This window comes from Uranotaenia lowii, chromosome 1, assembly GCF_029784155.1.
Source record: "Uranotaenia lowii strain MFRU-FL chromosome 1, ASM2978415v1, whole genome shotgun sequence".
NCBI lineage: Eukaryota > Metazoa > Arthropoda > Insecta > Diptera > Culicidae > Uranotaenia > Uranotaenia lowii.
Genome location: NC_073691.1, coordinates 130,754,707 through 131,043,064, shown reverse-complemented (window position 1 = coordinate 131,043,064; position 288,358 = coordinate 130,754,707). Strand labels below are relative to the sequence as shown.

General features: G+C 37.1%; 13 protein-coding genes and 3 long non-coding RNA genes across 19 annotated transcripts; 9 read left to right on the top strand and 7 right to left on the bottom strand.

Annotated features, from left to right (window-relative positions):
- The first annotated feature begins 260 nt into the window (after nucleotides 1-260).
- LOC129755009 (adipocyte plasma membrane-associated protein Hemomucin-like) lies at nucleotides 261-9,535 on the top strand. The gene is made up of 3 exons (XM_055751309.1): nucleotides 261-638; nucleotides 8,080-8,291; nucleotides 8,358-9,535. The coding sequence occupies exons 1-3, from the start codon at nucleotides 535-537 to the stop codon at nucleotides 9,368-9,370; spliced, it is 1,329 nt and encodes a 442-aa protein (XP_055607284.1). The 5' UTR covers nucleotides 261-534; the 3' UTR covers nucleotides 9,371-9,535.
- A 9,326-nt stretch (nucleotides 9,536-18,861) lies between these two features.
- Nucleotides 18,862-21,820, top strand: LOC129737930 (uncharacterized). Its single transcript, XM_055729100.1, has 2 exons — nucleotides 18,862-20,041; nucleotides 21,816-21,820. The coding sequence occupies exons 1-2, from the start codon at nucleotides 18,862-18,864 to the stop codon at nucleotides 21,818-21,820; spliced, it is 1,185 nt and encodes a 394-aa protein (XP_055585075.1).
- Nucleotides 21,821-31,546: 9,726 nt separating this feature from the next.
- LOC129738765 (adipocyte plasma membrane-associated protein Hemomucin-like) lies at nucleotides 31,547-44,907 on the top strand. The gene is made up of 3 exons (XM_055730043.1): nucleotides 31,547-31,947; nucleotides 43,474-43,685; nucleotides 43,754-44,907. The coding sequence occupies exons 1-3, from the start codon at nucleotides 31,847-31,849 to the stop codon at nucleotides 44,713-44,715; spliced, it is 1,275 nt and encodes a 424-aa protein (XP_055586018.1). The 5' UTR covers nucleotides 31,547-31,846; the 3' UTR covers nucleotides 44,716-44,907.
- Nucleotides 44,908-56,743: 11,836 nt separating this feature from the next.
- On the bottom strand, nucleotides 56,744-58,155 carry LOC129740185 (protein THEM6-like). 2 transcript variants are annotated; one of them, XM_055731800.1, is made up of 3 exons: nucleotides 57,487-58,155; nucleotides 57,274-57,411; nucleotides 56,744-57,211 (listed from the first exon to the last, which is right to left on the bottom strand). In XM_055731800.1, the coding sequence occupies exons 2-3, from the start codon at nucleotides 57,404-57,406 to the stop codon at nucleotides 56,745-56,747; spliced, it is 600 nt and encodes a 199-aa protein (XP_055587775.1). In that variant the 5' UTR covers nucleotides 57,407-57,411; nucleotides 57,487-58,155; the 3' UTR covers nucleotide 56,744. The 2 variants fall into 2 exon arrangements, with proteins under 2 accessions (XP_055587775.1, XP_055587776.1); XM_055731801.1 differs by having other exon boundaries at nucleotides 57,511-58,155.
- Nucleotides 58,156-62,842: 4,687 nt separating this feature from the next.
- Nucleotides 62,843-90,919, top strand: LOC129740030 (protein THEM6). Its single transcript, XM_055731613.1, has 2 exons — nucleotides 62,843-62,997; nucleotides 84,316-90,919. Exon 2 carries the CDS (start codon nucleotides 84,316-84,318, stop codon nucleotides 84,904-84,906), a length of 591 nt encoding a protein of 196 aa, XP_055587588.1. The 5' UTR covers nucleotides 62,843-62,997; the 3' UTR covers nucleotides 84,907-90,919.
- On the bottom strand, nucleotides 65,996-67,340 carry LOC129740029 (craniofacial development protein 2-like). Its single transcript, XM_055731612.1, has 2 exons — nucleotides 66,543-67,340; nucleotides 65,996-66,467 (listed from the first exon to the last, which is right to left on the bottom strand). The coding sequence occupies exons 1-2, from the start codon at nucleotides 67,143-67,145 to the stop codon at nucleotides 66,081-66,083; spliced, it is 990 nt and encodes a 329-aa protein (XP_055587587.1). The 5' UTR covers nucleotides 67,146-67,340; the 3' UTR covers nucleotides 65,996-66,080.
- LOC129740027 (nucleotide exchange factor Sil1) lies at nucleotides 81,050-82,904 on the top strand. The gene is made up of 2 exons (XM_055731610.1): nucleotides 81,050-81,569; nucleotides 81,627-82,904. The coding sequence occupies exons 1-2, from the start codon at nucleotides 81,434-81,436 to the stop codon at nucleotides 82,853-82,855; spliced, it is 1,365 nt and encodes a 454-aa protein (XP_055587585.1). The 5' UTR covers nucleotides 81,050-81,433; the 3' UTR covers nucleotides 82,856-82,904.
- On the bottom strand, nucleotides 84,987-145,691 carry LOC129740026 (intermembrane lipid transfer protein VPS13B). The gene is made up of 11 exons (XM_055731608.1): nucleotides 145,204-145,691; nucleotides 142,117-144,880; nucleotides 139,689-141,892; nucleotides 137,110-139,625; nucleotides 136,931-137,043; nucleotides 136,337-136,868; nucleotides 93,942-94,159; nucleotides 87,835-88,325; nucleotides 87,629-87,771; nucleotides 85,794-87,566; nucleotides 84,987-85,727 (listed from the first exon to the last, which is right to left on the bottom strand). Exons 1-11 carry the CDS (start codon nucleotides 145,466-145,468, stop codon nucleotides 85,227-85,229), a joined length of 11,520 nt encoding a protein of 3,839 aa, XP_055587583.1. The 5' UTR covers nucleotides 145,469-145,691; the 3' UTR covers nucleotides 84,987-85,226.
- On the top strand, nucleotides 102,589-121,662 carry LOC129740028 (alanine--glyoxylate aminotransferase). Its single transcript, XM_055731611.1, has 4 exons — nucleotides 102,589-103,438; nucleotides 120,794-120,889; nucleotides 120,952-121,197; nucleotides 121,267-121,662. The coding sequence occupies exons 1-4, from the start codon at nucleotides 102,768-102,770 to the stop codon at nucleotides 121,433-121,435; spliced, it is 1,182 nt and encodes a 393-aa protein (XP_055587586.1). The 5' UTR covers nucleotides 102,589-102,767; the 3' UTR covers nucleotides 121,436-121,662.
- On the top strand, nucleotides 144,783-146,477 carry LOC129740031 (uncharacterized). Its single transcript, XR_008736075.1, has 3 exons — nucleotides 144,783-146,006; nucleotides 146,076-146,160; nucleotides 146,225-146,477. It is a non-coding gene; the product is annotated as an uncharacterized LOC129740031 (long non-coding RNA).
- A 7,523-nt stretch (nucleotides 146,478-154,000) lies between these two features.
- On the top strand, nucleotides 154,001-154,433 carry LOC129740135 (uncharacterized). Its single transcript, XR_008736119.1, has 2 exons — nucleotides 154,001-154,238; nucleotides 154,297-154,433. It is a non-coding gene; the product is annotated as an uncharacterized LOC129740135 (long non-coding RNA).
- Nucleotides 154,434-154,921: 488 nt separating this feature from the next.
- On the top strand, nucleotides 154,922-255,514 carry LOC129740024 (facilitated trehalose transporter Tret1-2 homolog). Of its 3 annotated transcripts, none has more exons than XM_055731607.1 (6): nucleotides 154,922-154,988; nucleotides 236,433-236,545; nucleotides 236,604-236,747; nucleotides 250,754-250,939; nucleotides 251,001-251,245; nucleotides 253,071-255,514. In XM_055731607.1, the coding sequence occupies exons 2-6, from the start codon at nucleotides 236,443-236,445 to the stop codon at nucleotides 253,842-253,844; spliced, it is 1,452 nt and encodes a 483-aa protein (XP_055587582.1). In that variant the 5' UTR covers nucleotides 154,922-154,988; nucleotides 236,433-236,442; the 3' UTR covers nucleotides 253,845-255,514. The 3 variants fall into 3 exon arrangements, with proteins under 3 accessions (XP_055587582.1, XP_055587581.1, XP_055587580.1); XM_055731606.1 differs by lacking the exon at nucleotides 154,922-154,988 and adding an exon at nucleotides 169,739-169,925; XM_055731605.1 differs by lacking the exon at nucleotides 154,922-154,988 and adding an exon at nucleotides 197,939-198,594.
- LOC129737929 (uncharacterized) lies at nucleotides 190,513-195,918 on the bottom strand. Its single transcript, XM_055729099.1, has one exon. The coding sequence runs from the start codon at nucleotides 195,916-195,918 to the stop codon at nucleotides 190,513-190,515; it is 5,406 nt and encodes a 1,801-aa protein (XP_055585074.1).
- Nucleotides 255,515-265,822: 10,308 nt separating the features above from the next.
- LOC129740704 (histone H2B-like) lies at nucleotides 265,823-266,339 on the bottom strand. The gene has a single exon (XM_055732471.1). It carries the CDS (start codon nucleotides 266,302-266,304, stop codon nucleotides 265,918-265,920), a length of 387 nt encoding a protein of 128 aa, XP_055588446.1. The 5' UTR covers nucleotides 266,305-266,339; the 3' UTR covers nucleotides 265,823-265,917.
- Nucleotides 266,340-274,607: 8,268 nt separating this feature from the next.
- LOC129737928 (histone H1-like) lies at nucleotides 274,608-275,339 on the bottom strand. The gene has a single exon (XM_055729098.1). It carries the CDS (start codon nucleotides 275,337-275,339, stop codon nucleotides 274,608-274,610), a length of 732 nt encoding a protein of 243 aa, XP_055585073.1.
- A 7,094-nt stretch (nucleotides 275,340-282,433) lies between these two features.
- LOC129756231 (uncharacterized) lies at nucleotides 282,434-282,907 on the bottom strand. The gene is made up of 3 exons (XR_008739415.1): nucleotides 282,777-282,907; nucleotides 282,601-282,705; nucleotides 282,434-282,538 (listed from the first exon to the last, which is right to left on the bottom strand). It is a non-coding gene; the product is annotated as an uncharacterized LOC129756231 (long non-coding RNA).
- Nucleotides 282,908-288,358: the final 5,451 nt, after the last annotated feature.

The following is a 288,358-nucleotide window of genomic DNA, read 5'->3' as shown; positions in this document are numbered from 1 at the left end:
CAGGTACTAGATTTTTGAAATTTCAGATTGAAGAATAGGTTTAAAAATTCCAGATTGCACACTTCACATCACGTCTTAATCCTAAAGATATTTGTTCTGTCTTTTTTTGTTTCTTCGGAGGAATAAAAGGTAGGTATACGCAACTTTGCTCAATAATTCCTAGTCTATAGGTTCCCCTAACTTACCGGCCCACGTATATAAACGCATACTAACAGATATCGTTCCGTCATCATACGCGTCAAGACGCTTCGAAAAATCTTCCAGTCAAATTTAGCCCGTGACCGCACAAACGTGGGTACAAGTAAACGTCTCCAGACCGTGAACCGGTTAGCACGTACCTTATAAGTTAACGCAGCAGTACAACAATTACTTATTTCAAACAATCCAAGCATTGCGCTGGATACAAACAAATTGTGATCGTAAATAAGAATCAGCAAAACTTGAACGTATTTGAGGAGGAATAAATCTGTAGAATTGAAACAAGTGATTTTTTTTACGAAGAAAAACTCAAGTGAAAAAAAGGTAGAAACAAAAATGGGCTGGAAGGAAAAAGTGCTCAAGGTGGTGCTGTTCGTCATGATCGTCGCAATCGTTCCTGGTCTGCCGCCATATCCGACATTCCCGTTCAAATCGTTCCGGTATGTTTGATCACTTTTACACAATGCCGTTCGTTTGTGGGATTTGCGGCTTCTTGCAGCTTGTTGTAACGGCATCTCGGAAAGAAGAAAAGACGCATTTACCGATGTGTAGTTATTTATTGAATGATGAGTAACTAAAACAAACTGAGTGTCGAGGTACCAGAAATAGAAAATTTAAAAGCGATTGATCGAATTTTTAATGCAAAGAACAAAAAATTAGCAGGAAGTATCAAATCAATATAGTCATGTAATGGAAAGGTTGATCTACATGGTTGCTTTTATTGGAATCCATTCGTAAAAATAAAAATGAAAGTCGTTGAAAAAAACACCTTCATAAAATATCCTTACCTTGTAAAAATTTTACTATTTTTTCTGAGATTCAAACCGTTGTTGCGTTGCCGGTACAAATGGTTCTTGAAGAGCAACGTATATTTTCGGCACACTCATCGAAGATTACGTCAGATTGCCGAAATTACTTGAGCAAAACGTGAAGCAACCAAACGTACTGTAATGGCATTGCTAAAGGTGGTAGAGAATATAATTAGGAAGCAATTAAATATCAGTTATCTAAATTGTACTGTATTCGGTTCACATCGGTATCAAAATTTTGTTTATCTGCCCTTATCCTATTTTGACCGATTTATGATAAGCTCACCACTCGATGCAATGATTTTATTCAGTTGGAATGTGAGAAACTATTGACATACATAAATATGTATATGCTGCGATCGTGGAACAAATGTCGAGCAAATATTTTTTAGAGTGAATAATTAATACACGGTGTGTTTATGTAAAAAACAGTTAATCTATTTTTTTCTCTTTGGTTTGTCAAATTTTTGTAGTTCTCATTTTCTAATTCCACGTTTTCACGGTTTTCAGGTGATTTAAAAAAAATGGTTCAGAAGCATAATTTTACACAATAATTTAATTTATTTAGATGAATGACCTATATTAGGCGCTTCAATACAAATTCATAGAAAAGCTATCTCATCATACAATTTTTACGCTATGTTCATTATATTTGGTACACTTGCAAGTTTTGGCAAGACAAGATGATTCATTTTAATGTGCGACCTTTTCTTTTTTATAACGTTACTAACACGACATAACTCGATCAATAACAGTTATTGTTAATCGATTTCTATTAACACTAGAAAGACCGCACCAGTCAAAATGACTGGTTTGACACTTTGTGTGTTTATTATCTTTGAAATACAAACTTCGTTTTAAAAATTCGAAAAAATACGACTTTTCATGAATTTTGAATCTCTAAAAATCTGTGTATTTTTTATTTTTCTAGCTCTTTTAAAAAGCTAAATAAATTTCACCATGGACACTAGGACCGTGACGAGTCAAAATGACTGGTAAAATTCACAACCCTACATATAATTCAAAAAAGATATATTTTTTCCGCTTTCTTTTAGTTTTAATCGCAATCTTCATTCAGAACAATGATCCCAAGTTGATTTATGGTTGGCAAAAAGTGTCAATTTTATTGATCTGTTTTGTTGCTCAACTATAAGGCTGGAACAAATATCTGTATCTTCTTTTGTCAGCCCCACCCCCCCCCCCCCCCCCCCGCTTCGAAATTTCCAAAAACCCGAAGGGGGAAATAAATAAAGTTTGAAGTAATTTAAGTAATTTTTTATTAAAAAATTCCATTATCTGAAAGATAACAAGACAAAAAACCAAATAAAAGAAGATGGGAGTTTGTTTTCTTAATTTCATTGAATTATTTGATAAAATATCATTTGATTTATAAGTTTTGTGCAACAATATAGTATGCAATTGTGTTGCATACAAGTTTCCGAGCAATTTATTCCAATTTATTTGTTTTTCGCAATATTTTTTATTGCCCCCCCCCCCCCTCTCCCTCGCGATGTTCCAACTCCGAGTGACAAAAGAATGATTTGAAATTTGTTCCGGCCTAATTAAACTTTCGGTCAAAATTTTAGTGAAATAGTTATGAATTTTGTACTCATTTATTCATATTTGAAGACATAAGCTACGAAACTGAATAATTTAAATGATATTTCAACATGGGTGCACGGAATGGCTGCAAATTAGCCGTAGTAAATCATATAGAGTGAAATAGTTCTCAACTTGCTTTAGAATTCAAAATATTTTTGTGTTAGGCGTTGGGAAACGAGGTTATTTAAATAAGTTTGAATGCCATTTGATACACACGGAAAATAACAGTACCCAAAAAAACAACACTTAAAAACGTTTTTTTTTAAAAAGCCGCAGGAAAGTTTTGATTTTATACTTTGTATTGAATGATTGTGACCATGGCTTCTCGTTTAGTCCCAAAACTGTTTGCTTACAAATCAGATAAATATGATAGGTATTTGAAATGCAATATTGCCAAATTGAAACTTTTTGGGAAAAACCAATCAACGTGTAAATTTAACAATTTGTGTTCACAGTTTTCTGTCGCACGACATAACTTGATGCACATAATTTCTGAAATTCACTCGGTCAATGGCAACCGTTCTCCGATTTCTTGGATGTTGATTCAATTATCATCTTATCAGATAAATATATGATTGCAAATACCTGCTTTTTCTTAATAAATAAATAAATTTAATATTTCACGATATGATTGAAATATTTTTTTTCCATGAATGAAAAAAACGGAACTATAATTAAAAATTGTTTAGTGTACCCCAATTCTTTTTAAATATTCTTGGCGTTGTATAGAATGATTCGTCTTACATCAAATTGAACAAATAGAATAGCAAACATTCCAGATAACCGGGAATAGTGGAAGAATTCCCAACTGACCCGAACTTGGAATAACATTTTAAATTTTTTTAACGATTTCTTTTAAGTTTTAACAAAACAAACATTTTTTATTGATTTTAAAGTAGCTAATTTTAATTGGTAAAACATTTTGCTTTTCGATAGTTTAGTTTATTTATTTCGTCAAACTTCGTAGACTACAATACTTAAAACTAGTTAAAACTAATGTTATCAATTATTTTGTAGTTGTATGTATTTGTTTTTAAATGCAATTTTTTACTGTGTTTTATTCATTGTTACGTCTATAATTTCACTTTCTGAATTGTATTTGTACATCATTTCATCAATGGTTTGATATAAAGAGCCTGTAATAAAAACAAAAGAGACGCAATCTGATCCTTTTAAGAATAAATCATCTAGCAATCCCGCTTTTATTTGAGCGCAGCACTGCTTTGCTTCAAACTTCACATGACTTCAATTTTTGTTGCGTTTACTTTTTTTCGGAAGTGGTTTTTGGTCTAGTCTGCTGTTTTACCAAGCTGTTTTTTGGTATTGTCATCAATTAAAAAAAAGTGCAATCATGGAGTGTTTGGCAAAAAAAATTGTTCTAACAAAACCTGCCCCGGATTTAAAAATATATTTTTCTTCCGGTTCCCGACTGAGCCAAAAAAACGGGAGAAATTGCTCGCATTCTGCCATCTTTCGGGGTATTCTGTACTGGAATCCGCAACTTTCATTGGTAAACTTTCCATTTCGACTCCGCTGATCCGGGAACATCTTGTGCAGTCAATGAAAACTCAAAATTAAAAAAAAATATCCAACATATATATCATTAAATAAAATCATAACTTACCAATTAAGTACCCAGAAATAAGTCCTTGAGCTTGTAATTGAAATAGAGCATCCAAAAACTGTGTTTAGATTACCCTTTGTTTACAGATATGAATGATAATACTTTCGCTACCGCCGCTTTCGCAATTCCAAATTTTCCAGTTTGACAAGTCTTTTGCTCGATTGGAATGACACTGACAGGAAATCGAAAATTCCAATCGTGACATTTCGTCTCTTTTGTTTATAGAGGCTCGTTAGTTTGATATTTTGCATAGTCCTTGTCATAAAATTTAATGTAAAATAATGTTTGTTTCTTAATGGACGGGAGGGTGCATAAAAATGGAGTTTTGAAAGTAATTCAGGACTGTTTATTCTTTGTGCAACAATATCATTGAAAAACGAAATTTGAGAAAATTCTCTACTTTTACTGAGAGGTTCTATGTCAATTAGCTTACAACGTGATTCGTATGATGGAAAAGGAAATGTGATCCAGTTTGTTTTACGGAGTGCATACAATGAAAATTGTTTTTGAACAGATTCAAGACGTTGCTCGTGATAATTTGAATAAGGATTCCATATGACACTACAATATCGATCGTACATAAGATATATAAAGTGACTTTATGGTGCATGGATCTTGAAAGTGGTGGCTGAAACGCTTAACAAATCCTAACATGCAATTAGCTTTATTAATAATAGTGTTCTGATGTTCTAAAAACGTAAGTTTCGAATCCAAGATGACACCAAGATCTCTTACAATTTGGCATTTTTGTACCGGTTCACTGCCTAATTTAGTTTCAATGAGTGGGTAAATTTGTTTTCTACTAAACGATATGGAGTTGCATTTTTTTACGTTCAATTGAAGTAGACTTTTGTTGCACCATTCATAGAACACATTGATTTCGTCTTGAAACGCTTCAACATCCTCGGTTGTTTTGATTTTCAGAAAAAGTTTCATATCGTCAGCATATATGAGGAATTCAATCCGTTTTAGAATGAAGGAAATGTCATTTACGAATGAAAAGAAGAGGTCCTAAATGAGACCCCTGCCTGAGGCACACCGGAGATTACAGTTACGGGTTTGGATAATTCGTTTTTGAAGCGAACAATTTGTGTTCGATCGGTTAAGTATGATTGAAGCCAAGAAAGGAGATTTGGATGAAAGCCATTTTTTTTAATTTGAGAATCAAAAGGGGTATATCGATGCGGTCAAAAGCTTTGCTGAAATCAGTATAAAGAGCCTCAACGTGAAAGCCTTGGCACATGGAATTGATCACGTATGTAACGAATTCGAGAAGATTTGATGCAGTAAAGCGCCCTTTGAAGAATCCATGTTGTTTGCTGGATACAATATTTTTTACTTTTTGATAGATTTTGTCATTTATGATTGATTCAAAGAGTTTAGGAATGCAAGATATTTTTCCGGACTTGAAAATTGGGATCAAAAATGATTTTTTTCCAAAATTTGGGCACTTTTTTATTACTTAACGACATGTTCAAAAGAAGCAGAAGAGGGTCGGTTAACTCAACGGCTAAGTTTTTAACGAAACATGGGGAGAGTCCATCCGGCCCGACTCCTTTAGAAGCATCAAGTTTTTTTAGTCCTTTGTAAACATTATTGTAATCAATTCTATTGACTTGAATGTTACACGCTAACTCTGGGATGTATGAAAAGTATTCTCTATCACGGTTATTTTCAGAGAAAGATGTGTAAGCTTCAGGTGAACTAACTGTTTCTTGCTCGCTAGATCAATTGGAATTGTCCTTTCATATATCATATTCGAATATGTATTCATTTTTCTTTAAACATCAACATACGGGCACGCATTAACCAAAAACATTCCGGTCGTTCTTACACCCACTTTATGGCTATTTTAGCCGTACTTTTCAATTTTCTGATCGTCTTCTTTCATTTTATTTTAGAAAACTTCAGATTCTGCTGGTATTTTTGAAGCAAAAGCTATGTTCTAAGACTTAAGTACACATCCGCTAAGCAAATGTTTATTCATACCAAACTAAGCAAATGCTTTGGGCTTTTGATTTCGAGCTAAGTAAAAGCTACCGAAGCAATTACTAAACCTTATTCTTACCACTAATGGTTTAGTTTAGGTTTGTCAAAATGCTTTTTAAAAATTTGCAAAAAACTGAGTTTTTTTTTGATAAAAGTGCGGTGAATTCGTGCACCCATAGTGATTAACCATGTATATAACACAAATTTTATTTTGAATCTATAAAAGCCCTTCACCTTTAGCATGCAAAAAAAAGTTGATTTTTGATGAATGGCGGTGAATCCGTGCACCCATGGTAAATTGCTCTACTTATAGTAAAAATATGCTTTAAAACCTACAATATCAGGTGTGATTTATAAGCAACATGATGAAAAACTTCAGAGCGATGGGTGCTTGAAAATATCATTTAACATGATTTTTTAATAAAATTGATAATGTGTTTTTTATTGATTGTTATTGATAATTATTTGAAATATACATTTTATGACATACACGCATTCGTCAACTATGACAAAATGAGGTGGTTCCGTGCACCCATGGTGAAAAAATAATTATGGAACAAGTAACAAAATAATATCAGAAGAAAAAAGTTCAAAAGAATATGCTACAAATAATTTCCCCTTTACCAGTCATTTTGACTGGTCACGAACAGAATAGGTATATTCAATTTGCCGGTCCTTCTAGTGTTACATTTGTGTACACAACCATGGTTTGACACTAAAACATGATTTATTGTAATAAACAACCTCCCGCACTTTCATATCGGAGGGGGGACAAAAATTCTTATGTTTAAAAAATTGACCAAATTTGCTGAAAAAACTGTGAAATTATTGATTGATCCCGGATTTCGACAACTTTGCTCAATAGCTTCATATTTTTTTGTTTATCAGTTAGGGGAGATAAGAGTATAACAAGCACCCAGGGTATAATAAGCACTCCTCTTTTCTACAAAAGTACGTATTTTCTTGAACATATTTTCATCACAATTTGTTTCGTACTAAGTATACTATTATTTTTTCACCAAAAAAGAAACATCCTTATCATCTTTACAGAAATATCAAAAAATAACCAGCTAGGTTCTCAAGTGACGAAAATATTATAATTTTTGAGCACCACGAAGTAAGCTCTTATGACCTTTAAATCATTTTGATCTAAAATGCATTGCAATATGATACACACTTTGTTCCTCAATTTTCACCATCATTAAATATTTGATTTTTCACTTTAATCAGCGTTTCTACTTAAATTTGTTGACCTGGGGCGAACAGAGCATTATCAATCGGGGCACGAAGAGCGTTTTCTGCCGTATAATCTAGCAGCGAATTCAACTCGATGAAGTCAACTGAATAATAGAGCTACGATTTGGCCTATTGGTAAGGTGTCGGGGAGGTAATCAGTAAACTCGAGTTCAATTCCTGGTCGAGGTAGTTTTTTTGTCAAAAACTAGTCATGATTAATTTTTTTTATTGTTGCATTATGCGGCTAGTAGCATCATCCGCCAAACAAAGCACTGGAAACATAAAGTATGAGCGTGTATGATTTGTTTGAATTCTGCATACAGACTTAGATTATTTTCGTTATCTATCTCTTATTTATGTCGATTTCGAAAAAAAACTCTGAACGAAAACGGGACCGAGAATAAGATATTTTGGTTCGTCGTCAATAAGCTGGTGCGAATTCCATAAAATCAACCGCCATGTCTCGCTGGATAAATTTACTCGTGCTAAAAAATCCACTTTTTAAACTTGTTGCATAAAACACTATTTCCAAACGATTCTAGAACATATTATAGATAAACCATCGATCGAAATAGTTAAAGAGAGTCCTGAAGATACTGAATACTGAATATTAATTTTCAGGATTACGCCAGCACGTGAGTTGGAAGGCGTGCTAGCCCCGAATCAGCTTCTCAACAGTCCGGAACAGCTACTCAAGAACCGATTGGTGGCTCCGGAAACTATCCTGGTTCGTGGAAACACAACCTATGCGTCGGTCTTTGGAGGAGAAATCATTGAAATAACCGGCAACTATGACCAAATCCGTGTGGTGGCTAAATTTGGCCGCGAATGTCGTAAGTACTTTGATGTTTGCGATTTTGAATACCGTTATTTTTAACTTATTTTATTTCACTCCACAGGTGGCTCTCATGATGAACGAGAATGTGGTCGTCCACTGGGCATTGCTTTCGATACTCAGGGAAACAATTTGATCGTTGCGGAACCTTATTTCGGCATCTGGCAAGTGCAGATTAAAACCGGTGCCAAGAAGCAATTAGTTTCTCGAGACGAGGTCATCGAGGGTGGAAAAGTTGCGCGGAAGCCTCGGATTCCCAACAGTGTAGTGGTTGCAAAGAATGGAGATATCTACTGGTCTGATACGGCATCTGATTTTTGTTTTGAGCACGGTCTGCAAGCGTTGCTTCTTAATCCCTCGGGAAGGTTGATCCATTACTCCAGAGCCAGCAACAAGAATCGAGTGCTGATCGATGAAATTCATGGGGCTAATGGAGTCGCTCTGAATAAAGATGAAAGCGTTGTGCTAGTAGGGGAATTAGGTGGACAACTTATTCGGCGATATTATCTGAAAGGGCCGAAAGCTGGAACCGACGATATTTTTGTCGATGGCCTCCCAGGATCGGTAGACAATCTAAGTTCCGACGAGAACGGTATATGGGTGGCACTTGTCATTGCGACCGACAAGGATAATCCATCACCGATCGCCATGTTGGCTCAGTTCCCTAGTCTGCGAAAAGTAATTGTTCGGTTCATGACCATATTGGAGATCCCGTTCCGATTCATCTATGAGAAAACTGGAAATGACATTGCACTCAAAGTGTCCCATCTGATCGGCAATCTGGCCAGTATGCCGTCATTTTTCCCAAAACGTGGAACTGTTCTTCGTTTAAATTGGGAAGGAAACATCCTGGCGGCACTGCACAGCGATGATGGAAAGGGAAACTTCATAGCCCAGGCCGTACAAAGTGGCGATTATCTGCTGCTTGGATCTCCGGTCCATCCGTGGTTAGGACGGGTAAAATTAACTGAAGAAATTCTACATCTTGTTTCTTCAGGTCAGTCTAAGCAGCCTGTTAAGACAGAAAAAAAGGTCGCAGTTGACACAACTCGTCAAAAATCGAACGAGGAGTTGTGAAAGCAATTGTGTGCATTAGTGTATTAGTTTTTTAGATTAGATTACGAAAAACTCGTTTCAAGAAATAAAATCCGTTTTAATTGTCTTCTTCTTGTCCAAAAATATGATTTCCCAAGTTGAATGAAAATAAAAAGTGCCTCAAAATATGGAAAAAATAAAATTTTACTCAAATTTTTCACATCGCAGAAAAAAAAAGTTCCTTGATTACCTACACCTTCAGGTCAGATTCTACTCCAATCATGAAATTCTACAACATGCTATGCCATATTGCCATCTGTGATCACTGGCAATGTTCTCCCAGCGGCGCAACGGCATTGCTCGATTCACTGGAATGAATTGACCGAGCTTGAGAAATAATGAAGAAATGGAGTTAAATGGCCAGAATGATGACTGGATGGAGCGTGTTTTCAACCTAGACATACTAGGGTAACGGACCAATTTTGGACCGCTTTGGGAAGTGGCTATGTTATTTCTGAAATAAAAAAGTACATGTTACAATTTTTTACTGTTTTATCCGTTCATTACGAAGATCAAGGCTTTCTCTATCGAAACATATCGTCGTTTGTTGCAATGTATCAAGATTTAAGCCTAAAAACTCGTTTCTTTGATCATTACTCAGGTCGGTATTTTGGACCACCAGGTTTCTATTTTGGACCACCCTTTGGACCTATTTTGGATCACCCTTAATCTGAATTAGTTTTTTTTTCTAAATTTTGCTTTACTTACAACCGCGATTGATGCGCAATTATAACAATAATTCAGTTAATTTCTAACTTTCCTATTCTTGTAGTCAAGTTTTGATTGTTCACGTTAATTCATTCCAATTTTCCCTAGCCTCTATTTAGGTACACTTGTTTGTTGAATAGTTCCTACTACAACCATCTGTTATTTTTCAACAACTTCTACTGCTTTTAGACAGTAGTTTATGATAAGAATAGAGTAAAAACAGAAAAATTCCCCAGTTCTATAGTGTATTTCAAATGTATTGAAAATTCCAACAGCATACTACAATCTCGACTAAATTTGTTCTGCAGTGTTTAATACTGACCAGTTGACTTATTTTTAGGATCAATTTTAGAACGCAAATCTCCTTCACGCGACCCAATGATAAGTCTGACATCATCAACTGCGCAACATTAATTGATGCATTTTGAGTTCCAAAACTTCAGTGGATTTGGTTTGGCTTTAGTACTGTAGAATATGTTTAAAAAAAATATATATATACGAGATCGGACCTAGACTCAGGATCTCAATTCCTATGAGAAACTGGCTAACAGTATTCCAAGCAGAAGTTCAAGCAATTCTGGAATGCACTTAAGTCTGTTTGAAAAGAGTATACAGTAGGGTGGCCCAAAATTGCACTATGTCTGGAATTTTGGGGGCTCAAGCTTCAAATGATAGCTTAGGGTGTAAGAAACAATATTTTATATGGCGGCGACTCAGAAATATGATGTTTAGAGGTCGCACTGATTCGATTTTTGGAACAAAGGCATTTTTTAGACATTTTATCCTAATAAAATTTTCAGATTTTGAAAAAGTATCAAACATGTGTCTCAAATATTTTTTAAAGTTTCTTTATAATGAAAGTTTTAAACTAAAAATTTATTGGGACTGTTTTGGACTCTCAATTTGTATGTATGGTTTTTTTTAAATTACGCGATACTATGCTTTTTTGTAAATAACATAATTAAAATTAAGAAAAAAGTGTACTTTGGATTAAGATTTTTAATCGACATTGAATTCAAAAGATGCGCGACGTTATGATGTGCAACTTTGCAGAAGAAAGTGTATAGCTATAGTCACAATTTTTAAATTTTTGCTAAGAATTGCTTTATATTATGATGTGGATGAGTTTCGAGCAATCTAAGAACCAAACAAACTCCTGATATAAAATTTTTTCATCCTTTTATCGATCCTTAAATCACCAGAAAGAATCATTCCAATAATGATTGAAAGTCGTGTTAACCATATTTGGGTGACGGTTTGGTGATGGCTATAACCACTAAATAAATTTAAAATAAAAATCTAGAAATTAGTCATGGTTGTTACTGCTGATTCAAGGATCGATAAAAGGATGAAAAAGTTTGATATCAGAAGTTTAGATTGCTCGAAACTCATCCACATCATAATATATATCAATTCTTAGCAAAAGTTTGAAATTTGTGACTTTTTCACGCAGAAAAACATGAATAACATTTTAACGACAATTCATAACTATATACTTTCTTCTGCTAAGTTGCACGTCATAACGTTGCGCATTTTTTGAAATCAATGTTGATTGAAAATCTTAATAAAATTACACTTTTTGGAGAATTGTAAATATTTTTTTTACAGAAAAACTCAAAGTATTGCGTAATTAACCTTCCCATGCCGTTCGCAAAATATCCGTTTCGGGGAAATTTGAGTTGTAGTTTGATTTCGTTCTCCTGGCTGTAAATGTTAACCGATTTTGATGATATTATACTCATTGTGTAGGTAATTTGTTCTTATTACTCAAAATTTTAAAATAAAGTCGATATGTATTACCAAGTTATCAGAAACTGGTTCAGAAAGTAAAAAGTCCAAAAAATCAATTTTATTTTTAAAATGCTCATAACTTTTAACAGCTTTTCTGTATTTAAGTGTTTCATTGATGTTTGAAATCGTCAAGAATCCATCTATCCGACAGTGTATAGATATGTTGGGGTCCAATGAAAGTTTTGACCGCTATCTCAGATCTTCCGGTAGAAAAAAATCTTACTTCAAAAAAACGTTATCCAATTTTTGCTTTGCTTAGCTGTATTTCATTTCCCAATGAACCGATTTTTAAAACTCAAATTTCAATTTTTTGACGTCAATTTGATCATTATTTTCATAGAACATACTTGGTCTGTCAAAATTGCTCGTTCTTCAGTATATTGGAATGATGATAAAGAGATTTTAAATGTGCGCTTCGGGTCATATTGACCCGAACGGCATGGGAAGGTTAAAAAAATCGTACATACAAAGAGTCCAAAACAGTCCCAATAAATTTTAAGTATAAACTTACATTATAAAAAAAATTTAAAAAATATTTGAGACACATGTTTAATACTTTTTTAAGATCTGAAAATTTTATTAGGACAAATTGTCGAAAAAATTGCCTTTTTCCAAAAATCGAACCAGTGCGACCTCTAAACATCATTTTTCTGAGTCGCTGCCTTACAAAAGTTTGGTTTTCACACCCTAAGCTATCATTTGAAGCTTGAGCCCCCAAAATCCCAGACATAGTACAATTTTGGGCCACCCTAGTATACAGGTTCACAAGTATCTACATCTTCTCTGACAGCTAGGCCGCTCTTGGAGCACTAAGTACATTCACATGTTACTCCAAACTAGTATGGAAGTGTATTGTTGCACTAAGAAACCTGGCCATAAGGATCAGAGTATTTTTATTCTGGGTACCAGGCCTCTGCGATATCCTAAAAAAAAGTACGAACGAACTGCAAGTTTCCGCTTGTGGGACGAACCACGCTAGGCCTACTATTGTGTGCTGGTTGTTACAATCCTATCTGTATCAACCACTGCAAGGTAGTAGGCCCGTGAGGAACAAAACGATGAAATGTGATGAAAAGTTTTTCAAATTAAAATTACCCTTCCGCTCAATTTCAACATCTTTCATCTTATTCTAATGTTCTATCCGCCTATAATCTTTCAATTCTTAAATATTCTTTCTCAAAAAATATAAACTTTCACCGATAAAGCCGATAAAATAATTTCCCAAAATAAATTTACGGTGATTAACTCTTCATTTCAAAACATTTTTTTTGTTTACAAGTATTCATCAAAATTGATATAAAACAATTTTTGACATAGTTCGATGATTTGTTGTGTTGAAAATCCTCTCCAATTATTGTGAAGGGGTATCGCATCCCAAACAATTCATTTGCAGAATTCAACTCTTATATACATTTGAGCACTCGACATAGGATCATGACCGTAGGAACGGGGGGGGGGGGGGGGGGTTTTGGGGGTTAAACCCCCCCATGAGGGTCCAAAAAAGCAAGCGAGGTATTCTACTCTAGACTCAAAATTTTAAATCCAGCCAGCGTCAACAGTCGTCCCGGCCCTGTGTTCGAAGAAGGCAACGGGGCTCTCCAGCCTGTGCGATCAGGCAAGTACCCATTTTCGATTCCCAATGCGTTCAGTGATAGTAGGGCTTGTGATATAGCTCAGTTGGCAAGTCTGTTGTCTCCTGAGCCGATGTCCGTGAGTTCGAGCCCAAGAGTAAACATCGAACACAGTTGTACCGGATAGTTTTTCAATAACGATCCGCCAACTGCAACGTTGATAAAGTCGCGAATGCCATAAAGATGGTAAAACGACTATAATCGAAACAAAAAAAAGTTCAGTGATAGCTCCTCGCCTTCCAGAATACGCCCCTTGAATCATCGTACTATTGCGTGTTTTTTATTTTTATTTTTTTTTTTTTATTTTTATTTTTTTTTTTTTTTATTTAAAGCTAAAAATCGTGTTTTTACATTACATGGTCAACTAACTAGCCTAACTCATATCTAACTGCCATACTCAAAACTTGGGTCAACAAATATTCAAAAACACACCAAACTCCGCTTTGAATTGCTTTCTGTTATTCCACCTCACTTCCCTCAATTCTCTTTTAAAAACATACAAACTAGGATCGGCCACCCTCAAATTGTATGAAATCGCTTTCGTTACCAACCATAATGCTGCCTTAAGTTTTTTACAGTTATTTGGAATAATTTTTTGTAAGATATTTTCAATGTCATTGATTTTTAATTTTAAACGATTTTTTATTATACTTTCGCACCATTTCCAAACTGCATTAGCATTTTTACATGATTTTAAACGATGCATATTATCATCTATGGAGCCACATTTTTCACAAATCACTGATTTCAAATTACCAACATTGTACATTTCTAATTTTCTTTTATTTGGTATCAAGTCATTTACAAAAGAATAAACCAATGAGCGATCTTGGAAAGAAATGAGTTTATAATTCAAATTTGCCCACACATTTTTCCATTCAACTGACAATTTATTTTCTATATCGGGTTTTATTTGCATTTTATCTAAAAAATAATTATATAGAGCTTTAGTTGTCGGTAAGTCAAAATTTGTCGTTACATCTACACCTTCGTTTATCCACTCTCTTGCATTTCGCGATAGAAATGATTTAGATCTTGATTCAATGAGATAGTTTTCCAAAGCAAAACCACCGTCCACATCCTGATTGTAAAATATGTTTTTCAAAAATAATGCTTTAGCTTTAGCCTCTGGATCTGTTAGTTTCAATCCTCCTTTATCAAAATCTAAGTAAAGTTGATTTCTGTTTAGTTTAAAAATGTAACCGTTCCAAATAAACTTTCCTGAAGCGGATTTTAATTCCGCTAAATGACTGTTCAGAGGAGGAAAGATTTGCGAAACATACCATAGCTTTGACAAAATGTAAACGTTTAAAACAAAACATCTCTCGTAGAGATTTAGAGCCCGAACATTGTGCTTTATCAAAGTGCCTTTTATTGAACTTATGAGTTTATTATAATTACTTGTGATCGAAGAATTCCACGTTTTTTCGAATATTACACCCAGAATTTTCACTCTATCAACCTCTCGAATTTTTTGAGGACCAAAAAACGCTTTATTCAATCTAATAAATTCGGATTTGTCTTTGTTTAGCTGAATGTGCGCGTAAAGGCCATATGAATCTATAATTTCAAATAAAATATCAAAATCTTTATCATTCCTTACGAAAACTACCAGGTCATCAGCGTATGCAATTACATTAATAAACTTATCGTAAACAAGAACACCATTGATTTCATTCGCGAGATGCCTAATAAGAGGTTCAATATACAGAATGAACAGAATCATACTCATCGGACACCCTTGTCGAACTGAAGAGTTAATTTTGATTTCTCTTGTAAGAAAACCATTTACGAGTACTTTGGAACAAGCGTTAACGTATAAATTTTTCAGGCAGTTGATAAAAGAAGGCGGGAACCTAAACTTTTCCAAAATTTTCCATAGATAGTCATGATTTACACGGTCAAAAGCTTTATGCAGATCTAAACTGACTAATGCTCCTTTGAATTTAGCACTTTCTACTGATTTTGTGAGAATTCTTCTAACATCTTTTAAGTTTTCAACGCAAGAATTTGGATTAACAAAAGCTGCTTGTCCGGGTCCTATTATTTTGGAAAGTATATTCGTTAAACGTTCAGCTAAAATTTTCATAAACAACTTGTAGTCGCAGTTTAATAAACTTATTGGTCGAAAATCATTCAAGGAACTTGACTTATTACCTTTCTTAGGAATTAATGTGATAATACCATCTGTGAAGGATTTTGGCGGGCGAATAGATCCAGATAAATAACCGTTAAAAATAAATAGTAAATCATCTTTGAAGTGATCATAATGATTAATATATACCTCATAGGTCAAACCATCCGGACCGGGACTTTTTTTCTTGGAGCAACGTTTCAATACGGATTTAAGTTCATCATCTGTTATTTCTTTCATTAAAGATGATCTATCTTCGTCGTTCAAATTTTTACTTAAGTTGTTAATCGGATCGTTCTCTTCATTTTGTGCAGAATTAACTTTGCATGAAAATAAATCTGTGTAAAAATCAAAAACTTTGTTCAGTAACACATTACTTTCAGTGATTAAAATACCATCATCAATAAGTTTGAAATTTGCAGAAGTTTCAATACGTTTAACATGTGCCGCAACTTGAAATATATTTGTTAACTCATTTTGTAGAACGCTATTTTCATTTAAGTTATTCGAAAAGTGTTTAATCCTATTTGTTTCAATTTCGAGTAGCCTTGATTTTATTACACCTATGTCCAAAAGTGTTGGAATATTTAGGCTCTTTTTCTGCATCCACTCCATTAATTTCGCATAAAAATAACTTTTTTCACTAGCTATGGAATTATTCAACGTCCAACTTTCGAGTTTATAAAATTGTTTTAATTTATTTTTCGCAACCTCGTGCCACCACCTATTTCTATCATTAAAATATAATTGACGCAACTTCCATGTTTGATAGTTTTCAACAAAGCGTTCATTTGCCGAGCAATTTTTAAGAATCGAACTATTAACTTTCCAATATCCTCTGCCTTTAATGATAATAGAGTCTTGATTTACTTTAAGTTTCATTAAAATTGCGCAATGGTCAGAAAAAGGAACAGCAACAGTAGAAAAATCCAGCACATTATTCGACAAGTTTTTGGAAATATAGAATCTGTCCAGTCTTGAAGAGGTATCTCCACGGAAAAATGTGTGGGTGTTTTTTTTTAATTCTAATGCAATATCTTTCAGTTCAAGTAAATTAACAACATTCTTTAATGCTGACGATACGTTATTAGAGCTCCCGCTTGAATCTATGGGATTCAAAACACAGTTGAAATCGCCGCCAATAACAGTTTGGAAACAGTTTGGTTTAGCTATGTGCAAAGAAAGGTCGTTAATAAATAAATTTTCTCGTTCATTTTTTCTATTGGTTCCCGAGTGTGCGTAAACATTTACGTAATTAGTTTTATAAACAATAATTGAAGATATTCGGCCACTTTTTTCAAATAAAGGTTCAGAAAACTCCAGCGATGATCTCAACAAAATGGCGGTTCCCGATCCTGAATCATTTAAATTTATTAATGAAAGGTGTGATGGAATAAAAGAAAAATTAGAGTAACATACTTCCTGTAGAAACAGTATGTCAACATCATTATTGTACACAAAATCTCGTAGAAGGAATTTGTTGACCAAGCTATTAGAACTATTCAAATTAACAGATGCTATTCTCAAAATATAATTCATGACTGAACAAAAATTATGTAAAAAGAAAATTACAAAGAAAATAAAAATTCAATTACTGGTAAAAAGCAGAAAGGAAAAAAAACTAACCTACATTCGGACTAGCTTTGCTAACTTCGTCTACCTTACCTCCACTGTCACGCAAACGTTGCACCTTCTTTTTATTCCTGGTCATCATACCTTGAGATGCGCGGATCGATGTTTGATGAAGATCCATTTCCTCAGAAGCTAGACTTTCGGAGTCCGAGCTGGCTTCTGAGCCCGAACGCGGCACCGTCTCATTGGTCCCCTTCGGCCGTCCTCGCTTCCGGTTGTCATCTACGCAATCCATACCCATCTCGGTAACATCTTTCGGGTGGCTTTCGTCGGTTGACGTCGTTGGCATCGCATCATTCGCATCACCGATTGCGGGCGACGCCTCTTCGGTAGCTTCCATCGTCGAATCCAAATTTCGCTGGGTTGGAGAGGAAGAAGGTTGTGCGCTGCGTCTCGGTTTCGCTGCAGCCGGGAATAAAGCGTTCAAACTCGTGAGTCCGTTTTGGGCGACGTCGGATGAAGACGAACTCGGGAGCATCGCTGGCGATCGAACTTTCAACGGTTTCGACCACGTGTTGCTGGCAATTGTGCTGTATGATGGTTTCTGTGTTTGAATGTTTTCCACTCCCTGCTCTTCCGGCTTGCCTTCCGCTCGACGGTTTTGGTCCATCCGCTCATTTACCGAGATCTTGGGACAATTGATCTTCAAATGCTCGGTGCTGCCACATTTGAAGCATTTGTTGATCAATCCTTCGTAAAAGACACGAGCGCGTATATTTCGTATATGCACGCTGCTGGGGATTTCTACTCCTTCGTCCAACTCCATGTAGACTCCACGAACCGAAGTCCAGATAGGAAATCCAGTGTCGGCACCATATTTTTCCCGAACAGCTCGCTGAACTTTGCCAAATTTTGACATCGCTGTCCAAATCTCCCGGTCATCGATCTCCGGGGGAAGGTTGAATAGTCTCACATAACGGACGACAGCTGATGCTGGAGACAGTTGAACCGCACTTTTCCCACTTGTACCGTGATGGAAATCCATCGTTCCTGGGTGATTCTGCAACGTTGCCTGCAGATCACTATCAGTTTTAAATTTAACGATAACTGATAACTCTGGGCGATCTTTGTACATGGCCAACAGATTGTCGGGTTTGAGGCCAAGTTTCCCTTTCAGAAACTCAAATATTTGAGCTTCTGTTGGTTCCGTGCTTCCACGCTGGAATCGTATACGAAGCGAATTCGCTTTTAACTCCAGTTCCGCCATATTCCTTTCTTTACTTAGGAATTGAATTGAAGCTATTGTTACCGCTCAGCTTTAAAGCCGACGGTGCGTGGTTAGAAAAAAAAACTATTGGAGCTTGAAGAATTTGCGTCTAACTCGCACGATCACCAAACACGAACTGTGTTCAACACACGGTATGCGCCTGTATTATCAAAATGTTCGTGGGCTGAAATCAAAAATCTCCGAATGTTTCATCTCAACATCGGAGCTCAGTTACGATATCTACACCTTTACTGAAACCTGGCTTGACTCTTCGGTACCTTCAAGTCAACTTTTCTGTTCAGATTACGTTGTTTTTCGTTCCGACAGAAGTATTTCCAACAGCAGGCGCAGGCGGGGTGGAGGAGTTCTCATGGCTATTTCGAGAAAATTTAGCTCATCCATCGTTACAATTGGGAATGCCAGTAGCATCGAAAACTTGTGGGTGAAAGTGTCCTATGCACATCGTTCGGTTTTGATCGGATTATCGTATATTCCACCGGAAAAAAGCCAGGATATCTCCGTTCTAGATCTTCATGTGAGTGCTCTATCGGAAGCTAGATTGCAACATCCTTCATGCGGTATAATTTTTATTGGCGATTTTAACCAACCTCAATTATTGTGGATCCCTGGTCAAGGTAACAACTTGTTGATCGATCCCTCGTCGGTGATAAGTACGGCAAGTGCCTCTCTAGTGGATGGAACTATTTTGAATGGAATGCATCAACGTAACGGTTTACGGAACTTTCATAATCGAACGCTGGATTTAGTCTTCACCGATGAATCTATCTTGATCAGCACCATCATCGAGGCCAATGAAGTTGTTGTTCCCATAGACGTGCATCATCCTCCGTTTGAATTCGACATTTCGTTCCCGAATCCTGTAGCTTTTATTGAGGACTTCGACTCGTCCGCTCGTGACTTCCGTCGTGCTGACTTTGAGGTATTGAACCGAGCGCTATCTGAAATTGACTGGACGAATCTTCAAAGATGTGCTGATGTAGATATGGCTGTGAGTACATTCTGCTCCATTTTGAGTGAAGTTTTCGATAATTCTGTACCACTGGTAAGACCTCCTCTCCGACCTCCTTGGACAAATAGTCGCCTAAAACAGCTAAAACAGATTCGATCGAAATGGCTACGACTGTTTAGTAGCTCCCGCTGCCCGTTTTTAAAAACAAAATTGAATGATGCCACCAGAAGATATCGGATCTACAATCGCCTCTGCTATCGTCGCTATTTAGATCGCACACAATCTGACCTTCGCCGTAATCCAAAAACGTTCTGGAAGTTCGTTAACACCAAAAGGAAGGAGTCTGGTCTACCTGCGGTGCTTCATTTGAACGACAGAACCGCCGAATCTTCTGCCGAGAAATGTAACCTATTTGCCAATCACTTTTCCAGTGTTTTCCCAATCCAATCGTTAAGTGCAGATCAAATCAATGCAGCGGTAACATTATTACCCAGAGATGTGTTAGACCTTGACATCTTCGCTATTACCGAAGAAATGGTTCTTGATGCTATCAATAATTTGAAGTTTTCTACCTCAACCGGTAAAGATGGCATACCTTCGTGCGTTTTAAAAAGATGTAGCGCCGTACTGGTAAAGCCACTCACTCACATATTCAACCTGTCCTTCGAACAACAAAAATTTCCTGCCAGCTGGAAGAGATCATTCATGAGCCCTATCTTTAAAAAAGGTGACAAACAGGACGTGCGTAATTACCGAGGTGTCACGTCGCTAGCTGCCTGCTCTAAGGTTTTGGAGAGGATCGTCAACAATGCAATGTTTTCTTCGTGCCGGAGCTGGATTTCTGAAAATCAGCATGGATTTTTTCCCAAAAGATCAGTAACCTCAAATCTGGCAGTTTTCACATCATTCTGTTTATCCAATATCGATGGCGGCAAGCAAATTGATGCCATATATACTGACATTACTGCCGCGTTTGATTCAGTGAATCACGAAATTTTGCTTAAGAAGCTACAACATTTAGGATTTTCCGAAAGACTGTGTGTATGGATCAGGAGCTACCTAACAAACCGTCGTTTAGCTGTCAGAATTGGCTCTGCTGAATCAATCGACTTCATTCCAACTTCAGGGGTACCACAAGGCAGTAATTTGGGCCCATTACTGTTCACGCTGTTCTGCAATGATATTAACATGCTTCTTGTTGGATGTGGAGTACTCCTGTATGCGGATGATCTGAAAATATTTCTGACCATAAACAGCCTAACTGATTGCCACGAATTACAACAATACCTCGATACAGTAGTGAACTGGTGTGCAGTCAACCTTCTAGTTTTGAGTGTTGCTAAGTGTTGTATCATAACATTTGGACGCAGGAAACAACCTTTCGTGCACGATTATAATATTCTGGGCGAACAATTGCATCGTGTAGACCAAATTAAAGATCTTGGTGTTATTCTAGACAGTCATATGACTTTCAAGCACCACTACTCTGCAACTATCGAGAAAGCTAACCGGATGCTGGGATTTATCTTACGTTTGAGCAAAGAATTCACTGATCCTGTCTGCCTGCGAGCTCTATACTGCTGTTTGGTTCGTTCAACATTAGAATCTGCAAGCCTAGTGTGGTGGCCATTTGAAGCTGTGTGGATTGCGCGTTTCGAAGCAATTCAAAGAAGATTCGTACGATATGCTCTTCGGGAATTGCCTTGGGAGAACCCTCTTAACCTGCCACCGTATGCTCAGCGTTGTGCCCTACTGGGACTTCACACACTCTCGGATCGTCATGCCATCGGCCAGTCACTGTTCGTGGCGAAGGTTTTACGAAATGAAATCGATTGTTCATGGCTTCTTTCTCGATGTAATATCTATGCCCCTGAAAGAGCTCTGCGAAATCGTGACTGGCTTTCACTAGAATCAAGAAGCACTCGGTATGGTAGTAACGACCCTTTACGTTCCGCAAAAATAAGCTTTCTACGTTTTTATACGCTTTTTGACTTCAATGTATGTACAACAACCTTTAAACGACGGATTGAATCTTATTTAAGTGACGAATTGAGAAATAATAATTAGAAACATCATCGTTCGTGCAATGTAACTTTTATGTAACCTTAAATTAAGTATATCATTAAGACAACTATGTCAGATGGTTTATAAAACAATAAAACAATAAAACAATAAAACAATAAAACAATAAAACAATAAAACAATAAAACAATAAAACAATAATCAAATTATGATAATAGATCAAAGATATTCAAGAGTAACTATCTGGACTAAAAACTAATGCAAAAACCTCAAAAATCCATCCCAAGCTTTAAATCTGCTACAGTTTTCAAAATTTTCCCACTCCTTTATAGAATAACGTTGTCAGATTTTTTTCAGCACGTATCCGGGCTGGACAAATCCATGCTTTTTTATATTAAAACCTGGCAAAATCCGGGTATTTGATTTCAAAATTGTCGACCAAAATCCAGGCAATACCGGGCAATTTTGGTCCAAACCTAGGAATTGCTCATCAAAAATCTATAAAAAAAAACTTTAAAAAACCTTTCATGATTATTTTTTTGAAACTTGCTGCAAAAATTTTGGACGCTTAGTAACTACACAATTTGTTTTTTTAAGTTTGATTGAAGAATGAGAATGAAAACAAACCCGGGCAAAATCCGGGCTTTTTCAATGGAATCCGGGAAACGGGGCGGACCGGACTTTTCCCAAATTTTATATTAAATATCCGGGCCAATCCGGTTAAAACCAGGCAATCTGGAAATCTGATTATAAAAAATTCAGTTCTGAATATTAAATTTTAAATCAAACCCATTCTGAAGGTTCTGGTTCCATATGCCCATAACAAAAATTATATTTCGACATACTTTCGTATTTCTGATTCTGTATCAAGTTTAGGATTCTTGATTTTCAGTTCGAGTAATCATAAGAAATTAAGAATGGAAAGCTGCTTTGAAATCCTGGCTCAAATTCGGTTTTGCATTTCATATGAAATTTGAATAATGTTTCTCGAAAATCACATGCATTTTCAGTAGATTTAAAATTATAAATAAAGAAGAATTTTGTTTTATATTAATGTTCGAAATTCTTAAACTTTATTTTAGCACAAAATTTAAACATGCTTCTAGGTAGCGATCCTAAATTGAAAACTCAGATTCAGTTTCATCATTTGAAATTAACATTTTTAACCAGATTCACAAAACAGATCAAAAATCAATCATTGAAATGATGAATGAAGATTAAACCAGCTCTACAGAATTTAAATAATAGATTCATGAATGAGGGCTCAAAGGCTTTTATAATAAAGTTCTAATCTAGAAGTAAGATTCCTAAATCATATTTTTTGTACATTTCAAAAATTGTATAGAAATTTGGAAATAGATTCAAAGTTCAATTGAATGAGTTTTTCAATCAACATAAAATAGTTGAGAAATTCAAGAGAACATGAACTTAAAAATTTGCTTGTCAATTCAATTTCCAAATATCATATTTTTGATCAGAATTAGTTTGTATATACAATTCAACTGAAAATCACAAATCTAAAGTAGAATTTGAGTAAATTTTCGAAGTTATGATTCCTGCAAAATATCCCAAATTATATTAAAAAAAATCATCCACAAGATTTTTATCATGGAATTGATTTTTCATGAAAAATATTTCCAGTTAAAGAAACATGTACCTGATATTCACTTAAAAAATCTGCATTAAATACTTTATTTTTTCAGTGTATTGTTAAACATTATTAATATTGCAGTTTTAAAGCATAATTTCAAACTAAAATCCTTAATTTAGTTCAAGTTTGCATCAAACATATTTGATCCGAATTTTTTTTTATCTCTTACTGTTTTTTATTTTGTTAATTTTTTTTATTTTCATCAAAGGTTAGAATCTTAGAATTTGCAAAAGAGTTCAGAAGATTGGGCTTGTTTGATTTGAGTATAGAATAAGTTTTTTTAAAGAAATTGAAGTCTACCCTAAAAAGAACTTATTTTATGCTCAAATCAAATAACTTTGATCTACCAGACTTTTAAACAAATTCAAAAATTTCAACCATCGATGAAAGCAAATTTCATATTTTGGCTTCATTATAAAAATTTAGCGCACCATTTAGGCTAAGGACCACAGTTTTAAAGTTACTTTTTTAAAGTTTTTTCAAATGACACTTTATTATCATTCGTGTCTTCTCTAAAGTAACGATTTCATACAAAAACTATTAATGAGTACTTGAAAATGAATAATCATCTAGTTACAAACATAATTTGTTTTATTATTTTTTATTCGTGTTTTGTTGGGCAAAAAATCATAGGTAAAAATAAGTCACCAAAACCCCCCCCATGAGTCATTTCTTCCTACGGCCCTGCATAGGATAGTATTTGTGTACTAGGCTAGGAATATGTTTGGAAAGATGGGATGGTAGATATTTGAAAACGAGAAATGATTTTATAATTGTTTGTTCCCCTCCTCCCCATTCATCCATATGTGAAATGGAAAGGGGGAGGGGGATCTCATACGATTTTTTACACAACATGATGCTGATCAAGCAAATGGAACCAAATTTGGCATAACGGGGTATTTGAGTACGAAAAATATTTGTATGATGATTTGGATTACTTCTTTGAAAAAAATTTGGCATGGAAGCTATCATTCAATGAAAACAAAATGATGATGACATAGTTTTTCACATCGTGAGATAGTTTTTAAAGTTTTTGATTCTTATAGAAAATTAAAAAACCGTGCCATAGATGTACAAATTTTAACATTTTTAGATGCCGTTAAAAACTTAACCCAGTATGACGGATTGGCTTGATGATATCAGCTACAAACTTTTCATTGCTTTTATTATCCTGTAAACTGTTGGTATAAAAATATTTATCGGATAATCACCCATTTTTGCTTGAATTAATATTTTTATGATTCACCAGTCTGGCCTAAAATGTATGAAAATGCAAATCAAAGTTTCAACTTTTATATATGATTGTTTTGCATCACACGTTTGTTAATTTCAAAATTTCACCAATTCAAACATTATTTTTTATAATTTCAGTTAGAATAAATTTTTGTAGTATTTTTTACCCCTAAATGTATGCAGCACTCATATGCTTTTTAAAAACAAACACAAAAAATGGAAAAATTAATTCGAACAAAACCAAAATTTCTGCAATTGGTGCTTTATGCTTTAAGACATCACAAGTATATCAAAACATCGCAGTGATTGTTTTTTCCCGGTGCGTTATCAAAAGTTAATGCGATTTTTCGTTCAAAGTGGTGGCAAAAAGTAATACCTAGCTTAAAAATTGTAGTGGACCGCAACGTTATAAATATTTGATTTCGACGCGAGGACATCGATTTGTAGTGTGAATATGTGTAGTTTTTAGGAGAACCCGTTTTTTCTAGTTGCTTATCGAGCCTTGTGGGGGTGGTGTTTGTGCGTCTGAGAAAAGATGGTAAAAGAATCTCGATTGGCGGAAATGCATCTGGAAAATGCCTGGCAATTGACATTCATTCAACTGTTCATGACATATTCTAGATTCAAGCGAAACGGACTTTGTTTTGGATCATCTTGGTAGTCAAATAAAAATTGAATATGTGCTGTGGTATACAAATTTTACATCTAACCCCGTTGCATGTTGCCCGTCATGGAATTAAACAAACCAATGATAATCTAGTTTTTTTCAAACAAGAAAGCATTTTGCAAGCCTCCATCCATGAGACAGTTCTTTCTACGGCCTAGGCGCGGTCCTATGGGGGGGGTAATCGGGGTGATCACCCCCCCCCCCAAGCGGCAAAAATCCGTTACAAAATACCCGCAAAAGCTCGAATTTCTATAAAAAGTTGGAACTTTTCTAAGTAGATGTGCTTTCAATTTTAAAAATTTTCCACTCCGTGGGGGTGTTTATTCAACAAAAAAGTTAATTTATCACTTAAAAGGCTCAATATTGAAAAAAGTCGGTCCACCAAACTCAAGCAGTTGTAACTTAGGATTCTCTGGACTGAATTATACCAAATAACTTTTGTTGATAAGTTACTCAACAAAAGTGTATTGTTGAGTGTTGATTTGGAATTTGTTAGTAATAAAATTTAGGGACAACTTTTTTTTAAATTGTCACTAATTTCTCTCATATGCCTCAATTAACACGAGCAAATCGCAACAAATTTTAGTATTTGCTTCAAATTCAAAGCTTCTGAATTCTTGATTTGGTTTTTAATTTTAATGAAATGAAAAATTTGGAAATGTCATATAGGGGGGTGAAAATGGTTATAACACTGAAATATTTGAAATATTTGTTCTGCTTTCGTCATACATTTATTGCCTTCAATTGCAAAATAACAAATCAGGTTCTGAATCACAGTAAAGAATCTCTTTCGCGAGAATTTTTCACCTTCAATTAATCCACCATTCAAATATGAATTAAAAGCTTAAAATTCATAAACTATATTATGAAATTCAAAAACAAAAATTTAAATTGTAGATCTGATTTTATTTAATTCTGTTTTAAATGTACCACATCAAACATTTATATTATGGATGACTGTGAAAAAAAATACAAGTACTGCCAAACAGAAATCGAATATAAAATATTCATAGTAAGAGTTTAAATTTTAAAAAATCCTCTCAAGAGATTTCAGCAACAATAAATCGAAGAAAGAGATTACGTTTTATGACTTTTGCGTTTTATATGAGTTTTTAGTGCCAAAAAGGAACAAAAAAGTGTTTATATCAGCTGTTTCAGGAATTGGTGTTGGAGATAGAGATTCAAATTCATCTCTAGAACCCAAAATCTGCATTCAAAACTATAACACAAGAAAACAAAATTTACTTTTTCCGAAGTGCAAAGAATGTGAAAACTGATTTCAACTTATTTAGGAGCTCTAAATGCAAATTTGTATTATTTTATCAGCTCTTTTTCCGGTATAAATTTTGAAAATACAAGGCTCATTGGAGAAATTTGTGCACTTTTAAGCAAAAGTGTAAAATATCAAAAAAATTGAGAAAAAAGGTATTTACCTAATGATCAATTTTCATAAAGGCTGTGAGTAATTTACCATGAGAGAAAATTATAGAAGTAAGTATCTTTCCCCATTCAGGGCTGGTAGCGGTTTGACAATGAAATAGTAGGGACTTTAGTGACCAAAATTTGAAAAAAAGTGACCAAAAAGTGACTTTGAGGACCGAAAAAAGTGACCAAATAGTGACTTTGTAGAACGAAAAATTAACTTTGAAGTACAAAAAATGTGACCAGTCAGGCCCGTGCGATGGACCCTTCCGGGGGGGTTTTCAAAATTCAAATTTAGATAAAATTAATAACAATACTAAAAATAAACAATTGAAAAGGAAAGGGTTTTCTTACACCATTTGTCACTCATGTTCAACAGAAAAACTAAAAAAAATTACTGATAAACAAAATTTTGGAAACTTATTACAATGAATGTTTCAAATTTTCGATAAGTCAAGAAAGTAAGAAATAAATTAGTTTCAAAAGAATTTCTTAGCAAATTTAAAATTAAAAAATATCTGAGTTTAAAATAAATGTCAAATCTTGTACAAAACTTAGCATGAATAGATGTTAGGAAAATGATAATAATTGTTAATTTTTATTCATCTAAATTTGGAATTCTTTTCCTCATTTTTAACTGGAAGTTTAGTGAGAAATTCCGCTGTAATTTTTTAATTTGAACAAAAACTATTTAATCACGATTTAAAATGTAAATTACCGATTACTGAATAAGAAATGAATTTTGAACAGAATTTATTCAATGTTTGATGTTTTAATTTAATTTTATAAAAAGAAGAATATATTAATAATTATTTTAAAAGTGCCAGTTATAGAAGCCAGACATAAAACCTTTAATAAAGTAAAATCCTCCATGTTCAACTACACTGACAAAGTAATGTTAGAAAATGAGTAATTATGTGATTGATAAAAACTGATAAAAAATTAAAAATAATGAGTTCAAAACTTTTGTTATTAATATTCAAAGCACAAATCAAATACAAAGTTAGTTAACACTGCGTATTAAAAATTATTTTTAAAGTTGCTACTTAGAACAATTTTTCAAACTTTTTAAATAATTTTAAAAATCTTGATCGATCCAAAAAACATGATTTCATATAAAAAATATTAATAAAAAGTGTTTAAATTTTCAATCGCAGGTTTTTAAGCTTTTAAGTACAAGCTCTGAGTATTTTGTTTCTTTTGATTAAAATATTGGGTCCTGAAAGAACAGAAGGTTGAAATTATGTTTTATTATTAAAAATTTGAAGTTAAAGGCATATGGTTGAAGAACACGAAAATTCAGAATTTAAAAACAAGGAAACAATTGTTAAAAATATGTCTTAAAAAATTTAAAAAGTTTGATTGAAAAAAATCCGGCAAGTATTAGAAAATTGAAAAAAAACGTACAATAAAATTCGGTAAATTTATTTGAAAATTGAAAAAACAATATGAAAATAAAAAATATTAGTTTTTAAAAACATTTCAGGAAGAGTTTTTTCAATAAACATGTTTCACCATAACCATTTTGGTGCTTATTTTTTTAATTATTGATTTGGTAAATAGTGTCCTCAACTAGAAATTTCGTCAAATTCGGCCGAACACATTTAGTTTTGGTGATAAAGAGTTTATTACTAGTAAAATTGATAGATAACTGATTCTGGAAAAATGTCATTACAAGTATTTTTGACATCACAGCAGAAAGTGTAAAAAACTTGATTCTATTTAAAGCTCATTAATTCATATAAAACTTTTATTTCTAAATAATATGTTTTTGATTTGAGTTTTTGTAAAAAGAAAGTGCAGAAACTTCTCTAAAGATCCTCTAACCTCACTCGAAAAGCGGCGCGTCGAACTGCAGCAAGGTTTTATATTCGACACATTGACCAACCGTATTGACAGTGCTTACATTCTACAACGTGTTAACATTTATGTACCAACGAGAACACTTTGACAACGTAGGTTTCTTTCAATTCCTCACCACCGTACTGCCTATGGCCAAAACCACCCTATTGACAAGTGTTGTTAACTTTTTAATTAAGTGTTTGATTTGTTTAATTTTAATATGTGCAAACGTCGTTTTAAAATAGGCTTAAAAAGAATTTCCTAGTTTTTAAGTCATCAGTCTGTACGGTAATTAAACCAAAGACGAAATAAATAATAATAAATATAAAATCTGATAGAAATATTGCAAATTAGTTGAAATTACCGTTTAAATTCATTGCACCTAAAAAAATGTAATTTTTGTGGCCTTGTGTAAATTTTTTCAACACTTTTTTTAAGTATTTAGAAGAACAAAAAACACGAAATAAAATTGAGTCTGAAATTGTTTTTTAAAGAATATTTCATATCATCATAACATTTGTTATGACATAAGAGATTTTTTTTCATAAAAAAAATGGTTCGTTTCAATCTCAGTCTTAGTTACACTTCTTAATAAATACCCATTCTGAAGACGAGATAGAATTTTGGTATATCAAGTTATGAGTTTCAATACATTAGGTTGATTGAACTAAAAATTAAAATCTACAATCAAAGTTAGTTTCAATTCATGAACGTCAAATAATGTCGTAGATCGAAATGTCTCAAGCCAAGGGTGATTCATGCCGAAATTCCGCCGGAGGCGAAAAAAATTTCTGACTGACTGATCAAGTAATTTACCGTTACTACCGTCAATATTAACACGCGCAATTCAAATTACTCTTTCATTGGTTTATTATCGGTGAAAAAAGTGACTTTTGGTGATAAAAGTGACAATTTTTCGGAAAATAGTGACTTTAGTGACCAAATGATGAAAAAAGTGACTTTTTAGTGACTGACCCAAAAAAAGTGACCAAGTCACTAAAAAGTGACTCGCTACCAGCCCTGCCCATTTTGTAAAATACGAAGATTATCTAGACTAAATCTGTATTGTTTTTTTTCGGGAATTTGTTACTTTTAAGCACTATTCCCTCTGACCTGCATCGTTGAATGAATAAAGGATAATGAAAAGATTCAGCATATTTTTTGTTGTTCAGGTTAGTTACTTCATCAATTATCATTGATCGATTTCACTCTGAACTGCTAAGTTTTAAAATTACTCAATGCCAGAAAATAAGAAGGGAAAAAAACAGACAAAAAAATCGAGGTTGTGACGCAAAATGCTTCCAAAATCAGTTTGCCACGGTTTTAATTTTTCCCTTGGGAATTAAAACTATCCCCTTATCATTCTACTATTTTTTCGGCAACAAGGCATTCTATCATGCAAAACAGTCAGAAGATCTTATAGTGATTTTAACAAAGACTCCTGGATTTCTAGATCTACAGCAATGATGTCACCGATACTGCGTTCAGCTCATCTACACAATAATATTGAAATTTTAATTTAAAATTTAGCTTAAGGTTTGATATTCTTAATCTTAAAGCTTGGCTATTTCAATTGGAAATGATTGAGACTGTTCACTAAAGAAGAGTATTAACCCTTCATTTCATGATTTTTTTTATTTTTCCTTAAAAATTATTTTTTACAGTTGGAAATTATGAGGACGTCAAGAAAAGAAATTAAATTAAATTACGATTTTTCACTATTTCCATACATAAATTGTTGCAAATTTGTTACTTTATGAAACGAAAGGTTAACATTTAGAATATACCCTTCATTTCATAATTTTCTTTATAATTCAAAATTATTTAAAAAATTGGTAATTATCTGAAAGTGAACAAAGATTGATTGGAGCTTTTCTTTGTAATTTATTTGTTGTAATACAATTAAAATTGAAAATTTTGAATGAAAACTTTAAATTCAAGAGCAAATCAAATAAAATTCGGTTCCAGAATTAAGAAACTGATTTTGATAATCGGTTTTTTTCTACAAATTTATATTTAAAGTGTTAATTTTATATATTGAAATTTGAAAATTATAATAGTAAATTTCCAAATCACGATTCAGTAAAATACCCCAATGAAGAATTCAATGCCCGTTAGTTATGTTTGTTAATTTGTTTATCGGGCTTATCGGTGAAAAGTAAAATACTTCCGATAAATTATTAAAAACCAAAGCGCTAATATTTAGAAGCTCAGGAAAAAAATGAAGATAACTTGAGTTTTTTTGTTACGTGTCCATCTCTCAACAACGTGTGTATTATTTTCATTGAAAAAATTACATTTATAACGAGAAATTTTTGAAAGAGATCTTAAAGGGACAATTCTAAAATACCTGATGTACCTACAAATAAAAAAAATATCAACATTTTTTCGCAGTGGTTACTATAGATTCGCTGGTTGTTTTATAAAGGAACAATAACCCCCCCCCCCCCCCCCCACCCGCATCCCATATCATCTCCTTTCGCTCACTAAAATGATTTTTTTTTTTCACCAGATATTAACGTTCCTTTATATTGACTGTTTTTTGAAAACTGGAAAATCACCCCCCCCCCCCCCCCCCCAAGAGCCGACTCTAGGACCGCCCCTGCTACGGCCCTGTTGTCAACTGTGATTGAGATACCTTTGACGGATGATTTATTGAAAAGTACGGTTTAAAAAGCACGATTTAAAAAAAAAAATAATTCAAAACTGCCACATGAAATTCATAACTTTTAAGTTCTCCGTATTGGATCGAAATGAATCTGAATTCATCATTAATATTGTGAATTTCGTTGGTTGATTTTGATCTTGATATCCGGAGATTTATCATGTTTTCTATTTTTATTTTTTCTTGCAAGAACACCTTGTAGCTCAAAGTATAAAGCAGTATGAAGCAGCCTTAAACAGATACTGACTAAAACGAGATTTGAACAAGGCTCAATTTGCACATAAGTACATATATTCTTTAAGGATAGTTAGATACTGCATCTGATAACAGTGGCGTTTACAGTGATTACGATACAAATCAATCCTTGGTGTACTGTCTAGGATTTCGTTATGGCTCGAGGCGGCAAAATGGGAAGCTCCGTCGAAGTTCTTGTGTGTTGATGTTTTACATTTCCGCCAATAAACCAAGCCCAGAAGATCAGATAGTATGTACTTGTTTTCGTAGCAGAAGGGCACCATCGATATCAGAACGGTTTAAAGCTCCGAGACACGGATCGCCGCCCTTAGTTGGGGGTAGTATTCGGTTGGTGAACGTTCTTCTTTTTCTGCAGCAAACTAAACTGGTCAAATTCGCCGATTAAATTGCGGTGTGCGGGCGCTTCCAATCGATAAAGACAGACACGTGCGAAGGAAAGTTGCGTGGAAAGCTCGGCAGATGTGTTTCACAGGTGATGTCTTCACCTGAATAGCCGTGGTACTGCTCAATAGACTGTAAACCTCTCAAGTTCTAGCTTGGAGGTTAAACTCATGAACTGATTAAAAGAAGTGAAATGTTGATTTGTAGAATTTTCCAATAAAAAAGCCTAGCCAAGAGAAGTTCCAAAATGACATCGAAACTTGCAAAAGTGATTTTGGTATCATACGTGATCATCCACACTGTAGATGGTCATTTCTGTAACACTACATTCCCGTTTAAACCTTTCAAGTAAGTATGTCAAATAACTGTTTGTAGAAAATTCAAACTTGAGTTATTCATCATTTAGGAAAGGGAAATGGAAAGTCATTGGGCTATATTATTTGAAGTTTTAGAGTATTTAGGGATCGTATTTGGCAGTGCGGCTATAAAAAAATGTCTACCGCTTCAATCGAAGACTCGCGCCATTAGGTTGGGCAACATATAAATGTGGCCATGTAGCCGGTAAGCATGCATCAGCTGGAAATGCGATGCAGGTTTGATTAATTTTCTTTTCTATGTTTTGCCTTGGCGAGTTGATTTTCGTTTCAATTCTTAGTTTGAACCTTTCTATCGTTTTATGATTCAAATGTACCTCTAGAGCAGCGGTCGGGGAACCGGGGTAAATTACCCCAAATGGGGTAAAAATGAAAGTTCGGGGAATAAAAATGAAATTTTTGAGAGCTAAAAGCATGTTGGTTTTATAAACTGTTAGTATTTTTTAGAGATGTGCCGAATACCGCCCAAAAACCGTTAGGCCGAATATTTGGCTCACCGAATAGTTGAGCAAAGTATTTGGCCGTTTTTTTTAATTCATACAACAACATAATTGTCAATTTTTGTCGAATAATTTTGGATAATTTATAAAATATTCAAAATTTATGCTGACATAAGTAGCTTGTCATCAAAAACTTAAGAGTTCAGTGAAGGATGTGTATTAGAGTGCCTCTAATTTGTAAGGGAAATTTAAAACCTGTGGAATGTTACGCGCTACAGGCTAAAATTGATGCTAGGCCTAGTACAAGATTCCATGCCAAGTTTGGGCCAGATCGGCCAGATTGGGTCGCTCAACGAGCCTGAAGTTTGTATGGGACTTTGAGACAACCAGTTTTTTTTTATCAATAACTCAAGTCCCTTTCAGCCGATTTCTTTTAAAAATGGGGTTTCTTAAAGCCTAAATTATGACAAATATTTAATCACAAAAGTGCATTTCGATTAAAGTTAACATAAAAAAGTTATTAGGCTTCAAAAATGGGCTGACATTTTAAAGGATGATATTCAACACTGTTAATGAGGCGTCAAAATGTTCGACCACCCCGAACGGAACACTCAATTTGACATGAATGCCATTTCGTCAAATCAACGATTTAGATTTATTTCTTGCGTTAGATTGTAAAATCTCAGATTTTTTCAAATATTTGGTTGTGGTTGTGGATAATATTTACGTGATAGTACAGATGAAGTGATAGTTCGGGTAGAAGTCAAGGCGAAACTTTAGGGGAGAAATACATTACTTGATACCCATTTCTTGTTTTCATCATATTTTCAAGTGAAAATTACACCCCAGCACCCTGTTTTCGCCGTAAATACGGATAAGCTAAATGTGATGATTATAAATGACATTTGCTTAGCAAAAAACTACATCGTTGAGGATAAATTTTTGTTCGTTTTTCTTTAAATTGCATAATCACAGGGGCTAAGGAACATGATTTTCAGTACTTTTACGGTTAAAATGAATGCCACACTTCGACCATTTTTCCTTAATTTGGAAGCATTTTAGACTGACTCAAGGCTACTTTTCTTTATAGTTCTTGTTAAAATTGTTTCACAAATAGCTGAGATTTTTTTTTAATTTTCGAAGCATGCTCGGTAGCAGAATTACCGTCAACTGGGGCAACATGCAACAATTTTCAACTTCAATGGCTTCTAAAAAACTTATGTTCACAGTTAATAGTATCCTTTATGCATCAAAAGTTTTAAGGATGCTGGGGCATCAAATTGGCGTAGTTAAAAAAATTATTGGTTTCTTCAGTTATTTTTAATTTTTTTAAAAACATGCGATTTTCACACTCCTTAGAAAATGGGGTAACTTGCAACAAACTTTGTTTTTAATGAAAAATCTTATGAACACGTATGAAAATTCATAGTTTTTTATATATTTGCGATGCCTTAAGGACCATTACGCATGACAACACCAATTGCAGTAGTTTTTGGGTCTGTAAAAACAAATTTTAACATTTTTTCTGAAAATAAGGATGCTGCATACATTAAGGGGTTAAATAATACTACGAAAAAATCTACAAGCTGAAATCACAAAAATAAATGTTTGGATGAATGAAATTCTAATGTTTACAAACGCGTGATGCAAAACATTCATATTCCAGCACATGGAAATGAGATTTACAAGGTATTTCTTTGATTTGCATTTTGTTGCATTTAACCCCAGACACCTAACTGAATTTTAAAAATATTCATTTAAAAAAATTGGGTGATGGTTCGAAAAATATTTTTACACCAACAATGTTGGTATAACATGTGGAAACCTGTAAAAAGTTTGTAGGTAATTTTATCAAGCCGATCCGTCATACTGGGTAAAGTTTTTTTCGGCATCAAAAAATGTTAAAATTTGTACATTTTTTGCTCGATTTTTCAAATTTTACATAAAAATAAAAAACTTAAGACAACTAGCTTAAGATGCGGGAAATTATGTCATCATCATTTTGTTATCATGAAAAGATAACTTTATTACAATACATTAAATTAAAAATTGATTAAATGTAGTGTTATATAAATGTTGCATCGAACCCCGCTGTTGCATGATGCCCCGTTTGACGGTATCGAATTATTTAAACGTAATAAATTTATCAAATCAGCAATTCCAAACATCAATACAACTTCCTCTTACCCGAATAAGACACTTTTTTTGAACAACAGCCAATTAAAACGATTAAACCTTCATTCTTGATTTGAAAAAATTCTATCGCTAGGAAAATCCTAGAAACGAAAGAAAACTTTAAATGGAACTATTTTTCGAAAAAGTAACATTATGGCAGCATTAGAAATCCTTGGTCCATGTGTTTTTTCGATTTGGTGGTTCTGATTGATACAACCATTCTGGATTGATTAAAAAAAATCCTATGTTAGGTAGAATAGATGAAACATAAACCTCGCCTAAAGGCCTTGAGTCAGTCTAAAATGTTTCCAAATTAAGGAAAAAATGGTTGATGTGTGACATCCATTAAAACCGGCAAAAGTCATGTTCCTTAGCCCCTGGGGTTATGCAATTTAAGGAAAAACGGTCAAAAATTTATCCTCAACGATGAAGTTTTTTGCTTAGCAAAATTATTTATAATCAACACTCTTAGCTTATGAGAATTTTTCAGCAAAAACGGGGTTTTGGGGGGTAATTTTCACTCGAAAATATGATGGAAACAAGAAATAGGGGTTAAGTTATTTAACGCGTTTCGCCTGGACTTCTACCCGAACTATCACTTCATCTGTGCTATCACGTGAATATTATCCACAACCACAACCAAATATTTAAAAAATCTGAGATTTTACAATCCAACGCAAAAAATAAATTTAAATCGGTTATGATTTGACGAAATGGACGCATCATAAAGCTTAGTTCATATAGAAATGGGAAACTTTCTTTTGCTAATAGCTAATTTTCTAGTTATTGGACATACAAAATTTTAACATCATGTTTGCCTGTATAAAGAACTATTTGACAATTTTTTTTAAATATTTATATTAACGTGTTTTTTTTTTAATTTGTTAGCTGTGATTCATCAAAACTTTACCTCAAACAACAAATTTTTGCTAGTTACACAGCTTGTAGGTAGTTTTTGAAAAAATGTCTTCAAAACGTGTTGTTTCAAAACATGTTTTTTTTAAAATGTGATAATCTGCAACTTTTTCGAAGATATCATAGTGATTTAAATGATAAATACAAAAAATGGAAAAATTATCTCACTTATTGATCAGGAAAAAAAAATTTTAAATAAAATATGCGCATTTTAAAATGATGAAACATTTTAGAACATACCATAAAGCTTTTTTGACATTTAAGCCTTCAAAAACCCCTTTGATCACGTTTTTCGAATTTTAAACCACTGTGCACTGTGAGCGGGAGGTGATGAATTAATTTAAATTGTATGATTTGAAAATTGAAATGCTCAACTAAATGGAATGTTCATAAGAATTCATGGTTTTTTCAAGTGCTTCAATATATTTAATAGGTCAAACAAATTATTATATTCTGAGCACATTTTTGCGATCTCCTCAATACATTTTTTGCCTTTCCTACAGAAAGGTATAGCTATCGGTCGATTTGGGAGATCATAAATTATGGGTCTTAGATGTACCTTTATAGGTATTTTACCTATCGAACCAGCTCGACAAGTTCTGACGATGTTTGTGTTTTTGTGTGTGCCAAACTAGGCTGCACAATAAAAATGATTTTAATCTTTAAAAAATTGTTTTTTTTCTCTTCAAACTATGATAAAAAAATGAAATGATTTAAAATGATCGCTCCAAAAAACGTATTCATTTGGTGTGCTAGCAATATCCAGCAATCACTAATCAAGATGATAACGAAACATGGCGCGATAAGCGATGGACTCGACATAATATGACAAGCATGACAATAATGACAAAAGTATATGCCTGACAGACCAACAAAGTTGTCAAAATTGAAATTTCAATCGGAGACTATGATAATTATGTTTTTGTATACCAGTCCAGCTTTTAGCCGAACCGGAGGTAAAATAATTCTGGGGCTGAAGCCCCGAATTTCAGTTCACGAAAAGTGGTTGCTGATACATAGTGTTAAATCACAGTAATCTAGAACCCCCATAGTCGTCAGAATCAGGCCCGTGCGAAGGGGGGTTGGTACGAAATTCAAATTTAGCTTAAAATAATAACAATTACAAAACAATACAATAAACAAAAAAAATACCATCAAGTCACCATTCACCGCCCAGACACCATTTACCGCCCAAAATCACCCTTTTGTGTGTATTTCGAAAAAACTGGGATATTTTCTCCAAAAATAAGACCTGTGTTCTGTGTCGGCATCATTGTTCGACCATTTCACTGAAAAATCATCACTTAATTACGCTAACTATAGCCAGAAATAAAATATTTGGTTTTTCGTTTCCGGTCAAATTATTGAATTCGACGCCTGTTAGCGAACTAAGCATAACTGTGATCCTAGGGAAAAAAGGGGTTTTGTTTACTAAATAGTACCTATTTGCCCTACAATCGACTTGAAACGATAGTTTGATTTTTGTAGAATAGATTTGCATCGGAAAATTTTCGATTTTTTCAATAGTTGTTGTTTTTTGAAGCGTTTAGTGATGGGCGGTAATTGGTGTATAAATAAAAGTATGGGTTCCTAATTACCGGTCACGCACAATTTCTTTGTTTTTAACGCATGTATTGTGTCAAAAGTGTAAATTGTAAGAAGCATTTAGTTTGATTACGTTAGAAAATGATGTTTTATCGCTGAAAGTAACCGATTACTTGAGGCTGTTTGCCGGGAATCATCATTTTGTCAGTCAACGCACTTTGTTAAAATTTGTACAAAATTTGCGGGAAAGATTTCACAAAATGTATTCTCTCAAGATCCAAAATATGGTTTTGACAGCTCGTTACATGGACAATATTAAAAAGAACAGTTTCCGTGTTGTTAGATAGTTTTTCCTTAAGAAAACATTTTCGATACCCGAAAAAGTCGAGTGGGCGGTAATAGGGCCAGTTGAACACCCCAAAGTTTAGTTAATTATTTTGAAAAGCGTACATTTTTCGCATTCCACTATTTTTTTTATTTAAAGTAGAGCAGTTTTGGAATGTATTGGAAAAGAAAGCGAATAAAAATCTGCCGTCGTTTTTTTATTACACATGTTTGAAGTTGAAAAACCGCTTAACTGGGCGGTAGATGGTGACATGATGGTACATTTCTTACATCATATTTTTACTCATGATTATCAAACAAACTCAGAAAATAATAAATTTTATTGATAAAACAAATCAAAATTTCGAAAACAAACTACAATGAAAGTTTCAAATCAATGAGATTTTCGATAAGTCATCCATAAATTTTTCAAAATGGTGTTCCTTATGCTGAACAAGAAATTTGCTTCACAATAAGTTCTTAGCAGTCTAGTTTTCAAATCTAAAATAAATATTTCCAAAACACTTTAAAAAAAATTTAATCATAAAATGAATTTCAGATCAGGTAAAAAAATTGACCATGATTAATTGATAGGAAATCAAAAGTAATTGTTATTTATTATTCATATTAATTTTCTTTTGTTTTATTCATTTTCAACTGGAGGGCAGAGATGTTAAAATCGCGAGTCTACATACTCGCACTTTGCCCTTCTTTGCAGAACGATTTTATTTCGTTAAACTCAATCTGCAATGATGCTATCTAAAGTTAAACTCGGAAAGCATCAGGAAGTAAGCTTCGGGTAAACTCGGCAGGAGTAAACAGCAATCGGGGGAAACATCAGCGAAGCAAACGAACAGTTATGCTAATTAAAAAAAAATAGTTTTCGTTCGGCAGCCGAACACATCAATCGGACAACGCATGGGGGCGTGGCTAAAATTGATAGATAGGTACAAGGGAACGGGAAACGAGCGAGAGAACGGTGTGAGGAATGTTAACTCGGTCCGTCGGGCAACGATCGCTCGTGAGCATTCGTGTACGGTAAGCTTCGTTCTGTTGTTTCGTTGGTGTGATTTTATTCCTGCGAGGCATGGAAAACATCAATTCGGAACTGTTCTCTTCGGCTGATGTCATGCTGAAGCAACTAGCAACGCAACGCAACGCAACGTTCCAATAAGATTGCGTTGCAACGCATTGGTATGTCATGCTGGCGCGACCTGTGACTTTGAAATTCCCTACAAATCAGCACTTCTCTACATCTGATAATGCTTTGAATCGTCTCCTTTCTTTCGGGAGCCATCAAAAACTCATCAAATCACGACCCGGATTGCAAGAATGCCAAAATTTGAACCGACAAAATTCCTTGTTTTTTTTGCCGGAACTAAGAATTCATGAAAATTTTCTCGCCGATTAAGATATTTTTTAGTTTATTATCACAAGTTCGGACAGATCTTCGTACTATTGTGCTTAAAACCCGGAATCACTGCTTCAAATCGAGAAAAAACAATATTCCTATTGGATTTCCTACTAGTCGCGCTACAAAACACATTGGCATCAGATTGGTCGCGCTATACAAAGCGACCAGTATGACAGGTCTGCGCGATTTCCATGGAGATCAAATGAGAGCTGGTTAGTCGTGTGAACGTTGCGTTGTAGGTCGCGTTGCTAGTTGCTTCAGCATGACATCAGCCTTCGTTTTGTGTGCAATCACGTCATGATTGGAACGAAGATAAAATCAATCTGCACACAACAAGTTAAACTCGGAATTAATCAGCCGAATGATTCTTTCCGAAGCGAGTCTACACACCGCTGCTGGAGGGTTGATTAAAAAATTCCGCAAGAGAGTATTGAATTTTTATAAGAAAAACTAATCGCGATTTGAAATATGAATTTTTGATTAGGAAAAAATCAAAAAATTCAGAATTGATAAACATACACAAATTTATCAAAAATATTTATATAAGTTTAAATAGCATGACAATTAAAATTCGGTAAATTATTTAAAAATTGAAAAAAAATGTACTTTAAAATTCGGTTAATTCATTTGAAAATTTCAACAAAGGAAATTAAATAGATAAGTTTTTCATTATTTGGGAAGGATTTTTTCATTAAACACATCTGTCCATTACAGGGCCGTAGGAAGAACGGCCTCATGGGGGGGGTTTTTGTGACCTATGATTTTCTATGATCCATTTGCTCCAAAAATGCACGAATTAACCCTTTAATGCATAGTGTTGTTTTAAAACAACACTAATCAAAATTCAAATATCTCGAAAACGCGTGGATATTTTTGAATGATGTTTTCACAAAAAATATTCTATAGATTAAAAAAAATTAGCCCATGGTATTTTTATTACGTTTTTTAAATGTATGTGTGAGATATGTAACAAAATATGAGGAAAAATTGCAAAAATCAAATTTATTTATTTTTTTGAAAAAAGTAGTTTTTGGAAAATCGCTCTTATTTCTTCAGATTTGCAAATTCTAACAAATTTTTTAATCTCAATCTATCACAAACACCTTCCTGTACCCAATTAACAAGGTTTTGATGAAATTAGCAAAACCGTATTGAAATTAATTAAAAATTTCAAAAAATATTTTTCATCTTTGATGCACCATAGCTTTTATTATACTCAAAATAACGTCTTCAAACCTGTTGAGTTTTGATTTTCAAATTCAAATGTTATTATTTCACTGAATCAATAACTGCAATTCTCATTTTAAAAAAGTCATGCATTAAAGGGTTAAAACAAAATCAAAAGATATATTTCTTATCATCTTTAACTTAACTTTTTTAGGTTTTTTTTAGATTAAAAGTTTTTTGTGTAACATAGAAAATTTTGAGAAAAAAAATCAAAAAATCTGTGAAATTGTGTACTAGATTTGTATAACGAATCCTTGAGGTTACATATTAGAGAACTTACTTTCATCAATGGTCAAAATCTTTGAATTTTCTCAAAAATCTGTTCAATTTAGCTTATCTGATTTGAATAAAAAATAAGTTTTTACAAGAAAGCCTTCGATTAAAAAAAAAACTTATTCTGAATTCCAATCAAATAAGCTAAATCTACCAACTTCTCCAGCAAATTCAAAGATTTAAACCATAAATGAAAAGATTTTAACCATAAATGAAAATAAATTGAAAAATAAAATAAATTCAAATTTGGCTCTCGATAAAATTTTTATTATAATACTATTTTATTTTTTGCAAAATATGACATGTTTCCTTTACGGAAATATTTTTAATAAAAATAAATTCCTTCAACCTTCAATAAAATCATGAGGATGTTTTTTTTTCAGGTTCAGAATTTCGATTCAAAACTCAGATTCAGAGTTAATATTCAAAATATGAAATTTTAATTTTGGACCTTTTTTTTTAGGTTCAATACGATTTCTGACATGTAAAAAACGATTTCTGAATTTAAATTCTAGATCGATATTTCGATATGAGCCAAGAATAGAAATTTGTTCTAGAGCCCTCAATCATCAATCTGCATTTATTTTTTCTGATTTTTTTAATTTTTAATCGGAATTAAATCTGAATTTTAAAAGATGAATCTTATTTTGAGTTTTCAAAAGGTTGCCATTTTGAAGATTTGAATTCTGCGAAACAATTAAGTTTAAGAACTTCGAATCTGAATATGAAACAAAAACTTATGATCATTTAGAGTCCGGCCGGGAACTTCATTTTGGTGATAACTACATTCCTAGGATTTGGATATACAAAATTTGACAGCGTTTTGTTGGTTATGAAAAGGACTTCAATGCCCATTTTTTATGTCTAAGTTTACGTGATTTTTTTTATTTGCGATGGAAAAGTACATGGTAAAAATATTTTTGCACAATTACTTCGGAAATCTTTAATTGTCGACTAAAAGCTCTTAATCACTGTTGATTTTTCTGAAATTTTTTTTGGCCTAAATAGGTAAAAAGTATAAGGAGACTCACTAGAATGCTCACGTTTTTCGATCAAACGAATAGTTTTTAAAACACAAGCGTTTGTAACTGTCCGGATTCTAAATAATGATAGCCTTAACATTGTGTATTTTCATGTTCGGAAAATAATTTTTTAATGCATATAAGTTTCAAAAATCATGGATAAAATTTTGAATGAAATGAAAAACCAAAATTGTATTACAAGGATGTTGCGAGCTGAAAAACAAGAATCCTAAACTAGATACATAATGCGAAATATGAAAATAGTAATACAATTTGGATTTTGATAATAGAGAACCAAAACCCTTAAATGGTTCAATCTATTTTATTGTTCAAAAATGAATTCTTAAAATCAAATGAGAAAATTTTGGAAATCTATAGCAGAATTTTGAACCTGGGATTAGTTTTCGAGGTTTTGGTATAAGTTCAGAGTAAAGATTGTTCATCTTGAATAACCTACCCAATCATCAAAATTTTATTAAGAAATTAAAAATTTGAGTGTAGAGTATAACACCTGGTTTGCCTTTCCTGGACCCTCATGGGGGGGGGGTTTAACCCCCAAAACCCCCCCCGTTCCTACGGCCATGGTCCATTATAAAAACTCATATATAGAATTTAAGTGATAACTCAAGGGAACAGTTTTTTGATGCTTATGTTTTAATAATTGATTTGGTAGATTTGAACGTCCTGAACTCGAATCTTTTGTCAAATTTGGACCATCGCATTTAGTTTTGATTCAGCTATATTTTATATTTCATTCAATTAAAGAATAACATTTTGTGATGATGATGATGCATGATCTAAAAAGGTACAATTCAAAAGTTCTTAAAAATTTAGAAAGATTTTCAAGTATTTTTGACTTTACTGCAGAAAGTTTAAAAAAACTTAATTTCATTCACAAATTTGTTGGAACCTGCAAAACGATTAGATTTAATTACTATATAATAAGAATGTTCAATCTGTCAGCTGGCCAGATATATACATGGATGCCGGAATATCTGTAAGTAAACTAACCAACATGATTGAATCGTTCTTTCAAAATATACCTTACATATATACAGTTCATACGAAGTCATGAGGTCCGGGTATGATGTATGCGCTGCATTGGAAATTCGTCGAACCTAATAACCTAAAGAAAGCACGTGAACTCATACATACTTAGACAGAAACTGCGGTGAATCCGTGTACCCATGGTGGATAACCAACATAAATACAGGGTCCGGCAATTGATGTGCTACATTGAAATAAACATATAAATTGATTAAAACAACAACTTTTTATTACAAATTCATTCAATTTCTCTTGAAAACAAATTACTTTTTCAAAATTCATTGGTAAAGTTCTACTTGTTCGCCGGTCGAGGAACGCATCGTATGAGGCCCGCAGGTGTTCTTGTGGTATTTCATCCCAGGCTGCCACGAGATGTCGCTTCAGGACTTCCACACCTCCATGTTTCTTAGAGCAGACTTCGGCCTCCAACATACTCCAAACAGCGAAGTCCATAGGGTTCAGGTCAGGCGAACTCGCCGGCCACTCGGAGCTCGAACCTACTGTCACCACAGTAGGTCGGCGTCCCCCACCATACCGTTTCTGTCCCCAACTTCTGCACACACTTTTATCGGGCAGCTCACGAACTATGTCCTTCTGCCGTTTACCAGGTAGGAACAAGGCAATCACAGTGCTACGTTTCTGTTCGAGATCCATTTTCCCGGATAACACCTGTTTACAAAAGTAGCACTTACATCCAATGATAGCTAAGACTTAATGTAAACAAAGCGACGAGGGGTCGTTCAATACTGTTTCGTGTGCAACGAAATAATTACTATTGAAGTAATGTAGCAGTTCAATTTTCGGACCCTGTACATACATGAATGCATTTTAAGGCGTTTTCTAGTGTTCCAAATGTTTTAGAGGGGGTTTAGAGAGCTTTTCCTCTAGCACTAAGGTATTCAACACATAAGATATAATACTTTATCAATAGCTTAATTTCTTCATAAACATGACGTGACATGATGAAACATTGATCGATTGTTGCCTGCACACTTTGTAAGGGAAGGTCAATGTCACTCCGTAAGCGTTCGCTGGATTTACTTTAAGATATATTTATCATTTTATAAGTTTACCATTCTTTATCATTTTATTTTTTAACTAACCTTTTTCGAATGCAGAATTCCCCCGCAGCTGGATCTGGACTATTTCTACCCACCCAATCAACTGCTGAATAAACCGGAAAAACTTTTGCAGGACATAGCATCGCAACCTGAAGCCATTCTGGTGCGGGGTAACTCTGTCTTCGTGTCCGCGTTCGGAGGCCGGATACTGGAGATTTCCAAAAACTTCCAAAAGATTCGCGTTCTCGCCAAATTCGGAACAGAATGCCGTAAGAATACTTATGTCTATTTAGGCGAAGAAACTACTTAACTAAAACGTGTTTTTCTTTTCTCGCAGGAGGAACATTTGCGGAACGGGAATGTGGGAGACCTCTGGGAATGGCCTTCGATACCCTGGGTGACAATCTGATCGTAGTGGAACCGTACTTTGGAATATGGCTGATCAATATACCGAGTGGTCATCGGAAATTGTTGGTCTCGCTAGATTTGGTTATTGGAGGCAAGGTGGCACGGAGAGCTAGGTCTCCTAATGGGGTGACAGTGGCCCAAAATGGTGACATCTTTTGGACCGATACATCATCAGACTTCGTTATTGAGGATGGATTGAAAATTCTACTTTCGAATCCGAGCGGTCGGTTGATACATTATTCTCGATTTACCGAAAAGAATCTGGTGTTGATGGATGGACTTTTCGGGGCCAACGGAGTGACATTGAGTACGGATGAAGGTTTTGTGCTGGTAGCTGAACTAGGAGGACAAATGATACGTAGATTTTATCTTAAAGGCCCCAAAGCTGGTACAGCTGATGTTTTCATGAAGGGTCTTCCGGGAGGTGTTGATAACATTGTTGGTGATGTGGATGGAGTTTGGGTTCCGATTGTTTTCCCCACTGATCGTCAGTATCCATCCATCTGGGCGGCTTTGGCCCCGCAGGCAAACTACCGGAGCAATCTGGTTCGTGAGATGTGTGTAATGGAGGCACCGGTTGAGGCACTCTACAAAGCCACTGGAAGTGCTCTTGCTCTGAGGGCGACAAATTTCATCGGAAATATGGCGATTGTTCAGTCCTTGATATCGCCCCGAGGAGTTCTGCTGCGAGTGGATTGGGAGGGTAATATTTTGACCGTGCTCTATAGCGATGATCAGGTGGTCAATCGGATATCTCATGCCACATTGATGGGCAATCAGCTGCTTCTGGGATCCCCTGTTCATCCGTTCATCGGTCGGGTTAAGTTACCCGATGAGGTTATGAAGATTGTGGCACCAAGCAAATTTAAAGGTTATTGGGTATTGCCATGAAAAATTATGCACTTTTGTTAATGTCACAAAAAGTTTTCAGAATAAAAAGAGTAACACCATTAAGTTTGGATAATAAAGCCATTTTTCTAACAAGTAGTGGTTTTTCATCAATAAATACGTCATATCTCTTTAAAATCATAATTCAGAGAGAGTATTCCAAATGCTGAACGGGAATCAGAATACAGAATCAAAAATCTAGAATAAGAATGCAAAATCAACATTCGGAATCAGAATTTATATTGCAAATCCCCAATACGAAAAGCTAGCGAAAACTGGAATTATTATTTTTTGCTAATGATTTCTATTAGCATCTTATAGTCTTTTAACCCTAATCCGCTCTTGATTGTTATTATGACACTATTGGAAGTTTGGCAGCTTGTAACTTTATTCGTGCATACAAATAAAAAATTTTCCCCGAAACCCCCAATGAATTCATGAAATCTTTAAACCCAGGCCCTTTTAAAACCTTGAGCGAACAATTCAGCGTGTAATAAAAAAAGTATGTCAGATTTTTATTCACTTTCTCTATTCTATTTTACAAAAATAAAATTATTGTTTTAAGGTAATTTTAGGTCAAATATCTATTTACAATTTGGTAAACAAAAAACTCTTTGTGCACTAGGAGTACAATAATCCTTAGTTCGCTAACAGATGTCTAATTTAATTGTTCGATCTGAAACTAAGAACAAAATATTTTTTTTCTTGCTATTGCTTATGCTAACGGGATGCTTAACTGATATTTTTTAGTGAAATAGTAGAATAATGATGTCAACATAGAATAGACATCAAATTCATCTTCAAACATAAAAGGATGATTCAGGGTGAAAAACAAGTATGATAAAAATGAAAGCTTTTTCCAAGCATTTGCTTTGTGACATTCAAGAGCAAATCGCTTGTAATGGCGATTATTTTTATCAATTATTTCCTATTTTTGTTTCTTTAGAAGTTTTTTAACAACTTTGAGTCATTCGCACTGTATTTATTCAACGATGCAGTTGGCGGGAAAGCTTTGAAAACCTTCATTTTTTTTCGATATTTACTACTGGGTTTAGAATCATGAACGTTGAATCGAAAAGCATGTGCTCTACTAACTGAGCTATGCTTAGGTTGTCAATTTATATTTTTTTTTATCCAAGTATAAATGCACCGCACCTAAAGTATAAAAACATACATAAATATTATGACTTTTTCCCGCTTTTTTGGGCTGTGTCTCACTTTTTTTTCAAAATGTCTCGTGTGTTTTCGATTTTTTTTTCTTAGGGCAGAAACACAGTGCACGCGAGCGAGCGAGCGAGCGATTTTTGAATGAACCTGAAATGAATTTCGCGCGAACATTTTTCAGGATCGTTCACAGTGCACGCGACGAACGGGATGCGATTTACACTGAGAAAAATCTTTATGGATAGGAAAGAAAATAATATTTATGTAAATCAATTTATAGGGAATTGAAAGAATAATTTTTAAGAGGTTATTTTTGTTTAAATCATTATGAAATAATTTGTATGTGACATTCAATTAAAATTTTTAACAGCGTCATAAAATAATTCAATTATTTTTATTGCCGAATCCACAAACCGGAGTTTTCGTCGCTATCAGCGCCGGCGACTTTCACTGACGTCAAATCGTGTTGACCCGACAAATCCACGTCACGTGATTCGCAGAATAAGCACCCAAGATTTTATTTCAAAAGCACTTTAATGTAAGATAAATTTGTTCTAGTCATATTTATTATTTAATTCTTGCTCATATTACAGATTGAACAAGTTAAATTTACCTTTTTCTGGATATAAATGTTCTGTGATCAGCAGTTGAGTGTTTGCTTTGGTTACAGATGTTAGGATGCTATAAATTTTTCTAGGAGTTTTCATTGTGAGTCCAAGCAACTGATTTTGATCTGGCAGCTGCGTTTCTTTTCCAGTCGACATATTTTGAACTGCATAATCATGATTATAGTAATTTAAGATGAAAAGAAATGATAAATAACCATTTTTGCAGCTAGTACTTTAAATATTTTTCAGCTAATCTACTCTTGTTTTAAAACAATATCCATATATCAATTTCTCTAGGAGAAATTATTTTATTTGTTCTTAAAGAAAAGGAGTATTTGTTTTTCGAAGAAAATTATTTTTTATAAACCATCTTATTTATTTTGGCATCAAAACTTCACGTTCTTAAATTATTCAAGCAATTAGAAATGGAATGAAAAAAATTTTGATCGTGCGAGACCTGATGACCACGCAATTTGTCACCGGAATCTCTAAAGGTTTCAAATAATTAAAGAAAAAAAACGCGCGCCGGTATATGGAATATGCATCTTATGCAGCTTGGCGAAAAAAATTAATTCACAATGTTTAAATTTTCCCCCGAAGTAATGTGTTTTTTACAGCACAAAGAGCACAAATTCACCGTGCCGCAAAATAATACGAATTTCTCTTCAGAATTTGCTGGTCACCATTTCGTCCATATACTGGACAAACAACAGGTATATGCTGGGAAAACTTTGTCATAATTGAAATTGACCTCTGCTTCAAATTTATTTAAAAAGTTAGTCGAGGAAAATCGATTTTTTTATTATTTAAAAATAACGCGATATATTTTCAAATAAAACTGCCGAGAAATAATCTCAGTGCAGGTTCATATGAAGTTTGGGTGAACCAAAACAAAGTATTCACGCGACTGCTGCGACGGATAATTTTCCTAATGGTATTTCGCGCGATAGTACGAATCGCGTCGCGTGCACTGTGAACGGTCTCACAGTTTTCAACATGTTCAAATGAGGTGCGATTCTTCGCGCGAATCGCTCGCTCGCTCGCTCGCGTGCACTGTGTTTCTGTCCTTAGATTTTGAGTACCTTTAAAAAGAAATAGTTGTGGCTCTACATCGCCTGAGAAACATATTTGAGTTATCCAACGAGGTTTCCGAACTATAAATTTAGTATAGGTATAGAAACAAAAGAGATATTTCGGTTTTAGCCAAGAATGTCAAATTGACATTCCAAGAACTTAACACAAGAAGGACCGGCAAATTGAATATACCTATTCGGGCCGTGACCAGTCAAAATGACTGGTAAAGGAGAAATGTTTTATATCATAATATTTTAAACTTTTTCTTTTGAAATCATTTTGTCATTTATTCGATAATATTTTTGTTATAAAATGGAATTATTTTTTCACCATAGGTGCACGGAATCACCTCATTTTGGCATAGTTGACGAATGCGTGTATGTCATAAAATTAATATTTCAAATAATTATCGAAAAATTAAAACACATTATCAATCTAATTATAAAATCATATTAGATGGCTATGGGTATTGACCATGGGTGCACGGTTTCACTTCAATTTTGTTTTAGTAGATATTTTCTAGCATCCATCGCTCTGATATTTTTCAACACGTTGCCTATAAATTATACCTGATACTGTAGGTTTTGAAGCATAGATTTTCTATAAGTAGAGCAATTTACCATGGGTGCACGGATTCACCGCCATTCATCCAAAATCATTTTTTTGCATGCTGAAGGTAAAGAATAAAGACTTAAATAGATTCAAATTAAAATTTGTGTTATATACATGGTTTTTCACTATGGGTGCACGGATTCAAATTTTTTAAAAGCATTTTGACAAATCTTAACTAAACCAAAGTCGAAACCATGTCTTTCATGTTAATACATAATGATTTAAATATCGATTTTTATTTTAAGTTCCGTTTTTTTCATTCCTGGAAAAGAAATTATTCAATTATATCTTGAAAAAATAAGTTTATTTATTAATTTAAAAAAAAAACAGGTTTTTGCAATCGTATATTTATCTGATAAGATCTGAATCTGAATCCAAGAAATTGGAAAACGGTAACCATGGACCGAGTAAATTTTAGGATTTATATGCATCAAGTTAAGTCGTGCGACTGAAAACAGTGAAAATAAAAAGAATGAATCAACATTGTCAAATGTACACGTTGAATTGTTTTCCTTAAATGTTTTTCGATTGATCAATATTGCATTCCAAATACCTATCATGTTTAACTCAAAAATATTTTGTGTTCTGAGGCAAGTTGAAAACTATTTATTTCTGTATAATTTACAACGGCGAATTTACAGCCATTCCGTGCAGCCATGTTGAAATATCTTAGCGCCGATGTGGTCTGACAGATAGGCTGGCGCGAGTCTGGTCTAGAGATGCCAGGAGTACTGGGTTCGATTCCCGGTATCGGCAAGAAAACTCTTGGGTTCAATCCTCATATTTTGCCGACAGGTAAGATGTGTTTCCTCTTATAATAAGAATGTTCAATAAGTTGCCAGCTGGCCAGGTATATACACGGGTGCCCAGAGGTGTCAATTGCTCACACAATGAGCTCAATGTGCATTTTTTCCATAACACATTGAGAGAGCAAAACCGAGCACTGCCTGAGCTAGCTGTCCATCAATGTGCCACATCGAAGCAAACCACTGAGCTGCACAGCGGTAGCCCTCAGCACATTGAGCTGCACAATGTGTACCACTATACCACCACAACGCTGAATTCAACAAACGAAAGCGAATTCTTTCCCAAAAAACAAGCAACAGCAACAACACAGCTGGAATTTGGGCGAGCTCGGCCTGCCGGCTGCCGAACATCGTTGCCACAAAAAAATCTGTATCATAAATAAGTCTGATCTTCGTCCATACGTGTCCCAATTTAACAGAATTAAATACACTGATTGTACAGATTTTCGTGGCATCGCTGCTCGGCAGCCGGTAGGCCGAGCCCGACCGAATTTCGTTTGTGTTGTTGCTGTTGCTTGTTTATGAGTTATTTTCTTCCTTGCAAGCAGCCGGTGTGCCTTCGTGTCGGACTGGACGAACGATGATCGTTTTTATTTTCTTTTGATGAGAAGGAAAAATAAAACGAAGAAGAGTGCTTGACAAATTTCTAAAGCCAGAGTTCACATTGAGCAGCACATTGAGCAGAGTGGATCAGCTCATTGTGTTTTTCATCATTGGGAGAAACCTCTCAGAAAATTCGACTTTCGGCGCGCAGTAAGAGAGCTAGCAGTAGATGTTCTATCGCCGTGCGCGCAGTTTTAGAAAGCTTGAGCTCACATTGTGCTTTTGAACACATTGCGCTGTTTTGAGGAGTATAACACCCCTGCGGGTGCTGGAATACCTGTAAGTGAACTTGCATTGGAAATTTGTCGAACCTAATAATCTTAGAATGCATTTGAATACATACTTGGGCAGAAGCTGCGATGAATCCGTGCACCCATGGTGGATAACCAACATATAAAAAATATTCCGTGCACCCATGTTGAAATATCATTTAAGTCATTCAGTTCCATAGCTGATGTCTTCAAATTTGAATAAATGAGTACACGATTCATAATTATTTTACTCATACTAGTTTAGTAGGTATAAAACATATTTATCACCTAAATCTACTCTATTACTCGAATGGACATGGATATCCATACAACTACAAGTCGCCCAGAATCATACGCCATCTGTCGGGGCATCGTGAAACTACTGTGCATCACCAAGAAAAAAATTACACTTGATAATTAACAAGCCAAATGAAAACCGTCTTGATTGAATCACCTATTAGTATTTGAAATTCTATCTCAAATATTTTCACTATCGTTTTTGTCTTCAATGTTAATTGTTTACTTTAATTAACTGTATCATAATAAGAGATGAATGTTATACAAACAATGACTGTTGATCGATTGAAATGAAAAGAAAAAACAAACGTAACGTTATAGCGGTCCTTAGTTCAGAGCCAATTAATTTTGCAATTCAGTTTTGATTTCAAAATTAACTAATCCGGCTGAGTAACAGAATGAAAATTATAATGTCTGTTATAAATAATTCATTGAGTTCGGAATGGTTCGTCTTAATCTGAAAGGTTGACTGCGACCAAAATGACAAACTATTTATAACTCCTTGAAAAACTTGATTTCTGTTTCTTGGCTCGTACCTAGATAGGTTTTAGGAGTGAAATAAGTTATTGACATATATTAAATAACTAGCAGACCCGGTAAACTTCGTCTTACCATGTTAAACTTTGCGTCTATTTGCATTTTTTTCGCTGTTTGACTTAAAAAAAAGCATCAAATCTTGAGTTGTTAATCGTCTCGCTTTCTTGAACATGTTCTAGTTTTTTTTAACATATCCATCCATCTTTTCCGTTTGCTCGAATTGTCCCGCTTAATTATATCGGAATCAAATCTAAGAATTTCAACTCAATTCTACGGGTTTCATAAATTATTAAAAAATTCTCTCCAATTAATTTTAAATGCATCTTACATGAATCCTTTTCATTTACATTTCTTTGATTCGGATGCTTTGAATATTGCCAAATGGTATCAGGTATCAGCTTCCCGTTGCAAATTCGATTTTTTCAGCACTCAACGTTACCATCAAACTTGGCAAGCCTTCATAACTTGTTCCATAAATAACATATGTTGATTATATCTAAGTTTTATTTATTGTATACCATTTAGTTGATTTACTCCGCTTTGCTCGAGTTCACTTTAAGGATTAAATCGAAATCAAAATTTTCTCATTTATTGTAAATTCATTGCATATGAAACTTTATGGAAGAAGAACTTTGAATATCGGGAAAATTTTTGGAGTGTCTGCCCAATATTTTGCCTAGCCCAGCACTTTTAGCTCCCGAGTAGCTTTGGATTTACAAACCATGTTCAAGCAGTTTCACTTTCCTCACCTTTGGAAGCAGTGGTTAATTATATCCATATTTTCATTAAATCATGTCAAAAAAAAGTTCGCCCTTAATTTATTTGTTCGAGCAAAAATGCAAATTAAATCAAAAAGACTTGATTTATTGGGTTAATGTTCAAAGGAATTTAATTTGGTTTTGATAAAAAGAGAATATAGGTTTAAATTTTTTGTTATTCAACCGAATTAAAGCATTTTTATTTTTTTTTTATCCTTAAAGACATTCCTGCAAATTTAAACCATTGTTGTCTGATTTAAAATTTTCCTAAACAGTGTTGAAGATGATTTGCTATTCTATTTAAGATTATGTGATATTTTCAAGATTCAATAACATTTAATTGGAATGCAGGTTTAAACAAATTAAATACATAAAAAAGAACTTAGCTTTTAAGGCTACGATGATTTCATGAGTTCATTCTTTTTTCACTCGGGATACCCTATCTGACTATTTTAGAGAAAAAAATGGTATATGTTTAATGGCTTAAAGGCGCGTTGCCATTTGTTTTTTTAACCGTGGGAAATAACAGGAGTTAATATTATTTTTAACACTTTCAGGTCATAATAAAAACTTATCAAAAAAATTATTCTTCTGGAATATCAATCACAAAAACAAATTCAACAAAAAATCAGATCTAAAGTCTCTTCTATGTAGCCAAAATATGTTTAACAAAAACACACATTTATGTTAAGTACGTACTTGAATTCTGTTTAAACAAACAGGGAATCTGTAAACAGTTTTTTGGTGAACAATTTTAAAAAAAGTAAAGTTTATTTAGTCAGATTGTTTATTTGGGCCTAACCATTCATAAATTAAGAAATCATGGATACATTTTTTGTAAATGTTGAACGTTTGCACCTTTTGCATTCGCCCTTTAAATGAACATCAACCCTATATATCTAATCCATTTCAAAGGACAGGCTCTTGTTCAGTTCATGTGTCTGTTCATTTGCAACGGATTTTGTGGTTGCTCTATAAATTTAAAGGCGCTCGATACAACTTCTGTGAAACACATTTGCACATGATCGAAAGCGTATTGGATTATAATCCAAATCTTTCCACTTTTCTTTTTTCAAATGTCCGCAAAGAGTCATACCATTATTTCATATGCATCAGTACTAAATTCATATTATTCAGACAACAATTCCTTCTTTAAATAACACGAATTAAAGTTTAATTTTTTCAAATCGTTTAAATGGTTTTGATTTGATCGGTAAAATATCAATCTGGATCAAATGTAGGCGTCATTCATTACTATGTGCTGTACAAATCATCTAGGAATCAAGAAGAAAAAACACATCTAGGCTTCATATGGCCACCACATGCATTGAAATTATGCTTGGTTGAGAAATGCGCGCCCAAATATTTCCACTAAACAGTATGCTATGCCATAGTTACTAACCTCCTACGACGTTGCTCACGACGCCTCGACCATGGAGACGAAAAACAAACCGCCCGGCGCCCAAAAGAAAGAAAATCTCGAAAAAATTGAAGGCCATGACTTTAATTTGATTCAATTTGTTACAAATTTAATGATAACGGACAATCGATGCGACTTTTTGTTGTTTTTATTCGATATAAACCGATTCGCACGCCCACAGAATATTCTAAAAATAATATCATTTGAATCGGTTGGGTCATTCCGGAGGAGTAGTACTACAAACACCGTTACAAGAGAATTTTATATAATAGATTTTTAAATGTGATGAATGTATTGATGAGATCTTTAATCCTATTTGCCACTGAAAGTGTTCGTGACATAATGCTGGTAGTTTCACTAAAACTTATAAATTTTTTGTTAAATAACCTCAGAAACGACCGTGTTTGTCGATCGGGTATTTTTCCCTGCTCAAATGTGCGTGAGAAATGTCAAAAAACAACTGTAATGACCATCTCGCGTGAGCTTTCATTACGCCGTAGCAAAGAAAAATGCTTCAAAAGTTATCAAAATTCTAAATGGAAAGAAGTTGCTACTAGTTTAAGTTAATTTTTGTTTTTTAAACTGTTTGCTTACATTTTGTTTCATACGACGTAATGACAGCTCACGCGAGATTTTGGCATAATTCTAGACTGGATTGGCAAATTAACCTTAAAAGCGACCATGTTTTTAGACTTTTTTCCTCATCTTAATCCGTACACGAGAGCAACTGCGCGTGAGAATTGTCAACTTAAAAATCTTTTATTCGAAAAAAACTGCACTGAATTTGGAATATTTCAAAATGTATGTTTCAAATCCATTTCTCTTTGCTTCCGAAATTTGTTCACCTTTGACATTCAACCAAATTCTTTGATTCAAAGTTTTGTTAAAACCATATTTCGAAAGTAATTAGTTTACTAAATGAACCCATTCTTCAAAAAACTATAATTTTGAATAGGGGTCATTTTAATATTCCTTAACCGATGCCCAGTAATTAAGAAATAATTTCGCTGTAACTAAACTTATATATCGATTTTAATGCTTTTCCACACCACCAAAACGAATTTTGAATGGTAAAAGAACAGTACTATCTTGATGCAAACGAAAGTCATTTTTATTTTCTTGTCGTTTTATGGAATGTCAAAAATCGTATGTCTGTGTGAGTGAATTCATTTAATGTTTTGATTTTGATGTGACGAATTCACGTTTGTTTTATTTTACCCATGGATAAAATCATTTACACGTGCGATATTCAAAAAATGGTTCGAAATTTAACCAAAAAAATAATAATGAAAAAATAACTTAACAACAGAACAGGAAAAGCTAAGCTATTCTTACTAAACAGACTCGGATAATTTAGATTGTTTGTCAAGGATTATCATTATGTCAACCAACGCACTTTGTTAGAAATTGTACTAAATTTGCAGGAAAATGCATCATCTCGAAGCTAAAAATATTTTTTCCACAACTGCCTCTTCCAGTGGGCGGTAAAAGGGTTAGTTTGATATCCAAGTTTAGTTAGATATTTTGAAAAGAAGACATTTCTCGAATGTGACTAAATTTTTCATAGAAAGGGAAGTTTTAGGATTTATTGGAGAAAAAAGTAAATAAAAATCCGACACCGATTTTTTGTTGCAGATGGTGACTTAATGATATATTTCGTTGTTGTTTACAAATTTTGTAAATATCACCTCTACTTTTGTTTTATTCAGTTTTTGTAAACCTCTATAAATGCGACAGTAATATAATTTAAAGCCACATTCAATATACTGTAGTTTTGCAATAAATAATCAGTGGAATGTTTTACGATGTTATTTGTCGTTTTCTCAACAAGCCCTAGATCGTTTTATAACTATTTACAAATAATTGGGTTTGTCACAATATTTTTCTACTCGGGAAACTTGAACTTACCCTTGACGGAGGTTTCGGGGTTAACGAAATCTTGCAGTTGAAAGTGATTTTCACAAATGAAGCCAAAGATGTCATAAAATGGTTACTTTTCAACCACAACGCAATAAGGAAGTGGTGAAGAAAATCTCAAGATTTCATTCAAATTTCATTTCTGTCGAAGTCGATGTATTTTTTATAAGCTTTATGGTTGAATTCTATCCACATTTGGTTAATGCGCTCCAATTCAAAAACGGTTCTTTAGTGGTTTTCGAAATATATCGTGTTATTTTTTTCTATCAAAAGTAGGTAATCAAAAACGACCGTGTTCAAAGCTAGATGTAAAAAAACAAACAGCACAATGCAAATGTGTGTGTGATTTATCGAGATTTTTGCTTTTGTGTGCCGTTAGTTTCACGATAACCCGTAGATAGCGCTGCGGAACAAGCGCCAAAATCAGCCTTCAGTGGTCAGTCTGGGTATCTGGTGTCTGCGATTAAATCTAACATAACTTTTACAAATCTTGATGAAATTTCGCCAAATTTTGACAGAAAGTTCGATTATAGTTAAGGGGATTTTTTTTTATTATCTGACGGGTTTGCGCCGGGGGTCTTCAGATTTTCCCCAAAATTGAAAATATGGTTCTTTTTTGCGACTTAAAAACACATGTATTTTTTCAGATTTCTAACATTTTTATTTTTTGAGTTAGCTTCGGTTAGATTTTTTTGTAAATAAAAAATAACCATTTTTCAAAGCTACATAACTCTGTTGTTTCTCAACGGAAATTATAAAATAGCACATCAAAATGCATTGAAATTTTATCAGCTTTCCAAATAGAATAAATAATGACCTTCAACATGAAAAGTTGTAAATAAACTTTAAATGGCGTCTAAAAGTACCGTCTGCACCACCGAATATTTTGCAAAAAATACCATTGTGTAGCTCGATTCATGATGTAACTTTCATCTGAAGACACCAAAGTGGGCCATTATCACCTTGAAGAGTTATGAAAGAAATAATGACAATAAATCTCTTTTTTTGCATCGAAAACAAACAATGGTGGAACAACTGCACTCACATATGGAGATAGCAAGCACTTCTAACAACATGGAAACAAAAGAACTTATCAAAGCTGGTAAAAAACACTATTTTTCCGTCCTTTTCAGACTGCCCCTGTCATTGTCATTATTTATTTTTTTTCAACTATTCTATTTGGAAAGCTGATAAAATTTCAATGCATTTTGATGTGCTATTTTATAATTTCCGTTGAGAAACAACAGAGTTAGGTAGCTTTGAAAAATGGTTATTTTTTATTTAAAAAGAAATCTAACCGAAGCTAACTCAAAAAATAAAAATGTTAGAAATCTGAAAAAATACATGTGTTTTTAAGTCGCAAAAATGAACCAAATTTTCAATTTTGGGGAAAATCTGAAGACCCCCGGCGCAAATTGTCAGATAATAAAAAAAAATCCCCTTAAGCTACAAAACAGACCAAAAAAAATTGGAGTCAAGTGCTTGCAGCGCCACACAGCGGCCAAGAACTTTTTCTACAAATCTTCATGACTTCGCATCGAAAATCAATAATTTCATAACGAATGATACACTTCTGCGCACCATAAATCAACTAAGGCTCATTATCTTGAATGTAGATTGCAAATGAAACCAAAAGCAAGCGAAAAAAATGATCTTGTTTGAGTTATAGGGTTGTGAATTTTACCAGTCATTTTGACTGGTCACGGTCCGAGTGTCCATGGCGAAATTTTTCTCGCTTATTAAAAGAGCTTGTGAAATAAAAAATACACAGTTTTGTAGAGATTCAAAATTCATGAAAAGTCGTATTTTTTGCGAATTTTTAAAGCGAAGTATTTAAAAGATATTCAACAAACAAAGAGTCCAACCAGTCATTTTGACTGGTACGTCTTTCTAGTGTTAAACGGGTAACAAAAATTTGAAACGGATTAGGGTTAAGGTCAGAAAACTATTTGTTTAGAAATCTGAGATATTTATTCTTTCGCATGCTAGGAAAATAACATTCCCTGAGTTTCTATTCTTAATTTTAGACTTGATTCCTCAATGGCATCCAGCCAGTGCCGGATTTCAACCGGCGGGGGCTCTGGTTTATGTTTATTTTGCTCAAAGTCTGCCATAACATCTCCCAGATTAGCACCAACGATTGGCTGACGGCAAATGGCAACTGCCCGCACAAATCCATCCCCTAGGCTGACGAATCGTTGCTCCAGGAAAAGACTTCGCTCATCCCACCAAATCAGGCGGGTTTCCACCCGGAAGGGTCTCCAGATTGGCATCATCTTCCGGTACCTAATTGTGGCCGCTCCCTGCACCATTGTGGCTCCACCAACCTTGAGGGCGTCCCAAAACCGAGTACGTCCGTACCAATGATAGCGGGCAAAATCCAGCTCACGCAAGAACCGGGCATTGTTCATGTGGTTTAGAAATAGGTCAATATCCTGGGTGGTGCAGATACCTTAAGTAAACACATTCCCTTTCAGTTAGGTATTGTCTTTCAATTAATAGCTAACACCTCACCATAACTTACAGACGTATCGAGCAGTTTAAGATTTCGAGCTGAGAAGACATCCAAGACTAAAGTGAAAGTAACTCGAATGAAATAATTGATGTCGAAAGCAATGTACAGGAGCGCAATTAGAATCCACCACATGGTACCTTAAAATAAACCAAAAAAGTTAAGTTCATCTACCTTCCAGATGGAGCTATACCATGTTTAATTCATATTACTACCTGTGTTTGACCCTTTAAACTTACGCCACGAGCAAGCGGATGTTTGGCTATGAACTTTTTGAATTGGTTTCAGGCACGTTTCAAATAAAAATCTGCGAAAACTTCATCGCCCGAATTAGTTGCTCAAATTACAAAAAAAAAAAGATTAGAAGTTGATAAGGTTTTTTGCTTGATCTGGCCGAAATAATCACTAACCCGAAACGCAAACACGCCTGTATCGATTTGAAGCCAAGAGGTAACTGACCCAGTGATAAAATAACCAAATAAAAATTCGATCGACGGTTTTCTTTTGCGCATAGGTAGGAGTTTAGTTGTTTTTTCCCTAAATATCATGAATAAAAATGTTAAATACTTCTGCCCAAAATGCCCTTGTGGGGTAAAACGCCAACGATTATATTTCGGTCGATTTAGAAGATTTGCGAAGTTTTTAGTGAACACAAATAACATTCATTAAATTTACATCAAATAATAGCGTTTTGTGTCAAGTGATATATACCTATGTTGTTAGGATTCAGTGCTGTTAAGGATTAGATTTTTTTTTTTTCAAGTAAACCGAAGCTAAGTATCAGTATTTTATTGAATTATTTTTTTTGTTATCCGGGACAGATATTTTCCAATAAGTGCTTCTATTCTTTTTGACGAATAGTCACCGTTGAATTATTATTAAATGCTAGTTTAATGGCATTGCGGTGAACGTTAGGACGAAATTCTTGATAGAATAACTAAAGATAGAAATTAAATGACGGATAGATTAAGCAGATGCAGCAGAAAAAAATTTATAGATGTTGAAATTGAGCCAAGCGCATATTTTATGGAAGCTTCAAAGGTGCGTTCTAGACCCTTTGTCCCGCATCAATTGAATGGCAGGGCGAAATAATAGCGAGAGGCGCAATTACGTTCACCCATACATCCAACCCGATGGACCGGTAAAGCACGTGCTTCCCAATCCGACAAAAAGTCTAGACCGCATGGCTCTGGTGAAGCTTTCCTTGGTATCGGTTGGCCGTAACGGTACTCACGTGTTCCCAGGGTCGCTCCTAAGCGATCTCGGGGAGGATGGGAACGACCAAACGCTTGTCTTAATGAAGTGGAACATTCAAACATCCAAGACATGTATATGGCTCATTTTAAATAAATAAGGGAAACGATCCTATGGACTAACTAACTAACTAACTAACTAACTAACTAACTCCACAAGCAACTGCGGTCGAGAAGACTTAGCCCTCGCACGAAGTGTAACCTGTATATGACGCTCATTAGACCGGTTGTTCTCTACGGACACGAGACATGGATATTGCTCGAGGAGGACCTGCGCACACTCGGGGTATTCGAACGACGAGTGTTAAGAATCATCTTTGGCGGCATACAGGAGAACGGAGTGTGGAGGCGAAGGATGAACCACGAGCTCGCGCGACTCTACGGCGAACCCAGTATCCAGAAGGTGGTGAAGGCTGGCCGGATACGCTGGGCTGGACATGTTTCGAGAATGCCGGACGACTGTCCTGCAAAACAGGTGTTCGCTACGAATCCGGCAGGAACAAGACGAGCGGGGGCGCAACGAGCGAGGTGGTTTGACCAAGTGAAGCGTGATCTGGCGAACGTGGGGTATCCGAGAAATTGGAGAACGGTAGCCATGGACCGAGTGAATTTCGGGAAATATGTTCGTCAAGTTATGTCGTGAAATGGAATATTATGTAAATAAAATAAAATAAAAAATAAAATAAGGGAAACGATCACAAATCACGAGACATTTTACAATTATTGAACTTGCCAGATTTTCGGGGAAAAACCATGGGAAAACTTCCTTCTTCTGCTAGCTAGGTGGCCTCAGGGCTAGTTGGGCAAAGTATTCCTCCCGTGGGTGGGTGACTCACAACACCCGTTTTATTCCTGCCGAACCGATCTTTGTTAACAAAATTGAATCGGTTCAACTGGTGGGACCAGTCGTTAAATTATATTGAAACAGAATTATGAATTCTGATTCTGAATCTGAATTCTGAATCTGAATTCTGAATCTGAATTCTGAATCTGAATTCTGAATCTGAATTCTGAATCTGAATTCTGAATCTGAATTCTGAATCTGAATTCTGAATCTGAATCTGAATCTGAATTCTGAAATTGAATTCTGAATCTGAATTCTGAATTCTGAATCTGAATTCTGAATCTGAATTCTGAATCTGAATTCTGAATCTGAATTCTGAATCTGAATTCTGAATTCTGAATCTGAATTCTGAATCTGAATTCTGAATCTGAATTCTGATTCTGAATTCTGATTCTGAATTCTGAATTCTGAATTCTGAATTCTGAATTCTGAATTCTGAATCTGAATTCTGAATCTGAATTCTGAATCTGAATTCTGAATCTGAATTCTGAATCTGAATTCTGAATCTGAATCCTGAATCTGAATTCTGAATCTGAATTCTGAATCTGAATTCTGAATCTGAATTCTGAATCTGAATTCTGAATCTGAATTCTGAATCTGAATTCTGAATCTGAATTCTGAATCTGAATTCTGAATCTGAATTCTGAATCTGAATTCTGAATCTGAATTCTGAATCTGAATTCTGAATCTGAATTCTGAATCTGAATTCTGAATCTGAATTCTGAATTCTGAATCTGAATTCTGAATCTGAATTCTGAATCTGAATTCTGAATCTGAATTCTGAATCTGAATTCTGAATCTGAATTCTGAATCTGAATTCTGAATCTGAATTCTGAATCTGAATTCTGAATCTGAATTCTGAATCTGAATTCTGAATCTGAATTCTGAATCTGAATTCTGAATCTGAATTCTGAATCTGAATTCTGAATCTGAATTCTGAATCTGAATTCTGAATCTGAATTCTGAATCTGAATTCTGAATCTGAATTCTGAATCTGAATTCTGAATCTGAATTCTGAATCTGAATTCTGAATCTGAATTTTGAATCTGAATTTTGAATCTGAATTCTGAATCTGAATTCTGAATCTGAATTCTGAATCTGAATTCTGAATCTGAATTTTGAATCTGAATTCTGAATCTGAATCTGAATTCTGAATCTGAACTCTGAATCTGAATTCTGAATCTAAATTCTGAATCTGAATTCTGAATCTGAATTCTGAATCTGAATTCTGAATCTGAATTCTGAATCTGAATTCTGAATCTGAATTCTGAATCTGAATTCTGAATCTGAATTCTGAATCTGAATTCTGAATCTGAATTCTGAATCTGAATTCTGAATCTGAATTCTGAATCTGAATTCTGAATCTGAATTCTGAATCTGAATTCTGAATCTGAATTCTGAATCTGAATTCTGAATCTGAATTCTGAATCTGAATTCTGAATCTGAATTCTGAATCTGAATTCTGAATCTGAATTCTGAATCTGAATTCTGAATCTGAATTCTGAATCTGAATTCTGAATCTGAATTCTGAATCTGAATTCTGAATCTGAATTCTGAATCTGAATTCTGAATCTGAATTCTGAATCTGAATTCTGAATCTGAATTCTGAATCTGAATTCTGAATCTGAATTCTGAATCTGAATTCTGAATCTGAATTCTGAATCTGAATTCTGAATCTGAATTCTGAATCTGAATTCTGAATCTGAATTCTGAATCTGAATTCTGAATCTGAATTCTGAATCTGAAATCTGAATCTGAATTCTGAATTCTGAATCTGAATTCTGAATCTGAATTCTGAATCTGAATTCTGAATCTGAATTCTGAATGTGAATTCTGAATCTGAATTCTGAATGTGAATTCTGAATCTGAATTCTGAATCTTAATCATGAATCTGAATTCTGAAACTGAATTTGGAATCTGAATTTTGAATTCGAAATCGTAAACTGTATTATGAATCTAAATTCTGATTTTGAATCTGGATTCTTAATCGAAATGCTGATTTCAAAACTGAACTCTGAATAATGTCAACAAAGAATTTCAAGGGTCTCTTTAGACGGCATGAAACAAAACTTTTGATCCTATTACATATTATAAAAAATCTATTTTTCATTCGATAACCCGGAAAAGTTCTTTAATTTATTGTTACTAAGTTGGTTTTTATTTCTCATAACTTTACCTCATTTTAGTAATGCCTTTTCGCTAAGTGAATTTCAAATACCGGGTTCATCAGTTAAGATATTATTAAGTCATGTTTTGCTTCTTCCTCGTAGATGAGGTCTCGGAGAATCAGGGGTTTCTCTCGCAAAATAATACTTCACGCACAGTTTGGAGAATGACAAGCAAGTGGTAGCAAACTTTGTTCGATTCGTTACGTAGATAGGCATAGTTTCTTTCCTTCACTGAATCCGAGCCATGCTTAGCGATTAAATAACTTTAAACTTGTTTCGTGGCGAGGATTGGCGATGGTTGTAACAATGTTCATAGGATGTGTCTCTGAACTTTTGTTTTAAAATTAATGGCACAGTGAAAAAGCACATAGGTTTATATTATCGACACTGAATCACTGAATTTAGCATTGCAATCTTCTAGTGGGAAACCCCACCTTTAGTCATTAAACCGCATCGAATAGTTAGTTTTACATTTTTTTCGCTAAATGGTTAAAAATATGTTAATCTATCCATCCATGTTACTGTTTGACAAGCAGTTACATGAGAAAATTGTAAATGGACCAATTTTTCGAAAAATGATCAATTCAGGTAGCTTCAGAAATCCTTGGTTTGGCAGTTAGGCCAAAGAGTTACAACCATTCTGGATGGTTTAAAAAAATCCTAAGCAAGGAAAGAGAGAGATAAACCCAGTCTAAAGGCGGGGCCGGGAAAGTACAATTCGAAAAATATGCATTATATTTACACAATATTTAGTAGCAATCTCTCATTTATTTGTGAGCCAATTTCAACAAAAACTACATAAAAAATTAGCTATGGGTCCTTGTTAATATGTTCCAAAATTTAGGAAAAATTGGTAAAAATTTGTAAAAACTACAACCGAAAAAATATTGAAACTCAAGTTTTTTAGCCCCTATGGTTATACATTTTTTAAGAAAAAAAATCTTTTTTTCTTATTTATGAAGTTTTTCGTAGAACAAAAGTTGTTTGTAATCATAAAACTAAATTTCTGTGGGTTAGTGTTAGATTAGTGTGAAGTAATTGTTGAGAAAAAATCAATTTCTCATTGAGCATCAATTTAAACCAATTCCTTTAAACAAGGAATCTAAACAGCTTCCGTAAATATAATCACAATTATTTACAAAAGTATTTGCAGACAACATTTATGTTTGCTAAAATCTATTGAAAAGCAAGAAATACCTATATTTCTCAATCCAAACCTACTTATAAGTCTATAGGTGGCAGCACGGCAGTAAGCTTGAAGCAAATAGGCAAGCGCATTGAGGCGCATTCATTCATTCGGCCGCACTCTGATGATATACCTGGGTAGCTAGCGGCTCAGTTCGGTAATGTACTTGAACTTGAGTGCACCGTGTCTGTAGCGTCAAATCAGTTTGCGATCAATAGTTCAGAACCTTTGTAGACCCCTCAGCAGTTTTTTGAGATATCGATTAGGAGCGCGAGGTAAGAAAAGTATGGCAATTCGGGCCAATGAGCCTCGCGATCGAGAGTTCAAAGAACGGTTTGATAACTGGTCAGATATATAGCTGATTAAAAAAACAACAAAAAAGTGAAGTGAAAGTGTGACTTAACGAATCGAGCAGAATGTTCGGAGATAGTTTGCGGTGTTAAGGTTTCCCTATAGTCATAAAATTTGGAAGATTTCGCGATCTATCTGTTGATTGCTTCCGAGTAGAAAACTGCTCAAGTTTATGCTTCAATAAAATTTTCCCAGATATAATATATAAACTGTATCAATCAAAATAAAGTCAAAACTGTTTTAAAAGTTGTTGCTGAAATTCATTGTGCATTATACATTGCTCAGTACAGGTTGTTACCCTTTGACCGATACGATTTCCACCAAGTTAAGAACTAGAAGTTTCCAGAAAAAATACATGAATATGCATTACGTATTACAGTGCATTACAGTTTTTATAAATCCTGAAGTTGAGTCTTTTGTAAGATTTTGTCTATAACATCTTGTTTTGGTGATATGGCGATTGAAAAATTTTAAAATAAAGCAATTTCCTTAATGTTTCATTTAAAATTCAATTTTAATAATGAAGTTAATTGTTCAGCCTTATAGGTGAATGTTATGTTCTTTTAGTACGAATATTTCAAGATTTGTTAATTAAAGATACGAACCACGCATGACAAACTATTGTATTGTGGACCACAGCTTGGGAGATTCCACCCTACCCGATTCTGACACTTCAACATACATTGATCCGTGCTTGAACAAAACAGCAGGGTTAGATTAGGCTTGCCAGATACTTTCAGAAAAAAGCGTGACATTTCCCGTAAAAAGTGAAACGTTGGTAAAAAAAAAGCGAGACATTGTGTAACTAATAAACTACTGTTTGTATAGCCAATCTTAGAGCCAATCTTACATTAGAGTGCCCCAAATGACTCGACATTTGAGAAAGTTATGCGCTGCAGGCTTAATTGATCATGCTAAATTAGGGCCAGATTGGATCACGGGAAAGGGTCGCTCAATGAGCCTAAAGTTTGTATGGGATTTTGGGACATTTTGCTCGGGAGGAACACGAAAATCCAGTTTTCCATGAATAACTTTGGTCCCCTTCGGCCGATTTCTTTTAAAAACGGTTTTTCTTAAATCCTAAACTATGACAAATATTTCACCCCAAGACTGCATTTCGATTCGAGTTAAGACACAAAAGTTATTAAGCTTCAAAAAATAGTTATCTTTTTTAACCCTCATCCGCATTAGGGTGTTATTTTGACACCATTGCAAGTTTGAAGGCTTGTGACTTTTTTCAGAAGCTTCAAAATACAAAATTTCTTCGGGGACCCTAAATGAATTGAAGTTCTTCAATATTGCATCTTTACTTTTTTATGGACAAACCCTGGAAGCCTGGACAAAAAAACTCTTTTTTCCGACTTTGGGTGTCATTTTGACACCACAAAAGTAAAATCTATTTAAGTCGTTTGAATTATTATGAACTTCATATAAAACTTATATCAATACAAACCTTGTAATGTCAGTAAAATATGTTTAGAACATTATATACAGCTAAAGTTACAAGTTTTCTCGTTATTCAGCATGAAAGAAAAAAAAATCCGAAAAAATATGCCTCACGAAAACTGCTGTAGTTCATATGTTACACGTCCAAAAAAATATTTGCCTTATGCATATGTAAGCTGAAGTTAATGCCTACATCATGAAGACAAGAAATATTTTTTTAAATTTTTTTTTGATGAAATGGTCACAAAAAGTTAAAAAAAGTGGTCTAAAAAACTTACTTTTTATTCGATTGCTAGTAAATACTGTTGAGCGATGGTAGAGTTTTAGAAAAAAATATGACAACAAACTTAATTAAAATTCTAACATTTTGCTGTCTTTAGATTTTTGATGCAACGAAAATTGAAATTACTGAAATTTTTCAAAGTTCACTACTTTGCGCAATTTTTTTTACAAATTGAAATCTCATCTCTTTTTGTGGTCCACCGTCAGGTTGTACCCGGATTTTCAGTGCTTTCACTTTGTTTGGACCAATCAAAAGTATATTCATTGGAAAGCAAATTTAATCTACATTCTAGTGAGGTGCAACAAATCACGCTGTGAGATTTCACAAAAATATGAAAATTATAAATGTAAAATCATTCCTGAATTTCTAGAACTACAAGCAGCTTGTCCAGCAAAACGTGTTTGTTTGCTCTCCGAGTAGGTACGGTGGGTGGTGATATGGGAAGAGAGCCAAGCCGAGAGCCGAAATAATGATGCGTGTCGTGCGTTTCTTGGTTGGATTTCGGCATTATTTCGGCATTGTTGAACATCATGCAGGATAGACCATCACCTTGTCGAAGCCCCCTACGCGATTCGAATGAACTCGACAATTCACCCGAGATCCGCACACAGCACTGCGTTCCATCCATCGTCGCCTTGATCAGTCTGATCAGCTTCCCGGAAAAGCCGTTCTCGTCCATGATTTTCCATAGCTCGTTACGGTCGATCGTGTCGTATGCGGCTTTGAAGTCGATGAATAGATGGTGCGTAGGGACTTGGTGTTCCCGGCATTTTTGGAGGATTTGCCGTAATGTGAATATCTGGTCCGTCGTTGACCGTCCCTCCATGAAGCCGGCCTGATGACTTCCCACGAATCTGTTTGCTTGTGGCGTTAGGCGGCGGAGTAGGATTCGGGACAACACTTTGTAGGCGGCATTGAGGACAGTGATCGCTCGGTAGTTCTCACAGTCCAATTTGTCGCCCTTCTTGTATATGGGGCATATTACCCCCTCCTTCCACTCCTCCGGTAGCTGTTCTATGTCCCAGATCCGGACTATCAACCGGTGTAGGCAATCGGCCAACCGGTCCGGGCCCATTTTGATGAGTTCAGCTGCGATGCCATCCTTCCCAGCCGACTTGTTTCTATTCAGCTGGCGAATGGCTTCCTTAACTTTACTCATCGTTGGGAGTGGCTCCTCTTCGTCGTTGGCTACGCCGGCGATGTACCTTCCCTCACCGTCTTGATCTCCTGCATGTGCGCCGTTCAGGTGTTCATCGAAGTGCTGCTTCCACTTTTTGATCACCTCACGATTGTCCGGATACCCCCGTCCTTATCCAGGCACATTTCGGCTTGCGGCACGAAGCCTTTGCGGGATGCGTTGAGTTTCTGATAGAACTTTGGTGTTTCTTGGGAACGATGCAGCTGCTCCAGCTCCTCGAGCTCCTCCTCCTCCAGGCGGCGCTTTTTCTCCTGGAAAAGTCGGACTCGCTGCCTCTCCCGCTGTCGGTGATTCTCCACATTTCGACGGGTGCCTCTTCGCACTACTGCCGCCCGCGCGGCATTCTCTTCGTCCATCACCCTCCTACACTCCTCGTCGAACCAGTCGTTCCGTCGAGATCGCTCCACATAACCGATGACGTTCTCCGCAGCACTGTTGATGGCTGTTTTGATGGTATCCCAACAGTCCTCGAAAGGGGCTTCGTCAAGCTCGCCCTCTGCCGGCAGCGCTGCTTCAACCGATTGCGCGTAGTCTGCCGCGACCTCAGGTTGCTTCAGTCGCGCGATATTTAACCGAGGCGGGCGCCGGTTTCGCGTGTTGTTTACTACGGAGAGTTTTGGGCGCATCTTCACCATCACCAGATAATGGTCCGACTCGATGTTGGCGCCCCGACAGGATCTGACGTCGATGATGTCCGAGAAGTGCCGGCTGTCGATCAAAACGTGGTCGATCTGTGATTGAGTTTGGTACGGTGATCTCCAGGTGTACTTGTGTGGGAGGCGGTGCTGAAAAAAGGTACTACGTACGGCCATTCGTTTGGAGGCGGCGAAATCAATAAGTCTGAGGCCGTTTTCGTTGGTCAACTGGTGCGCACTGAACCTTCCAATTGTCGGTTTGAATTCCTCCTCCTGGCCGACCTGAGCATTGAAATCCCCGATGACGATCTTGATATCATGTTTTGGGCAACGGTCGTATTCACGCTCCAGCTGCGTGTAGAATTCGTCTTTGTCGTCACCGGTACTTCCGAGGTGAGGGCTGTGCACGTTGATGATGCTGATGTTGAAGAACCGGCCCTTGATTCTCAACCGGCACATTCGTGAGTTGATCGGCCACCACCCGATCACGCGCTTTTGCATCTTTCCCATCACTATAAAAGCTGTTCCAAGCTCGTGTGTGTTGCCGCAGCTCTGGTAGATGGCACGACCATCTGGGTACGTTCGTACCGTGGAGCCCTTCCAGCATACCTCCTGCAGCGCTACGATGTCGAATTTGCGGCTCTTCAATTCGTTGGAGAGCACGTGGGTACTGCCCACAAAATTTAGAGATCGGCAGTTCCATGTTCCAAGTTTCCAATCGCTAGTCCCTTTTCGTCGCGTGGGTCTTTGCCGATTTCCATCCGAAATTTGTTGTTCGTTGTCCGTTGCTTATGTTTTTTGTAGTCACAGGCTCGCAAGGCCCGCAGCTAACCCCACTATCTCGCAGGAGGACCGTCGTGATGTTGCTGTTTTGGGTCCCGAACACCACCAGGACGTTGTTGCACTCCGCACGCCGCCCCTGACATAGAGAATAGACGCGTACGAAGCCCCCTGACTCAGTCTGCATGCGACCAAAGCATCCACCGGGGTTGGGTACCCGATCTCCGCTAAGGTTGTTCGCACCCCAGCTAGCACCACGGGGAGGTAGAGAATCGGAGTTGCAGACAAGAGGTGATATGACCACTACCCGAAGGTTGGGTGTATGGGGTCTCGAGTTGCACATTGTCTACCGTTCACTTCTAAACATATTTTACTGACATTAGAAGGTTTCTTTTGATGTAAGTTTTGTTTAAATCGGTTTAACACGCCAAAAGTTATAACGATTTGAGCTTGTGGTGTCAAATTGACACTCCTAGTGCTGATTGAAATGAAATCTAATGCGGATGAGGGTTAAGGGTGATATTCATCACTATTAATGAGAGACACTGCTCCGAACACTTTGACGCAGCAATAACAGTGATGAATATCACCCTGAAAAAAGCTACCCCATTTTTTGAAGTTTAATAACTTTTTTATCATAAGTCGTTTCCATTCGACTTCGACTTCGACATTGACGGCAGTCTTTGGATGAAATATTGGTCGGAAAGTCCGATTGGTTCGCTCACTGAGTGCCATCGTGTTTTATTTTTTCGAATGCGTTCGGGGAATGGATTACCTCACAAAGTGAGAGAATCTTTTTATTTTCATCGATTTATTCGCCAGTCACCATCCTTGCAAATGGGGACCAAAGTTATTCATGAATTGGATTTTAATGTTCTTCTCGAGCAAAATATCTCAAAATGCCATACAAACTTTAGACTCGTTGAGCGACCCTTTCCCGTGATTCGATCTGGCCCAAATTTGGCATGAGACCTTGTACGAGGCATAGGATCAATTTAAGCCTGCGGCGCATAACATTTCACAAACGCAGAGAAAACTTGGATTTTGAAACAAAACAAAACTGACTTTGATTCAAAACATTCAGTTTTTGGAATCAAACTCCTGTTTTCTTTGAATCAATGAATTATCGTTCTGATTCAAATGAATAATTTTTGAAAGAAATAATTAATTTTTTGAAGTAAATAATTTTGGATTTTGAATTTAAACAAATTCTTTGATTCAAAAGAAATTTGTTCAATTGCATATTTCTTTTGAAACAAAGTAAATTTTCTTTCTATGAAAGAAAAATGTTTTCAACAGAAAGGAATATTTTCTTTAAATTAAAACCTCAAACTTAGAAGATATTTTGGATTGAGCAAGAACCGAATTTCGAATAAAATTTGGCCGGTCGTGTTGAAAATCAAAACTAGTTAATCAGAGTTAGCTATTAAGGAGGATTCAGGATAAAGAATGGTAAGTTTGTGTTAATCTGTTAATCAAAAAGTGAATTTTTAAGATTTTATATAAACTCTTGTATATTGTTACGGAACACGGTTGATTCCGCCTCAAATCCAGCGGTCTTGTTACCTTCGGCCCGATCTTTAGCGACAATCACCAATTGGATGACCACTAAAGCTAGCAACAGGAGTTGCTTCCGGAAGTCTATCGAGCGGCCCAAGCAGAATGCCCTCAGGCCAAAATTAGGACCGGATGATTCAATTATAGTGAATCAGTGCTTTTGTTAAGTTTGTGAATAAAAATGAATTCAAGATGTAAATTCTTTCTTTTCATTATTCAAAATTCCTAAAAGGAACTTTGGAATAACAGAAAATATTTCTTTCAATTGGAATAAAAGGGAAATGGTTCAATGAACCAGTGCTTTCAAATTTAAATCTAAATTCCTACATTGTAGCATACGAAAAGATCTTTGCATCGAATGAAACTGTTTTTGTTTCAAAGCATTAAGATTTTGATTCAAAGATTTTTCGAAAGAAAAATTCTTTAAAACAAAGGAAAATGTCTTTGAACAAAAGGAATTTTTATTTATCCCAAAATCAAAGGAAAAAATCCTTTGTTTTTGCGGCACTTTCCTTTGAAATAAAAAATCTTTTCGCTGCGTGCAAGCTTGAAATTTCTCATACAAATTTGGGGCAGTCTGAGGTACATACATATACCTTCAGCCAAAGTAGTAATATTTCCAATTTATTAGAAAAATTGAATTTTCAATAAATCCTACATCTTTGTATACTTGAAAATGTTGTAGTTGAGAGTAACTGTGGAAAATTAAATTGAAAAAAGGAGTAAACTAAAATTAATTTATGAAATTTTAAATTACAGTTTTGCTAAGTTCTACCGAAAATTATTCATTATATGCAGGAAAATATTTCTGATTGATTAAGACTAAAAGTTTTGATAAAACCCGGCTTAAAGCCGCCGAAGCTCCCAAATCCGAGGTGGTCGCCAACCCGCCGTCGCACAGTGGGGCAGAACAGGCTTTGTGCAGGACAAATGTTCACGATAACTAGAGCTATCTTATCGTTTTGTTGACAATATTCTATCTTAAAAATTTGAATTCCTTTTTGAAAGGAACAAAATTGAAAATAAACGTCGAAAAATTATGATAAGTTCACCTTATCTTGAATACAATAACTCCGCAACGAAAAAAACGCCCTATCTAACGCACTATCCGCGAGAATAATTCATCGGGTGATTCCAACAATTTTCATCTTGAGGTTTTGTGTAAAAAAACATGTTTCTTCATTGAATTTTATGTCTTAATTTATCCAAAAAACATCAAATTTCATATTTCTTAAGAAAAAATGATGAATTTTTTTTTTCCAAACTCAACAAAACCAAAAGTTGAAAAGATTTAACGATCTTCAGGGAATATTTAAAAATTTGGAATAATTCGGATTTGAGTAAAATTTTGAAATTAAATGAAAAACTGATCGCTATAACCGTAAAGGGTGATACGGTCAAAATTTGGTCAAGGGAAAACTCGTGTAAATCGGTGAAATCGTTTATTTAAAAAATCAAATTAAATTTCTTTTTCAAGTTTAATTAGTTCAGGAAAAATGTCATTAAATTCAGGAAAAATGTTCAGTTAGGCTTCCGCTTTTCCAAATCCGAATTGCCGGGCCTTACGCTTAACCCCTGCCATCAGATTTTGTACAGCCACCTTGTCCACCTTCTTCGCCGTAGAAAGCCAGTTTGCTTTGAACTGCTGCTCGTCCTTAGCCGTTTTTTTGGTCTTCTTTAGGTTCCGCTTGACAATAGCCCAGTACTTCTCAATTGGGCGGAGCTCTGGCGTGTTGGGAGGGTTCTTGTCCTTGGGAACCACCTGCACGTTGTTGGCGGCGTACCACTCCATGGCCTTTTAACCGTGATGGCAAGATGTCAAAGCCGGCCAAAACAGTACGGAACAACCGTGTTTCTTCAGGAAAGGCAGCAGACGTTTATTCAAACACTCTTTCACGTAAGTTTCTTGGTTGACAGTCCCGGAAGCTATGAAAATGCTGCTTTTCAAGCCACAGGTACAGATGGCTTGCCAAACCAGATATTTCAACGCGAATTTTGACAGTTTCATGTGCTTAAAAATACCTCCCCTTTCCCCTTCTATTTGCCGTTTAAAATTCCTGTCCCGGAAGCTGCTTGTAGTCGGCTTGACGTAGGTTTCGTCGTCCATTACCACGCAGTCAAACTTCGTCAGCATCGTCGTGTACAGCCTCCGGGATCGCGCTTTGGCCGTCGTATTTTGTTTATCATCGCGATTTGGAGTCACTAACTTCTTGTAAGTCGATAGTCCGGCTCGTTTTTTGGCTCGATGCACGGTTGTAGACGGAACACCCAGCTTGTTTGCGGCATCTCGGAGAGAGAGGTTAGGGTTTCCCTTGAAACTGCCGGCAACTCTCTTTGTCGTCTCAGCGGCTTCCGGTTTTCGATTTCCCCCCGATCCAGACTTCCTGGCTGTCGACAGACGTTCCCCAAACACTTTAATTACATTTGTAACGGTTGATTTGGCAACTTTTAGCGATTTTGCCAGCTTTACGTGCGAGTAGCTCGCGATGCGCGAGCAAATTCGCTGCTCTTCTTCCTTGGACGGCATTTTGACAACTGAAGAGTGAATTCCAAAATCAAAATAGGAGCAACATTCTACACACGCACACCTTCAAAATGAGGGGTGAGGTTTTTTAAATGCAAAATTGAAAGAAATACGTCAAGTTGATATTGACCAGATTTTGACCGTATCACCCTTTACATGATTTCGGCAACACTTTAAACAAAATAATTTTGTCGCGAAGATGTGTTTTCAACGTTTTCAACGTATGTTTGAATAAGAAGTAGTGATGATTTCAGTGATGCTAGTTTCGAAGTTTTTTTTTTAGCATTTTATTGCATCTTCTTAATTTCTTTAACCGGTAATAAAATACGAATTTGTTGTTGTTTTGAAAGATTATCAAATAGTTTTTACTAATATATTTATATTAATTTACTGAACTAGAATAAAATTTTTCTTTGTTACATTGTTAACAAAATACAATCAACAAACAAATACAATAAAATATTAGCCGTTATTCAGTGTCAAGAAAAGTAAGGCTTTGAAAAAAGAAGAAATTTAGCCGTTTTCTGGCTTTTGTAACTTTGCTTTTCCAATACTTTCCGCATATAATTCAAGTACACATAAATAAATATAAGTAAATTCTTTCTATCGAAACTATTTTCAGTGGAAAGAAAATTAAAAGTCGATCCTAGAGTTATCGCCTGAGCGCTACCTGAACTTCTCCTTGAATCTCCCATGGATATACAGTAAGGTTTTTTACACAAAAACCGTGTTACTTCCCGAAAACCGTGTAAAAAAACCGTGCTAATTCCCGAAAACCGTGTAGAAAAAGACCATTCAAATTCTGCAGCTCTAAAATTTGAAACAATAAGATATGTAACCTGACATTTAAAACCTGAGATCTGAGACTTGAGACATTAGACGTGACACCTGAGACCTGAGTCCAGGGACATGAGATCTGAGACATGAGACCTGAGACCTGATGAATGAGACCAAAGACATGGGACATTAGACCTGAGACTAGAAACCTAAGACATAAAACACGAGACCTGAGACATGGGGCATGAGACCTGAGATTTGAGACTTAAGACATGACACCTGAGACCTGAGATCTAAGACATGAGACATGAGACATGCGACATGAGACATGCGACATCAGACATGAGACCTGAGACAAGAGACATCAAGGACTCAAAAACCGTGTTAATTCGCGAAATCCGTGTAAAAAAACCGTGTTAATTCCCGAAAACCGTGTAAAAAAAACCGTGTTAAAAAATCCGTGTAAAAAAACCTTGGTGTATATGGCTAACTTTTCAGTATTTCATAAAGTTTATCTGGATTTGTACAAAAAGTACAAGTTCAAAAAATAAGAAAAATACTCTAATAGGGGTATTGATGAATAATAAAGCTGTTCATAAACCTGTTTGATTGTATGTTATTGTATATTGCCCTGGAATAGTTTAGATAAAAAATTGAAATGATCCCATAAGCTCAACAATAATATCCTATATTTACGCATAAAATGAATTCAGTTATATAAGGAAATTGATTTTTTGAGTAATTAAAGTAAAATTAATGATATTATTCATGCTAATTGTTTAAAAAAAAGTTCCCACACTAAACAGTAGGCTTCCATTCTTAGAACGAGTTACTAAGAAAAATGTTAAATTTCAAGATAAATCCAAAAACATGCCTCACCAAAAGAAACATAACTTCTTCATTAGCAAGTATTAGCAACTACTTTTTGTTTCTTCAAAAGGTTGAAACTTAGTTTTTTTTATTTTAATATGCAACTCGACGCGGAATTTTGCCGAAAAACTATACTTTTAGATGTTTGAAATTGGTGAAAATCTGTGATTTTTTATGTCAAACTATTCTAGGATATTTACAAAATATATTCTAGGACAATATATTTTGTAAATATAATATGTTAAAAATTACTGAAAATTGACGAAATTTAAAAAAAAATGTATTTGATTCACGTTTATATAGAACAAGTTATTTTCTACAGAGCGATAAAATTCTCTCTTTTTATTTCATAATTAAAAAAAATGTTTACCCTGACTTCTACTAAGTAAAATGCTCAAAAAATCGAATTTTTCAAATCGTTGATAGATTTGAGATGGGCTATCAATCTCGTTCCTAAAAATATAAATATGAAATTTTTTATCAAAGAAATGAAAAATGAGGCTTTGTCACAACTTTTATAGGTTCTGCCCCACAGTGCATCGGAAGCGGCGGCCCTAATACATTGGTTTAGGTTTGAAGCAATACCTATTTCTTTCAAATTCGAACGCGCCGCGTGAGAAGTCGGATACCAAAACGGTTTTCTAAAGGACCATGGTTAGCATTGAACCAATCGAAGTATCCAAACCTTTAAAAAAAACATAATATTGATTCTAAAAAACAATTTTGGCTGGAAACCTTCAAACAAGTGGTTAAATTTAAAATATTATTTTGAAAAATTGAAATTTTGAATCATATGAAATTTACAAGAATTCATCATGAAAAAGATTAAACAGCTTTTGAGGCTCGTAGCTCCCGCATCTCATTTTTGCTCGTGGCAACCGTTGGCTACCGCATCCTGTGCCACTCGTTAGTGTATCAGTTTTACACTGCTGGAATTGATAAAAAAAAAAAGATTCTTAACATATTAAAAGTCCTTTGGATAGCTCCAATATTGAACTTACCATTGCGCCCATTTCCGATCACTTCGAACCAATTCACAATCATAATCGAACAGATATAATTTTACACTATTTGTGGTATAAATTTCACTGACCGCTTGAGTTTTACATCACGGAATATAAAATTAAAACAAAGCATTTTTTTTTCTTTTCGCTTTTTGAAAAAAGATTAAAACTACATCAAAAGAAGTGGAATATTTATATATTATGTTACTTACACTTGGGCGAAATTAGATCACTTGTGTTTTAGATTCCGTATACTTTTAGAAAATTTTTGCTGTGTAGAGGAGCATCTTTTTAAACCCCCTCTAAAATCATAGAGAAAACGCCTAGAAATGCAGTTATCTATCCAAATAGTTCGTTCGTAGGCACATTATTACGCACATTTTGGCCCTCAACGCCAATTGCTTCATCCAAAAGAGTAAACTTATGCTTGATTTATCCGTTAAACAATTTTAAACAAATTGTAGAATGAAATTTTGGTAATTTTAAATCATTCATATTTCAACATGCAAAATGTATTTTTTTTTTTTTTTTTTATTTACAACTATGTTTATTAGGCCTTTTACTTTGACAAAGTTTAAATGTGCCGAGTGTATCTATAGATTTAACATTTAGTTATATAGGTTAGTAGGGGAGGGGGCCGTAATAGTCGCGGCGACTCAACGGTTAGAAAAATTTACTAAGGAAGGGGAAAAGGGTAACAAAAGGGTCGTATTCGAAAACAGTTTCCATTGGGGTCCGGTGGTGGCCTTCTGTTGCTGTTGTTACGATTGCAACGGGGTTTGGCGGAGATTTCCATTTTGCTGGCCAGCCTTACTTCCGGTATTGTCGAACCCGTTGGATGATAGGGGTATCTCTAACAAATAGACAAAAGAAACGTTAAATAAGGTAAACACACAAAAGAAACGTGAACAGGAAGACTAAACGACCAGATCAGAGAGCTTAAGATATTTGTAAATTGGGAACAAATATCCAAAATCTAAGTTTGCCAAAATGTCTCGAATTGGAACACCAGGTAGTCTACCTCGGGCCCTGAGGGTATCCAGTAGCCAAGCCCTCGTTTGACCATACCTTTCACACGTCCATACAACATGATCGATGTCGTGGTAGCCATCCCCACAAACGCAAACATTGGTTGCAGCGAGATTAATACGAAACAAGTGCGCGTCAAGCCGGCAGTGACTTGACATGAGCCGAGAAATCACGCGAATGAAATCGCGACTCATGTTAAAATGCTTGAACCATGCCTTCGTCGGAACCTTAGGGATAATCGTATGGAGCCAACGTCCCTTTGTGCCATTATCCCAGCTAGACTGCCAAGCGTTAATCGCTAAAGTGCGAGGTATTGAAAAGTATTCATTGTAAGTTATAATCCTCTCAAAGATTTCACCTTGTAACGCGCCCACCTTAGCCAATGAGTCCGCCTTCTCATTGCCTTGTATAAGACAATGAGACGGGATCCAAGCTAAGGTAATTCTATACGAATTTTCGATCAGAGCGCCCAATATCCCAGAAATTTCCAGCAAGAAATGGGAAGAGCGCTTCATCAGTTGCATCGATCGAATCGCCTCAACGGAGCTGAGACTATCCGAGTAGATGAAATAGTGGTCTACGGGCAGTGTGCGAATGTGTTCCAAGGTGCAGTAAATAGCGGCTAGCTCAGCAGTGTAAACGGAGCATGGCTCTCGAAGCTTGAACGAAGCTTCAAAGCCCTCATTATACACTGCGAAGCCAGTCGCGTTGTCGATTCTAGAACCATCAGTAAAGAACATTTTTGTAGGATCAATTTCACGTACTTTTGAAGCAAAGATTGAAGGAATGATGTTGGGTCGGACGTGATCTGGTATTCCACGGATGTCAGCGGTCATGGACAGATCGAATCTTATCAAGGAACTGCTAATAGGGTAAAAGTGACTCGTGTCCGAATTTAATAAAGAAGGATTTATTTCTAATTGACTAAAAGTTTTATAATTATTTACATATGTTACTTGCGGATTAATATTCATAAGCCTTTCCAAATTTTCTATCACCAAAGGATTCATAGTTTCACTTCGAATTAGGAAACGTAGCGATAAATCGAAGAACCGATTTTTCAACGGCATTACTCCCGCCAGTACTTCGAGACACATCGTATGTGTCGACTGCATACAACCCATGGCAATACGCAAACAACGATACTGTATTCGTTCTAGTTTAATCAAGTGGGTTTGCGCGGCGGACCCAAAGCAAAAGCTTCCATATTCCATGACCGACAGTATCGTTGTTTGGTATAACCTGATGAGGTCCTGTGGATGAGCACCCCACCAGGTTCCAGTAATCGTTCGAAGAAAATTGATTCTCTTTTGGCATTTTTGTGTCAAGTACCTAATATGTTTTCCCCAGAGGCATTTAGAGTCGAACCAGACACCCAAATATTTAAAACTAAGAGATTGAGTTAGAGTTCTACCCATCATAAGGAGCTCTATTTGAGGAGGGGAATGCTTCCTTGAAAAAACTACTAACTCGGTTTTACTAGGCGAAAACTCGATGCCTAGGTTCCTGGCCCAATGTGATAAATTATTTAGAGTTTCTTGTAGCGGAGGTTTTATTTGAGTGTCTGTTTTACCTGTGATATGAACAACACAGTCATCCGCAAGCTGTCGTAGCGTGCAATTTTGTGCCATACAACTATCGATTTCTCGGACATAAAAGTTGTATAGCAGGGGGCTTAAACATGAGCCTTGGGGTAGACCCATGTAACTAATTCGTTCAACTTTGGTTTCTCCATGGCTAAAATGCATGATTTTTTCAGACAACAGGTTATATAGAAAATTGTTCAAAATTGGTGAAAGTCCGCAAGAGTTAAGATTACTGAATAGCACTTCTATGGACACCGAATCGAATGCCCCTTTGATGTCCAGAAATACTGCCCCCATCTGCTCTTTTTGGGCAAACGCCAATTGAATGTCTGATGAAAGTAATGCTAGACAGTCATTCGTACCCTTGCCTCTGCGGAATCCAAATTGTGTACTTGACAACAGATTGTTTGATTCAACCCATTTGTCCAGCCGAAAGAGAATCATTTTTTCGAGCAATTTCCGGAGACATGAGAGCATTGCAATCGGCCTATACGAGTTGTAATCAGAAACTGGTTTTCCCGGTTTTTGGATGGCGATGACTTTCACTTGTCTCCAGTCATGCGGAACAATGTTCAGCTCCAAACACTTATTGAATAAATTCAACAAGCGTTTCTTAGCGGTATCTGGCAGATTCTTCAACAAGTTGAATTTGATTCTGTCCAGTCCGGGAGCTGAATTGTTGCAAGACCAGAGCGCAAGTGAAAGTTCGACCATCGAGAATCGATCCTCCGTTTCGGAACTATTCTCTGTATTCCGATAGTTTTTCTGAGCTGGTGCTGCGTCCGGGCAGACCTTTTTCGCAAACTGTATCAGCCATCGACTCGAGCTTTCCTCACTTTCGTTCGAAGGTGTGTGATTTCGCATGTTTCGTGCTGTTCTCCAAAGCGTGTGCAGAGACGTTTCTCGAGATAACCCATCCACGAATCGCCGCCAGTACCCCCGTTTCTTGCCCCTGATCAAGTTCTTGAACTTGCGTTCCAAGGCCAAGTAACGTTGGAACTTCTCTGGCAATCCGGTTCTGCGAAACTCAACAAACGCCTTGCACTTTTCAGATCGCGCGCGCGAGCAATCTCCATCCCACCACGGAGTGGGAGGCCGTTTCTGTATCGTCGAGCTTTCATTCCGCCTGACCTGTGCTCCGATTGCACAGTCCACAATTGTCCCGGAAATAAAACTGTACTCTGCCTCCGGAGGCAGTTCGTCTGTTGAGTCGATGGCTTCAATGACATCCGATGCATACTTTTTCCAATCTATATTCCTTGTGAGGTCATAAGGAATATTGATTTCTTCGGGTGGACTACGACCACTGGTGATAGAAATATGGATAGGCAAATGATCGCTTCCCTGAGGGTCCTGGATTACCTTCCACATACAATCCAAGCTCAGAGAGGAAGAAGCTAAAGAAAGGTCTAAAATACTATGCTGTGATTGGGATCCATTAATTCGAGTCACTTCCCCATTGTTTAAGACAGTCATGTTGAAGTCGTCGCACAGCTCATAAATAATGTTAGCACGATCATCATCACGTGAGCTACCCCAGCCCACGCCATGGGAGTTAAAATCTCCCAGAACTAGCCGGGGTTCTGGGAGAAGTGAAATAATATTCGCCAATTGGTTCCGGCTAACGCTTGAAGATGGCGGAATATAAACCGAGGCTAGACAAAGGTCATGACCTTTTATTCTAGCTTGGCAACTAACGACTTCAATTCCTGGAGATGGTTGTAGTGGAATACGATTGAAAGAGTGGCATTTCTTGATCCCCAAAAGAACGCCACCCCCTCTTTGACCATCGCGATCCAGGCGAATTATGTTGTGGCTATGGAAGGTGAAATCTACGTTTGGAGAGAGCCAAGTTTCGCATAAGGCGAACACATCACAATTCAAATTGTGTACCAATATTTTAAATGGGTCTAATTTTGGTAAAATACTTCTGCAGTTCCATTGCAATACAGAAACAATTTCTCTCCCCTCATTGGATGAATTATCCATCGAAAGAAATTACTTCTGCGATGAGGGTCATAGTGAGAGCTTTCTTTTTCAAAAACTCTCTCAAAAGGGGAACAAACATATTAATCATAGTCCTCCATCCTGCTGGTACACTGAAAAAGTCCAGGATGAACGCAACAATTTCCGAGAATTTCATCTTACCATCAGCCGAAAAGCTGGGAAAACCATTTGACGATGGATCAGATGCAGTTTCTCTGGGAATTGTTGCATTCCTGTTAGCTACTGATGGGCTTGGATCCTGAAGGAAAGCCTGGGGTTTTGACTTCCCAGAAAGTGGAGGAAAGTCCTTCGGGGACGGATTAAAACCCGTAGGACTTTGAATAGGAGGGTTAGAATTACTATTACCACTCTGAGGATTTCTTTTAGTATTAAGTTTGCTGGCAGCTACTCTGGTTTGTGTTTTAGTGATGCGTTTCCTTTTTGGAGCCTGTGAAACATTATTTTTTGAAAATGGCCCAGTTGATGTTCCTTCACATGGATCCTCCCCTTCGGATTCATAGTCACTTAGAAGGTCAAACTGGTTCTCTGAGACGATTGGCAAAGACTTCAGAACCATGTCTCTATAGGACATTTTTACACGATTTTTCAAAGAAGTCTTGATTTTTTCCCGGCGCGATATGTACTTCGGACACGCCGAGAGAGCATGAGAGGCTTCACCAGTGCAATACAAGCACCTGGTTGCTGCTTGTATTGTACACGAAGCTTCCTCATGCTTCTCCCCGCACTTAGAGCAGCGTGCCTGATTGCAGCAGTAGGCGGCCGTATGATCCAACTGCTTGCAATTCTGGCAGAACATGACCGAAGGCACATAAAGTCTCACAGGTAGACGAACCTTCCCGATCGCAACGTAATCAGGAAGTGCAGTGCCGGAAAAGGTAACCCGAAAAGAGCTCGATAGGGAAAATGTCCGTTCTTCCCCCTCGCCAGATGCTGATTTTAGTTGACGTGCGTCCAACACCTTGACCGTTGGAAGAGCAGGATCCTTGAATCGGCCAACCCCTGATTCCATTAGGTCATCGACGGTCAAGCCCTTTTCGGTTACCACTCCGTCGATTTCCACGTCACGAGCGGGAACGTAAACGCGGTACTCGATCGTAAACCTCTCGTCACAAGCAATGGCGTTTGCTTCCTTCAAGCTACCAACAACAACGCGCATTTTGTTCCGACTCATCGGCTGGTAGCTGACTACGGAAGAGTACGATCGGTCGAGGGTTCGGGAAATTGAAATTGTGTTTAAAGGTTTCGATTTGGACCGGAAGTACACTACCCATGGTCCCGTCGATTCATTTTGATAAACCCGACGGCGAGGGGGTTTTGGCAATGTTGCAACATTATCGGAGGGGGAATCAGATTGGTCTGTCGAGGAAGTACCGAACATAAATGGTTTGTTAATCGGGTGAGGAACGGGGGAAGGTAAATCTTCCGTGTCCGAAACGTACATCGGGGGGTTAGGGGAATGATTTTTAAATCTTATTTCCTCGGAAAGAGTATCTTCCCGGAATGGAGGGTGTTTATCGCCCTCACCGTCGTCATCCGTTATGCGGTTGCTTTCCGACATAACGGGTAATAAATAGAGAGCAAAACCTTAAAGATTTTTTTTCAAATAACATATATAAAAAAAATAATGAAGTAGACAAGAAACAATATTAACAATAAACAAAAGAAAATAAAAAAGAAAATAGAACAAAAGTAAACTTTTGGAGATGAGAAAAGAAAGAGAAAAAAAAAAAGGTGCACCCTAGTATTGGGAACACCTCTAAAAACCTGATGCCCAGTCAGCGTGGCCTATTGTGTTGCCTTTTGATGGCCGCCGACAATCGGGGTATAGTAGCAGGGCCTTTTGTTCTGTTCTACTGAGGATTGCTGGTTGTCGATGATGCACACTCGATGATAATTAATTCACTTCACCTGATTGGCCTCAACGGCATTTAAAACCGAATACATCCGAACACTTCAACTGCTGTTGGGTGATGTCCGAACAGCTCACGAAAAAAAAAAAAAAAACTTCTCACAACCACTGGTTTTTTTTAGCGACGGGGAGTAAAAAAAAACACGACTGTTTACGTCGACCGATGCGAGACGAATGATGCAAAATGTATAGTGGTACTACTCTTGGTTCGGTCACTGTAAATAGATTCAAGATTATTTTATCTTGGCTTAGTTTTTAGAATTTATCAGAGCAGCTTTCAGAGCTGCTAAACATTTCAAAGTGTAGTGGCTGGCATCCCTTCCAAACAAATAAAAATATCCGGCTTTTCAATCATGTTTTAAACGTTAAACATATTAAGAATACTAATTCTAAACTTTGACATCAAATCGTTTAACAAAAAACTCTCCTTAAATGGCATAACAAAAACAGTTTTCCGAATGCAGTTTATTTCACACTTCCTTTTGAAAATGTATGCTAGAAATAAGAAATCATTCAATCCATTCACTGACGTGTATCAGTTACGTTTCGCGTAATTTCTCTGTCTGCCGGTCTGCGCTTGTTATTGTTCGGTGGTTAGTTGAGTGAAAGAATTTCAATGAACTGTTAGTAATATTTTTGTTCCTCTACGCGAAATCTGACGAAAGGAAACGGAATAATTTTGCAATTTTTTCCTATGCTTTTGATATAAAGGCGTTTTGAATTTGGAATCAGTTCTAGTAATAACAACCAGAAAGATGGTTGCACGTATGGTTGCTTTAGTTATTCTTGTGCTTATATGCCTGAGAATAAGCAACGCAGCGCTCAACTTAAACATAAGTAGCAACGGTTCACAATTTGTGGCCACCGATGACTGGCAAGAAATTCTGGAAGGTTTGATTGATAAAAATTCTGTATTTTGGTAATTATTAAAAAGCTTAATTCTTTCAGGTCAATCGATACCTCAAGGATTACACGTTCGTATAAATCTTCAAACTGGCAAAAAGGAAGCGAAACTGTTGAGCGATGACGAAGAAGGTGACAGTGCCAGCTCTAGAGATTCGTCTATTTCGACGATCCCAGGAGAGGAAATTCAACACCATGATGCCTTGGGACCTAGTTTGTCGGACACTAGAAAAAGGCTGGAAGCGGCTCTGAAGGGTATTCCTGGAGATGATTTCAAGTTCGATGAAGAACAGTTGAAAAAAATCAACACCAAATATAAAAGCTATGACCAAATCAAGAAAGATCTAAAAGAAGCGCATTTGGAAGTCACTAGTGACAGTGACATAATGAACAGACTGTTCGAAAGATTTGAGGAGCTTTATAAACTATCTAGTTTGACTGAGGAGGACGTTTTGGATGAGTTAGCGCTCATGTTCGAGGATATGCAATACTTGGCTCATCAAATTGATAACGCTCTTAACTTCATCGATAGACAAGGTGTTGAAAAAATTATTTGGCCCAGTCTAAACCGAACGGAGACCACCGTGAAAGTCATGGGTTTGAGGTTGTTGGGTACCGTCGTGCAGAATAATCCCAAGGCGAAAGTTGCGGTATTCGAGAGAAACGGGGGCGGAATACTACTGGCCACCCTGTCTAAGAGTATAACTTCAGACGAAGTTTCTGCAGCACTTTATGCACTTGGAAATTTGATGCGAAAGTTTCCCTACGCGCAATCAGAACTGCTGAATGCCCAGGGTTATAGTCTTCTATTTAGTGTATTCGAGCAAAACATCGATCTTCGAGTGAAGGCCAAAATGATAACATTGATTTCAGACTTGGCACAGGATTACGCGAATGCTCTTGCCTCAGGGCCAGACATTGATCTTATTACGAAGGAACGTTATGAGTCTACGCTTTTGTTGGAGGGTCTTCGCAAGGCTAAATTTTGTGAGCGATCTGCTGACTTTTTCCAACTGAACAAAGCAGGATTTCTGCAGGATGAAAATCTCACCGAACAGATAGTAACCGCTTTGTCCAGTATGCGCAGTAATCTGTGCCACGAAACATGGTCGAACTGTCCACTTCTAAGGCATACTCTACTGGTGCTGCGTAACAATCTCGATACTCGATTGGCGGAATGTGCTGGCGATGAAAATCGTTCCGAATATTTAAGAGAGTCTCAGCAAAGCATCGATCGATTTCTGACTGAGCTGTACCGAAAAGATGAGTTGTGAATACTCGTTTAGTAGAAAATGTTAATAAATTATTACTTTCAAGCCATTATACCGTTCTTTAAACTAACTCTGAAAGCACCGAAAACTAAATAAACTTAAATAATTATCTACGACTTTCACAGCAATTGGTTAACATAGACGCCCTTTACCTGTGGTAAAAATTTCATGTCTTGTCAAATTTCACAGTATGTCAAAAGATATTGCAGATGGAAGCCGGGATGGGATAAAAAATTATGCACACTCACGTCGATAATCAAATGTGGTCTGCAATGAAAAACGTTGAAAACACAAAATCAAGATATCATTTCCATCTTCCTTGGTGACAACCTCAGGATAAAAAATCAGCTCAGGAACTCAACTATCAAATACACCCCTAGGTTCGAAATGGTTTCCTCCTGAAATTTGCAGGGAGTTTTGCAGTATTCCTATAGGTATACGAATCGGCTTCAACCTGAAATTTTCATGAAATTCGGAAATTTGGGTCCAAAAACACCGACGTCAAAACTCCACCGGGGGAAGCTTACAAACAAATATTGCGTTCCTTTCTTAAGACTTTCAGCAGTTTCTCTTGTTCCAAGGGATTTTAAAATAATCAATTGAAGTCAGTTTTGAGGATCAATGCTCCAAACCAAACACATGACAGTGACAATTTCTGCCAGTTACGTATTCGAGTTCCTGAGCATTCAAGAAAGTATTCCTCCGTATTTGAAAGTGCCGTAAATAAAATGCCACGAGATTCGGTTAGCTATATCTCCGTGGTTCATGGAAACCCTTGTTTTCCTGCTTAGATGTTATTTTGAGCTGTTTCCCTGTAATTTGGAGGAACATGGAGGTCGCGATCGAAATAATGACAATCTAATTGTGTGGTTTGCCATCAAATTTAAGCAAATTAATGCTTGAATGAAACCTAGTTTTGGCATCGGCAAAAATATGACATTAACATATGTTATCATTCTGGCATTGATAGCTAATTTTGGCAGTTGTTTGCTATCGATTCGGGCATCAACGTCTGTTCGAGTTGTTATTTTGGAAAAAAATGCTTTCATTTCGCTCTTCATGCTTTACTTAGGTATTGGTTTGGCATCTTTTTTTCAACATATTGATGCTTCAGTGAAGTCTAATTTTGCCATAGGAAAAACGCCCCATTCAATTACACTATCATTTGGGCATAGATAGCTCATTTTGGTTACCGTTTGCTATCTATTCAGGCATCAAAATCTTCTCGGGCTGTGTTTTAGTGCTTTTCTTCGCCGAATCGCACAAACATGAGTTTATACAGCAGAAAGTTTTTTTTGGCAATTTAACAGCAAGCTGTCATTCATCCCTAATACAGCAGTAAGAACATCAATCACTCTTTAAATCCGCGACCATTGGATCTCGCACGGTTTAGGTTATTGAGTTATCGTAAACCATGAACAATAACATTTATTTAACGAATGAATAATATTTTCTACTCGCAGATGTTTTCGTGCGGACTCCTGATCGCCCTGCTGGTGCTGTACATCATATGGGATGTTAACTATTTCATCCGCTGCGTGGCTACCCTCGGATATGGGATTATTTTTCAACGCAAACGTAAGGTCACCGATAAAACTACGATTTACGGTTTGTGTACAACGCAGGATGTTGATATCTTTATCCGCCACATGAACAACGCTCGGTACGTTCGTGAACTGGATTTTGCCCGCTTCCATTTCTACGCTCTGACCGGTATCTACGGCAAAATCAAAGCGAAAGGCGGCGGTGCTGTTCAGGGAGCTTCAAGTGTCCGGTACAGGCGAACCATTCCCATCTTCAATGCCTACAAGATAACAACTCGTTTGGTATGGTGGGATGATAAAGCCATCTATCTGGAGCAGCAGTTCATCACCTTAGGCGATGGATTTGTGAGGGCTGTGGCCATGTCCAAACAATGCATCACAAAGGTCAACGTTATAGAGCTTATGAAGCAGTTCCCCGGAACCGAAAAACAACCGGAGATGCCAGCAGAACTTCAACAGTGGCTAGAATCTATCGAAACCTCTAGCCAAAAGTTAAGGAAAGAAAAGTAGATAGCTAGGTACTCAGATGGCAGAAATTCAAAGGCTAATATAGGGTTTCGGATCAATAACTTGCAAATGTTTATGTAAGGAATGTTATAATTTAGCGATTTAAGAACTTAAGTTACCTTATGATAATTTTGATTATAAGGGTGTATAAAAATGATAAATAGCACGAAAGAACATACAGTAAAAATGTTAAAATTTTACTAGGTTTTCATTAAATAAAGGTAGGTAATACAAAACAGCTGTTACTGATTGGAAAGACTTACCCGTATCTACAGTTCCAAAAGGAGTCGTTTTAAAGTTGCTCGTATCAACACTTATTACTTCTATTTACAGCCGAATGGTTCGAATACGATGGTTCCTTCCGGTTCAAGACATTTCTTGAGCAGATTCACATAGTGAACCAAATAGCTAGCCAAATTTTCCTCAACATATAGTAGTAATCTACGTTCACTATCGTCCGGACAAACCTCTTCACCCTCGATGATGGGTACATCTTCTAGGAGCAACAATGGCTGGTGCTGACAACCATCGTCTTCCATTGCTATGGACACTTGTTTAGTGTCTTCAGAAGGGGAAACCACAGTAACATCGGTTTCCTCCAAAGGTTGGGTGGAATTGTAATCCAAGTTTCCTACACCAACTCCCACAAAGCCCGAGAGTCCTAGTGAGGGTGGAGAACTTTCAACAGTCATTTGGCGAATTTGTTGGACGTTGAAAGTTGTGACCGGAGGCGCCACTGTTGGCAATGTGTAGGACGAAAGCTTTGGCAGCTGCATCGTTGATTCTTGTACAAACTGGTAGGTTCGACTGGATATAGGATAGCTCTGAAAATATTCGTATGAAAATAAAAATGCCATAGTTGGGGAATATGTGTTTGTTCCTCAACTTACCATGTAGTCCTGGGGTGGGGGTGGCAGTTCTGGTCTTATTCTTAGCACAACCAATTGGGAATCGGCTACATCGATAGTTGGAAAAACGGTTTTCAAACCCAACACCTCTAAAAATTGGCCTTGATCTGCATCCAGTAAAACTAATGTTCCTTGGTAGATTGCAACCACTACCAATTTGTATAGGCCACGATTGACATGGGTGGCCTGAACTGTAAACAGTAATCGCCCTTCACAGAGTGCTTGAGGTTCCCAAAGAGCCTTATACGGTATTGGATCAAGTCGTTGGATGGGTTGTTGAATATATTTTGGTGAAGGTAGAGTGTTATAGCCAACGCTGTGAAGCATTCCTTGACCAGTAAGAGCTACCAGTTCAGCAGCGCCACTTATTGGTTTTGTAAAGGCTCCCACAATTCCTTTTCCAACACCAGTAACAACGTCTATTGGGCTTCTTGCCTGAAGAGGGTGATGTGCTAGTCCGCCAACAGCGCCTAAAATGCTTATGCCCAGTCCTGTTAATCCTTGTGTGAAACCTTCAGTCATACCTTGAGGTCTTCGCCTTCGAAGGGCATCAGTTCGTTGCACGTGTTCTGTGTCCAGCGTCAAGCGATCCAAGTTCCGGGCAACCGAGGTTGCCAACTTGGTTACAGAGTTTACCGTTCCAGCGGTTATATTTCGAACCAGCGATGTTGAGCCATGCGTCAAGCCCACCAAGAAACCCCATGGTCCTCGGAACAATCCTTGCACAGGTAGGGATACAAAATCTCGTAACCCATTGGTGACTGATCTTGCCAAACCACTTGGGCTTCCTAGTATTTCCAGTGATCCTATTACCCATCCTCCACCAAATATAGCGCCTGATAAATAATGCATTCCGAGCGTATTTCCCAGGCGCACCGGCAAGGAAATTATTTGTCTCCTTTCAAAGGCAGAAAAGTCTAAAGGACTGTGATCTAGTGCTATGTACAAACGCATACAGGTATGAACAGATAATAGTACGTGTAAAGGTTCTATCCTTATAAAACGAAATTTGATTGGATCTGCTAAGTAAGAAGATTGCTGGCTAACCAATTTAGGAATCAACACAAAACCAGCTGGACAAAGTGTCCTATCTACAGGTTGCTCTGGTTGATAAATAAGGTTTATAGGCAGACACTCCATAAGGTAATCCAACAACACGTTTATATACGTATCTTCTATGTACGCCCTTATGGGATTGATCTTAAATCGCACTCCTTCCACGTTAGTCCAGCTTTCGGGGTTTATCTCTAAATAAATTCCACACAAGGCATCTTTGGCTAATTCCTCTAAGCATTCTTCCAAGCGGTGCTGGTTTGGTATCACTGTTGATTTCTGTTGTTTGCGTTCGTGGTCCTCACTACAAAGCACTACTGGAAAATCATATTCTCCAGCGCAGTATAGCTCATTATCGACCTGAAGATTCACAAACTGAATCATTGCTTTATTTTCCTCAGCCGAGTTTAGTTCGACCCCGATCCGATCTAAGTTAATCGATATAAGATTGTTCTTGGAACAGTTCCGTTGCTCTTGGTCATTGAAAAGTGTGACATTGAACGATTTAAAAAAACCACGAAATGAAATTCGTTTCGACGGAAGTGCTGTTGCTCTGTGATCAATGAAAGCGCTACTCGTTGAAGGTTTTTGATGCACACTTGGTTGATTTTCTCTCTTAACTTCGGAATCGGATTGATCTGTAGACAAAGGCAGTGGATTCAGCAATCTTGTACGGATATCCTTGGCTGAAAATTCTAGATCCTGAGAAGAATCAAATAAATAGTAATAAAAAATTTATTTCTATGATCAGGGGTTAATCATACCTGACTGATGTACTCAATTATTATTTCAGTGCTACGGTTCTTCAAACTGGCAGCCAATTTGAGATCTCCATACAGTGGCACGTTCAAGAAAATGTTTTTATTCTCATCGAGCTTCACAGGATGGGACCATCGAATCGCGCTTCCTGCAAGAGATAAGAGGACGTGTCAAACTAAGCAAATGATAAAAATGTATAACGAACACTTACCGCTAACGCATGCAAAAATAAGTGATAATTCCTGTTCCTGTACTTCCGGGAATGTAGTATCCACTTCCGGTGGGGTGTAGAAAACGGTCTGCCGTGAGCCAACAATTTGATACCACACAAAGTTGGAATCCGCAGCACATTCAGGGACAGGTGCCGCTGGCTTATTGGAATTGTTAGAATCGGCTTGGGCAACGTAAATGTTGAAATCGGTTCGATTCTCAATCGAAAAACATGGACATGGATCGTCGTAGATGGAGATGAACGACTGTCCCTGGTGAGTGATGATGGAAAGAGCCAACGGAACGTACCGATCGTCACACTGGACGGAGAAACTTTTCCGGGATAGGGGTTGGTTGAGGAGTATCGGTGCGGAAAAGTCGTTACCATCGTCTTGGTATAACGTTAGATAACAGTTATAATTGCTTGATGCCTTCAGTCTGTTTTTGTGCTTGGATAGGTTGTTCAATATGGTAACTGCAGTTCCTTGAGGGCTGGAAAAAGGGAAGCAAACGTATGATGTAATCAGTCCGACGTGTCTGAAAGTTGATCATGTAGTGAATAGGAATAGCGATATACTAAAAAAAATACAAAAATATACTAACACTATTTCGATAAAGAGCATAAACCAATGTTTTTAGAAATACTCCTTGGCATGAACAATAAGCAAATATTGTCCCAAGTAACACCGATAGTTTCATAAGATGCCTCTATATAAATCCAAAACTTTATCTAGAAGCCTGCTTTAAAACTTTAAATGTTGATTGGGGTCCTACGTTATTAAATGAAAAACTTTGTTAAATTTGAGAGAAATCTCATAACATATTAAAGCGTATTAAGAAAGACTATATAATCGCAAGCTTTCGAAAAAGGGCCCAGTAAACCATTAAGCCCTGTAATAAGCCGCACAAAAGACAAATAACAGCACTTCAGTGCTTATAAGCCGAATAGAATGGTTTCAAATGTTTATAGGCACTGTGGGAATGACATCAACTAAATTAGCCGTATATTGGCTTCTAAGCTGCGCGTCAGGGCTTTCAAGCCCTGTAACCATTAGCTGAGGGAACTAAACATCTATGCCGATTTGCGGCTTTGTTCATAATATCTGGGGCCTGGAAGAACAAAAGAAAATACAAATCATTTGTTTACAAAAGTTTTCGCGATTGCAATTAAGTTTCCTAGCGGACAAATTTCTCGCAACAACTCGTCTCCAGAGCCGGGCAGGAAATCGAACCCACCGATAAGATGCTTTGAATCAGATTCGGCATACAATTGGGCGATTATGGAAATGGTGCTGAAATGTGGAATGTGGATTAGCCGCCGCCGACCGAGGCCTAGAGGATAGCGTTCAAGTCTTCTAAGCCAGAGGTCATGAGATCAAGTCTTGGTCACGGCAAACATAGTACTCTTTCTGTGGGCTGGTGGTGTTAGCATTAGTAAAATGCTAGCCATTATATCCTTGAAAGATGTACGCTTAGTCTTAAGTAGAATTTAGATCTCTTCAAAGAAACATGAAGTTTCACTGAGATCCTATATGTGTGTGTTCGTTTTTAATGTATTAACCAGTAGTTGTGCAGTAAGTGAAACGATCACAGGCTACGCTAAGACAATATTCGCGGAGCCGCAGAGCCACAGTTTCATGCGGGTTGTTAATTACGCATTTATTGTAAAATCAGATAATTAATAACTACTTCCAATTACCTCCAGTTAGGACGGATAGTTGCGACTACAGCTAGAAAGGTAGTGCGAAGCATTCCGGTTTTCGATCGAACGTATTTTTAGTATCGCCTGACAAACGTCTTTTGCTGCGAAAGGCAGGCGTTCAAAGCATACTTACTTACTTAATGTTCCCGCGCCAATCCTCCGGTGCATAGGACCGTGGTAAAAGAACTCCACTATTGACGATCCGGAGCCAGCGTCTTCACTTGGTTCCAGTCAAGATTCTCGTCGACAGTTCGTATTTCAGTGGCTAGGCTTCGCCGGTCTACCTCTTTTTCGATGTCCCTCTGGAATCCATTCAAGCTCCTCTCTGCAAATCTAATCCTTTCGCAGCGTGTGCCCAATCCATTGCCACAAAATTCTACAAACAGCTCTCTGTTTTCGCTCATCTGTCCTAGACCATAGCGCCCCAGGATGCGCTCAAGGTCCTGATTGTCGGAGTGTCACCCTTCGGAATCTTCTCAACCACGCTGTTCTTTCTCCTGCAAATCAGCAACGTCAGTTGGGGCATAACACTGGACCATTGTAAGGTTTCTAACCCGTGTTTTAAATCTGGCTACGATTATTCTTTCGTTTATCGGTTCCCATACAATGAGGGCCGCATGGGCCTGCGGGCTTAACAGGAAACCAACTCCTCGTTCCCGAGTAGCGTTTTCTCCTCGTATGACAGATTAAAGCAGGACTTGCTCGGACTGTGTCTTGTGTTCTACAGTGTTAGGCCAACGGACTTCGCTGAGTCCCAAATTTCTAGCTTGAGGCGGCTAGCTTCTCTAGTAAGTTGAGCCAGCTTGCCTTGTTGGGCAAGGGTTAAAACGTTCCATGTTTCAATTCGTATCCGTGTTCTCATGCTGAAAGTCGTCGCCAAAGTTCCAGGTAGGTAATTTCTTTCGGATTCCGTCACAATTTTATAAATCGGGAGCAGTGTGTTGTTAGCCCCCGGGGAGGAAGACTGATATTAGCTGTGTAGGATAATGTACTAGAACTGGAAATAATAATAATAATAATAAATAAAAAAAATATATATAGTTAAATTTAATACAATATTTGTCCGTTGGTAACCCTATGCACTTTTGGTCTGAAACCCATAGCAACGCGAACGCGCGTTCTGGTAAGAAGAAAAGAAAGAAAAAAATCCACTCGCGTTTTCCTCTGCCCACCCGAGTATTTTAAACGTGACGCGCGGGTATCACTCGCTATAAATAAAGCAACCTGTTCGCTTAAGACGTCATTCTGAAATCGGAGCTCTTATGAGCAACAAGTAGTGCTTGTGCTTGGTGGTCCGTATCAAAGGTTCGCATCAAAGATCCGCATCAAAGGTCCGCATCAAGGGTCCGCATCAAAGGTCCGCATCAAGGGTCCGCATCAAGGGTCCGCATCAAGGGTCCGCATCAAGGGTCCGCATCAAGGGTCTGCATCAAAGGGTCCGCATCAAAGGTCCGCATCAAGGGTCCGCATCAAAGGTCCGCATCAAGGGTCCGCATCAAGGGTCCGCATCAAGGGTCCGCATCAAGGGTCCGCATCAAGGGTCCGCATCAAGGGTCTGCATCAAAGGGTCCGCATCAAAGGGTCCGCATCAAAGGGTCCGTATCAAAAGGTCCGCATCAAGGGTCCACATCAGGGGTCCGCATCAAGGGTCCGCATCAAAGGGTCCGCATCAAGGGTCAGCATCAAGGGTCCGCATCAAAAGGTCCGCATCAAGGGTCCGCATCAAGGGTCCGCATTAAAGGTCCGCATCAAAGGTCTGCATCAAGGGTCCGCATCAAGGGTCCGCATCAAAAGTCCGCATGAGTGCCAAATTAGAGAAGACGGGGAAACGGATCAGCACTAATGCTGATCTGAGACGTGTGGCAAAACAAGCCACAAATCACGACAAGCTGTATCGTTTTTTAACTGTTCGGTAAAAAACCAGCAATTGTTGAAAAGATTTGTAATCGTTCAAATTTTAACTTTAGATGATCAGCTTTGTGTGGCGAGTCATGTAACTCAGTTGTTTAGGTGCTACATTTAAGTCTTCTGAGTTAATTGCTGCAGATTCAAAAGTAAACATCGAAATCGAACACACCAGCTAGATTATCCAATACCAGTCTGTAAACTCTGTCGTAAATATAAACTTTGAACTATGTAAAAATGTTGTTCGGTCCATGGGAACGACTCAAAAATATAATCTGTTATTTAAGCTATTTTTGAGAACAACCATTGATCTAACAATTTTTATTTATCAAAAACATCATCGAAATTTGAGCGACTTAATACACTTGAACATGCAAGAATTTGCCAGAGTGAAACAAAACCTAATTAAATAATTGTTTAATGCAAAACAAGTGCTTTTCAGCATCAAAAAGTTTTATTGAAAATCTTTGAATAAGAAAGTAAAATTTTGAACCTTCGCACCGGTAGTAGATTTTTCCTTTTTTTTAATTCAGTCTTCCTCCCCCAGGTTAGCCCTATTCCTATCCCGCGATGGGGCTGCCATCTTGTACTTAGTTGGCGAGAGCCGCATTTCGTAAATCTAGCCGTTGATCGTTTAATAAAGTGACAACTTTGCAACAATCACGAGAACCACAATCCTGCAAAAAGATGAAAAGTCCACTTTTCTTGATATTGCAATAGTTATTTACACTACAAGGTCACATTTAATACAAATCTGTTGACTTTTGGGTAGTTTTTAATCTAATTTTATCGACCTTAGAAAAGATTATCTTGACTCAAAAAAAAAATGCATTTTTAGTAAACTTACTCGCTGACCCGGTTACGTCGTTTTACCTTTTACTTAAATAATCATTAAAAATTTATAATCTTTTAAGTTGATTTTGTACGGGAGCCTCCCTTCCATAAAAAGAGAGATTCTAGAAACTGTTACCACAGAGAACTGTTACACAAACAATCACTTTCCAAAAAAACCCTCGGATACCAAAGTTCGCTACATTCCGACCGTCCAGTTGTACGTGATGGTGTTACAAAGAAAACGCCTCCATTTTTATATATAAGAATAGCAAAAGGATATGATTTTGTATGAGGACCCCCCTTCCATAGAAAGTGAAATTCTTGAAACTATTATACAAACCATCGCTGACCCGAAAAACCCTCGGATACTAAATTTCACTTCATTTCGACCGCCCGTTTATACGTGATGGTGTTACAAAGAAAACGCTTCCATTTTCATATATAAGATTAACAAAATCCAAAAATATTCACTGTTTTTTTTTCTGCTGTTACATTGGTTTTTTAAGTAATGTTGCAAATTTTCAAAATAGAAGAAACATTCCAAAACAAAGTACTTTCAAAACATTCCAGATCCGACAACTAGGAGCGCTATGGTATAATAACCAGGGCGTCCATATTTTAGATGATCGATGCTTTAGTTCAAATTAACTAATGATTTTAAAGGAACCTAGTTCCAAAAAACAATCAGGAAAACTCAATTTAATTTATGGCTTATCATAAAGAACGTCCAGAGCTTGAATTTAATACCAAGAAAAACTTTAAAGTGTTGATTTGTTCTAAACTTAGTCCAGAAATGTTGTATTGGAAAGAAGCTTTAGCTAAAGCTTTCTATGTTGCACCTTCAAGTAAACGTAAGGAATAAGTTTCTGAGTAGGTGGCATATTATCGCATAACTAAATTCAGCTAAATTTTCAACTCTCACGGTGTCCAGGAAAGGTATAACCGTTTCATTTTGTTGCAAATTTGCAAAAATTAATAATTAAGCTAAATAATGTAGAAATATGTAGAAATAACATTTTTTCATTATTTTTCCCTCCATGAAAAACTGTAAAAGCTGATTCCTGTAAAAGCTGAAGACACCGGCTTTAAAATACGGAATTCCTAAAAACACTCTGTTTTGTAATTTCAAGTAGTCGATGATTCCTCGAAGTCGATGATTACAATCATACTTTGAAATCATAGCTTCATTCTGCCAAGAGGTTCTTCAAACCTTCTATTTTGAATATAGGTAGGTAAGTGACATTATTTCGCTTCTGAACTAGGACCAATTGGTTTCATTTTGATATAAACAAGTTCTCAAATACTAAACTCACAAAAGTATGTACTTTTACAGGATTTTTCCGGCGAAATGTACTTTTTCTACGCAGTGTTCGTTTTACCCGACCATTTATAGCAATACCTAATTTTCCCCTGCTATTTTACCTTAGGTTATCCCTCTTACCCGACTTTCCCCTACCTATATTTAATGAATTGAGATTTGAGATGAAATCGAAGTGAGACTAGTTTTTGTTGCAAATTATGAAAGTGGATTAAGTATTTGGGCTTTTGCTAGTGAAAAAAAACTGAGGAACGGTAACAGCGGATTTTAGACTTCTGCTGATTGCATGAGTAAATTAACAAATTTTTAAAAATAAATATATTTTTTTAAACACTCAGCGAATACTTACTTTTCGTTCCTGCGATCGGTGCGTGGCAAACTGAACACTGCCGTATGTGAAGCTTGCTCATCCTGTCGGACTTGGTCCATGCGTTCATTGGCTAGCACGGCAAAACACCAACCGCGTAGATCGCATGCGGTCGAATAGTTCACGACAACATACTGCGGGGCGAGGATCAACACACGGATGTTGTTCTCGGTTATCGACGTCAGCACCAGTTGAGCAATCTGTGTAAAAAATAATGCGTTTAATGTCACTGAATCGATCATTCATTCTTCTTAGTTTGATTAAATACTTTGACCGGCTGAAATCCACCCTTATCTTTGAAATTAAAAATGGCCAATATTGGCTTAAAAATTAATGCGGATCCATGGTATTTCAATTTCTAATAAAATCGACATCCAGGCATTTGATTTTAAAATCTTCAACTCAAAATCCGGCCGGCTCAAGGCCGGCTTCATGGAGGGACGGTCAAAGACGAACCAGATATTCACATTACGGCAAATCCTCTAAAAATGCCGGGAACACCAAGTCCCTACGCACCATCTATTCATCGACTTCAAAGCCGCATACGACATGATCGACCGTAACGAGCTATGAAAAATCATGGACGAGAACGGCTTTTCCGGGAAGCTGATCTGACTGATCAAGGCGACGATGGATGGAACGCAGTGCTGTGTGCGGATTTCGGGTGAATTGTCGAGTTCATACGAATCGCGCAGGGGGCTTCGACAAGGTGATGGTCTATCCTGCATGATGTTCAACGTGGCGCTAGAAGGTGTTATTCGACGAGCGGTGGACGAAATGCGGGCCACGATTTTCAACAGATGCAGTCAACTTATCTGCTTTGCCGATGACATTGATATAGTCGGCAGATCATCTGCGGCGGTGGAGGAGATCTACCGCAAACTGAAACGCGAAGCAGGAAGGATTGGGTTGATGATTAACACGTCCAAGACGAAGTACATGCTGGCTTGCGGAACCGAGACCGACCGAACCCGCTTGTCCAGTAATAACAAGGTCACGATCGACGGCGACGAGCTGGAGATAGTCGAAGACTTTGTCTATCTCGGCTCACTGGTGACCGCAGACAATGACACCAGCCGTGAGATCCGGAAGCGAATTATCAGCGGAAGTCGTGCCTACTATGGACTCCACAAGCAACTGCGGTCGAGAAGACTTAGCCCTCGCACGAAGTGTAACCTATATATGACGCCCATTAGACCGGTTGTTCTCTACGGGCACGAGACATGGATATTGCTCGAGGAGGAACTGCGTACACTCGGAGTATTCGAGCGACGAGTGTTAAGAACCATCTTTGGCGGCGTACAGGAGAACGGAGTGTGGAGGCGAAGGATGAACCACGAGCTCGCGCGACTCTACGGCGAACCCAGTATCCAGAAGGTGGTGAAGGCTGGCCGGATACGCTGGGCGGGACATGTTGCGAGAATGCCGGACGACTGTCCTGCAAAACAGGTGTTCGCTACGAATCCGGTAGAAACAAGACGAGCGGGGGCGCAACGAGCGAGGTGGTTAGACCAAGTGGAGCGTGATCTGGCGAACGTGGGGTGCCCGAGGAATTGGAGAACGGTTGCCATGGACCGAGTGAATTTTAGGAATTATGTTCGTCAAGTTATGTCGTGAGACGGAATACTATGTAAATTAAATAAATAAAAAAATAAAAAATAAATCAAAACCCGGGCAAATTTGGGCAAAATCAAGGACGCAAAAATAATAAAAAATATTATGAAAACATGACAAGATTTGGGTTTATTGTTTGATTTTGCAAATTATCTCCATTTCGCAAATTGAATCCTTCATCCAATACAATTTAGCTATATTTAGCATTCGGATCATGAAAAGTTGGATAAAGTACTTGTTTGTTCTGGAATAAGTAGTATATTTTCGATAAAATCGGATCTCGTGTGTTGCAACATAAATTACACACAATAATCATTGAAAGATACCTCACTAATAGTACCATACCCTTTTTTTACAAAATTTTGGACGGTTTGAGCAATGAAGTAACGCAGTCAAGCAAGAAAACACGCATTTTTTGAAAATTTACCCCATAAAGCGGAGTAAGTGAGGACACCAGCAGTCCAAAACAATTTAAGTGATAACTTTTCTCGCTTTGCGTCTATCAAGTTAATCTCTTCAGCGTTTGTAAACAATCACATAACAATCTGCATCACATTGAACGTAATTTTATCAAAATTGATCCACTGCTGATTTCTTAATGCTTTTTTAAAGTTTAACTATACAGAAAACCGTCCACACTTACCCCGGTGTACCTTAAATAAAAAAATATTTAGTGCTAAATCGATCATGAAATTATAGGATTTCCTATGAACTCATTGAAGTTCTAAAATAAAAAAAATATATATAAAAGAGAGGTAGTTTTCTAATTCTGACGGTTTCAGTAGCCCATATATCGATTACATTGTATATTTAAACATCTTAAACTATTGTTTTTTCTTTATAAATAAAGAAATTTAACCCTATAGGGTAATTCTTTCTCTGTGAACCTGAATTCTGAAAACCGGAAACCACAGGAAAATAATATAATGCGTTCATTGAGCTTAAGTTTTTAGAAAATTCAGAACATCTCGCAAAATCTTTTCTATCCTAGATATTTACGAGTAAACATTACTAGCGCAATCAACATGCGTATCTAGATGGCCTGTCGGTGACGTTATCAGCAGTGTGAAAAAATAATGATCGAGTTAGGCCTCTGGAAGAGAAACCGCAAACACAATAAAGCTTATCACTTTGCCAACACTCTCAGATGGTCAGGTCCATGGAAAATGTTAGTTATTTTCTCTCCCTCCCCTTGATGCACTGACTTTAACTTCGTCATCATATTTTTTTCGTTCAAGTTGCTAGACAAACAGTTGAAAATTAAAACAAGAAATTTAAAAATTTAATGAAATGAAAAATTAAATACCTTTTGATTCGAAAACTATGATCTATAAAATTTATAGATTATAGTTTATCGATGTTAAATTTAATTTAGCATCGATAATCTGAGTTGAACATTTGCTCATAAAATCTGAAGTTTGTATCCAAATCTTTTTCATAGACCGCGGAAACCGAAATCTGAATCTGAATTGAAAATTTGAACCTAAAACCTAAATCTGAATGTGAATCTGAAATCCAAAGTCTGAATCTGAATTCTAAATCTTATAAAAAACAATAGTTTGAATACATTTTTTAAATAGTTTTTGAAGAAAAGCCATAGAGCATAAAGGATGTATTTGAAAAAAGGCAACACTGTTGTAAATATTTTTTACATGCAGCGATGTAAATTGAAGAAATTTCCAGTGAAACTACCTTGTAATATTTACATGTGCAAATTTTTGTAACGATGTGTTAAGTGGTTTTTGAGATAGCCTCTAATAAAGAAGTGCATCGAATTTAGATTTTTGGCGCCACGTGCGTCATTTACAGTCCATACTAAGGCTAATCCGGACAGTTACAAACGTGTGTATTTTAAAAACTATTCATTTGATCGAAAACTTTCTATGGAGGAAATGAAGGTGTTAAAATGATATTTAATGTAAAAATATTTAAAAAATAATTTATCGTTGAGTACAAGAAATACATTTACTTTTTCATAAAATCCCTTTTTTTATCTCTGCACACTTTTTTCAGCCATGTATTGATCTATTATTTTCACCACAGAAGCAAAACCTTTGCCAAATCATGGTATTTTACACAAATTCACTTGGAAAAATCAATTGGAATCTGGTTGGAACTTTTTCATGAGTAGGCATCTCCAAGAATTTGACCTCATAAATTCGGTATTAACATAAATTTCCCGGTCCATCAAAATACGTCTGTCACATTGCGTAAAAGACGGTTGCACAGATTGCGATCTATGGAACTGCTCACTACTATAATAGTGAGCATAATAATTATAGTTATTGACTTGTGTCTACTATTCAGACAACACTTTTAAGCTGCCGGAAACGAATTTACTGCATTGTTAAGGGGGTGCATGCAGTTATCCCCAATAAGCATAGACTTTTAACCACAGTTGAGATCAAGGGTTCCACTCCGATACTTGGTTCGAACTTCGTGAGCATTCTAGAGTAGCTCCTCATACTTTTTAACCATTTGGGCCAAAAAAATTCAGAAAAAAACATGATTTTACAAGTCGAAAATCAAGAATTTCCGAGGCGATTGTGCAAAATTATATTAACCATGTCTTTTTGCATCATAAATATCTCAAACACACTAAACTTAAAAATCTGAAAAAATTGGCAAGATAGTCCTTTTCATAACCAATACTACGCTGCTAAAGTTTTGCATATCCGAGGTCTAGGAACACAGCTATCACCGAAATAAAGTGTCCGGATGCTAAATGATCATACACTGCAAATTTTTGCCTCGATTTCCAGCAAAAAAATTGCTGAAAACGTTCAGCAATCAAAATTTTTGCTGGAAACCAGCAATCGGTTTTCGAATTGCTGGATTTTTCAGCATTTGGTTGTGTTCTTGTTATTTTTGCTGAAAAATCAGCAATCGGTTTCCTAAAGAGCCTGTAATGAAAACAAAAGAGACGCAATCTGATCCTTTTAAGAATAAATCATCTAGCAACCCCGCTTTCATTTGAGCGCAGCACTGCTTTGCTTCAAACTTCACATGACTTCAATTTTTGTTGCGTTTACTTTTTTTCGGAAGTGGTTTTTGGTCTAGTCTGCTGTTTTACCAAGCTGTTTTTTGGTATTGTCATCAATTAAAAAAAGTGCAATCATGGAGTGTTTGGCAAAAAAATTGTTCTAACAAAACCTGCCCCGGATTTAAAAATATATTTTTCTTCCGGTTCCCGACTGAGCCAAAAAAAAAAACGGGAGAAATTGCTCGCATTCTGCCATCTTTCGGGGTATTCTGTACTGGAATCCGCAACTTTCATTGGTAAACTTTCCATTTCGACTCCGCTGATCCATCTTGTGCAGTCAATGAAAACTCAAAATTATCATTCCAATCGAGCAAAAGACTTAACCCGAATAGAAAAACATTGTGAAAAAACCATGAATTTCATTTTCACCCAACCATGGATCTTATGGTTGACACTGTGAATATCATGCTACAAAAACCTTGAATGCACTGTCAAATTCATGGTTTTCGACATTGAAATTTATGGTTTTGACTAAATTTACCATGAAAAAAGGAGGTTGTTAAGCAACTTAACAATGAAAAAATCAACTTTTTTCCATACATTTCAGAACACAAAACGATAAAGTTTGATTCTTTCAGCTTCCATTTTTAACAAGAGAATCGTAATATTCATTGTACTTTCATTGTTTTAACGCTGACATAAAAATGATGATTCATGGTTTTTCATGGTGTGATTGTTTTCCTCATCGTGTACAATTCAATTCAATAAAAAACAAAGTTTTATTTTCTTGTTTATATTTATTCATGAATCAGTCTTTACTTACTTTCATAATATGTATTAACTCTTTATAAAAATGTTTCTGTGGGAATTCCACCACAAGTCTAAACTACACTGATCCAATCCGAGTATTTCGCGCACTTTCCGGCTGAAATCCGAATCTGCCTCCAGCAGCATTTTGTACCGACTTATTGGCCGCAATCTCGTAAGTTTTTCCTGAAAAAAAAAAACATCATGAGATTCAAGGAAGTAGAATTGATTAACTGCATGATAAAACTTACCTTCTTTATAGGTATTCCGTATCGAGCTTTTCGGACGAATTTTAATTTTACTTTTCCCACATCAAACACGCCCCATCAAAAATGGAAATATTCGATTTGACAGCAAATGATACACGCTCATTTTAAAATCCCACTAACTGGATTAGATATACAGTGAAATATTATGTTTCAACCATATTATTCACAGTTATTGTCATAATCATGGTAATTTCACCATTATAAACGAATTTTACTTCTAAAAAATATCTTTGTTTTACATCGAAATTCATTGTTAGAATAAATATCATTGTTTAATTATTGTATCACCATGGTCTTGGCTATTCGGGAAGTCAAGGGTGAGTTTTTCTTGGACAGATAAATATCCTCTAAAATATTCTAATCAAAACTATTTTTACAGGTGGCGATTGATCAACACTTTGGCACAAAGCTGCCAGCCCAGAGTCGGTGTTATAGAATATTGAAAAATAATCTGTTTCCAAATAAAAATTTAATTTTGAATTAAAATACAAATTTGAAACTAAATACAGCCGGTTGTGTTGAATGAAATAGCTGGTTTCCAGCAATCTGGATTGCTAATTTTCCAGCAATTTGAATAGCTGGAAACCAGCATTAATTTTGCTGGAAAGACAGCGGGACAAAAACCAGCAAAATTTTGCAGGTTTCCAGCAAAAAAAATTGCTGTGTAGCCTTGTGTTAAAAGACTTACGCCGTCTTAGCCGATTTAGACTTTACAGACTGAATAAATGTATACAACTTAAGATTAACATTTAACACCCAGTACCGAGATTGGAATTCGTTTCATAAAGTAACATATTTGCTACAATTATTTTAAGCTGTTGTAAGTTTTGCATAAAGCTATATAATCAACTTTTTTCGATGGCAGTAATATTTCAAACTGTAAGTTCACGTTCAATTGAAAAAAATGACTTTCAGCGACAAAATAGACCAACTGGAATCTGAAAAATGTGAAGTGTTTAAAAATGCTTATTTTTCAGAGTTTTGACCTAGTCCAATTCACACCGGAAAATTTTTATTTGACTGGGAAATTTTTTTTTCGCATTTTTAGTATTGCAATTGACTCAATGAATACAATTTGAAAATGCAAATGAATAAGCCTCTAACTAAACAAAATGGCTGACAACTGTAGAAATTTGGGGGAAAACAAGTATAAATTCTATTGGCTAATTAAGGTTGCCAGAATTTTTTCAGCACGTATCCGAGCCGGACAATCTGGGCAGTTTTTGTATAAAAACCTAGCAAAATCCGGGCATTCGATTTCAAATTGGCGACCATAAATCCGGGCAATATACGGGCAAATTTTGTTAAACCCCAGAAATTGATCAACAAATATCAAGAAAAAAAAGTGAAATAATTTTTTTTTTCATCAAAAACTCATCGATAGAGTTTGAACCGTATTTTAGGCTTCCAAAAAACCTTTCATGATTATTTTCATAGAACTTGCTCAAAAAATTTCGTTCTGGAGGTGTTTGTTGTTTTTTTTGTTTAATTTGCCCAATGTAGTGAATAAATCCGGGCATTTTTCAATGAAATCCAGGCAACTTCTTAAATTTAGTATTAAATATCCGGGCAAACCCGGATAAAATCGGGCAATCTGGCAACCTTAGGCTAGATCATTAACCATCAGCTGCAGAAAGTAAAAAAAGTGGCAGCATTTTTGAAACCTAGTTAGGAATCCGGCATAGAAGTTGAAAAATCCACTTTTGTTGATTTTTGCAATGAATTCTATTTCCAAAGGTTAAATTTGTGTACCTATTAATGATTTGAATTTTTTTCTAATGATCCCCGGAAAAGATGTTAATGATTCGAAAAATATATTTTCGCATTTTGAGTACAATAATAATTAACACCCTTTTTCCTCACTGATACATTGATTTTTTTCAAAATGATGCATGTTCTTAACATTCTGCAAAGTAGTACCTTAGTTTGTAACATTATTCGATAATGTGCTTTAATTACTTTTTATCGTTTGTACAGTATTTATTTTTACAGTATTAATGTTTTCAGAACGAATTTGAAAAGGATACCTAAAGGTGAAACGAAAATGGCAGTTCCATTTTAGTCCAACGCATAATTCCGTTTACCCTTCCGAACTAGGAAGTACCATTATCAACAAATGCTATACGGGTAAAACCATCGGTTTTCTCTTTTTAGGAATATTAAAAAAAATGAAATTAATTTGCGGCTTTATCAGTGAGGGTTAAAGAGTTGAAATGAAAGACGGATAGAAGATCAGAAGAAAATTCTAAGGCGGTGAAAAGAGCGAAGAGCATTTGAAAGAAGCTTGACCACATACTAAATTCTTTGTCCCGCACCAATTAACTGTTTTGAAGAAGTAGTACCCAATAGAGGAGGCACTACGTTTTTCGATATCGCAAGATTCGAACTCGGAGATTCGAACTTATTAATCTAAATAATGCATGTAAGTAAGCATATACGTAGGCAAAAACTGCGGTGAATCCGCGCACCCTTGGTGAATAACCAACGTACATACAACCATAGCTACCCCTAGCTAAATATTTAGCTCCAATGATGTCCAGACAACAGGTTTACGAAGTTCTTGAGTTAAAACTAAAATAAGTGCAAGATAAATTAAAAGTAAACATTTATTTCTAACTGTTTTGTGTGGAGAACAAAAAGTTATAACCATTTCATGTTGTTGCAAATTTGCTACAATTACTATTTTGACCGAAAACTCGAAACATGTGAAAATAGTATTTTTTCTTTATTTTTCCCTTCTAGTACTCATCATTACGCACTATTGAGAATTATTTCAAGAAAAAATAAAAAATCATGAAATGAAGAGTTAAGATTAAATTTATTAAGTACTTTAACGCTATAGAACGGCATCAGACAAATGCAACACATGCTCTGTGGACTGATTTGTGGTCAAATGCGATTTCATCGAAAGCTCTTACGCCTTTCGCTATTCCAGATTTTCAGCATCACTGGCTGTTATCATTCAGTACCAACCGATGGTTGGAGAGGAAAACTCATAAAACCGGTCTCCCGTTGGCCCACACGCTCATTCATACTTCGTTCGACCTTCAGAGCAGCGCGCGACAAAGTTTACTCAGCTGAAGTTAAGTGCCTAGTCGTCTTGGCGAGTTCGAAAGGGAAAGTTCAAATCTAATCATGGAATATAAAGTTAGCGCGCCGACGGTTCTTCGAGAGCCGCTCGTGGTTCCAGACAAACTGTTGATGGGACCGGGACCATCGAATGCCCCACAAAGGGTGCTGGATGCGATGAGCAAACCCATTTTGGGGCATTTGCATCCGGAAACTTTGAAGATTATGGACGACATAAAGGAAGGTGTTCGGTATCTGTTTCAAACGAACAATACGGCAACGTTCTGTTTGAGTGCTTCCGGACATGGTGGCATGGAGGCAACGTTGAGTAATCTGTTGGAGGATGGTGACGTTGTGCTGGTTGGTCATACTGGGCACTGGGGTGACAGATCTGCAGATATGGCAACTCGTTTGGGGGCCGACGTGAGAACCGTGAAGTCAAAACTCGGTCAATCTTTAAGTTTGGAAGAAATACGCAGCGCGTTGCTGCTTCATAAGCCATCGTTGCTGTTCCTCACGCAAGGAGAATCTTCCACTGGCGTTTTACAAGGGCTGGAAGGTGTGGGAGCTCTGTGTCATGAACATAACTGTCTGCTAGTGGTCGACACCGTGGCGTCCTTGGGAGGAACGCCGTTCTTCATGGATCGCTGGGAAGTTGATGCCGTCTATACAGGGTCACAGAAAGTGCTGGGTGCCCCACCCGGTATAACTCCAATGTCGTTCAGTCACCGAGCAGTGTAAGTAAGCCAGCAGAATAACATCGTACTGACTTCTTTTATCAGGTGATATTGTTATCTCGAGCTGTTTGTTTTCTCAAAGAGATATGGAGAAGATTGTTTCATTTATTGATCTACAATTACCATGACCATGCATTTTGGTAGACAAATTTTGAAGATATTCATTTCATTTGTGCTTGAACCCAATGACCTTTAACATTGAAAGGTCATTAAAGAGTACAGAAAATATTATGATGATTACATACACATTTGATAATTTTGTCAACACTTTTTTGGTTCAATTTAAACGACGATGTTTCAATTAAAAATTACTTTATCGCACACTGAATTTGACTATTGAGCTTTAATTTCTGAATTATGAAATTCGAAATATAATCATCAACGATGAATTTTGGGGGAATTACGGATCTATAAATCAAAACTTAAAGTTTGGATCCATGATTCGAACTTTAACTGATTAATACTGATTGATATTCTGATTTAATTTCCCCCCGCAACTTTGAGAACAGAATCCACTAAATTCTATTCCCCCTATTATTCTAAAATTTTTATTTGATTCTCGTCTTGAATACGTGAGCCTGAGCCTGAGTTCTAAGAGCTTGATATTGGACTTTGAATGTTAATCTAAACTCAGAGTCTGAATTTGCAATCCAACCAAAAAATTCGAATAACTTAATTCAAATTTTAAATTTGAAGTTCAGTAGTTTTTCGATTTTATATTGAAAAATGGCAAATGATTTCTGAATGATTTCCAAAAACAACGTGATCAAAACGAAACAATATTCGTGATCATATCGAGCGTGAATTTAGCGAGAATTGAAAAATCGAACAGTGATAAAATCGAAAAACTACTGTTCTTACACAAATTTTGAAAATTATTCTAAGGCTTGAATTTGCTTTTCAAATTCGCTTTTTTATTGTGATAATATCTTAATGTGATTCGTAGCTCAAACATTTTTAGGATCTGTAATTTTTAAATTTTTAATCAATAAAGAATGCGATTACCAATTGTAGTATCCAAGAGCTGGATCAATCTGATTATAAAAGTTACGTGTATTTTATAGAATGAGGAGTTGGGAATTAGTGTGTAAAATAAAAATTCGAAGGCGAGTGATCGCTCATAGAGAAAATGCGAAATGTTTGCTGCATCTCACTCGCACACTTGAAGAATCATACATCGAATCTGTGCGTGAACTTATCATCAATGGAATGATGATGTGAGAGCGAGATGAATGTCGATGACGTCGTATTCACTTGCAGTGAATGGAAAGGTGTAAATGAAAAGGCATGTTGTTGGAATTGACGATCCTGATGCATTCATTTGATTGCGTCATTCAGTTAACGATTTTTGGGAAGGAAAGTTGGCGTCCTTTCGAATAAAATTAATATTTAAAATAAGGTTACTACAATGGCGCAGACGGTAGTGAAATTTTACTGGGTGTAAACGTTAAGTGAAATCTATGGTGTGGATGCTGCAATTAGGATTAATAAATGCAAGGAATCGGAAAGAAAACGGGAAAAGAAACTTGTCCCAATTGTGTGAAGAGGTGTTGCTTATTGTAGGATGAAGAAAAATTGGTTGATTGTGGCCGGCTTTTGTCTCGACGTGCATATTGTGCAGTGGTTTGATTGGAAATAAGTAAAGGGATGATTTTTAAATTATTGGCAGAAAAAAATTGGTTGGAAGTGCTTTGTGTTAAAATAAAAGAGCGGGTAGCACGTACTCGTTGGTAAGTTTTGGATGGCTTGCAGGTTTAAGTTGAATTTATTCTTAGACAGAAGAGAAGCAAATGTTGGCGACTAACGGTAAGTGAACTTAAAAAAATATTTTGATAATTGCTGGATGAAAATTTAGAAGTTTAAATACAATTTTATGATGTGTCGAAGGAGTATTTCGTTTTTATCTAAAGTACATTTTGAAATGAATATTGAGTGGGTTCAAACGATTTAAAAAAAGGCGAGTTGGCTTCCTGTTCAATTTGATCATTTTGCCCAAAAAGTTGCATAAAACGTTCGTTCTTTTTAATTAAAATAACTCCGTTTCACAAGGATTCAGCAATAAGAACCATGATTGAAATTTTGATTAAATGATAATATGATTAACGAAATCTGTTTTTATATTATTCTGTTATATGTTTGAAGATGATAAAAAAAACTGTGATTGTCGATTATCAACATGTTTCTCCCTTTAGGCAATGTTGTTACACTTCGATTGTGCTTATGACATTCCGCTTCATGTAATTTGAAATTCTGGCACTCCAAAAAGCAAAAAAAAAACAAGAATTTTCAATAATGTCTGATCTTTCAAAGAACAGGTTTTTTTATAAATTTTCCTCGTTGTTCAGGCAAGGCGGACTGTGTTAGTTAAATACCTTAAAAAAACTTATAACGATAAACCTTTTTTTAGGTTTTGAAAGCCTCTGATCTTTATTGATTTTGGATTGGTAAACTGAGGACGATAAGCAAAAAAAAATGATAATGATAAATTTATAATATTGTAGAGGAGAAAATTTTAATTTTTGAAATATATCAAAAAAACGAAAATGAATAGTTTTACGTGGGTAAAAAAAAAAAATCAACAAGAATTTTGCAAAATGATGTGCCTTGGTGATAATCATGTTTATTTTACGGAAGATGAACATTGATGGTAAAAGAACGAAATATCAGATTTTATTAACCTTTCGTTTCATAAAGTTACAAATTTGCAACAATAAATGTATGGAAAAAGTGAATAATAGTATTTAATATTAACTTTTTTTCTTGATGTACACATTATGTCAATCCTTTTAAAACGATGAAATGAAGGGATCAGAAGAAGATTTCGGTTCGTGCTTGAGAAAATAAACGAAGTTTAATATAATCGAAAGGGGAATGAATCAAAAGAATGATTGCGAGAGTTTAAGTCCCTGTTTTGTGCGTAGGCCACAACCCTCATTTGAAATTATGAAAAGTTATTGAGATGATGATCAATAAAAAGAAGACTTGCGAGAGGTCAAGTCCAGTTTGATTTGTGCGAAGGTCACAAACCAAATTTGATATGAATGAAAAAATATATAAAGATGGCAGTGAATAAAAAGAAGACTTGCGAGAGGTCAAGTACAGTTTGATTTGTGCGAAGGTCACAAACCAAATTTGATATTAATAAAAAGTTATTGAGATGATGATCAGTAAAAGAAGACTTGCGAGAGGTCAAGTCCAGTTTGATTTGTGCGAAGGTCACAAACCAAATTTGATATGAATGAAAAAATATATAAAGATGGCAGTGAATAAAAAGAAGACTTGCGAGAGGTCAAGTCCAGTTTGATTTGTGCGAAGGTCACAAACCAAATTTGATATTAATGAAAAGTTATTGAGATGATGATCTATCAAAAGAAGACTTGCGAGAGGTCAAGTCCAGTTTGATTTGTGCGAAGGTCACAAACCAAATTTGATATGAATGAAAAGTTATTGAGATGATGATCAGTCAAAAGAAGACTTGCGAGAGGTCAAGTCCAGTTTGATTTGTGCGAAGGTCACAAATCAAATTTGATATTAATGAAAAGTTATTGAGATGATGATCTATCAAAAGAAGACTTGCGAGAGGTCGAGTCCAGTTTGATTTGTGCGAAGGTCACAAACCAAAATTGATATGAATGAAAAGATATTGAGATGATGATCAGTCAAAAGAAGACTTGCGAGAGGTCAAGTCCAGTTTGATTTGTGCGAAGGTCACAAACCAAATTTGATATTAATAAAAAGTTATTAAGATGATGATCTATCAAAAGAAGACTTGCGAGAGGTCAAGTCCAGTTTGATTTGTGCGAAGGTCACAAATCAAATTTGATATGAATGAAAAGTTATTGAGATGATGATCAGTCAAAAGAAGACTTGCGAGAGGTCAAGTCCATTTTGATTTGTGCGAAGGTCACAAACCAAATTTGATATTAATGAAAAGTTATTGTGATGATGATTAGTCAAAAGCAGACTTGCGAGAGGTCAAGTCCAGTTTGATTTGTGCGAAGGTCACAAACCAAATTTGAAATTAATGAAAAGTAATTGAGATAATGATCTATCAAAAGAAGACTTGCGAGAGGTCAAGTCCAGTTTGATTGTGCGAAGGTCACAAACCAAATTTGATATGAATGAAAAGTTATTAAGATGATGATCTATCAAAAGAAGACTTGCGAGAGGTCAAGTCCAGTTTGATTTGTGCGAAGGTCACAAACCAAATTTGATATTAATGAAAAGTTATTGAGATGATGATCTATCAAAAGCAGACTTGCGAGTCCAGTTTGATTTGTGCGAAGGTCACAAACCAAATTTGATATGAATGAAAAGTTATTAAAATGATTATCAGTCAAAAGAAGACTTGCGAGAGGTCAAGTCAAATTTGATATTAATGAAAAGTTATTGAGATGATGATCTATCAAAAGAAGACTTGCGAGAGGTCAACTCCAGTTTGATTTGTGCGAAGGTCACAAACCAAATTTGATATGAATGAAAAGTTATTAAGATGATTATCAGTCAAAAGAAGACTTGCGAGAGGTCAAGTCCAGTTTGATTTGTGCGAAGGTCACAAACCAAATTTGATATTAATGAAAAGTTATTGAGATGATGATCTATCAAAAGAAGACTTGTGAGAGGTCAAGTCCAGTTTGATTTGTGCGAAGGTCACAAACCAAATTTGATATGAATGAAAAGTTATTAAAATGATTATCAGTCAAAAGAAGACTTGCGAGAGGTCAAGTCCAGTTTGATTTGTGCGAAGGTCACAAATCAAATTTGATATTAATGAAAAGTTATTGAGATGATGATCTATCAAAAGAAGACTTGCGAGAGGTCAAGTCCAGTTTGATTTGTGCGAAGGTCACAAACCAAAATTGATATTAATAAAAAGTTATTGAGATGATGATCAGTCAAAAGAAGACTTGCGAGAGGTCAAGTCCAGTTTGATTTGTGCGAAGGTCACAAACCAAATTTGATATTAATAAAAAGTTATTAAGATGATGATCTATCAAAAGAAGACTTGCGAGAGGTCAAGTCCAGTTTGATTTGTGCGAAGGTCACAAACCAAAATTGATATTAATAAAAAGTTATTGAGATGATGATCAGTCAAAAGAAGACTTGTGAGAGGTCAAGTACAGTTTGATTTGTGCGAAGGTCACAAATCAATATTGATATGAATGAAAAGTTATTGAGATGATGATCTATCAAAAGAAGACTTGCGAGAGGTCAAGTCCAGTTTGATTTGTGCGAAGGTCACAAACCAAATTTGATATGGATTAAAAGTTATTAAGATTACTATCAGTCAAAAGAAGACTTGCGAGAGGTCAAGTCCAGTTTGATTTGTGCGAAGGTCACAAATCAAATTTGATATTAATGAAAAGTTATTGAGATGATGATCAGTCAAAAGAAGACTTGCGAGAGGTCAAGTCCAGTTTGATTTGTGCGAAGGTCACAAACCAAATTTGATATGAATGAAAAAAAAATAAACAGATGGCAGTGAATGAAAAGAAGACATGCGAGAGGTCAAGTCCAGTTTGATTTGTGCGAAGGTCACAAACCAAATTTGATATTAATAAAAAGTTATTAAGATGATGATCTATCAAAAGAAGACTTGCGAGAGGTCAAGTCCTGTTTGATTTGTGCGAAGGTCACAAACCAAATTTGATATGAATGAAAAGTTATTGAGATGATTATCAGTCAAAAGAAGACTTGCGAGAGGTCAAGTCCAGTTTGATGTGTGCGAAGGTCACAAATCAAATTTGATATTAATGAAAAGTTGTTGAGATGATGATCATTCAAAAGAAGACTTGCGAGAGGTCAAGTCCAGTTTGATTTGTGCGAAGGTCACAAACCAAAATTGATATGAATGAAAAGTTATTGAGATGATGATCTATCAAAAGAAGACTTGCGAGAGGTCAAGTCCAGTTTGATTTGTGCGAAGGTCACAAACCAAAATTAATATTAATAAAAAGTTATTGAGATGATGATCAATCAAAAGAAGACTTGCGAGAGGTCAAGTCCAGTTTGATTTGTGCGAAGGTCACAAACCAAATTTGATATTAATGAAAAGTTGTTGAGATGATGATCAGTCAAAAGAAGACTTGCGAGAGGTCAAGTCCAGTTTGATTTGTGCGAAGGTCACAAATCAAATTTGATATTAATGAAAAGTTATTGAGATGATGATCTATCAAAAGAAGACTTGCGAGAGGTCGAGTCCAGTTTGATTTGTGCGAAGGTCACAAACCAAATATGATATTAATGAAAAGTTATTGAGATGATGATCTATCAAAAGAAGATTTGCGAGAGGTCAAGTCCTGATTGATTAGTGCGAAGGTCACAAACCAAATTTGATAAACATGAAAAATTATTGAGATGATGGCCAATCAAAAGAAGACTTGCAAAAGGTCAAGTTCAGTTTGATTTGTGCGAAGGTCACAAACCAAATTTGATATTAATAAAAAGTTATTGAGATGATGATCAGTAAAAGAAGACTTGCGAGAGGTCAAGTCCAGTTTGATTTGTGCGAAGGTCACAAACCAAATTTGATATGAATGAAAAGTTATTAAGATTACTATCAGTCAAAAGAAGACTTGCGAGAGGTCAAGTCCAGTTTGATTTGTGCGAAGGTCACAAACAAAATTTGGAATTAATGAAAAGTTGTTGAGATGATGATCAATCAAAAGAAGACTTGCGAAAGGTCAAGTCCAGTATGTTTGGTGCGAAGGTCACAAATCGAATTTGATATGAATGAAAAGTTATCGAGATGATGATCAATCAAAAGAAGACTTGCGAGAGGCAATGTCCAGTTTGTTTTGTGCGAACGTCACAAACCAAATTTGAAATAAGTAAGAAATATTTTTATATAAATACTTGTGAATAAAATGAAGACCTGCGAAAGATCAAGTAAAGTTTGATTTGTGCGAAGGTCACAAACCAAATTTGATATACATGAAAAGTTATTGAGATGATGAATAACCAAAAGAAGACTTGCGGAAGATCAAGATCAGTTTGATTAATGCAAGAGTCACAAACCAAATTTTATTAAAATGGAATGTTTTGAGACGATGACCAATCAAATTTTATATGTATTTATTAACCGTATTTTATTTTGAAATCACGTTGCGCGAAATCCAACCTTTATCAATTAAAGACGACTTGAAGAATGAGGTCACCATAAGATTTTGAGACAGGTCACATATCAATAAGATGGTTCAAAAATATAATCTGTTGCACTTAAGTTAGAAAACTGAATGGGAATAGGGGTTGTTAAACTTAAACATTCATTTACAGTCGAATGTCTATTTAGTAAAGACAAAAAAAAGTTAAATGCAACAGCACGAATACAATTAGAAAATTAAAGACAACTTACTATGAGTTTTGTTTATAATATGAATCCAAAAAAATTAATTATATTTAAAATTAAAGCGAAATATCGGCATCCTTAAAAAAATGGAATCAAGCATATGAAACGAAAAGCTGAGCTTTGATCATGGTCCCCAACAGCAGTAAAACATTTTTTGTTCTAACTTAAGCGACTTTTTATTTGAAATGTTTGTATTGTTAAGGTTTCCTGAAATATCAGTAGTATTTGATACTTTTTATTTCATCATTTTGTCAGAGTAGAGACAGAAGCGAATGTAGTATCCAAGAGCTGGATCAATCTGATTATAAAAGTTACGTGTATTTTATAGAATGAGGAGTTGGGAATTAGTGTGTAAAATAAAAATTCGAAGGCGAGTGATCGCTCATAGAGAAAATGCGAAATGTTTGCTGCATCTCACTCGCACACTTGAAGAATCATACATCGAATCTGTGCGTGAACTTATCATCAATGGAATGATGATGTGAGAGCGAGATGAATGTCGATGACGTCGTATTCACTTGCAGTGAATGGAAAGGTGTAAATGAAAAGGCATGTTGTTGGAATTGACGATCCTGATGCATTCATTTGATTGCGTCATTCAGTTAACGATTTTTGGGAAGGAAAGTTGGCGTCCTTTCGAATAAAATTAATATTTAAAATAAGGTTACTACACCAATAAAAGCGCAAAATGTTAAATACAGTGAGCGAAATAAGAATAGCACCCCTATGTGTTTTACTTGTTAAAATATCAATGCTTGAAAAATACGAAAATTTTCTTCCACAGTTTGTTCTGAATTGCTTAACGGATAAATCAAGCATAAGTTTACTTTTTTTGGACGAAGCAATTGGCGTTGAGGACCAAAAAAATGTGAAAAAAGGGTGCAAAATAAGAATAGCACCACTTGAGTTTTTCAACAAAAACAAGATTATTTTTTTAAAATTTACTGTGTAAAAGTGAATAATAATGTTTCTACGAATTATTTGAATAGATAACTGCATTTTAGGAGTTTTCCAGAATTCCAAAGGTTTTCAAAGGTTTTAAAAGGGGGTTTTAAGAGATGCTCCTCTAGCGTTAGGGAATTTGATATTTGAGCTGTAATTCTTTATCAAACTACTTACTTTCTTCATGAAAATGACGTGAAATGATGAAACAAACATTCGAGATTAATTTTGAATCAGAAAAAAATAGGTTGGAAATCAAAAACTTTGATTTTGTTCAGTAAACCACATTTTTCCAGTTTCAAGTCGTAGATGGCAGCACTATCTTGCAGTTAAAACCAAATTTAGTCTCAATATTTATTTTCCAGGTTTATTTAGGCCCATATTCATCATTTTGAGGTATTTTCCCATCACAGTTTTGTGGAAGTTCAAGCTGCAGAAAGCTTTTCCGGATTTGCAAAAGAATCGCCAGCACAAAAATTTACAACCGAAAAAATTCCTGCTCATCTCAACTTCCGATTCAATTGCAAATAATACCAAGAATACTGCTAGCCATCTGGTCCATCAAGTTCCATCGCAAAGTATAACTTTATTGTGATAATCGGTCCAAAAAATTCACTTTTAGTGACCTTGATGCAATTCTATTTTTTTTTGGATTTAGTGATCTTAAAATTTCCAAAGCGTTCACACGGTACATGTATTTATTACTTGACCAAAATAATCCAGCACTCCCTAATTAATCCCGGATATTCGAAAATGGGCATGAATTTGGTTAAATGGCAAGATAGTGCTGCCATCTATGACTTAAACTAGAGAAATAGTGTTTGACTATTAAAAAATATTAATATTTTTGAATTCCAACCTGCTTTTTGGATTCAAACTCAGCCTCAAAGCTATATTTCATCATTTTGCATCATACTTATGAATGTTAATGAAGAAATCAAGCAGTTTGATAAAGTTTTGAGGCTCATACATCAAATTCCTTAACGCTAGAGGAGCATCTCTTAAAACTCCCTTTAAATACCTTTGTAATTCTGGAAAACTCCTAAAATGCAGTTATCTATTCAAATAATTCGTAGAAGCATTATTATTTACATTTACACAGTAAATTTTGAAAAATAATTTTGTTTTTGTTGAAAAACTCAAGTGGTGCTATTCTTATTTCGCACCCTTTTTTCACATTTTTGGTCCTCAACGTCAATTGCTACATCCAAAAAAGTAAACTTATGCTTGATTTATCCGTTAAGCAATTCAGAACAAACTGTGGAAGAAAATTTTCGTATTTTTCAAGTATTCATATATTAACAAGCAAAACACATAGTGGTGCTATTCTTATTTCGCTCACTGTAGAATCACACAAACATTTGGTATCTCATTAGAGGGATCCGTGCAAACTGTGCTTGCCAACAATGACCATCAGGAAAAAAAATACTTAGTTTTATATCAAAATTAGAGCTTTAAAAAAATTGTAAAACAATTGTGTAAAAAATATAGTTTTAGAGACACAAAAGCCACAACAAAAAAAAAATGGTATCTCGTTCTACCTGTTTAGCATTTTATCAATGAACCATGTAACATGGTGGCCACTCGTTTTATTTTTTTCTATTTTCTCGCATTTTTCCCCGCATAATCTTATGAATTCCCAGCTCTCAAAGGTTAAAAAATGAATTTATTTGTGTAAAACAATTTTTTTGAACATATGAGAGATAAGTTCATCGCGCTTTTGACGCATTTAAAAAAATTTAAATTTGTAAACGTCAAAAATAAGTAAATTAACAAAAAAAAAAATCTCAATATATTTTGGAACTCGAACACTTCAGAGCACTAAAATGTATGTGCTGAGCTAAAAAATCTCGATTTTTCGAGAAATTATCGACTTTTACCCACATTTTCCCCATTGAATTCAGATCCCAATTTTATTTCGCTTTTGAGAAAAAAAAATAATAAGAAGAAATTTCAGAATTCAATTGGTTTAATCAGGGTAAAAGTGATCAGTACAGAATTTTCCCGGTTTTGATTTGAAATTACCGGTTTTCCCCGTCCCGTTTTACTTTCCCGGTTCGCTATCCACCCTGTTTAAGAAATATCAAAGATTCCATTTGTTTAAATCTTCTAATTCCTTTAAAATTTTCGTATTATGAAAATTAACAAAATTAAAACTTATATCACTTTTTTCAGAATTCGAAATATGTAACTCGCGGTCTTCTAGAAAGTTTATCATATCAATTTTTTTGTAATATTAAGTAGGGGAGAAAGGGGAATCATGGGCCACTTTTTTTCTTTGCATCAAAACTTCTTTATTATAAAAGATAAAAAGAAAAAAAAATAATGGAAAGATTTTCTACAGTTTTGAGGAATGATTAGGCAATTTTTTTTTTAACTACATTAATTTCCCGAGTTCTGACTGTTTAAAGTATTTTTTTTTTTGGATTTTGAAAAACTGTGGGGAAAAGTGGGCCACCAAATCCAAATTGACTAGATAACGTGCAAAGTTATGAGTTGACCCAAAACTGAAATTTCATAATTCATGTAGTTATTTTAAAGTCATTTTAGATGAGGAAATAGAAAAGAGAGTTGCGTATGATCGAATAGTTCCTAAAACTTAGCTCGCGAACCTTTAGGAAAAATTCCATATATAGGATTTACACTGCCGGCCAAAAGTTTGGGATCACCCACTAAAAAACATGCAAATTTTGATCGTTCATATCTCAGCCGTCTTAGCACATATTGAAAATCTTCTGATCTCATTTGAAAGATAATGAGCAATAGCTATCTCGGAGGTATTTTGCCCAAATATAATGTTTTAGTTTTGAACTTAAAACTTAACCTAAAGTTATAACATTTTCAAAAAATCGCACTCAATATTCAAAGCCGATCATCTCGGGATAGGGTGGACCAAATCTCAAAATTTGAGTGGCATTCGAATTCCTGTTCTTTACTTCTCAAAACACAATCAAAAAATTTTGTGAAAAAATTCAAAAACGTATTTTTAATTAATAAAATAGACGCTTGAGTTGTCGACCAAAAGTTTGGGATCACCTCTTTATATGGTGAGTTTGGGATCATTCTTATAAAAACATGCAAATTTATTTTATTCATATCTTTCTCATCTAACATCGTATTGCAGATCTGAAGGGTTCATTTGGAAGGTTAGGAATTGTTGTTTTTTAATAAATTCATTCAAAAATTATATTTTAAGGTGAGAACTATTAAAAAAATCTGGGAACTTTCAAAAAAACAATAAATTTCAGGTGATTTTTTTATGGTTATCACTTCAAAATATAATTTTTGAATGAATTTATTAAAAAATAACAATTCCTTAGCTTCCAAATGAACCCTTCAGCTCTGCAATACGATGTTAGATGAGAAAGATATGAATAAAATAAATTTGCATGTTTTTATAAGAATGATCCCAAACTCACTATATAAAGAGGTGATCCCAAACTTTTGGTCGACAACTCAAGCGTCTATTTTATTAATTAAAAATACGTTTTTGAATTTTTTCACAAAATTTTTTGATTGTGTTTTGAGAAGTAAAGAACAGGAATTCGAATGCCACTCAAATTTTGAGATTTGGTCCACCCTATCCCGAGATGATCGGCTTTGAATATTGAGTGCGATTTTTTGAAAATGTTATAACTTTAGGTTTAGTTTTAAGTTCAAAACTAAAACTTTATATTTGGGCAAAATAACTCCGAGGTAGATATTGCCCATTATCTTTCAAATGAGATCAGAAGATTTTCAATATGTCCTAAGACGGCTGAGATATGAACGATCAAAATTTGCATGTTTTTTAGTGGGTGATCCCAAACTTTTGGCCGGCAGTGTATGTTCGTCTCTATCGCATAAGAAAGCGAAAAACAAATAAATTGGAATAAATTGCACGAAAGCTTGTATTCAACAAAATTGCATACTATATTATTGCACAAATCCTATAAATCAAGTAATTTTTTATCGAAAAATTCAATCAAATCAAGAATACAAAAGGTGAAGTAACTCTCATCTTCCAAAATTTGTTTTTTTGTCTTGTAATCTTTCGGATTTTGGATTTTTTGTTCGGAATTTACATAAATTACTTCAAACTTTATTTATTCCCTCCTTCGGGTTTTTTGAAAATTTCGAAGGTGGGGGAGACAAAATAAGAAATTGATGGCGATGGCAAAAGACAACTTTACATACGTATTTTAAGTTCTGAATATGTATAAAAACACCAAAATATTGGTGGCCCAAGATTCCCCACAAAATGTGGCCCACGATTCCCCACAAGCAATGATTTGCAAATTGGTTGCGTTTGTATGATTTGTCTTTATTTGTGTAAAACATCAACGGATCACATGTTGATCCTAATGATAACTTAATAAAATAATGAGTTAAAAACTAGTTAAATCTACAAAGTTCTCGAAACCATAAAAACTTTTCTTCGGAAAGTAGTCCTTGAAGCGTCAAAGTCGAAGTACTCGGCGAAGCGATTGAAAGTTCTCAAAATTCCAATTAGAGCGCTGTTGGCTCCGTAGTTATTCAGCCGGATGGGAACACAGAGCTGTAGATTTTGGTTCCTTAATCCTCGGGGTCGCACACTGAGAAGAATAGCCTCCAGCAGCATGGGAGCGTCAATCCTCGACGCAAGGAGATCCGCTACGACTAGAGCACGTGCAGCGTTACGACGAATTTGAAGCGTGTCTAAATCAATTAGGCGGCAACGGTTTTCGTAACTGGGTAAACGAAACGGATCTAACCAGTTCAAGTGTCGCAGGGCATACCGTATGAAACGCCGCTGGATAGCCTCTATTCGTTCAGCTCCGTTCTGGTAAAATGGACACCAACTGCGAAATATGCTGCAATACAAACTTTTTAGGCAGTACACATCTTTAAACTCCTTTGTTACGCGAAATAAGAAGGCAAGACTTCTAGACGCTTTATCGACGATGTAATTCGTATGAGTCTTAAACTCCAGCCGATGGTCTAGGATAACGCCCAGATCGTTGATGTGGTCCACCCGGGCAATGGTTTCGTTCCCAAGAGTGTACTCTGCGTGAAGAGGGTTCCGCTTGCGAGAAAAAGAAATGACCGCACATTTGCTGTGGTTCAGAGGCAAGCAATTGGTGTCACACCAGTGCAGTGAGCGAAGATGTTGAACTGCCTTTGCAAGAGATCGATATCGTCTTGGCCATTGATGGTGTGGAAAAGTTTGAGGTCGTCGGCATACGCAAGTTTTGGGCCGTCCAAAAGAGTGAGAACATCGTTAAAATAGATGACAAAAATGATCGGTCCCAAGTGGCTTCCCTGGGGCACACCTGAACAAGCGGAGAATTGTCTTGAAAAGTAATTTCCAGTTTGCACTGATAACTTTCGTCCCGTTAAATAGCTTCGAAACCAGTCCAGTAGCGATCCACAGAATCCTAAGCGTTCGAGTTTAGCAATAGCAACATCGTGATTTACTTTATCGAAAGCAGCAGACAGATCAGTATAGATGGAGTCAGTTTGTGACTTCATGGTGAAGCAATCTTGCACGAACGATGTAAAAGTCAACAAATTTGTTGTCGTGGATCGTTTCGGCAGAAATCCGTGCTAATCGTTGGAAAGGTATTGTTTTGAGGACGAGAAAATCGGATCCAGAACAACCAATTCGAACAGTTTGGCTATGGAACAAAGAGCTGATATTCCGCGGTAGTTGTTCACATCTCTCTTATTTCCCTTTTTGTGAACAGGGAACATGTAAGCTTCTTTCCAGAGCGAGGGAAAGGTTGCGAAGTCCAGCGAAGCTCGAAAAATATGTCTGATGCGAGTCAGCAAATGTTGCATGAAACGTTTCAAGAAGATAGCTGGTATCCCGTCCGGACCCGTAGATGATGAATTTTTAAGCTTTGATGTCGCCTTTAAAATGGCTGCGTCATCGAAGGCAATACCGTTTAAGGAAGAGTCTAGAGTTGTGATATTTCCTACAGCCATATCCAGTTGCTCTGAGGAAATGGACCCAGTTGTGAAAACGCTAGAAAATTTCTCAGCAAAGAGGTTGCATATTTCAAGATCGGTGTTTGCTGTGTGGCCGTTCAAAAACATTTGAGACGGAAGCCCAGATTCTTTCCGCTGATTTTTAACGTACTTCCAGAAAGTTCTCGGATTGGTCTTAAAATTACGCTGTAGTCGGTGGAGATAGTTCTGGTAGCAACGCCTACTGCTTTTTTTGTACGCCGTGTTCAGCTTGCGGTATTCTTACTTTGTACAGAGGGATTTGTGCTTGCTGAAGTTTCGAAGAGCACGGTTTTTTGTCGCAGTTGATTAGTGAACCAGGGAGCTCGTGGGTTGGAGAGTAAGCTACGTTTCGGAACATGGCGGTCAATTATATAGTTCAGTTTATTGATGTTTCATCAAAAATTCCTTTTCAACGTAAAAGAACATGACAAAACTAAGATCATAAGTGTATGGGCATATTTTTGTTATCCCACGGATGCAATTTTGCGGGTGCTTGTTTAATTATGTAAGTAGGTACATTTTTCTAGGCTAGTTAAATAAAAGAAGCAGATGATGCGTACATTAGTCAACAACGTATAGAAAAACATGCTTACGCAAAGCGATGACGATGACAGTTGGTTTGGGATTTTTATCTTAACACACAGCTGAGATATTTACAGTGGCCCGCGTTTCCCCATGACCCACGTTACCCCACTATCCCCTATATTATTGGGAAATGAGTTCGTAGCCTTTTTTCCTTTAACTTTGGTTTAAACAAAAATCAATAAATACCTCACTAAGTTAATCAATTGTATATTCGCAAATGCTGTTTACAGAGAGAGTAAGCGATGCTTGTAGAAGGTGGACGTAGTTTCTTTTTTATAGCGATTTTTTTTCTTGAAGAAATTTATAAAAAACTAAAATCTAAGTTTTTTAAACAAAATTTTTAACCTTTCTGGATATCGAATATTGACAACCTTTTCGAACCGAATTTTCAAGCTCCGGCTGTAGACATCGCAATGAGAATCGAGCTGCATCATTTATATCGCACGTACTACTGTTTTTTCTTCTGTATTTTACAAAATAAACTTCTGGTAGAATACAAAGCTCAAGGAAACTAACTCATCCTGATAATTTACATTTTCGCTCCTCCCATATGTCTTCAAAAGACCTTGGCAAGAGCAAATGTCGATCGAAAAGCACTCAGCATTAGCGGTGTGTAAACTCGCTTCGGAAAGAATCATTCGACTGATTTCTTCCGAGTTTAACTTGTTGTGTGCAGATTGATTTTATCTTCGTTCCAATCATTACGTGATTGCACATAAAACGAAGAGAACAGTTCTGCATTGATGTTTTCTATGCCTCGCAGGAATAAAATCACACCAACGAAACAACAGAACGAAGCTTACCGTACACGAATGCACACGAGCGATCGCTGCCCGACGACCGAGTAAACATTCCTCGCACCCTTCTCTCGCTCGTTTCCCGTTCCCTTGACCCTTGTATCTAGTATCTATCACTTTTAGCCACGCCCCCATGCGTTGTCCGATTGATGTGTTCGGCTGCCGAACGAAAACGATTTGAATTTTGAATTGTACGTTCGCTTCGCTGATGTTTCCCCTGATCAGTGTTACCACATCCAAATCTGTACCGCTCATCGAAAAAATCTTTTTCATCTGTACCGAAAACTCAAAAATCTGTACCAAAATCTGTACCGAAGAAAACAAAGTTCTGCATTCAATGTGTTGATATGTGAAGATTTTGTTTCCGTATTTTTAATCTTAAAAAAGATATATACTTTATTGCACTTAGTACAGTTTTTTAGTTTTAAACTTTTTGGGAAACTCGTTTGATCATTTTTATTCTCTCTTTAAAAAACTGTCATTAAAAATATTTCTCATAACAAACACTTCCTAATGTTCATTATGATTATACTATATATAGTTTTATTGAAACGATTTTTGAGCGTCATATTTATTACGACATTTTTCGATCCGCCGTTTAATCTTAGTTAACTTTTCGTTCTAAGGATAGCGTCAATTGTGTCAACACTCAGACGCTCAACCACTGCTGACGAGTGGAGAATTGTAATCAAATATTAAATTATTTGTAGCAAATTTGGAAATCTAATGGTTCCATCGTGTACTTCCCAGTAAGAAACTTCTATCGTCAGAATAATAACTTTCGACTTATTTTCTTTAAAGTTTTCAATAAACTTGATGGAAACAAATGTAGAAACTTTTTTCAGTTTTTAAAAGTCAAAAATCTGTACAAATCTGTACCAAATTTTGAAAATCTGTCATCTGTACGTACAGATTCTGTACCAAAAATGAGCTCAAAAATCTGTACCTGTCTAGATAAATCTGTACATGTGGCAATCATGCCCCTGATTGCTGTTTTCTCCTGCCGAGTTTACCCGAAGCTTACTTCCTGATGCTTTCAGAGTTGAACTATATAGATAGCATCATTGCAATTTGAGTTTAACGAAATAAAATCGTTCTGCAAAGAAGGGCAAAGTGCGAGTATGTTGACTCGCGATTTTAACATCTCTGCTCAGCATCACAAACAGGCCATAACAACTGTGAAAACTGGATCCCCAGTGAAGACAGCGCCTATAAAATACGAAATTCCAAAAACCACACTGTTTCGCTTCTGGAATCAGACCAGTTGGTTTCACTTAAAACAAAAAAAAAACGATTTCTAATACATAACTTACAAAAGTATGTACTTTTACAGAGTTTTTTCCGTAAAATATACCTGTGTACGCAGTGTCCGTTTTACCCGAGCATTTTTGAAAAGTGTAATTTGCAAGCATGTTTGCTATAAAAACAGTCTTGATGAAGAAAATTTACTAATTCCAATGGTTGATGCGATAGCAAACAACCGCAGCACGAAATCTGTGATGAAAAAAGCAATATCTGATTTTCTAACGCGGTTCTAGCTAGAAGTTCTAGAAGCTTTTCAGACCCCGGGAACTTTTATCAACGATGCAGTTGGCAGACAGTCATTGAAAAACTACAAATACATTGTGCTTTAAATTTCCATAGGAGATCCTGTCTGAATGCCCTGGCTGGATAAATGTTACCATTTACAAAATTTTCATATCTTCATTGTAGGGAGCGTTACAAGCGCCGTAACAGCAAAGTGAAGGTATACTACTATGATATGGGATTGGTGGGCGATTACTGGGGATGCTTCGGACGGCCAAGAATGTAAGTTTTATGCATTTCGTATAACGAACTCCCATTGAACAGATATTTCTCACACAATTCAGATACCACCACACGATTTCCGCAACTCTGCTGTACGGGCTTCGGGAAGCTGTTGCGATGGCCTGTGAAGAAGGTCTACCCTCAATGATTGCCCGCCATCAGGAATGTGCCCGTCGGCTGTATCGCGGTCTTGAAGCAGCCGGGTTTGAGCTGTTTGCGGATCCGAAAGACCGCATTCCCACGGTAACCACAATCAAGGTACCTTCCGGGATCGACTGGCTGAAGGTTGCCCAGCATGCAATGAAAACGTGTGTAATCTTTACACATCGATACCAATTGACCTTATTTTTAAGTATTTTTATTTATTGAATTCACAGGTATCTGGTGGAGATCAGTGGCGGACTTGGACCCACTGCCGGACAAGTGTTCCGCATAGGATTGATGGGACAAAACGCTACGACGGAACGCGTTGATCGCGTACTGCAGGTTTTCTCCGATTCCATAAAGGCTGTGAAACCGGATTTACAGATGAAGGGTAAAATGTAATCATGCGCTACCCAATCGATGTTGATTCTAGACAATTGAGCTTTTTAAACAGATTTTAGCATTTTGAAATAAGTGTAGGTATATCACACACAAGAAGGTATATCGTCTTAGAAGAAAAAACGAAACCATAACGAAGTGTTCGGATTCAAAATAAAATTTAGAGTTTTAGTTTAGGCAACTGCTGATGAAATATGATTATTTAAATTAAAAATGCACAAAAAAAGCAATTCAAGCTTATCATTCTTGAACATTGAGAAACATTGGGGGTTTATCTTTTGGTCGCATAAGAGTTTTAGAGAGGCTTACAAAATATCGAATCGAATTAGCGAAATTTCTATTGGTTGGAACAGGTGCTAAACCATGCCAATGTGACCAACTAGATTTTCATTCGGAACGCCCACATCATCGTAAGAAATAAACTGGGGCCGAAATCATACGGTGCCGAACGATCAAAATAATCGTGATAATCTTTGTGTAATGATTGTCATTGCTATAGCGATTTTCACGTTGTCAACGTTATCTTTGCGAGTCTTGGCCCAAGACTCTTGGGCATGAATTTGTCGTATCGGAGGAATCGACGAAGATGAAAAACAGCAACACCATAGCAAAGTACTGGACGACCATCGGGTCGTCGGAACGGGTGCGATGCACGGTAGTCAAGCCAGGAGTACCTAGAAGGGTGTTCAGTCGCTAAAAGGCCGTCAGATCAGTTGCATGGAGGGTCGTCGAGTCGAAGCAATTGCCAGTGCCATGCGTAATCGTCAAGTTAGGAGAAACTTAACCCTCATCCGTCCCTGATTGTTATACCCGTCATAGTCCCTGGAGTTTTCATTTAACACTCCTCGCTTAAAACGTTATAGCTTTGCGCTACTACGATCAATTAAAAAAAAAATACATCAATAGAAACATTTTAATGTTTGTAAAAATGTTCCGAACATTTAATACAATTCCAAAAAAGGTTAACACCCTGACTTCAAATCGCGATGATAAACAAAATACGACGGCCAAAGCGCGATCCTGGAGGCTATACACGACGATGCTGACGAAGTTTGACTGCGTGGTAATGGACGACGAAACCTACGTCAAAGTATCTTCCGGGACAGGAGTTTTATACGGCAAAAGGAAGGGGAAAGGTAGCAGATATTTTCAAGCACATGAAACTGTCAAAGTTCGCGAAGAAATATCTGGTTTGGCAAGCCATCTGTACCTGTGGCTTGAAAAGCAGCATTTTCATAGCTTCCGGGACTGTCAACCAGGAAATTTACGTGAAAGAGTGTTTGAATAAACGTCAACTGCCTTTCCTGGAGAAACACGGTTGTTCCGTACTGTTTTGGCCGGATTTGGCATCTTGCCATTACGGTAAAAAGGCCATGGAGTGGTACGCCGCCAACAACGGGGAGGTGGTTCCCAAGGACAAGAACCCTCCCAACACGCCACAGCTCCGCCCAAAATACTGGGCTACTGTCAAGCGGAACCTAAAGTAGACAAAAAGAACTGCTAAGGACGAGCAGCAGTTCAAGGCAAACTGGCTTTCTGCGGCGAAGAAGGTGGACAAGGTGGCTGTACAAAATCTGATGGCAGGGGTTAAGCGTTAGGCCCGGCAATTCGGATTTGGAAAAGCGGAAGCCTATAACTGAATATTTTTCCTGAATTTTATAGTAATTACTTGAAAAAGAAATTAAATTAGATTTAGTTGACGGCGAGGGAAACGTGAGTGACCCAGCGGGTGATCCTTCTCCGGCAGATTACGAATCAGAATTTTAAGATAGGTGGCTGAAATAAAAAAACAGTATGTTCGATTGAAGAATTCCGGATTTAAAATGCAAGAGTGCCTCAAAGTTGCGTTGATATCAAGGGGTCTTCTGGAGGTGTTCAATCCACTGACAACGGCTCGAGCGCCATTTCTTCAATTAGCTGCGAAGAAATTTATAACCGTTTTGGACATCGTGCACAGTAATGTGTGCCGTCTTATGACGACGTCGTCTGGTGGATGCAGATATTACAAGACGATGATTAACGATAACAGCCGTTATACCGTCGTGTATTTTGAAAGGAAAAATCCGAAGTTGCTGGTAAAATTTGTGAATACGTGAAGTTTAGTGAAACTCTGCAACTGTATATTCTGCTGTGAACTCTGCAGTGTATATTCAGAACCAGCTGTCAACTTTGGCCATTAGATCGACACCGTACGAGTTGTGGTTTGGCGAGAAACCCGATTTGCAGCAACTGAAAATTTTTGGTTGCAGTGCCTATGTCTGGATTCCACAACAGAAGCGTAAAAAGTTCAAAAGAAAGTCCGTCAAAATGATTTTCGATGAGTACACGACAGACAGCAAAGCCTATCGACTACTGAACACGACTACTGGCCAAATAGTGATCAGTCGTGATGTTCGGTTTATGGAGCTGGACGAGGAAGACGACAAAGTGAAGGATGGTGAACTGCCTGCTGACGAAGATAAGAGCGTTGCCGTACGGTTGTTCGACTGCGGAAAGAAGGTGAAATTTGCGAATTTTGCAGTTTCAACCAAGAAGACAACGATGATCCTGTTGTGCCAACACAGGAGGAGCAACCTGCAGCATCTCGAGTTGCACAGGAACCATTGCGACAGTCAAGAAGAACAAACTTCGGAGTACTACCAGAACGATTCGGCGAAGTGATTGGTTTGGCCGTGAATAAGTGTGACGAGCCGAAAACATACCAAGAAGCAACTAGTAGCCCTGATGGTGAAAAATGGAAAGTGGCCATGGACGAAGAGGAGGAAGAGATACATATGAGGCAACCCCCAGGATACTCAAATGGCGATCCAGAAACGGTGTGCTGTCTGAAGCGGAGCCTGTACGGACTCAAACAAACAGCGCGGTCGTGGAATCAGCGAATCAATGACGTCCTAAAGGAAATGGGACTTCATCCATCATCAGCTGATCCGAGCCTTTATTTGCGGGCTGCGGAAGGAAAATTCATTAACATCTTAATTTTCGTGGATGATATCGTCATGGCCTGTAACACGGAGCTGGAATATAAACGTCTGGTCAACGCATAGGACAAAAGATTTAAGATTGTGGATCTGGGAGACTTGAAATATTTCCTGGGTATTCACGTACGGCGAACCCGTGAACGTTTCGTCCTAAATCAACATGGCGAACTGCAAACCATTTCGAGTACTGATGACTACAGGTTTTGTACAACAAAAGGAGGAGAATGGTGAGCTTTATTGGCCGATGGACAGCGTTTCCAAAGTTTGGTCGGAGCTTTGTTGTACATCGCTGTTAGAACGCGTCCAGACATAGCGATCTCCACTTTTATTCTCTGATACTACTGATCACGAGCTACATCTGGGCGGAGGTAGCAATCTTCATCTCGACTCGAGTGCTTCGTAGATGCAGACTGGGCTGGTGAAATTGACAACCGGAAGTCAAACACTGGCTTTATTTTCAAGTTTGGTGGCGGACTTGTGACTGGGCAAGCAGGAAGCAGACTTGCGTGTCTCTCTCTAGCACTGCCAATTGTGGTCAACGAAGACAATCAGAATTGCATTGCACTTGCAGCGGCGAACAGGACTTCACGAAAATCAAAGCACATCGACACCAAGTATTGTTTTGTGAAGGACTTAGCGGAAACTGGTATCATCTCCATTCGATAGTGTCATGTGAGGGTTATTCAAATATAACACTAACACTAGTATGTAAGACAATCATGTTGTAACCGAAAGAGAAAATAAACCGTCATTCTGTTCTTGGAACTCAACGCGTTCAGTTCATTTCGTACATTACAGAATGGCTACGAGGATGAAAAAGTGAAAGCAAAATGGCCACGGGTTTTACGCTTAGAGTTTTCGGTGAAGGAGAAGAAGAGTGGCAGTTGTTTCGGGAACAACTGGAACAGTTCTTTAAATCGGCGAATGTACCGGATGACTTGCGAGTGGCCGTGTTATTGAATTGTCTCACCGCAAAAACATATAAGCTAGTTCGTGATTTGAGTACGCCGGATGTACCCGCTTCAAAATCGTACGACGATTTGTGTGGTCTTTTGTCGGGACATTTTACTCCGACGACGGTTGTGCATAAGGAGCGTCGGGAGTTTTTCAACGCTGTGAGGGGAGATGATGGCGAGGAATCCATTAAATCTTGGATCGCCAGAATCAAACGCCTGTCTGCTAATTGCAAATTTGGTGCCTATTTGGAACATAACCTTACAAACAAACTTATCGGTGGCCTAAAAGGCAGAGCATTTGATCGTGTTTGTGAAGAGGACGAAAATGTTACACTAGAAAAAGTGATTGAGTTGTCGTTGAAGTATGACGAAGACAAACAAAACATTCAAGTGGTGAATTTGGTGAAAAATAGAAAGCGAAATCCCGGAGCTGAAAGTCAAAATTCTCGACGGGTGCAAATCTGTTACGCGTGCGGTGGACAAGGCCACTACAAGGCAGTTTGCCGGTTCCGGAATGTTCAATGCCGGCGGTGTAAACGAAAGGGTCATCGCGAGGAGGTATGCAGGGGGAAGACGGAACATTATCTTGCCGAAGACGCCGCCTTGGAACCAGTGGAGGAAACGAGTGAGGAAAGATCACTCCTGGAACACAATTTTTTGAGTAAGATCGAACCATTCAGCATTTATACCATTATTGTACCACGGTCGGAAAATGCCCCGTTTAAAGCTGTTGTGGGAATAGGTAGAGAAAAATTCGCGATGGAAATAGATTCCGGAGCCGCGATTAGTGCAGTGTCAGAACATTTCCGCCGCAAGCATCTTAAAAATGTTGATGTCACTAATACTAGGATGCAATTAGTTGGGTATTCTGGGGAGAAGCTGAGAGTGTGTGGATGTATTGAGCCTGAGTTGGTGTTTAACGGAGAGCGTAAACAAGTGAAATTTGCTATAGTGGATGGAGGTGGGCCTCCTTTACTGGGGCGCAATTTTTTGCGTATTTTCCGTTTACATATCACTCCATTGAATTGGGTAAACCAACAAAGTGTAGATTTTCAGCTTAAATCCTTGTTAGACTGGTTCGCAGGGTTGTTTTCGGAGAAATTAGGGAAGTACAATGGACTGAAAGTCGATATAACGTTGCAGGAGGGAGTGAAACCTATTTTTCGTAAACCTAGACCCGTTCCCTTCAGTTTCGAGAAGGCCGTGGAAAAAGAATTGGAAATAGCTGAGGCAAAAGGAATTATTACTAAATGCGATTCTTCTGATTGGGGAACGCCTATCGTTCCGGTGCTGAAAGATGATGGTAGGTCGATTAGAATCTGTGGTGATTACAAAGTTACGGTCAACAAATTTGTGAATGAAGTGCGTCACCCGCTACCGCGTATAGAAGAAGTTATGTCGAAACTCAATGGAGGCCAGCGTTTCACCAAGTTAGATCTCAGTCGTGCCTACAACCAATTTGAACTTACGGAGGAATCGAAGAAAATTTGTGCATTGTCAACCCATAAGGGAGTTTATCTGATGAATAGGTTACCCTTCGGGATTAAACCTGCAGCTGGTATTGTGCAGCGAGAATTGGAGAAGCTATTCGTAAATGAGCCTTTTGTCATTAATTTCATAGACGATGTTTTAGTTACGGGACGCTCTGATGTAGAACATTTGGAAACCTTGTCCAGAGTTCTCGAAAAATTAGAATCAGCAGGTCTTACTTTGAGCAAGGAGAAATGTTCATTCTTTCAAAAGAAAGTTACTTATTTGGGGTTTGAAATTTCGGATAAGGGAGTTAGCAAAACAAAAGAGCGGTTGAAAGCAATAACAGAAACAGAATCCCCAAAGAATGTGTCAGAAGTTAGAGCATTCGCAGGAATGATTAACTACTATGGTAGATTTATAAAAGGTTTGGCTACGCTTATGTCTCCGTTGTATGAATTGCTGAGGAAAGGTAGTATTTTCAATTGGACGAAGGAGTGTCAGAAGGCATTCGAGCTGGCTAAGGAAGAAGTTTGTAAGGATGTTACTTTGACTCATTTTGATCCGATGAAAGAAATTGTTTTGATATGTGATGCGTCCAATGTGGGAATATCGGCAGTCTTAGCACATATAGTGGTATGAATAAGGTTTAGCAATTGCTTCGGTAACTTTTACTTTGCTCGAAATCAAGCAAAGCAAAAGCTCAAAGCATTTGCTTAGTTTGGTATGAATAAACGTTTGCTTAGCAGATGTGTACTAAAGTCTTAGAACATAGCTTTTGCTTCGAAAAAAGAGCTATCCAACCAGCAGAATCTGAAATTTTCTAAAGTAAAATGAAAGAAGACGATCAACAAATTGAAAAGTGCGGCTAAAATAGCCATGAAATCGACGGTGCGGGTGGTGGGTGTAAGAACGATCGGAAAAATTTAAGTCAATACATGCTCGTATGTTGATGTTTAAAGAAAATTAAATATTGTCAAATAAAAAAATGGCCTAGCTTTTTAACATTTATCATAAGCTCTCCCACACGTTTTCGGATCGGGATAATCCGATATATAAAAAAATAGGCAATAGGCGCGCATCTTAACTTAGATGTTTTTTTTTTAATCTTTGAATTATAAAAAAATCATATAAATTTGGGAGATCTGAATTATGTTTTAAATTATTACAACTTTCTTCCAACTCCAAGCCGATTGGGACTTCTTCCACTGTAGCCGGATTTTTTTAATTTGAAATATTTACTAATTGATTTGTTTTGTTTCATCTTAGACGAATCATTTCATACAACGACAGGAATATGAAAAAAGTTGGGTTATCACTTCGACTGTTCTTTATCTATGTTGAAAATGCCTTTTTAAATTGTATTGAAGTGTAATATTGCTAATTTTATAAATTCATGACGTTGTTGAAGAATTTGTTTATTGGAAAAGTCTGCTACCAAGCATGCTTAGAAAATAAAGTAATTGCTAGGAGATTTCTCGAGCGATTGCTTCAGATTTGGGCTTTATTCATACCGAACTAGCTTGTTCTAAAAGTAAAAGCTCCTGACTGAGAAAACAGCTGTCAGAAAAAACTTTATTCATATCAACCGAAGCAATTGCTTTCTGCGACTGCTCGAATGCTCGATTTAGTTTAGCAAAAGCAATTGCTAGGGGTTTTTCATACCACCTATAGAATCAACGATGAGGATCGGCCAATCGCATTTGCTTCTAGAAAACTTAGTCCATCTGAAAAAGGATACAGTGTGCTGCATAAAGAGGGATTAGCAATTATTTACGGTCTTAATAAGTTCTACATGTACTTGGCTGGTAACAAATTCGTTATAAAAATAGATCATAATCCCTTGGTGTCTATTTTCGGTCCACAAAAAGGAATACCAGTTATGGCAGCGGGTAGGGTGCAGCGATGGGCCAACTTTATATCGGGATTTGATTATAAAATGGAGCACATTACATCAAATCAGAATATTGCTGATTATCCGTCTAGGTGTCCGATAGAGTCATGGGAGATGTGGAAAGAGGATGGAAATTATTTAAACTACATTTCGTCGGACTGTCAGCTTGTCGATGTGGAAGTTTTGAGAAAGGCGACAACAAATGATTCAGTGTTGTTAGAAGTCATAAAGGCAGTAAAAGAGGGAAATAGGAAAAACTTATACCGTATTCGTTTTCACCACCCGAAAGTGTTGCACCATCCACGCTGAAAACGAGCATGAATCGAGTTTTGCACCCACCTTTGTTGGTGTACGTGAAATCGGCAGTGTCAACAGAAAACATCAAGCTGTCAAAAATCCATTACAGCTGGTATTTGTTTTCGTTTGACTTCGAAAATTGAAATGAAATTTACTTTAGTTGGTCATTATCTTTTGAATAATATGAAAATTTTAGCATGAATTTATATATTATGTTGAATTGTGAAGATTTCAGATTTTTTTTGCTTGGTAGATTCGCCTCTGGCTCTGATGATAACTGCAATACCGGCTGATTCTGGGCGGTCTATGATTGCTGCTGCTAGACTGCAATTACCCCAGCTTGAAGGTTCCGGTATTTTGAACGTTTATTCCTCGGAAATACCTCGAGTACCTGTTTCCGTTTTCAGATGACAAAAGAAAAATTCTTGGAAGTCAAATTGGCGAACTCAGATCGCGGAAGTCGCGGGAGAAAATTTTGCTAACAGACCGAAACGAACGAAATTCAAGCTCCCAATGCGGGTGTAGTCTCGAACCACCGTTTTTAAAGGGCAACGGGTGGGAATCCGGGACTTGGCGCAACCGAGCATCGTCACCTTAAGGCACAGTTCGAAGCTGGCTCGAAGCAGAGTAGCTTCGATGCAGCTGAACGCTTCTTGCTGTGGAGACCAACTTATAGGACCCTCCCGAACAAGAAAATTTTTCGATTTGGGCGATTCCACCAGATCTTTGGGTTGACCTTTTTGCACTCGGATTTGCTGCTCTTTTTCGGCATCGCCTGGAACCGATTGCAGCAAGCCTTCTGGGCACATTTCTTCTTGGAAGCGTTGTTTGCTTTGGAACGTGCCATCCAGGTGAAATTCTCCGCCTCTGTTGGAAACGGCACTGGTATTAAATCCGGAACAAGTTTCCGTTCTCTTCTAATAAAGAGAAAAAAAAGCTCGAACGCAATTTATACGGTATAGAAATAAACCAACCACATCTGGAAGTATGTGCTGTCATAATTCATGATAGTATTGGTGAGAGCGCAAGCAACACCGAATATTTTCAGAGTGTTCCACCGTCCACTTTATGGTGCACTACCAGTGGACTACTCATCCTGAAAACGAGCATAAAAACAGCAAAAAGTGCACTACCGGTAGTGCCCCGGTGCACCACCACACGAAAACGAATTCTCTATTAGTGGGGGATGTTTATAAGGGTTTCGTTCGTGTTTTCGATGAATTGACGGTGGAGGATGACATTCTGTTGAGAGGATTCCGAGTAGTAGTTCCAAGTTCTCTGAGGCAGTATGTATTGAAGGAATTGCATGCTTCGCATATGGGTATGGTCAAAATGAAAAGTGTGGCTAGAGGTTACGTTTGGTGGCCGGAGATGGATAGTGCTATAGAGAATCAATCGCGTCAGTGTCTTACTTGTTTGAATGAACAACCTTCGCCGCCATTGGCTGAGTTAATTACATGGCAGGTGCCAGAAAAGCCTTGGTCCAGAATACACATGGATTTTGCGGGTCCCGTGCAAGGTGTATGGTATTTAATAATTATTGACGCTTTGACCAAATGGCCCGAAGTTTTTCCCACTTCTTCTATTACTGCTAATTTCACTATTGAGAAACTGATGGAGTGCTTTGCTAGATTTGGGCTTGTGGACACAGTTGTTACTGATAACGGTACGCAGTTTACTGCAGATAAGTTTCAAATGTTTTTCAGAGCTAACGGTATTCAACACAAGTTGACTGCTCCAGGTCATCCTGCCACTAACGGGGCAGCTGAAAATTTTGTTAGAACATTCAAAGCAGCTTTAAAAAAGGCCGCACAGTGGGCCAGGAACCACACTTTTGCGGTCAAAATTGACTGCAGGCCAGAGGCTTCGTTGTAGCTCATCGGTGTCTTCAACAAAGTTACTCGACTATATTTGCGCTATCTATTGATGGATTTGAGCTAGTTCTATTTTTCTCCGCAAGGTGGCGCCAAAATCTAACTTTTTACAGAAGCAAGATACAGGCATGGTTTCTTCTACAAAGTTGTTTATTATACTTTTAACATCAACTTTGTAGAACATTGTTAAGCTCTATGTTGTGAAATTACCTTGCAAAAATAATAATTTAAGAAAACCTTGCAAAAAAGGGTTTTTTGCACCTATTTTTTGTTTTCAGCTATACAATACCTCAAATTTCCACAGTATTCGATTGGAATAGACTCAAATGAGATATTCTAGTGGAAAACTTTTTCGTTTCGCAGATTTTTTTTGTCAAAATCGCAAAAACTAGGTTAAAATTATACATTTTTTAAATTGCAATAACTTGCTTGCGAGCAGTTTGGCGCATCTCATTTTTTGAGAAGTGACAGTTGTGATTATGATCTAAATGCATGCAAAAAAATGTCGGTGGGTTCTCGTGGGTTCCTTGCCAAATGATTTAATAAAGTTGATTAATTTTTAACACAAATTCACATATTAAAAGACCTTTTTTCAAAGAAAACATCCGCATTTCTCGTAGAAAAGTCGAATTTTCGTCGTTTTATTATTGCTTTAGTCCACCACGATGCGATTTAAGCGATTTAAGCACATAAGCGATTAAGCACATTTGGTCAAATTTATTAAAAAATTTAAAAATAATTTAAAACTGTTTTTTTAAATTAATTTGAAAATTTTTATTTATACAAATTTGATTGAAAGTGCGAAAAATGTGCTCAAGCATCGAATCAACAAACAAAAGATTCATCCAATAATTGGACGATGAAAATTCGACTTTTCTACGAGAAATGCGGATGATTTCTTTGAAAAAAGGTCTTTTAATATGTGAATTTGTATTGAAAACTAGCTGATCCCATACGAACTCCGTTTCGCTTTCAACTTGGAATATGTCATGAACAGTTTGTATGAAAACCAATTGCCAAGCATTTTCCAGATGCACTTCTAAATTCATTGTTAAGTAATAATTGCAAAAATATTGGACGATCACTTTGTCTGTTGTCTGCTACTAAATTGGAAATCAGGAATCTTTTGGCCGTGCCAAAAAACCACGTGTATAAATTTCGACTGGATCATTGCATAACAACGTAATTATTGCCAAAAAGCTAAACCCCTTTTGGGGGCTCTTATACAATCTTTGATGGCTGAAATCGATTGCCCTTCCCTCAAAACTCCCACAAAACTGTGCAAATTTTCAAAGCAATCCATTGTATAATGACGTCAATATTGTTAAAAACACTTTTAAATTTATATGGACGACCCCTTTCGTCGACCCCTGGCAAAACATTTGATATCTGAAATCGATTGCCCGTTCCTGAAAACAACCGTGTGCAAATTTTCATCCCAATCCGTTGTAAAATAACGACGATATTGCAAAAATACTGAAAGGTTTATATGGACGACCCCCTTTGTCGGCCCCTTACACTGAATTTATCACCTGAATTCCATTGCTCATCTCTCAAAACTCTCGTGTACCAATTTTCGTCTGAATCCGATGTATAATAACGACAATATCGCATCAACAGTGAATAGTTGATATGGACGACCCCTTTGCCCGACCCCTGATTTTAGTTTGGATAAGTGAAATCAGTTGTTTGTCCCTAATAACTCCTATGTGCAAATTTTCATCCCAATCCGATTAATGAAAACGTCATTATCACTAAGATACTGAAAATTTAATATGGACGACCCCTTCTGCCGGCCCCTTACACTGAATTTGATACCTCGAATCGATTACACATAACTCAAAACTATCGTGTACCAATTTTCACCTGAATACGATGAATAATAACGTCAATATCGCAAAAACAGTGAACAGTTAATATGGACGACCCCTTTAGCTGACCCCTTACACAAAATTGGACACCTGAAATCGATTGCTCGTCTTTCAAAACACTCATGTGCAAATTTTCAACATGATCCGACGAAAATTAACGTCAATATCGCGAAAACAATATTTGTCTTCTATAGACGACCCCCTTCAGAAGGGGTCATCCGAAAATCTAAAAACATTTTTCATCCTTCCTGGTCCTAATGAGCATGCATGCCAAATTTCAGCTCTCTAGCCCTTAAGATGGCTGAGTCTATAGAGGACAAACAAACAAACAAACATACAAACAAACAAACATACAGAAATTGCTTTTTATATATATAGATTAACCAACTTTATTAAATCATTTGGCAAGGAACCCACGTGAACCCACCGACATTTTTTACATGCATTTAGATCATAATCACAACTGTCACTTCTCAAAAAATGAGGTGCGCCAAACTGCTCGCAAGCAAGTTATTGCAATTTGAAAAATGTATAATTTTAACCTAGTTTTTGCGATTTTGACAGAAAAAATCTGCGAAACAAAAAAGTTTTCCACTAGAATATCTCATTTGAGTCTATTCCAATCGAATACTGTGGAAATTTGAGGTATTGTATAGCTGAAAACAAAAAATAGGTGCAAAAACCCTTTTTTGCAAGGTTTTCTTAAATTATTATTTTTGCAAGGTAATTTCACAATATAGAGCTTAACAATGTTCTACAAAGTTGATGTTAAAAGTATAATAAACAACTTTGTAGAAGAAACCATGCCTGTATCTTGCTTCTGTAAAAAGTTAGATTTTGGCGCCACCTTGCGGAGAAAAATAGAACTAGCTCAAATCCATCAATAGATAGCGCAAATATAGTCGAGTAACTTTGTTGAAGACACCGATGAGCTACAACGAAGCCTCTGGCCTGCAGTCAATTTTGACCGCAAAAGTGTGGTTCCTGGCCCACTGTGGGCCGTGGCAGAAAATGTTACTAAAAGTCGCATTGAGGTTTTGAGTAATTTTCTTATGGGTTATCGGGTGGCTAAGCACTGTTCCTCCAAAATAGCTCCAGCAACCGCTTTGTTGGGAAGGGAAATAGTAACCAGGCTAGATAGGATGTTGATTGAAAAGAAAGGGGGATCAACTAGTAAAGACGCATACAATAACTTGAAACGATCGCAAATGGATCAAACTCGATTCCACAGGGGTTCAAGGGAGAAATATTTCCGCTGCGAGGATAAAGTTTTAATAAGAGATTATTCGGATCCAAATCATGCTAAATGGGTGAAGGCCACTGTTACAAAGGTTATGGGTTCTCGAAACTATTTAGTGACCTTGGCGAGTAACAGAAGAACAGTAAAGAGGCATCTAGATCAGATGGTTTTGGACAGCTCAACAGATACAAATGGGTTGAAAGATGCACCAAAAGTAAGTCAACCTTCAGTCAAAGTAAAACCGTATCATCCATCTAATTATTCGGCTAAGATTGTTCTAAAGAGTAATGTCCCACCCGAAACCAGGGAACGTAATATTTCTAGTTCGTCTTCGAGCAATACAGTGGAAGAGTCTTTATCTAAAAACTGCGAAGAGGCGAAAGAGGGAGATGTTTTAGGTTTCGATGGTACGTGGGCTACAAGGGGTCGCAAAAGAAAACTTCGTGAAACATATCCGATACTAAGAAGATCGAAACGAGTGAAGTATAACACGTCTAAGTAATTCACGTATGCTTGATATTTTGCAGAACTTTCCCTTTGATGTGGAAGACTTGGCTGAGACCATCATGAAGACCGTGATCCATATCTACACGTCAACGTGTTTATCCGTTAAGAATTTGAAACTTATGTAACTAATTACTAACAACCGAGTGTTCAACGGTATAATTGAACCTTTTATCCTTGCAAGATGCCTACGCGCTTGTCGTGGGGGTGTCATGTGAGGGTTATTCAAATATAACACTAACACTAGTATGTAAGACAATCATGTTGTAACCGAAAGAGAAAATAAACCGTCATTCTGTTCTTGGAACTCAACGCGTTCAGTTCATTTCGTACATTACAGATAGTGTCTTACGGAGCAGATGGAATCGGATCTTCTCACCAAGCCATTGAGTGCAGTCAAATTGAGGTAGCTACGAGAAGATATCGGCATTCTTCCAACTGATGTCGAGGAGGAGTGTTGCAGCGTATAAGCGGCTGTTAAGTTTGCGACATCATTTGTGTCGCGCAACATGCAGCTGAACTGAATTCAAGTCCGCTGATGTATAAACTGAAATGAATTTTATGTCATTCTCGGGATGAATCATCCAAACGGATGAAAATCCTTGCAAAAAAAAAAATTATGTCATTCATAGTTGTATCGTCAAACAGATTGGTTGTTATTTAAGCCCCGAAGTACCATCAAGACGCCATTCACCGCCCAGACACCATTTACCGCCCAAAATCACCCTTTTGTGTGTATTTTGAAAAAACTGGGATGTTTTCTCCAAATATAAGACCTGTGTTCTGTGTCGGCATCATTGTTCGACCATTTCACTGAAAAAACATCACTTAATTATGCTAACTATAGCCAGAAATAAAATATTTGGTTTTTCGTTTCCGGTCAAATTATTGAATTCGACGCCTGTTAGCGAACTAAGCATTACTGTACTCCTAGGGCAAAAAGGGTTTTTGTTTACTAGATAGTACCTATTGGACCTAAAATCGACTTGAAACGATAGTTTTCTTTTTGTAGAATAGATTTGCATCAAAAATTTTTTGATTTTTTCAATAGTTGTTGTTTTTTGAAGCGTTTAGTGCTGGGCGGTAATTGGTGTATAAAAAAAAGTGTGGGTTCCTAATGACCGGTCACGCACAATTTCTTTGTTTTTAACGCATGTATTGTGTCAAATGTGTAAATTGTAAGAAGCATTTAGTTTGATTATGTTAGAAAATGATGTTTTATCGCTGAAAGTAACCGGTTACTTAAGGTTGTTAGCCGGGAATCATCATTTTGTCAGCCAACGCACTTTGTTAAAATTTGTACTAAATTTGCGGAAAAAATTTCACAAAATGTATTCTCTAAAGAGCCAAAATATGGTTTTGACAGCTCGTTGTATGGAAAATACTTAAAAAAACAGTTTCCGTGTTGTTTAGATAGTTTTTCCTTGAGAAAACATTATCGATACCCGAAAAAGTCTAGTGGGCGGTAATAGGGCCAGTTGAACACCCCAAAGTTTAGTTAATTATTTTGAAAAGCGTACATTGTTCGCATTCCACTAAATTTTTTATTTAAAGTAGAGCAGTTTTGGGATGTATTGGAAAAGAAAGCGAATAAAAATCTGCCGTCGTTTTTTTATTACACATGTTTGAAGTTGAAAAACCGCTTAACTGGGCGGTGAATGGCGTCTTGATGGTATTCTCATTGCACCTGAACCTCTATCAAGAATCTCATCGAATTTCTCGCATTTGTGGTAAAGTATGGGCGATCCTACACAATTTCTCTTGCTTGAATTTGTGATTTTTTTTTTAGTAATTTGAGGATTATTATCAAGAACACTTACCCCGTTTTCCGATCGTATACAGATGTTTACGGACCCATCACTAGGCAGAATAATACTGCCCGAGGACAGCTTCCTAATTTCTCCTTTCAGGTAGATCAGTTCCGATTTGAGCAGAAAGCCAACATCCAACTCAAAAGTAAATACATTTTCAATGTAACTTGGCATCACAATGTTGTTTGCTTCCACTATATTCACTTCTTGAGTTTCATAGTTCTTCAAGCGCACCGGACAACCAAGCTGGTTGATAAAGAAACACCACGGTGATATGCTCAACATCAAGCTACAAGACAGCTCGTGAGCTGCCGAGCAGTGATATATAGGCAGTGTGGCTTCCTGTATTGAATTTTCTCGCTTCCAACGTAGCTCTTCTTCGCGAGAACATGGCCATGGCAGTTTGTGATTCTGCTGCAGCAGTTCGATAGCATTTTCAATGGTTTTGAACCTTTCTGGAACTTGGAAGAAAGACCGACCATCGATCAATCTGTAGGACAGCAAGGCCTTCTGCTTATCTTCCCCACCCAGGATGTTGAAGCTAGAAAAATATAACAGATTTTTTTTTTTGAGCAAAATGAATTCAACATGATAGATTCTTACTTCATGCGGAACTGTAGCTCGTGTTCATCGGAGTTTGTACCCGATATGATCAACTGTCTTCGCTCACCCTGACCGTAGATAGAAAAGTTTTGATCAATTTTTTCTTCGTATGCCTGTAATGTAAATTAAGGTATCATGGGTTTTACCGTGTTACTGAAAAATATTGCACAAAAGCTTACCGTTGTATTTACTGCTAGCATGGATTGCACCATGAACAGTGGCCAAACGATGACCAGGACTCTTTCATTGAATTTTTCTTTAAGTGTCACATCTGTGCCACCTATTTTCTCGCGGATTATTCTCACCCAGTAGCTCATATAGCCTTCCTTTGTCAAAACTGTTGGAATTTTTACCAAATACGGCTTCGAACCATTCATTATCTCTCTCATGGGAATGTCACCGGACCAGCCGCGTTTTTCTCCGTCGAGAGCTATTTTGATACTTTGTTGATTTTTATTGTTTGCAGCACCGAAAATATTCGCACTGCCTCGCTCACCAATTGAGAAGTTTGTTGATACATAGTTTTTATCACTGTTTGGTATAATTTTGTAGAATCGATATTGCACTTTTAAACGCTGTGAGGTCATATTAAAGAAACTAATCTGGCCTTCAATTGTGATCCTTTTTTGGGATCCACTGAGACTTTCAATCCGAATAACGAATAGCTTATCATCTTCGAGGTCTTCTTCGAAAGCCTGCTGTATTTTCACATAAGATATACCATCCTTCGTAATCGAAAATGGTTCGGAATCAATGTCTTTGCTGTTTTCTTTGAAAGTCACTTGGAGCATCTGTTGATGACTGTAGCTTCTGAATACGTAAATGCACAACTCTGATGCACCGAGGAAAATTGACTCACCTGTATTGCATTGACCAATTCGTACACTCACATGCATGTTGTTGCATATAATATACTTTCCATAAAGGAGAACTGTTTCGCTTGGCGACTTCCATATTTTTTCCGCTAACAGTAGATTGTAACCAATGGATGGTCCAAACCGCACTATTATATCATCTGATATAACTTTCAACTCGAGAGAGTTCTCTTCAACAGCTGCCAGAGCCTTCATGTTAACCATTTCGAACCCACTTTCAAAAGTAAAGTGGCTGTAATCAAGAAGATCGCAGTGAAGATTTAACTCACCACTAATCAGCAAATTCATGTTGTTGCAAATGGCACCATGAATTCTAACGAAACTGGAGTTAAGCGTCATAAATTTGTGGCTTTTCATCTCGATGGATTCTTGGCATATTCGATACTTATCGAAAGGTTTGGGTAGTTTACTGTTCTTGTGATAGTTCAGCTGATTGAAGAAGTTGACCTGTACTGGACGGAGTTCCACACTAAACTCGACGTTCGGGACTAGATTGGAATTGAACAGCGAATCTACTCTCATGCAAGCTACGAATATTTTTGGATGAAGACGATAAGGCAAACTAACCAGTCGGCTGCTTCCAACTAGATATGTATCCTTAAGCACATCAGTTATATTCGAGATAAGCGATTTTCCCTGGTCATTTGCCACAGAATCTTGGGTTTCATCTTCCATGGCACCGTTTTCATGAATGACATTTTGCGTCATCACAATTCGCCACGTTGCTGAGCAAATGCGTCGCGTTGGTAAACGTAAGTTGGTTTTCTCATTTTCCGAAAGTGTGAATTCACACAGTTCGAAGAACTCACCATGAATTTCCGAATAGTATTCCAGTCTACATTGGATGGATAACAATTTTACAGCAGGTTGATTCATCGGCACCGGGTAAACAATGACGTTGGACAAAGCTCTTGGTTGCGGATAGCGCCAGCAAATAATTCCTACATCTCGATTTATGATTTTTATCTGATACGGCAGGGGAAGGTCGTTTGATCGTGCAGATTCAATGAACTGAAATGCTCCAGCCCGTAGATCATCTTGATAGTGTTCCTCCGACGTATTTAAAGAGTCTTTACGAGGGAATCCAGGTGCGGTAATTGGTATGAGCAGTTCTTTTCGAGGAGTTTGATTTACGCTGCTAAATTGAGATGGTGGGCGAGTTTTGGTCTCGAGGGTCTTAGCTAATAGTATACTTTTGAACAGATCTGCCATCCTTTGAAACTCAGTCAAGTTATTGGGATTACAGTCTAGCTGAAGATATCCTGAGTTTATTTTTATTTGAACTAAGGGATCTCTCTTCCAGTACTCTTGAGTAAGAGAAGCTTGTATACTCCATGAAAAGGGGTGTAGTATAGTGAAAGAATTCTGACATACTACGAGTTCATCCAGATCTAAGTTGAACACTATGCGCTCGGGTCGTTCATGGATGTGAAGAGAAGAACGAATAGATGATAACGATAACTTACAATCATAGGCCTTTTGATTTTCATCTTGTAGATGGATCAAGGCTTGGGATGTTGAAAAATTAACTTTTTCAATGTCGTATAAGTGAGACCGAATGAGCTTGAACTTATTACGACCCAGTATTGGTTTCGGTAGTCTTCTACGTCGTCCACTCGACTGTGGTTTTTGGACAGATACTCCTAATGTTATATCCAGAACGCACAGCACATCCAGTAGAGTTTTGATCTTCTGATGGGATACTTTGATTTTAAAGGGACGTTTGAAATCCAGATTCAACTCGTTGTTTTTCTTAGCCAAATTATTCACATACCTTGCTTTCATTATTGGTTGCGGAATACCTAGTTCATCAAGTTTTCCTAAAATAAAAATAGTCATGGTAAAAAGATTGTCAAACATGATTGTCAAATCTAAAATAGCACCTTCAATAGTTTTCAGCAATGGCTGATTGTTCAGTTCGAAGTAAACATCGAATATCGATATCTGCGCGACATGTTCCAGCAAATTCAGCGACAGCAAACCATTTGGTTGTACCATCACAACGCGACAGATAGGTTCGGTAGTCTCATCTTTGCATTTTCTATCGTAAAGATTCACTTTGAAGAGACCCCCGAGAAAACACACTTCATATGGTACGGTCTGCTGGTGCGCTGATGATTGTTGCATTTGTTCAACGTTTGTGTTGTGTAGTTTGTCCGAAGACTTTGAAGGATTTTTTCTCAACACGGAACTGGCGCTTCGTCTGCTGGTAGCTTTGACATCTATCGATGTCCAGTACGATTCGACACCGGAATCAGATAACTTTGAATGGCTAGTTCTCATTCGAGGAACAACGGGCGGTTCGGAATCTTTGCAGGATTTAACTGAATCTAAACTCAATAAATCGTTGTTGGATTGATTTGGAACTGAAGAGTTTGTGCTGAACAGTACTGGATTGAATTCCACAAAGCTGCTCCGTGTCGAAGATCCAGATGTTGATTGCTGAGCAGAGGGTGGTTTAATCATTTGTAGGATGGCGCTGGATTTTCTGATTATTTGACCAGCAACTTTTAATTGGTGCATTTCTAGATTGACTACTAAATCCGTCATGCAGTTGAGCTCCGTAGCTTGGCTACAGATAAGTACGTTTTTGTAAATTATGCAAGGAGCATATATTACAGAGAAATGGAAATCGTTAAAGACGGTGCTTACTTCCAATTCTGATGAATTCTGTACGTCTTGCATGTTGTTCCATTTAAATGCAGGGTTATCATGATGCAGTGCAGCCGAATTTTGATCCTGAATAAATGCTAAAATGTCTGACCAAAGAGCAGTTGTCAGAGAAATGTCTCGTAACAGTAACTCGTATTGACGATCTTCTATTTTTGAACCCGGCACATTAAGGATTCTCATTTGAGCGGCTTTGGTGTAAATGTCTGCACGCAGTGGTACTCTACATATGGGGTTTTCAACGTTGTGATGTACGGTAATAGAACTCACTTTAAATATGAAAGCACTATAAGGTTCAACTCCGTCCCTCACGGGAATATAAACTCGCAAGCCTTTGCTTGAAAAAAGTACTAAAGGTAGATCTTTTACCCCTAAAACAGGCTGCGGCTGATCAATTTCGGCCTTTCGTTGGAATATGGTGAGAATATCGATACATTGGGCCAACAAATCCAAATCCAAACGCAAGTCAATATGTTCTATTTTAAGTACAATTTCTATGAGCGATTCATTCTGTTCTCGATTTTTCCTCACAGTTTCCCACTTTGTGTGGACGTTTGCGGTCTCTGCCTTTGTAATAGTCAAATTTAGAAACGTATCATTGGCGGACTTACAAGATCCACCTGATTCGGTTTGCACAGTCAATCCCAGGGCTTCATTGCGTTTCCAAGCTTTCTCATCTTCAGCCCACTCGAAGCAATGTCCATTCATTCCACCGATTTTAGCTTTTATCTGCAGATACACGTCCTGCATATCCAAACTGTAGATAATGTCTTCCATTTCAATTACTAGTTTCGTTTTCAGCTGCCCTGTATCATCTTTACTGAAGCAGTTAAAGGTAACTTTGGAGAATGTCCACTGCAACCAAATAGAAACCGGTATGACACTTTTGATGATCCCTTCTTTCAACGTATCGTCTGAGGCTCCACTTGAGTTGTGAGTCATATCCAAAAAATCCTTTAAATCAGCTGCGGTAGTAGAGTTTCCAGATTTTTGCACTATTTCCAACGCAGGAATATGTTTTATTTTTCCGTCCCCTTCACTGTCACAGTTAGACTTTTGAAATATCGACAGACTTAATATCCTATCCAGTGTACATCCAAGCAGTTGCAGCTGTTCTCCGAAAACGTTCAACTTCATTGGTGATGTGTCCACGTGGAAGCAAACAGAAGCCGGCTGGCTCAGTTCGTCTTCTTTGAAGTTCAAAACCAACGAAATATTGGTGGTCGTCTCGTCGAGGAGCTTGTTCATCTGCCGATGTTGATATGTCCAGCTGGAGGCGTTTGCAAGTGAAACCGTCCACGGATAACTATCCTTGTCGTCTGGCCAAACTGACTTTGCCAGGCTTATGGGAAATTGGTTGATGCCCGCTGATAGGCTGCTGGACTTGAACGCCGAGTCGACGGTTATTAACGGTAATCTGAAATTCAAGGCCAACATTACATAAACACAAATTGCATTCTAAAAAAATGGTTTGCTAATATTTATTAACTAACAAAAAAAATACTATTGGAACACTGCTCCAAGCGTTTCGATGTTCTCAAAAGTAGTTGCAGCAATATTATGTTTTAAATAGTATGAAGCAGTGATACACAATATGTTGATTATAGGCTTAAACTTAAAAGAACATTATTTTATACTTACTTAAGCATCACCACTTGATTATCGCCAAATTCGTCCTCCTGCGAGGGACTCCGTTCCAAAGATGCCTCCTCTGGCGGGGCGATGCTTTTGACCGGAAAGTACCCGGTACAGTGACAGAATTCTAGGTGAAAAATAATACGGCGTGACAGTTGCATCCAGAAAGCCGGATTAACTTCGTTTGGGCTCTGTGGCTGTTGCGGTTCGGTAGATCGCTTCGATGGATGTGTTCCGCAATCGTTGCCTTCTTCAACGACCGTGGACGCGGCAAGCGTTGGCATTGGCTGGTTCTGACTGCCACTTGCGACAGGATGTCCCGTAGCTGTTGCTTTTGTTTGTTGGTTATTGGAGTCAATTTTGTCCGAGTTTGTAGAATGGACTGAGGTGATGTTGGGTTGTTGGGACGACTTTTTGGATGGTGGTAGAGTTCGATCGACTGATTTTCGGGGACTGACAGCGTGACGGGAAGAGGTCCGTAATACTTGGGTGTCGTTGGAACATTGGTAAAGTTCTCCAAAAATATGGATGAATTGTAGGAACAGTGGGTCAAGATTGAGACTGAGATCTAGGAATCTACCGTAGAAGATTGGTGGATGGCTGAGATTGGCGAGTGATGGGCTCGTTGGTAGCTGGACTATGATAGTGAGAAAATCTTCTTCAGTTGGATGGTCAGGCCACAGAGCAGCTAGAGATCGTTGAGACGAGGCGTTGCAGGGAATGAATGACAGGCATCGAAGGCTGCGTGAAGTAAGTTTCAGGCAAGATGTTTCTGATGCCGTTATTTGACGCAACTGGATGTGCGATATCGATGTTTCCAGCGTAGGAATGGTTGGCAGTGCAATATTAGCTATGAGGTCAGGTGCTGGATTAGAAGGAGTTTTGTCGATTAATGAGCTGATAATGCCTAATGCAAGCAAAGCTTGATGGGGGTTCAATGTTAGCTTTAGATCCGATATACCGTAGTTATGCTCGACTTTGTTGAGTTCTGCATTCGGCCAGAGATGTTCGTGAATTATAAATCTATGTTGATGATATAGGTTGATAGCAGTAGCTAGCTGCAATTCTTGGTTGTTGACTAAGAGCTTCAATTGGAGGCGTTCTAAGTTACCGGATATCGATTGAAAACATCCTTCAAATAATTTAGTAGGAGGTTCGGGGAGTTGACAGGTCGTGAAAACTAGGCGATTTGGGTAGAGAGGAGTGAGAATGTTGCATTCGATTCGATTCCACTCTAAGGACAGAAAGGAATTTGGTGAGCTTTGATTAAGTTTGTTTGAACTACGCTTTTTCCCAATCGTCAGACAACCATGATCGAACGGATGCAGCTCAATAATCGGTGCAACTATGGTTATGTGCACTTGCTTCAAGGGGATCTCATTCATTAGAGCATCGTAATCTTCGGCCGAAGGCGGTGGAAGTTGTTGAAGATTTGGCAAAGGCTTCTCTTCGTAGTACGGTGGATATTCATAGGAATCCTTATATGATACCAAAGCCTTTATTCTGTGCAACGTGTCGGCACCGATCTTGAGCTTAAATTTTCCCAAAAATGCACGTATCATATACTTTTCAGATAGATTGCTAAATTCTAAATCACTTCCGATTTCAGACGTCTTTCGATCATCAGGTATCTGTACTTCATGAATGATATCAATCGCTACTGCAGGTGATTTTTTAAGTAGATTCTCCTGACTAAACGTTCCCAAGTGAACGTTCCAGTTGATATTGTACTTCTTAGATTCTCCTGTTTTATCGTCGAAAAAAGATCCAATCATGTGTTGATCGCTCTGGGTAAAAACCGATTCACTTTGGAAAACTTCTTTGATTGTCAACGGAGAACCACAGGGGCAATTATCAAGTGCCTGCAATTCTATTTTCGCTATCCCGCCGGAACAGTTGAACCATTTCAACCCGCAAATCACAACCTCACCGTGAACTCCATTCAAATCCAACTGAAGGAATGGACTATACTTGATTTTACGCGTCCCTATGCTGTCTCCAATGAATTCTTGAGTTTTGAAGACCATCCGCATTCTGTCCACGTAGCATCCGGAATGAAAAACATGAAACTCATGATCGTCTGTATGCTCCGATTCGTTTTCTTCGGGAAAGAATGAAGGCAACAAATTCCAAGCCCAAGTAAGTAACGAATCCTGTCCGGACGTACCATCACTATCCATGGCTGTCATATCCTGCCCCGGCAAAGCTTCGCTCTTAATTTTACCCTGCTTAAGTGCTAGGCCCAGCTCAAAGAGTCTCATCAACATCGGAAACTGTTGAGAAGATATGTTGAAATCCAAAAACCGGCTATGAATGTCAATTCTCGTGATCGAAGATCGATCTTGATTCGGACCATTGCTATATTTCATCAACACCCGGGCCTGTAAAGTGCTTCGATAAAGCACAGGTTCTTGGCACATTTCTATCTTCCCTGCCGAATTCCGCTTATCCAGGCATATCGTCAAATCGATTATATTGATCAGCTTTCTCAGAGAGACTCGCGTTGGTGATATATCGATAAAAGCCGGATTCCAATCGTTGTCGGCCGATTCCATCGAAAGCTGTTGAATATTCATCGAGACCACGATGTCCTCTTCCACATACTTTAGGATCACATTGTGACACCGGATGGTGATGTTGTTGGCTATCCGGTTTATAAGCGATGCCATATAGCCAGGCGGCGGCGTTTCCTCTGAGTTGCGACTCTTGCGGCTGCTATCCCGCCGAGGGACGCTACGGTTATCTGGTTCTTGCAGCTTCAACACGAACTCTGAAATCGGAAGAAAATTTCTTTTAGTGTGTTTCGTTCTTCATTAACTGTCGTATCTCTAACGGAGGGTTCGTGAATTGATTTTTTTCTGTCGAAAATTGTAAACCTCTTTATGCAAAAGCCTTGGAAGGCGATTTACCAAAAAAAAAAAAGATTATCGACTGATGCACTCGAAAAAAATCAATTTACGAACGTGCCATACAATTTAATCTATAGGTAATTTAAAAAAGAAACTCGAACGCAAAACGTTATATTCAATATACATTCGAATCTGGACAATTAGTTTAATTTTACTAGTATGATTTAAGCGCAATCATATTTACCTATCGTGTTGATCGTAATGACAATCGGTTCCGACGCGATTTTGGTCCAGGGAACCCGGATGGCCAGCTCGTGGATGTGTCCGGACAGAAATTGGAACGGCAATGCCAGCTCCTCCTCCAGCACATCTAGCTTCAGGTCCAGGTTCTGAAACACCACTTCGCCACCCCACAGGGACACCTGCGAGTCTTCCGGTCGGATGTTCTTAACATATTTCTCCACGTAGCTCAGAATTATTGGCGTTATGTAGGATTCGATTTTGAACATTTTCAATGCCTTTCGAGGTTGCAACGCGTCAATCTCTATACAATCATTAGCCGCACATAACGGAATCTAGAATTTGCTAAATTGTTTTCTTTTTTACGCCCGAACTGTTTATCACTATTTTCCAACTTCTCCGATCTTATCAGCCTAGCTACTTCTTCGAAAATATCTCATTGATAAGGAAACACGTCTGACGAGTCACACACGCTCATTTTTTTCTAACCATTTTCGAGTTTTTTTCAACCGTTTTCTGATTTTCCTTCGGAAACTTCGAAAATTGTTATTTTTCAAACGGAATGAATTGTTAAATTTCAAGCGTTTTCAGAGTTTCAGTGGAAAACCATAATAATGGTTAAAAAATGTTCCGTTCCGCCATTGTTCATTTTTTCAAATCGACTTGGAAGATTATACTCCGGTTTTCTTTCTATTCATTTGGTGCAAATTGTGTTCAGATGCCGACGTGTTTTGCACGAAAACTTGAAAGGATTGTTTTAGAATAACGAGCACAAAAAAAGAAACTATTTGGAACCAAAAATCAAAGGTAAATTGCTTTTTTCAAACATTGTTTACATATTGGCTATACTCTTACAGGTTTTTTTTTTCATTGCAGAGAATCTCATACATGATGGGAGATAACATACATCCGGTGTTTCCGATGGCTCAAACTGCTTCTTACGAAACACTTTCTCCTTCCGGTCGGTGAACTAGGTGAAAATTTTGTAAACGGAATTTTAATTTTTTTCGATTTGATTGTTTCAGAAAAAAATGATCCGCTACTTAAGAAAATGGAAAGATTCATGGAGTATTTCGTGCTGGAAGTTGTGCTCCAACTTAGTTCTTGGCCTCCAAAGAACAATCACTACCAGTGAAACCAGCCTTGATGGACTGTGACCGAATATTATGGGTGCTTCTTTTTTTAATATCAATTCCATTGGCACGTAATCTGGGTACATATTATGACAAATTATAATAATTTATGTTTGATTTCAATAAATACCTTAAAAATATCCGTTTTCCATCGAAATTGTTCTTTTTAATACTTAAAGAAAGAATCTCATTAACTTTTGCTCAAAACGGGGGTTTTTAACCATTTTCTACCTTTAGCAAACGGTTAAAAAATAACCATAATCCAAGTTCTCATCGAAATCTCATTTTATGAGTTTTCACTGAAAACTCATAAAACGACTTGATCCACAAAACTTCGATTATGGTTATTTTTCAAGCATTAATGGTTCAATATGGCCGAGCGTGCATACATTTACAGTTTTGGAGAAAATTATGATTAAAATTTGCACTTGCACAAATCTTTTTTTTTTTTTTTTTCTCTCTCTCTCTTTTGGCACGAACCTATCGGCCCATAATGCCAGCCAAGTCTTGTGGATTTTGTTTTTGTCTGTTTTGTAAACAGTTCGCGTATATTTTAAAGCGACCGTTCGTTCTCATAGCGTGGGGTTAGAAATCCAGAAACAATTTTCAATGAGTTGTTGTGGTTTTTTTTTTGGGAAGGGGGTAAAAGGTGAAAGAGGTTTTGTATCTAAATATTCCTTTTTGTATTACGGAGATATTCAACTAGTTGGTTAAGCTCTGTGGTGTTTTTATCTTTAAGTATTTCAATAAGTGGTTTGTTGTTGTTTAGTATACTATAATCTGATCTTAATTGATTGAATTTATTACAGGTGTACAGAATATGGTTCAGGTCTTCAGTAGTTCCGCATGTTTCACAAAGGTCTGAGCTCACTAAATTCCATTTAGCTAGTCGGTCCTTGGTGGCTGTATGTCCTGTTTTAATCCTATTGAGGATTATGGTGTCAAGGGTGCTGATTACTATATTGTGAAACCAAGTGTAGAGAATAAGATAAAAGAAAGAGACAGAATTATTGGTATCCGTTGGGAAATCTATAAAATACAATTATTCAACATAAAAAGTCATAACGAGTTATTTCAAGCTTGAAATCCCATAAATGGGTAATTTTCTAAGGTGATAAATATTTCCAGTTACTCAAAAATTGGTTTTATAAAATTATCGTGCAGATTAGAAGGAAGGTATTCAGTTAAGTAAATTTGTGAAAGAAGGACGCGTTTGAATTTTGCTCGGGAATGTGTAGTGTAGTGAATTGAAATTGTGGATGTCGATAATGCTGGTTTCATCACAGCATAGCTGGAAATTGAATAATTCACCATAATTCATCATGAAAAATTAAAAAAAAAACCAACAACAACACATCGGGGGGACTCAAATTGGCGTCCCAGTTTGTTTGAAAAAATGAAGATCCTTATCGATGTTCCTAAAATATTGTATGTAAAACAAACTAAATTTGCCGCTGCATATGAAATATTTTGAATTTACGATATATTTTATGGTGATTTTAAAAATTAAAGTGATTTCATAATAAAATGCGGTTGAGAGATATTTTGAAACTACGATAAAGTTTATTGTTAAATTGAAAATCATTGTTCAGTTATTTTAAAACCATGATCTTTGCTATTCGGGTTGCGAGAGGACTCGATATTGGATTGTGTATCTTGCGAGAGGACTTGATACACAAAATAAACTCGAGCGGGAGGTCTCGTTAAAATAAAAAATTCGAGCGAGAGGACTCGATAATCATTAATAAATTTTTAAACTTGTAAAAATATCTTGCGAGAGGACTCGATATTAAAAAAAAAAAATAAAATGAATTATTAATCTTCTTTGTATCTTGCGAGAGGACTCGATACATTTTTAAAAAGTAACTCGAGCGAGAGGTCTCGATCACGCAGAAAAATATATTGTGAAAATAATCAAATTTCGACCAAAAATAATAAAATTTTTGGTTGGGAAAAAGCACAAATATATTTTTGGCAACTCTGACAAAAAATATCGATTTGGTTTAAACTTATCGTTTAATGGAAATTAAAATACACCCTTTTTAAAAGTGATCCATAATTGATTTCAAAATAATAAAATTCTGCATAAAGATTACAACACAAATCAGGTTAAAAAATAACAAGATTGTGATGTTTGAAATTATTTTTTTTTATTTGGAATGAAATTATTGTATGTCTATTTATATCTACTCGCATTTCGGATTCGGAATTCTATTATTAAAAAAAAATAAGCATGTTTAAAAGGTTTGTATTGAATTTCTCAAAATTATTTAATTATTCTCGATCGGTAGACGGTAGAGTTGTTTAGGAACGGCCTGGATCTGAGCCAAACCAGCATATTACGCCGACGGTCGGGCACGACTGCGACTGAACCACGAGCTTCTTTGGGCAGACGAACATCCTAACGGCTGTCATCGGGATGGCCGTGGTCGGTCTGCTCTTCGCCTTGGTGGTGGTGATGTTCATCGTGAACCAGATGCGCGGAATAGAGACGAAGGTATCGTCCTGGACGAGCCGAAGCGTTCCCCGACGGCCAACACCTACGCCAACCGGGAGCCTAACTTGATCGAACCCAGTAGCTCGATCGCCACCAGTTGAGCAGCAGTGGGTGGAAAAGGAAGGCGGAACGTTTTGGGTCGAAGTATCTGGAACAGAAATAAAAAAGTTGATGAAATGAAATGAAATGATGTTCCCCCAGCCGTTTTAGAGCAGTTTTCGGGCTAGTTTGAAACTTTGCAACCTACCTTTAAAGCTGCTTTCCGTGTCCGTAAATTTTCCGCTGTTGTGTTTCGGATGCGCTGAAAACTTTTTTCTTTCTTTTTTTTTAAGTTATCGTTTTTGAGTTACACGCTTATCGAATAAACCTAATATTGGATTTCAAATAAACCAAATTTTAATTTTATGCAATAAAAAATGAGCGTGTAAAAATAACAAAATTTTTCGTTTATCTATATTCCAAATCTTTGTGAAAGTTATCGAAAAATCTGCTTTTTAAAAACAAAATAAAATAACAAAACGTTTTGTTGGAACCACTCCCCATTCTTTTTCTGCGTGATGGTAAAAAAAATGTAATATTAAGAAAATGACAATATCTTGCGAGAGGACTCGATATTGGATTGTGTATCTTGCGAGAGGACTTGATACACAAAATAAACTCGAGCGGGAGGTCTCGTTAAAATAACAAATTCGAGCGAGAGGACTCGATAATCATTAATAAATTTTTAAACTTGTAAAAATATCTTGCGAGAGGACTCGATATTAAAAAAAAAAAAATAAAATGAATTATTAATCTTCTTTGTATCTTGCGAGAGGACTTGATACATTAAAAAAAACCGAGCAAGAGGTCTCGATGGTTAAAAAAAAAATGAGAAAAAAACATTGAGAAAATGAAAATATCCTGCAAGGGGTTTCGATATTGGATTGTGTACCTTGCGAGAGGACTTGATACATAAAATAAACTCGCGCGAAAGTCTCGATAACAATGATAAATTCGAGCGAAAGGTCTCGATATTAAATAATTATTTGTTAAACTTGAAAAAATGACAATATTTTGCAAGAGGACTCGATATTGAAAAAAAAAAATAAATGATTAAACTTCTATGTATCTTGCGAAAAGGACTCGATACACAAAAAAAAATAATAATAATAATAACTTAAGCGGGAGGTCTCGATGGTAAATAAAAAATTTGTGAACATTGTCAAAAGGACAATATCTTGCGAGGAGTCTCTATATTGGTTTGTGTATCTTGCAAGAGAACTTGAAAAAAAATGAGCCAGAGGTCTCGATAAAAATAACATATTCGAGCGAGAAGTCTCGATGATAAATATAAAAATTTTCAACTTGTTAGAAAATAATAATAATCATAATAATAAAAACAGTACCAGCAGGAGGTACATAAAAAAAAATAATACATTAAAAGAAATAACTCGAGCAAAAAGTTTCGGTACGAAATAGCAAATTGAAGAAAGAGGTCTCCATTAGAAATAATAAATACCAGCCACGGGTCTCGGAGCAAGAGGTCTCAAAGCACAATGCAAAAAATCGTGTGAGAGGTCTAGATGAAAAAAGGTCATGTGGGTCCAAACTGAACTGAACAGTTACAAACGACATTGCATGATAATCTAGCATATGTATCACCTGAAATGGTAAATGTAGAAGAAATCCTATTGTGAACTACGTTTGCAAATATTGTTTCGTCAATAAGAATCACAACAGTTTTTGTGTTATGAAGGTTGGAATTTTGCAACTGCATTCGAAACTATACTCTGGAACTTAATAAGCTTGAGCTTGTAAACGAGTTTGTAAACTTCATCTGGAATCTGATTTCAAATCAAGAATAGCATCAATTCTATTGGTTCCAAATAACTGAGGATCGAAACCTGAGTCGAAAGTATTGCAATAATTCTTTGAAACAATAAGTTCCAAAAATTTCTAATTCAAGTCTTGAAACAGTTCACATCTGAAGTATTTAACTTTTAATAGAAATGATAAATGGTTCGTAGATGTGTCGTTTATTCAAGTTGCATATGAATCCATTTAAATAAAATCTATACTTGTACTTGAATCGCTGGACAAATTCTGTGTTTTGGTTAAATTCAGGATTTTTTTAATATGGTTCTGTATCAGGGGATAGAACCGGTTGCAAAAAAAAAGAAAGAAAAATCAATCAGAAATTGGATAACAAGACATTTTACCATAATGTTTTATTTAAATTCTGGGAATAGAGTTGTATCAAAATATTGAAACACGTATCTTAACTATTAAATGGACAATAGGAATTGAAAACAATGTTCGGTTCGGTATTTAAAAAAAAATCTTTTATTCGTTTTCAAACAGCATTCGAGCTAATCCCTCGAATAAAATGCTAAGATATTATACATAACATCAGAATCCCAACTCGATACTCGAAGTTTAACTTGAAAATCTAATTTGAGCTCCGAGGAAGAAAAATTGTCTGAATTTTAAGAATAATATTCTGAGGTTGAAACTTTAGTTTGAAGTTCGGTACAAAATGTCAATCTATGTTTGAAGCTATGATACTAGAGTAAATTTGGATCTAATTATAACACTAATGACACTTGTACACCAATAAGTAAACGACAGAAAAAATTAAATTTTAAGTAGATACAATTAAAATGAAACCAAGTTGTATTCTGAGACATGTTTCACTTGTTTTGACTGAATCTTAAACTTTGATGTAGGAGTCAAGTATGAGCCTAATCTAAATTTTTAAACAATAAATCATAATGCGTTAGTAAATGTGGAAAATAAAATATTAATTTTAAGTTGTAAAATTCAGTCAAGAGGTCTTAATGAGATCCTTAAGAGAGCTCATCTGAAAACTGGATGCAAAGAAATACTCTTGTTTTTCAACATCTTGGTTACAGATAGAATTTTATACAGTAAGATGTAAAATCGTCAGCATAAGTAATGTAGTCAATATGGTCAGTTAGGATGAGATTCAAGGTAATTGCAGTGTTGACCATAAAAGAAAGAATGGCTATCTTCAGTGGGATTCAATGTTAAGAGCTGAGCATTATTCACGAAGCAAGTAAATATTGTAGAGAAGTGTTCGAATGAGATACAAAAACGTTTAACTTAGTGAATTGATTTGATTTGCATCAAAACTATGGAAAAGTCTATCTTATCGAGGTGTGCGGCATATAAATAGTTTTGATCCTTGGAGTTGTCCCATTATGACCCAATTCGCTCGAGAAATTTAGGTTGAAATAGGTTGAATTCCGATATGAATTGGCTTCGATTCCTCCGGAAGGCGTTTGGAAGCCCGAAGTCTGAAACGAAGATGGTTTTCTCTGAATTGATTGTTTCCTGCCGGATAGTGTTGAGCTTCCAGAACTATATTGGGACCATTTCACATTTCACTTTTCAGAGGACGGGAATGATAGTAGTGTCGTATACTTCCCTTTAAATTTCGGAGGTTGGAAGTTATACAACAGTTTTAAGTAGTGTTACAGATGGTTAAGAGAAGGCGCGACATGCAGACAAACTGAACAATTCTAAAACTTAACTTCTGTAAAGTGATTTGATTTAACTTGAAATTCGTTCTTTAAAGTGATTCCGATCAATGAATGCGTTTTATTGGTTTTGTTTTGCTCCATCAATTTTGCTAGTTCAGGGCAGCATTGAAGGGAGGTTTTTTTTCTCGTTTTGCTTTGCTTTCGCTTTCTATTGACACACGTTCAATTGAATTAACCCAAGTTATCGTAAATTTTAAGTTTCGGATAACATGAAAACGCGAGGTATATTTTAAAATGAAAGTGGGATGGTTGACATATTCGAGTTGTTAACTTTATAAATATCTAAGCCTTGGTTTTCGGCATAAATAATCTATTAGCGATAAATCTACCGACGTTTCTAATAGTGTTTGTCACGTAGAAGTATTCTTTAAGACACGAATGCCATGAAAATGGTAAAATGTCTTTCATAAAATAATAATAATAATAAAAAGTATTCTTGAAAACTTGAGACGAAATAGAAGTTTTTATGATGAACCGTTCAAATCGGCGAGGCTTCAGAAAGTGCAATAGATTTGCAAAATTTGTTGATATTCAAAACAAATAGCGTGAATAAGGTCTGTAATTGTCTGTCAGTCAGTAATAACTTATCTTTACACAACATTATATAGATGTGGTTATCAAACGTTGACTGACATTTATTAGTTAAAGATTGAACTGACCTTAAATGCGTTTGATCTTAAACATGAAGGGCTGAGAAGAATTCAAATAATAAAATTTGAATTTCACTTTATATCTCGGATCAAATTCTTCAACTTTGGCAATTTTATGTTACTCGAAACGTCCTGTTTGATTTTGTTGGGAATTGGAATATTACTTATTTTACAATTATTGGGTTATTATTATTTAAGTTATTTGTTTTCAAAGGATTTTGCAGTATCAAAGAAACTCTGGATTGTTTAATATATTCGTCAAAGGTAATTTTCGAAATCCAAAGCCTAGGCAAATTAAACGATAAGCAAATCAAAAAGTTTGGTTGAATTATAGATATTGAGGGGTCAATCAAGACTATGTTTGTTTCATTCCATTTGGATAGATTCGTCGTTTAGTAACTGTTCCTTTAAATTTCCTGGCAGAATTCCATTAATTCGCAATAAAGGGTCACATGAGGAATTTATCAATTCACATTACGACTTACCTACACGATGAAGTAACATTTCGAAGATTGTTAAAAATATGAGATTGGAATTATTCATGAATAAAATTAACTGCCTCTTTTCTTGAATTTTGGGTGACTGATGTGGTGATAATATTATTTTGTTGAACAGATTGATAACGTGTAACAAAACATTCTAGAAAGGATTTTGATTTGCCATAAAATTGAAAAAAAGGGGATTAATAGTAGAGCAAGGGAGTAATGTAGAGAATAAGATAAAAGAAAGAGACAGAATTATTGGTATCCGTTGGGAAATCTATAAAATACAATTATTCAACATAAAAAGTCATAACGAGTTATTTCAAGCTTGAAATCCCATAAATGGGTAATTTTCTAAGGTGATAAATATTTCCAGTTACTCAAAAATTGGTTTTATAAAATTATCGTGCAGATTAGAAGGAAGGTATTCAGTTAAGTAAATTTGTGAAAGAAGGACGCGTTTGAATTTTGCTCGGGAATGTGTAGTGTACTCGCTAAATTTGAAATACTCAGAGCCCGGCTACCTTTTACTCAGACGTCGCCACATGTATGAGGCAGCCGTCGGCTGATCTTAATGAACTCAGAAATCAGCGGAAAATTTACTCAGACGTCAGAAAATTCGGCACTCAGAGAACTCGAGTGCTTGAAGACGACAACTGAGTAAAGGATGATCAGTTTGTGCGAGGCGGTCGGACTTGGTTGTTTTCGTGCAGCAAAAATTTGAAAATTTACATGGTAAGTATTCATTTCAAAGGTAATTTTAAGCTATTATCCGATATTATTTTTATTACAGGGTTCTGTGACGAAAGTGGTCCAAATACAATTGCCATAACTAAATCTATTACGGCATAATGGGTCCCGGCCCGGGAGACAAAACCCGACGGGCGAAAAAAATTTAATTTTTTTTAAAATAAATGTGTATGCACAACATTTGAACTTTTGTTATTCATCAAATCAACAAATCCATCATTTGTCTGGAAAACAATATAAGTTTAACTATTCTAGAATGAAAAAAGCGGCCAAAATCCGCTTCAGAATTATTCGCGCATTCTGAGTAACCATGGCTCAGTTGTCGCGAAAAGGGCTGTTAGTCAGTTCTGAGTAAAAGCCGTTTAGTCAGAACTGAGTAGGTGCGGTTTTGGCGACAACTGAGTAGCCGTCACTCTGAACTGAGTAGCTGAAAGTTAGCGAGTAGTGAATTGAAATTGTGGATGTCGATAATGCTGGTTTCATCACACGAAGTCACTACTACACACCAAGGTTTCAGATTTACTATTGGTGTGTGTTCGTAATGAAATATTCCTTTTTCAGTTGAGATTGTTTGGTAAGTATTTTGCCATTTTTTTAAAGTGTTTTGTTTCGCTGTTATTAGTAGATCGTCTTTCGTTAGCAGATGGTTTTCTATGTGTGGGCGTGTGGTCCCGAGTTTAGCGGCGTAGTCCGCTCGCTCGTTTCCGATATGCCCTGAGTGGCCCGGTATCCACTGTAAGTATAATTTATTTATGCTACTATTTTCGGTAGCGTTTTTAATAGCTGCCACAATATGATTGTTTGTGGATTTTCTGGTCATCAAGGTGCATGCACTTTGTGAGTCAGTTAGTATTACGGCTTCTGTTATATTCTTAGTTTTTATATATTCTGTTGCTTGAAGTATGGCTATGAGTTCCGCGTTCATTATCGTGAATTCTGACTTTAGTCTTCCACTGTACGATATTCTTTCCTGTGGGTCGTAGTACCCGTAGCCTACTGTATTGTTTATGATGGAACCGTCTGTGAATATCTTAAAGAAATCTTTATATTTATTGTTTGTCAATTCTGTGACAATGATTTTTTGTTTATCTTTAGCTGTTTCTTTTTTGTATACGTCCGGTAATTTATCTATTATTTTAATCTTGTTGCAACGTATTTCCTCTACTTTAGGGCCTAATTGTTTTAGAAGGTGTTTATTTTCTGCTGCTATTCTTTCTAAAAAGGTTACGTTTTTGGGTGTTGTATTGTATGACATTATCTCTGATAAGTGTTCTGTTATTGGGCTATTTCTGAAATACAGCGTTTTTGTTAGTTCTTTCATTGCTAGCCACTCTGCTCTGAGCATTAGTGGAATTTCGCCGGTTAGTGCATATACTACGTGATTTGGTGTAGAGTTCAGAAATCTCATAGAAAGTCTCAAGGCTGAGAGGTAAGCTGGTTCTAATTTTTGGAATGTAGTTTTAGTGGCTGCGGCATATACCGTTATCCCGTAGTCAATAATTGATTTTATTATGGCTTTGGCTATTTGAAGCATTTGTTTAGGGTGTGCTCCACTTTTTTTCCTACTGATCATTTTGAGTATATTTATTTTACGTTTAACTCTGGTTATAGTTTCTTGTATGTGCTCTTTGTACTTCAATTTGTGGTCGAGAATGACTCCAAGAAACCTGTGTTTTTCCACAACCTCTATTTCTTGATTTTCGATTTTCAAATTAATGATTTGTGGGATCTTTCTGGTAAAAATAATCGATGCTGTTTTTGACGGGTTTATCTCAAGTTTTAAGGATCTGAAAGCAGTTGTTAGTTTGTTAAGTATGATGTTTGTTATTCTAGTTGCAACTGTTGCGTTTATGGCTTTGACCAATAGTGTGAAGTCATCCGCGTACTGTATGAGTGTTCCTTGTTGTGTGATATTATGCAGTTGTTTCGTGTAAATATTAAAGAGAATCGGACTCAAGGGGCATCCCTGAGGTAAGCCTTTATTTGTTGTGTTGATAATTTGTTCTCCGTTACTAAGTGTTAAGATTGTTGTTCTTTGTTTTAGGTAGTAATATATCCAATTAATTATATGTTGTGGTGTGTTTTCTTTCTCAAGTATATTTAATAGTATTTCGATGTTTACGTTGTCAAATGCTTTTGATAAGTCTAGGAAGGTGGCGATTATGACTCCACCATCTCTCTTTGCTTCGTAGATCTCTGAAACCACTGCATTGATACAGTTTATGGCTGATGTATTTTGTTTAAATCCAAATGATGTGTTCGGTATTATGTTGTTTTTATTAAGGTGGTCTACCAGTTTATTTTTTGCAACAAAATTATTCAATTTTAATAGTACTGATATCATTGACAAGGGTCTGTATGAACTTGGTTGGTTAGGATCTTTATTTGCTTTTAAGATTGGAATTATTTTAGTCTTTCTCCAGTCATTTGGTATTTGACCAGTTTCAAGGACTTCCGTTAAAAGGTCTAAAATTTTGATTTGCAGTTCTATTTTGAGATTTCTAAGAATGTAGAACGAAATGTTGTCCGGTCCTGGAGTGGAATGATCTTTTTTATGTTTTATTATTTGTTTGAAATCATTGTAGTTTATTTTTAGCTTTTTCTCTGTATTCTTTGTTACGTATTCTATTGTTTCTTCTATTTCTGGGTAATTGTTATCAAGGAATGTTTTTGCTAAGCTTTGATCGTTCAGAAGCCAGTTGTTATTTTTTGCCGGTTTTCCTCCACCTATCATTTTAACAGTATTCCATAGATTTTTACTGTTCATATCTATGTCTATACTATCTATTGTTTCTTTCCATGCTTTTCTCTTTTCTATTCTAATTTGTCTCTTTAGTTTTGCTTTTGCTGCTTTATACTCTATGTAATTGTTGTCATTTTGAAATCTCAGAAAATTCTTCAGTTTTTTGTTTTTCCTTGCATGTAGTATCTCTATCTCTTTTGTCCACCATTTTTTGGGGATTTTCTTACTGTTTTCTGTTATATTGTGAGTGCATTCGTTAATTTTGCTTTCAAATATCGGTATGATATCTTCTGGGGATTGGAACATTTCAGGCTGGAGGTTATTTAATTTATTTATGAGTTGCTCTTTATTGATAACTTGTTTAATGCTTTGGCTTTTTGTTGTTATGTTTGATATAGTAATTTGGATAGCCCTGTGGTTACTCAGGATGTCTTCATTTAAAACCTTCCAATGGGATTTTATGGATATTTCAGGCGACGCAAAGGTAAGATCTATTGCCGATGGTGTTGTGTTAGGGGGTTTGATTAAGGTTGGTGTGCCATCATTTAGTAAGATCAGGCTTGTGTTTTCTATCAAATGTGCTATGAGCTCTCCTCTTGGGCAACCTTTATGTAGTGGATTCCAAAGGGGGTGATGGGCATTGAAGTCGCCCGCTAATATTGTTTCGCAATTTGTATTTTCGATTACATTCAAGAGGTTTATCAATGGAGTTTTAATATTTTGATTGCTCACTGGGTAGGGTGGGATGTAGATGGATAGTATGAGTATGGGTTGTGTTGTGTTTGTAGTTTTTATAGCAATTGCTTCTACGGGGTTTAGATCATTGAGTTTAATAGTTTCATATGATATGTTCTTTTCTATAAGGATTCCTACACCTCCGTATCCAGTCGGCCTGGATTGAGTAATGAAGTTATAATTTTGTATTTTGTAATTTTCATCTGGCTTAGTCCATATTTCCGATAAAATGGCTATGTCTACTTTATGTTTGTTTAAAATGTGCTTTAGAAGCTCCCGTGTGTCGGTTGGTCTAATGCTATTTATATTGCTCTGTATTATTATTAAGTCCTTTTGGATAGTCGACATTGTGCTTGTGGATGTTTGAGAGAAAATCTTATGATGGTAGCTTCTAAAAAAATGTTTTGATGACAAATTGATATGTTAATCGTTTCAGATATTTCCCTCCTCTATTGAGATTTCGGGGTTAATTAGTCCTTTTAGTTCTTTGCTGATATTAATCATCAAAATATCTCTTTCGATCGTGTCCTTACTATTTACTCCTTCAATCAGATTATCGTGTATCGATTTTATTTTGTTCATGAGATTTCTTAGATCAAGTTGATTGATTAGTTCATTTTTAATTTTTTGAATAATAATGTTGATATCTGTGCCTTTGCTTGGTATTTCGGATTGTTCTATGCGTTTGTTCTTATTGGTGTTGTTTTGATTGTTTTTTTCGGAATTTATCGTTGAAATTTTGTTATTTACAGAGTTCAGATTTTGAGTTAAAGGTAGTGATGGGAAGTTAGCTGCTTGATCTAATCTATATTGTAAATTGTTGTTGTTGTTATTTCTGGGGTGTTGTTTTGAAGCTTCAAAGAAAGTAAGTTTGTTTAATGCCATGGCTCTTTGTATCCTTTCCTGTCTTATACGTTCCGGGCAATTTTTGTCATCTGCTCTATGGTCTTCTTTGCAGTTTTTGCAACATGGCTGTCTCTCGCAATCTTTGTTTTTATGGATTTCGCTACAGTTTACGCAGTACTTTTCTTTTGACTTGCAGTGTTTTTCCTTGTGTCCAAAACGCCAGCAAGCCTTACAAAGTTTCAATGGGTAGATATACGCTTCTACTCTAGCATTTATTCCGTATATCTTAATGGATTGTGGTAAAAGTTGTCCTTTGGCATAAATCTTAATAGAGTTTGTGTTTATAAGTTTTCCTTCGTTTCCTTTAGTTCTATCCATTCTTTTTATTCTTTCCACTTTATAGATTGTTATGTTTGGACATTCCATGTTTTCCAATATTTCCTTTTCTTCGAGTGAGTGAGGTATGTTCTTTACTACTCCTATTGTTTCTTTGTACATGTTCGGAATATAGATCTTAAATTTGAATTCTTCTTTTAGTAATTTTGAATTTAGCAGGATTTCTGCATCCTTCGGTTTGTTGAATGTTATCTTGTATTTTCCTCTACCTATGGGTTTCATTTCTTTATAATTTTTAACACCGATATTGTGTAGCATTTTGGCGATTATTATTGGATGTATTTGTTTATTTTGTGTTGTTTCTCTTTGTGATGTTTCTGTATTTTTTTCTGTATTGCTCTCCGTATTACTTTCTTCTTCTTCTTCTTTCTCTATAAAGAACGTAGTGTAGTGTTGATTTTTAGTCCATCCTCCATTATTTGAAGTCTGGTTTTTTCGATTCTGTTTGGTTTTATTATTGTTCTGATTTTGATCTATGTTTAAGTTTTGTTGATTATTTTTAGCTTGGTTATTCGAGTTTGTTTCCATGTTTATTTCGGATTGTTTTCTTATTTTTGCATTGTTGTCTGATAAACTGCTATCTGTGTCTTCTACTGCAGACGAATCTGCCTTTCTGTTTTTCCTCTTCTTATTCCTCGTCATTTCTTGTTGTTCGTCGTTTGTGTCTAATTTCCGTCTTAAATTGTTTTTATTTAAATCATCTTCGAATCCTCGAAAAACTTCTTCGTCGTCTGTCATTGTCCATTTAAAATCAATCAATTAAGCCTTAAAATCTAATTAAAAATGAATTGAAAAGATTTAATAAAAAGTTATAACATAACCTATATTTTTTTTTAGCTTGGTCGAACTGATGTCGTTTGCGCAAAATGGAATAGTTTGATACTTATCTGGATTTTTAGGTTTCTTTCTCGATCCACTTCTTTAAACTCACTGCTAATTGACTAGGATAACTCTTTCTTTACTCCATGAGTCGAAATAAGATGTTGTAAAAATTCTCGAAAAAACCACGTGGTTTTTCCGGTATCGCGATCTAAAATTCCGAATCCACAAGTCTTCGCTCTGGCGATGTTGTCCGTTCGGTGGCTTGAGTGAGAGTGTTGCACAAATCTATTTGCATGCAAATGGGTCGATTCATGATGACGTATAATTCCCTTTTGTTGTGACAGTTCGCCGGTTCTGTTTACAATATTTTACACGCTCATTTTTTAAACTCAAAACTGAGTTGTTTTCGTTCAAAAGCAGGGGCAGGGTGGGTCAGGGGCGCTAGGCAGAGGTGCCAGATTTATTAATTTATCAGGATTTGTCCTGATTTTCGAGAGACCGTCTTGATTTTTCAAAAAAACTATCGAACTGTCCTGATTTTTGAAAATGTATCTTTAAATGTCCAATGATTGGTGAAATATCAATGTATACAAGCGATCCATTACCAATATAAACTTGAGCAATGAAATGTAAACAGTGCAAAATAAAATCAGTTATGAACTGACAAATCATTCCATACACTAACACGCAGCGAAAAGATTTTTTATTTCAAAGGAAAGTGCCGCAAAAACAAAGGATTTTTTCCTTCGATTTTGGGATAAATAAAAAATCCTTTGATTCAAAGGCATTTTTATTTGTTTCAAAGAATTTTTCCGGTAGATATATGAAAACCTGAATTCTATATCAAGAAATTGGTATCCTGAAATCAGAAATCAGAAATCAAATCTGGATTCTGAATACACAATTTGAAATCTGAATCTCAAATCTGCAAACTAAAATCTGAATCTGAATTCTGAATCTGAGTCTGAAATCTGAAACTGAATCTGAGATCGGAATGTCGAATATGGAATGTGAATCTGAAATCTGACAATAAGATCTAATTAAAAACAAAAATTTAAACTGAATCTGAAATCTGAATCTGAATTCTGAATCGAAAATCTGAAACGACAATCTGAATCTGAAATCTGAATCTGAAATCTGAATCGAAAATCTGAATCTGAATCTGAAATCTGAAATCTGAAACTGAAATCTGAATCTGAATCTGACATCTGAATCTGACATCTGAATCTGAAATCTGAATCTGAAATCTGAATCTGAAATCTGAATCTGAAATCTGAATCTGAAATCTGAATCTGAAATCTGAATCTGAAATCTGAATCTGAAATCTGAATCTGAAATCTGAATCTGAAATCTGAATCTGAAATCTGAATCTGAAATCTGAATCTGAAATCTGAATCTGAAATCTGAATCTGAAATCTGAATCTGAAATCTGAATCTGAAATCTGAATCTGAAATCTGAATCTGAAATCTGAATCTGAAATCTGAATCTGAAATCTGAATCTGAAATCTGAATCTGAAATCTGAATCTGAAATCTGAATCTGAAATCTGAATCTGAAATCTGAATCTGAAATCTGAATCTGAAATCTGAATCTGAAATCTGAATCTGAAATCTGAATCTGAAATCTGAATCTGAAATCTGAATCTGAAATCTGAATCTGAAATCTGAATCTGAAATCTGAATCTGAAATCTGAATCTGAAATCTGAATCTGAAATCTGAATCTGAAATCTGAATCTGAAATCTGAATCTGAAATCTGAATCTGAAATCTGAATCTGAAATCTGAATCTGAAATCTGAATGTGAAATCTGAATCTGAAATCTGAATCTGAAATCTGAATCTGAAATCTGAATCTGAAATCTGAATCTGAAATCTGAATCTGAAATCTGAATCTGAAATCTGAATCTGAAATCTGAATCTGAAATCTGAATCTGAAATCTGAATCTGAAATCTGAATCTGAAATCTGAATCTGAAATCTGAATCTGAAATCTGAATCTGAAATCTGAATGTGAAATCTGAATCTGAAATCTGAATCTGAAATCTGAATCTGAAATCTGAATCTGAAATCTGAATCTGAAATCTGAATCTGAAATCTGAATCTGAAATCTGAATCTGAAATCTGAATCTGAAATCTGAATCTGAAATCTGAATCTGAAATCTGAATCTGAAATCTGAATCTGAAATCTGAATCTGAAATCTGAATCTGAAATCTGAATCTGAAATCTGAATCTGAAATCTGAATCTGAAATCTGAATCTGAAATCTGAATCTGAAATCTGAATCTGAAATCTGAATCTGAAATCTGAATCTGAAATCTGAATCTGAAATCTGAATCTGAAATCTGAATCTGAAATCTGAATCTGAAATCTGAATCTGAAATCTGAATCTGAAATCTGAATCTGAAATCTGAATCTGAAATCTGAATCTGAAATCTGAATCTGAAATCTGAATCTGAAATCTGAATCTGAAATCTGAATCTGAAATCTGAATCTGAAATCTGAATCTGAAATCTGAATCTGAAATCTGAATCTGAAATCTGAATCTGAAATCTGAATCTGAAATCTGAATCTGAAATCTGAATCTGAAATCTGAATCTGAAATCTGAATCTGAAATCTGAATCTGAAATCTGAATCTGAAATCTGAATCTGAAATCTGAATCTGAAATCTGAATCTGAAATCTGAATCTGAAATCTGAATCTGAAATCTGAATCTGAAATCTGAATCTGAAATCTGAATCTGAAATCTGAATCTGAAATCTGAATCTGAAATCTGAATCTGAAATCTGAATCTGAAATCTGAATCTGAAATCTGAATCTGAAATCTGAATCTGAAATCTGAATCTGAAATCTGAATCTGAAATCTGAATCTGAAATCTGAATCTGAAATCTGAATCTGAAATCTGAATCTGAAATCTGAATCTGAAATCTGAATCTGAAATCTGAATCTGAAATCTGAATCTGAAATCTGAATCTGAAATCTGAATCTGAAATCTGAATCTGAAATCTGAATCTGAAATCTGAATCTGAAATCTGAATCTGAAATCTGAATCTGAAATCTGAATCTGAAATCTGAATCTGAAATCTGAATCTGAAATCTGAATCTGAAATCTGAATCTGAAATCTGAATCTGAAATCTGAATCTGAAATCTGAATCTGAAATCTGAATCTGAAATCTGAATCTGAAATCTGAATCTGAAATCTGAATCTGAAATCTGAATCTGAAATTTGAATCTGAAATCTGAATCTGAAATCTGAATGTGAAATCTGAATCTGAAATCTGTATCTGATATCTGTCTTCGACAAAGCTATTCAGCGGAAAATTTCCCTTAGAGAATTTATAAATTGGCACAAAAACCATAATTAAACTCGGTTCCACAGAAGAAACAAAAATGATGTTCATTTTTCACTACAAAATATTCAATTTTCCCATACAAACATAAACGTTCAAATTTACTCATGTAAACGTTACTTAAAAATTCTGGAAAAAATCACGGATTAATTTTGAGCCAAAACGTAGCTTTTTAGACCCCAAGATATGAGAATTCCGAAAATGAGCCCAAATCGACTCAGTCTACTGTGACACCAATTAAAGTAATTTTTTGTTCTATTCGAACTTAATTTAACATATTTTCTTTCCCTGAAGCTGATATGATAACAAAAAGGCAAAGGTGCTGCATACATCCAGGGATAAAACCGCGTGTGAGACATAAGTCATAGGGCAGCGCACTTAGAGAATTATTTTGGAAGCTAGTAGTTCCGGTCAAAATCAAAGATTGTTCCACTCAAGATCATATTTTACTTTTAAAAACTACGTAATTAATTGATATTTTGATGGAAAACTTGTTACAAAAATCCGAATAATGCTTTTTTATGAGTTTCTACCACTTTATTTATTAACAATAGTTTATAACGGTTACGTTCAAAGTCAGCATAGATTGATGAAAAGATCTTGAAAAAGTGCTTTTCCAACATTTCGATAAGATTCATAAATAATAATTAGGGGCCGTTCAGATACCACGTGGACAGAAAAATGAGATTTTGACCCCCTCCTCCCCCTCCGTGGACAAGCGTGGACTATTGGCAAACCCCTACCCCCCTCCCCGGATGTCCACGTGGACAGATTTGAAACAGTTTATTTTAAATACCAATAATTTGAAGGCTAGAAAACACCACTTTTTGCCTCTTTGTTATTTAAATGGCTGATTTTGAAAAAAAAAAACGAATAAGAATTTCCTGATATAAATATATGATTTCTAAATTATCATTCACTTACTTTCTAGCAGCAACTAATTGTTAAAACTTAAACTGGAAAGCTTTGCAATTTTAAGATATTGATTTAAACATCTGAATATTTATTCACATTTAGAAAATATTTTGAAAGTAAGTATGTCCACGTGGACATGACACAAACCCCTACCCCCTCTCCGTGGACAAGCGTGGACATTTCCATACCCCCCTCCCGCCCCTAAGTTGTCCACGTGGTATGTGAACGGCCCCTTATCTAGATCTTAGAAAAAGTAAATGGCTCTTGAAAGAATTTCTAAAGTATTTACTTACTTACTTAATGCTCCCGCGCCGATCCTCCGGTGCATACGGCTTTAGTTAAAGACCTCCGCTGTTGACGATCCGGATCCAGCGTCTTCACTTGGTCCCAGTCAAGACTCTCGTCGACAGTTCGTATTTCGGCGGCTATTTAGGCTTCGCCGCCACGAGTATTTTTGAAGTATTCGCAAAATCAATTTGCACCGTTCCTCTTTGAGGGACTCCATTTTTTGCAACTTTCAAAACACAGAAAAAATAAAAAATACGTTTTAAACTTCTAGCTATCTTGATGTATGTAAATTTTCAAGCAAAAATACCCAATGAGTGATTTTCTACAGCCTTCTCAAAGGCTGGTAAACGGTGGATAATGTGCAACACGAGACCCCATAGTGGTCATATCACCTCTTATTCACAACTCCTATCTCTACCTCCCCGCGGTGCCGGCTGGGGTGCGAGTAACCTAAGCGGAGATCGGGTACCCAACCCCGGTGGATGCTTTGGTCGCATGCAGACTGAGAAGGTGGCCGCACGCGTCTGTTCCCCAGGTCAGGGGCGGCGTGCAACAACAACCGAGCGTCTGTTCTCCAGGTCAGGAGCGGCTCAAACAGCGTCTGTCTTGCAGCAAGCGGCTGAGTTTATGAAATGCGGCTCCCGCCAGCTAAGTCCAAGATGGCAGCCCCATCGCGGGATAGGGACTTTAGGCTAACAACCTACTGCTCCCGATTTGAAATTGTTACGGAATCCGAAAGAAATGACCGACCTGGAACTTTGGCGACGACTTTTAGCATGAAAACACGGACACGAATTGGAACTTGGAATGTTTTAACCCTTGCCCAACAAGGCAAACTGGAACAACTTGCTAGAGAGGCTAGCCGCCTCAAGCTTGAAATTCTGGGACTGAGCGAAGTCCGTTGGTCTAATACTGGAGAACACAAGACACAATCCGGGCAAGTCCTGCTTCACTCTGGCATACGAGGAGAACATGCTACTCGGGAACGAGGAGTTGGTTTCCTGTTTAGCCCGCAGGCCTACGCGGCCCTCATTAGATGGGAACCGATAAACGAAAGAATAATCGTAGCCAGATTTAGAACACGGGTTAGAAACCTTACAATGGTCCAGTGTTATGCGCCAACTGACGTTGCCGACTTGCAGGAGAAAGAGCAGTTTTACAGTCAACTGAACAGCGTGGTTGAGAGAATTCCGAAGGGTGACATTCAAATCCATTTGGGCGACTTCAACGCAAAGATTGGCTCCGACAATCAGGACCTTGAGCGCATCATGGGACGCCATGGCCTAGGACAGATGAGCGAAAACGGAGAGCTGTTTGTAGAATTTTGTGGCAACAACAACATGGTGATCGGCGGATCGCTCTTCCCCCATCGACCAGCACATAAGGTCACTTGGGTATCCCGAGATGGCCGAACAGAAAATCAAATTGACCACATCTGCATCAGCCGAAAATGGAGAAGGAGCCTTCTTGATGTCCGCAACAAACGAAGCGCAGACATTGCATCTGACCATCACCTCGTCCTTGGCGAGATACGACTGAGAGTTGCGCGTGTCCAACGGCGCGAGGAGAAAGTCGGGTGTCGATACGACGTCCGCCGGTTGGAGAATCCAGAGGTGAAAAGGGCATACGTTGAACAGCTAGAATCCCGAGCCTCGGAGCTGCCGACAGACGGAACAGTCGAAGAACAGTGGTGTGGAATCAAGAATGCCTTTATCACGACGAGCCATGGTACTCTCGGTAAAGTTTGTGGAAGAAGGAGTGAATGGATGTCGGATGAAACTTGGAGGATGGTCGATGATCGGAGAAAGGCGAAAGTCGGAATTGAGCAGGCATGTACCGGGTCAGCCAAAGCAGCCGCCCGCTTACGATATGCGGAGCTGGAAAAGGCAGTTAAACGAGCTTGTAGACGAGACAAGAGAGCCTGGACAAACTCCCTAGCCGAAGAGGGAGAAAGAGCCGCCGCCAATGGAGATATCCGATTACTTTATGACATTTCTCGCCGCCTCAGTGGTGCAAGGACTAATGCAAGAATGCCGCTAAAAGACCGAGCAGGTCAGTTATCGACCGATCGAACAGATCAGCTCAAACGATGGACTGAGCACTTCGAACAACTCTTCCGAGTCACGAATTGCGATGGCCAACAGAATCTGCAGCTCGAAGCGCCAACAGTAAGTCGCATAAATGGCGTCAACTCGGAAGCGCCTTCGCTGGCTGAAATAGAAGCGGCAATCAAAAACATGAAATCCAACAAAGCACCTGGGATCGATTGCATCCCTGCTGAAATGCTGAAAGCCGACCCTGCCCTATCAGCACAAAGGTTGCACCGTCTTTTCGCTGACATCTGGGATACTGCAACTTTCCCGGCCGACTGGATGCAGGGTATCCTCGTAAAGGTCCCGAAAAAAGGAGACCTGACAGAGTGCGGTAACTGGCGAGGCATAACGTTGATCTGTACAACCCTCAAAGTACTCTGCAAAGTGATCCTGAACAGAATCCAGGAGAAAATCGACGCTATACTCCGACGGCAACAAGCTGGATTCCGATCCGGACGATCATGTGTGGACCACATCACAACGCTACGAATCATACTGGAACAAATCAACGAATTCCAGGACTCTCTTCTGCTGGTGTTCGTTGATTTCGAAAAAGCATTCGACCGACTTAACCATGAAAACATCTGGGCGGCACTAAGGCGACGAGGGGTCCCAGAGAAACTAGTCCATCTCATCGAAGCACAGTACGAGGCATTTTCGTGCAAGGTCTTGCACGACGGTGTCTTGTCCGAACCAATCCCGGTAACTGCTGGAGTGAGACAAGGATGTATTCTATCACCGCTACTTTTTCTAATCGTAATGGATGAGATTCTGATTGGATCGATTGACTGTGCACCGAACCGAGGATTGCCGTGGAATCCTTCAACAATGGAGCAACTGAACGACCTTGACCTGGCTGACGATATTGTTTTGCTCGCCCAAACACAACCAGATATGCAGAGCAAACTCGACGACCTCACCGAAAGTTCCAAGGCAGCAGGTCTCAAAGTCAATGTCGGAAAGACCAAGTCGATGGAGATCAACACAGGGAATCCCTCCAGTTTCATGGTAGCTGGGCAACAAGTTGAGAAAGTGGAGTGCTTCCAGTATCTTGGTAGCCAGATAACGCCTGATGGTGGTACCAGAAAAGACATCGAAACCCGGATCAGAAAGGCCCGATTTGCGTTTGCGAGTCTCCGAAATATCTGGCGGTCACGCCAGATCTCTCTATGAACGAAAATCCGAATCTTCAACTCAAACGTCAAATCCGTATTGCTGTACGGGTGCGAAACTTGGTGCACATATGCGGTAACGACGCGAAAACTGCAAGTATTTGTAAACCGCTGCCTGCGGAATATCATCCGCGCTTGGTGGCCTGGCAATTGGATCTCGAATGAGGACCCAGCTAACATGAAATCGTAATAGAAATGATAATCCATATCCGATATTGAGACATTTTCAATAACCATCGTAAACAAGTTGGTATTGAAGGATTTTCTATCATTCATTTATGACAAGCTTTGCCCAAAAATAGTTGGATCGGATAGCAGTTTAGGAAATTCGTAAACATGTCTCCAAAAGGTTGGGAATATGCTGTTACGACAATTACGATTTGGGTTATCTAATTTACGATAAAGGGGCGGTCGTAAAAAAAAATCTCACCTATAGAGCTATAGCGTGAATCATATCAAGTGATGAGTTGGCATCGAGGTAAGATACCGGGCTGCGAACTCGGAGGACTGGAGTTCAAATCTTGATCGGGGAATTTTTTTTTTGTTTATTTTGATTTTTATGGGAAAATCGGATCGTTGGAATATTGTCATTATAGATATATCGCCTCCACTTTTGTAGCTATATGCTATTTTTGTAAGTTTAATACAATCTTTTCATCTGGTATAATTGTTTGAATAATTTTGTTGTTCCTGCGATATACCTTCTAAAATGTTTGCTGGGGAACTACATCGCCGGTGTCATCAAAGGGCGCTAGAAATCGAGATTCGGGAACGTAAGTGGAGATGGATTGGGCACACGCTGCGAAGAGATGAAAACGAGATTTGCAGAGAGGCGCTAGATTGGAATCCAGAAGGCCATCGAAGAAGAGGCAGACCCAGAAATTCGTGGCGGCGAAGCCTAGCCGCTGAAATCCGAACTGTCGACGAGAGTCTTGACTGGGACCAGGTGAAGACGCTGGCTCCGGATCGTCAACAGTGGAGGTCTTTTACCACGGCCCTATGCACCGGAGGATCGGCGCGGGATCGTTAAGTAAGTAAGTAAGTTCTCAAAGTGATTCAATTTGATAAGGAACATCCTTTATTTATTTATTAACCTGGTTTTCCGCCACCCCCAGAGGGAGGTCTAGGGCCGCACCTGCGACAACAACTTAATAAAATTGTCCACTTTTGTTATTTTTGTGTTATTTCGAATGTCTCGTTTGGTTTTGTGAAATAAAATGTTGTGGTTAAATTTACAACTTACGAGTTATTCTATCATCTGAAGCACACTCGCGGAATGCCGGCGAACAAGATATCACGTTATTTGGTCCGCAATGTGTTCAGATCCTGTTATCGAAAAATTTCAATCAACAACCAACCCACGCTTTACAAGTATCGTTTGCTTTTTGGGATGACGCATTTTGATAGCTAGATTGCATTGGCATATTCAAAAGAACATTTTCATGCTTGATTCTGTGAGAACCAATAAAAGATATTTTCACAAAGGTGACGCAACAATCTGGTCGACACAGGAAATCATAAAATTTATGCTCAACGCGGTTTGTTATCGTCAACATGTTCAAGGTGAAAGCAAGGAGCCCCAAATTCGTTAGCAATTGTTGAAACACATGAAAGACAAACGTACCACGTGGTCTGCTTCGTACGCAACTATCCTGATCCGCCCTACACATACACACATACATACGTAACATGCGAGTAAAACGTGTGGGATGAAGTTGAAAATATTGGCGGAATGTTGCACAGGCATTGATAAAAGGACGACGATTTGCTCTCCTACTTTTGACATATCGTGTTAAATTGTGAGAGATCTATTCTCTCCAGCATCCGCTGAGAGTGTTTTGTTGACCGGTCTTTTCATCTCTCAGATGTGACGTCACATCACATTCAGCAGAGTGTTAGAGTATTAGTTAGCCAGCATATATTTCGGGGTTGGTTGACGGAGCATAATTTTCGAGAGGGGTGGAAACTACCCCGTAAATCGCGCAACCAGACGGCAGGCGAAATGAGAACGACTACCTAGCTATACAATTATTGTAGGAAAGAAGTAGACTGCACTGAGCTCGAAGGAGAAGAGCGATGTCCGGACGAATTTGTGCAGGAACCTCCGCCTGAGCTGTGTCATCATCATACAGGGGTGGAAAATCGATCATTTCGTGGGAAGTCGTTTTCGAAGTTGGACGTCGTCGCGTCGATTCTCGTCGGTCGGTCGTGAGTTTTCCAGGAATACGAAAACTGCTAATTTAGGCACCGGAATCAGAGCTGAATTCAAATCAACGCTTCGTAGGATACAGTGTGACATCAAGCCAGAACAAAAGGTGATTGTTATTTTTGTGTCAAATTTCTAATAACTTCTTGGGAGAAATTTTTCGATACAAAAACACCTACGCAAAACCAGATCCAAGGATGAATGTTGAGGAAGTAGTTTCGATACTTGCATTTGCATTACATAATGTTTGGAAACATCAACAATCAGATTCGAATCAATCCAGATGCATTTTGACCAACATGTGCTACGAGAAGCCGGAAATGACCGAAGACTGACTAGGAAAGCCACGAAAGATTTGGCACATTTTCATTGCCAAATAATGTGAGATAAATCCATTCCTTGTCGTGTGCCATTTCTTTCTGGTAAAAAAACAACATGTGCATATAGAGATCAGTATGGTTAAGATTATCTTTTTGTTTACTTTTCTCTCATTTGTTTAGTTTGTCTAATTTTAATTTGTGGTTTATTTTTGGAGTCTCACGTGAAATTCAAGAGTCAGGAGACTCGGGATTCGAAAGGGTTCATATAAAGAGAATGAGAGATGTCTCAATAAGTACATATAAGTTTGACGTGTAAGTGAATGCATTTTCGTATTAGAATTACCGCTATATTGGGGCAATGGCACTTAATATCACAATTCTTTGATGATTTAACCAAAAATGTTCAAGAGATTTTTAATTCAGAAATCAAAATTCAGTGGGAATGAATAAACCAACCGGTTCAGGGAACTCTAGGGAATTCGCAGTGCGGAATAGGCAAACAAAAAATATTTCAAATTCAAACGCTGTAAAATGCAATCAGTTTTTTCTGCACTTCTCAAGATGTTTTTTTTTCAGATTCAAGAGGTCACTTATATAAGTCTTCCTCAAAAAATTTTATGTATGAATTCTGAAATCTGAGGTCGGAATCCGAATTCTGAAAAAAATCATCAAGGACTGAGAACAATTTACGTATACCTTCAGAGTATGAAAGGGTGATACGATCAAAATTTGGTCAAGGGAAAACGCCGATTTACGGTGAAATCGTTTATTTAAAAAATCAAATTAATTTCTTTTTCAAGTTTAATTAGTAAAAAATTCAGGAAAAATATTCAGTTAGGCTTCCGCTTTTCCAAATCCGAATTGCCGGGCCTTACGCTTAACCCCTGCCATAAGATTTTGTACAGCCACCTTGTTCCCCTTCTTCACCGCAGAAAGCCAGTTTGCCTTGAACTGCTGCTCGTCCTTAGCAATTTTTTGGTCTTCTTTAGGTTCCGCTTGACAATAGCCCAGTATTTCTGAATTGGGCGGAGCTCTGGCGTGTTGGGAGGGTTCTTGTTCTTGGGAACTACCTGCACGTTGTTGGCGGCGTACCACTCCATGGCATTTTTACCGTTATGGCAAGATGCCAAATCCGGCCAAAACAGTACGGAACAACCGTGTTTCTTCAGGAAAGGCAGCAGACGTTTATTCAAACACTCTTTCACGTGAATTTCTTGGTTGACAGTCCCGGAAGCTATGAAAATGCTGCTTTTCAAGCCACAGGTAAAGATAGCTTGCCAAACCAGATATTTTTACGCAAACTTTGACAGTTTCATGTGCTTGAAAATATCTGCTACCTTTCCCCTTCCTTTTGCCGTATAAAACTCCTGTCCCGGAAGCTGCTTGTAGTCGGCTTTGACGTAGGTTTCGTCGTCCATTACCACGCAGTCAAACTTCGTCAGCATCGTCGTGTACAGCCTCCGGGATCGCGCTTTGGCCGTCGTATTTTGTTTATCATCGCGATTTGGAGTCACTACCTTCTTGTAAGTCGATAGTCCGGCTCGTTTCTTGGATCGATGCACGGTTGTAGACGATACACCCAGCTTATTTGCGGCATCTCGGAGAGAGAGGTTAGGGTTTCGCTTGAAACTATCGGCAGCTCTCTTTGTCGTCTCAGCGGCTTTCGGGTTTCGATTTCCCCCCGATCCAGACTTCCTGGCTGTCGACAAACGTTCCCCAAACACTTTAATTACATTTGTAACGGTTGATTTGGCAACTTTTAGCGATTTAGCCAGCTTTGCGTGCGAGTAGCTCGGATTTTCGCGATGCGCGAGCAAAATTTTGATACGCTGCTCTTCTTCCTTGCACGCCATTTTGACAACTGAAGAGTAAATTCCAAAATCAAAACAGGAGCAACATTCTACATTCACACACCTTCGAAATGAGGGGTGTTCAGGTTTTTTAAATGTAAAATTTAAAGAAAAACGTTAAGTTGATATTGACCAAATTTTGACCGTATCACCCTTTAATAGGAGTTTTGAACATCACATACAAATTACGTTAAATTTAAGTGTGTTCAACGTGATATGAGGATGATAGCTACCTTAATTGTGTTCAGTATCGAAATGATATTTGGATCATTTTTTTCCCCATTTGAAACATTGCTATAGATCCTTGTATAAATAAATGTTTTTATGTTGAAAACTTAACTTAGTTCTCTAATAAAGGTCATGATATGCACTTTTTACAACAGTTAGGGGTTCCAAAAAGCTTTTTTTTTACAAAAAAAGTCGTTCTAACTTACTGATTGGACCTCTACTGTTGACGATCCGGAGTCGTCGTCTTCAACAGGGCCCAATCAAGATTCTTGTGGACGGTTCGGATTTCGGCGACTAAATAGGTTTCACCGCCACGAGTTTCTAGGTCTACCTCTCCTTCGATGTCCATTCGAGCGCCTCGCTCTGCATATCTCGTTCTCATCTCTTCGCAGCGTGTGCCCAATCCATCTCCACTTACGTTCCCGAATCTCGATTTCTAGCGCCCTTTGATGACACCGGCGATGTAGTTCCTCATTTGAGAATCTCAAATTGAGATCCAGTTGCCAGGCCACCAAGCACGCAGGCAGGGATTCACAAATACTTGCAGTTTTTGCGTCGTCACCGCATATGTGCTCCAAGTTTCACACCCGTACAACAATACGGATTTGACATTTGAGTTGAAGATTCTGATTTTCGTTCGTAGAGAGATCTGGCGTGACCACCGGATGTTCCGAAGACTCGCAAACGCAAATCGGGCCTTTCCGATCCGAGTTTCGATGTAAAAATCTGTTCCCTTTCTATAATATTTAAAATAATTGAATAAAGTGATCAAAGTTCTCAGATTGCAATTATGGATAACTTTATATTTTCTATGATAAGAAATAGGACTAATGATACGTTCATTAGAACTATGAATTAAGGTCTTCAGAACACTCTTCATGTTAGTCCTCCCGATCCAACGTGAACTCATTAAGTGAACCTTCATTATACTCTTCATGTTGGTCCTCCCGATTCAACGTAAATTTATAAAGTGCGCCTCCAGGAAACTTTTCATGCTGGTCCTCTCGATCCAACATTAATTCATAGAGTGAACCTTCAGAACACTTTTCATGTTGGTCCTCCCGATCCAACGTAAATTTATAAAGTGCGCCTCCAGGAAACTTTTCATGTTGGTCCTCCCGATCCAACATAAATTCATAAAGTTAACCTTCAGAACACTTTTCATGTTGGATCTCCCGATCCATCGCAAATTCATAAAGTGAACCTTCAGAACACTCTTCATGTTGGTCCTCCAGATCCAACGCAATTTCATAAAGTGAAGCTTCAGACCAGTCTTCAGGTTGGTCCTCCCGATCCAACGTAAATTCATAAAGTGAACCTTCAAAACACTCTTCATGTTGGATCTCCCGATCCAACGTAAATTCAAGATAATAATTATTAACGATTAAATTTTCCGAAATCTGATTCTTTTCTTCTCTATTATTGTGCATTGCGGATCATGATTCTGAAAAATCATTCTTTATTTCAATTCAGAATTAAGATCTCAAAAAAGGATGGATGCTAGAATTAAAAGTGAAGAGGACGTTTGGTATGACCCTTCCCGTAAAATAAGCAGCTATGATAGAATCATTATTTTTCAAAACCAGAATTCAATACTCAGACTTTAAAATTCTAAAGAAGGGAAAAATTCTCTTGACAACAAATATCGAATGCTTTAGTTGTAAAGCTAACTACACCTACCAAATAGACATAAGAAATCATCGAATGCCTTTCTTGACCTTGTAGACTAGACGGGGCTTGCTCAATTCGGAAAACCCGAAAATTACAGCTAGGCGCCACACGAAATGTGTTTCATAGTTCTTTCCATTTTCCGATTCCGATTACTACCTTCTGATGGTTTACGTTATACCTACACCCTACGAAATAACAGCCGGCCGAATGGATAGTGGCAAGGTCATTTCGAACGACAACCGAAATAAACACACTTCAAACGTTGAAGGTTGATGGAGTTGCCTGGTCGTTAGATGAATGAACGCGAGAGCGGAAAATTGAGAGAGCCTTTAATTCTTATTCTCTTTTCTACTCTTGCTTAACATCACCTGAGCCATTTTCCCAACTCGTCAAGTTGCCCTTAGTGAGCGAAAAGTGAAAGGACTCCTTACTAATACCTTCAAACAGAGGTGACTTTTCCCCGTCGCCGTCGTCGGGTCGTATCCATGGCTACAGTTGAGGATGGGTAACGAACTGTGGGTGGAACACCGTCTGCTATAAACACCCGTTTGTGTAGGTATAGTTTTCAACGTGCAACGAACGAAATTTGGTGGTTGGGCAGCGTGTGTCTCAGGCGCATGTCTGCGATGCAATCGCACGATGTTTTCCCTTGACGTCTGTTCGAATGCAAATTATGACCTTATTTCTTGGCTGGGGTGAGGTCAAGCAACGCAGCGGTTACCAAACTTGTATGAAATGTTAAAGGATATTTACAGGAGATAAAATTTAACTTTAGAAAACAGGTGTTCTTCAAAATTGCTGCATAAAAAAAATACATATGAAGAATCAGCTAAATGAAAATGTACAAATTCCTGTTAAATCTGTAAATCGCCCCCCGCGGCGCAAAGGATAGCCTTCAAGTCTTCTGAGCCAATTGTCATGAGATCGAATCCCGGTCACGGCTAACATAGAACAGCTTCCGTAGGTTGGTGGTGTTCGTGTTAGCATTTGGGGTTTTTTTTTATTATCTGACGGGTTTGCGCCGGGGGTCTTCATATCTTCCCCAAAATTGAAAATTTGATTCATTTTTACGACTTAGAAACACATGTATTTTTTCAGATTTCTAACATTTTTATTTCTCGAGTTAGCTTCGGTTAGATTTTTTTTTAAATAAAAAATAACCATATTTCAAAGCTATATAACTCTGTTATTTTTCAACGAAAAGTGTAAATAAACTTTAAATGGCGTGTAAAAGTACCGTCTGCATCACCGAATATTTTGCAAAAAATACCATTGTATAGCTCAGTTTAAAAGGTGATACGATCAAAATTTGGTCAAGGGAAAACGCGTGTAAATCGGTGAATTCTTTTATTTAAAAAATCAAACTATTTTTTTTTCAAGTTTAATTAGTATGAAATTCAGGAAAAATATTCAGTTAGGCTTCCGCTTTTCCAAATCCGAATTGCCGGGCCTTACGCTTAACCACGCTAAGTTTTCAGAACTTTTATTGTCTTTTAACGGTTTTTTTCTGGCCAAATTTAAGGAGTTCTCTGAAATTTTAACGGCCTGCGGTGTTTTTTTTCTTTGACGTGACTGGCAGCAACAGCGAAGACACACTACATTCATATGCACGAAACCAGCCTGTAAATAATGCTCTCACTTAAAAATAATGCTTCGACCTGTAAAACTACAGTACATGTCCTGCTCCTTTTTGTTACAGGACATTTGCTGTAATATCAAATGATTTAACATTTACTTTTCAACCAATCAATTGAAAATTATGTGATTTCTGAATTACAGGTTGAATTATTTTAAAGGTAACCATTTTCAATGACACGTAATAGTCCAAATTTTTTTCTGTGTATAGCATTTCACTCAGCTCAAGGTTTAACATCTTATCGAAACTTTCGAGTCTCTTATAGTCAAAATTCGGTAAATTCAGCATTTGCATGAAACTTCAATTAAAAAGTGTTTGTAGAAAAATAAAGTCTTAATTTTATAATTACATGTCAATTATCTCAAATTGATATTTGAATATTGCCTACACAGCAAAAATTATTTTCTGTAAAATTACAGCAAATGTCCTGTAACAAAAAGGAGCAGGACATTTACCGTAATTTCACAGGTCGAGGACATAGCAATTCACAGGATAGTTTAAAATTACAGGCCTGTAATATCAAGCGACCTGTAATTGCAAGCGATCTGTAATTGCAAGCGACCTGTAATTTTAAGCGACCAGTTATGAAATCTGCACGTAATTTAATTATTTTGATTTATTATAATAGAATTAAATTTCATTAATGAACAAACCAAATTGTATTCGTACACTATTTATTTATTACAATAACCTCAATACATCAATGAACAATTTTCGATTTAATGGCTTTTTTTACTTTACCAATAAAGGGCGCCGACGCAGGTGGTTCGGTGCGTTTTCTGCGCCCCAAAATTGGCTGCTATGGTGTTGGTTCTCACTCGGGCCTCCGGAATGTTGTGACTGGTGGTGTGGTCGCAATCGTGATTGAGGATCTGGACGGGTGATGATGTTGTTTTTTCGCCAAAGTAAAATCTTCTACCGCTGCTGTTGATGATGCATGGTCGTTTTTGCCCAGTTTTCACCTCGTTTGGCGCTGGAACTGTTCCGGTGTTTGTCCGGCCGGATGGTGAAGTTCGTTTTTCGCATCTACTGCGAGCTGTACGGGGGGTAGAAAATATTAAAATTATCGCTAAACAAAACCATTTTAAAACTTACTTTCATCGTTAGCGATGTTTTCGGCCTTGGTACGCTAAGCACTGGCTTAACCCCTGCCATCAGATTTTGTACAGCCACCTTGTCCACCTTCTTCGCCGCAGAAAGCCAGTTTGCCTTGAACTGCTGCTTGCCTTAGCAGTTTTTTGGTCTTCTTTAGGTTCCGCTTGACAATAGCCCAGTATTTCTCAATTGGGCGGAGCTCTGGCGTGTTTGGAGGGTTCTTGTTCTTGGGAACTACCTGCACGTTGTTGGCGGTGTACCACTCTATGGCCTTTTTACCGTAATGGCAAGATGCCAAATCCGGCCAAAACAGTACGGAACTACCGTGTTTCTTCAGGAAAGGCAGCAGACGTTTATTCAAACACTCTTTCACGTAAATTTCTTGGTTGACAGTCCCGGAAGCTATGAAAATGCTGCTTTTCAAGCCACAGGTACAGATGGCTTACCAAACCAGATATTTCTTCGCGAACTTTGACAGTTTCATGTGCTTGAAAATATCTGCTACCTTTCCCCTTTCTTTTTGCCGTATAAAACTCCTGTCCCGGAAGTTGCTTGTAGTCGGCTTTGACGTAGGTTTCGTCGTCCATTACCACACAGTCAAACTTCGTCAGCATCGTCGTGTACAGCCTCCGGGATCGCGCTTTGGCCGTCGTATTTTGTTTATCATCGCCCAGCCATCATAACCTCGAAAGATGTACGACTTAGGGTTAAGTCAATGGATTCTCTGCGAGGAAACTTCAAATTTTATTGAAATCCAATATGTGATTGTTTATTTCAGATTTTTATCGCCGTTATGATTGTTAATTGTACTCATATTCAATCATTCAGAGTATTTAGGTTACCGATAAAACCATTTGATTTCGAAAATATTTTCTCAATAGCAATTTCACGAATGTCTTTAGTATGGGAAATTGAATAATCATTTTTTTTTAGTAATTTTCTTGCAATCTGCAAGGAGAGCTGTTGAAATTATCTCCTAATTTGTCAGATTCTTTGTCATCAAATTCGTCATAATCATTTCCTGGCATTCAAATGAACTCGCACCAAGAATTTTCTAAAGTCATTGTCGCATAATCCAAGCCATCTTGATAGAGGATTTTCGACTTTTTCAACGCAATTATCCCCTTCGATGAAACCTCATTCCGAAAATCTGAAGATTTTTATGTATCATTCACAGTTTCCCATGATTTGTATGATCAATTACAACTCCGTTTCTCCCCGAATTTGAGTTACATAACAGTTTTGTCGCCGTGTTTATTCAGTATACTAACATAGAATTAGAATAGGAAGGAGCTTACTAACATAGAATAATAACTATCAATATAAGGATATACTCGGTACAAAATCATATTATGCGGAACGGTCTTAAGGAATCGTTTTGTTAAATAAAAAAATTACATGATTAATGTTTGCTTTTATCAGAGTGATGCCAACAACTACATCTGAACAAGAAGAAAACATTATATTTAATATGTTACAGAAAACTCAAACCTCAGGTTGCCAGATTGCCTAGTTTTATACGGGTTTGCCCTGATATTTAATACAAAATTTGGGAGTAGTCCGATCCGGTCCGGTTGCTTGGATTTCATTGAAAATGCCCGGATTTTGCCGAAATTTTTAGAGTTAGTTTTATAAAAATATGAAAGGTGTTTTAGAAGCCTTAAATACCATTTAAAAATGTTCAATCAACTTTTATGCAAACAATTTTTTTCTTGATTTTTGTTGAGTAATTTCTGGGTTTTGACAAAATTTGCCCGAATAATGCCCGCCGTTGATTTTGAAATCAGATGGCCTAATTTTGCCATGTTTTTACATAAAAACTAGCTGACCCGGCATGCTTTGTTGAGCTTTGTTATGTACATTTAGTTTAGCAAAAGTAGGTAAATAGTTATCTAAGTTCGTGAAACTGGATTTGTACCGTAAAATGGGGTGTTTCGAGACAGTTTTTGAACTATTTTCGTATTATTTCTGTCATGTTATGTTAAGTGGACCTTAACAATTTACATCATCAGTGCGTTATTTTTCGCTTCGCAAATATATTATAGCAATTTTACCCATAAACGTCTGGCTTCCTCCTATGTTTTTTTATTTATTACAATACTCCGTATTAACCTTTTTCGTCACAGAATTTTGTCCAAAGAGATGTTAATGGTATTGGCTACCTCCAGGGGCAAAAATTATCAAAGAAGATAGATTTACTGCGAAAGTTGATAGCGAATATCTTCTGGAATAAACTTTAAAATTGATTTTCTTCCGCAAAAATGCTGATGATACCTAATTAAACTCGGCAGTCTTTTTTTATTCATATTTTTTGTGCTTTCGGTGTGACCTTTTTTTCTAATAGAGATCACCATGTAAACATACCATCTTCGAAAATTTCTTGTCCGACCACTTCACCGTATCAGGATTAGCGCGTATCAATAAATCAAAGAAATTGGTAACCATCTACGCATAGTTGTGTTGACGCACGTTCTCCACCAAAACCGGCACACATTTCAGCCAGAAAAATATGTTTCAGTCTTATCATTTCGTTATCATAGTTGTATTGTTCGAAGATTAGAATTCGTGTTTTTTTCCCTGGGTTTCGGTTTCGAGGCACTCCAAGGGACAAGCGTGCGACTGCTCTTCACACTTATCGCACTAATGGGCGAGGACCAGGCTCAACTCCAGCAGCCGAGCGCAAACACATTTGACACAGTGTTCGTTATTATATTTGTCCTATCAGGCAGAAGCTCCCAGTTGTTGGCAGATGATGCCAAATTTTTGGTTGTTCTGTTCTGATACAACACATTTGGTATTTACTATATAATTTGAAACAAGCAGTGACGTGGAGGAAGTTAATTGTTGAGATGGATTCTTCAATAGGAGAGTTTTATAAAGAATTTTTTTTTCAAAATGATGAGTGACGAACTCTTTTTTAGTTATAGGGGAACATACCTAAGCGAATCGCTGATTTTCTATGTATTTCACGTACAAATTGTGTTAAAAATGGGTATAATCGTTGAAGAAAAGTGTTTCCTACAAATGCCTATGATTTTTTATTACTTAAATTGCTATAATTGCTTCAAAAACTTGGTTTTTTAAAACCATATTCAAAGCCACAGAACAAAACTGTGTTGCAAATACGCGCCGCTGTGTATTCAATACGCGACTAGCAGCCGAACACACCCGAAAGCAGCCGAAGACCGAAAACACACCAATACTTACAGACATTTTGACTGAAAAGAAAACCAAAATGGACTAATCAAAATTAAAAAAAAAATGGAAAAGTAGATTTTTTGGGCTGAATTAACGCTCAAAATATGGTTATAGACTTTTTGTTCATGTTCAATGAAAATTGGCCTTTTTGAAAAATTTATGCTATTTTCAGCCTACTTCGATTGGCGTGTTATAACGAGCGCGTGGGCCGTAATAGAACATACCCATAAAAAGTATACTTTCGCGAGTTCAGTATGATTTTTTAGCATAAAATCATAGTTTAGATTCTCCTATATCGATGTGTCAGAAAATATTGTCTTATTCGTTTTTTTCTGCTTGGTGACACCTTACTGAAAGTGTTTTAAAATTAAGATCGAAATGAAGAAAAACCTAAATTGTGAAATTATCACGACACAGTGGCATTTTAAGGAAAAAGTCATACTTGCCATGGCGTATCACAGCATTTAAACAAATTAGTAATATTTTGCAGGCTTAAAATGTTTCAGAATCTTCTAAACAAGGGTGGCGCGTATTAGCCACATGGGGCGTTATATGAACTTTTCCCCTACTAGGGCCTGAGCTCAGTCAAAATTGGAACGCCAGACCTTGCACCGTTGAATTACTTGAAGTCTGAACATTTTATGCCATTCAAAAATTCATTATTAAACTTCAGTTTTCAATTTTCGAATTGTATTGTAGGCAATTGTTTTTTGTTGATCTTTTTTAATCAACTGGTTTTCCAACCTACATACATGACGTAGAAAAACGGGTAAAAATGTATTGTAAAATTTGTAATGTATTGTAAAATTTGAGTGTTTTTTTTTTTATTAATTCGTTTATTTGAAACGGCTCGTACCGTTGGTTTTAAGGAGCCAAACTCTTGTTATTGTATTTACAATTCATAACTTTAAACTAACGTAGTTGAGGAAAGTAAAAAGAAAAGGGAAGAGAAAAATTATACACGAAGATCGATAGCTTTAAGGAAAGAGTGTAACTCGAACATGTAGTCTAGGTCAACTGCAGCCAACACATCCCTCACTGGAACGTTAGGTGGTTTTCCTCGGGCCCGAAGGGAGTCAATTAAGTCTGTTCTGGCGATAAGGTGGTCCTCACAAGACCAAACAATATGCTCGATGTCGTGGTAACCTTGGCCGCAACGACACAAATTGCTGCTAGCAAGATTCACACGATAGAGTAACGCGTTTAAGGAACAATGATTGGACATGAGACGGGAAAATGTTCGAATAAAATCCCGACTCAAGTCCAATTTATTGAACCAGGGTTTGAGGCTTACCTTTGGGACAATCGAGTGGAGCCACCGACCATCCTCATCCTCGTCCCATCTGCGCTGCCAGTTGGTAACGGAGTTTCTTCGAGCCAAAAAGTAAAATTCGTTGAAGACGATTTCACGCTGGTACGTGTCGCCTTCCATCGCCCCCACCTTTGCCAGAGAGTCTGCCTTCTCATTACCCACTATTGAGCAATGGGAGGGAACCCAAACAAAGGTGATTGAAAAGCGACGTCTTGTTAAAGCACTCAAAATATTCCGTATCTTCTCGAGGAAGTACGGCGAGTGCTTTCCCGGTCTTATTGAGCGCATTGCTTCAATAGAGCTGAGACTATCCGTTACGATATAGTAATGTCCAGCAGGTCGTGACGCAACGCTGTCCAAAGCCCAGTGCATAGCTGCTAACTCCGCTATATATACAGAGCATGGTGATTGGAGATTATAAGAGGCGCTATTTATTTCGTTGAACACTCCAAATCCCGTTGATTCTTCTATTAGAGACCCGTCGGTAAAGTACATTTTTTCAGCATCGACGTGTCTAAATTTAGCTTCGAAAATTCTTGGAACCAAAAGTGAGCGATGTTGGTCCGGGATTCCTCGAATTTCCTGCTGCATAGACAAATCAAACTGGACAGAAGAGGTGTCGTAGTCAGGGATGAAAACACGAGTTGGAGAGTACGAAGAAGGATTGACCTGCATGGACATAAAGACATGATATATAGACATAAACCTGGTTTGAAGATTTTGCTCAAGTAACCTTTCAAAATTCACAATCACCAATGGGTTCATAACCTCACACCTGATGAGGAACCGGAGAGATAGTAAACTGAATCGGTCTCTCAGTGGGAGTATGCCTGCCAAAACTTCAAGACTCATATTATGCGTTGAGGGCATACAACCCAAAGCGATGCGGAGGCAACGATATTGAATACGTTCGAGTTTAATGAGGTGTGTTTTGGCAGCCGATTGGAAACAGAAACTTCCATACTCCATCACTGAGAGAATAGTTGTTCGGTATAATTTTATAAGATCTTCTGGATGGGCTCCCCACCAGGTGCCAGTGATTGATCGGAGAAAATTGATTCTTTGTTGGCATTTTCCTTTCAGATACTCAATGTGGGCTCTCCAGGTACACTTGGAATCAAACCAAACCCCAAGATACTTGAAACACCTCGATTGAGTGATCGTTCTGCCTAGTAGTTGAAGCTTAGGTTGAGCAGGTCTATGTTTTTTAGAAAAAACAAACATTTCCGTTTTCTGAGGAGAAAACTCAATCCCAAGCCCCAAAGCCCAGGAAGACAATCTATCTAAAGTATCTTGTAGAGGTCAGTGCAGAAGAGACTCAGTAGATCCTGTGACAGACACTACGCCATCATCTGCAAGTTGTCTTAGAGTGCAGCCTTCAGAGAGACAACTGTCGATGTCACTTACGTAAAAGTTGTACAAAAGTGGACTCAAACATGAACCCTGCGAGAGGCCCATGTAAGAGGTTCTTCTAACTGCAATATCTCCGTGAGCAAAGTTCAGATGTTTCTCACAAAGCAAGCTGTATAAGATGTTGTTCAATAGAGGAGGCAGACCCCGGGAGTGCAACTTGTCAGACAACACCTCTATTGATACTGCATCAAAAGCTCCCTTTATGTCTAGAAACACTGAAGCCATTTGCTCACGTTTTGCGTACGCCATTTGTATCTCTGAAGACAGCAAAGCAAGGCAATCGTTTGTTCCTTTGCCCCTTCGAAACCCAAATTGAGTATCTGAAAGGAGACCATTTGCTTCTACCCATTTATCCAAACGAAACAAAATCATTTTCTCCATCAATTTGCGTATACAAGACAACATCGCTATTGGACGGTACGAATTCGCATCGGACGCTGGTTTTCCGGGCTTTTGGATAGCTATAACTCTCACTTCTCTCCACTCTTGGGGAACAATGTTGTTCTCCAAGAATTGATTAAATAAATTTAACAAGCGAAATTTGGCGGCGTCCGGGAGGTTTTTCAACAAGTTAAATTTGATTTTATCAATTCCCGGAGCTGAATTGTTGCAAGAGAGGGGGGCAAGTGAGAATTCGACCATCGAAAAGCTGGAATCGAGACCACACCTTTCAGGAGGCACGTTCCGGATTATTTTTTGCACAGGTGTGGAATCTGGACAGACTTTCCGTGCGAAGTTGAATATCCATCTATGTGAATGTTCCTCACTTTCATTTGTTGAAGATCGATTACGCATGTTTCGTGCTACTTTCCACAAGGTATTCAAGGACGTTTCTCGTGATAAACCCTCCACGAATGTACGCCAATGTGCTAGTTTTTTTCCTTTAATCAATTTTTTGAATTGATTTTCAAGGGACTGATATGTTTCAAAATGATCGAGGGTTCCATGTTTTCTAAAATCTTTGAATGCTTTCGATTTGTCCTTATAAAGCTTGGAACACTGGTTGTCCCACCATGGGTTAGGAGGCCTTCGGCATACATATGAATCTGGAATGGGTTTTGTTTGAGCGCAAAGTGCACTTTCATGTATCATACGTGAAAGAAAGTTATACTCCTCTAAAGGAGGTAAAACATTCATAGAATCGATGGCTTTTGTTATTTCGTCCCAGTACTTTTTCCAGTCGATGTGTCTTGTAAGGTCATATACCATATTTGTTGAATTTGAAGAGCTGGCCCCATTGGTGATTGAAATTTCGATAGGCAAGTGATCACTACCATTAGGATCTTGGACCACCTTCCACTGGCAATCAAATGATAGTGAATTTGAGCAGAGTGAGAGGTCAATTGCACTTTGCCTTGCAGGAGGTTTAGGTACACGTGTTTTTTCGCCGGTGTTCAAAACTGTTAAATTGAAACTGTCGCAAATATCATAGATAAGAGTAGAACGACTATCGTCAATTTGTTCTCCCCAGACAGTTCCATGTGAATTGAAGTCACCCAGGATCAACCTTGGCTCAGGGAGCACTGAGCACAGGTTCTCTAGGTGCCTTCGATCCACTGCAACTCTATGAGGCCAGTACAAACTGACAACGCATAAGTCCTTACCTCTTATAGTTGTATGACAAGCAACAGCTTCAATTCCGCCTGACAGTGTTCTGAATATCACTCATTTTCAATGAATGTTTCTGATTGCACTTCGCACCTGAACGTACAGCGGTCGGGTTTCGTTATTGATTGCTACTGGACCTACCCGATCATCGATCGTTCAATTCATCGCTAAAATACAGATCACCTCGCACGATGCTTGCTGTCAAAACAGTGCAGCACCATCATCAAATTGGAATATCACCAATGCGCAATGCATATGGCGAATCTTGTTGGTCTTCGATCAGGAGTGAATGGATCAGGCAGTGAGTGAATGATACATGAAGCCGATCATTAGCGTATTTTGTTTGATTTGATATAAAGCAAATTAATAAATTTATTTGTTGTTATAACATTTTTTGACATCAGTATGATCAAAATCAAATTGCAGTTGTGTTTGTGAGGGAAAGATGTTCACTTTCGCCGTGTTTTTCAATTTTTACAAGTTCTCTTATTAAAATGTCGTACGTCACGTTAAAACTACTGAGAATTTATGGTGTCCCGCACAACTGTTTGATTTTTCTCGTCCTGCAAAAAATAATTTTGAATTTCATATAATTCAGGCAGATACTGAGTGAGCTACATTCAGAATGGATCAGTTTGTATCTCACTCATCTCCGATATGCGATGTTTGCTGAACCGATGATTCTGAATGATGCGACTCGGTTTGCATAGCTGATAGGAGCGCTGATCGAGATTGCATACCAGCCAGGCGAAGCAGTAGCGAGAGGCGCTATCCCATTGTACAATCGGAATGTTTCCAACAGGAAACGCATCCTGAGTGTTTGTTTTGATTGATTTTCGGACCATTGCCGCCTGATAATGGGAGGTGAATTCTATAAAAGGAGTGGCACTTATTGATCCCCAAAAGCACCCCTCCATAAGAATCGTCACGATCCAGACGGATTAAATTAAAATCATGGAATGAGATGTTAGATTGAGAAGACAGCCAAGTTTCGGACAATGCAAAAATATCACAGTTTGTTTTATGAAGTAAATTTTTAAACGCATCCAGTTTAGGAATGACACTACGACAATTCCACTGTAAAACAGTGATATCTCTTATCTCTCGGCGTAAATTAGCCATCGAGAGATATGAACACCGATAGAAGAGGCCAAGTTTGCATCAATTGCTGAAAAAATGTCTTAAAGATGGGAAGCATCGAAGTTACCATACCTCTGACAGAGTCTGAAACATTGAAGCACGAGAATATTCCATTCAAAATGTCTGACAATTTAAAAAGACCGGATTGCGTATTTGGTTCTGACTGAACTACGTTAGATGTTGAGGGCATTGATGTTTCTGCGACAGTTGGGCCATTTTCAGGAGAAATTTTCCCACGGAAACCAGGTGGAACTTCTTTTTCTTTGTTCGTTATTATCGGTCTTTTGATAAAGCTAAAGGCAGGACTAACTGGAGGAATCTTCCTTTTAATCTTAAAGGAAGAAGCTTTAACACGCTTCCTGGAGTTCTCTATTGCCACGAATGCTCGTCCTTCATCAGCTGAGTCGGTGTCCACTACGTCAACTGGCAGCGCAGAAAAAACGTTGTTTGATTGGGCCAAAGGAGAAGCGCTCTTTAGAATTGCGGCATAAGACCGTTTGGAGCGTTCTTGTAAAGAGCGCTTCTGTTTGTCCCACTGACTTTTGAAAGCCTCGCATGCAGAGATGTCATGAGGGGTACCTCCGCAATAAATGCATTTTCGTTCTGTTGTTTGGCACGCATCCTCCCCATGACTTTCTTTGCAACAAGAGCAGCGTGATTTGTTTGAGCAATGAGATGCTGTATGCCCTAGCGTCTGACAATTGATACAATTCATGGGACGAGGGACGAATAGTCAAACTGGAAGCCTCAATATTCCGTCAATCAAGACGTAGTGAGGGAGGGCGGTACCTTCAAAGGTCACACAGAATGAAGCTGACGGCAAATACTTTTTAACTCCATCAACAGAGTTGGAAGTTCTGAGTTGGCGGCAATCCAGGATTTTGACCGAAGTCGTATCGAGGCTCTTGAACTTTCCAACTCCATTGGACTTAACGTATTCTGCCGAAAGACTCATGTCCGTGATCACACCCTCGATCTCTACATTTCGAGACGGAATGTAAACATGGTACTCTAAAATGAAATGTTTACTAGCAACAATTTCATTGGCAGCTTTCGAACTAGCTACCACGACCCGCAATTTGTTCGGTGTAACCTTGGTAATATTGGTTACCGAGGACCACCTTGCCAGATCTTTTGTGATCTGAATGATGTTCAATATTTTTCCGTTTGGTTTGGGCCGAAAGAAAACCACCCACGGGCCAGAGAAAGATGGGTTTTCTGGGTAAACTTTGACTCGGGAGGCCACACGAGCTTTTGAGGAAGACGGTTGGGAGATATCTTCTGGAAGCCCTTCAGCACCTGAATGAACCGTTTCATCCTCTGAGACCATTCTCACGAGGGTGCTCGGATCACCCAGGCGCTCAACATTTCCGTGAATAACTCGACCATCATCCACAAAGGCCGATGGGACTAATCCCCCGACTTCGCTCATATTTTATTACGGAGACAAGTTGTCTTCCGCAATAAAATATGATCGAAGAACAATTATTCTTATTATTGATAAAAGTGAAAGATAGCCAAAGAGAGATAAGATTAGAAGAAAAATAGGGAAAATAAAAATAGATACAATAACTTGATTTATTCTGCCAATGCTCCACTCGCACGGTTGTATCAGAATCCAGCGGCTTTGTTTTGTGGCCGTTCTTCGCTCGGTTTTGTTTCAGCACCAAACACCAGCTAAGTTCTTCTTCAAGGTCACCACGTGTTGATAAGAAGAAATATGGCTTTCTTTGCTCTTCGCAGCAGCAAACGAAAAAAAAACCACCGAAGTGGAAAAAAGTTCAAAACTTCACTGCACTAACAATCACTATTGTTGCACACAAATGTCTACGTTGGACAAGCAATATCTGCTACCCGGTCACGGAACACTAATCCGAATTTATCCGGTATTCGGCTCGACGGTTATAACTCGTAACGATTGGAAAGTACGTCCGAACTTCCCGAGAGCTTCAACTCGAATGAATTTGAGTGTTTGTATACAGACAAACATTGATTTGCAGAATCATTTCAATATTATATTAGAATTAAAGTTTGGAAGTTTATTCAAAAAGTATTTTTACTCAAGATACAGATTTTGAGATATATACATCATCAGTTTGAAACAATTTGTAGCAACTTTCTCAATTTATCAAACAATTAAAAAATGCACACGCATGTTGTCGGAAGAATTTCTGGATAAGGCCGATGACATAGTGAGTGCGATGCGATGCGAATCGGCGGAAAATTTACGGACGCAGCCTATGCGAACTCGAGCGGCGGAACAAATTGACATCTGCTTCGCCGCGTTGAGTATGCCAGGTTTAAGCGATAAACATACATTTTCATCAAATGTGGTTCACCGCATTGAATCGCATTCGACGCATCGCATCGCATCGTATTCACTGTGTCATTGGCCTAAGTGTTTCACTATTTTTGTAGAGAAGCGAAGTGTGCTTCTCGAAATCCGGCTATGGTATTTCCGAGGCGGTAGATCATTTGACATACTTACTTGTGAAAATTTATATGACACAGGGACAAATGGAACACGGAGAGGACGAAACGTTTCCAACAGTACAGAACATTTCCATGGATAAATACGTTTCGAGCACAAATGGTAGGAGAAAGTCGGGTAAGACGGACACCCTAAGGTAGAATAGCAATATAAAATCAGATATTGCTGTATTTATCGTAGTTTTCGTGCAGATGGGCAGTTTAGGTCGATCGGTCACGAAAGGTACACTCCGCTTCCCGCACGTGCAGATGGCTTGCCAAACCAGAAATTCATTCGCAAAATTTGGACATCTTCTGAGTGCGGACATGCTCCGGAACGCTGAAGTTATCCTTGGCCGTGAAAATCAGGTTGCCGGGGACCTGTTTGAAATCGGCCTTCACATATGTTTCGTCGTCCATGATGCAGCATTCAACTTTCGTTAGCATGTTGAGGTACAACTTCCTGGCACGGGTTTTGGCGGACTTGTTCTGCTTCTCGTCGCGATTAGGGGCCTTTTGTACCTTGAGCGTTCGAAGCCCAGCCTTAGTTTTAGCCTTCTGGACAAAACTTCGGTTTCGGTGCAGCTTCTTAGCCACATCTCAAACGGAAGCGTTCGGGTTTCGGTTGAAGGCCCCAACTACGCGATTGTGATTTTTGGTGTTGTACGGAATACTTTCTCCTTCACTTCTGGCCTTCCGATCGGTGGTCAATCGTTCCTCGAACCGCTTAATCACTCGCGACACCGTGGATTTCGCGATTCCCAACGTTTTAGCGATGGAACGATGCGAGAGATCCTTGTTATGGGGATGAATGCGCGAGATTTTATCACGAACGAGCAGTTCTTTCAACTCCATTTCTTTAAAACTTGCAGGTTGTAAACAATGCACTATGAGCTAAATCCACCCAAATTTTCATTAAAATCTACCCAACGGTTAAAAAGTTAGAGCAATTTCATAGTGTGGCAATTTCATCTTGGACACCCTTAAGTTAGATTCTTATTTTGTAAAAAGAATGATGATGTAATAAACCAGATAAACTAACCAAGTTTTCCATGTCACAAGTAACATGTTATTGTATCTTTTACCTAGACACAAATTGAAGCCGTCTGTTCTACTAAGATGTTGGTTTATTTATTTTTTAGTTTAGATCATATTCGGTTACACCCTTTCGAGAATGAGGTACCTCAAAAGTTGATTCGTAACTTTTAAACGGCGCAACAGATGGCACTGTTTCTCGTCAATTTTCAACGGCTTGTTTGAATAACAGCATTTGATCTTTTTCACTGGTTCCTGGAATATTTTTATTCGAGCTTGTACCACTGATAAGCTGATATAACTCCCCCTGCTTAGAAGAAAAATATTCATTGCCCAGAGCTCCTGGCGCCAACTAGCTCATCATTCCCTAAGCTTCGTTTCCCGATCATGTAATGATTCCAATAGCTAAATTTCGATTTTTTCGAAAATCATTCAATTTTCATTTGACAATTGGAAAATATGTTTTATGAGGTCTGTAACTCATTTAGTTTAAATTTTAATTTCAGGGTTTCGGATCAATTCCATTCCTATTGAAGAAGAGTGTATTATTTTTTGAAAATTTTATCCAAAGGGGTAATTTGATTAAATTTCAGATGATCTAAAAAGTATATTCTCTAATAAAATGCCTAGACTCAATCGTTCACCAGAAGATCCTTTTTTTAAAGAACTGATATTTTTCCTCAATAAGATAAAGAACATTTTCACTTTGGAAGTCTTTAAATCCATAACTTTTATTCATTTGCTAAAATTAATTCTTAAAAACTGTTGAACTTTAATTCAAATATATTATGAAAATATTTTTTAAATTTAATATCCTATTAATAAGAATAGTTTTTTTTAAATATAAAGAAATGATTTTCATATGTAGGCACGTTATAAATTTTGTTCCTCAAATCTTCCTCAAGCTCAATGAATCTAGTACATTTCAACCGTCGAGACCTTTTTTTCACTGGGAGGAAAACATAACAAAAATTGAACACCATAGCAACTTATGCTTTTACACGCAAAAAAATTGAAGCAGGCCTAAAATGCTTGGTAGATAATGAAATTTCTATATATTTTTCTACGTTTCATTTGAACACGTGAAGTAATTTTTGAATGCTCAGTCTCAATCTGGATTTACATTTTCTCTTTTGCATTATCAGCAGACAGAAATAGCAATCCACTTTTACAAAAACAGAATGCATAAATTTCAATCCGTATTAACGTAATCAACAAGTTGCAGACCCAAACCGCTTAAACATAATTGACAAGCAGAAGTTGTTTCGGACCGAGATAATAGAAAGCCACTTCTGTTCGGTTTGACCGACTATATTAAACTGAATTTCTTACCTCTTTTACAGGAAATGGGAAGTGGTTTTATTCGCGAACCACAAATCGCACTTTGTTCCGTCCTTTGCCTTTCTGTCCACTTTACAAAACTGTGCCTCGTGTACTGTTTCGATTTTACTTTTCAGTTTCGTGTCTTTCAGTGTAGTGGTTTCGTGTGTTTTTATGGCATGTTGACGTTTCGTAGCAAGGTAAGTGTATGTTCAGGTGAGTATCTATTTTTTTGCAAGGTAAGTACAATTTCAGGTAAAGTATTGTTGGTGTTTTCAAGGTAAGTACAATGTTAGGTAAATTATTGTGTAATTCAATTATAACTCATGATTTTTTAATGTGTATTTTTTGTGTAGGTGATTTATTCCGCAACATGCCGGCCGCCGTTGAAACCGACCGTTTCAACCGACCACCTCGTCGTTAGATGATGATGCTGATGAACCCTCGCCTTCGTTGGACTCGATTGGTAAAACTGCGACCTCCGTGATCGCTCGCTTGTATTCGCCAGACGCCGTTTTGACCACCACAACGCGTACTCGTCCGTCGGAACCGGTGACGGTTTGGATGACACGACCGAGAGGCCATTGAAGCGGAGGGTAGTTGTCGAGCTTTAGAAGCACCAGTTGACCTTGCTTAACGTCCGAAGTTGGTCGCCTCCACTTACTGCGCTGATGTAGTTGGCTAACGTAGTCCCTCGACCAAGAGCGCCAAAGATCCTGGACCGAACGTTGCATGTCCTGCAAACGGGTGATGCGGTTAGGCGACAGATGAAGAAGGTCGGGCTCGGGAATAGAGACAAGAGGCTCTCCAATGAGGAAGTGACCAGGAGTAAGTGATGAGAGGTCGTCGGGAGTATCGGTTAAAGGAATGAGTGGGCGAGAGTTTAATATAGATTCAATCTGTGCAACGATGGTCAGGAGTTGGTCCATTGAGAAAGCCTTTTGTCCCATTATGCGGCGAAAATGATACTTAAAGGACTTCACTCCGGCTTCCCAGAGGCCCCCAAAATGTGGTGAGCGGGCTGGGATAAAGCGAAAGATGATGCCGTGTCCTGTGCAGAATTCGCCCCATTCCTTTGACTTGAATTGTTGCTGGAACTCCTTCCGAAGTCGACGCAATTCGCGATCCGCCCCGACGAAAGCGGTTGCATTGTCGCAGTGTAATTCGAGAACGCGGCCACGACTGGCGACAAAACGTTTGACGGCGTTGATGCACGCGACGGTCGACAAGTCAGCGACGACTTCGAGGTGCACGGCCTTCACCACCAAGCAGACGAACAACGCAACGTAAACTTTAACCGACGCACCTTTCCCAAACAGCGGGCGAACGAAAAACGGCCCACAGTAGTCCATTCCTGAATAGGTAAAAGCTCGGGCTGGCTTTAGGCGTACTGATGGTAGCGGTGCCATGATTTGGTTTGTAGTTGTGGGATTGCACCTGAAGCAGATTACGCACTGGCGTACAATCTTCCGAGCTAACTCTCTACCCCGTAGTGGCCAAAAACGTTGGCGGATTGTTGCAAGGAGAAGTGAAGGTCCTCCATGAAGTGTCTGCAGATGAATCGATCTAGCAATCAACAAGCTCAGTTGATGATTTGCTGGCAACAAAATTGGATGGCGGGTATCGAAAGGTGCATTCAAATTTTTCAAACGTCCGTCGATCCGAAGAAGTCCGAATTCGTCCATCATAATATTCAGATTTTTGAGTGGCGATTTCGAGGCGAGTGAGACAGCATGACCAGACTTGGTGTAGCTATGCAAACGGACTTCCGTGGGAAATTCTTGATGCTGTGCGATTCGAATGAGGGACTTGAGCGTAATGTCTACTTCTTCAGGCGACAATGATGATGGTATACGCTCATTTTCTTGAAGTTTGCAGTTTTTTCGAAAGCGATAACAGTAGGAAACGACTCGTAGTAACTTCGCTAGCTCCGAAAACTGATTGAAGATGTTGCAGTTTTCTTCTATTGCGTGAAGAGAAAACATTGGACGCATTTCCACCTCCAGTTCTGGTTTAAATGGTATCGATACAACGCCATCCGGCCATGTTTCAACGGGGGAGGAAAGAAAATCTGGACCATGCCACCACAGCTTATCGTGCAGGATCTGGCTTGCGAGCATCCCTCGAGAAATACGGTCGGCAGGGTTTAATTCCGTCGATATGTGCCTCCATTTGGAACCCTTCGTTAGACGTTGAATCTCTGCAACTCGATTGGAGACGAACACCTTCCAACAGTTGGATCGGGAATTGATCCAGTGAAGAACGACTGTTGAATCCGTCCAAAACGTTACTGATCCGATAATTCTGGTATTCGTTAGCAGATTGTGAACTAATTGGCTGCCAAGAAGAGCTGCGCACAGCTCCAAGCGAGGAATGGATTGACCACGAAGCGGAGCGACACGAGATTTTGATGTGAGAAGATGCGAGTGTAGTTGGCCTTGTTCGTCAGCTGATACAATATAGATGCAGCAACCGTAACCTTTCTGCGATGCATCGCAAAAGCAGTGGATCGTGTATTGTTGTAGTGTGTTCCGCAAAACTCTTCGGGGGATTTGTAACGATAACAGCTCCTTAATGTCGCTACGATATTTCCTCCACCATAGTGCCGACTCTTCTGCAAGCTCAGAATCCCACGATAGATCAGCCTCCCAGAGGGTTTGAACGAACATCTTCGCGTTGACGACTACAGGCCCCAGAAGTCCAAGGGGGTCAAACAGCTGAGACATCTCTGAAACCACAATGCGCTTGGTAACAATTTCAAGTTCTGAGAGAGCAGGAATCTTGAACTTGAAGACATCCTCCTGGGGAAACCATAACAAACCCAAGGTTTTGACTGCTTGAGAACGATCGAGCTCTAGTTCTGTGGATGTCTCCCAGAACTCTTCCGGAACGCCGCTGAGAACTGTTTTGTAGTTTGACGCCCATTTTCGCAGAACAAATCCAGCCGACTTCAACATTTCCATTAGTTGCTTGCAGGTTTCTACCATCGTGTCGTGGTCGTCGTGTCCAGAAATTATGTCGTCTACGTATGTGCCCATTTGAATCACTGGTACGGCAAGAGGATATCGACTTCCCTCATCGATAGCGAGCTGGTTAAGCACACGCGCAGCATGGAACGGGGAACTTGCAAGACCATAAGTCACCGTTTTCAACTGGTAGGTGCTGATTGGATCAGTTGGGCGTTTCCGCCAGAGGATTTGTTGGAATTTTCGGTCATCAGGGTGGACCCAAATCTGCCGGAACATTTTTTCGGCATCGGCAGTAATGGCGAACAATGGCAGGCGAAAATTAACGACAGTAGAGAAAAGCGCTGGCTGAACTGTTGGTCCGACGTAGAGAGCTTCGTTGAGGGACAGAGCGGCTGCTCCACGACAGGAACCGTCGAATACCACTCGTGTTTTGGTGGTCGTACTTTCTGGACGCTGGATGGCATGGTGAGGAAGGAAAAACTGTGGGTTACGCGGCGCGACGCGAATCAACTCCATGTGACCCAAACTCTCGTACTCTGTCATGAAAGCTGTATAGCTGCGGTGCAAATCTTGGTTGATGGCGAATCTCTTTTCCATTTGCTGGAATCTTCGAAGAGCAGCGGTGTATGAATCGCCAAGCATCGAGACCTTCTCTTCCTTGAGTGGAAGGCGAACGATATAACGACCTGTATCGTCACGGGAAACGGTAGTTTTGAAGTGATCTTCGCAGTGTTGTTCGTCAGGAGTAAGAGCTTTACCGTCATCGAAGTTTTCAACCTCCCAAAACCTCTGAAGTTGAGTATCGAGGCTATCGTCAACGCAGATGTGGCATGCTTGTAGTTCTCTATGCTCTGCATTTGGCTGCTTCAATGTACCACAAACGATGTATCCGAGGACCGTTTTCTGTAGCGTCGGAAACTCGGAACCAAGGGAAAATTGCTCGTGTTGAAGAAGGTCGAAGAACAGAGCAGCTCCAATGATGATATCAACACCTTGGCTTATGTTGAACTGCGGATCTGCAAGCGGTAGATGCTTTGGAATCCTCCAGCGAGAAACGTCAATGTGATGGCTGGGTAGCGAGACGGTAAGCTTTGGCAGTACGAGGCAGTCTAATTGAGTAGCGAAAGTTTCAAAACGTGAGGCAATGGCTAACGTAACACCATAGCGAACGTTGACGATGGATTGTCCAATTCCACTAACTGGCGAATTGAGTTTGTTCCGCTTCAAACGTAATTTCTGACAGAGGGCTTCCGAAATAAAGCTGGGTTGAGAACCACTATCGAGCAATGCTCTGGCAAAAACGTATTTATTGTCTGCATCTTTCACTTTTATCACTGCTGTTGACAAGATCACGATTGACTGCTGTAGTTGGGTGTTGACTTCCGCACTTTGACAGGCGGTGATTGGAGGATTATCAACGGAAACAACCGACGGCGTTGGGAAAGGATCGACACGCGACGATAACGGAAACGACGGATCAGGTGGTAAGGCAGACGAATTTTGTTCGGACAGGTTGCTTTCGGCAATATTCGATACGAGATGCGACATTTGGCACGAATGCGACGAAGTTGCTTCAGCGGAATTGTGAGCTGGCACAAATCGATTAGAGGTTGCTGCTGGTTGTGAACCAGGAGCCGACGGAAGTGGAGGCAGGTGTAACAACGAGTGATGCCTCTTCGAACAACTTTTACAGGATCCGCTGGAGCAATTTCTGGCTTGATGTGTTCCCTTCAAACAGTTTATGCAAAGGCCATTCTTTTTGACAAGTTCAAATCGAAGTTGAGGAGAGAGTGCACGAAATTGTTCACACTGGAACAGAAAATGCGCTTGCTTACAACAGGCACACCTGGGCGCATTATCAGAGACGACATGTGACACAACTGATCTGGATTTCGTTTGCTTATTCTCGGATTGGGTGGTTGCCGATTGGGAGAGCTTAAGGGTTTGTACTATTCGAGATCTTCTGTGGATAAACTCGAGAAGTTGATGGTATTTAGGGTAGTCGTCAAAGGCTGATATAAATGTTTCCCACTCGCGAAGTGTTGCAGCATCAAGACATTGGCTCAATCGTTCGATAAGAAAAGAATTCCAGTGGTTCTCAGCACTTTCGAGTTTATCCAGCAGTGATACATGGCGATCAAATTCGTCCGCAAGATCTGCAAGCCCCTGCGCAGACTCCTTTTTCAAAGAAGGAACGGAAAGTAAGGAAGACATGTGTCTCTTGATCAACAGGTTAGGTTTCTCATAACGTTCTTTCAATAGATTCCACGCTACCAAATAATTGTTGGAGGTGATCTCAAGCGCAGAAATAATTCGAGCAGCTTCGCCAGAAATTGTAGCTCTTAAATAGTGCATTTTTTGTACCGCTGATAATTGCACACTCGAATGAATAAGCGAGACGTAAAGATCGCGAAAGGATACCCAATCATCGAGATTGCCGGAAAACTCCTTTAATTTTATTTCCGGTAAACGGACGCTTGAAGAAATGGGAACAGCTGATTGTTGAATGGGAACAGTGGGAGGTGAGGGTGGTTGGGCAGGAATTTTGCTTTGTAACGAGGCTTTTAATTCGTAGTACATATCTTGAAAATCCTTTCTTTCTGGCAGGAATTCTTCCCCAGCATCCTCAAGAACTTCTATTTCCTCCTGCGTTTCTTCAAATTCGTGCCACAACGCATCTAAGCGCAAAATGCGAATTGGCAACTGATCAGATTTATTCGGATCAAACGAGTCGTTAAACGTTTTAATTAAATTAGCGGAACCCAAAATATTACTCCGCCGACGGTAGAGAGTTTTTAATTTGGCTAGTTTGCTACTCGTTTTCTTGGGTGGCGTCATTGTTGCTTAGATTGCTTCGTAAAATAAGTGTCACGTACCTGCATGTGATGAACCACCTTACTCTAACCTCACTTTTAGATGCACGTCGAGAATGCACACGGTCTTTCCAATGTGGATACTGTTAGCCTAACAGCGATGCTGACGATGATGACGGTGATGTTAGCAAGTCAGCAAACTTACGGTGATGATATCGATGACGACTGCCGAATGTTAGCTAATCAGCTATGCTGACGACGATGACGATGACCGCACGATGTTTCGCACTTCAGCAGTGCTGAATATGGTGATGATGACGGCGACTAAAATCGCAAAGGCCTTTTAATTCTCGGCTGCTGGACCGGATCGTGGCCAGTGGAACGATAGGCTGCTGGGCCGGATGGTAATCCGTGAATATCGGCTGCTGGACCGGATAAATTTCCTGGAGCGACAAATTGCGATGAAATTAGTCCCACGTGGTGGCAGACTTTCGTTGTGCAACTATTATCCCGGGTTTCGGCACCAAAATGTTTCGGACCGAGATAATAGAAAGCCACTTCTGTTCGGTTTGACCGACTATATTAAACTGAATTTCTTACCTCTTTTACAGGAAATGGGAAGTGGTTTTATTCGCGAACCACAAATCGCACTTTGTTCCGTCCTTTGCCTTTCTGTCCACTTTACAAAACTGTGCCTCGTGTACTGTTTCGATTTTACTTTTCAGTTTCGTGTCTTTCAGTGTAGTGGTTTCGTGTGTTTTTATGGCATGTTGACGTTTCGTAGCAAGGTAAGTGTATGTTCAGGTGAGTATCTATTTTTTTTGCAAGGTAAGTACAATTTCAGGTAAAGTATTGTTGGTGTTTTCAAGGTAAGTACAATGTTAGGTAAATTATTGTGTAATTCAATTATAACTCATGATTTTTTAATGTGTATTTTTTGTGTAGGTGATTTATTCCGCAACAGAAGTTGCAATCCATATTTACAGTTAAAAATAAGGCAAGACCTCAAGACGCATTAGGTAAATCAACAAGCAGAAGTCTAGAATCCACCTTTTCATTTTCGACAGACAAAAGACTCATTCCTCTTAAAATAATCAACAAGATGAATGACTAAATCAACAAGCACAATGCTCTATCGCTTTCAACCAAATTAACAAGCAAGAGCCTCAATCCGCTATTTCTTTATCATAAGACATACATAGGTCTTAATACCTACTACACCTTCACATTTTCAAGAAGTAAGAGTCGCATTTTCATTTTCAATAGGTAGAAGCCTAAATTTGCTTTCATATTTAAAACAAACAAAAGTTTCAATTCGCAATCACATTTTCAACTAACAAAAGTCTCAAATCGCTCAAACGTTTTGAACAGGAAGAAGTCTTTATCCACTTAAACAAAATCAATCCATTTTCATATTATCAAGAAGCAGAAGTCTCAATCCGTTTTTATAATTTTCAACAGACAAAAGTCTCGATCTAATTTATCGAATTTATCGATTTATAATTTTCAGCAGACAAAAGTCTTGATCTAATTATCTAATTATTAAAAAGCCTAAATCCACTTCTACTTTTTCAATAACCCCAGGTCTCATTCCACATTTACATTCTCCACAAACAAAAGTCTCACTCAAAAAGCAGAAGTTCCAACCCGCATTTTCCATTTTCAACAGTTGTAAGTCTTAATCCACTTGTAAATAATCAATACGCTGTTTGAACGTCCACACTGAATATTTGAGCCCCTCCCATAGCTGGGCACCTCTGAGCTTGGCCCAGCTCGTGTGATGATAATGCATGTGTTTTTTTATATTTATTTTCACCGGTTTTTCGTATTTGGCTTCCCGCCCGAACCAAAACAATTTTCATATTCCGCCGGGTGTGATCGGGCGAGGGGGCCTTTCATTGTGGTGGCTAGTGAGCGCAGGTTGGAGCCGCTCCAAAAAGAGAAAGAAAGAGAGTTCCTTCGTTGAACCTCGTCGCCGCTCGCCAACGTCTTTCTTGGCCATTCCTGGGTTGGGTTGGAGCTGTAGGGATTAGGCACTCCGCCCCACCATGAAGCGGACGTTTCCGAACCCGGCTGTTAGGTTACTACACTATCCAGTTATAGCGAGTTTCAGTCGTGGAGGCCTGTCTTTCACGATTCCTCGTGTTGGTTTTCCATTCCTGCCGCCGGCCGTCCATCTTTCTGTATCACGAGTCACAACGCACGCACTTCGGGTGGCGGATCCGAAGAAAACCAAGTTTTGTTGTGTGGTGTGTCTACTACAATATTGAGTAGACGTAGAGTAGACGAGGAGCAACATCTACATCATACATTTGTATGTAGAAAGAAGGTAGTTCGTCTTTCCGCCAAACAAAAATCGCCAGTCGGCAGCCGCCCAGCCAAATCGAATCGACAGCCGGGTTTAGTTGACGGTTGACTTTCGAGCGGATACGGCCGTTGTTTTTGATTGCTAGGAACCGTTGGCGGGACATTGGAACGACATTGAACAACAATCCATCTGGGAAAAAGTGTGAAAATTTTTTGCATGCGTTAAGAGGGCGGAAAACTGAAAGAAAATTGAAATACTTGTGCTCGTGGGAAATTTTTTTGGACTTTTTCGTGTGTTTGTGACTGAACATTTAGCAGTGTTATTTTGGAAAATATTTTCGAGGAGGTGACGTGGAATTTGTTGTTACAAGTGTTTTATTGTGTATCCCGAAAGGTATGTTTAGTAGAGAATTTAGACGATCTCTCTGTGAATAAATTATACCGAAATAAACTCTAACCACGAAGTACAATACGTTATTTTCAGCCCCATTTTAGAATCTAACTGTTTGTACACGTGTCAAAAATAAATATTTTGATTGAGCAACCGTTACCGTCGATTGGTTTGATTAAAAAACGGTTCTCCAGAATTTGATAGTTGACAAGATAAATTTCAGAAGCAGATGAACTCACTTACCAGAAACCGTTCTGAGTTCTGAATTCTCTAGAGAAATTCTTCTCCAAGCTGATCGTTTAAACTTCACTTTTAAATGATGGAACAGTATTTAGAAATCTTGACTCTTAAAAAAAAGCAGGCGAAAAATTTAAATATAGAAAACGATTCAACACCTTCAGCGTTCAAATTTTATGGGCGATATTAATTTTAAACTCCAACGTTTCGTTGTCGTTTAACACCATCCTCAGGGATTTTACATTTTTTTAATTTAAGTATTTCACTATTTTACCAATAGTTTTTGTTGGTTTGATAAGTTAGATAAGCTCACAACGACTTTTTTTGAGTATAACAAAACACTTATCGAACCTACAAACACTATTTCTAAATTGTAGAATAATAGAATTTAAACAATTGTAGAATCCTTAAGAATGGTGTTAAACGACACCAACGATGTTGGAATAAAAATAAATATCGCTCGTTTCTTAAAAATGTGACTGATTTTCTGGAAAAACTTACTCATTTATGAATGTTTGGATCTTTCTATGTTCAGAATCCTTATCGAATTACTGATTAAATTAAGGAGTTAAAATTTATTGAATTTAAAAACATATGAATTTGAATATTACAATTTCAGTTCAAATTTCTTATCATAATGTTTTAATTCAGTTTTCCTGCCAAAGCTTGCCATACTTGAATTCAACTATCATATGCATATCTCGTTTTTTCGCTTGCCGCGAGAGTGATGCACTTGGAAGCATAAGGGGTTTTTTTTTATTATCTGACGGATTTGCGCCGGGGGTCTTCAGATTTTTCCCGAAATGGAAAATTTGGTTCACTTTTACGACTTAAAACACATGTGCGAAACTGGTGCAACAAACAATGTGCAAAGCTGGTTGTGACCTGGTGCAAAACTGGATATAAACGAATACGTTATTAGATTATTGGTTAATATATAAAGTCAATTTTGCTGCAAACACTCTACAAAGCACGAACAAATAGAGTTTTTTACCTGCTTTGATCCAGGGGTGGATAACAGAAGAAAAATACAAAAAAAGCGCTCAAATGTCAAATTGATCTGATTAAATCACCGACCAGTGAGCAGGTACCAAGTTTCGTTTCATTAGAATGATCATTCTTAAAACTTTTTTTTAAGTTTTTGAGAAAGTTTTGCATTGGATAAGTTTACAAGTTTCACCAAACTGAGAATGCCGCATCTATAAAAAATAGCTTTGCTGATTTTGTTTGGTTCCGGCACGAATTTTTCTCATAAACGATTACAAATCTTTTCGAAATGTTGTAAGAAGTGCGCGCTACCTCTATATGTGAGTGCAGTTGTTCTTCCATTGTTTGTTTTCGATGCAAAAAACAGAGATTTATTGTCATTATTTTTTCATAACTCTTCAAGGAGTTGTTGGCCCACTTTGGTGTCTTCAGATGAAAGTTGCATCATAAATTGAGCTATTCTGGGGTGCAAAATAATCGGTGATGCAGACGATACTTTTAGACGCCATTTAAAGCTTATTTACAATTTTTCATGTTGAAGGTATGTATGTATGTATGTATGGGTCCCCCATCGGTAGCAAGGTCCTGCCTATGTCTGTGTGGCTTGGCCTTCGAATTGCTTCTAGGGCTTCCACGGCCGATGGTTCGTCGAAGGAAGGCATCCAACCCTCAGAAACCTACAATGGTTGGCAACCCACTCCGCTTGCAATGGTTTCTTCGGATTAACCCCAGATGCATTCCTTCTAAAAATTTATAAAATGATTTGGTGATAGTAAGGAAAATTACAAAATATAGAGGTAATATATAAAATAATAATGCATGAAATATGGAAGGAATATAATATATACATAATATAAGTCCAATATGTAAACCATATTTTGTTAAATATTTTCAAAAGGATACAGATCTAAGGTGGAAACTTTTTTTTCCACAGGGTTGGTGCCCACTTTTGTCTTTTAATTTATTTAGAGTTTCAATAGTCAAGCCATTTCCTTGCTTTGGTTAAAAGCTATTCTAAAATCGAATTTGAGAAACTGTATAAAAATAATTTTATGTGAAGTTATGGTTGATCAATTGAAAACAATGTATATCAATATGAATATTTCCAAATTTAGATTTTAATAATCAAAAACCAGTTCTTACCTTATTTTGGAGCGAATACACCTGAAAATCAATATGGGTTAGAAACAGTAATAAGAGTCGTGAAATTGATTATGAATTGAATCAACTACCTAGTTGAAAATTGATTTCTTGTAGAGGTTATGAAAATGTAAAGCTGTAAAAATATGTTTAAATTATATTATATAATGGAAAGTAGGCTGAAAATAGAACCATTAGTTTTACTATGTAGTAGGTACTTGAAAAAGATCTTCCCTAGTACTCGTTTTACTGGGTACAAACATTAAAACAAAGTAATTACTATATATGGAATGGAGATCTTACCAAATTCAAGGAAAACAATTATGTTGATTATTCCCAGATAAATTTGAACATTTGCCATTAATCTGCCAAACATGCCAAAAATTATGTTTCATCCTTTCCAAAAGTTTTAACCTTCCCATGCCGTTCGCAAAATATCCGTTTCGGGGAAATTTGATCTGTAGTTTGATTTCGTTCTCCTGGCTGTAAATGTTAACCGATTTTGATGATATTATATTCATTGTGTAGGTAATTTGTTCTTAATACTCAAAATTTTAAAATAAAGTCGATATGTATTACCAAGTTATCGGAAACTGGTTCAGAAAGTAAAAAGTCCGAAAAATCAATTTTATTTTTAAAATGCTCATAACTTTTGACAGCTTTTCTGTATTTAAGTGTTTCATTGATGTTTGAAATCGTCAAGAATCCATCTATCCGACAATGTATAGATATGTTGGGGTCCAATGAAAGTTTTGACCGCTATCTCAGATCTTCCGGTAGAAAAAAATCTAACTTTAAAAAAACGATATCCAATTTTTGCTTTGCTAAGCTGTATTTCATTTCCCAATGAACCGATTTTCAAAACTCAAATTTCAATTTTTTGACGTTAATTTGATCATTATTTTCATAGAACATACTTGGTCTGTCAAAATTCCTAGTTCTTCAGTATATTGGAATGATGATAAAGAGATTCTAAATGTGCGCTTCGGGTCATATTGACCCGAACGGCATGGGAAGGTTAACCGCCCACATCTTTAACGCCTTAAAAGCTGCAACAGCTACTCGAAATAACTAGAAGTTTCGCTAGAAGCCTTTTCGCGAATCACAGCTTGCGCTCAAGTTTGCATGAAATAAAATAATGGACTGCGAAATATTTTCATCCGTTCTATGAAAATCTCTGCCATTAATATTTACATTAATAAACCTGATGGAATCAATTCATAAAAATAATCTTAAGACACTTAATTAAAAATAACAAAATCGGAGTACTCATCCTGAAAATCAACGTGATCACCACTCGTCGGATAAATTCGGTACTCCATTTGCTGAACAAGGGGGCGTAGCGCTAGTTTCCGCGTCTCGGTTACTTGTAGCAAAAAATCACAATTAATAAAAAACACGGTGTTATTTCACTTTTTCAAGGTTGAGAACTTCAAATCACTAATGTCTAGCAAGACACATATGTGGCGTTTTTTTGAGTTATTGACAAAATAAAATTTTGCTTTTTCATTTTCACCTGAGGTGTACCGCGACCTCAAAAATAAAAAAAAATCTAGAGCTTAATGTTTAGTACATATTCTCAGTGGAGAATCAGATTTATGACAATTTTTCATGTTGAAGGTCATTAATTAATTTTTTCAAGTATTTTATTTGGAAAGGTAATAAAATTTCAATGCATTTTGATATGCTATTTTATAATTTCCGTTGAAAAAAAGCTGAGTTATGTAGCTTTGAAATATGGTTATTTTTTATTTACAAATAAATCTAACCGAGGCTTACTCAAAAAATTAAATTGATGGAAATCTGAAAAAATACATGAATTTTTAAGTCTTCAAAATGAACCAAATTTTCCATTTAGGAGAAGATCTGAAGACCCCCGGCGCAAATTGTCAGATAATAAAAAAATCTCCAAAGCTCAAATGTAATAAATTTCATAACGGAACTATCAAGTGATCAAGTATCCCTAAAACCAAACTTCTGTTATATTTTTAGTAAAAAACAATTTGGGTTTTAGGGGGTTAATTATGAGTTTTAATAATTCTGAATTCGGATTTCTGAAATTTGAATTCTTAAATCATAGTTCTGAATTCTGTCTGAGTTCGGAATTCTAAGCTCTAAATTCTGAACTCAGAATTTTGAGTTCTGATTTCTGAGTTCTGGGATCTGAATTTTGAGTTCTGAAATTTCAGTTTCGAATACTCAACTCCTAATGTGATGTTTCAATTTCTGATTTCAGAGTTTTGATATTTAAATTCTGAGATTTTAATTTTTGGGTTCTTAACTATGATTAGCAATTTTAACTTCCGACTTAAAATTTAGATTCTTCATTCAGAGTTTATTTTTCAAAAGATAATTTTGATTTTTTTTCGAAATATTTCTTGCATATACCCAACTATCGTTTTTGTGTAAAGTTAAATAAATCTGAAATGGGTTTTTTCAATCCCTAACATCTTTAACCAACCCATAATCTCAACTTTATCACTCACGCCGTACGCAAATTTGTTGTTTCACTCGACCATGCAAAGTGATTTAACAAATAGCGGCTTTTTTCTCTACTAAATAGATAGATTCCAATTTGTTCCACATATGAGGCTAGTCTATTTGCTCTCTATAAACCACCCATCTAATCCGGGGAAGGTGACTTTAAACCATTTCCTTCGCGGCTGAAATATTGCAGTTTCATCCATTTTTATCGATGTATGCCTTATTTTCTCATTCTTAAAGTAAAAACTTGAAGACTAAATACCTAATTCAATCGCAATTGAAAGGCAGTCATGCTAATTGAGACTGGAAATTAGATGATGTCCGTTACAACAGTGAGACGTAAAAATCCAGAAGCAGCAGCAGCAGCCGGTTGACACCTTTATGTCAGTCCGAATTGTGAAATAAAGTGAGTTGTTACACAAATCATCAAGTGGGTAAAAATTGGCATACAGAAAACATGAACAACAAAAATGTGAAGATTGAATGGAGTAAACTGAATTCTGAGTATTAAAATTAAAAAATTTTTGTTAGCCTAAGAATTTTTAATTTCTTAATTATAAAGTATTTTGTTAAATTTTGTAATTCTGCGGAAATGTAGAAATGGAAGCAGTTTGAAGACTGCAAAACGTATTTCTCAGATGACCTTTAAAGTTGGTACTTTTTCTACTCCGCAGACTTTTCCATATTTTTTGAGGCTCGACGCATTGTTTTGCTTAGTATGGAAGAGAATGATTTTTCAATATCGGAAATCAATTAGAAAATCCCAATTTAAATTTAAAAGGTTTATTCCACATTCACTCTCAACAATGGCTTGACGCGAATTACAACGAAATGGTAAATAAATGGTAAAAGGTAAATAATGACTTAGAGTTATCTGAACAACTCTCTAGAAGGTCGCTAGCATCAATTTCTAATCTATTTAGCGCAATTCCCTTAATTGATTTTGCCCGTACATGTGCCTATTTATGTGTGTACCTTTGGCGCGAAAGACAAATATCCTTTTTCCTCTGGAAGTTTTAATGCATCCAATCCGACGAAGAACTCCAACTTCTTCTAGAGCATCAAAACATTACGCCGCAACTAAAGGTGGAAGTTGATAATTTTAAAGGCCTCTATAATAATATTTACCAGATACAAGAAGATAAAAAGGTAGAGAAAATGTGTTTTCACTAGGCGCTTTTGACCTAATTACTGGACAACCCCTTCTTTATGACTTCATCAAGCGAAAATTTCAATTGATTGAAGTGCACACGAGTCGTTACTTTCAATTCCGGTCGACTATTTTCGCTACCCTTTACCAATCCTGTATGAATTGCTTTACGCATTCGATTTGAATTGGAAGATATCGATTTATTAAGGCCACCAGCAACATCTTTAATTCGGATCAAACGCATTCTGTTTATGGTCATTATTAATCTGAACTTCTTCGGTTTCCGATGCCTTGAAATACGCTACATTTCAATTTAGTTCTCGAGTAAAGGGATATGCAACTTCCATCCATAGAAGCGTTATTGAATTCCAAATGAAATATTCCCACCGAGCAATCAACGGCTTGAAGACATTGACACAATGGACGTCAATCAGAGAATGGATGTAACCATCAATAAATTTTCCATTAACTACATGCAATGTAAACGTGACGGGAAGGTCGAAAAATTAACTTCATATAAAACGTAAAAATAATCCAAAGTTTGAAATTCTTGGAAAGCTTTGATCGTCGTAGTTTTTAATTCCCAATCCATTCAAGCGTTGGTTACTAGCCCCACGGGCCACATGTAGAAACTCTGAGAACCACGGATTGGCACCCCATGCTTGTTTTCCTTCGGTGGTTTGTGTACTTTCAAAGAAAACAAATGCTCTGCTGGATACTAATAAACACCCAGCGGGTCTTCACATTGGCCATCGGTTAATCCCAATCAATCGCTCTAGAGTTTATCCAGATCCTATCGGCTTACGAGGAATTTTGGGGACAAAACACTAAAGGGTGTCCACGATGAAATTGCCACACACACAAAATTGATTCGCAAAAATCAAGTTTTCATCCAATTGCCATCAAATTTTCAAGGATTGAAAAATATCTATTAAATTTTATTCTACCATGTTACTCGTATTTTATTTACATTCGATACTCAAATGCCCGCACCTTGGTCTTATCCCCGTCCATAAGATTTTGCACAACTTGTGAATCAACAGTTTTTTGAATAATAACCCATACTTTCTTCAGTTCCTCGACTGTCTTCTCTACCTTAGGTCGTTTAAGAAGGTGATGCTTCATAATCGCCCAGTACTTCTCGATGGGGTGGAGCTCTGGAGTGTTGGGAGGGTTGAACATTTTCGGTACGGAATTGACCTTATTGTCGTCATACCACTTCAGCACGTCCTTGGAGTAGTGACATGAGGCCAAATCCGGCCAGGAGATTGTTGGGACGTTGTGGGCCTTCAGGAGAGGAAGCAGCCGCTTCTGGAGGCACTCTTTCATGTACACCTGTCCGTTCATCGTGTCCTGGGTCACTCTGCTTCCCGCACGTACAGATGGCATGCCCAACCAGGAATTTATTCGCAAATTTGGACATCTTCTGAGTGCAGACATGCTCCGGAACGCTGAATTTATCCTTGGCCGTGAAAAACAGGTTGACGGGTATCTGTTTGAAGTCGGCCTTTGACGTATGTTTCGTCGTCCATGATGCCTGGCACTTCCTGGCACGGGTTTTGGCAGACTTGTTCTGCTTCTCGTCGCGATAAGGAGTTTTTTACATTGAACGTTCGAAACCCAGCCTTAGTTTGGCCTTATATATTTAGTTCATCTTTGGTTGGAATACCAAATACTAACTTAAAACTAAGAAATACTACTTAGGGTAAATGTACCCGACCTTGGCACCTAAGGCATGGTTTACCCTTTTTTCGACATTCCTACCTTCCTGTTGAGTGCACCATAGAACATCCTTTGAAGAATTTACTTGCTAACTTGCTTAGAGTTCAACGAAAATATGTTTTCTCTATGGAACTTTCATTAATGTGAGCAAAATGCATTCAAAGTACTCACTGCGGTGCTCCAATTACTTGGCCGCCGTACCAATTGTTTGCCGTTTATATGATCCGATTCTTGGCCACCAGCAAAGTGCAATAGATCTTTACTAACAATGCTCAATTGACAGTTAACAGAATCGTTGGCTATTCTGTTTATAAGGCCACTGACAGGATGACGTCAGCTGAGCGTAAAGCTCTATGCGACGATGGAACGCCGGGCTTCACTCATACAACAAACAGGCTATTGAAAACATTGATGAAATTTGGTTGGAAGGGAAGCACAAAATAAGCTTTCATTTCAAAAAGTCGGAAGTCCACAACAATCCGACACATAACGTTATTTTCACTACCAAACAACTATCTTCATATTGTGGAGTTTGGCTTCATAAAGTAAGAAATTGAAAAATTCCTTGAATGGTATTTTAAAATTTTGCCCTTTTGAATTTGTTAGCTGAGATTATGAGCTTCTAGCAAGAGGCATCTCGAATGCCCGGGGCGTTGCGCAGTGGTTTGACACGCCAAATATATGTTAGAATATAAACCTTCCTAAAACATTTTTTTAATTCGACTCACATCTAATATTTTGAGAAATGATTGGAAAGTAAAGGATATTTTCCTGAACTTCCAAATTCTGTTTCCAAGAAAAAATTATAACAAAAATCCAAAAAATTAAATCTGAGTATATGGTTCCCAAGCAATAGAAAACGATTCCAAAACTCAATTAATTATGTATTTTTTATACTAAAGCCATAAATTGCCTTCGATCTAACAGTTTTCAGATAAGAAAAACATCTTAAGTCTTGTGAGTTGCTTAATTTCACATAGTTTTTTTTTATTTCGAACCACTGTGTTCTGTAGGAGACCACGTGGCATTTGCTCGGCAGACTGCAATGCAAATGCTGTTCGCACGCATACCAATGTACCTTCGATTCATGGTTTCCAAATAGCGATTTTTGCATTTTCAACGTTTGAATATGACTTTTAGTTAGTCGAATCACTTATGTTCTCCCACTTATTTCAAAGCTTAAGTTGATAGAAACGGTCTTATCATACAACCCAATTAGTATGAAAACATTTGTGCGTAGTTTTAAATGATTTTTTTGGGAAAACATTAGCCCAAAAATACTTCTTTAATGAACATGTATTTTTTCAGCTTCCAACACTGGTTGTGTATTTCGATTGAAGTTGCATGCCAAGAAAAGGAACAAAATTAGTTTTAAATTTTTATTCAAAACCTAATAAAATATTTATTCTTTTGTCTTTCTAGTATTTTTTGATTTTTTGCCGAGTTCAACTGTAGGCATGAGTATTTGTTGCAGATTTTTCATATGAATTTCAGCGTATGAAATCGCATGTGAATTTAACAGTTGCACTAGAAAAGTGAGTTCATCTGATTTTCATACGGCGATTTCCAACATAATTGCCTCGGATGCAGATCGAAAAAAATTAACTACTTTAATAAAGTACAAACAATCAAAAAATTCGGTATGCACTTATTTGAAAAAAATAATTCTTTTCGCAATGAAAATATATTCAAAATTGTTTTAGTTCAATTTGGACCTGAAAAACATGAAAAGACATGTTGGCATGCCAAGAATAGGACCATGCCAAAATAGGGCTCACTTACCCTAATCCTAATTTAAATCTACGTTTACACATATCGAAATTAAAAAGATGGTACACCACTTCCATCTGTACCGTTGTAGTAGTCAACACGTACGCCGGAGCATCGTATCGTTGCTGTGTACCTGCAGGAACATTTTACATTATTTATTTTTTCCTTACCTGTATTTCAATCAGCACTTTTCAGTGCTAAAATTATTTTCATTTTCTTTTATTCATATTTTCTCTTTTCTTTCCAGCATGGGGAAGTCTTCGGCCGGCTCAAGGGCCGGAAGAAAACGGATTGCTGAACCTAATCCAGGGCCATCTGCCAAAAAAGTTGAAATTTCCAATTCATTCGATGTCCTTCATAACATCGGTGATGAGGAAATATTCATATTTAATTCTGATAAGAGTACTAAGAAACCTTCTTCTTCTTCTTATACTCTTAAAAACGAAAAGATTCCACCAATAACGGTCACGATTCCTGACTTCAATGCCTTTCGAAAAGAAATCGTCACTTCCGTCAAGGATGTGAAGATTTCTTTTCAGATCGGTCGAAGGGGAACTGCTCGTATATTGGCGGAATCTTTTAATGATTTTCAAAAGGTTTTAAATTATTTGAATAATAAAAAACACCAATTTTTTACGTACGACACTAGAAGTGATCGTCCATTTAAAGTTGTACTTCGTGGTCTCACTGGCGATCAGACACCGGATGAGATCACAGCTGAATTAAATTCTTTGTTAGGTTTTTCTCCAATTCAAGTAATTCAAATGAGGAAAAGAACCAACACGAATAATATCAGTAGTGTTGGTTTTGCTCCTGAACTTTATTTGATCCATTTTAAAAAGGATCAGATTAATAATTTGCAAATTCTTGAAAAGGCTCGTCTTATGTTTCATTGTCGAGTCAAATTCGAACCTTTTCGTAAATCTTCTACCAATTTTCTTCAAAATATTACGCAATGTCGCCGTTGTCAAGCTTTTTGTCATGGCACTAAAAATTGTAGAATGAATGCCAGATGCATGTTTTGCGGCTCATTCGATCATGAAAAATCTAAATGCCTTTTTGGTGGTGATAAGCCAAAAACAGATTTTTTTATGTGTGCAAATTGCGCAGGTAATCATTCCTCGAATTCGCTAGACTGTCCCATCAGGGCAAAAATTATTGCTTCTAGGAAAAATCCCAAAGTTTCCAGAAAAGTTTCTTCTCCTCCTTCCTCTTTTTCGTCTTCACACGTCGGGCCGGCAAACAACCTGCCTGTTCGCATTCAGCCTCGGTCTACATTGGAATCACGGCTGGGTAATACCCGAAGTGATTTTAATGTTACCTGGGCTGATTCTGCGCCCCAGACTCGTTGTTTATCGTTCTCAGAGGTGGTTGAAAATGGGTTTCCCTCTTCAGGTTTAACTAATAAAAATGGGAAAAAACCAAGTCTCAACGTTCATGCGAAGGCTTGGGAAAATCCCCGAAATTCAAATACTTTTTCTTCTCCTTCCTCTTCTGATTCTAACAATTTTGTTGATTTGGGTGAGATTACTGAGGAAAAATTAAAATTTTTGCATCAAAATTTAATGGAAATGATGCAACTTATGTTGAAAGCAAATTCAATGTTTGAAGCTTTCCAAACTTCTTTTAATTATGCTAACAAAATTATTATGACTTTACGATTCCCTCATGGATCCAAATAGATGTTTAAATATTATGAATTGGAACGCTAGATCTTTGCTGGCTAACCAAGACGAGTTCTTTTTATTTTTGAAAACTCAAAACATACATATTGCTGCCATCACTGAAACTTTTTTAAAGCCAGACAATAACTTGAAAAGCAATGCTTTCTTTAAAATTTTACGAAATGATCGACTTGATCGACAAGGTGGGGGTGTAGCTATTGTCATCAATAGTCGTCTCAAATTTAGACTTCTTCCTTCTTTCAATACAAAAGTCTTAGAAACAATTGGAATTGAATTAGAAACTTCTATGGGGAAAATTATAATTGTTGCCGCATATTTGCCTTTTCAATGTAGCGGTGAACAGAAAAATTTTTTGAAGGGAGATTTACAAAAACTCACCAGAAATAAATCTAAATTTTTTATTATTGGTGACTTTAATGCAAAACACCGATCTTGGAATAATATTTCATCAAATTCAAATGGGAATATTTTGTTTAATGACTGCTGTGCAGGTTATTATACTGTTGAATATCCTAATGGGCATACTTGTTTTTCTTCAATTAGAAATCCCTCCACAATTGATTTGGTTCTAACGGATTTAGGCGAGCATTGTAGTCAATTAGTTACTCATGCGGACCTCGATTCAGACCACCTTCCAGTAACATTTTCTTTATCCCAAAGTCCCATTGAAAACCCTTTAAAATCAACTTTTAATTTTCAAAAGGCTAACTGGGAGCGATATATGAATTTTATTGAACGTAATCTAGATGTAAACGTTCCATTGAATTCAATAGAAGATATTGATTTGGCTGTAGAAAATTTGACAACTTCAATAGTCAATGCTAGAGCCGCTTCAATACCTAAAGTTAAACATAAATTTAATCAACCTTTAATTGATGATGATCTTCAGTTTTTGATACGACTGAAAAACATTCGTCGACGCCAATTTCAACGAACTAGGGATCCTTATTTGAAATTAATTTATTGCGACCTTCAAAAAGAGATCAAACGTCGTTTAAATTTCATCCGTAATGAAAATTTTGCTAAAGCAGTAGAGGACATAAAACCCTACTCAAAGCCATTTTGGAAATTAACTAAAATTCTAAAAAAGCCCCAGAAGCCAATTCCTTCTTTGAAAGATGGGGATAAACTTCTTTTAACTAATTCAGAAAAAGCTCAAAAATTAGCCCAACAATTTGAGTCTGCTCATGATTTTAATTTAAACGTTGTAAGTCCAATTGATGCTCAAATTTCCCTAGAATTTGATGATATTCTTTCTAAGCAAATTGTGTTTGAAAGTTCTTGTGAGACAAATATTGATGAACTTAAATTGATTTTCAAAAAATTTAAAAATATGAAAGCCCCGGGGGAAGATGGGATTTTCTATATTCTTATTAAAAAGTTGCCTGAAAGCACTTTAAATTTTTTAGTTAAAATCTTCAATAAATGTTTTCACTTGGCTTATTTTCCCAATAAATGGAAAAATGCCAAAGTAACTCCAATTTTGAAACCTGGAAAAAGTGCTTCAGAGCCTTCAAGTTATCGACCAATTAGTTTGCTTCCTTCTTTAAGTAAACTATTTGAGAGAGTTATTTTGAATAGAATGATGATTCACATTAATCAGAATTCTATTTTCCCTGATGAACAATTTGGTTTTCGTTATGGACATTCTACTACACATCAACTTTTGAGTGTAACTAATATGATTAACGCTAGCAAATCTGAGGGTTATTCAACTGGTGTTGCTCTTCTTGATATTGAAAAAGCTTTTGACAGTGTTTGGCACAAAGGTTTAGTAGCTAAATTAGCTCGATTTGATTTTCCTGTATATCTCACCAAAATTATTCAAAATTATTTGACTAGCCGAACTTTGCAAGTAAGCTATCAAAATTCATGCTCTGAAAGGATACCCATTAGAGCTGGTGTCCCTCAGGGTAGTATACTTGGGCCTATTTTATACAATATTTTTACTTCTGATCTTCCTGATGTCCCAGAAGGAAAAGGTAGAAGATTATTTGCTGACGATACTTTGCTTTCAGCCAAAGGTCGAAATTTACGGGTGGTACGCAGTAGATTGCAACAAAATTTAAATTCCTTTTTGAATTACTTGAAAATGTGGAAAATTTCTCCTAACGCTTCCAAAACTCAACTTATTTTATTTCCCCATAAGCCAAGAGCAAATTTTTTAAAACCTAATGAAAATCATTCCATAACTTTTAATGGGGTTTCATTAGAATGGTCTGATCACGTGAAGTACCTGGGACTTACACTTGATCGGAATCTTACTTTTAAAAATCACATTGAAGATATTCAATCTAAGTGTAATAAATATACTAAATCTCTTTATTCTCTCATCAACAGGAAATCCAGGTTGTGTCTGCGAAACAAGATGTTAATCTACAAACAGGTATTCCGACCAGCGATAATGTATGCAGTTCCGATTTGGTCTAGCTGCTGCGCGACGAGGAAGAAAGCCATCCAGAGGATTCAGAACAAGGTTCTGAAAATGATTTTGCGGCTTCCACCTTGGCACAGCACCGAAGATCTTCATCGGATTGCGGGCATTGAATCGATCGAAGAGATGGCCAACAAAATCATCTCCAACTTCAGAGGCAAATCGATGCAGTCTTCCATCGCAGAGATTCGTTCTCTCTATAATTAGTTTTAATTTAGGATAGTTTTAGTTTTTAGTAGTAAGTTTAAAATATTTTTTGACATTACAGGATGTTCTCCTACATAAAAATACATGATTGCACTCAGCAAAATTAATTCAAATAAATAAATTATAGTGATTAATAAACTATAGGGCTCTGAAAGTTCATTATTGAACCGAACACCTAATTTAATGTATTAATGTAATATAAATGTAATGATGAATTGGTACTAATAAAGATATATTTAAAAAAAAAAAAAAAAAAAAAAAGATGGTACACTGAGTTGAAACGTTCACAACATTTATCTATGAGATGGTTTCGGCCATATGCAGTACGGTGAAAAGGTATCCAGGTAGTGTCCTCGTATCCGGTAGTGTCCTCGTTGATATGTAAAGGTTGACGCGTTCCAATACGTAAGCCGATTCAACACGATTAGTTAAGACATCAAAAATAAATGTTTGTTGTAGCTCGGTACGACGCTTTTCGAGAGAAGCAATGCTTATCAGAGCACACCTTTGCTCGTACGGCGGAAGTCGAAGTGGTTCGTTCCAAGGAAGTCGCCGGAGAGCGTACCTAACGAAGCTTCGCTGGAAACGTTCAAGTAGCCCATACTTGAGCGACGTATTCCATAATGCTACGAACCGAAGACCAGTACACTGCTTTCAGTGCATAGACGTCGTCGAAGTCTTTCGTGCTACGACGCAAGAATCCTAATGCAGCAAAACACTTCGCAGACGTGAGCGTGATGTGTTCAGCGAATGTAAGTTTGTTGTCAATTTTCACTCCCAGGTCGGGAATGGATTTAACATTCTCCAATGTTGAACCCGAGAATTGATATTCGAAGTTGACTGTGTTACGTACACGAGTGAAGACTATCTTGCATTTTTTGGCGTTTGCCGTCATTCCATTTAAGCGGCACCAGTCTTCTAATCTGCCGATGTCGTTTTGTAAGGCAAGACAGTCAACGGAACTGCTAATTCTTCTGAATAGCTTAAAGTCATCAGCATAAAGCAGAGTGTCGGATTGAAAAGTATAGGTCATTCACGAAAACTATGAACAGAAGGGGTCCAAGGTGACTTCCCTGCGGTACTTCAGATGGGGTGTCGAAAGCTCGTGATCGTGAATTCCTTAATTTTCGTGAAAGCCTGTCGGTGCAATAGGCTATCCAATCAAGTGACCAAGCTGGAAAACCTAAGCGATCCATCTTTGCAAGGAGAATTCTGTGCGGGACACGGTCAAACGCTTTTGCAAAGTCAATATAGACTGAATCCACTTCACAACCTTTCTCCAGACTATTACTCATGAAACTAACGTAACACATCAGATTCATCACCGTAGACCGTTTCTTTACGAATCCATGCTGAGACTCTGAGATAAGAGGTTTTATGGCAGCATACAATCGCTCGTGCATTAAAACTTTGAAATGTTCTGAAATTGAATTCAGGATTGAGATTGGGCGGTAGTTTTCGACGTGATGAGCATTGCCTGATTTATAAATCGGACAAATTGCTGCAACCTTCCAAGCACTGGGAAACGTCCTTTCGTTGAGCGGTCGGTTTAAATACTGCAAATCGGGGCAGCTACAGATGCGGCGCAATGTTTCAGAACCACAGGAGGAATGCCGTCAGGGCCAGATCCTTTCGTTGGGTCAACTGCGGTCAGCTTCTCGTAGATATCCTGAACGGAAAAGCACGGCAAGGGCAAATTTATGTCGTAAGACTCGAGCGATGCGAGGTAGCTGTTGTCTGTGCCATTACTAGGTGGAGAGTAAACGCTTTGGAAGAATTCACATATTTGCCGATTCGGTCAAGCTGGAGGAGGTGACACCGCGGAAGGTTACATCAACGGGGACTGCGGCGTTTTGTTTTTTTTTTTGTTTTTGAGATGTGTCCAAAATGATGAGGGGTCATTTTTCATGTTTTCTTGAAGACGCGAAACATGTTGACAGTGAAGCAGCTCGTTTAAACTTTTAAATTCGTTTTCTTAGCGTCTAAGATGATGTTTACTGTCTTCAGAGCGACTTCGATTGTAACATTTGCGTGCTTCTCGAAGCTGGTTGCGTAGACGACGAAGATCAGAATTCCACCATTCGTGTTTCCTAGATATGAATATATGGCGGCGCTTTAAAGTGACATTTTGTTTCAAAACTGTGTATAGTTTCAAGTAGAGCAATTCGACAGCAGATTCCACGTTTGAAGCCACATCAAGACATTCCCAATTGGTTGAGTCGAGAGCAGCTGAAACTAGCTCGAAATTACAGTTTCTGAAATCAAAATGGAGTTCACCAACAGGCTTTTCAGAAGGTCCAACGTCAAAGTCAACGTCGATGCAAAAAATATACGGCTTGTGATGGCGGTTCACCGGAACTATCGGGGTGGGAGATTCAATCATGTTTTTGGCCTTCTGGACAAAACTTCGGCTTAGGTGTAGCTTCTTAGCCACATCCCGAACGGGGGTGTTCGGGTTTCGGTTGAAGGCCGCAACTACGGGGTTATGGTTTTTGGTGTGGTACGGAATACTTTTTCCTTTACTTATGGGCTTCCGATCGGTGGTCAATCATTCCTCGAACCACTTAATCGCTCGCGAAATCGTGGAATTCGCGACTCCCAACGTTTTAGCGATGGAACGATCTGAGAGATCCTTGTTCTCATGATGAATGGGAAAGATTTAATCACGCACGTGCTGTTCTTTCGACTCCATTTCCGCGAGTTTTGATCACAGGACTTTTAAACTTGCAGAATGTAAACAATGCACTACGAACTAAATTAACCCAAATTTTCATTAAATTCTACCCAACGGTTAAAAAGAGCAATTTCATAGTGTGACAGTTTCATCGTAGACACTCTAAAATTGATTTAACATAACTCACAAAACCCCAGGGCGTGTTTAAGTTTTACTATGGATGGTCCAGATCCAAAAAAAGTGGAAACACCAGATCTTACATCTTATATCTTCGGAATTACTGAATCCATTTCTACAAACTTTGAAAATACCAATTGAGTTACTTGAAGTTTCAAGATTTTTCTTGTTCTTCAAAACATTTTTAAAAAGTTTCAATCAAGGCGGGTAAATAGAAGGTGATTCTGGTGATTCGATCTCTCAAATTTAAGAATCAGCCATTGAATCAGCATTGATTGCTTAATAGCGTTTTTTTTTACCTATAATTCATAGAATATTTGGGACCAAAGTTTGCTTATTCATTTTAGTACTTTGCAAGTTTGAAAACAAAGATAATTGCATCACCTCACTTCACCACGGTCTCCACGCCTACTTCCTGTAAAAGTCAGAGAACCTAATATTTCTATGAACTTGGTTTCAATATTTTCAGCTTGATTTTGAAATGAAAAGGCAACGTTTTTTGTTGAGTGATTTTTTATGTTATTTTCAGACAAACATTGATTTTAATCTTTAAGTTGGATATTTTATTTGAACTAGGTATAGTTTAAACGTAAAAATTATTTGTAACAAACGAAAAACAGGAAGCATACTTCGATTTTTCTTTGCACGAAATCCTCTGAACCCTCCTGCAAAGTGTATACTGGCATGAAACAACAAATTTCAAAGTAGGTACATATGTGGTAATATACAGTGAGGGGCAAAATAAAGTGTCCAAACTATTTTTTTATCATTTCTTTCATTTTTCTGGTTGAAATTCACCGAAAACACATCGTAATCATTTTTAAAATATTGTTTATTATGTTCTTTTTAATTTTTGTTAATGTTGCGCTGGTAAAAAAAGAAAGTTTTTCTGATAGAAAAAAAAAACAAATAATATTCCAAAAAAAATGGGCAAAATAAAGTGTCCAACTCAAAAATGTATATAATTTCGATAAGTTTCCATCGCACTGGGAGATGAAGAAATGCGTTCGTGCTGGAGATAATCAAAGAAAAGTAGTTGCTTGTTTCAATTCAATATTAGAAAAAAAATTTCGGAATTACGAAAAACTCTTCACAGACGGATCCAAACTAGGGGACAGAGTTGGCACTGGTCTTTATGGTAATTCTTTGGAAATTGCACGAAGTCTTCCGGAACAAATTTCGGTTTTTTCAGCGGAAGCCGCTGCAATCGCTTTAGCTCTACACCACAACAGCTCCACTGGAAACTTCGCAGTGTTTTCTGACTCGGCAAGTGTATTGCTTGCTATGGAAAACCCACGAAATCGGCACCCCTGGATACAACATATTCAAAAAACATGTGCAAATAACTTCACGTTTTGTTGGATTCCCGGACATTCTGGAATCCATGGTAACATCGAAGCAGACAAATTGGCAGCCATTGGACGCAACGAAGACCAATACGAAGTAGGAATACCGAAGGAAGATCTTTATCACTGGGTGAAATCAAAAGTTTGGGACTCGTGGATGACCGAATGGAGGTCTAATAGGAACCTGAATTTGGCCAAAATTAAAGGTGACCCCAGAAAATGGAACGACAGGGAGAACAGAAGAGAGCAGGTGTTGTTATCAAGACTTCGGGTGGGGCACACCAGAAGCACTCATCAACATTACATATCAGGTGGATCAGCAAGGATATGCAACGTATGCCATGTAAGACTCACGGTAGAACATATAATCATCGAATGTCCCGAGTTTCAAGGACCCAGAGACACCTACCAAATTGACACATCACTTAGAAATGCTCTATCAAACGATCCTGTCGAAGAAGAAAAAATTTTATGTTTCCTGAAAGAGAGTTATTTGTTTAACGAATTGTAAAATAATGTCATCATTTTTCAAAGAGACGAACCAACAAAAGTTGAAAATCTCTATAATAAAGACAAAAAAAAAAAAAAAAAAAAAAGTTTCCATCGCGAGGCCCTTCGAATTTGTTTGTTTTGTGTATTTTGACGTTGCATAAACAACTGGCTTGGCTCTGGAGTATCCAAACAGGTGTCTACATTCGAATAAGTTGTAAAATATGGAGAACGCATAAATTTCTGGTTCCATTCCGTTGTCCATCCGGAAACTGGTTGTTCGTGATGTGAATAACGGTCAAACGCACCGGGAAGTGGCCAAGAACTACGAAATCAGCAAGACAGCGGTATCAAAAAACATGAAGAAGATGAAAACGTTCGGATCGGAGATGGATCGCTCAGGAAGAGGACTGAAGCCCAAGACAGATGCCACAACGGACAAGAAAATCATTATTGAAGTGAAGAAAAAAGCAATAATAACGATCCGGCAGATACAGGAAGAGCTCCAATTTTCGGTATTGCGTTGTACTATCCGTCGCCGCATCCATGCAAAGGAGTACCATAGAAAGATCGCAGTGAGAAGGCCTTTCATCAGCCAGGTGAATAAGGCTAAGCGGCTCAAGTTCGTCAAGGAACACGCCGATAAACGGCTCGAGTACTTGAAAACATTGTTGTGGCCGACGAATCCAAATTCGAGCTATTCAACCGGAAGAAGCGGGATCATATGTGGCGCAAGTCGGGTGAGGAGCTCCAAGATCGCCATATCCAAAGAACAGTCAAGCACGGAGGAGGTAACGTGATGGTGTGGGGGTGCTTTTCTCGGGGTGGGGTGGGAAATTTGGTAAAAATTGACGGAATCATGACAGCTGAGTCATATTCCAATATCCTGCGGGAAAACCTCGAGGTACCCCTCATCAAGACGGGCCTCGATGAGCGCTTCGTTTTACAGCAGAATAACGATCCGAAGCATACGGCCAATCTGATGAAGTCATTTTCCCGTTCCTGCCGCATAAAAGCCCTTGAATGGCCCCCACAAAGTCCTGATCTGAACCCCATCGAAAATTTGTGGGCCATCCTCGATGCTCTGATTGATAAGACTGGTGTGACAAATTAAAAATACTTATTTTGATGCCATGGAGCATGCGTGGGAGGAACTCGACCCACAACACTTGCACAACCTTGTTGAAAGTATACCGAAGCAGTTGTAGGAGGTGTTGAAGGCCGAAGGAGGCCATACCCATTATTAAATAGTTCTTGTTTGCCTTCAGTTTGAATCAATTTGAAGCTGTACCGATCTGGACACTTTATTTTGCCCCTGTTTTTTTGGAATATTAACTGTTTTTTTTTCTATCAGAAAAACTTTTTTTTTTTAACAGCGCAACATTAACAAAAATTGAAAAAAACATAATAAACAATATTTTAAAAAAGATTACGATGCGTTTTTGTTGAATTTCAACCAGAAAAATGAAAGAAATTGAAAAAAAAGTAATTTAGACACTTTATTTTGCCCCTCACTGTATGTATAATTCACATCAGTTTTCAAAAGTTTGTAAATTATAAACATTTCCTAATATTTTTTGGCCTAAAACAAATGAAATTTGACCTTCATGCAATTCCTTAGATCCTCCCACTGGTCCTTTGTTCTTTTTTTATTCAAACTTAACCATTTGATAGGGTTATACCTGCAAAAATTTGATGTTTATCAAAGTTGCCCCGGTGATCAAAGTTCCCCCAGTTTACGGTACTTAATAGTGGTGCGATGGCAAAAAATTGTCTTTAAAAAAATCGTTCATGGGATCCTCACAATTATTTGATAACATATAATGCAAACCAAGGAATTTGTTAAAAAACAACCACGCCCCCGCCAACAGTGCATGCGAAAGTATCGTGAAGAGAGACTTACTCATATGTTTCATTACAAATTCGAATCGGGCTCGGCCAAAGTCCTGGGTTTATTTTGATCCATTTACGCAACACGGCACCATATGTAAAGCAAAACACAGCCGAACAATACGAAAAAAAAAACCCAAACAGACACGCCTTTTCGCGATCAATGGCTTAAAATAAACCAAAACGCGAATGATCATAATTTAAACCAGTTTAAAACCGGGCGGCTGGCTAGCTGTTTGGCATAATTGTTGGTGGTAGTAACGAAAGGCGATCGAAATCAGATTTGTGCCATTATTTCCCGGCAGATCATTCCATGCCCGGGAAATAAGGCCGTAACAAATTTCAAATCCTTCTTTTGTTACCTGGAGTTAAAATTTCACGGAAGTGAAAGGAAGGAGGCGGGGGAGGAGGGTGGTTGTTAAGAAATAAAAAAATAATACAAATCTATATATATAAAAATGAATGTTTGTCTGTCTGTCTGTTCCCTATACTCTCGGAAACTACTGAACCGATCATCGTCAAAATTGGCATCTGAGGGTTTTTGAGGCCGGAGATGGTTTCTATAATAGTTACAAACCACTCCGACTAAAGGGAGAGGGGGCTCCCATACAAAATTAGTAGTTTTTCGAAACAAATTAAAGTCATGACATCCATTTTTTCGAGATTTTTTTTCCTTTGGACGGTTTGTTTTTTTTCTCCATGGTCGAGGCGTCGCGAACCGACGTCGCTAGAGGATAGTAACCATGGCATAGCATACTGATCAGTGGGAATATTTTGGCGCGTATTTCTCAACCAAGCATGTTTTCAAAGCAAGGGGTAGCGATATGAAGCCTTGATGTGATTTTCTTTTCTACTTGATTCCTAGCTCATTTGTACAGCACATGGTTATGAATGACGCCTAGATGTGATCCAGATTGACATTTTGCTGATCGAATAAAACATATCATTATTTTTGACAAAATCTGAAATTGAAAAGTCATGGCACCTATTTTTAGAGATTTTCTTTTCTTTGGGGGGTTTGTTTTTCGTCTCTATGGTTGAGCAAACGTCGTCGCAAGTGGATAGTAACCAAAGCATAATGTTCATTGATCGCTGAAAAAGATTTAAAATTTGGCGCCTGTTTCTCAATCAAGTAGGTACCTATATTTCTTATGCACGTGGGGGCAACCTAGATATGTTTTTTCTTGCATTATTGTACACAGCATGTGGCAATAAATGACGTTTAGATGTGACACGGATTGGTATTTTATCAATCGAATCAAAAGCAATTAAAAGATTTGCAAAAATATTTCCATATTTGATGTGCATATAGCATTTGTTGTCTAAAAATATAAATTTAGTTCTGATAAAAAAAAAATACTGAAAGTAAAGAATTTACATACAGCTTTTTAACTCATTTTGCCTACAAGGTTATTTTTGAAACATATTGATAACACTAACAGAAATTTATAAGATGTTTTCAACAGAGGTAGATCGGAAACATTTTGTTGAACATGTAAAAATTAATTACATAATAACTGAAAAAGAAGTTCAAAAATCCGATCCGCACATGAACTGATCAAGAGCCTTTTCTTCAAATTAGATAATATAGGACTGACGAGTTCATAAGTGAAAGGTATCAGTGAAATAATCTGATTTTTATTGACCAAAAGTGAGGTAATTCATTTTCCAAAAAAATTTTCATTCAATTATTCAAGGAACACTAGAGCATGCTCAAACGTTCAACTTTTCTCTGTAACAAAAAAAAATGTTTTCTTCTAAAAACTGTTACTTCGGCCCAAATACACAACTGAAACGAATTTAGAAATGAAAATGGGAGCTTTTTATTTTAAATAATTCTGAAAAAAAACATCGTACTTTTTGCTTACATACCTATTCAAGTACGTGCTTAGCTTGAAAAGTGTTTTTGTGTTACATGGCTGCACAAAAGAGAGTTTTGATCCGCTTCTTTTTTGAAAAGTTAGACTTTAGAACTGATATTCAACTGGAAGCAAAAATTTTATGAGAAATATTTAGTTTACTTTTAAAGTGTTCAAAACAATATTCCCTTCTGTCAACTTACACGGTGGGGCAAGGGCAAACGTCGAACTTTTAAGAGATTCATCTTCAAAATGATTCAATATGTTGGAAAGACCAGAAGGGGTATTCCGAATGTTGAAACTGAAGCGGATATTTAAAATTCTTAAATGTCTTTGTAAATGAAGGTCATTTGCTTTGAACAGCATTCGTTAATAGTGGAATAACAAACATAAATTTATACTGCTGGAATACTGCAGATATATCAATGAAACTTGATAAAACAAACAAACAGAAATACGTATTAGATCCAACTTGAAGCCATTACTCTGACGCATCTGAAAATAAGCTTTGCATTTACACTTGCCCCAATATACGGGACAAATGTTAACTTAGAAATTTGTTTTTGCCAACGTTTTTGAATATTTGACTTTAAAAGAGAAAATAAAAAACGCGAAATTATTTAGTGATGCAACTGATATTTTTTGCTTTAATAAATTGTTGAAAAAATCAATTTGTACTGTATACAATCGATAATTTTCATACCATGATCAGTGTTGTTTGGGAAAACTTCAAGCTATAATGTCTCATGTCTACGAGTTTGTTATATAGCGAAACATTTTTTTATCATAATTTTGGCGCAAAAAGAATAGATATTCAAACTGCTTCGAAGGGCGAGGATGGTGAAAAAAGCTGTTAGAAAATGTGTATTAAAAATCCTTTTCATCGTTTTTTTTTTAAATTTCGATGGTTTATTTTTTTTAACTCCAAAAAATACATTATCTAAAGCTTATCAGGGGCTGGAGGAGCTCAAAATACAGAATTTTAGGAAAATACTCAAAAAACTGTCCCATTTCACGCTATTGATCGGTTTTCAAAATTCTATTTCCATAAAGTACAATGTGCAACAAATTCCAATAAGCGAATCTTTTTCTTTCAATTAGAAATTTATGTAAAATCGAGCCAGGTAAATCAGCCTACCTTCTTCAAGCAGTGGGGTACAAAATTGGAAGAGATTGGAGAGCTCCCATGTAAGTTTAAGATAAACAGTTTTTCAAAGAAGGGACAAATGTTTTTATGGAGGTTCGTAACTTTCTACTTTGGGAAAAAGGTGGAAAATCCATAAATATTGACATTATTTGAGCCATTATGAAGCTTTGAAAACAGAGTGCAAATTTCAGACCTAGAAAAGCAAGTTTAGAGATCAAGCATCAGTAAATAATAAATACCATCTTTAAATTGTAATTCGGAACTTCAGCTGCAGCTTTCATTTCAAAGCTGTTGGTTCTAAACCATGATGAGGTTTGATTTATAAAAAATGTTTACAAAAATCTAAATTTGAATAAATTTTTACAAATTACATTTATTTTTGCAAGGTGTAGCAATGCACACCGGGTCAGCTAGTTTTCAATAAATTGGAACAAATTAGACAAAAGCTTGCATGCAAACTTATTTGCATCTTCAATGCACAAAACCGAAAAATCGATTTATTTTTGATCGATGATTTGAAAAAAGTCTTGGTTTCAAAAGGTGATACAATTTCCTGAATGATTCTTCTACAGTTTGACTTTCACTCTATCAATTGTTTGAACTTTCGAAGGGAGGTGAGGGGGGTTACAGAAGAAGAATTTTATATTTGTTCCGCCACAAAGGTTCCAAAACTTTATGTGGACAGAATTGCATATTTTGAAATGCGGTTCTGTACAATAAAGTGAAAATGCCAAAGTTTAGTATACATTAGGGAGACAAGAAAAAGCAACAGGCCAAACAAAATCTTTTGTGTCAAGGAAAAAAGTGGCAACGATTTTCAGCTAGCAGCCAATATTTTAAAATCTAGTCGACATGCAGATGGTTTTGAAAGTCGGGTTTCAATTGATTTTTGAGCTTAAACAACTTATTTAATTCATAGTTTTTTTCTTCCCGTATTTTTTTGATGGTCCTATAGTGACTTTTTCTTGTTTGCAATATCTTTTGATTCCTACATATGTATATTACAAACCAAGTCTCGTAGAGTCTTCTTTATTCTTTTCATTCAATCCTTTTACTGTAACTAGGTATTTGACTATTTGACAGTATCTTATACAAAAAAATATTAAGACGGCATGAAATCAAACATTTGACTAAGAATGCTTCATTTTGTTTTACTGTATAGGTATCTGCATATGTAGTAAAAAAAAACAAATATTTAAATATTTTCAATGTTTTATCAATTCTTAAAGATTAACTGATTTATTAATTTCGAACATATAACGATTCTGTCAAAGCTTCATATCTGCCATGGACATGGATGAAAGAAATCAATAGTTTGGTTCTTAGTTTTGTGAGAAAAATGTGTAATTGTCCTTTAGCTATCCTTAAGAAAATTTGTATCAAGATTTCTCAAAGTATGTACAATTCAAACTTATGAACGCTTTTTCAATACCGTTATACAACTTCGATAATTTACAACTGTTGGTTGGGTCCACTTTTAAACTACTTTCTCAATTTTATATTTTGAAATAGAAGTAGAATAAGGAAGTGTGTTGATATTTTATCGTTGATACGATTCACCTTCGAATAATTCATTGAACACTTGCACCCACCCTATCAAAAAATGTTTACTTCATAAGTCAGATATCGAATCTCAGACCTCGTGGCACAGGGCCTCGTGAATGGCGCCGGCGGAACCGGTCCGATATTGAAATACCGTGACTATAGCCGATTCAAATCGGTGCGTTTGCCATTTGTGGGCGAATTTTATCTCTTGGGGCAAGAACAAGTTTGCGTCGCGTCGTCGTCGTCGGAAAACAGGTATGGCACATTTTAATAATGTTTTCATTCTAATTTCCGCGGTTAAAAAAAGACGACACAGTTCCACATTCACCGGTTCCCTCGGCCTACGAACTAATACTGGTGGGGCCGGTTTCCGAAACACGCCTCACAACTCGATAGTGACTTTTGGTTTGGTTCTAGAGTAATCCGAAGATTGCGGTTTCCGAACACACAATCTCCCTGTTCGGTGGCTTATCTTCGACTCGGCCAAAACACGTCATGGTGTTGAGTTTTTTTTAGATCACCATTACCGAAAATTTTGTGTCATTATCGGTGGCAACCGACCGAATGCCTCCATTATCTCATCGTCATTTTCAATGTAAATAGGTACATACTATCTATTTTTGAAAGAACAATTGGTGTTGTCTGGTGTGGTGGGAAAAATTATTGAAGGAATCGTTATCGCCTTGCAGGTCCCTGAGTTATCATCAGAGAAATAAATTAAATCGACATTGCTAGGTCAAGTTTAATTATATGCTTTTGTTACAGAGAACATTCTACACAAAATCTATATGTATGAAATGAATTTCTATCTGTCTGTTTCCAGTATAGACTGTTCCGGAAATTATAAGCATACTTTCAAAATAATAAAAAAAAAATTGTTTTATTAAATTTTATTTATTTTATTTGGCACACTGTATCACATTGTATTTGTGTCCTACCCTACACTGTACTCTTATTTGATGAAAATCTTTAATAATAAGCCAGACTCCGCACTTTTCCTTGAACATGACACATAAGCTTATACACAGTTGCATTACCCTCCATTTTCATCACTTTCAGTCAATTCTTTTTAAATTTTCCGATGTCTTCAGCTGGTTTTATGTATTTTCTTAGCTTTGTTGTTGCCAAAAAAGTCTCGATTGACCGTGCCTCGGGGAAATTTGGCGGATTTATGTTTTTGGCACAAAACAGACGTTTTGTCGTTTGTACCACCCTAGTGTGTCTTTGGCCTAATGTCATGATGCCAAATCGGGCCAAAATATGCCAAGTCCGTCATGCTTCTCGATCATTGGTAATAAACGGTTCCTAAGGCATTCCTTGATATATTTAGTTCTGGGTGTTCATTGTTTCCAATGTAACGTACAGACTATTTTTTTTGTTTAGATTATAATCTTTTTAACATCTTTATGTCATCGACGATTTTGAAAACTTCATTGAAAAACTTATCTGGTACAACTGTAATCGATGTTTACTCTTGGGCTCGAACTCATAGACATCGGACCAGGAAGCAACTGACTTGCCAAATGAGCTATATCACAAGCCCAAACGTACGGGCTAAATATTTTGCCGCACTCGTCAATTGCATGCCACACCATCACATTCTTGCCAAATTTTTCGGTGGAAATGGCATTCTCCGTTTCGGGGCTATCCTTGTCCTTGCGTACAGCGAAGTATTGTGGCCCAGGAAGGGTTTTATAGTCCAATTTCACATACGTTTCATCGTCCATGATAATGCACCCAGAACTTTTGCAAAATATTGAATCATACAGGGTCCGGCAGTTGAACTGCTACATTGAAACAAACATATAAATTGATCAAAACAACAACTTTTTATTTCAAATTCATTCAATTTCTTTGAAAACAAATTACTTTTTCAAAATTCACTGGTAAAGTTCGACTTGTTCGGCCTTGAGTTTAACCACTCACCGCAGACGGTCGAGGAACGCATCTTATGAGGCCCGCAGGTGTTCTTGTGGTATTTTATTCCAGGCTGCCACGAAATGTCGCTTCAGGACCTCCACACCTTCATGTTTCTTAGAGCAGACTGCGGCCTCCAACATACTCCAAACAGCGAAGTCCATAGGGTTCAGGTCTGGCGAACTCGCCGGCCACTCGAGCTCGAAATGAACCCTGGAAAATGTTGCGCAATCCAAAGTTGGGTTTTCTTCGCCCAATTCCTGGAACCAAAATGTCGACGTGCCCACGGTGCGAGGACATACTGTAGAACTAGTTCCTGATATGTATTTTGGTAGATCTTCACTCCTTCAGGGACAAAAACCAGCGGAGTCCGGCCATCACGGTGATTCCGGCCAAACCATCCCCGATGCTGGTTTCTGTCGCCGGGTGGCCGTCAGCAAGTCGGCATGGCTTCGTGATCAGTCTGGCAACCAAACTCTGTCGTTCTGCTTATTCACGAACTGCTGTACAGTGAAGAGTTTCACGTCGGTAAACACGATATTCTTCAACCTTCCTTCCGCGGCCCTCTTCAGCGGCGCCTTCTTTCTTTTGACCCGGTCTTGTTTCTGCTTCACCGTGAGGTCTTGAACCTTTTGGATCTTGTCTGAAGTTTATGTTTCAAGACCCGACGGAGACTTCGATCCGATATGCTGAGATCCTCTGCCAAGTTAGTGGCACTACGACGAGGATTTCTCTTAAGGCGCTTCTTGACGATCTTCACCATGGCAGGTGTCACCACAGTACGTTTTTTGCACTTTCGGTATCCAGGTATATTTTAACTGTACGGTATACAAAACTTCTGCACACACTTATATTGGACAGCTCACGAACTATGTCCTTCTGCCGTTTCTCCGCAGTAAGACCACGCATTTTGAAATGTAATCACAAACTAAATGTTTTTATTATTTTTTTTAATGTTATCACCTACAGAAATGTGTAAACAAAAGGACGCAGCCAGTAGAATTCGAAAAAAAAAATCGATTCAAAATGACCATTAACATGATACCTGCTTATAATTTCTGGAACAGTCTATAGACTCGGAAACAACTGATCTAGTTTGCATGAAACTTGGCAGAAGCCCCCCCCCCCTCTCTGTAAAGGGGAAGGAGAGGGCCTCACAAACAAAATAAACATATATTAATAATTTGAGAACTGACCGAGAAAATGGATCCAAATTAGGCATGAAAATGCATTTGGTTTTGAGGAATGCTTCTATAATGATTTGGTTCTTCTCCCTCCTTCCAAACGGGAGATTGGAAGTGAGAAGAGCGCTCTCATAAAATTTTGGCAAAACTCGATAACTAAACGAGCAAATGGAACCAAATTTGGCATGGAAGTTTTTTTTGGATACGAGGAATATATCAATGATGGTTCGAAACCCCTCCTTCCTTCTAATGAAATGATAGGAAAAACGGGGAAATTCCTTACAGGTTATAGCATAACTCGAGAAATAATCAAGAAGATCAAAACATAGTTGGTAGGAGAGGGTAATGGCACTGACCATACTGACAGGACACTCGATTTCGCTTTTTGATTAATTTTTCCAACAGTATGCAATATCGATTCCAGAGTGCGCATCGATCGATTTGAAGAAATGTTATCCCAGTTAGAAAGTTTCACCCAACTTTCGAAAAAAAGGCAATTCAGGCGATAAAATCGTGCTACACAGGTACATTTTTCCTACAGGGCTTTTGTATCGGAAAAATGGTAGGTTCGCCACCTGCCGTCGGTAATGCGAACCTGCTGAATTTGACGAAAAAAATTAGCCAGAAAATGATCGAATTTTTGTTCTAAGCGTCCAGTCAGTATGATCAGTGCTAATGGTTTGAGACATCATTCTTCTTCAGGGGGAGATAGGAATGAGAGAGGTGGCTTCCATACAAATTTTTGCGTAACTCATGAACTTCTCAAGCAAATGGATTCAAATTTGACATGATAGGTACGAGGAATGTTTCAATCTATGATGGTTTAAGACCTCTCCCTGCTTCAAGAAGGCGAATGTAAAGAGAGAGAGGCTCCCACACAAGTTGGTTTGCATAACTCCAGAACTTATCTAGCAAAAGGAAAAACATTCTACATGGGAGTGCATTTACTTGCGAAAAATAACTCAATGATGGTTCAAGACCCCTTCATTCTATACGATGGGAAACGAAAAGAAGGAAAGAGCTAAAGCAATTTTCTCGCTTACTCACTTACCAAGCTAAAGACGTCAAAATTGGCATGTGCTAAATTTGACGTCTTACGCGATAAAAGCTACGTATATGAATATTTAAAAAAAATTCTTTGGTAGTACGAGAACCGCCCTCACATCATTTCAGAAACTAAGGTTTTGCAATTAAAAATAAATTAAAATTTACATAATTTTCACAAATTTTGTTCATTTTTTGAAGGTGTAACAAAGCATACCGGGTCAGCAAGTCATATACACTGCCGGCCAAAAGTTTGGGATCACCCACTAAAAAACATGCAAATTTTGATCGTTCATATCTCAGCTGTCTTAGGACATATTGAAAATCTTCTGATCTCATTTGAAAGATAATGAGCAATAGCTATCTCGAAGGTATTTTGCCCAAATATAATGTTTTAGTTTTTAACTTAAAACTTAACCTTAAGTTATAACATTTTCAAAAAATCGCACTCAATATTTAAAGCCGATCATCTCGGGATAGGGTGGGCCAAATCTCAAAATTTGAGTGGCATTAGAATTCCTGTTCTTTACTTCTCAAAACACAATCAAAAAATTTTTTGAAAAAATTCAAAAACGCATTTTTAATTAATAAAATAGACACTTGAGTTGTCGTCCAAAAGTTTGGGATCACCTCTTTGTATGGTGAGTTTGGGATCATTCTTATAAAAACATGCAAATTTATTTTATTCATATCTTTCTCATCTAACATCGTATTGCAGATCTGAAAGGTTCATTTGGAAGCTAAGAAATTGTTATTTTTTAATAAATTCATTCAAAAATCATATTTTGAAGTGATAACCATAAAAAAATCACCTGAAATTTATTGTTTTTTTGAAAGTTCCCTAATTTTTTTTATAGTTCTCACCTTAAAATATAATTTTTGAATGAATTTATTAAAAAACAACAATTCCTAAGCTTCCAAATGAACCCTTCAGATCTGCAATACGATGTTAGATGAGAAAGATATGAATAAAATATGCAAATTTATTTTATAAGTTTTTATAAGAATGATCCCAAACTCACCATACAAAGAGGTGATCCCAAACTTTTGGACGACAACTCAAGTGTCTATTTTATTAATTAAAAATGCGTTTTTGAATTTTTTCAAAAAATTTTTTGATTGTGTTTTGAGAAGTAAAGAACAGGAATTCTAATGCCACTCAAATTTTGAGATTTGGCCCACCCTATCTCGAGATGATCGGCTTTAAATATTGAGTGCGATTTTTTGAAAATGTTATAACTTAAGGTTAAGTTTTAAGTTCAAAACTAAAACATTATATTTGGGCAAAATACCTTCGAGATAGCTATTGCTCATTATCTTTCAAATGAGATCAGAAGATTTTCAATATGTCCTAAGACAGCTGAGATATGAACGATCAAAATTTGCATGTTTTTTAGTGGGTGATCCCAAACTTTTGGCCGGCAGTGTATCGTGTAACCAACATCTATTTGCAAAGAGTTCGTGAATCTTGTTTTTAAACTTTTTTCTCAGATTTAAGCTTTTTTGCCTTGAGGGCATAGGAGATGAAAGCTTAAATCTGAAGAAAAAAGCTTAAATCTGAGGAAAATAGCTTAAATCTGAGAGATGTGCTCCACACGGATTGTATATCGTTGCATTAATCTGCCCTGCGTCTAGCGGTTTGATTACGCCTACGGCCGTTTGGTAAAATGGCTGACAAGACAACATATCTAATCAATCCATTTTGAAGGTGTATCACCCTTTGAACATCAGTCAAGAAAGAATTTTATGAGTTTAACCGCTCAAAAAATGTAAAAATTCATACAAGGTTTTGATACGTATTGATGTAATATTTTGACTTTTAAAAATTAAAGCTCAAAGCAAAAACTCGGGTGGGATTTTGTTTCTTATTCAACTAGAGATGAATCATCCTACAGGATGAAAATCCCAGAAAAAAAAAGTTTCTTATTCAAATGATCTTAAATATTTCAACAAATTTAAGCTTTTATGAAGGTTTATTATTGATTAGAAAGTGGACTAAGAGAGTGTTTTTGTATGTCCCCATCATGTTTGTAAAATGCCTCCATCCTAGAATAGCCGGTTAAATAGAATAAATATTAGATTTTTATCATTGAAACTTCGAATCTCAGCTCCAAATAACATCTGAAGAGAGAATTGAAGATCTCAAAACAGATTTAATAAAGTTTTGTTATGGATGTACTGCCTCCATAATATGGCAACCTTAACTTTTGTTTTGCTCCATAAAATTATAAAAGACATAGATTTTTATAAAACTTTATAAACTTCAGCTTTGTCGTATGAGAGTTATCAGTTTCTAGCATTCTCAATGAAATTATACGGAACTATTGCCAGGAAAACATAAGTTTTGCCAAAAACATATATGCATTCATATTGCATAATAATAACAATTTCTCATAAATTTATAAATAAATTCAATATACGTTTGCTAATAATTTTGGATTTATCAGAACATACGAAACTAAAATTCTGATGGTTATTGCTTCCCTCAAGCTCGGTAGCCGGAAAGTGTCCTCGGAATGACCTCTACTGGGTTGTAGGTTTCCACCCGAAAACCGACTGGCCAAGAAAAACCATACCGAATAATCCAAGAGAAGCAGCAGCGTCAGATCTCGCTCTGAAAACGCCGCCCGTCCGTCGTTTTGTTTACATCGAAACATGAGCGGTTGGTAGTTGTACGTGTAGATAATCCTAGTATACATAGCTAGGCTATTAGACGTTGAATTTCCCTAGCGCGTTCGTTCGTTCTCTTCTGTTGGATGATTTTCCGTTTGCTCTTTTTTCTGCTGGTCCTAGAATGTTTGGCCTGCTGCATGTTTCATGCTTGCAATGCCTATGTGTACCCTACATACCTACATATTTATGTACCGGCTGGCAATGCAATGTCACGACATCCAAGTAGTGACGTCATGTGGGTAGCGACTTTTTATTGATTCCGAGCCAATCGTTGTTGCTCTTGGCACGTGAATTGCTGCAACAGGTATCGTTGCAGGGTACTTGAGACATTTTTCTTTTACTTTACGATGCTAACTTTACGATTGGTAGGTGTCGTAAACTGCCGTATTATATATTGCTAAGATAACGATTAAAAGTTTTGTTTACACTTTGGATTGAACAGTGTACGGTAGTGTTTACAATAAAGCTGGGCGCCAATCGAACTATATTTCTCCCGGAATCACAGTGTCATTGTAAATTGTGGTTATTGTAAATATAACGAACATAATATTGACCCAAGTAAGACGGTGTAATCAATATTTATGTTTACGATTGTTCGTATGAATTGCACCAACCTTTTTTAGAATCTAAAGACTGTGAAATGCGCGAGAGGACGCAAGGAAACCCATTCCCAATTGATTTTTCGATCCAACTCGTAACTTTCCTTTTAAAATTCAACCCTTTTACTTGTTTGAACGCTCCTTTCTATTGTCAATCAATTCTGCTCGATGATAAGACTTCTGGAGCCAGGCTTTATTTGGCTCTTGTTTTGAGTGCCATATTTTGACATTTGAGTAAACGTGACTTAGCGGTATTGACGAAAGCTTCTTGACTGCTGATAGTGATGTCCCGCCATCCAGAGATCGGTTATCTCTTCGAGCTCACGTAGTCTATTGTAGGAAGTAGTTGTATGTTGCACAGGTTTATATGGGCGTCAGATGATTTTATGATTGGCAATCATGATTATATTGTGGGTCTCGGAACACAGCTCGATTGCTGTCGTTTGAATTCAATCAACCCTTATGGCTAATCGATTTAGCTGTGTTTGACAAATAACTTGCTGATAAGCCTGGAGAGGCGTTCGTTGATGGCGCTAATTGCCTTTCTGATCTTTCCCTAACCATCTCCGCCACTTTGAAGGTTCTGGGAAAAAACGATACCATAAGTGCACGGGATCATCGCAGGATCAAATCTTATGATTACGAAAAAAACCTCTATGATTTTGTTATTATTTTGTATTGCCAAGAAAATGTTTAGAATAAACTAATTAGAATGTTTATTAGGAAGGAAAAATATCACTTCTTCGTACAAAGTTATGAAGACCTCCCAAGAGTAAAATTGCTAAGTAAATGTACTTTTTATAAACTGGCATCACTCGAAAGAAAAACTTCGCCAACTTTGTTCGAATAAACGCTAGCAACGTTTTCAGTTTGATTTTTTTTATTTTTATTCTGATCCTCGTTAATCATTCAATCAGAGCACCGCATGCTACGGCTAACTGTTGGCCGGTTCGCATGAGGTGTCAATTTTATTTACATAATTTGTTCCCGGCGTTTTATTTTAAAAGGCAAAAACACGATGTTTTAGTTGGCTCACCGTAACTTGACCGGCTTGACATTGTCGATCCCCCAGCGTTTGTTTTTATTTATATTTAATTTGAGAGTTGCGCTTCCAAGAACAAGTCAAGCTAAAATAAGCAGCATTGCACGTCACGTTACCCTGCGTGTGCAATGCGAAGTGGCTATGTGCCGCTATAACCTAGTGTCTGCATCGGGAGTGTCTATTCATGTCTGAACTTACCTACCTGTCGTTGTAAAAGAATTGGCTTGTCTGTCTGAGCAGCACCGGTCGACCAAAAATAACTTTTCTGCCCGATACCGATTTGTACGAAGAAGGGTGTGTAGTTAGTCCTAACCTATAGAGCATTTTTTTTAAACCACTGCAGCTTGCCATGAAAAGTTGGCAAGTTTGCAGTTTGTGAAATCTGATATTGTTCAATAAAAGCATTTTCACACACTGGGCGTGATTCTCGCAAATTTAATCGTTAATAGAGGTTTTTGAAGAAGAATTGTTAGTGCATTGCAGTTGTTTATTCTTCAGCTTGCTTTCATATTTAAACGAACATTGATTTAGGATGAGTTAAGTATTTTGTTTGAATTTATGACAGCTCACTTTGATTTTACTTTGAGCGATCATATTTCATTGAAGTCTTAAAAAAAACATACAAAATGTGTATTGGCGTGAACAACAAATTTCAAAGAATGTAATGGTATATAATTCACATTAGTTTAAAAAAAATTGTAACACTTATTTTATTTTCTAAATGAAAAAACCACTAGTAGCTTTCTTTCGGTGGATGGCTTGAGAGAAAATAGCGAGCGACAAATAAAGTTGGGTGGTTCACCAATAACAAAAAGCAGGGTGGTTGAGCGAACTGACAGCCACTATTGACACTCACGAGCTCTCTCAAACGATTTATTTTCTCATCTCCCAGTATACCCTATCGGTTTGGTTTCCTTTTGAGCAGACAGTATACCCTATCGGTTTGGTTTCCTTTTGAGCATTTTTGATTTTTTTGTTATTTAAAATACATGTTATTAAATATTATAAAATGCAGTTAATAATACATCATTAGATTTCATGAAATTTGAAAATTTCAGTACTGTTCTTTTTATGCTCAAACAATAGAGATTTTTATTTATTTACATAGTATTCCGTCTCACGACGTAACTTGACGAACATAATTCCTTAAACTCTCCATGGCAACCGTTCTCCAATTTTTCGGACACCCCACATTCGCCAAATCACGCTCCACTTGGTCTAACCACCTCGCTCGTTGCGCCCCGCTCGTCTTGTTCCTACCGGATTCGTAGCGAACACCTGTTATGCAGGACAGTTGTTCGGCATTCTCGCAACATGTCCTGCCCAGCGTATCCGACCAGCCTTCACCACCTTCTGGATCCTGGTTTCGTCGTAGAGTCGCGCGAGCTCGTGGTTCATCCTTCGCCTCCACACTCCGTTCTCCTTTACACCGTTAAAGGTGGTTTTTAACACTTGTCGCTCTAATACTCCGAGTGTACGCAGGTCCTCCTCGAGCAATATCCACGACTCGTGCCCTTACAGAACAACTGGTCTAATGAGCGTCATATACAGGTTACACTTTGTGCGAGGGCTAAGTCTTCTCGACCGCAGTTGCTTGTGGAGCCCATAGTAGGCACGTCTTCCGCTGATAATTCGCCACCGGATCTCACGGCTGGTGTCATTGTTTGCGGTCACCAGTGAGCCGAGATAGACAAAGTCTTCGACTATCTCCAGCTCATCGCCGTCGACTGTGACCTTGTTATTACTGTTTCGGTAATAACTTTCGGTAGGTCTCGGATCCGCAAACCAGCAGGCACTTTGTCTTGGACGTATTAATCATCAACCCAATCCTTACTGCTTCGCGTTTCAGTTTGCGGTAGATCTCCTCCACCGCTGCAGATGATCTGCCGACTATATCAATGTCATCGGCAAAGCAGATAAGTTGACTGGATCTGTTGAAAATCGTGCCCCGCATCACCTTGCTGAAGTCCCCTGCGCGATTCGAATGAACTCAACAATTCACCCGAAATCCGCACACAGCACTGCGTTCCATCCATCGTCGCCTTGATCAGTCTGGTTAGCTTCCCGGAAAAGCCGTTCTCGTCCATGATTTTCCATACCTCGTCACGGTCGGACGTGTCATATGCGGCTTTGAAGTGTGTAGGGTGTGTAGGGACTTGGTGTTCGCGGCATTTTCGGAGGATTATCCATAATGTGAAGATCTGGTCGTAGACCGTCCATCCATGAAGCTAGCCCGGTGACTTCCCACGAATCTGTTTGCTTGTGGCGTTAGGCGGCGGAATAGGATTCGGGACCACACTTTGTAGGCGGCATTGATGACAGTGATCGCTCGGTATTTCTCACAGTCTAATTTGTCACCCTCCTTGTAGATGGGGCATATTACACCCTTTTCGACTCCTCCGGTAGCTGTTCTATGTCCGAGATCCGGACTATCAACCGGAGTAGGCAATCGTCCAGCTTGTCCAGACCCATTTTGATGAGCTGCGAGTTCGTACCGTGGAGCTCATCCAGCATACCTCCTGCAGCGCTACGATGTCGAATTTGCGGCTCTTCAATTCGTTGGAGAGCACGTGGGTACTGCCCACAAAATTTAGAGATCGGCAGTTCCATGTTCCAAGTTTCCAATCGCTAGATCCTTTTCGTCGCGTGGGTCTTTGCCGATTTCCATCCGAAATCTGTTGTTCGTCGTTCGTTGCTTATGTTTTTTTGTAGTCACGGGCTCGCAAGGCCCGTAGCTAACCCCACTATCTCGCAGGAGGACCGTTGTGATGTTGCTGTTTTGGGTCCTGAACACCACCTCGACTGTTCCCTGTCTCAGTCTGCATGCGGCCAAAGCATCCACCGGGGTTGGGTACCCGATCTCCGCTAAGGTTGTTCGCACCCCAGCTAGCACCTCTGGGAGGTAGAGAATCGCAGTTGTAAAACAATAAGTGATATGATCACTACCCGAAGGTTGGGTGTATGGGGTCATGAGTTTCACATTGTTTACCGTTCGCAAGCCACAATAGAGATATTGCACGATAACTTCAAAACTACTTCGTTTCTACGTTTTTTTTTCGAAATAATTTATGAAATATTGAAAATTCAAAGGTGATAACACGTTGGAAAAGTGGAAAACTCGAGACATGTTCAGCATTTTTAATAAAGTTTTTATAATAAGCTAAACCATTGGAATACGAAGGTAATGATTTGTTCACCACGGAAATTCCAGGTTGAAGTAGTGGTAACTATTTAAAAAAAATTGCCTCAACATTTTAAAAAGTATTTTTAAATTATTTGAACTTAGAGTAAAATTTTTTTTTGTACAAACCAAAATAAGAAACTTCAAGTATTTCAATAAGGTCAAGTTTGTGAAGTTCGGATCAGTGGTCATCAAGTTGTAGCTGTTTTTAGGCTAGGCTTTTTAGTGTTAATACTTTTTTTAAATAAACTTTTGAAAAAACAATACCCACTAGAAAAATTGTTGTGTAAAACATACATTTTTGCATATTTCACCTGACAATTTTATGTTATAAGCTCACAAGTTAAATAACGTTAATAGCGCTTTATAGAATTGGGTGAAATATAAGCATTGATATCATTGGTCAGTTCTGACCATACCGTATTTTTCAATCGGTTAGCGAACAATGTTTAAAACAGCATAAAAATACGGTTGATTTATCATTATTTTCAATAACAATACATCGCAATTACCTATATGGTTGAATGACGCATATTTTGAAGCTTGAAATTTGAACCATTATGAATCTCTCTATGAATCACTCGTCTCGATTCGTTACATATAACATTTAATTCTTCCACATTATTTACAATTTCCACCCAATGTACACAGTGTACAAAAAAAATGTAAACAGTTGAGCCACACCGCTTTTCGTCACTTGTTTGTTGCATCATTTTACTAAGTACTGTATCTACAGCTAGCTACCACAGGATCCACCTGACGGACGTCATATGTTTGAATGATATATAAATGTACCTTCTGTTTACCGTTGTTTTTTTTACAATTTTTCACACGATTTGGTGGGTGTGTTCATGCTACTATGGCACACAAACTGTTTACTCTAGCGCGATGAGCTGCTTGACTTCAGCTGGCGGGCGCTTGTTGAACCAATTGTTATGCATCTACACATCCACTAATTGGCACAGAGTGCTCCACTTGCAGAAAATAAATGTTCTGATTTCATTCGATCAAACATTTGCGTATATAGAGCGGGTGAAACTTAAACCTTGAACATGAATATTTTTCTTTTTTTTTTAGAAAAGATAACTAATGGAGTTAGAATTGGATGAGTTTGTAACACATCCTCTTAGATTAACATTGTAAATTTCTTCCCTACTCCTTAGAGAATTCAATAGGCCATGACATACTTCACGAATTTAGTAGGTACTATCATAATAAAAAGTAAGCTTATGCATTCTTTTTTTTTCTTTTTTTACAGCCCTTAAACCATGAGCAACAATGAACCTGGGGTTACCCACCGGATGCTGTACGATCCCCCGGAGGGTCAAGCATCCAACAGTAAGCTGATGCAGTTTGTGGCTGGCGTAGGAGGTAAGTAGCCCATGGATCAAGGGATAGTAACCTCCCACTACAAACTTCGATATTTCAGTGTCCTTTGCTGCCATCAGTGCCGGAACGGCTCTCGGTTGGACTTCGCCGGTGTTGCCGCAACTTACGGAACCAAACAATACGGCTAGCGCCGCCTCCGATGTGACCAACAGCACCGATAGCTTTTATCTGACGGCTGATCAACGTAAGTCCTATACTTTACGTGCACACGGTTATCGGTAGTTCTAATCAAAGCGCATGATAATCTTCGCGGGGAGCTTTTTGGTTTAGTAACTCTAGATCACTCTGGTATATTCAAGAAAGAGCGATAAGAGCTTGAAAACCTAGGTAAATGTTCTCGTGTTTCGTATTATTGACGGCCGAATTTGATTGCATTCAATTGGGCCTATCACGTTTACAGGGAGTGATACAGAAGGTGCTGTTGTATACATAATAGTACCTGAGCTGAATACCTAGCCATTTACGGGGTATCAGTAGCTTGGTAATGATTTGAGGTGGATCGACAATTGAGTAATCGAATTTTCGTTATTTGATAATAACGGTGATAATTTGATAATAAAAGTACTGAATCATAAAAATGATAACAAAAGTGTGGAATTACACAATTCAATTAGGACTGGTAAAACACTAATAGTCCTTTTGTTTGTAATTCATAATTTTTAATTGAATGATTAATGGCATTTCGGTGAAGTATACATTCTAATAGGAAGAATATCAAGTGAAAGTAATGAACGTATCTATAGACGTATAGATTAGATTAGGAAGCATGATAGGTGTTGAAAATGAGCCAAGAGCGTGTCATGAGAAAACTTCTTATTTCAAATCAATTTACTATATTTCACATCTATTTATTATATTTAATTTAATCAAGCATTCACAATTTACAATGGGTTTCTAGTTTCCGTGATACAATGCTTCAAAAAGTTAAATTTCGTCACTTTAAGAAAATTAGCTTAGCTTAGCTTAGCTTGATTAACTACTCACATCCACCTTTGAACTATGGAACCCGAAATACTTCATCTTGAATTTACTTATCATTAGGTTATTCCATTATTGCTTCCACATTACTCTTAAATGCGTTTCGAACTCCATTGTCGCAGGCGTGGCTCAGTAGAACGAATTCCACCTCGCCAATGGTTGCTACTCCGTGATTGACCGAGGCCATCGGTTTTGCTCAAAGGTCAAAAGAATGGTGCTTGGGATTAGCAGCTCATCCTCAATGCACAAAACAGATGCTCTCTCTTTAAACATCAATAACGGCGCCGGCCACGTCCTAGTAGTCAATGGATAGATTGGAAAAGGTAGAAAGGGATGAAAGATCAATTTTGTGCTTTAGGACCGAGGTTACCTCTGCATCCTAGCAAAATAATTTAAAGTTGGGAGTGTGGGAGAAAAGGACATGAGCAGAATACACTTTTGACTAGTGTAATGATGTCAAAAAACAAATACTATACATTGTACTACACCATTCTTCTTCCCTAACGACTCTCAAAAGTTATAAAATGCATGTTTTTATACATTAACTTCCATTATTGAAGAATTAAATTGAAGAAAAAAATGATATCAATGTAAAAAAAAATCTTTTAATAAAACGATGGTGACTGTCTTTCTTTTGTTTAACCTTCAACATACTAAATTTAATCTAAACATAAAAAAGTATGTACCAGATTAGTCCTTTTCAATTTTGTCAAAACTTATTTTACTTTATGAAAATATTACTATTGTGTTACCAAAAAGTTAATTATCCATTAAAGGTTTAGCCAAATTTTAAAATTTTGGAATCCAGGATTTAACTATGATCCTACAAAAATTGGAATTTCAATCAAAACTGCTACTTTTTGCCAATTTTTAACTTTCGAAAATGCACTTTAACGCCAATGAATTTTGTAGTTTATTCAAATTCAATTTCGTGACAGAAAAAAGTGATGTAGAATAACAAAATATGTATGTAACTGCATATAACAAATATTACGATCGATAATCAGAAACATAACTAAATGATTAACTCAAACCGATAAACCCGACGAAAATGAAGTCAAAAGTTTTCCATTAAAAGCTGAAATTGTATCACAATTAAGGAACTGTGATTTATCAAATTCTAACCTTACTCAAAGACTAAAAAAAAAAAATACTTAGCTTTGTGCTGTCAGGCTGATAGTATCAGGTTTTCTAATGAAGAGCATTCCTGGAGGGAAACCATTCGAGTCAGGAATCGGGAACCTAACTGGTAAGAATAATCAAGGATCGATCACACCAAATTCTTCCATCATTTCCTTGTTGAAAATATCGTAGGTTCAGCAGTCCATTCCCTTCGCTTGGTATCCTAGGTCCACAGAGCAGTTTGGGAAAACATTTGATCGAAAATTTCTGCAGCTCGCCCGTTTCGGGAATTTTTCTCTACACCCACACGATTGTTCCTATGGGTTTCTAGTTTCCGTGATACAATGCTTCAAAAAGTTAAATTTCGTCACTTTAAGAAAATTAAATAAAAAAAAATTGAAACTTATTCTGGAATCACACAAGAACGTTTTAGAGATTTTTATATTGAAGGTTTTTACTTATTTCACAACTTTCCATGCATCGTAAAAATGAATATAAATCGAGGTTTTTCCATTTTTGGAAAAATAATCATGAATTGTTTTTTGGAAGCCTCAAGGACGATTTAAAAACTGTCAATGAGTAATGAAGATTTTTTTTTTGAATTTTTAATTGTTAACGGCTTAGTCAGCTATATTTTTGAAAATTAAAACGAATGATTTTTACTAATGTCCAGTAGAGTGCCCCAAATGACCCAACTTTTGAAAAAGTTATGCGCTGCAGGCTAAAATTGATCCTTGGCCTAGTACAAGATCTCATGCCGATTTGGGCCAGATCGGATCACGGGAAGGGGTCGCTCAACGAGCCTGAAGTTTGTATAGGATTTCGAGACATTTTGTTCGAGAGGAACATGAAAAACCAGTTTTTCATCAATAACTTTGGTTTCCGTCTGCCGATTTCTTTCAAAAACGGGTTTTCTTAAAGCTTAAATTATGAAAAATATTTCATCCGAAGACTGCATTTCGATAAGAGTTAAGATAAAAAAAGTTATTAAGCTTAAAATATGGGCTAACTTTTTTAACGGTGGTATTCAGCACTGATAATGAGGCGTCAATATGTTTGACCGCCTCGACTCATTAACAGTGATGAATACCATCCTTAAAAAAAGTTAGCCCATTTTTTAAACCTAATAACTTTCTTATCTTAACTCTAATTGAAATGCAGTTTTCGGATGAAACATTTTTCATAATTTAAGCTTCGAGAAAAACCATTTTTGAAAGAAATCGGCTGACTGGAACCAAAGTTATTGATGAAATACTGGTTTTCCATGTTTCTCCCGAACAAAATGTCTCGAAATCCCATACAAACTTCAGGCTCGTTGAGCGACTCCTTCCCGTGATCCGATTTGGCCCAAATTTGGCATGAGATCTTGTACTAGGACTAGGATCAATTTCAGTCTGCAGCGCATAACATTTCACAGGTTTTGAATTTCCCATACAAATTTGGGGCAGTCTAATGTCCAGACGTTTCGGCTGTTTTTTGTAGCCTTCCTCAGTGGAGAATATTGTCAGGCTCGTTTTTCGTCTAGTGACTATTTTTGTTGGTAATTGTTGGCTAAATTTACTGTAGTTCTGTCAAATGGTGAAGCACCGCAGTGTGTTTTATGATGCATTCCACTACAGTAAATTCAGCCTACAATTACCAACAAAAATAGTCACTAGACGAAAAACGAACCTGACAATTATTCTCCGCCGAAGAAGGCTACAAAAAATAGCCGAAACGTCTGGACAATTCAATTTTCAATTTTGTTATCTTGATTTCTGTTGAGGGATTTCTTGGTTTTGACAAAATTTGCTCAGATATTGGCCGGATTTTTGGTCGTCAATTTAAAAATGAAATGCTCGGATTTTGCCAGAATTTTATATATCTAATGTTGCCCTGATTTGTTCGGCCCGGATACGTGCTAAAAAAATTTTGGCAACTGAGTTAATTTGAACTTTTAGATTTGTATGGGAATATTGAATATTTTGTACTGAAAAATCAACATCATTTTTGTTTCTCCTGTGGAACCGAGCCTGCTCATAGTTTTGTGCCAATTTAACTATAAGTTTTCCAAAAGAGTTTTTCCGCTGAACAACTTTGTCGAAGATAGTATCTTCGTATCTTATTAGACAAAAAAGGTATTAGCTGTTTTACAGGGGTATGCCTTTTGGCATTGATAAACAAAAAAATCAATTGACACCACTGCTGGGCGCCTAGCGAGGTATTGCAGGACTACTGATGAAATAAAAATCAGGCTACGATAAAGTAACGGACATTTCGCTCAAAGTGATGACCTTTTTTTGGTCATCGCTCCACATTTTCAATTTTTTAATATCTAATATGTGTTGGGAGTTGGGAGCCTATTTGGTTGAATAACTCTACTGAATCAAAGCACCCTTAAATACCCTTTTTCCCTTTTTAAAATAAAAATAAATGGAATCTTTCGGTTGTTTTGATTCAGCCATATTTTCACTTTTTAACTTCAGCAATGGTACCTAATCCAGTTCCTTACTACCCAAAAAAATAAAAAAATCAAGAAAATTCAATGGCTTCTCAGATTGTCAGGCTGAGCCTCGATAAATCAGGCAAATCCTGAAAAATCAGGCACATTGGCATCTCTGCGTCCGAGTCACTCACAGCCAGCGATGCCACGTGCACCGATTTTTGAGCAAACTTTCGACCAAGAATCTGTAAATACCGAATACCGATTTTTGGCAAAACATACAGATTTCACCGATTATTGAGATTTTTGTACAGAATATAAGTTTTATTTCAGTCTAAGAAAGACTGTCGAAAATACTGGGTTTTCTGTTAAATTGAAAACGCCCAAATACTACCTATTGGGTGTTAGCTAATTTTCAATATTTTAGTTAATGATACGGAACGATTTTTCATAATTTTCGTAATTTGATTATTTGAAATGGAGCTTGGCTTGAACGATTTTTCAAGTTTCAATAATATCGTTTGAAACAATTGAATTTATTGTTTTTCAATGCCAAAAGACATTCCCCTGTTAAACAGCTAATACCTGTTTTGTCTAACAAAATACGAAGTTACGGTCTTCGACGTAGTTGTTCAGCGGAAAATTTCCTGTGGAGAATTTATAAATTGGCACAAAAACCATTAGCAGGCTCGGTTCCACAGAAGAAACAAAAATGATGCTGATTTTTCAGTACAAAATATTCAATTTTCTCGGTGATACGGTCAAAATTTGGTCAATATCAACTTGACGTATTTATTTCAATATTGTATTTAAAAAACCTCAACACCCCTCATTTTGAAGGTGTGTGTGTAGAATGTTGCTCCTATTTTGATTTTGTAATTCACTCTTCAGTTGTCAAAATGCCGTGCAAGGAAGAAGAGCAGCGTATGAAAATTTTGCTCGCTCATCGCGAAAATCCGAGCTTCTCGCACGCAAAGCAGGCAAAATCGATAAAAGTTGTCAAATCAACCGTTACAAATGTAATTAAAGTGTTTGGGGAACGTTTGTCGACAGCCAGAAAGTCTGGATCGGGGGGAAATCGAAAACCGGAAGCCGCTGAGACGACAAAGAAAGTTGCCGGTAGTTTCAAGAGAAACCCTAACCTCTCTCTCCGAGATGCCGCAAATAAGCTGGGTGTATCGTCTACAACCGTGAATCGAGACAAAAAACGAGCCGGACTATCGACTTAAAAGAAGGTAGTGACTCCAAATCGCGATGATAAACAAAATACGACGGTCAAAGCGCGATCCCGGAGGCTGTACACGACGATGCTGACGAAGTTTGACTGCGTGGTTATGGACGACGAAACCTACGTCAAAGCCGACTACAAGCAGCTTCCGGGACAGGAGTTTTATACAGCAAAAGGAAGGGGAAAGGTAGCAGATATTTTCAAGCATATGAAACTGTCAAAGTTCGCGAAGAAATATCTGGTTTGGCAAGCCATCTGTACCTGTGGCTTGAAAAGCAGCATTTTCATAGCTTCCGGGACTGTTAACCAAGAAATTTAGGCGAAAGAGTGCTTGAATAAACGTCTGCTGTCTTTCCTGAAGAAACACGGTTGTTCCGTACTGTTTTGGCCGGATTTGGCATCTTGCCATTACGGTAAAAAGGCCATGGAGTGGTACGCCGCCAACAACGTGCAGGTGGTTCCCAAGGACAAGAACCCTCCCAACGCGCTAGAGCTCCGCTCAATTGAGAAATACTGGGCTATTGTCAAGCGGAACCTAAAGAAGACCAAAAAAACTGCTAAGAATAAGCAGCAGTTCAAGGCAAACTGGCTTTCTGCGGCGAAGAAGGTGTACAAGGTGGCTGTACAAAATCTGATGGCAGGGGTTAAGCGTAAAGCCCGGCAATTCGGATTTGGATTAGCGAAAGCCTAACTGAATATTTTTTCCTGAATTTCATACTAATTAAACTTGAAAAAGAAATTTAATTTGATTTTTTAAATAAACGATTTCACCGATTTACACGCGTTTTCCTTTGACCAAATTTTGACCGTATCACCCTTTAATGTATAGACCAGTTAAAAACAAATTTTATAAATTTTTCGGAAGCTGTAACAAAGCGCATCGGATCAGCTAGTAAAGACTAGTGTTGATTGTTCCATTCAACAAACTCATGAATGCTTTCTTCGTGAGACCGATTGGTAATGTTGAATCAAAATACTAGTGTGAGATTCCTATAAATTTTGTTTATCAAAAAACAAGCTTTATCTTACAATAAGAATTTGGCTGCAGTTATTTACGAAGTCTTATCCTCAATTGAACTGTCTCTATAAGACGAATGGACTTTCGATTGGTGTGCATTCTGCAAACAAGTTTACCACAGTGTACGACATCACCCAAGTCAATTTCTTTAACGGGAAACGCTTCCTTCCGTGATCAGCATTACTTAATTGATCATTGACACTACTCGTCCGACAGATGCCACACAAAACGTTAAACGCTAATGAATATTTATTACTCCGGCCGTTTGCCCCACCCATGTCAGCATGAGTGTACGCTCCTCCATACATATATCAAATAATTTTATTCACTCCATAAAGAACCGAGACGCCGTCGAATTTGATGACCCCAAGGGTTAAGGTTCAGATTTTGTAAAATATACAACTATGTGATTCATCTGTGTGATCCCGAAAAAGGGATACTCCGAGTTAATTGAGAGATAAATTAACGCAATGAAACCAAACCAAACGCAATGAAAGAAATAAATTGATGTATGAAACCCAGCTTAAACTGTTTGGTTGGTGCAACCTCTTAGAATCGAATTGGCCAATTATCCTTTCTGAGTTGTGAGGAAAAGTTAATAAGAAGGTTAATGACAGTATTTTTTCAGAGCTGATCGCGTTTGTCATTTCAAATTTATCAAATTTACCAGTTCACATGTAAAATGTTCTGTATATTGTATCAATTTGAGAGCCGCCTATTCCACTAAGATGTACACACAAAACTTTCGAGGCCGAAATTTAGCAAAATTTTGCTCAAATTTGACCAGCTAGAAATTTAGCAATCAATTGAGCAATTTTTTTCTGCTCAAATTTTAGCAAATTAGAGAAAAATAAGCCGTCGGCATGTTTTACTAAAATTTTAGCAAAAACCAGTGAAAAAAATCCTGCAGAATCTGAAATTTCAATTTTTTATGTTTTTATCTGCAAATTTCGAGGGAATATTCGATTATTTAAAAGATTGCTCGGATAACATCACTTTGAATTTATTTATATTTTTCAAAACACCTTTCACTAACACTTTTCATAAAATGTTTGGATCCTGGAAACACACCGGGGCTAATGGGGCTAATGAAACCCCAAGCGACCGATCGTCATTCATGCATCGATGATTGTGCCTGATGCAGTGCGTTGAAACTCCAGTTGTCCACTTCCGAACTGTTGTAAAAAACCCGTCAATCTTGTCGGAAATTGAAACCTGGTTGAAAAAAAAACAAACAATTTTACAATTCGAATATCGGAAAATACTACACACTACGCATCCGGAATTGATCTGGCTATCATTTTGCCACCGCTAGGACCACTAGCATCGCGCTTTCAGAACCGCACCTTATCGCGTCAGTTTATTATTTTTCCCCCAACTGGCGGCGGCTGCTGTCTATAAACAAAGCGGCTAGAAAACCTTCGTTTTACTAATATCAAGTAAAATTGCCTTTTTAATTACTAAAAAGAAGCAAAATTTGCTTTTTGCTATCACATTAGTAAAATAATCCTTTTTGCTAATCGAAAGTAACAACAAAATTTTGCTAAGTGGAGCCTCGAAAGTTTTGTGTGTAGGATAATTTATTTTGGAGATGATATAAGATTGCGTCCTTTCAAGAATAAGGTACTCTCCAAAAGTTGATTCTTAACTTTTCAACGGCTCAACAGATAGCACTGTTTCTCGTCAATTTATAACATCTTGTTTAAATGATAGTACTTGAAATTTTTGACAAGTTTCGGAATTTTTTACTATCATTTTTTTTTGTGGAAATCAAATTCCAATGTCAGTTTAATGTGGAGTGAGTTTTTTTAATACTTATTGTCATTCATTTGTTATGCTATGCTTGGAAAATGTTCATCGGGCTAAATGGAACCCTTAGGAAAGTGCACAAATAGGTGCAGCACTTACGAGAGAAAGCACCGTAAAGTTTACCCAAGATGATCCCACCCGTTATACATCGAGGTTTCAATTTCAATATATCTAATGTGTGTGCCATGTGCCGGTTTATTTTTAGCCACGCAAATTCAACGAAGGATGAAGTTCCCTTCTGCTAATATTTGCTATATGGTGGAACCATCTTTGGATAATGCACTACGGGGTTTGAGGCAGCAAAAATTCATAAAATCATCAATATCGGATCGCTGACTTTTATTTTCTAGTTAATATCTTATTATTTGAGTGAAATATCCCCAGATTTTCTATCCAGTATCTTGCCCAACAAACACTTTTTGCTGAATAAACGCCTAAAAAAATATCGTGGTTCAATTTTTAATCAGCAATCTGGCTGAAAGAAGGTCTCAAAAATTCACTAATTCACGTGTCTTCAGCCTTTAATCATCTTGATCTGGAGAAGTTATTCAGCAAACGTCATTAAACGTCAATTGACGGATCATCAAAAAAAAAAAAATAAAAAAAGTCAAATGTCTGTCTGTCAGATGTTTCGCACTCACTTTTTCCCCTCTGTGTTGTTTTTTTTCGTTTCAACTGCCCCGACTTTTAAACCTCCGGCTTGTTAGTCGCATGCCGCAGTACGCAGAACCAATCATGAAGTCTGCGGCGCGATGAAAATTTGTCGATCTTAAGCGACCAACATGCCTCTCAACCGAATTTTTTTTTTAAATAAGTGTGAGAGAAACAACCCCCTGGCAACTTGACGTTTCCCATACAAATCGCGTGTGCCAGTTTTTTCTGGTTCTCTGGTTCTGTCAAATCGAAAATCAAACGACTTAACATGTCGGAAGGACGCATATGGAAATATGTTATCTTTTAATCGATTCAACAAATGAAAAAACGATTCAAATTGAAAATTAGCTCAGTCATACGTAAAGTGAATCTGTTTTCAAAAGTTCAGTCGAAGCAAACGGCACACAGACGTAAATCTGTGTGTCCTTTATAAGGTTTAAAACTTCTAGACTGATCAAAATAATTCACTGATACACGGCAGATTTTTTAGAAAAGAACCCCTTCTACCAAAACTATTGATGACGAACGTACACAATAAATGTAAATCAAAACGTTACCACAACAATCATCGAGTGATTTTCATAAACTGCGATACATAGGAAAATTTTAGTATAACAAAACTTTCAAATTATAGCAGAACATTTCTCGGTTTATGGAAAACTGTTCCTAAACAATAAATAAATAGATGGAATATTGAATGAGAATAATAATTTCGGTTGGAACATTTTTTCATTCAATCGAATTTTATGATTCGCACCACATTTGATGATGTGCCCTTTTCATACGTATGGCTCGAAAAGTATGTAAACAAGCGGTACACATGCGACATCTGCGAATTTTAATCAGGCACACGAAACTCGCCAAAACTGTCAAGTTGCCAGGGGGTTGGAGAGAAATGATCTTTTTTTCAGTTTTGGGCACCAAAAGTAAAATTTGTGAGAAAATTTATTCTTTATTTCAAAATAAAGCTAAATGAGAAATCATAAAAAAAATCTCATTGCATAAAGAAAACAAAAATTCCCCTCTCATTCCAATCAAGCCGCCATCATGCAGGGCAATTTTACCACAGCTCACAGTCTGTCAAGTTCCAATGGTAGCGAAAGGTTGAACAAAGGCTGAAAAAGTGTTATGGAAGCAACTCTTCAACTCCTCCCGTTGGCTGCACTGAGACTTCTTTAAACGCTGAAACAAGGTTATAGTTTGTCTTTATTCAACCATTAAGCTTAAACAGCAATTACGCTTTAGCTCAGCTTTTGTTCAGCGAATTGCCGTTCTTAAGCAGCCAAAATGTTTATTGGGTGGATACTTAAAGCACTCTCAGAGCCCCATAGACACAAGACTTTGAAAAATTGAAAATTAATGTGATAGAGAATAAACATTCAATTTCGTAGTTCTTTACGCAAAACATTTTTTCTGTTAATTTGAGGAACGTTAAATCAAAGTTTGATTTAAAAGCTTTAAATTTAACTGTTTGAAATGTTTACAAGCTAAATTCATCAATGTTCAACATGGGTGCTGGCATTTTTACCCGTTGATAAGTGTTAATCAAATAGTTGTAGTTGTTTTGTCTGGGTAAATCTTTGCCCATGATTTTTCCAACATTCAACACATTTCTGTTCTTGATTATTATGAAATATTCAAGTAAAATTTATTACATAACCTAAAACTATAAGCTTATTTTACCCGGCCTTGCTCGGGTTCACATACAATATACACCAAAATGAACTGATTTTCCGAAATTTTGGAAGTTTTGTATTCATCATTATGAGGAAAGTTCATATAACGCCTCATGTGGCTAACACGCGCAACTCGTGTTTTGGTGAATCTTTAACATTTTCAGCCTACAAAATATTACCAATATTTGGTTTAAATGCTGTGATCAGGGAAGCAAATTGAGCAGATCTGATAATGATAACTGGTTTATAGCTTAGCGATAAATATGAGAACGCAATGACTTCTCATCCCTTTCCAATTCTTGTTTTAAGAATATTATCCGACAAAACTGAGCGCGATCGAAAGAACAAACGCACAGAGAATGCTTTTTCTAGCTATTTACGTTCTTTCTGACTCTCCGCACCCTTAACTCCATGCAAACTAGTGAGAAATTTTCTCTCGACTGGGAGCGAGAACTTATCCTTAACGTTACAAGAGACCAGGGTTGCAAACCCCTTTTTTTCAAAAATCAGGGAACTGGCGAAATAAAAATCAGGCAAAATCAGGCTACGTTAAAATAACAGAAATTTCGTTTAAAGGGATGACTTTTTTTGGTCATCGCACAACATTTTCACTCTAATATGTGTTGTGAGCCTACTTCCCTGGGCAAGGATGAAGGCTCAATTATATCACTTGGATACAATTGGGTATGCCTTGAAGCCCAAGTATCATCTCTCCACAGTGATTATATCACAGTTTTTCGATACTTGGGAGCACCACCCGATCACTAACACTGAAAGTGAACCCGGGTACTAAGGTGTTGGTCCCAGGGCTTTAAACCAACGTTCATCCATTCGGTGAGAGGTCCGACCAGTAATGGTTGTTTGACCGGGAATTGGGATGGGATATTTTACACAAAACTCTACACACCGTGACAACAAACATCAGACCCACAAAGGCTGAAATTTGTTGCTCACTTCACACAACATAATACACTCACTGTGACAACAAACCTCAGATCTACAAAGGCTACTATTTGTTGTTCACTTCATACAACACAATACTATTCATTGTGACAACAAACCTCAGCCCTGCAAAGGCTACCATTTGTTGCTCACTTCACATGACAAAATACTACTCACTATGACGACAAACCTCAGCCCTACAAAGGCTACTATTTGTTGCTCACTTCACACATCACAACACTATAGTCCTATTTGCCACTAGTAGTGTTCGTGATATTATGCAGGTTGTTGCACCAACACTTTTCAGTTTTGGGACAATTAACCTTAAAACGACCATGTTTGTCGACCGGCTGGCCGTTTTTTGTACCGAGAGTTTTTGAGGTTAATTGTCCCGTCTCATCTGTACACGCTTAGCAAGTGTGCGTAAGAAATGTCAAAAACAACTCTATTCAATGTGACAACAAACCTCAGCCCTACAAAGGCTACTTTTTGTTGCCCACTTCACATGACACAATACTACTCACTGTGACAATAAACCTCAGCCCTACAAAGGCTACTATTTGTTGCTCATTTCCCACATCACAACACTATTCAACCTGACGACAAACCTCAGCCCTACAAAGGCTACTATTTGTTGCTCACTTCACATGACAAAATACTACTCACTGTGACGACAAACCTCAGCCCTACAAGTTCTACTATTTGTAGCTCACTGACACAATGTTACACATTTCCACATCATACAACCGATATAAAAAACTAAATACCCTCGCTCGTAATCAGATCCCTGCAACGTTACACGATTTGTCTATGTATTGTGTGACCAACATCTTTTAAATAAGTGGTCGTGAATCTCGTTTTTAAGCTTTTTTTCCTCAGATTTAAGCTTTTTTTTTGCCTTGAGAGTATAGGAGACGAAAGCTTAAATCTGAGGAAAAAAGCTCAAATCTGTCAAAACGAGGGGAAAATAAGGGGAAATCTGAGAGATGTGCTCCATACGGTTTGATAGCGTTGCCTCCGCCTGCTCGTAATACGGCTCATTGGCAAGCCCAGTCCTGGTTCGCCAGGGTTTGACTTGTCAGAGAGCAACCGGAGTTTAAGTGGAACACATTCCTAATTCGCCCGGTGTATAGCGGTCATGACATTCGCAAAAATCAGACAAAATCAGGCATATTTTAAAAAAATCTGTGAAATTCAATGGCTTATCAGGTTGTCAGGCAGAACCTCGAAAAATCAGGCATTGCCTGAAAAATCAGGCACCTTGGCATCTCTGTTGACACTCCCGCATGTTTCCAACAACAAGTTGCCTAGTGTGGACTAGGCTTTACATTCTTCACACCTCGGAAAAATGTGAATTTTGTTGCGTTGTGTTATTTATGTTACAAGGGGGATCAAATTTTCAATTGCATTGGAGCAATGGAAAATTTTTATAGTTGTTTTTATCACGTAACATAGGTTTAAGTCGTTTCAGTTTTTAATGCCATCCCAGCAAACATTTAATCGCCTTAGAAATGAATAGTTCAAACCGTTGACAATGTTAATGCTCATCGCAATTCCTACCAAATAAGTGAACGATCGTAAAAATGGTTACTTAAAGTCGGTATAGTTAAATCGGTTATGATAAAAAATCCTCCATGTTTGTAAATTTGTTTTCCGGCGCAGGATTCAAGTGAGAAAAGAACCTTGTTCTACTCTCTGCGTAAAGCAGTGCAACCAGATTGTTGAAAATCAGATGGTTCATTTGGAGAAATTGTCCAATGAGAGAAGCAGCAAATATTGTCGCTGGCAACGGTTTGCATGCATTGAGAGCAAAACTTGCGTTTTCTCGTATACTTCCAGGATGCATGAGTAAGGTGTTGAATATCGTTCAATTTGTTTATTCTTATCGCTTAAGTCAGAAGTTAAAAAATATGTATATAAATTGCCTCCACTTTGGTAGGTAAATGCTGTTTTTTCGAGTTTTATGCGATGATTCCATAATGTCTATGAATCGTATAACAAAGTTTGTTGAGAAATATATCTACAAAAATGTTTGCTGGGAAATTTATAGTCAATACTGATGTTATGAAATCGCTTGGTACATCTTTGTACCTGAAAATGATCACATTTTCATATGTGATGAAAGAAATTAGAGAAACATGAACTATCAAAGAACGAAAGAACATAAGCCGTAAATATCATGAAAATTTCGAAAAAGATACAACGGCTCACCGACAGGACTTGAACCTGCAAGCATCTTTGTTGATATCATGCCAAGGAAGCTCCTACCGTAAACCTATATCTATTTGATTGACCATCTTGCGCAAGTAGCATTGATCTGTTTAACCCTGTGTCATTCCAGAATCATGGGTCGGAGCGTTCCTAGCGGTCGGAGCTTTCGTGGGTGCCCTGCCAGCTGGTTTCCTGGCCGAGAAGATCGGCCGCAAATTCACCACCATGTCCCTGGCCATACCATACTTGATCAGTTGGGTCCTGATCATCTTTGCCAACGGAGCCGAAATGCTGTACGCCGGACGATTCATCATTGGTAAGATTTCTGAGAATGTTGGAAAACGTTAGATCGGGCTAAATCTGTCTTATTTTCGCAGGTATTGCAACGGGAGCTTCCTGCGTCGTCGCGCCAATGTTTATTTCGGAGATTGCAGAAACGGCCATCCGAGGGACGTTGGGTGCGTTCTTCCAGCTGTTCCTCACGGTTGGGATTTTGTTTGTGTACGCCATCGGACCGTATGTGTCCTGGGTACTGTTGAGCGTGTTGTGTGCCATCTTCCCGGCTGTACTGATTGTGGCCATGATATTTGTCAAGGAGAGCCCCACTTATCTGGTGAAGCAGGTTAGTATTGATAGAATTGTAAATGCTGGCCTAATTATGACTTTTTGAACATTTTTTTTTAAATTTTAACTAATTCAGCTAAATTACACATTATTAGTTGTGCTTGTGCATGAGTTTAAATAGACCAAAATCAACGGTTTATCACTGATCCGTCTTTTGAAATGCTGGTCTTCCTTTTCTATAAAAGATCATTTTCAGTTCATCTTTCTGTCGCGTTTAACTAACAAAATAAACTGATGATGAAATCTGGTTCATTTTGATTAGAAAGATAGTTCCATCTTACATTTCATAAGGGCGAAACTAGCAGTTAGCTCAAAATGAGAAAATCACGTTTGAAATTTCGGAACATCTAATCAAATCCTATTTAAAAATTTGAGCTCCCTCTGAATCAGTAAGCGACGACTTAGTATAAATCCTACCAACTGTTTATTCGAACATGGCCGATCTCATGTTTGAACTCGTAAGTCGTAGGGAATTTTACCAATTTAGGTCCCCAGTTGACATTCGGGAGGCCTGGCTCAGGGGTTGGTCTGGGCCGTGTTTGTAGTATAAACTTGAAGCCGAATCGATACAGAGCCGGATAAAGAACTCCTACATATTTTGCATGGCGTTCTAGGAAGCCTCTCGGAGACTTGTATCCTTCCAGAAGACAGGTGAAGAGCAATTTTTTAGAATTGTCAGCTATAGTATTCGACCAGCCAGCGAGTGAAGACATTGCAGTTCTCAGCGATGTTCCGTTAGTGTCAGTACTTGGCCCGTCTTGTGTCACATCAAATATGAGTTAAACTAGTGGGGTTTGTGGACGACGTTGTCCTCCTAGCGAAAAGCAGAAAGAAAAAGTGCGGTTAAAATGTGTCACCGCAGCGAATGAAAATGATATGAGCTGGATCTTGTTCTGCTTCTCTTCACAATTAGGGGCCTTTTTTACCTTGAACGTTTGAAGCCCAGCCTTAGTTTTTGCCTTCTGGACAAAACTTTGGCTTCGGTGCAGCTTCTTAGCCACATCCCGAACGGAGGTGTTCGGGTTTCGGTTGAAGGCCACAACTAAATACGCGGTTGTGATTTTTGGTGTTGTACGGAATACTTTTTCCTGCACTTCTGGGTTACAAGCCACGGAGGAATAGGGATGAATAACAATGGTCAATCGTTCCTCGAGCCGCTTAATCACTGTGGAATTCGCAAATCCTAACGTTTTAGCGATGGAACGATGCGTTGCAATTTTAGGGGAGATAAGGGCACAATGGCCACCTTAAGAAGGACGCTATTTAATTAAACAATAGGAAATAGCTATAATATGTGAGTTACTTCATTGTTTCGTGTTCAGACACTTAAAAAGCCTATTTCCAAACGGGCTAAAACTTGAAAAAGTAGATTAAAACGTTCAAAAATGCATTTTAAAATTTTTTTGCCGAAAGCTGAAAATCAGTCACTATAGGAATAATGAGAACCCCCACTGGGCCAGTATAAACACCACCAATCGGTTGAAAAGGGCAGAGTTCCTTGGGGAATTCAAAGGAATAGGAAGTGTACGTGCATGAGTCTACTCATTGAACCCGTCTACCCAGAGTAGCTAACTGGGAGAAAGAGTTCGCCAGTCATTGAAGGCGTGTAGGACAAAGTAAAACATTATTTTGACCCTGGCGTAAAACCGCCTTTCCAGCCGAAATCGTTCACAAAACTATTATAAGCCGCAGAGAAAGTGCCTCGTTGCACTAAAAAGGAATCAAATGTACACCAACGATGTTCTCAATTGCTGCGTGGCCACTTAACAGCTCTCAGTTGACTATAGTTTGCTTATCAACCCATGTTTTCTTATTTGTTTCAGGGTCGCCGAAGTGATGCCGCCGTTGCACTGAGATGGTTCTGGGGCAAAAACTGCAATACCCAGAACGCCGTTGAAGCCATCCAATCGGATCTGGACGCCGTGAAGGGTGAAGCCCGTTTGTCGGATCTGTTCACCAAGACCACGAACCGGAATGCGTTGTTCATGTCGTTGCTCTTGATGTTCTTCCAGCAGTTCTCCGGTATCAATGCAGTCATCTTCTACACGGTACAGATCTTCAAGGCCGCCGGCAGCACCATGGATCCGGCCATCTGTGCCATCGTCGTTGGAGTCGTCCAGGTGCTGATGACCTTCGTTTCCGCCGTATTGATCGACAAAGCTGGTCGCCGTATTCTCTTGCTGCAAAGCAGCTTCGTCATGGGCTCTTGTTTGATTGTATTGGGAGTGTATTTCAACTTGCAGGCTGCAAAGGCCGATGTGTCCAACATTGGATGGCTACCGCTGGCTTCGGTAGTGCTGTTCATCGTGAGCTTTTCGCTAGGCTTTGGTCCCATTCCATGGATGATGATGGGGGAACTGTGTGCGGCTGATATCAAGGGTATAGCAACGGCTCTGTCTGTAATGTTCAACTGGACTCTGGTGTTCATTGTAACCAAAACCTTCGGAACTATGCAGGAAGTCATGGGTGCGGATTGGACTTTCTGGTTCTTCGGCATCTGGATGATGGTCTGTACGGTTTATGTGTTCTTCAAAATTCCAGAAACCAAGGGCAAAACGAACGCTGAGATTCAGGCTATTCTCGGTGGAAAGAACTAAACTATTCCGCATAGACTGCAGGGTATCCCTTAAAGTGGCACAGGATAATTGTCAATCCGCACTACTGGAGGAGAATTGCTTTGATTTCTACGCTTAGACTTAGGTTTTGTTTTTGTAAATATTTATCTAGATATTTTTTTATTGTTTTGTGCGTAAGGTCGATGTCAATTGGAAGCAATTATTGCCTAGCCGAATAGGTTCAGATCAAAACTGAGTAAGGAAATTTATTAAGTCTTGAAAGTTTAGATCAAGCCATCTAACGCTTTCGTTGTCATAACAGTTCACTATTTGTGTAACCTTAAAAAATGTGTCTGTTTTTTTTTTTTAAATTAAACAATAACATGTCATTATTCCATAGCAACAACATATCGGATCAATTCAAAACATTCAATGAACATAACCAACCAATGTTTAGGCCCAGAATTCAAAACTCAGTATTCAAAATTTAGAAAAGCGCATTTGGGAATTGGAATTCAATGTTCAGAAATCATGAATCGTAATCTGAAATACAAATTTTGAGTATGCAATCGAACATTGGTGTTTTAAACGTTCATCGAAAAAAAAATTAATAGTTTAGGCTGTTCTTTGAAAATTATATGTTCGTCCAAGTTTTGGTTCCTCAAAGCATAGCATATAACTTTGCCGTACTACCTATCATACCTGCATATCTGTACGAAAATATGTAATAAAAATATAGCATTCAGCGAACCCAGACATCACAGTAAAAGCTGGCACACTCACACAACAAAAAAAAAAAAACAAAACTGGTAACAATCATTTGGTACATTGATAAAAACGGAAGAAATACCTCTATATAAAGTCTCCCAATGTTTCTAATAACATTTCTTTTGAAGTTATGATTTTTTGTTTTCAAAACTCATCCACCGTTTTGATCCTGTTTCATTAGTTGTAGGAAAACGTGCCATGTCGTTTAATATTTTCTTTTAACGCCCACTTATTAGGGGGTTTTCACATTTTAACCTAGCAAGATGGACGCACTGTTGGTCTTAAGAAATAGTGGTTGCCATTTTAAAGTTTAGAAGACATTTTGGTACGAAGGTGCACTCGCTGTCATTTCACCTCGAATTCCTGGCATCGGTCAGGTATGCGGGATGATCTAATTTAAATCCTATGTCCATGAGTCTTTTTGACAATTTTATAAAATAATTTTATTCAAAGGTTAGGTTATTGGATAGAAACTGAAATAAGAAACGGGAAAGAGATTTCAAACAGGCTATAGACTATTTATCGATATTTACAGCAATAAATTAGGAAAATTGTTATGGCAAGTGCTTGTTCAGGTCTTGCAATAACCAAAGTTTATCAGATGAAATTGTAACAGTTTCTACAATGAAGCCGGTAAGAAACATAAACCTGTATAATAGAAAAAAGCCAGATTATATTTGAGCTAGTATACAATGTTATTCTAAAAAAGGGTAACTTTAATATTACCATTGCTGGTTATTCATCATCCATCGAGTCTAAATGGTTAAATAGCATGACAGGAATACACTATAACTACTGCTAAATTATAGTAACACAAAAATTGTTGAACGTAATACTAATGCTACCGAAATTATTAGAGCTGAAATATTGAGAATTAATTTGTTCACAGGACGAAATGATGTGTCATATATAAATTAAGGAATAAATATAATGTATACAACAAACCGATGGTATTCTCTCAATTCCTGTAATCGTATCCGAACGTATAAACTTACTTGCTTACCAGTTTTCACACGTTTCGCATAACTTCTGCCAGCACGTGTTTCAGGCTCAAGTGCTTGGGGCTTTGTTGATTGAGTAAATATTATCGTTGCATTTCCCGATGACGACTTTATTCAACCGATTCATTCAAGAGTGTAGTCATATGTCATCCTGTTGTAGAACATAGATAAGAGGCTGTTTCGAAACCGTTCAGTGACAACGATTCATATTCCTTCAAGTGACAAATAACGCAAGAGTTGTTCGATAAGACTTTAAAAGTTTTGAATACAAAAATTTGAATAGGTGTTAGAGTGATGTTTTGCCGCACTGCAGTTCAGTTCATTTGGTCAACTTTTGGGGTTGGCTCAACGAGGTCCTAGCAAAAAAACAAAACTCACTTTAAACCCTAATTCGTAATATAATAGTTTTGGAAACCTCGTAATGTAACTGAAATGTGCTTTTCAGACAATATTCAGCAGCAACACTTCAGTTTTCCGTTATTCAAAGTCCATGTAAGAAAAAAAATCCGAGAAATCATGTTTTCGAATAAAGATTGTAGACCAGCTAAGGTATGTTAAAACAATCACTTAGTTTCCAAGAAAGCTATTCACGCTATTCGTTGCACATAAGAATATATTTTTTTTAAACTTTAAGATCATGGCCACAACATATGTAAAAAAAAGGTGAAAGTACCGTTTTCAATCAATGAACCGTCAAAATTTTGATAAGAGTATTGGAAAGTTGACGAAATTTTGCACATTTTCGCACCTCTAAATTTTTGAAATACGCAACACAGAAATTTTGACGAATCTTCAAAGGTAGCTGTTTTTCGAACTTTTTGTCAATTTGCAATTTCTCAAATTTTCTAAGACTTCATTCCACCTTTTCGCACTGGATTTCGAGTACATTCACGCAAGACTTTCGCAATCAACTTATCTTCACCACAGATGTGTCTTCTCCAGGATGGTAACTGCTTTTGTGACGCGAATTCACGCTTCAATTGACCATTTTTGGACTTCAGTACATATCACTTTAATTTCCTTTTCCCTTTGTAGAAATAGGATATTGGTTTCTTGAAATGAGTTATAGAGAAAACAATTAACCCACGATTTGATGTACGTAGCTTCTCGATTGAACCACAACGAACAAAGTTGTGACTCTAAGTTGAGACGTGAATTGAGAAGTTTGAACAGAACGTCACGAAATTTCAAGTTATTTTGAACCTTCCACTAGAGCCTTCAAATTTTATGTACACTTTTAAAAGTGAAATTTTGTTATTCCGACTTGTACAATCATATGTTTCCAGGATATTTTCCTAAATTTTTCCTTATTTTGACTTGCACTAGAATAACAACAGTCATACGATAAAATTAATACTGTTTCTCATAGTCTTTATTTGAAGATTCACAATTTTTTTTTGAATTTCTTCTCAATATTTTTGGGTTTTTTTTTTCGTTTTTAAACAACGAACTTATTGAAAAAATCAACTAAATTATGTTCGATTCGTTAAAATCCGACAATCTGGATGGAGGGTCAAATCAGCTTTCAGAACATATTTTCTTAATATAATTTTACAAAAAATCAAATTTAGTGACGTGAATTCACTCATTCACTCTGCTCAGCTGGATTCCAATCGATTTCTATAGAATTAATCGTTTCAAAATGGTCTCATTATTTTCAAATTTTGAAGATCTTTTTTTTGTTAGAAAAAGTCATCATAATCCTTTCGTAAAATTAAAAACTTTCATTTTTTTGTGACGCAAATTCACTGATTTGAGACTGTTTTTGTTCGCTTTTTAAAACAACCCCATAGAATATAAGCAAATTCTTTTTTCTACTCATTGAAGCAGTATTTGTTGGCTTTAAAACATGTAATGTATTTTTCGAAAAAAAAAACAATCCATACATTTTAATTATTTATTTTGTAAAAGATTTCAACATTTACATTTTTTTCCCAAAAAAACAATTTTATTTTCAAAATTATATAAAAAAAAAGTGTCATTGATAGAATTTTCTCTGTTTTCCGTTGGTTTTGTGTGATTTGAGTTATTAAAATTATTGACAAGTTTGAGATTTTTGATACGCGAACGGATAAAAATCACTTGTATGCGGTACAAGGGCATGGGATGTGTCTGGTTTTTTGGTTTTAGTCAAGAGTGTCAAACACTCCAGAGACTGTAACGAGTAAAACTTTCTGGCACAGATGTGGGTTAAAGTTCTAATACATAATTTAATCTTCTTTATTGTTTTTAAATTTAGTTTTCTGAAATTAAACGATATTAAAATAATAACAATAAGTGGTACAATTTTTTCTAAAAGCTATTGATCTTCGTCTATAATTCTTTTCATTTTCATATTTCCCTACCTACTTCCTGTTCTCTTCAAAAAGTAAAATGAAAAAGTGATAAAGTGATGTAGACCTAAGAAAACAATTGTAAACATACAAAACGATTTTGGTTCCTTAAAGCCTCAAGGTATGATCTGTTTCAAATAAAGAAATTACAAAAAATGGTGGTACATTTTTTTAGGTTTTTATTTTATTTCCTTTGATTCATTCGGTAACAAAAATATTGATAAATATTTATTCATATACTAGCTGACCCGGTGTGCTTTGCTACACCTTTCAAAAACAAATGTTATTTTCAGAAACTTTTTAAATTTTTATTGTTTTGTTGGCATTAATTTAAATCAAATAACAACAAAATTCATAAGCAACCGCTTTAAAATGAGAACTACAGCTGGAGTTTCGAATTGCAATACAAAGATGACTTAAACAAATTTTCTGAATCTTGATCTTTGATTATTTTTATTTATTTTATTTACATAGTATTCCGTCTCACGACATAACTTGACGAACATAATTCCTAAAATTCACTCGGTTCATAGCAACCGTTCTCCAATTTCTCGGGCACCCCACGTTCGCCAGATCACGCTCCACTTGGTCTAACCACCTCGCTCGTTGCGCCCCCGCTCGTCTTGTTCCTACCGGATTCGTAGCGAACACCTGTTTTGCAGGACAGTCGTCCGGCATTCTCGCAACATGTCCAGCCCAGCGTATCCGGCCAGCTTTCACCACCTTCTGGATACTGGGTTCGCCGTAGAGTCGCGCGAGCTCGTGGTTCATCCTTCGCCTCCACACTCCGTTCTCCTGTACGCCGCCAAAGATGGTTCTTAACACTCGTCGCTCGAATACTCCGAGTGTACGCAGGTCCTCCTCGAGCAATATCCATGTCTCGTGCCCGTAGAGAACAACCGGTCTAATAAGCGTCATATACAGGTTACACTTCGTACGAGGGCAAAGTCTTCTCGACCGCAGTTGCTTGTGGAGTCCATAGTAGGCACGACTTCCGCTGATAATTCGCCTCCGGATCTCACGGCTGGTGTCATTGTCTGCGGTCACCAGTGAGCCGAGATAGACAAAGTCTTCGACTATCTCCAGCTCGTCGCCGTCGATCATGACCTTGTTATTACTGGACAAGCGGGTTCGGTCGGTCTCGGATCCGCAGGCCAGCATGTACTTCGTCTTGGACGTATTAATCATCAACCCAATCCTTCCTGCTTCGCGTTTCAGTTTGCGGTAGATCTCCTCCACCGCCGCAGATGATCTGCCGACTATATCAATGTCATCGGCAAAGCAGATAAGTTGACTGGATCTGTTGAAAATCGTGCTCCGCATTTCGCCCACCGCTCGTTGAATTTGTGTTAAAAATATGATAATTTTAATCTGTTTCTTCAAGCTTCGCCCTGAAAAAGGAGGGTCTCAAATTAATCTTACGCAAACAATCTAACTTATGAAATCTGGTTGTTTTTGCTTGATATATTTTAAAAACTGATAAGAGAGCCCCCCTGTCCTCCTTTTCACCCCCTGCTGAATGGAGGACGGGATCTTTAATAATCATACCCATTTTTTTCGTTCCCCAAAATCCTCTTATATCATATAAAGTTCCATTGGTTGATAAGTTTTTGAGCTTTACAACAAAATTTATATGGAGCCCCCTCCTTTCTTCTTTTGTAAAAAAAAGTTAAATGCATTCCTCTTCCCTTCCTATATTCCCATTTCCATCTTCCTACTGCAAGAAAGGAATCGCTTCACATAGGAAAATTTCTAGTATTAAAATACCATCCCATGCCAAATTTGGTTTTATTTGCGTTGTAATTTATTGGGTTATGCATAAACTTGAAAGGAAGTACCATCCCCCCTTCCGTTCTCCCCATTGAATGGAGGGGTGAAAACTTAATATTCCAAAAAATATTTTTCGTATTCAAATACTTTATGATGCCAAATTTGGTATCATTTGCACGATTTATTCTCAAGTTATGCAAAAAATTTGTATGGAAGCCCCTTTTTCCCCCTTTATATCTTTCCGCTGAGAAAAGGCGGGGCTTCAATTTATTATAAAAACATTTCTCGTTTCCAAATACCCTCCAAAGACCTCTCCCCTTCTTTCCATCCACTTCTTTGAAAGAGTGGGGGATACCAAATATTCATAGAAGCATTTCTCGTACCCAAATATCGTTCCACGCCAAATTTGGTTCCATTTGCGGTCGTAGTTCTCGAGTTATGCAGTAAAAATTGTATGAAACTCCCCTTCCTCTCTCCTTACTCCCCGCTGGAAGAAGGAAGGGGTCTCAAACAATCATTAGAACATGTCACATTCCCAAATACCCGCCCATGCCAAATTTGGTTCCATAAGCTTCATTAGTTTTTGAGATATGTAAAAAATTATAAAAGAGGCCCCTTCCCCCTTTATATCTCCCTACTGGAAAAAGGGAGGGGTCTCAAATAATCATAGAAATATTTTTCGTATCCAAATACCCTTCCATGCTAAATTTGGTTCCATTTGCTTTTTTAGTTTTTGAGTTATGTAAAAAAATATGAAAAAGGCCCCCCCCCTTTCTACTGGAAAGAGGGAGGGGTCTCGAATAACCATTGAATTTTTTTTCGTATCTAAATACCTTCCCATGCCAAATTTGGTTTCAATATCTTGATTAGTTTTCGAGTTGTATGATAAATTGTAAGGTAGCCCCCCTCCCCCCTTCCTATCACCCCATTTAGAGGAGGGAGGGGTACCTTATATTCAGAGAAATATGCTTTGTTCCCAAATACCATCCCATGCCAAATTTGATACCATTTACTTGATGCGTTCTCGATTTATGCGAAAAATTGACTTTTGCTTGGGAGGCCCCTCCCCCCCTTCATGAGAAAGGGAGGGGTCTCAAACCATAATAGGAACCTTCCCCTGCCTCCAATACCCCCACCTACCAAGTTTCACGCAAATCGGTTCAGTAGTTTCCGAGTCTATAGGGAACAGACAGACAGACAGACGGACAGACAGACAGACAGACAGACAGACAGACAGAAATTAATTTTTATATATATAGATTTCAGAATTTATATTCAGAAATGTGAGAATTTATTAGTAATCTTTGGATCTGGAGGAAAAAATCAGAATATTAAAAGAAAAGAAAATAATTGATAAAAAAAAAAATATTTTGGAAAATAAATTTTAAGATGAAGCATATAACCAATAGACACAATAGACACAAAGAAGCGAAAAACCTTGATTTGGAATCTGATATTTAAATTAAACGCATGAATGAAATTGAGATTCAAATAATCGAAATAAAAATATTAGGTTGGGTTGAAAAATCAATTTTAGAATAAAATCTATAGTATCGTTCAAAAAAGAATGTGGTCTTCTTTAATTGATATTTTTCTGTGAATTACGACGAAAAACAAAACTGCTGTTACTGTCGTGCGATACGTCGTACGACGGCCGTAAAGGAAAAACGCGGCAAAACAAGTTTTTTTTTCTGAGGATGACTGAATTTCAGGAAGCTGAAACGTAAAAAACAGCAGTTTTATTTTGCGCCCTAAATCACCGAAAAATATCAGTCATATCCAACTTTGAATTATACTGTTTAAGTCATTTTGTGCTTTAATGTGCGTGGGAACCCAGCAAACATTTAAGGAGGTATATGGCAGGAACAACAGAATTATTCAAACAATTATACCAGATGAAAAGATTGTATTAAACTTACCAAAAAAGCATATAGCTACAAAAGTGGAGGCGATATATCTACAATAACAAGATTCCAACGATTCGGTTTCTCCAAAAAATACAAAATAAACGATTTTAATTTGAGTAAAACGAAAAAAATATCCCCTACCGAGATTTGAACTCCAGCCCTCCCGAGTTCACAGTCCGGTATCTTACCACGATGCACATCAGTTGATATTATCCACGCTATAGCTTCATACCTAGATGAGATTTTCTTTTTACGAACCGGTCAAAGGAAGAAAGAGAGAGATCGGATGGAGTTTCAATCGATGGACCGCCCATTTATCGTAAATCAGTTCACTCAAATCGTAAATGCGTTAGCATATTTTTCTATATGTTGTTGACATAAATACGAATCAAATGGTTATTTTATTTATCAAGCTTAAAAAAACAAAGATTTACTAACATAATTAAACAAGTACCTACCCGCTTATTACATCGATGGGGAGCCTAAAGTCATAACAAAAATAGGCTCATACACTTATGATCTTAGTTTTGTCATGTTTTTTCACGTGAAAAAGGATTTTTTGATGAAACATCAATAAGTCACAAAAACGCAACCATTTTGTAAATCATAGCTTGAAGGGAATCGAGGGCCACATTTTGTGGGTTATCTTGGGCCACCTATATTATTATGTTTTTATACACATTCAGAACTTAAAATAAGTTTTTCCTATCTATAAAGTTATCATATGCCATCGATCATACACAACTCTTTTTTTTATTTCCTCCTTTGGAATTGCTTTAAAATAACTAAATGAATTATGAAATTTCAGCTTTGGGTCAACTCATAAACTTTGCACGTTATCTATTGGATTTGGTGTCCCACGATTCCCCACCATTAAAAAAAAATACTTTTTTTTAAACAGACAGACTCGGGGAGATTAATTTATTAAAAAAAAATAAAAAAAATGCCTAGGGATACCATAAAAATATAGAAAACCTCTGTTGTGGTATGAGCCTACTTGGTTGAATGATTCAACTGGTCACTCTATTGATCGAGGAAATGTCTCGCTGATCCGGTCTTTGAATAGTAATTCGCTTAAATTGGATGTTGCTGAAAGCATTGAAATCATCAATGAAAAATCAGTTCATCTCTTAAACGGAGACACCGGACCAGGGCACACTTGGTTGTTCAAATTCTTAGGTAAAAAGAAATACAATAATTTACCTGACAATGCCCAAAAACGGGTAGAAAATAATTTAGCACTACCAGAAAACACCCAGAATAGGGTAGGTAGACCCAAAAAACAGACAACGGCACAACTGCCGAGCATTCGGAGGTTTCTGCTACCTAGTAGTAGCTTACCTAACCCGGACAATATAAGGGAGGGAAACGATACACATTCATCAATCGAAAACGTTCACTGAAGAAGGTAGTAAGTTGCTATCGAAATACTGGTATATGAACTTTTCATTTACCGTGGTTGAATTAAAAGGAATCTTTCGATTGCTTTGATTCAATAGAAAACCGTCCAAATTATTTTTTTTCTATTTATCTTTAACAATAAAAAAGTTATGTAGCAAAGAAAAAAAGCCCCACATTCCCCGATCTATTTGAAGTCTGAATTTAAATATCGTGTATTTATTCTTAACTTTTGAATGCATAATTTTTTTTAACGGGTACGTCAAATTTTGATCCAGCAAAATCATCTCATGCGATTCAAATAACACAAATGATTAGGCTTTAGGTGGCTATTTCTCGTTTTTTAAGTTAATGACCAATTTGTCAAAGTTGTTATCGATTTTTTTTCCTCGAAAAAATAATAGAATAATAAACAATTGAGTTTCATCTTTTTAGCGAATTTCTTATCAGTCAAAGAAGATCAAGTAGAATCAAACAAATTAGTAAAACCTTCAACCCTTCTTAAGTATCACTTAAATAACACAAATGATTTAGGTGGCTATTTCTCGTTTTTCAAAGTTAATGACCAATTCGTTGAAGGTATTAGCGACTTTTTATTCGAAAAACTAATAGAATAAAATTTAATTTAGTTTCATCTCTTTAGCGAATTGATCATTCAAATAAGATCAAATTAAATCAAGCAAATCAGGTCAACCTTCTTGAGAAAATTTCCTGTTTTCTCTAGATCTACTTTCAATCTCTAAAATGTGTGGGCAAATTTGAATTATAAACTCATTTCTTTCCAAGATCGCTCATTGGTTTATTCTTTTGTAAATGACTTGATACCAAATAAAAGAAAATTAGAAATGTACAATGTTGGTAATTTGAAATCAGTGATTTGTGAAAAATGTGGCTCCGTAGATGATAATATGCATCGTTTAAAATCATGTAAAAATGCTAATGCAGTTTGGAAATGGTGCGAAAGTATAATAAAAAATCGTTTAAAATTAAAAATCAATGACATTGAAAATATCTTACAAAAAAATATTCCAAATAACTGTAAAAAACTTAAGGCAGCATTATGGTTGGTAACGAAGGCGATTTCATACAATTTGAGGGTGGCCGATCCTAGTTTGTATGTTTTTAAAAGAGAATTGAGGGAAGTGAGGTGGAATAACAGAAAGCAATTCAAAGCGGAGTTTGGTGTGTTTTTGAATATTTGTTGACCCAAGTTTTGAGTATGGCAGTTAGATATGAGTTAGGCTAGTTAGTTGACCATGTAATGTAAAAACACGATTTTTCGCTTTAAATAAAAAAAAAACGCTGTTGAAGTATTAAAAAAAAAAAAAAATCACTTGTTCCAAATTTAAAATATATCCAAGCGTTTTGGAGATAATTTTATTTGTGTTGATTTTAATCAACAGACTGTATTAATGGGTACAATAAAATTTAATGATTCTCGATTTTTTTTTCCTATGATTTAAAACCACTGTCAATAAAGAAAGTCATAAAGTTAGGTTTTAATAAAATCTAATCTAATTATTGGGCTTTTCAACAGGAGGGGAGAATGGTGACACTTGATCCCTTTTTCCTAATTTAATCATATCTTTTTTGAAAAAAATAGCAGATTGCGGTATTTTGCATTTTCTGACAGTGTATAATTTCAAGTTTATATTCTGCAAAAATTTGATCGATATGTGAACCCGTAGATTAACTAACTCCGTTTTTGTGGGACTAAAAAAATTGTAATATTTTGTAAGCTAAATGAGACTTGATCTTGTAATCAGGGTGCCCTTAGTTTTGGCTGAAATCATGCAAAATCTAAAGATAAAAATCCCACAGACGTTTTAAACCATATAAGTTTTAATTTCACAGTTCATAAGTGTCAGACGAACAAAAATCCAAAAGTTTGTTCACTATCCTATATTCATTGCATACTTAAAGGCGCAATTTTATAATTTTCAGATTAAAGCACTTTTTCGAGTCCTTTTTTATCAGGAAATTTTTGTATAAATATTAGTCATTGGATAAATATTAATAGTTTCGTACTTAGCAATGACAAACATCCATTCAGAAGAAAAATATATTTTTTGGCCTTGAGGGATCATGTGACCTCATAAGACAAATTTCGGAAAACCTTTTTTTCTAAAAAAATAAGAGTTTACTATTACGTTCTAACGATTGACACATTGGAATAAATAATTTTATTATAATTTTTTCGTGTGGGAAACATTTTTAAATGATAATAAAAGATCCTCAAGTCACATTTTGTTAGATTTTTCAAACAATGTGCAATAATTAAAAAAAAAATTTTTTTTTTAATTTTTAAAGATTACAGGTTTGTTGTTTTGTTCTATTTGGCAATTTTTTCTGGAACATTTGTTCTATGCAGGACATTCCATTTTCGAGATACAGCTGAGGAATCAAGGATCCCCAGGGATCAAGTATGCTTATTCTCTCCTAAGGTTTCAAAAAATAATGGATTTATGTGCAGTGAGCTAAGGAGCCGCAGCTTTACATCAAAAGAGCTGCATGCAGCTCGCGAGCCTCATGTTGCTGACCACTGCCCTATAGGAATGAATGAAAAAATGCCCTTGCTTCTCGATAGGATTTGAAGGATTACGCGTACTAAGAACAGTTTAAACATATTTTTTTAGTCTGAAGAATTCAAAGTTTTACACACATTTTTAAGCCAAAATTTTTTGATGTTTTCGGATCTGAAAATTAGAATTTCGATCTCGTAATCAAGGATTTTGTGCTGTTTATTTTGCATTCTCTTATTTCGTTTCCTTTTAGCAATACCCATCTTTCGAAGAAAAAGCAGTTGGAATTCGAGAAAACTCTTTCTAATCGATTATTTGGCCCTTAGAAGGGCCGTTTGTTTTTGAAAAGTCAGAATCGCCTGACTGCGGTTGGAAACAACAGCAATCTGTAGCTCGGAAAGTGCTACCGGCCCTCTCTACTTGGAGGTGGTGTACTTGGTGACAGCCTTGGTACCCTCGGATACGGCATGCTTGGCCAGCTCACCCGGCAGCAGCAATCGAACGGCTGTCTGAATCTCGCGGGACGTAATCGTTGAACGCCGGTTGTACTTGGACAATCGAGACGCTTCGGCAGCGATCCGTTCGAAGATGTCGTTCACGAAGCTGTTCATGATGCTCATGGCCCGCGAAGACACTCCGGTGTCCGGATGGACCTGCTTCAGAACCTTGTAAAGATGGGTGGAGTAGGTCTCTCGACGACGGGCCTTCCGGGCTTTCTTTTCTCCCTTGGCTGCCACAACGACGGTGCTTTTCTGCGCTTTGCCCGTCTTCTTCTCGACCTTGCCACTCGCTCTTGGTGCCATCTTTGAATCGGTAGTCGTTGTGCACTTCGTAGATCACTAGATTTAACTAATGTGGATCACCAACAGTCGCTTGCTTTTATACGCCATCTATTGATCGGTTCTTTTGTTGCAAGACTGGCACAGTTGTATAGATTTTTTTTGGAATAAAAGACGACCTTGAACTTTGTGCACGAGATTACCACCTTTGTGGAGAATACCGACGTAGAGCGAAATCTACAGTATTGCTACTATCTTCATCTGAGAAGTGCGTTTGGAGATCTTGTCACCGCCTTAAGCGGACAAGAATCCAGTACCTGAAATCTTTGTTTACGGTATCGAATAATTTTTCTAAAAAATCTTATGTCCTGTAATTTTAGTTCTTAAATTAAAAACGCTGGAATGAACATAAGATCCTCAGTTTTGAAATCAGAAAAAACCGGTTATCAGATTGTATCCAAAATTTTTTTTGCTGAACTGTTAGTTCAAAATTCATATTAGAAATTTATTTCAATTTTTTTTACTATTATAAAATATTTGAGGACAACAGGACATTTGGAAAAAAAAGAATTCATTATTGAGTTTTAAAACACTATCATCAAACGAAAGGCACAAAATAAAACTAAATTCCAGTTCAATCAGATATGATTTAGGGCTGCCACGAACAAGGTTTGATTGCTTGACCCTCAAATACTCCCGAAAGGGAAAATCTTAAAAACAACAGACCCCTTTTGATTTTGGCAGTACGCCTAACAATTTTTGGCGTCAAAATTGAATGTGGTTTTCTCGACTTACTTATAATTTTTGTCATTTTATAAAATTGTTACTACTTTGGCTATTGTTTTTATGTTTTATCAACATAAAAGAACGTAAAAACACATTTATGGTGTTTGTCAAAACTATATTGATCCTGTAAAAGCGGAAAATGTTGGTGATTTTACTTCACTGTCGTGCCAAAAACAAGCAGGGTCTGAACATTGATTTCGAATGACATTAAAATACGCTTTCCAGATTTTCTTTCCCAGAACGTAACCGGGCCGGACAAATCCGACCATTTTTACCCGAAAACCTTTCAAAAAGTGCGCATTGGATTTCAAAACTTTTAACACAAAAACTGGGCAATAATCTGACAAATCCGAACAAAATGCAGGCATTTCTCACAAAAAAACTTTTAAAGAAGTAAAAATCGAACAAATGAAAAGAAAGATTTCAACGATAAACATCAGCGGCGTTCAAATTTTGTTTCACAACTTCAAAAATATTAGAAAGATTATTTCGATGAAACGAGCTAAAAAAATGTGATTATTTACGCAATAGACATAAATTGAGTGAACTAAATTTTTGTTTTTGGTTTGAAATTTCCCTTTATTTCACGATGACAACCGGACCGGACTATCAAAAATTTTTTCTTTGAAAATCCTGACAATCCCGGTTAAAACCGTAAATCTGGAATGCTTACTCGAAAGGTTTAACTGTTTTTGGTTTTGGATTTTCTGGGCTTTTGGGCAACCTTGAGCTCAATATGTAATACTTTGAAATCAGCTTTTAAAATGAGTCACACCTCGCGCCAAAACATATCTAACATAAGGTTGTCAGAATTTTTTCAGCAGCTATCCTGGCCGGAAAAGCCGGGCTATTTGTATGTAAAAACATGGCAAAATCCGGGAATTTGATTTCAAAATAGTCGACCAAAATCCTGGCAATATCCGGGCAAATTTGGTCAAAACCTAGAAATTACTTATAAAAAAGCAAGAAAAAAGGTTGAAAAAAATGTTTTTTTCATTAAAATTAATCAGCACATTTTGAATCGTATTTTAAATTTTCAAAAAACTTTTCTAGATTATTTTTATGAAACTTGCTCAAAAATTTTCGTTTTGGACACATGAATAAAAAAAATAATATCACAATTGGTTTTTAAAGTGTGATTTGAGAATGAAAATGAGAATAAACCTGGGCAAAATCCGGGCTTTTCCAATGAAATCCGGGCAACCGGGCCCGACCGGACTTTTTCCAAATTTTATATTAAATATCCGGGCAAACCCGGATAAATCCGGGCAATCTGGCAATCTTAATCTAACATTTGTTAGTTAGTCGTCTAGATCAGGGGTGAGCAACCTTTTAAACCAACGGGCCAATTTTAAGTCAAAACTTGCTCGGCGGGCCGCACTTAAAAAATCATACGTCAATTATTTGACGAACTCTTTAGATAATAACCAAAAGATTTGCTTAGAAAAAAAAGTTGAAACAACAAATTTTGAGTACTTTTGTTTTTTAATCAAACGATTTAAGGATTCTTTAGGTACATATTTGAAATTATTTGAAAAGAAATTTAACATCGTATATATGTATATACAAATCGGACAATATCAGCTGAAATTCATTATGTCCGTCACTTAATCAAAGTCAGGTTTTGTTGTCGTTTTGGAACACATTGATTTTTCTTCAAATGATTTGAGATTTTCCGCAAACATTCGTTCTACCAAACCAAACAACGACATTATTTGCATCAATTTTCCCCTAAAAACGGAAATTTTTAAAGACCTTTCTACGATTCATAAAAATGTTCGACTCGTTTCCATATGAAAATCTTTTTTTTTAAGCGGCGGTACCTTTTCTTTACTTCAATTCGAAATTCTTCGGGAATTTCGGATTTAAGTTTTCTAAGTTATTGCTGCGTATATCACAGCAAAAACTTAAAAAACGAGAGAAATATTATTTATTTTTGAAACCGTTATTTCAGCGTTGGACGTTGTTCAAATTTACTGATCAAAATTTTGGTTTTCTGTGCGTATTTCCAAAAAGTCTTTCCACGGTTAAAATAAGCTCTCGATTCCCTGATTTTTTCACAAATGGTGAAAAAATATTTTTAACATAAGATGTTGATGAAATTTGCTGAAATCCTGGGAATAACAATAATTTCACAAATTTCCAAGCAAAGTTTATCCAGGAATGTAGGCAAAAGTTTACAATCTCCATTGTTTATTTTTCTTTAAACATTTTAAAAAAGATTTTAAATATTAAAGTTTAGTGCTACTGGGATAGGAATTCCAACGCTAGTTTAAGAATATTTCTTGACGTTGTAAGTATGAATTGTTAATTTCTAAGTGAAAGCACTATTTTTTAAACGATTCGTATAACATCTCAAAAAATTTCGCAGATTTTTTTAATTAAAAATTACAATATTATGGGATTTGTCATGATTACTATGAAAATGAGGAGAGTCATATACCCTTATACAAGCAAAGCTATTAATTTAATAAATTCAATGATTTTAATTTTTTAGCCAGAATTTGATAACCATCGAAATTGGCGTTTTTCTCCATTTTAATAAAATAATCATATTTTCAAAAAATAAAATCTGCGAGTTACTTTACCTTTGACAGTAATGGGTGATACGGTCAAAATTTGGTCAATATCAACTTGACGTATTTCTTTCAATTTTGGATTTAAAAAACCTGAACATCCCTCATTTTGAAGGTGTGTGTGTAGAATGTTGCTCCTATTTTGATTTTGGAATTCACTCTTCAGTTGTCAAAATGCCGTCCAAGGGAGAAAAGCAGCGCATCAAAATTTTGCTCGTGCATCGCGAAAATCCGAGCTACTCGCACGCAAAGCTGGCAAAATCGCTAAAAGTTTCTAAATCAACCGTTACAAATGTAATTAAAGTATTTGGGGAACGTTTGTCGACAGCCAGGAAGTCTGGATCGGGGGAAAATCGAAAACCGGAAGCCACTGAGACGACAAAGACAGTTGCCGATAATTTGCAAGCGAAACTCTAACCTCTCACTCCGAGATGCCGCAAATAAGCTGAGTGTCTAAATCGAGTCTCGAGTCATCGAGCCTAAAAACGAGCCGGACTATCGACTTAAAAGAAGGTAGTGACTCCAAATCGCGATAATAATCAAAATACGACGGCCAAATCGCGATCCCGGAGGCTGTACACGACGATTCTGGCGAAGTTTGACTGCGTGGTAATGGACGACGAAACCTACGTCAAAGCCGACTACAAGCAGCTTCCGGGACAGGAGTTTTATACGGCAAAAGGGAGGGCAAAGGTAGCCGATATTTTCAAGCACATGAAACTGTCAAAGTTCGCGAAGAAATATCTGGCAAGCCATCTGTACCTGTGGCTTGAAAAGCAGCATTTTCATAGCTTCCGGAACTGTCAACCAAGAAATTTACGTGAAAGAGTGTTTGAATAAACGTTTGCTGGTACGCCGCCAACAACGTGCAGGTGGTTCCCAAGGACAAGAACCCTCCCAACACGCCAGAGCTCCGCCCAATTGAGAAATATTGGGCTATTGTCAAGTGGAACCTAAAAAAGACCAAAAAAACTGCTAATAGGACGAGCAACAGTTCAAAGCAAACTGGCTTTCTGCGGCGAAGAAGGTGGACAAGATGGCTGTACAAAATCTGATGGCGGGGGTTAAGCGTAAGGCCCGGCAATTCGGATTTGGAAAAGCGGAAGCCTATCTAAATATTTTTCCTGAATTTGATACTAATTAAACTTGAAAAAAAAAATTAATTTGATTTTTTAAATAAACGATTTCACCGATTTACACGGGTTTTCCCTTGACCAAATGTTGACAGTATCACTCTTTATCATACAACTTTACCTTTGACAGTAACTTTAAAAAAATCGTCATCATGTGCATCATTTATGATAATAAGCGATCGACCGTAGGAAAAATTGGAGAAATTAATTAAATTTCTGAATGGCTTCGCGGGCCGCACGATAACGTCTAGAGGGCCGCACGCTCACTCGGTTACTCACCCCTGATCTAAAATGTTCTTTAGAGCGGTCTCAAAAGTAAATTGAATTAAAATTTAAGTTTATTATTTAGAAAAACCACGATTTTTTTTACTTTTTATCATCACATACTTACCATAATGTATCCACATGGAAGAACAATTTTCGAATATTGGCAAATCAACGCACTTAAGCACTTTTGAACTTTGTTAAATTTTTAGTCAATCAACAAAATGTAGGTACCTATAGTCGTTTTTTTTTTAAAATTATTCCTTTAAATGCTTAACTGGTCTGAGCAGGTTTAAAAACTTGTTTTGCTTTTTTCAAATTTATCATGTTTTGATAAGAAATCGATTATAGCACTACCCTTAGCTCAATATAGGCTTACCAGATACTTTCAGAAAAATGTGGGACATCTCACGTAAAAAAAGCGAAACATCGCCGAAAAAAGCGGGAAATTTTGGAAACTCTAAAAAACTTAATTTTTATTACTATTTCAATATACATGGAAAGTAATAAAATATGGATGAATAAATTCTGTTTCAAAATTGATTTTTAAACAAAAGGTCCATCTTTGTAAACTGCGAACAGTGCAGTCAAAAATGTTGTAGTTCAGAGTTATTTAAAATCCCAAATTTGAAGAAAGTTTTTATAGTTATCAAGTTTTTAGTAATCAAGTCATCAAATTATAGAAAGGTAATCGTTAATGAGAAACACAAACCTGATATCACCGGAAAAAGAAATTCAACTTCTGGATAAAAGAATATTTTTTTAATTATGGGGATTTTTTTTATCAACTGGCGAGATTGCGCCAGGGGTCTTCAGATCTTCCCCGTAAATGAAAAATTGGTTTATTTTTATGACTTTAAACACATATATTTTTTCAAGCTTCTAAGATTTTTATTTTTTGAATAAGATTCGGTTTGTTTTTTTTTTTATAAATAGAATAAAACCATATTTCGAAGCTATTTTACTCTGTTAGCAGGCGTTACTTTTAGACACCATTCAAAGCTTATTTACATTTTTCATGTTTTAGGTCATTACTTGAAAACTCTGAAATATTTTATTTGTATAGCTGATAAAATATCAATGCATTTGGATTTGCTATTTTATGCTTTCCGATGAAAAATAACAGAGTTATATAGCTTTGAATAATGGTTTTATTCTATCTACAATAAAAAAAACAAACCGAATCAAATTTGAAAATTAAAAAATTTAGAAATTTGAAAAAAAAATACATGTGTTTTAAAGTTGTAAGAATAAGCCAAATTTTCAAATTTGGTAAAGATCTGAAGACCCTCATCAGATAGTAAAAAAATCCCCTTATCTTAACCTTATAATGCATAGTGTTACTTTTAAACGAAAATACGAAGAAATGGACTATTTTTAGGTCATACATACATCCGAATCAAATATTCTGCAGATAAGAAGAAATTGACCCATGGTATTTTTCTTACCCATTTTTTTTTATTCATGCAAGAGAAATTTGAAGATTATGTAAAATCTTTGCAAAACCAAAGTCATTTTTTTACAGTAGTTTTTCGAAAATTGCTGTTATTTTTACAGATTCCGAAATATCAAAACTTTCAGTTTGAATCACTTACAAACAACTTCCTGCATCTAACGAACAATGTTTTGTAGAATTCCAAAACCCTTTTGAAATAAATTGACAATTTCAAAAATTCTGTCTTCTTTTGGTGCTCACTCAGTAGTGTTATTTGTTAATTTGTTAGTGTTATTAGAATTAAAATGATATATTTTAACTACATCTGCAATTGTTAAATCCTATAAAAATCATGCATTAAAGTGTTAATTTTTAATTCTCGTTCAAATTGTGGGAAATTGAGCCTATATTCAAAACTCCTATTGAAAATTTGTGCGGGTAAAATTCGAGGAAGTTTTGTACCTTGATAAGAAGAGAGTCAAAATTAAAAACTTTTAAAATTGCACACTAAATTGGAATTTTGAAACAATCAACGGGGGCCATCCGGTGACAATCTATAGAATCCATGAATTGATTTTTTCTTTGACATAATTTTTGATTGATGATTTGAAATTGGTGATTCAACTTCAATCAAAACGTCATTATTCCAGAGATTTTTCCTGAATTTTCTGCCAGTTTAGAATACGAACAAATATTTGATTATTGTAAGTTTAATTTAGATTGCCACTTTAAAATTAAACTATTCATATTGATTGATTCTTGAAATTTGAAAAATTGACCTGTGTTACAAAATTTCAAATTCACATTTTTTCTGTTTTTATAAAATAAATCTTATTTAAAATAAACAATTAATTTGAATGAAAAATAGTTTTAGATTACCTTTAATTTTGAACTACAAGATTCTCAGAGCTACTAATATAAGATTATTTAAGATTTTTTTTATTAGTTTGATTTTACACGAATGCCAAAACTTTGGTAAAGTGTCACAAATTAATAAATAATAAGTTTGATATTTTTCCAGTATATTCTGAATCGTGTGTCCATTTCAGTTGAAAATAAGAACATCTATAATAAAAATTTGGTTAAAAAGTGGTTTTGATTGGATTTTTATTTACTTTGATATTTTTTCCACTTTTGAAGTTTAGTAATAAATTTGTTTAAATTTTCAATATTATGTTTGATTTTATATTCTTATAAACAATAAAAGTTCAGGGTACAATCTATGGTCCTGCATTAGTGAGTGTATCTTCATAATTAACATGAGGTCAAACATCGGAAAATGCTTGCCTTGAGACGTTTTTTTTTCAGATTTTTAGTTGTAATATCTTCAAAAGAAGAATCTGGAATGCAAGCTCGAAATTTTAGTGTAAAACTTAAAATTCCGGTAAATAACCTTTGAATTAAAAATATTACTTTAAAATTAAAATGCAGATTGCAAATCAAACTGAAGAGATAAAGTTTTAAGAAACATTCAGAACTCAGAATTGTGATATAACAATTCAGCAACACCAAACTGGCTTTCTGAAATCACGATTTTGAAAAATACCCACTTCAAATTTATGTGAGCTAAATAGAGATTCAAATTAAAAATGTTATTATTTTTCAACTACAAACAATAGAGAAAAAATTTCTTTTTCTTTCAGAGAGATGTAATCGAAAGTATTCAGGTTACGAGATTCATGATTCAGGATCGAGATTTATCATTCAATCTACAAAATTCGGGATTCAGAAAAAAGATTTTCAAAATTTTCAGAGATTCAAAATTCAGCATTAAAAACTCGGGGTTAAGGATTCAGTATTCAAAAATTCTATCTGAGTTCAGAAGTGCTGACTCAAAATTAAAAGTTTAAAATTCAGAATGTCTTTCCCAAAATACAAAATTTCAAAGATTCAAAAAAAAAAAAAATTAAAAAGATAGGACACATTTCAATTGATTCACAGGATGAACGTAGTTACAGTTAAATTGATTAAAAAAAACTCACCAACATTTTGTTTTCTTTATTTCATTTATTTTGCCAAATTAAGAATCAAACTAAACTTGCTTTCCCATGAGTAGTTGTAGCCCTGAAAAGGACTGTTTTTGTGTGCAAATGATCCTCCGCTTAGTTAAAACTCATGTCGTTTCGATTTTACCTATTTTGTAGACTTTTTCGAAGCAGTCTTCTTCAACGGCTTAGCTAGCTTTGGTTCGATCTTTTTCGGTTTCGGAGTCTTTGGCTTTTTCACCGCCGCCGACTTCGATGGCTTGACAGGCTTCTGTTTGGCGGAAGCAGCTGGCGGAGCAGACTTCTTAGCTTTCACCGGTTGCTTGGATTCTTTTTTCTTCTTTTCGGCGGTTTTCTTCACCGAGGAAGGTTTTTCTTTTTTCTTGGTTTTCTCGTTCACTTTCTTGGAGGATGATTCCTTCTTCTTCTGCTTTTGTTTCTCGCTCGCTTTCTTTACGGTTTTCGTAGTCTTCTTCGGTTTCGGGGCTTCTTTCTTGGTAGTCTCGGCTAACTTGAAAGAACCGTGAGCTCCGACACCCTTTACCCGAATCAGCTGACCGGCTTCGACGGCCTTCAGCAACGCCTTCCGGATGTAAATGGCTTTCCGGACGACATCCAGCTTGAACTCAACGGCCATATACTTCTTGATGCCCTGGAGCGAGGTACCCTTACGATCCTTGAGGGCCTTGATCGCTGCTACAATCATGGCGCTCGTCGAGGGCTGCACTTCCTGCGAAGAGTCCTTGCCGGACTTGGCGGTTGCCTTCCGAGGTTCTTTGGCCGATTTGGTCTTCTTGATCGCGGCGGGTTTGGCAGCCTCCTCGATGCTACCGGAGGCCGGAACGTCGACGGCAACTTCAACATTTTCACCTTCAACCATTGTAACGACTGAATACTTGAAACACACGAGTATCCTGAACGAACTTTGAGAAACGAATGAGCTTGCCCTAGTTCGCTGCAGGTTGCAAGAATTACACTTTTTGGCAAAGCCAATGGCGCAACAATCAAGTTTATTGTTCCAAGAAACAGAAGCCTTTGTATCATTGTTCGAAGCAGGAATTCTTAACACAATAGAACGTTTAGAGTAAGGTAACGGGTGCTGTTTCTATCTTACATTCGATATCCGTTAATCAAAATATGGGAAAATAAACAATAACTTACTGAACTGTTTGATGAGCAAAATTCATTTTAATGCCGTCAAAATCAGCTCAGCACACTACTTGATGAATCTATATTTGATCATCACTTTATAAAAATTTGTTCGAAACAATTACCAAACTTTATCGCCGGACTGATACATTTTTTTAAAAATATAAATCGAGATTTGAATAATCGATTAATTAAATCATTATTTTGGTATTTTCTGCATTCTGAATTGAGAGAAAAAATAAAAAAAATTATCGAAATATTCAAAGCTAAAATGAAATTTGTAATTTTCTGATATAAAATTTTTGCGTGTGTGGACAAAATTTTTGTTGATTCATCAAAGTTCTGAATTCTAGATGCAGCATTTACAATTCAGGCTTCAAAATCCAGCATTTTGGATTCACAGTTCTATTTTTGGGGCGACTGTTTAGTTGACTTTCAGTGGGTTGATTTTCGGCTTCAGTCTCAAGTTTTTCGTAAGAAGAACTTTATTTTTACATTTCATCAGGGTTTACGTCGACTGAATCTAACAGATTCATACCCAAAAACTTGTTGTTTTTTGTCCGGTTTGAAACAGCGTTCTCCTGTTGGTTCCTGTTTCAAACTATTGTTAACTGTGTTGGATTTTTTGTGAATATGGGTTTGATCGTTTTAAACTGTGATTTACCAATTCTGAGTTAAGATTTTTTAATTCTGAAATCATTTTTGTAGTTATCGACGATAATTTGAATTTCATTGGTAAATTAATGACAATCTCAGTCATCTCGTCGTAAGAAGATGTACTAAATAAACGACTCCAACAAATACTTAGTTTGAAATCCAACAATCAACGAGTTTTGAATTCAAAGTTCTGAATTCTGATGATTGAGTCCTGAATTCTCTATTTATTTTTTCGAATTGTTAGCTGCTAAATGAAATTTCAGTTTCTCGAACATTTTCTGACAATTTGACATTTTTTCCGATAGCTATATAATCTGGCTTGACAAACACCAAATATATGTTGGAAGAACATAATTTCTAAAATTCACTCGGCCCATGGCAACTCGGACATCCCACATTCGCCAGATTACGTTCCCCTTGGTCTAGCCACCTCACTTGCTGCGCCCCTGCTCTATCGTTCCTACCGGATTTGTAGCGAACACCTGTTTTGCAAGACAGTTGCGTATTCGGCCAGCCTTCACCACCTTCTGGATACTGGGTTCACCGTAGAGTAGCGCGAGCTATTCCGAGTGTACGCAGGTCCTCCTCGAGCAATATCCATGTCTCGTGCCTGTAGAGAACCCGGTCTTCAAGCGGTCTAATGAGCATCATGTACAAGTTAGACTTCATGCGAGGGCTAAGTCTTCTCGACCGCAGTTGCTTTTGGAGTCCTCACGGCTGGTGTCATTGTCTGCGGTCACCAGTGAGCCGAGATAGACAAAGTCTTCGACTATCTCCAGCTCCTCGCCGTCGATCGTGGCCTTGTTTCAGTTTGCGGTAGATCCCCTCCACCCCCGCAGATGATCTGCCGATTATGTCAATGTCATCGGCAAAGCAGATAAGCGGACTGGGCTGTTGAAAATAGTACCCCGCATTTCGCCCACTGCTCGTCAAATAACACCTTCTAGTGCCACGTTGAACATCATGCAGGATAGACCATCACCTTGTCGAAGCCCCCTGCGCGATTCGAATGAACTCGACAATTCACCCGAGAACCGCACACAGCACTGCGTTCCATCCATCGTCGCCTTGATAAGTCTGGTCAGCTTCTCGGAGAAGCCTTTCTCGTCCATAATTTTCCATAGCTCGTCACGGTCGATCGTGTCGTATGCGGCTTTGAAGTCGATGAATAGATGGTGTTTTAGGATTAGGATTCGGGACAGCACTTTGTACGCGGCATTTAGGACAGTTATCCCTTGGCAGTTCTCACAGTCCAATTTGTCACTCTTCTTGTAGATGGGGCATATTACCCCCTTCTTCCTATCCTTAAGTACCTCTTCTGTGTCCCAAATCCGAACCATCAACCGGTGTAGGCAATCGGCCAACTTGTCCGGGCCCATTTTGATGACCCATTTCAGCTTAACTTCATTCATCGTTGGAAGTGGCTCCATTTCGTCATTGGTTACGCCGGCGATGCATCTTTTCCTATCGTCTTGATCTTCTGCATGTGCGCCGTTCAGGTGTTCATCGAAGTGCGGCTTCCACTTTTGATCACCACACGATTGTCCTTCAGCATGCCTGCGTCCTTATCCCGGCACATTTTGGTTTGAGGCACGAAGCCTTTACGGATGCGTTGAGTTTCTGATAGAACTTTCGTGTGTCTTCGAAACGATGCAGATGCTCCAGAATCTCGAGCTCCTTCTTCTCCAGGGGGCGCTTTTTCTCCTGAAAAATTCGTTCAGCGCCTCTTCCACTGTCGAAGATTTTCCACGTTTCTAAGGGTGCCTCTTTGCGGTACTGCCGCCCGTGCGGCGTTCTCACTCTCCTACACTCCTCGTCGAACCAGTTGTCCCGTCGAGTTCATTCCACATGCCCGATGACGTTCTCCGTAACGCTGGCTGTTGGTGGCTGTCTTGATATGGTATCCTAACAGTCCTCGAGAGAGGCTTCGAGGGAGATTGCTCAGGTAGTCTTAGTAGTGCAATATTTAACCGAGGCGAGGGTCGATTTCGTATGTTGTTCACTACGGAGAGTTTTGGGCGCATCTATACTATCACCAAATAGTGGTCTGACTCGATGTTGGCGCCTCAACAGGATCTGACGTCGATGATGTCCGAGAAGTGCCCGCTGTCTATCAAAACGTGGTCGATCTGTGATTGTGTTTGGTGCGTTGATCTCCAGGAGTACTTGTGTGGGAGGCGGTGCTGAAAAAATATAGGGGAGAATGGGGTAACGTGGGCCGTGGGGAAACGTGGACCGCTCTAAATGTCTTAGCCCTGTGTTGATATAATAATCTCAATCCAACTGTCATCGTCGTAGCTTTGCGTAAGCATATATTTCTGTATGTTGTTGACTTATGAACGCATCATATGCTTCTACTCTGTAACTATATAGCTAAAAAAATATACTTAGAGTAAGGTGGGGCAAAAGTACGAGTCGGGTAAAAGTACGTTTTGAAATTATCCCCAACTGAGAACAGTAAAAATCAAAACTCGGACGTGGATTGATTAAGATTTGGACTGCCTACATCCAGACATGATTTCTATTCGTGGAAGTTGAAAATACTCCGAAAAAAGAGGTACAGTAGCTTTTTTGCATAAATGATGTAATATTCAAAATAATGGCAAACATGTGAAACTTTACTTTTTCCCCAGGAACGGGTTCAGCCCAGAAGGGGCTGCCCAGCAACACCCAGTCCCTGGTCTAGAGCCACGGGGACTAATGGGTTTGGGCGCTCAAGGCCCTTTTTGTTCCTGGGTCTCAGGGCGTATGTTAGGCTGGGGGAGTTTTCGGATGGGTGGATTCCTAAAAGATAAATACCTTGGTTTCAAATCAGATGTATTCGGCGAATTCTTGATGAAAAGTACACGGGGTCGGGATGATAACGGGACATTCGTCTCACTCGGTCGGGTCGTCTTGGTCGCACGCACTGGGCGACGCCTGGATGGAACGGGAGGAACGGCGCGGTACCACGCACCACACTCACGGCTAGTTCGGTCTCTCTCCTCGGCTTGGGTAGACCAACCACGCGCTATAGGCTATGCGCGCACCTCGGTCTTCGACTCTACAGTCGCCTCACTCGGACGAGACGTATTGATTGGACGGGAGAGATAGTGCGGTACCACGCACTACCAGCTGGATGATACGAACTCTCTCTCGACTTGGACTGGCCAACCAGACTGACTAAGCCACGCGTAGTGCTGTTTTACGCTCACCAGGCTGGCTGTCGATGGTCTGGCGGACACTGCTTGCTAGGCGCGCTGGCTTGGCGCGCACCTCGGGCTTCGATGGGATGCTGACCAAAATGACCACCCACACCATGGAGAAGGGATTCGGTCCAAGCTGGTCTCTGGCTGCGGCGATGTTCGGTCCGAACTACTCAAGCGGTTTGCGTGCTTTATTGGTGATGGACACACGCGCTGGTTTCGGAGTCGTTTCAGCTTCGTTAGGCACACACCACAAAACAGCCACACTAAGGTTGTTGTCGCACCACGGATCGTTTGCTGGGTACGTCTGCCTTCGATCACTGCCGGGAACCAAGCGACTTGGTGATGCGTCTTGACTCACCAAGAAACCTCCGCGTTTCGATGCTGCGCTGCTTATTAGCGTTCTTCCAGAACGCGTGATTGTGGTCGTTGCGTTCAAGCGTAAGCAACGCCTCAGTTCAACGCATGTGCTTTTCGGTTTCGCCTACTTTTCGCTGACCACCACGTGTTTGAATTCGAACTCGCCGTTGGATTTATGCTAGCTATTTATAAATGTTTAACCTAACTCCAACCCATCAAATAATTCAATGAAAAATAAAATTAAAGCAAAACAAAACAATGTTACCGAGTTGGTAACACATGTTTGAGCTATCGAATTTCTGGTTTTCGTTGGAAGTTTTAATGTGTCTGTTTAGTTGTTTTCAACCACTATCAAATGCCGAAGAAAGAATTTCATGAATATGCCTCTATTTTTTACAATAAATTGTGAACCACAAGAAACCTTGAAGGGGCAAAAGTACGAACTGCAAATGGGGCAAAAGTTCGAATGATATACAGGGTCCACTGAAGTAAATATGAACGGAAAGTTTAAAGTTTTTTTAAAAATAGCCCTGAAAATATCAGCGCATATTTTTCTTTCTACAAAGACTTGCTTGCGTGAAAAATTGCTCAAATACGATGAAAACTGAATTTCGTAAACCTGTTTTATAAGGACAACTAGTGGAAAACTCCAAATTCGCGCAGGTTGTTCGCCCATGTATAGGATTTGTATCCCAAGTGAACACAGAAGCTGCTGCTGTAAGCAAAGATTTATACAAAATAAATTTCCTCTTGCCTTTATGCAGAATTGCGGAATTTTGCATGGTCGTACTTTTACCCCACATCATTTGAACTTTTGCCCCAGAGGTGGGGTAAAAGTACGTTTCGATAGCAGTTAGGCATTTTCACTACTGCTATCAAATGCGTCGATCGATTATCTTCGTAATTTTTTAAAAGAGAGATGAAAGCCGAAGGAATCAAATGCTGTTCTCGGTTTTTTTGGAAAAACAACTGCAAAATTTTCTAAAAATAGGATAGCACTAAGGTCGTACTTTTACCCCACCATACTCTACATAATTAACCAAGCACCCGAAAATTGCATCGGTGGGAAACCTATAGCTCATAACAGAAATATGCTCATATGCTTATTATCTCAGTTTATTCTTGATCTTTCACATAAATAAAGGATTTTTCATAATTCACCAATAAGTCAGTCAAACGCAAACAATTTGCAAATCATCTCTTGTGGGGAATCATGGGCTGCATAATGTGGGTATCTTGGGTCACCTATATTTTGGTGTTTTTTACACATTCAGAACTTAAAATACATTTATCCTATCTGAAAAGTTTTCTTACGTCAAACGAAGGGTTATGAACATTATTCTGTGTATTTTATTCAATACGATATAGACGAAAGTAAATCTTATATAAGAAATTTAGCCAAAACGTTCGCAAGCCATTTTTTTAATCAATTCGATCATACACAACTCTCTTTTTCATTTCCTCATCTGAAATTGTTTTATAACAACAATATGAACTATGAAATTACAGTTTTGGGTTAACTCATACACTTTGCACGTTTTTTAGTAAATTTGAATTTGGTGGCCCACGATTCCCAACCAATTTTTAAAATGAAAAAAAAAATAGTTTTTTTCATACAGAAAGAACTTGAAAAATAATTTACTAAAAAATTAAAAAAAATGCCTAATGACACGTTAGAAATGTATAAAGCCATACTATTTATTTTTTTCATTTTATCTTTCGTAATAAAGATGTTATCGATCAAAGAAAAAAAGTTTCCCATGACACTCCACTCTCCCCTACTACGTACGGCCATTCGTGATAACAAATTTTTCATAAATAACAAACTTCATAAACAAACTTCATAATAACAAAAATACTTTATAATTAACAAAAACCGCCGGAAAAAGATACGAATAGCAATAACAATTATTCATTCAATGTAGTTGGTTAAACAAATGGGGGTAAAACCATCCGATTTTGGAACGGTTCAATTTTTACGAAACTTGAAATGAAAACCAAATTGAGAGTTTTTAATTTTCTGTATTTATTTTCGAGCAATTAGCAATGGACCCTTTAAAATTCAAACCCGGCTTCATATGGTTTTAAGTAAAATCGGTATAAAACTCTCTATTTGCGGAGAATATTTTAAAAATATATTTATCAAACAATCAATACTTATGCTGTTGGACAAGCAGTTGACAAATTCTACGGCTAAGAGAAACTTAAAAACATGGAAAATTGCAATTTCTGAAAATCCATGTGTTTTCCCAATTTATTTTATTTATCAGTTTAGTTCAAAAGTTACTATCTCTCTGGATGGTTTTTATTACGAAAATTATCATATATCCAAAATAATCTACACATAGCGGCTACGTGAAAAACCACATAATTTTTATCCAAGTGATTTTCACGTAAAAGCTACGAAATGAATATGTAAACGCATCCCTATAGGAATTGATGCTTAATTAAATTCACCTACAACTTACGTGAATTTCTAGTCAGTTCAACACGAATGTGATGGTGAATGATGTGTAAAATATTGGTCGATTTGATTTTTTCTTTCTCGTTTTTCTTGATGTTAGAAATAATTATAAGAATAACAAACATGATTATAAATTTAAATTTATTTTATAAATTATCACTACCACTAAATTAATCACGTTCACTAGAGCAATCACTATCACTTGAATGGAAAAAAATTATCTGGATTCCGAGTGGTTGACCAACGCAGGTTGGTTTTACGATCCTGTAAAATTTGAAAAATATGAATTAATTGAAATTTAAATACTTTCATGAAAGACAATTTACCATGTACAATTTGTTCCTTGTACCATGAATTTGTCGAACATCAATTCCGGGAGTTCCACCAAAGCATGAGCGAACATGACCAAACTTCCAGAAGCTTTTCCGAAGCTGGAAAAAACACAAACAAACCACAGACTAAATAAAAATAATTTTGGACGGGTTAATAAATGAACACTTACCTCCTTGGATTCCGCGCACGATGTTCAGTGTGATCTACTGCTCGTCTTCAGACGTTTGAACCCTCCAAACTGCCATAACCGTTGCTGGAGTTTTTACATAAAAATATCAATAAGCTCACTGACGACAAATCCCTTTTCCAATAATAATTTACTACCACACGCTTGAGAAAATTGAAGACATGAGATTTCAAACCATCCACTTAGATTTTACGTGAAATTCATGTGACAGTCATTTGAAATACAGTAGTTACTACAAGGCACACGTAGAATCTATGTTATGCCACAAAAGATTAGTTTACGTGAAAAATCCCGTATAATTAATTTCTAAATTATTTTGGATACATAGGGTGATTTGCCAATCGTTGTCCTCTGCCCCATCGTTGCACAATATGACTAAAATTGTCAATATTTCAGCCGTGTTTAAAATTTTACCCAAAAATAATACTGAGTCATGTTTATTGGAATGTTAACTGATAAAATGAGGCTTTTTACGATATTTTCTGCTGAAAATTAGGCATATAACGACAGTTTTACTTTTTCTTGTTTTTTTCGTGCGGTTTTTGTGCAAATTGTCAAGCAAAACCTTAAGATTCCTTTGAAGGCAAACAAGGTTTCACGTCAGAACAAAACATTTTTCGTTTCGGTTTTCTTTTTGAATCATTTGTTGGAATATTTTGAAACCATGATATCTAAAAAAAATCACGATTTATATAGAACTAGAGAAAATATCGGATTGTGCAACAATTGGTCCGCTCAATCTTGTCTTGTCCAATTATTGTATATCAATTTATTCTCAAGCTGGCTGCATGACTAATACGCTTGATTAGATGCATTAATTGACTTATTACATGCAACTGTTAAAATTCGAATTTCCTTTTAGGGATCCATTTAACTGTCTAAGGAGGGGGGGGGGGGGGGGGGGGGGGGAGTTTAGTTGGATTTAAGGTGAATAGCTTGCAACTATTTGTTGATTTTTGTTATAAAATCTCATTCGGATTTGTTACGTAGGTAGGAAGTTATCGAGAATTGCGTTACGTAATATTTAAACGGCCCCTTAATATGACTTGTTTTCTTTCTCTGCTAAATAAGTGGAAAACTACGTCTAAGAATTGTAATGTTGGTTTTCAGTAACTTAACTTTAATTTAAAGACACTTTAAATACGATTTAAAAAAATCAATGATATTTTACAAATTCTTTTATTTTAAAATAAATTATGACGAAAATTTCATCATAGAACAAAAAAAAATTTTTTTTATCGTCAAATATTCGGAAGTATTAAGTTTATTAAACTACATCAAAAATTTAAAAGTAGCCTTAGGGCAATTTAACTGCCTCGGTATTGAGGGACTACTTTCATATCCGATTTATTTTGAAGCTCTTCTTCCTGACCGTTTACTCAAAATTTTTAGCAAATAATTTAGAAAAAATGTCTGCATAACCAATTTTTCTCACACTTCGAGATTATCTGCTGCATCTAGCACGCAGATTGGAAGATCTGATATACTTTTTTATCTCATGGCATATTTTGTCAGAAGTTCAAATCTGTCGTCGTGTTAAGACTGACTACTCAGAAACACAGTCATAACTTCGAGAAACTGAATTTGATCAAAACAATTGTTATTGGGAAACATTTCAATGTGATGTGAATGTTTTATGAAGATTGATGAAATGCTACAAGAACTACATTCACTACAAGTTATCCCATTTCGCGTTATAAATATTCCAATCAATTAAATTTTTCTTATATAAAATTGCATATCTTGAGCTTAAATCAGACAAATGGTTTGAAGCTTTGAGCGTTGCTGAGAGCATTCTTTAGCTTTAAATTGATATTCAGTATGTTAAAACAATCAACTTCTTAGTAAGATAAAAAGCAATTATTAAAAAAAAATGATATTTTCTTCATAGGGGTAAAGGGGGGCAAAACAGATCTTGACCTTTCATCCTTTCATGAGCAAATAGTCCCTTTAAAATATATTACGCATTCAAAAACTTTTTAGTTCGTTTTATGGAATGATTTAAAATTTAATGTTGCAAGAACATATAAAGAAATAGCTAATTACTGGGTAAACAAGATCAAATAACACTTTACTCAGACAGGTATTGTCTAGTCTGACAACAGATTTAAATTTTTGAGAAAATTTCACGCAAGGTAGGTACAATTCCAGGCTCTGAAACTCGTGGCTTCGATTTTTTTTGGGATTATTGGTCCAAATTTTCCCAGTGGGCGTCGGACGGTTCTTATGGACGACCTCCTTCAAAATGGGTCATCTTCAAATTGGATTGCATTTGATCTAGAAGTTCTCATAAAAAACTTCCGTTTCAAATATCAGCTACTTAGACTACATGGTGGCTGGGCCTTTGAAAGCCTTTCAAGATGTGCAACCATTGGAAAAAATCGGACAACATTAGGAACGACATCAGATTTGCCTGTGCAACTATTGGACAAAAACAGCCTGTTTTAAATGATTTTTTAAATTTCGATGTCATTTTTTTCGAGCGTTTCAACATTTGGATCTGCTTGACCAAGCCTGTATGAGTACCATCGACAAAAAAAAATGAACGAATTCGATTTAAGGGACCGAAATACTGCATAGAAACCAAAATCATGTGTTTAGCTGTTCAACGATTGGCAAATCACCCTATGTTAACTACAAGAAGAGATGATATGAAAACAAAATATTCAAAAAACCAAAAAAGTGACATTCTCCAAAAAACAATCCATGTTTTTTCATACAGAATTTCCAATCAGAACCCGGGTACGTTAATTCTGTCGTTCCTTTTGACAAAAAAAATTTTAGACTACAGGCGCACACAGAGGTAAATGCATATAATTAGCGATCAAAATTATTTGCGGACAAACGGTAAACGGTAGACATTTGATATCTCCGCAACATTTTTAATATTTTTGATGATTTATTAAATTCTTGAAATAAAAAAAGTTATTTTCCGCCTGGATGGGAGATTAAAAAATTTTTTCTTGAAATAATTAGTTTAGAGACTTGATGTCTTCACAAAAGTTTTAGATCTTATTATTTTAAGCAACTTTGTTGAAGACACCATAATGATCGCATGAAAATCATAAAAGTTACGAGCATTTTAAAAATAACGAGCATTTCAAAAAGTAATTTTGAGTTTTTGTTTAATATCTTTTCTAGTATACGATTAACAAAGTTGGACATTTAAAAAAGTTGGTCAAATTGTTGAAACACACAATTTTGTGAAACATTTCAAATACATACAGTACCGTTCATAATTGTATAGAAATTGGAAGCACGCGAACTGTCACTTTGACTTTGAACTTCCATAACTTTTTACTCTGATAATATTTTTTGATCAAATGTTTTGCAAAAGATAGATCAACTACCAAACTGTTATATCACACAATTTGAGCTTTCTAAAGTATGTGTGGCCTGAGATACGGTTATTCTACGAAAATCGGACTTTTTGGACTTTTACCATTCAAACTGCCATATCTCGAATATAATGCAACAATATTTCACATATGAACCTAAAAATGCGATTTCTATAGAATTTTGGCGATTCATAAGAACAGTATCTTTTCTATCTACTAATCAGTCAAAAATGTATGACAATAGCATTAAATTTAAAAAAAAAAAAAAAATGAAATGAACGATCTATTTGTGTTTTGAAATCAGAATCCCACGATATTGATTTGAGTTTTTTGTTTAAATAGATTTAGTGGTTGTTGAACAAGAAATAAGATTTTCCTATGGAAACATGCGTCCAACATGTCTGAAATATTGTACCTCGCGTAACTTTTGATACCATCAATAGAACTTTCCAAACACTTCAGACATGCTAACTTCATGTTTCAACAACCATTCGCAAAATTTCAACAAAAATCCTAAAGTAGTTTCTGAGACATTGCAGTTTGAATGATAAAAGTCCAAAAAGTCCGAATTTCGTAGAATAACTGTATCTAAGGCCACACAAATTTTAGGAAGCTCAAATTTTGTGGGATAGTAGTGTAATAATTGATCTATGTTACACAGAAAATTTGATAAAAAAATATAATCAGAGTAAGAAGTTATGAAAATTCAAAGTCGAAGTGACAGTGCGCGTGCTTAAAATTTCTCTACAATTATGAACGGTACTGTATTTCAACTAAGAAAGGAGGTATACTACAAAATATCCAAAATAATGGCTTTTTTCAGTAAGTTATAACCTTAAGAGTTCGGACAAGTTCGTAAAATATTTTGAGTGGGTTTTGTTGGTCAAGTTATTGGCTTTCCATTGATATATAAATTTAACATTAGTTTTGGATAGATTTTTTACAAACTAGCAATAAAGTTGGAATCTATTTTCAACATTGTAAATCATTTTTGGTGTTCAATTTTAATTTTGTCCAAGAAAGATCGGAAAAAGCATTGAGATATTTTCCACACAAGCATCCGCTCAAAAAAGTATGAAATCGTATTTTTGGCGACAATGAACCACATTTTTAGACCAGCACCAATTTTGATTGCGTTGAACAATTTTCATGCGACTTGGCCTAGTACTAGATCGAACATTTTTCGAACTTTTGACAAAATTGCAAGTTTTTTCATTAGTCAAAAATACAGCAAATTATGTGAAGCAATCTCAAATTTCCCTTTTGACGTGAATAGCTGTATCTTATTTCTCCAAAATTAAGATAACGCCGGGAAATCTACACCTAATTCTAGTACAATAATCCAGTCTGAAAGCATGTATTAGAATCCGTTGGGTAGATTATTGGTAATCGAACCTTAAAGAACAGAAAAAAACAGCAACTCATTCCCAAACAACACTCACTTTAAACCTCTTCCTCTGATTGTCGTAGTGATCTTCTCTAATTGCTTATTGCTTTCTTCTATAGTTAGTTTCCAATAATAATCACCATAAACCGTTTGGTTCTTGATAACGCTTTCCCACACATCTCGCTCGCTCGCGGGGATCATCACCATCATCATCTGGAGGGAATTAGGGGAACTGGGGGTATAATGCCCAGTGTGGGCAAAACGCCCCACTGCGAAATCTAGCTAGATATACACTTATTTTAAGAATTTGGTACGCTATACCCTTCTAATTAACAGTAGAAACCTTTTGTACAAAAAATTAGCATCAAATATGTGATAAATCCCTGCAAAAATCCAAAAATACTTTTCAAGCCATATTCCTTGCAATTTGTGCCTTGAATTTCGTAAGGAATTACGGCATCTGTCGCCAAAAACAATTACCTGACATCTGTTACAATGATGAACATTGTTCTTGAAAATCACCACAAAACGAAAAATTTCCTTATTCAATTATTTTTTATGTTATTTTGAACGATTTTTAATAAACATGTCTAGGTGGGGCAAAACGCGCCATGTCCGTTTATCTTTAAGCATGTTTCATATTTGTTTAAATTTATATGTAGTTTCATCATAACAATTTAAAAGATATTTATAAGTTGTATTAGAAAACATAACTTGAATATAAACGAATATATTTAAAATTCTTAAATTTAATATAGATTTAATTAACTATTCACAAGAATTAAAGTATATCTGGCAGCACTGCGCGTATCAATACATTTTTCCATCTGTGAAGTAGA

Excerpts from the sequence above, each read along its gene's own strand:
- LOC129737930 (XM_055729100.1), top strand. The coding sequence starts at position 18,862 with ATGGCTATTTCGAGAAAATTTAGCTCATCCATCGTTACAATTGGGAAT.
- LOC129738765 (XM_055730043.1), top strand. The coding sequence starts at position 31,847 with ATGACATCGAAACTTGCAAAAGTGATTTTGGTATCATACGTGATCATC. Across the intron at positions 31,948-43,473 it reads TTCCCGTTTAAACCTTTCAA|AATTCCCCCGCAGCTGGATC; the intron begins GTAAGTATGTCA and ends TTTCGAATGCAG. Across the intron at positions 43,686-43,753 it reads CAAATTCGGAACAGAATGCC|GAGGAACATTTGCGGAACGG; the intron begins GTAAGAATACTT and ends CTTTTCTCGCAG.
- LOC129740704 (XM_055732471.1), bottom strand. The coding sequence starts at position 266,304 with ATGGCACCAAGAGCGAGTGGCAAGGTCGAGAAGAAGACGGGCAAAGCG.
- LOC129737928 (XM_055729098.1), bottom strand. The coding sequence starts at position 275,339 with ATGGTTGAAGGTGAAAATGTTGAAGTTGCCGTCGACGTTCCGGCCTCC.
- LOC129740027 (XM_055731610.1), top strand. The coding sequence starts at position 81,434 with ATGGTTGCACGTATGGTTGCTTTAGTTATTCTTGTGCTTATATGCCTG. Across the intron at positions 81,570-81,626 it reads CTGGCAAGAAATTCTGGAAG|GTCAATCGATACCTCAAGGA; the intron begins GTTTGATTGATA and ends TAATTCTTTCAG.
- LOC129740024 (XM_055731607.1), top strand. The coding sequence starts at position 236,443 with ATGAGCAACAATGAACCTGGGGTTACCCACCGGATGCTGTACGATCCC. Across the intron at positions 236,748-250,753 it reads TTATCTGACGGCTGATCAAC|AATCATGGGTCGGAGCGTTC; the intron begins GTAAGTCCTATA and ends GTGTCATTCCAG. Across the intron at positions 250,940-251,000 it reads CGCCGGACGATTCATCATTG|GTATTGCAACGGGAGCTTCC; the intron begins GTAAGATTTCTG and ends TTATTTTCGCAG.
- LOC129740029 (XM_055731612.1), bottom strand. The coding sequence starts at position 67,145 with ATGGGAAAGATGCAAAAGCGCGTGATCGGGTGGTGGCCGATCAACTCA. Across the intron at positions 66,468-66,542 it reads CGCGACTGAAGCAACCTGAG|GACTGTTGGGATACCATCAA; the intron begins GTCGCGGCAGAC and ends GCCCCTTTCGAG.
- LOC129737929 (XM_055729099.1), bottom strand. The coding sequence starts at position 195,918 with ATGACGCCACCCAAGAAAACGAGTAGCAAACTAGCCAAATTAAAAACT.
- LOC129740185 (XM_055731800.1), bottom strand. The coding sequence starts at position 57,406 with ATGTGGTGGATTCTAATTGCGCTCCTGTACATTGCTTTCGACATCAAT. Across the intron at positions 57,212-57,273 it reads CGATACGTCTGTAAGTTATG|GTATCTGCACCACCCAGGAT; the intron begins GTGAGGTGTTAG and ends TGTTTACTTAAG.
- LOC129740030 (XM_055731613.1), top strand. The coding sequence starts at position 84,316 with ATGTTTTCGTGCGGACTCCTGATCGCCCTGCTGGTGCTGTACATCATA.
- LOC129740028 (XM_055731611.1), top strand. The coding sequence starts at position 102,768 with ATGGAATATAAAGTTAGCGCGCCGACGGTTCTTCGAGAGCCGCTCGTG. Across the intron at positions 103,439-120,793 it reads TCGTTCAGTCACCGAGCAGT|GGAGCGTTACAAGCGCCGTA; the intron begins GTAAGTAAGCCA and ends TCTTCATTGTAG. Across the intron at positions 121,198-121,266 it reads GCCCAGCATGCAATGAAAAC|GTATCTGGTGGAGATCAGTG; the intron begins GTGTGTAATCTT and ends TTGAATTCACAG.
- LOC129755009 (XM_055751309.1), top strand. The coding sequence starts at position 535 with ATGGGCTGGAAGGAAAAAGTGCTCAAGGTGGTGCTGTTCGTCATGATC. Across the intron at positions 639-8,079 it reads TTCCCGTTCAAATCGTTCCG|GATTACGCCAGCACGTGAGT; the intron begins GTATGTTTGATC and ends ATTAATTTTCAG. Across the intron at positions 8,292-8,357 it reads TAAATTTGGCCGCGAATGTC|GTGGCTCTCATGATGAACGA; the intron begins GTAAGTACTTTG and ends TTCACTCCACAG.
- LOC129740026 (XM_055731608.1), bottom strand. The coding sequence starts at position 145,468 with ATGTTCAAAATCGAATCCTACATAACGCCAATAATTCTGAGCTACGTG. Across the intron at positions 141,893-142,116 it reads AATCAAGTGGTGATGCTTAA|ATTACCGTTAATAACCGTCG; the intron begins GTAAGTATAAAA and ends CTTGAATTTCAG. Across the intron at positions 94,160-136,336 it reads GTATACGATCGGAAAACGGG|ATTGCTCAACTGGTGCTGAC; the intron begins GTAAGTGTTCTT and ends TTTTTTACACAG.